The sequence below is a fragment of the Globicephala melas genome, chromosome 3, assembly GCF_963455315.2.
Source record: "Globicephala melas chromosome 3, mGloMel1.2, whole genome shotgun sequence".
Classification (NCBI taxonomy): domain Eukaryota; kingdom Metazoa; phylum Chordata; class Mammalia; order Artiodactyla; family Delphinidae; genus Globicephala; species Globicephala melas.
In genome coordinates, this window is record NC_083316.1 from 124,672,159 (window position 1) to 124,874,036 (window position 201,878).

Consider the following 201,878-nt stretch of genomic DNA (forward strand, 5'->3'; position numbering starts at 1 on the left):
ATCTATGTGTACAATATTATATTTCAATTTCTATACACTACAGTGTGCTCACTACCAAAAGTTTATTTTCCTCTCATCACCATACAAGTGACAGCCTTTACCCATTTTTGCCCTCCCCCCAACCCTTCTCCTCTGGTAACCAATACTCTGTTCTCTGTATTTATATGCTTATTCTCATGTGGTCTGGCCTGTTCATTTATTTTTTATTTTTTTATATTCCACATATGAGGGAAATTGATAGGGGCTGAGACACCAAGTCTAGGGTTCTGTTCCACTGTGCAGGACTTGCCTCATTGCCTTGGCCTCACCCTCACTCCTCGCTGCCCCTCTCTTCCGGTGGAAGTTGCTTTGCTACCTGAGAGCAAAGTGTGCTGGCTGGGAATGCACAGCTTGTGTGATGTGAGCCTCACAGAGCAACCAAAGAGTTAAGTGGAAGATAGTCACTCTTTTTTTGGGGGGGCCGGGGGGGTACCCACACTGTGTAGCATGTGGGATCTTAGTTCCCTGACCAGGGATTGAACCCATGCCCCCTGCATTGGGAGCGCAGAGTCTTATCCACTGGGAAGGAAGCCCCAACAGTCACTCTTTACACTCCCCATCTGAGCTCCTGGTTAGAAGAGCCAACACAAATTTTCCTGCTCTTTTTTCCCTTTGTGCACTTGTGTCCTGCCACCAAATACTCTTTTGGGACACAGAATGTATTTTTTTCCCCTTTCTTCCCAGGTCCTTTTGGCAGAAGGGTCAGGAAGAACATATAATATTTGTGGAACCCATCAGTTCCACAGACACCTGGGCTGAATGTGGACCAAAGAGAGAACTTGTTTGTCCCATGTGACTGCTGCTTAGGAGAGTAAAGATGAGGGTGCTTAGAATCCACAAAACATCTTAGGTGAGGGAATTTCCCAACATATCCTGAAACATTCCCAGCCTCTATCCTGCCTTTTCCACTAAACAAAGATTTCTCTGACCTTTCCAGCTGGGATGAATTTCTTCATCCCAAATGCAAACCCCACTTCGAATCTCAGTGGCCATGCTTCTACTTAGCAATTCATCATTCTCTGTATCACTTATCTGGTTCTCTTGGTAGATTGTAACTTCTTCCAGTAGAAAGACCACTTCTTAATCACACTACCACCAGCACCATCACCCAATACCTAATAATAATATTGATAATGATAACAGCAACTTCTATTTATCAAATGCTTATTGTGTCATAGACTAGTCAAACAATATCTTACTTCATCTTGCATCAGCCTACTGAGGTAAGTAGTAGTATTATTCTCATTTAAGAAAATTTCCAAGGGTTACATAGAAGTAAGAGAAGGACCTAGGATTTTCAACACAGGTTTGTCTGATTCTCTAATTCTCAAGCTGTTGTTCCCAACTTCTATGGTCTCCTGCCTACCAGAGTGGCTGGGAAAATAGGCCTTCAACAAGGGAATTCCAACCTTGCCTCACTAAGAATCAGCACTGTCCGAACAGAAAGAAGACACAGTGTCGTTTTATCCCACACTCTCATCTCACCGATGAGGGAATTAAAGCCAAAGAGGGGAAAATGAGTCAACCAAGGTGGCCCTGCCAGCCGGTAGCACAGCACAACCGCCAGCCCCTGCCATTTCCCCTGCTGCCTGCCACCTCTCTGCCTCTCACCTTCCTAAAGAGTTTCCCAGGGCTTCCCTGGTGGCGCAGTGGTTGAGAGTCCGCCTGCTGATGCAGGGGACACGGGTTCGTGTCCCAGTCCGGGAAGATCCCACATGCCACGGAGCAGCTGGGGCCCGTGAGCCACGGCCGCTGAGCCCGCGTGTCCAGAGCCTGTGCTCCGCAACGGGAGAAGTCACAACAGTGAGAGGCCAGGGACAGGAATTGTTCGGTATTGGGAGAGATTAAGCAGGAAGAGGGTGTGGGCACAAATGTATGTCATGTTCCCTGATCATGCTGCATAGAAAACCAGGGACATCTCAGCCTCCCCGAAGGTTTACTTTCCTGAAAAGTTGTGCATAGATCAAATGCTGACTTTCCCATTCCGGTAAGTCAGCCTCCAGAGTGTCAGTCTGGTGTGTGGCTGGGAGTCTGTGCACTGGCTCTGTATTTGTGCTGGCTGTCAGTTGACGGTATGTGTATGGACTTTAGAACATACAAGATTATATATACGTATACATATAGTATATGGTCCATATACAGATGGCATATACGGAGACATAATGTGTGCATATATATATGTATGTATGCGTATTATATACATATGTATATACACACACATATATAAAACCTCATGAAATTATTTTTCCATTGTAGTCTGTGTCCCTGGGTTATTGTTTAGCCCGCTATTGGCATTTTATACCAGATAACTCTTCGTTGTGGGAGCTGCCCTGTACACTACAGGATGTTTAGCAGCATCCCTGGCCTGTACCCACTAGATGCCAATAGCATCTTCCTGCCCTACATTGTGACAATCAGAAATATTCCCAGACATTGCAAAATGTTCCCTGGAGGAAAAATGTGCCCTGGTTGAGAACCACTGATTTGGCCTCCTATCTTTCTTAGTCCTTTGGTGGAGAGTGGGATGCTAATTGGTGAAGAGAGCAAATATCCAAAACTTCAGCCAGGATTTATACCGTAAGGATACTCTAACCTGCAATTTGAAAATATTCTTATGGTTTCCATGTGTTGCATGCTTGCTTTGTGCCCAATAGGAGACTAAGGGATTTAGCTCACTTACTCCTCACAAGAACCCTGTGGGGCAGCTATTTTTTCCACATTGCAGAAGAAGAAACGGAGGCTCAGAGTGGCTTGTCTAAAAAGCCACACAGTTAACAAGCAGCAGGGAAAATGTTAAGACCAGGTTTGTGTTCTTTACCTCCGTATGAGTGTTTCTGTCCAATGGGCCCAGTTCATGCTGGGTGTGTACTGTAATCTCTTAGGTGCATGGGGCAGAAATAAAGCTTGAGAACCACTGCTCTGTGCTCTGTCCCTTGTTGGCTGGTAATTCCAGAATCATTGAATATCAGGGTTGGAAGAGACCATCAGGATAATCTATCCAAGGAGATATTAACCTGATAACCATACAAATAAATGAGTAGGAGAACTATAGGGAGTACTCTGATGGAAAGGTGCATGTAACTGGGGAATAGACCTGGCCTGGGGTCAGGAGAAGCTTGCCCAGAGAGTGGATAAGTAGGAATTACTGGGCACAGTGAAAAGGAAGACATTATAAGCAGAAGAGAGATCCCTAAGGTGACAGGACAGGGCAAACTGACCCAGGCTGGATATGCAGAGGGATTTCCTAGGGTTGGCAGAAACCCACTGAAGAAAGGGACACAGGATACAGGGACTTGGAAGTCCTACAGGGGTGGGGATGAGGGTGAGGAGGAGTGACTGTCTTAAAAATCACAGAACCCCATCCAATACCATCTCCCATTTTCAGTGGAAGAAACAGACCCAGAGAAGTCACTTGTTCCAGGACACACAACTAGGGGATCACACAGGTGGTATGAGAACTCATATCCTGCCTCTGATTCAATGATATTTCTAGGTACAATGCTACCTCCTTCAGGTTCCCTGGCATTGCCTGTCCCTCCCTTCACTCCAGAAGGAGTACCCCAGCCCTTGGAGCTTCCCACTTTACCCAGAGTGTGGTGAAGATGCTGTTCTAAGACCATGTGTACCCTGAACACTGCTCATAGGACCATGACACAGGAATTGCCACCCAAAAAAGGGGGAGTCCATGCTTGGGCTCAAGTACTGGATCAGGAACCGGGAACACCTAAATAACTCATGAACACAGAGGCTGAAGATACAAAATAGTGGTCCACAGCTGGGATCTGACTCGGGTGTGTTTTGTTTGGCCAAGCAATGTTTTCAAATGTTTTTGAAATGTATTGCCACCATTTAAAAATCAGATTTCATATAAAATTCAGATTTCTAGCCTGCATGACAACCTGGAGCTGCTGTGCACCCCTCCTCTCTTTTCCCAGGTGCCCACTCACCCATTCTGTTCCACCTGCCCACCCCGTTCCACAGACCTGCGCTGCCAACAGGAGCACAGCAGACCTGCAGCACTGTGTGCCTGCCCTGCCCGGTCCCACAGCAGCCCTTTAAAGATCTGCAGTGACCTTGGAATGGCTCCTCGAGTCTTCTGCCTGCAACTGGAACTCTCAACACGGGTTCCTTCAGTCGTCCCTCCTCTGATTTAGGCAGCAGTCTCCTCCCTGTCCTGTTATCCTCTCCTCTCACCACACTCCTTAAAGGGATGCATTCAGAAGCCAGAACAATGCTCCCCAGGGGGGCTGACCCAGGCAGAGGATTTAAAGAAAGTCTTTATATTACATACCATTAGTTTTCAACCTGGCAAGGAGACCAGAGAGCACAATGTCAACCCAAATTGAAAGAAGCCTCACAACAAACAAAGTTGATTCTCTCTTATGACTCCAGCTAAACAGAATAACCCCCAGGGGAGAACATCAAATCATTTCCTGAGACTCTACACAGGCAAACCTGGAACAGTGTGGGAAGAATGACAAGCATCTTGAAACATTTTTTCATTTGTAAGTATAAGCAGTGAGAAGAATCTAAGGAAAATACTTGTAAAAACCCTTGTAAAATGACAGTGATCTAACTGGCTGTTTGAGGTTACTGCTGGTTCTCTCTGCTCCCAGAGTGAACCTGGGTAGACTCCTTTTGCCCTCTGAGGTTAAAACTGCACGGAAGAAAGCAAGAAAACTAATGGTGCTTATAGGAAAAACACTGGCCTGGGAATGTGCTACTCTGGGGACTTTCCTCCAATCTGCTTCTGACTATTGAGAGCTCTCAGGTAGGTCACTTAACTCTGCGCCTCAGTTGCCTCATTTGTGCAACGAGGTCGTTGAATCAGACTGGAGTTTCCACAAACCAGGGCAGCACATCCATGACACGGGTCATAATGTGTGTAGTGCTTCCCAGCTTTTTCTCCAGACACAGGTTCCCTGGAATGGTGATCATTTACTTAATGCTCCCTTTAAAACTGACTTCAATTCTAGTCATAATTTTTTAGCTTATCCTCATCCTAGAACATTTACAATATCACAGGCGTGATGCGTTAACTATGATTCCAAGGCATATTAAAATAAATACTCAGGAGTGAAAACTTAAAACAGTATTTGTCCACATACCACCTAAAATCATCTTATTTGCATACAACACTTTGGGGACACCAAACTTTGGGTTCATGGGTAGACTTCAGGAATCGCTTGAATACCCTAAAACTGTATATACTTGGTTGTATGTGGGAGAGGGGGGGATTTTTGTGGGGAGAGAGTGCAAAAATTTGGTGTGATTCTCAAAGTTCTGTCTGTTTTATAAAAAAGCTGAGAACCACTGCCTCCAGCTGGGTCCCTAAGAACCCGTTGGTTCTAGAGAAGGGACTGGGCAAAAGGACAGAAGTTTCTAAATAGCCTGCCTAGAGCTCTTTCCAGCAAGTTTCCTCCTATCCTCCTTTTTAAAGGTCTTCTAATTGACTGAGGAAATACCATTCAGTTACTTGGTGGGGTGGAAGTGGGAGGGCTTCTCTTGGACCTGAGCCTGGAAATTCCACAGGGCACAGCCTAATCCTGGCTCCTTCTAAGTTCTGGGTAGGTTAGTCTTGGAGGTGCTGGAGTGATAGCACCCTGGAGAAAGGAGCAGGGCTTTGCTTAAAGTGACTTCATAAACACTTGGTAAAAGCCCACAAAACCAGAATCACACTGAGCACAGCTTCAGCAGATCATTCCTTTCTCTTCGGAGGACTCGGAAGTTCAGCTCTGCAGGATTGTTGCATGGAAAGGGGCAAGAATTATAATCGCTCGCCCTCCAGCACTGCTTTGCCTCGAGGAACTCCCTGCTAAAAGTAGCCAGTTTGCCTACGATGTCCATCATGTCCAGCATGATCAGCCCACCTGAGCTACTACTCGTGGCTGAAGCTTGCCATCCTGCTCACAGACTTCAGACGGGCACACTGAAGGAAAGATCAATCCCCTCACCCTTCTTTGAAGGCTTCGTTCTGACTGGCTGCATTGCCCTGTGCTGTCCAGCGGCCTGGACCTGCATTCCTCCTCTGATTGTGGGGTGCCTGGCATCAGGACAGAGCCTCCAGGGCCCAGTCATGGGGAGCTCCTACATCTGAAGGCCCTTCTCATGGTTGCATTCCCCTTGGAGAGCACTAAAAAAGGAGGCCCAGCAGCCACAGTGTCAATCAACATCAAAGGAGTCAAGATGCAGGACGAGCCATAGAATTGCCAGAGGCTGGTGCTGAACTTTTGCTCTTGAGCAGGTCCAGCTAGGCCTGCACATCTCTGGAGCAGGTGTCCCTCAGTGCCGTGGATCCTGTTCATTCCTCACTTGTTTATTACCATGCCCTGTGTATCAGACTTAGCTGCTTTCTATTTTCTTCATTGCACTGATATTATATCATGGCAGTAAGTGTTACATCTCTTGTATCAGGATAGTGTTGGCCACATACTAAGCACTCCGTTAGTATTTGCCGAAATTTGAAAGAATGAATGATTGAGTATCCACAGTGCCTGGCACATAGTAGCTGTTCCATAAACAGTTGTCAAATGGTGAGAGTTTGCCTCCTTGGCTGGGGAACAGGAATGAGGGTGGTAGCAGAGGGAGAGAATTTTGTTCAAGGAAGGCTTCCTGGAGGTGGCTTTTGAGCTAGACCTTAAAAGATGGAATGAAGTCCCACGAGGAAGGCTGAGCAGTGGAGCATTCCAAACAGAAGGTACAAGTATTTAGACAGGACAAGTACTGGGGACCTTTGAGAAATTGGGAATAGTTTGGCTTGGCAGGAGGGCTAGAAAGGTAAAGAGGAAGCTTGGAGAAGCTTCCCCCATATGGTAGAGCATCTCAAAGGCCACGCTAAAGAAGGGGAGGCTGCCTCATCAGGCAGCAGAGAGCCACTGATGGTCTTTAAGGAGGGGAGTGACGTGATCTGACCACTGCTTTAAAAAGAATAACATGGCAATGCCTTGCAGAGTGGATTTGAGGTGGGAGGGAGGCAGAAAACAAGGATCTGAAGCCAAAAACACAGAGAACATATGAACACGGTTTAATGTACCACAGGGTTTAATGTAATGTTGATTTAAAACAATGAGCAAGGAAGGGAGAGTCTGAGATGAAGTTTAAGTGCCTTCGTGGTGCACTGAAAGGGGAGCAGCCTGAGTAAAGAAAGAAGTCAGGAGGAGCAGCAGAAGGCGTTGGGAGTCTGGATGGTGCTGAGGAGATGAGCACTGGGAGGGTTCAGGGCTGGGTGAGCTGCCAGGGAGGCTGGCGGAGAAGCCCATGGTTACTGACCTACTGTGGGAAAAGACAAGCAGGACAGGTGGTGAGGCTGGTTGGAGAGGAAAGAAGCAGGAGACCTGACCTGACTAGTTAAACCACTTTACTAAGAACCACAGCTGAACCACTAAGAACCACAGCTGAACCAGAACTATAGCTGAACCGAACCAACTCTGAATCTGAGTCTGTGTGAGTACGTGCGTGTGCGTGTGTGTGTGTGTATATGCACCCAGCTGCCTGAGCTGGAGAGGCACAGGGGAGAATAGGCCTGAGTGTATATCTGCTTCATCTGTTTGCTTTTCTCAAGTTTGTTCCTGTGTGAACAGACCATTCTAATCCCTCGTACTCACAGAGAAGGAAACATCAGCTGTAGCTCTGTTTCCAGAAACCTTCACAGCACCCCTCTACCAGTGACCCCTGCCCCCAGGTTTCTAGGGACAGAATCTGCAGCCAGGTCTCTGGGTTGGAGGGTCCAGAGTGTAGAATCCTACAGGGCAGCCTATATATTATATTAAGACTCTCCAGCAAGCTCAGACCTTTGTCTGAGCAAGGGAAAAGCTGGGCAATCCAGAGCCTGCATTGCAAAGATGGGGCAGATCAATGCATGCCCAGTGGGGACAGAGGTTGCATTGTCACTGTCCCAGCAGATTGAGGTGGGAATGCTGGGAAGGCAGGATCGCCTTTCAGCAAGGTGCTTGGTTAGCCCAAGATGAAGATTTTGTTTCCTCTGCTTTCCTGGGGTGCTTGACTTTGTTCCATGATTACTTTCTACCTCTGAGCAGATGTATCCTATAGCTCTGTGATCCATGGTATTTTAGTAAAAGAGATTATAATCTTTTTAGTAGCAGAATTCTTTCTTCAAAATGACATCTTAAACTAAATCCCAATATATAAAAGATATTTTTAAATGGGTGATTAACATGTTCCTTAGTCTGTGTGAATTTTTATTTTTTGGTGGCAAAAATGTTGTTATTTTCAAAATCTTGAAGGACGTACAGGAGACCGCAGGGTTCTCTGGAGCATGGCGTGAAAACCACTGATAAGTCCTCCCTTTCTGGGGTGTTAGGGTTCTGAGTCATCACAGGTCACTATCTCATCTTTCACAAAGTGAGATTAAAAACACAAGGTCACTGCCATCATGTCTCACAAAGCAAGATAAAGACAACACAAGGGCACTGAAGCATTTCACAGCATTTCACTGGTTAAAATGAAACAAGAGGGAACTAGCATTGTGTGTTGGAAAGAGAAAGGATGGTGCAGAAAAAGGTCTGGGCCCCGTGTTTTACTCTGAGTCCTGGAGTTTTGGCTCTAGTCTTTGGAGAGTTAGCACGAACTGGGTGACACCTGAGAAGTCCCCTCCTGTCTTTGGACTCCAGCGTCCCCATTCACGGAGGTCACTTCCCCTGAGTGTCTAGGCTGTGGCTGCTGCTCAGCATGTTTGGCACAAAGGCTGCACTATAGTTAACCACACAGGTATACTAAGTGTGGCACAGAATGGATGCAGCCCCTCTACACATCCAAATTTACATGATAATGAGTTCTGTAGGGTGATTACACACCGAGCAATGCAAATGAACTCTTGGAAGGCCTCAAGTGGTCCCAGGAGGTACAGAAGGGCAGCAAATGAAGACACAGTTACGCACCCAGCCCTGAAGCCAGACCTAGATGTCAGTCCTGACTGTATCAGTTACTAGCTGTGGGATCCTGGCCAAGATGCTTACCCTCTTGCTTTCTTCATCTGTAAAATGGGAAGAGCATGGTGCCTCCCTGGCAGGGTTGCTGGGCTGGTCAATATGACGCTGCACAGTGGGGAAGGCTCTGATTATACCCAGACCTAGGTTCAGATCCTGTCTCTTCTACTGATACGTAAAGTGATTCTGTAAATCTTAGTTTTCTCATTTGTCAAACAGAGATAAAAATTAAATCAGACATGTTTGTAAAACACTATAGTTAGCCCTGTACTTGGAATACAGTAAACATCCAGTGGAAAAAAGGATATGGCTAAGTGTAAGGAAAATTTGTAGGAAATAGTACCAGCTATAGATGAAGATGGGGGAAGCTGGATGATGCACTAGAGTGAGGTCCGGACTGGCACCCTGGCCATACTCCACTTCTTGAGGGACCTCCAGAAGAGCTCTCCCTCTTTCTGGGCTACCGTCTCTCCATCTGTACAAGGAGGGTGTTGCACTCTACAACTGAATTCTAATATTCTCTGCGTTTATGGTGGACTTTCAGCTTCTAGTTACAGACCCTCAGAGTGATCTGGGAGTCAGTGTCCAGGGTCCCAACTAAATGCCTTTAAGATCAGGTGCACGTCAGGCATGAGTGAAGTTAGCCATATTGAATTCTTTTGTTTTCAATACAGTCACAAAACTGACCTATTAAACATGAAGGAATGTTCTTCATATCCACCAAAAAATGTGCTCACTCCCATTTCTCTTTAACCACTGACAAAGCCTCAAATTTGAAGAGACTAGAGGGAAAGGGGACCAAGTCAGGGCATTCAAGCCCCACCTAAAGGTGGCATCCGTTATTCAGCAAGTTGGTTGTTGCCAAACAGAATGAAGGTTCAATGCCACTAGAGCTTCCAGATTTTCAAAAGTTGGAAGTCGGTATTTTTTGTGTGAAATCTTCTTATCATTAAGGTTGGCAAACAATTCAAAATCTTTTAAGCATAATACTTCTACAATCTGTAGATTGAGCTCATGAGTGGCATTTTGCAATTTCCGGTGTAATCAGTTTCTAAAACATATCAGCATGTATTGGCTGCTGCAGTTCAATGCTCCCCACCTCCAATCCCCCAAAAGAACATGGGAACGTTACTCCAGAGAATGCATGCTGATCACATTTGGTAGAACCCGGGATGAGTATCTGATCCAAAAGCAGCTCTCCATGGCCATTGTTGTCAAACTTTAGGATCCATAAAAATCACTTAGGAATAAAAGCAGCCTAGGAGTTTTGGTACATGAATCCCTCAGGCACCACCCACAGAAATTCTGATTCAGCAAGTCTGAGGTGGGCCTCGGGAATCTTCCCAGATGATCACTAGGTCTCCCTTTGGAAAAATGATCTCAGGTCTAGCCAGGGGCCAGTAAAATGGACAACCGTGGAAGTCCTGCCCGACGTGGGTGCCTGGCACTGGAGGGTGATCAGCTCAACTGATTGCTGTAACTGAAGGGACACAGACCGAGGACGGTTATGTGCCTCTTCCAGGGAGCATGGACAAGGACCCACTCATGTTACTCATTTACCAGGAATTTATTTTAAGAATTCACAGAGAGGAAGATAAGAAACAATCTGAGCCGCAGAGCCAAACCACCCGGAGGCGAGAATATTGTTCAGCCACTGGACTGTTTTCACTCTTAGTGACTAGGTTATCTCATCCCTCCATTAGCAGTGGGCATCTGTCACTTCCTCCTCTGAGTAGGAGCATTGTTCTGTGCCTGACTCCTATCTTACTGCTCTCTAAGAATCAAGGTCTGATTGGTTCAGCCAGTCCCCAGCCAAGGCACAGTGCTCCTATTGGATAGAGCATACACACTATTATGTCTTTGGGTCAAGCTGCCATTCTGTATTGTGTCATCTGTAGTCAGGGTACCAAAGTCAGGTAATGCTAAGCATACCAACCTATGTGTCAAGGGCCTCCCAGCAGAAGGTTAGGGGCAGTAAGCTCCTTGCCTGGACCACCTGCTATGATAATGCAGGTGAGGAAAATATCCAAAATGGCCAAAGAGATAGAGGCTCTATGAGTCTGAAGGTACAGATGCTCCAACACGGGAGCTTTCAGCCCTGGCTGGTGCCAGACGCTACACATAAACAGGAGACTAGCCTAGTGGGTGAGGGTACAAGCTCTGGAGTCACACTGCTTGGGTTCTTATTCCGGCTGCACTATTCTCCAGCTGTGTGACCTTGGGTAAGTTACTCTCTCTGAACTTGAGTTTCCCAGTCTCCCAGTAAGAATGATTATAATAATACCTCACAAAGGGCTTGTGAGGGTTAAATGAAATCCTGGGTGTAAAGCCTTTAGCACAGAGCCTGGCATAGAGAAAAAGACAATATTTAGTTTAAAAGGGAAAAAAAGAAACCTACAGAGAGTTTCTCTTCTCAGAAAACTTTCTCAGAGAAGAACAGAACAACATTGCAAGAGGAAACCCAAGTTCTGGGGAAATATGAGCTAGCACTGCTATTCTGCAAGTATAGAAAATAGATGTGGATTAGAGGGCATATGTCATGTGGTGCAGCGGGGGTGGAAGGGGAAAAAGCACTGGGACAGGAGGACACCTGGGTGTGTGTCCTCACTCTGCCATTCTGTACCTAACCCTGTGACCAACCAACCATAAGCAAGGCCCTTCCTATGCCTTGGCCTTACCTTCTCCATCTCTAAAATGAGGGGGTTGGGCCCTCTGACCTCAAAGGGCACTTCCCACTCTAAAACACTGGAATCTTCTGAGGATCAAGAATGAAAGAAGAAACAAAGACTTGGTCAAGTAACTTGAGATTCTGGAATAGATGTTTTTACAGGGAAATTTACTCTGAAAGGTTACTTTAGGCTGAAATAACAGCCAAATTTGCTGGGATAAGATGATTTAATTGGGATCTAGGAATTGTCTTCAAGAATGTAGAGGAGGACATCACCTGGAAACAGGATTAAGCTGGTCCTGTGCCATCCATGGGTGGATGGCAGACCCTGCCGCATTTCCTGGGGACCATTCTGACAAGTAGGCGACATCCCCCAGGTGGCTTTAGGGCACAGTCTCTCACTTCATTCAGATCTCTACTCAGATATCCCCTCCTCACTCTCTCCTCCTAACCCTGTTCCTGACTCTAAGCCTACCTCTAACTACCCAGTCTAAACTGTCACTTTCAAGGCCCTTAAACTACACTGTGTATCACATTATATATTGTCTGACTCCCTCAAAGGGCCATCAGCTCTACCTCCACCAGGGCAGAGATGTCTGCTTTCATTGTTGAATTCCCAGCTCTTAGAACAGGGCCTTGGACATAGCAAATTCTCAATAAATATTGGGGACAGAAAAGAAGAAGGAGAAGAAGGAAGAGAGGAAGGAGAGTGGGAGGGGAAGTCATCCTACAATAAAACATTCTCTTTTGTCCTAGTGAACAAAACCTGAAGTTAAAGAATTAATTTCTAATTGCTAAAATTCAGAACTCAGCCTGCTAATGAGGAAAGGAACTGGGGGAACAGCAATCATCCCCCTTATTCCTGCAAAGCTTTCTCTACACAGAGCCCTGTGTAGAGGGCAGTGCAGGCACTGCCCCAGGGCAGGGGGACCGCAGGAGGATGTGCACTTGAGAACAGACATTCCACCTGGAGCAGACCCTGACTCAGGAAGGCTCTCCCCCTTGATTGTGGAGGCTGTTTGCTGGCCCTGCATGGGGCTTTGAAGGCTTGGACATTCAGGAACTGTCCTGAAATTTCCCTTCTTCCACAGCCAGGAGGCCTGTAACTTTCAGGAACTTGATTGTCTAGGGAATATAAACAAAAGAACAAAGGCAAAACCCACACGTTGGAAGGAAAGGAATCTCAGAGCTAATGGAATATGAAACCTGCTTGGAAATGAAATACCACCCAGAGTGGCATGCAGAAAGAATACCAACACAAACTCCCTGGGGAGGGGTCCAGATAAACCAACAAAATTCTATCCTGGTTCTCAGTCTATGTTTACAAGAATTTCATAGAAGGGGCACATGTCCCCAGAGCCTGGGCTTCTCCTTGAAAAGCAACCTTGGCTGCCAGTTGTGCCTCCTCTGGTCTCAGAAAGCAGAAGGGAAATCCCAGCAGGCTTCCCTCCCTCCCTCCCTCTCTCTCTTCCTCTCTCTCTCCCTCCCTCCCTTCCTTTTTTCCTTTCTTTCTTAACATCTTTATTGGAGGATAATTGCTTTACAATGTTAAGTTTCTGCTGTATAACAAAGTGAATCAGCTGCACATATACATAGATCCCCATATCTCCTCCCTCTTGCGTCTCAGTCCCACCCTCCCTATCCCACCCCTCTAGGTGGTGGCAAAGCACCGACCTGATCTCCCTGTGCTATGCAGCTGCTTCCCACTAGCTATTTTACATTTGGTAGTGGATATATGTCCATGCCACTCTCTCACTTCATTCCAGCTTACCCTTCCCCCTCCCCGTGTCCTCAAGTCCATTCTCTACATCTGCGATATGGTCTCTTTTCAGGGAGTACTGTGAAGCAAGCATCAGGGACCTGCGGGCCAGCACGCATTTTTACTTTATGGGCTGTATGACTTTTGGCAGATTCCCTCCCCACTGCAGGACTCAGTTCCTCCTTCCATAGAAAGAGATCTGGGCTGCATTGGGGCACCTTTTTCTCTGTTCTTCCAAACTTCCTTGTCAGCAGTCTCCAAGCCTTTGGTGTACTTTTCTGACCTGCTCCCTCCCCCCACCCCTCCTTTTTTGTTGGCAGATAAACTGTTTCCTGCTTGATGGGGAATTTCATCTCCAGAATGGGGAACCGCTTTGAGTCTCAGTCACAGGCACCTGAGGTGAGGAGGGCTCCCATGGCTGCCAGACCTCGGTTGATTTTTCCTCTCTGGCACCAGGGCTAATGGGCTTGCCCTTCCTTTCTCTTTCTCTCTCTAGAATCAGTGCCAACACCACCTGCTTTGCCAAGTTCCCCACCATAACATGTGACAGCAGGACACCCCAAGGGGAAAAAGCTACCAAGAAGGGCCTTGAGTGCTTGGCTTTGGGTGAGAAGGTAGAACTCTCCCAGTATATGACTCTGGGCCTTTAAGGGGTTCCTTCTCTACTAAGCAGCATCAACTTCCTGAACTATAAGAGGGAAATTAGAACTGTGACCAGCCAACTCAGAGAGCTTTTGTGAGAATCAGTTGGAAAAATAGTTTCGGAGGAAACCTTTGAATTGTTACTTAGACCCTTGGGTCCAAGACTCTCAGCCACTGCTCTGACTGCCTGACCCTCTAAAGGGCTATTCCCTCACTGTGCCCATCCTGTTAGCCTCTCTAGCAATAGCAATGCCGTTTGAGCATGGGCTCTGGAATCAGACTGCCTGGATATTCATACTGGCTCTCCTGCCTACCAGCTGTGTGATCTTCAGCAAGTTAATTTAACTCTCTGATCTTCAGTTTCCTCATCTGAAAGCGAGGATAAAACAGAACCTACCTCAATTGTTGCTGTGAGATAGTGTATAAAAAAGTATCTGACGCAGCACCTAAGATATGTTAGTTCCTATTGCTGTTAGTGTTCTCTCTTTAAAGACACCCCCAACCTGTTGGTGACAGCCCAGCTATCACTGATGGGATCAGTGTAAGACTCGACATAACTAATGAAACTACTATACAAGGCATCCTGGAAACAGTGAGTTTGCAAGGTATGGTCCACAGACCTTGGAGAATTCTCAAGACCCTTTCAAGGCATCCCCAAAGCCAAAACTATTTTCAAGAAAATACTACCTTGCCTTTTTCACTGCAGCGATATTTACACCAATGGTGCAAAAGCAATGGCAGGCAAAACTGCTAGTGCCTTAGCATGAATCAAAATAGTGACTCCCAAGTACATTTCACCACTGTATTCTTTACTGCTAGGCACCAGAAAGAAAGAAAAAAGGCTGTTTCACTTAACACTGTGTTTTATTAAGCTATAAATGTTGTTAATTTTATTAAATCCTGGCCCTTGAGTATACTTCTTGTTAATATTCTGTGTGACAAAATAAAGACAGGCATAAAATACTTCTGCTGGACACTGTAATACAATAGTTGTCTCGAAGAAAAGCACTCCTGCAGATGTTTGATTTGCAACATGAATTAGCTGCTTTTGTCATGAAAGAACATTTTTACCTGAAAGGATTGACTGCCTAACAAACTTTATTACTCAGATAACAAAGGCGTTTTGCAGACATTTTCTCAAAAATCAATGAAATGAGTCTGTCATGTCAAGGAAAATCACTACCAATGTTTGTTGCCAATGATAAAATTCAAGATTTCAAGTGAATGTGGGAACTCTCATATTTGCTACCATAAACTCATCAGCTTCCCAATACTTAAAGATTTTTCTAATGAGACTGAAGTAATATTAACGAATGAGATTTTTTTAATATATTATAGAATGAAATGTGTTAACATTTGGAAGGCCAGCATAACTCAGTAATCCAATATTTTCCCACTGAGCAATGCATGATGTTACAAAATCATGCATGGGTAAAAAATCTATTTAATGTAAGTTAGACCAATGTAATAACATATGAAAAGGTCATTGATATGCTTCTCTATTCCACATGTCAGGTTTTAGCATAATATCAAAGAAGAATACCCATAATTATCTAAAAAGACCATTAAAATATTTCTCCATTTTCCAACTATGCCTCTGAGCAAAGCCAGACTTTATTTATACACTTCAACAAAACACTGCAACAGATTTAATCAGAACCAAATATGAGAATCAAGCTGTCTTCTATTAAGTCAGATGTTAAAAAGATATGAAAAGATATAAAATGCGATTTTTCTCAATATTATTTTTTGTTTCTGAAATTTTTTCATAAAGATATGTTAATTATGTTAACATGTAATGGGTTTATTTTTGTTATTTCTGTTATTTTTAAATGAATTAATAAATCTATATATATATATTTTTTTGTTTGTTTGTTTGTTTTTGCGGTACGTGGGCCTCTCACTGTTGTGGCCTCTCCCGTTGCGGAGCACAGGCTCCGGACGCGCAGGCTCAGCGGCCATGGCTCACGGGCCCAGCCGCTCAGCGGCATGTGGGATCTTCCCGGACCGGGGCATGAACCCACGTCCCCTGCATCGGCAGGCGGACTCTCAACCACTGCGCCACCAGGGAAGCCCAATCAATATTTTTTTAACTTATATGTTTTAATTCCTTATACGGTAAATACTAGTAGATATAATCTACATAAACAAAATTCATTTGTGTTCCTCAATCATTTTTTTAAAGACTAAAATGATCTAAAACCAAGACGTTTAGAATCACTTCTATAAATGTTTGAGAAACAGCAAAAAAGTAAACCGAATTCCATGTACCAAGCACCGGAGATAACTGTCCTGTTGTGTGCTCTGTACATCATCCCACAACAGGAACACTCAAGAATACCCTGTCCAACTCTGAGCACCACACTTTTAATAGGGAAGTTGACAAACTGTATACTACCCAAAGAGGGTAACTGGACTATTGAGGAGTATGAAAACTGTGTCTCCAGAGGAACAGTGGAAATAATTAGGTAAATTTACCCCAGAGAAAAGCAAAAATAAAAGTAAAAATGAATCTTATGGAATCAGAATAGCTTCTTCAAATCTCTGAAATATTGTCAGGTAAAATTTAAATCAAAGGGATGTATAAGAATGGCCCCACAGGTATACTTTGCTACATCAGTATTTTTTTTCCTTTTTTCTCCTCTCTCATTCTCTAATTATTCTTTCTATCCTAAAATGTTGTTTCTGGTCTCTTTTTATTCCATTCTCTTTTTCTTTTTCTAGTTTTACTTCTTTTTCTCACTCTCTCCTTTCTTTCCTTCCCTTCTTTTCATTGTTTTTCTCCCTTAATTACCCATATTATATAACAAATATATTTTTGTTATTTTTTTCAAAGAGTTTTATCTTTCCTTCTTCAAAAAGGTGAGTGTGAGAAGAAGAAGAGGAGGAAGAGGATGGGGGAGGTAAGACAAAGGAGAGCAGTAGGAAGAGGAAGAAGAATAAAAAAAATCTGCTTTTATTCCCTCTCTGTAACCTGATAGATTTAATAAGTCAAAGGTCTAAATGTTGGTAGCTTCCAGTGTAGGAGCAAGAACATCTACCCCTAGCACGGACAGCAGTAAGGTTGAGTAAGGCTCAGCCCTGGGCTTGGGGTACTAGTTAGCCCAAAGCCATTAGAAAGAAAGAAAAATTCACAAAACATTAAGGGTACATGTTTTGTAGGCAATAAAAAAGGAAACAGAGAGTTCTGGGATATTTTCAAAAGAAGACATAACAAAAAGATTCCTCTTCTAGAAAAGTAACTTAAAGAAAGAATCTAAGATATAAGGAGACTTCCCTGGTGTTCCAGTGGTAAAGAATCCACCTTCCAATGCAGGGGATGCAAGTTCGATCCCTGGTCAGGGAACTAAGATCCCACATGCCATTGGGCCACTAAGCCCGCGCACAACTACTGAGCTGTGGCGCCTCAACAAGAGAGCCCACGTGCTGCAAACTACAGAGCCCATGCACTCTGGAACCCACACGCCACAACTAGCAAAGAGAAAACCTGCACACTGCAAGAAAGATCCCACATGCCTCGACAAAGATCCTGCATACCGCAACTAAGAGCCCATGTAGCCAAAAATAAATTAAATAAATAATAAATCTTTTAAAAAAAGATATAGACATAAAATTATGCACAAGAATATTTGTCACAGTATTATTTAAAATAATGAAGAACTGAAATACCCTAAATGTCCAATAATAAGTGAAGAGTTACATCATTTCTGGGACATTTATGCAATAGGCTATTAAGCCACCAAGATAATGTTAAAATTTTTTTAAAATCAAAATATCAAGTTATGCTTAATAATTTATTCAATGTCTTTTTGTTGAGCTGCTACCTGCACTATAGTAGATACTGGGCATTCAGTGGTAGGTATAGCCCCTGCCCTTATAGAGCTTAAATTCAAATTAAAAATATAGATTTTAAACAATTATACAAATAATGAATTAAAAGCCATTTAATCCCTATTTCAATAAACATGCAAATCTATAAAAGTTTTTGTTATTAGATCCATTTTACAGATTAAAAAAATGAAGCTCACTGGGTTAAATAGAAGCTAGTAGGTGGTAGAGCTGGAATTCAGATCCCAATGGTCTGATTCCAAAGCCCAAACTCTAAATAAATCACAAGGAAGAGAACAAAGTTACCAGGAGAGGGAGAGGACCTAGCCCAGACTTGAGTATGAGGAAAAACTTTCTGAAAGAAGCAACCTCAAGAATGGGCTATAGGGCTTCCCTGGTGGCGCAGTGGTTGAGAGTCCGCCTGCCAATGCAGGGGACGTGGGTTCGTGCCCCAGTCCGGGAGGATCCCACATGCCGCGGAGCGGCTGGGCCCGTGAGCCATGGCCGCTGAGCCTGCGCGTCCGGAGCCTGTGCTCTGCAACGGGAGAGGCCACAACAGTGAGAGGCCCGCATACCGCAAAAAAAAAAAAAAGAATGGGCTATAGTTGTTTAAGAAGCTTCCAGATGAGGACCTGGGGACACGTTCTGAGAACTGAAAGATCAGGAGGACTGCGTGTGTAATGCTGACAGGGGAACTGGTTACCATAGGGCCTTGAAAGCTCCGTTAAGATATTGAAATTTATCCTTAAAACTACTGGAAGTGTTTTAAGCAGAAAAGCATCAAGGTCAGTTTTCCATTTACAAAATACAATTCTGGCAGCTTGGTGGAGAATAATTCAAATGAGTCAAGAAAGAAGGTCCGAACGGCAAAGCCCATTAACAATTCCCAGGGGAAAAAAAGTAGTATCTGGGTAAGAAAATAAAGTCTAACCTTTTTTCCTTTGTGCTTAGTCTACTTTCACTCGCTCCTAGAGTGCTGCGTGCAGACGTCTCGTGCCCAGCACCTCAAACCAGAGTTCCTAGTGTGAAAATGGCTGCGGACGCCTCGGCTCGGTGGGCGGGTGCAGAAGCGCAGTGCACGGTACCTCAGTTCAAGATGGCCGCGGAAAACCGTTTGCGCGCGGCACTGCGCGCGGCACCACAATTCAACGCGGCGGTGGCGGGCCGTGCGCAGAGACGCTGCACCCGGCACTGCGACCACCTGGAGCCAGGAGCAGCAGAGCTGCACCCGATCTGTGAGAACTACAAAAACCCTATAAAGCAGCCCCGCCCTGTGGCCTTTGCCGAGAGGAGATCGTGTGCTCTACAGCAGGAGCTCGCGCCTCTCCATTTTTTCATCAAAGAACACAGATTTCCTTTGCTTCCGAAAAAAAAAAAAAAAGAAAAGAAAGAGTGAAAACCCAGAGTACCAATTAAGAGGCTATAGCAATCAATCAGTAGACACATGATGATGATAAGAACCAGCATAAAAGAAACAGAAAAATGTCTGTTCCCAGAAAGTTGACAAATGTAGAGATTAATCGAGTATGAGGAGGGGAGAGAGAGGCAGAAATGGGATGCTAGGATGATTCTCAAGTATAGGCAGGTAAAGTATCCTGCCAATTGAGGTGCGATTTGTTGATAGAGGGAATACAGGAGGTGGGCGGAATGTCCCTTTGTGGGAGGAGATAATGAGTTCACTTCAGGACAAGCTGAGTTTGAAGCACCTTTGTGACATTTAGCTGGCAATGAGGTTGAGTCAGAAGGTCAGGGCTAGAGTTCTGTATATCTGATGACTGAGCCGTGGGAATGGATGAGATTCCCTTGGGAGGAGTAGATAGTGAGAGGACAGGAAGGGCTAGGAGAGAACCTGAAGAACACCAACATGTGAGGGCTGGACAAAAGAATAAGATTGAAAAGGATAAAAATGACTGGAGAATGAGCAGCACCCAGAAAGGTAGTTAGGAAAATGCCTACAGAGGAAAAGTGTGGTATCCTGGAATCCTGCAAGGAGAATAATTTCAGAAGGTAGAAGTAGTCTGCAGACAAAGAAATGTTAACCGGATTTAGAAACTAGAAAGTTGTTGGTCACCTTTGGGAAGCCAGCTTCAGTTGCAAGGTGGGTGAGGAAGCCAGTCTCTGTGGTAGCTGACCAGCAGGTGAGTAGGGGGGAGAAGTAGAGACAGCACATAGAGACATGTGGCTGTAAAGAGAAGGAGAAAGATGGAGTGGTACCTGGTGGAGAGCCCACGCTAAATACTGGCACCTCTCCACTTCATAGTTACCATGATTTGAATAGATGAATTAGACCAATTTCTCCTCACATGTACTAGAATTGATAAGCAATGTTACTACTAGTCAGGAACCACTGAACTTCTAAGTCACTTGATTTCTCTAAGAAGAAAATGCCAGAAATAAAATTGTAGAAAATATAACATTTGATTTGGACACCGAGGAGGCTGCAATTGACCTTTTGATTCTATACTAATAATAAAAATTATTTTTAATAGAACAATATCAGTTAACATTTGCTGATCACTCATTATGTGCTGTGCATTGTTTTAAAGACTTGATACATGTAAATAATTTAATCCTCACAACAACCCCATGAGATAAGTCATTATCCCCATTTTGCAGATGCAGAAACCGAGAGGCAGAGAGCTGAAGTAAATTGTTCACATTCACACAACAAGCAAGTGTTGTAGTCAGGATTCCTTAGGGGTGTTTTTCCCTGACTTGCCCGAAGGACAGAGGAGAAAAAGTAAATTGAAAGAGCCGAGGGCAGGAAAAGTGAAGTAATTCTGAGGTTGCCAGTACACTTCCATTCCAGAAAAGTCCTGGCATGAAAGGAGAACAAACTGGTCTTTAGACACTCTCAGTTCCTTCTTCCTAGTGGCTCAGGAGCAGACAATGGTTTTCCCTGAGCCAACTGCTTTAGCCCCTGCCAGCTCTAACCACATAATTATGTTCTTTGATATTCTAGCTGTATGATGACAGGAGCACGTAGGTGAACTGAAGATCCCAGAGGACTATTAAAGAGAAGAAAGTAAACTGGTTTTCTTAGAAATGGTCCTCCCAGTTTGTTGCCATATCTGCACATCTTTATACAATCAACAAGTGACTTCATACTCATTATCTCATTTAATTTCCACAATAAGCCTAAGGTAGACAAGGAGCAGTTGTGATCTCTGGATCTTTGCACATCCTGTCCCCTCTTCCTGGAACATGCTTTCTCCTCTCCCCTTTTGTTATGTTACTGCTTAGCCATTTAGTTTATCATTTCCTATGCCTTGGTCTGCTGAGCTAAAGCAGGGGATAATAGTCTTTGTGTGGTGCTAGACTAAATGAGATTATGATCTATGCCTCTCCTTAAAGGGAAGAAATATTAATATCAGCCCATCCTTGGCTGTCTGGGTATGCCAGAAATACTCAAGGACAAGTGAAATCCAAGCTACTAAGAACTTTATGAGGCTTGTATCAGTCAGTGTTCAGTTGGGGGTATATTCATTATGAGCATTATAGAATAAGAGAGTTACTATAAAAATTAGACCTTAGACAACTGTGGGTAATGCTGGGGCAGTGAAAGTCTTGAAGGCATATTTGAAGGATTAGAAAAGGGACCATAGTAAATCTGAAAAATCAAGCATGTCTAGCCACCAAAGTAGGCTCACAAAAAGGTAATACGTGAAGCGGTTTGAAACACCATTACCTCTCAGAGGCTACTGCTTCTGCGGGTACCAAGAGGAGGTGGTGAGCTTGGAGCTGCTGGTTGTCAAGAGGAAGAGCTGGATGACCTGAAACCTACGAGGTACCTCTGCGCCTGTCACTGCATCTGACCACAGTGACCTCCAGAGAGTATTAATGGCTGCTGCTTCACTTCTGCCTTCCAAATCTTATACAAGTTCCTCTTTTGCACAGCTCTGGACTGGGACCATAAAGGGAAACATATGTAGTTCCCAACTGAACTAAGTTGACACAGCCAAATTCAGCACACACTCTTGAAAAGTAAAAGGCAAACTAAGTTAAGGGTTCACCAACATGGGAAGGGTTGTCATATTAGAGTCACCCTTGACTCTTCTCTTATATCCCACATACCCAGTTTGTCATCATATTCTATAGATTTTTTTTTTAATTTATTTATTTATTTATTTTTGGCTGTGTTTGGTCTTCGTTTCCGTGCGAGGGCTTTCTCTAGCTGCGGCGAGCGCGGGCCACTCTTCATCACAGTGCACAGGCCTCTCGCTATCGTGGCCTCTGTTTTTGCGGAGCACAGTCTCCAGACGCGCAGGCTCAGTAGTTGTGGCTCACGGGCCCAGTTGCTCCGCAGCATGTGGGATCCCCCCAGACCAGGGCTCGAACCCATGTCCTCTGCATGGGCAAGCATATTCTCAACCACTGCGCCACCAGGGAAGCCCATATTCTATAGCTTTTATCTCCACAATGACACAGTCATTTATCCCCTCTTCTCTATCACCTTTGTCATCACTATAGTTCTGATTCTCCTTACTTTTGTTTTAAAGACCGAACGTCTTTCAAGTCCCCCACCCACCCTGCTCTCTCTGGCCTATGTATCCTTTGCCCTTGATACTTCTTCGTCTGCCTAGAATGCTCTTTCCCTCCTTAATACTTCAGGTCTCCGTTTAAATATCACTTCCTTCTGGAAGAATTTTTGAATCCCTCTAAAATTCTGAGTCAGGTACTTCTCTATTCTAGAACTTACTATATTTTATGTATTATTTAATTAATTATCTATCTTTCCCTGCATCCTCACTAGTGCCTAGCAGATAGGGGCTCGATAATTGTTAGATGATTGACAGACTGAATGAATAAATAAGTGAGTGAATGAATGATAAGTCTCTCCATTTCGAGTGTGTCTTCTCTTCACGATCTTTTATATCCTACATTGACATTATCTTTTTGAAAGCCTGACCTTGTTCAGTGGCTTGTCATTGCCAGTAGAATAAAATCCAAAGCCTCACCTGTGCATTTAAGAACCACCACATATGATCCCAGCCTATCTTTTTAAAATATGTCCCTGTATTCCTCTACATGTTTCCCTGAATACCAACCAAACTGATCTACATATTATTCCCTAAAGAAGAGTAATTATTTGTAATAACTTTTAAAAACAGCTTTTATTTATTGAGCATATACTATATACCAGGCACTGTGATAAACATTTTATATACTATATCTTATTGAATCATCGCAATAATCACATTACAATAGCAATCACAATAAGAGATAAGAACACTGAAGTTCAAAAAGGATAAGTCACTTGCCCAAGATCACATAGCTAGTAAATGATGAAACCAGTATTTAAGCTCATGTATTATCTTACCCCAAAGTCAAGATTATAACCACTCCACTGCACCACATCCTCCTATAAGTGATTCTCAGTAACTTTGTTTTCCAGCTAACCATTGTTAAAATCAACCATCACTGTAGCTGGAATAGCCCCTAGTTAACTTCTGTGTAAGTGCCCTTGCTTTACAGGTAAGGAGATAATTCCCAGGAAGACTAAGTGACAGCCCCTGATGGTGGTAAACCAGAACTCTGGTTTGCTATGCAATTGTTTTCCGTTATAAGAACTGTCTCCTTCTCTGACTAGAAATTGATCCTAGGCTGTGGCATGATGAGAACCAAGTTCTCCCCACCGGAAGGCAGGGAGAACACCCAGCACACTTAGTCTTTGCTCATTCTGTACACTCTGCCTACCTAAATTCAACTTTACTCTGCTGGTCCTCAGGCCATCTGTTTCCTGTTTTCTAAGAATACAGAGAAGAGTGAATCAGAGAGAAATCGTGCCTGCCTTCCAGGATCTTCAAAATAAATAGTGACAATACTGATAAGGAATACTACGAGCAGTAGACAAAAGTTCTATAGAAACAAGCACTCAAGACTTCCATTCATACAAGCAATGGAGTCAGTGAGTTCTGAAAGCTGTGTGTTTATCCTGGGTGGGAAATTATCACCTTCCTGGAGGAGGTGGAATTTTAAGAAAAGTTGAAATGCTACAAGATACAGAGTCCATCCAATCAGAAACTGGACATTGGGTGGAGCAAGGGTGCATCATGGGAAGACATGGAGATGGGAAAAGCATTTCAGACTGAAGGGGCAGTGAATTTTCTCATTCATTCAACTGCTTTGTTTTCACAATGTACTTAAGATGTACCTACTGAGCCAGGAATTCTATGAGAGCTTAAAACAAAGGGGCTTAACCCAGAACAGTAGTGGTTGAGGACGTTTATGCTAAGATCTGAAGCTAGGAGATTGGGTAAAGACAGAGAAAGCATTCCAGGTGGGTGCAAATAGCAAATGCAATAACGCTGAGGTGAAAGAGAACCTCATACATTGGAGGAACTAAAAGAAGGCCATAGTTCACAGAGAGATATTATCATGAAATGAGATAATGGATTGGTTAACAAGCACCAAATCATGGAAAGCTCTTTAGTTTATTTTATGGATTTTTAAAAATTTTATTTCTTTATTTTTGGCTGCACTGAGTCTTCATTGCTGCACTCGGGCTTTCTTTTTAGTTGCGGCGAGCGGGGGCTACTCTTTGTTGCAGTGCACAGGCTTCACACTGCAGTGGCTTCTCTTGCTGCAGAGCATGGGCTCTAGGCACACAGGCTTCAGTAGTTGTGGCGCACGGATTTAGTTGCTCCGCAGCATGTGGGATCTTCCCAGACCAGGGCTCGAACCCGTGTCCCCTGCATTGGTAGGCAGATTCTCAACCACTGCAGCACCAGGGAAGCCCCTATGTTATGGATTTTTATAGTTAGGCTGTGGCAAGTTAAAACCTGACCCCCAAATTCTTTGATAATCCTCCCAGTGGGCTCTGCAATGCTGTGCCAGATTCTTGCCTCATGTCTTAAGAAATGGCGACTTCTACTTCCTGTCTTTTTGGACACTTTTGAAACCCAGCCACTGTGTTGTAAGGAAGCCCAAGCAGATAATGGAGAGGCCCACATAGAGAGGCCACGAGGACAGGAACGGAGGGTCCTGACCCTTGGCCCTGGTTGAGCTTATAGACAATAGCCAGCACTAACTTGCCAGCCATATGAGTGAGCCGTCTTGGAAGTGGATTCTCCATCCCCTAGTCAAGCCACTTCAGCTGATGCTGCAAGGAAAAGAGATGAGCCTCTCTTGTTGAGCCCTGCCCACACTGTAGATTCTTAATGTAAACAAATGATTGTTATTGTTTTCAAGACAGTAAAGTTTGGAAGTACTTCATTACATAATAATCGATGTCAGGAATGTAGAGAAATGGGAAGCCATTGAAGAAATTTGAGTGTAAAGAATTTTGCTTCTAATTAAAGTTTCCCCTTCTATCTGGTGGGGGAATATCACTGTTATTTACTTCATAGAGTTGCTCTGAGAACTGAATGAGGTAGTGAAAGTAAAGTGCTTTCCACAGAGCTGGGTATTTAATAAACCCTCAACAAGTGTTAGGTTATTATTGTTTTTTTTTTTATAAAGTTATTTATTTATTATTTTTGGCTGCATTGGGTCTTCATTGCTGCACACAGGCTTTCTCTAGCTGTGGCGAGTGGGGGCTATTCTTCGTTGTGGTGCATGGGCTTCTCATTGCAGTGACTTCTCTTGTTGCAGAGCAAAGGCTCTAGGCACGCGGGCTTCAGTAGTTGTGGCATGTGGGCTCAGTAGTTGTGGCTCGCGGGTTCTAGAGCACAGGCTCAGTGGTTGTGGCGCACGGGCTTAGTTGCTCTGTGGCATGTGGGATCTTCCTGGACCAGGGATTGAACCCACATTCCCTTCATTGGCAGGCAGATTCTTAAACGTTGTGCCACCAGGGAAGTCCCTGTTGTTGTTATTTTTTGAGTTTAGAGAAAAGAAAGAGAATGTAAGAAAAACTATTGCACAAGTCAAAAGATGAGTTAATGTTTTCTTGGCCTGGAATGGTGACAGGAAGGATGAAGTGGATAGATTAGAAAGCTATTTAGGATGTAGAATTGATGGGCAGTCATAATTGAGGGAGGTAAAGGGTGAAGAAGAAAAAAAACTCAAGAATAATTCCAAGGTTTCTGGCCTTAGAACTGGGTCCACAAACGTAGTAGACAACTGCTGAATTTGCTTTTTGGAATCTTTTCACTGTCCAGGTAATTTTACCCCAACTTCCTTCTGAGGAATCAACCTGCCTCCACCCTCAATCCTTGCTTTGAGCAGGGCTGATCCACTCCACCTCCTCCAGGTTATACCTATTACCCAGGCCTAAGCTCATCTCCCATGTTCCAGGATTGTCATATGGTCCAAACAGGCCATCAGAGCCAACAAGACTCAATTTTAGGGCTCTTTGTTTCTTTGGCTTTGGAGAACTGAACCTGTAACTGTATAAAATGGAACTACTACAGCCATCTCCCATCTGAACATAGAGCCAACACAGTGGTGGCAGAGCCAGAGATGACAGTATTTGAGTGTTAAATCAAGCTGTACCTGAGATATAAGACAATACCTTCCACTTATGGAACTAAAGAATTTCCTTTTTTTTTTTCTTTCACATAAGCCACTTTGCTTTGGGTTTATGGATGCTGGCATCTGAAGGAGCCCAAACTGATACATTAGTGATGCTAGGGAAAACTGAAAGAGGGACAAGTATTGTGCTACAGCTGGGTGGGATGTTGGCAACTTTAGAGACCGCAATATTAGTGGAGAAGTTAGGGTTGGACAAAGTGAAGGGTAATTGGAAGGGGAAGAAATGGAGGTGAAAAACCTAGACTGGTCAAAAAGTATAGTCATCCCCAACTTTACTAGTCATCAGAGAAATGCAAATTAGAACACAATGTGATACCACCACACACACACACCAGAATGACTAAAATGAAGAAATAGACAATTTCAAGTATTGACAAGGATGTGGAACGCTTGGAACACTCATACACTGCTGGTGGGGATATAAATCTATAAATAAATGGAACCACTTTGGAAACTAACAGAAATGCATGCTTATCACACCATAAGACATGTAAAGGAATGGTGATAGCTCTCTATTTGTAACAGCTTCAAACTGGAGACTACTCAATCCCCTTTAACCATAGAAAAACTCATGGTGTATTTTCTCAATAAAATACTATACAACAGGGAAAATACATGAACTACCAAGCTCAAAACAAGGCAGAACAAATTTATGGTGCTATAAATCTGAATATTGATTAGGCTTTGGGAGGGTAGTGACTGGAAGAAGCAAGAGGGGCCTTCTGGGATGCTGGCAATTTTCTATTTCTTAATCTGGATGCTGGTTACACAAGCACGTTCACTTTGTGAAAATTCACTTAACAATTTGGGCACTTTTCTGTATATTTGCTATACTCCTCTTAAAAGTTAAAAAAAATAGGGCTTCCCTGGTGGCGCAGTGGTTGAGAGTGCGCCTGCCGATGCAGGGGACATGGGTTCATGCCCCGGTCCAGGAGGATCCCACATGCTGCGGAGCGTCTAGGCCCGTGAGCCATGGCCGCTGAGCCTGCGCGTCTGGAGCCTGTGCTCCGCAATGGGAGAGGCCACAACAGTGAGAGGCCCGCGTACTGCAAAAAAAAAAAAAAAGTTAAAAAAAATAAAAGTGTAGGTACAAGGAGTCATAAGCGATGGAATATATTTCCAGTAAAGTTGGAGATCTGAAAGTAGGTGAAATAATTGGTCTCATGTCTAGTGTCTCCAAGTCTTAGAATCCCAGAAATGGGAGGGACTAAATTAACTCAGAAAAGGGTAGTCTTCAGTCTTCACTTATTAAGCAGTGCCAGTTCTTGGCATTGGGGAGCTCAATGTTGAGCCTTCCCTGTCTAGGGCAAAGCCAGTCCAATGCAGTGGAGCAGCCCCCTGACCTCTCTAAAGGTCAGACCCAGTGCTCAGGTCTGTAGTTGGGGACTGTAGGAGCTGCAGTGATGTCACTGCAGCCTTGGTGGTCTGATTAGCTAGGATACCTGCTAGGATTGTAGATTGCCTTGTAGGAATTGTTTCAGTGAACTTAAGAGTCTTGCTGGGAAAAAGTCTAAGGCATTGGGGTCTCTAGACCTGAGGCTTAGAAACTTACTACTCAAGTTTCACTGCCTCTCAAGAATGAGAGGCTTCCTTTGATCTCCTAGAATTGATAGACTGAAGGAGCTGAGAAGGCCGTGCCTATACCAAGTCTGAATTCCTAAATTCCAATTTTGTCACACCATCATCAGCCTCACTCTCTCTCCTGTAGAGTTAGTTCAGGCTCCCTTTCCTTCTCTCCTGGAGCCCCAGGAGTCCCCCAGATTCATGCCTCACAACCCTCCATTCACAGGGTCTTCAGAGAGATCCTTCTAACATGCAAATACAACCATGTCACCTCCCTGTCTATAGCCTTTAATGGATCCCCCCCTTCTTGGGTTTCAAACTAAACTTCATCAGAAGGCTCAAGGCCCCATGACCTGTACTTGACCACCTGTCCAGTATCATCTCTGTCCACTTGTCCCCACTTTACAGTCCAATCAGGATACTGAATGTGGGGGCTGTTTCTCCTCTCTGTGCCTTTAACCCAAACACCCTTTCTTCTCTGTCTGTTAAATACTTATTTATCTTTTAAAACCATAGCCAGGCATCACTTCTTCCAGGAAGCTTTCCCTGACAACCCCTACTCCTTCCTCTCATTCTGATTTTGTACTTTCTTTCAGTGCATATGTTACATGGTGCTGTGTCGATTCACTGTGTGTGTCTTCCCTATTAAAAGCCCAGATGCTGGGTGGCCAGGATTTTTATTCATCTCCATTCCCAGTTCTTGCAATGGCATTTGGTATGTGGTATGGCATTTTTCAGTGAGGTTTTGATGACTAGACCCTTCAAAGTACAGCTCTATTGCTATCATTGAAGCGTAACTTTCAGGAGACTTTATCATTATTATTGTTTATGTGCATACATGGGTTAATGATAAGCAAACTAAAATCCTATAACTGCTTAATGAAGGAGGCTATTTCATTTGATCCTTGCAGCAGGTGCTTGATAGAATGGCCTCTCTCAAGCCCCCAATCCCACCCACAGACCGGCACAAAAAACTCAAATATGGGAGGAAATATTAGAGTTTCCCTTGATATTTATTTTTATCTCGGTTTTAAACTTTTTTATTTTATATGTTTTATAATGTATTTGATAATATAGTGGTATACAAGCAAATATGCACATATCATGGAAGAGTACTTAAAATTATTTTACTGATAGAGGACGTGATCAAAAAAGTTTGAGACACTGTGTTAGGTACCACAGGCTTCATGTTAGAGCACCTGAGAAAGGAAGGTGATGTGATCTGCCAGCCAAGTTGCAGGGTATGTATTTCATAGTTTGGTGACAAATTTCTGGCTGAGCTCAGTTCCCGTCTCCCCATTTTTCCTATTCCTGTTTCCCAATTACTAATAGTGGCAGCAGTATCAATTAATATGCAATAAGTGCTGGTTCTTTGCCAGACGCTGCATTAAACATTTTTACACATTACTTCATTTAAAACTCATAACAGCTCTGAGGTGGGCACTATCATCCCTGATTTACAAATGAGGAAACTAAAGTATAAGAACTTGCCCAAGATCTCAGAGCTACCAGTGGCAGAGCCAAGATTCAGTCCTAAGCCATGTAGGAGCTCCTTGAAAAAGTAGGTGGAGTTGAAGGGTAGTTCTGGATTCAAACAGAGATTTTGTCGTTTATTAGGAGGGCTGTACAACAGTATTGTCTCTACTCAGAGGTACGTGACACATTGTTTTAACGTCTAGTCCAAACCCTGTAATGGCCCTCTCAGGCAGAGGCAAATAAAACATGATGCACACGGGATCCTGCACTTCTGAAGGGTGTTGGATGCCTCACAGTACCAAAGGGAAACTGCTCTTATAAACAGCGTAATTCTTCACCACCACTGCCCCACCACTAGCCTCATCATGGCAAGATGCCCAAAGTCCTAAGCAGTAAGTACATCAGTGTTTAAAGTGAGTGTCAAGTGAAAAGCACAGCAAATCAGTGCGCCTTGTCTTCTGATGGCACAACCTCACCAAACTGTTTACTTGAAGCCGGCAACTGAGAGAGGGTAAAGAGGGTGAAAAATCTTCCAAGGCAGGTAGCAAAACAAACACTAGAGCAGCTGACAATGGCTCTAACTACCTGCTTCTCCAGCAGCCCCTGGGCACAGATCCTGGATCGCTCTCCATGTTCTAGTGTGCTCCCTTCATGCCTTGAGACTACTCTGTAGATCCCAGTCCCTCAAGGGTAACACCAAACAAAGCTCACCTTCCCCCCTAACATCTGTATCTGTATCATGCGTTTTTTTGCCAGTTTTCCCATCCCCCACTACCTGTTGGCATATGACACCACTTCACTCCACCCGGGAAATTCTTAGCAAGGAGAGAGGAGGTTTATGTACCCCTGTGATGATGAAACAACGACTTGGCCAAGGTCACCTTGTGATGGACTTAAAAATGAAACTGAAGCTTGGTGTCTGTCTACTGCCATCTATGGAGGACCACATTGGGTTCAGAACCTGACCTGGACGCCTTAGGAGTCTCAGGTTCATAATGTACTTTAGGAGCTTAGCTGAGACAGAGTATTCTCTTCTCCCTCCCTCTTCTTGAAGAATGGGGTCTGGCTAGGAATGTGGTACCCGTTTCCCAGACATTCAAGCTTGGCTTGGTTTATTTCTGGAGCCCAGGCTGGAACAGACCAGGAGACGAAATTAGGAGGATGCCCCGTCCTACTGCTAGGAATAAAATTAGGAAGGGTTCTGTCTCCTGCTGAGCCCAGACTATGATTGCAACAAAGCATAGAAGGAACATAGATCATCAGAGCAGAAAGAGCCCTCTGCAAAAAATGATGAAGTTGATAATGATGATGACAAGGAAAGTGATTACAGTAACAGCAGCTAGCATTAACTGAAGCTTGTCTACGTCAGGCACTGTGATAATCATTTTACATGAATTAGCTCATATAATCTAACCTAGTGATATTACTGCCGGGCCTCAGTTTCCTTATCTATGAAACGGGGGTGTTCTCAATTGCCCTCTGGCTCTAACATTCTGATTTTATGACAACTTTGAAGGTGGTCTCTGCTTACCTTCAAAACAAAGCCCAAAGGAACATGACAAAAGTAATACTTCCTTCTTCACCTTGCTTTATAGTTATTTTACGGTGTTCTTTCTCCACTGAGTTGAGCCCCCAAATAGTCCTATGGAATCAATTAATGGATACATAGAATAAACTGATTTGTGTTTCTTATAAAACATTTGGCTCCCAAGCTTGTAAGACAGCATCAGAGAACATAAAACTTTATTTAATAAGTACGACGTACTAAAAATATCCTTTACTGAGACACTGGGGAAAATTGAAAGGGCACCAGCTTAAGAATTGGGCGTTCCAGATGCTAATCCCTGCTCAGTCACAGCCTCAATCGTATGGCCTTGGGCGGACACTTCAACTTGACCTCAGTTTTGCCGTGCGTACAATGCTTTCTCTAAGTTCCTGACTGCTATTCTGGAATTCTGTTATGTAGAATAAGTATTCTCAAAGCTGTGTGGGGCTTTCCCTGGTAAATGTGGGTGGTCTTTCATTTGTTTGTTCAGTTTGTGGTTTGTTGCTGTTATTGGTTTGCTCATCTTGCTACCGCAAGTGTAGTCAATACCTCATGCATATAGTAAGCCAGGAAACATTTCTCAACAGTTCAGATCAGACACTCACATCTCAGCAGGGGTGTCAGACACTCACTTCTATTAAAGTGTCCAATGCTGAGGAAGGCTCCCAGAGCTGTCTGAGATCCTGTTGCTCTACCCTAAGGTTGGAGCAGGTTCACACCCTGCTCACAGCTCCTGATTGAACACTAGTTCCATCTTCCAAACTGGAGATGGACCCCACAGATGGTCTGAGATATAAAAGGCACCCCCCAAACACTTATCAGGAAAGCATCCTTTATCGTCCCATTTTCTAAATCCTCTGAGTGGAAAATAAGACCCAGAGATATGTGGGTCTTTGTAGGGCTGAGCAATTACATCTGTGCTCTGCACACCACTAATGAGGGTTCAGGGTCAAGGCTACTTGCAAGGAGTTTTAACAAGAAGGGAGGCTGACTGGAGAAAAAGCAGGGAAGGAAGTAAGGAGGCAGAAAGAGGAACAGGAAAAACTAGAGGAAAAGGAGGTGTGTACCATTAAATGCTTAGGGCACATAAGATGAGTCTCTGAATAAAGGACATGGAGGGTTCAATGTACAAATAATGAGGCTGACTATTTTATCTTCACTCTTGGAGATTTATAGCATGCCTTAGCGTGTTAAAATCCTTGTAAAATTCTGCAATTTAAAAAAAGTTTTTAAAGTTTATCCTAGTCCCAACCAAACTTTTTGGCCACAGAATCCAGTTTCCTTGTAGTGCTTATTAATATTCCTGGAATAGATAGAAAAATTTATCTAAGGGAGCCCAGGATGCTGGGGTGAAGAGGTATAAAGAGGGAACTGGTTCTTGTTTCCAAGGAGCTTACAAAATTGTGGGACAATACTTGCCTAAATGCGGAATTTTGCAAGATTGAAAACCAGTTTAAGGTAATGGGAGAGAATCATTATTCCCTGGGGAAGTGGAACAGACAGAACAGGTTGGGAATTCATCCATTAATCCTCAAGTATCTGGGGCACCTAGTAGATAGCAGACACCATGCTGGGCCCAAGGGATACACAGGTGAACAAGGCAGACATAACTTTCCTCTCCTAGAGCTTAACTTCCAGTGAGGAGAGACAAAAAATAAGTGCACAAGTAAGTAAATGTAGAATTATAAGTCAGGAGGAGTGCCCTGAAGGAAATGAGCAGGGTGCTCTAATAAAGCAATGGGGACCTGCTTGAGCTGGGTTCAGTAGCGATGGCCTTTCCAAGGTAGAGGCATTTAAGTTTCAACTTAAAAGTTGAGAAGAAGTCAGGCATAAGGCAAATGGGAGGGGAAAGGATCAAAACACACTTCATGGGGCAAGTGGAGGGTGTAGGCTGGGCTTTAGAGCATGAGTAGATTTAGGGAGAGAGAAAAAGGTGTCCAGTTACTTGTTAATTTAAGCAATGTAGTATTGAGCCTCTAAGGTGCTTCACTGAGCTAGGGATGCAGCAGGGGGCAGCCGACAAGCCCTTGGATTTCCTAGAGCATTCCAGTGGGGAAGACACAGAAAAGCTATAAACAAGTAAAGGAATGAGGTCATTTCAGGTAGTGAAGAAAATTCTATGAAGAAAATAAAGTAGGGTGATGAGGTGGGGTGAGGAAGAGGTAGTATTAGAAGACTTACTCAGAGAAGGACTTTCTGAGCATTTGATATTTGAAATGAGATCTGAATGACAGAAAGGAGAGGGCTGTTTGAAAAGCTTTCTGGAGGAAAACATCCCAGAGTGAGGTGATGCAAGAATGCTGAGGTGGGGAATGAGCCCAGGACATTCAAGGAACCTGAGGAAGGTTCTAAGTGAAGGAAACAACATGAGCGATGAGAGAGAAGGAGAAAGATCTGTTTAAGACCCTTTTTGGCTAAAATAGAGCTCTCAATATGGAACCAAAGGGTGAAATTTTTGGATAAGTAATCTGTGGCCACTTGAATATCAGGGTAAGGAACCTGTTTTCCAACACCACCTATAAGACATTGTTCCCAGGCACAAAGCACTCCTACAGACATGCCCACACTTTTATTACCCACCAAAATGCTGTAGGGCATAAGAAACTGCAACAGTTTCAAAATAACTATTAATAATATTTCAATAATGGCCAAATGGCAGAAATTGCTTCTTGTCCCTCAGTATTACTTCTTCCCTTCTTTCTCAGTAATACAGCAACCCAGTTTTAGGTAGGAGCATTACTACACTTCCCAGGATTCCTTGTAGTGAGGCTTGGCCATGTGACTAAATTATGGCCCATGGGATGTAAGTAAAAATAGCAAAGTCAAGCTCTGGAATGTGTCCCTAGGGGAGGGAGTATGTCCTCCCCCTCCCCCACACCTCTGTCTGGATTGTAGATATGACAGTTTTATTTCAATCCTGGATCATGAGGACAGGGGCCACCCCTAGGGATGGTGAACTGGAAGAAGCCTGGGTCCCGAATGACTATAGAGGTTCCCTACCAGCCACAGGCTGCCCCATCAGTGTTTTACATGACTGAGAAATAGACTTCTCTCTCGTTTCATTTAGCTGCTGTTTTTGTGGGTCTTTGTTATACACAACTTAGGCTGGACGCTAATGCAGCCACTTACTACAAGTTGTAGCAATGGATAAGATAAGCCTATTAGAATGCAAGTGAATGAAAATGTGTGTATTCCAAAGATAACCTTGAACCCTACATATATTCTACATATACATAGATTCTATATATCATTATATTTCTTAGGCAAATCTTTCAAAAACATTGGTACTTTAAAATATGTTTTTATCACAGGTTAGTATTTGCAACACAACTCACAGCAGATCATAACAGCATTAGTGTCAGGACACTAAGACAGAGCACTCCATGTGAAATTTGATTTGGTGAGTCCCTGGAGCAGGGCACAACTGACATCTTCCAGAGCAGCTGGAGCTGGGGTCTCATTAGAAATCATATGATTTCCATCAAAAGAGACATGGACTCTGGATTAATGTTGATTTCTCTCAAAGTTAAACATAGTCTTTACCATATGACCAGCAATCTCACTACTAGGTATTTGCCCAAGGGAAATGAAAACAATCGTCCCAACAAAGACTTGCACATGAATGTTCAGAGAACTTACGCATGTAGCCAAAAACTGGAAGTATCCCAGAAAAATAGATAAACGAATTGTGGTACATACAATGGAATGCTTCTCAGCAAGTAAAAGGCTTGAACTACGATGCATACAACATCATAGGTGAATCTCAAAATCATTATGGTGAGTGAAAGTAGCCAGACATCAAAGAGCACATTCTGGATGATCCCATTTTATGTGATATTCTAGAAGAAGCCAAACCAATCTATAGAAGAAGTAACAGAAAGCAGAGCAGTTATTGCCTCTCACTGCAGGTGGAAGTGGGGATTGGCTGCAAAGGAATACAAGGGAACCTTCTAAGGTGATGAAATTGTTTTATATCTTAACTGGGGTGGTGATCTAATAAGTATCACCACTGGTCAAAATTCATCAAACTGTACACTGAAAATAAGTGCACTTTACGGTATGGAACTTAATTTTCAGTAAAGTTGATTTTAAAGTGTTTTTTTTTTTTTTTTTAGTTACCATGCTAAACAGGAAAAAAGAAATGCTTTGGAGAAAGAAGGCAAATAGTGATTTGAAATGGAAATCCCAGGGGCTTCCCTGGTGGTCCAGTGGTTAAGACTCCATGCTCCCAATTCAGGGGACCCAGGTTCAATCCCTGGTCAGGGAACTAGAGGCCGCATGACGCAACTAAAAGATCCCGCATGCTGCAACTAAACATCCCACGTGCCACAGCTAAGACCCAGCGTAGCCAAATAAATAAATAAACAAATAAATGAAATGGAAATCCCAAATTTAATGTTAAAAGGGCAGATGTTCTGAATTGCTGGTTTTTTGTTTTTTTTTTTTTTTGAAGAAAGCTGCTTCTTGCATGAAGACTCTTGACAGCCGTGCTCCAAGAAAAGAAGCAGTAAGGACTGTTTTCCAGAAAAAGCAACTCTGGGTCTGCCAGTGGGTAACAGGGAGCAAATGAGGGAATGCACAGAGGGGCCAGACTTACTTGTGTATGAGAATCCCCTAGGGCAGTGCTTCTCAAATCATCTATGGCAAAGGACCAGGTGTTTTTGTTGGGGCAGTGTCTTGTTTGTTTTGTAAAATAAAAAATCACATATACTAGAGGTCACAGCATGTAAGTCTCCAAACACTCCTCGGTGTATGTCTGGCCTGTGTGCAGATTGTTAGCAAACATGCACAGACTGGCCTGGATGCTCAGAGCACTACCCCGGGGCTTCCCAGAACTGCTTGGGGTACAATTTGGAAGAGACAGGCCCAGTGTCAGCAGAGAGGCAGGAGCCAAAGACAACTGGGTTGTGAATATGAAAGTGGCCTTGTTTGAACACAGTGGACGGTGAGGTCTGAGGAAATGTGCTTACAAAGATTTCAAAACAGGTGCATGAGGTCAACAAAACACTGTTTTGGAAAGATTCATCTGGCAGCACACACAGGACAGTAAGGAACAAAGAGGCTTGAATCACGGGATTGATGTAGACGTTGTTGCAACCAACCAGGTGGGACATGACTAGGATTTGAACCTTGGTGGCAGCTGTGGAACTGGACAGGAGGGAGTGTAGGCCAGAGGGCTAGGATCGACAGCGACTGGCAACAGAGTGGAGAGGGGCCTGGGGGGTGAAGGCAGGGTCAGAGCTGGTCCTTTGATACAGGAGGACGCAGGTATTCCAAGGAACGAAAAGGAAAGGGAGGAAATTCACCTCTGCAGCTTCCATTTGCTCTGGGGAATAGGAAGAAGTCTCCTGGATGTGCCAGGGCTCCCTGGGCCTGGCAGTCGCCTGAGAGCTGACTCTGCTTGCCTTGGCCTCTGGCCCAGCAATCCCTGACCCACTGCCGCCCACAGTGCCACCCACAGTGAGTGACAAAGGGAGATGGTCAGAGGGGGTGGGAGAGAGCTCGTGCCTTTGTGTGTGCCATTTTCCATGCCTGGCATGCCTGCTTTCTCCCACCCGTAGCTCCTCCTCACCTTCTAGGCCCGGCCCAGATGTCACGCCGGGGGCAGAATGACTCACCCTCAGTTATGCTGGGATGGCTCTCCAATTTGTTAGAGCAAAAAAGCCACATCCCAGGACAGCTGCTCACGTCGGGCTGCCCTGCCACATTGCAGCGTCACCGTAGGGGTCATATCCAACTTCAGCTTCACCAACCTGTAGCACAATGCCTAATGCAAGTGACCGCACGCAAGACACAACACAAACGGATGAGGGAGACACCGAAGGAAGGACCAAAACAGGCAGGGAGGTCATGGGAAATGGGCTCAACAAGCATGGAGGTGAGCGAGAGCCAGAGGTCACATGAGTTTTCTTTCCTCTGCCCTTGATACATGTATGGCAACCATTATTTGAGACTTTAAACTCCCTCAACCCCAAATAATTTAGGGGCTCCTCTCTGAATGAAAAAACAACTGGCAGCCCAGTTAGTTTCAGGGTAGAAACTATACTCTGGATTTAGTCATCTGTACCCAGAGCGGTCTTAACTTTAAAGGCTGTAAGAAGCTGGGCTGAACTATGGAGAACAGTACGGAGGTTCCTTAAAAAACTAAAAATAGAACTACCATACGACCCAGCAATCCCACTACTGGATATACCCTGAGAAAACCATAATTCAAAAAGACTCATGTACCACAGTGTTCATTGCAGCTCTCTTTACAATAGCCAGGACATGGAAGCAACCTAAGTGTCCATCGACAGATGAATGGATAAAGAAGATGTGGCACATGTATACAATGGAATATTACTCAGCCATAAAAAGAAACGGAACTGAGTTATTCGTAGTGAGGTGGATGGACCTAGAGACTGTCATACAGAGTGAAGTAAGTCAGAAAGAGGAAAACAAATACTGTATGCTAACACATATATATATGGAATATAAAAAAAATGGTTCTGAAGAACCTAGGGGCAGGACAGGAATAAAAATGTAGAGAATGGACTTGAGGACATGGGGAGGGGGAAAGGTAAGCTGGAACGAAGTGAGAGAGTGGCATGGACATATATACACTACCAAATGTAAAATAGATAGCTACTGGGAAACAGCTGCATCGCACAGGGAGATCAGCTCACTGCTTTGTGACCACCTAGAGGGGTGAGATAGGGAGGGTGGAAGGGAGACGCAAGAGGGAGGAGATATGGGGATATATGTATATGTATAGCTGATTCACTTTGTTGTAAAGCAGAAACTAACACACCATTGTAAAGCAATTATACTCCAATAAAGATTAAAAAAAAAAAAAAAAGCTGGGCTGAGGGTGATCTGACCAGTAAACTGGAGAGTCACCACCTTCAGTCTGAGAACAAGGATCAAAAGAGAAGCTGGGTCACCCTTCAGCTCTACCGGCCCTGAAGTCACTAGTGTGACTACAAAAAGAGGTGGGATTATCACAGATCTGAAGATGGAAGCCCACTTTCAGTGTAGGGTTGCTCATGTCTCAGGGCGGGGAGTAGCCTGGGGTTTATGGTCTGGTCCTTTCTGATGGGTTGGTGCCCTGGTCATAGAGGATGTTACATGCTTTGAATATCACCCCTGACACACCCCTTAGCAGAAGCAATCGTCCCAGGGATTTTCTGATCCAAAGAATCCAGGCTTCTACAGCACAGAGGAAAGGGATTGAGACCCCGGAGGGAAGATACTAGAACAATCAAGTAGGGGAATTTTCAGTTGGAAGCAGGGATTCCTGGATGGGAAACTTTCAGTAGTAAAGCCAGGGCAGTCATGGGCAAACTGAGACGGTTGGTCAGCCTAGTTAGAAGGCATCTAAGAGATCACTGCCTTACTCTCTTTCATAAAATGTAGTCCCAGAGAGGGCAAGTGACTCAGCCAAGTTCACGCAGAGGCCAATGGCAGGGCTGAGACAGGAGCCCAGGTCTCCAACTAGCTCTGCAGGCTTTTCCCTCAATGGTGTTTGCTTTCAGCATCCTTTTTCACTTAGATGACTACAGCCCCTTCCTTGGTACCACCCCAAGCAGAGGATTTTCCAACAGCTGATTACCTGCTAATTGTTAGACAGGAGGGATGTTGATGTGCCCCAGGAGCTTTTTGGCTTGTTCTCTGGCAGCCTGTCTCCTTTGTCTAATTAAAGAAATGCTCTCATCCAAGCCTGGACCAGTGGATCTGCTTCTCTCTCTCCCCCTTGGGCCCCAAACTAGACACAAAGTCTCAAAAGGGATAAAATCCTCTTCCCGTGTCACCCTTAGGATAGCCATGGCAGAGGGCAGAGAGTAAATGCACACACGGGAAAACTCAGCAACCAATGGTGCAGGGCGTCTCCAACCACCTGCAGATGGCACCTTTGGTTTTCATCTCCTCTCATTCCTTGGAGGACTGAGTGGTTAACTCAGCAAGTGATCCCCCTGCCCAACCCTCCTGGAATCAGTGGTCCGAGAGTGTGAGGCCCTGGCTGAGGCAGTCTGCAGGTGTGTGGCAGTGCGTGCTTCCCAAGGACATAAAATCCAGTGATGGGCAGATAGCTGTACCACCACAGGCTTTCAAAACAAGCGTACAGAAAATGAGCTCCAGGCTGTCTGTTTACAAATGCTGTGGTTTCTTCTTCTCTCTTTTCATGCCTGAATCTGTTCAGGAATGTCACATCCCAGCCTTTCTGGGCTGACCACATGTCACAGTGGCAGCCATGGTAATGCTGCACAGTCTAGAATGTGGTACTTCTGAATGAGTCAGGCAGAAATGCCAAGTGTAAACCTGCCTCATACTACTTCTTCATGTGACTCCAGGGCTTGGATCATTGGGTGGTGTATTTCAAGATTCTTGAAGACAACATGCAATTTGCTGTCCAGTTTGGTGAGTGACAAAAACAGAGAAGTATGACCACAAGAATAATGAGTCAATTTTCATCACTGTTTAGTTTGTAAAATCCTTTCATAGCCATGGTCTGGATTGATTCTTACAATATCTTTGTGAGGAAAGCAAGGCTGATAAAGTTCAGAGAGTGGAAATGCCTCAGATCAGATGACTAGTAAGGGCCAGGCAGGCCTGAGCTATTGGAGGCGTACATGCTTCAGAGCTTTTCCCACTGCACCGTCCAATGTCTGCCTACTCAATCCTCCTCCAGAAGTGGATCTGCTCATTAATCCATTATGTGGACTGGCACACTCACAGGGGCTTTTCTGAAGCACTGAGGTGGAAGTTTGACAATAAAGCAAATGAGGATTTAAATAAGAATTAAATAAAATAAGGTTTGGGAAACGGCAGAGGGTCATGGCTGACAGCCATCACTCTGGAGCTACTGGACCTGGATTCAAGACCAAGTTTTGCCACTTACTAGCTGTATGACCTTGGATATGTCACGTCACCTCTCTGAGTTTCAGTTTCCTCATCTGAAGTATGGATAAAATCAGTACCTGCTACACAGGGCTGTGAGGATTAAATGTGATAATGTATGCAAAATAGCTTAGCACAAAATTGGCACTTGATAAATATTTGCTGACTAATGAACTGAAATGATTGGCAAGGCTGGGATATGAAAAAAGAGCTGGCTGACTTTGAAGCCAGGGCTCTTAACTCTTACGAAATGCTGATGCCCAAACTTGCCAAACACCTCCCACCAGACAATGAGGGTAGCAGGCATTCTTTTTTTTTTTTTTTTTTTTTACGGTACATGGGCCTCTCACCGTCATGGCCTCTCCCGTTGCGGAGCACAGGCTCCGGACGCGCAGGCTCAGCGGCCATGGCCCACAGGCCCAGCCGCTCCACGGCATGTGGGATCTTCCCGGACCAGGGCACGAACCCGTGTCCCCTGCATCGGCAGGCGGACTCCCAACCGCTGTGCCACCAGGGAAGCCCTAGGAGGCATTCTTGAAACAGCTGGATGATTCTCCTTAAAGCCCCTTCCAAGGCTCAAACATCCATGCCTCTCTCCTACTTCCTTGGATACGTTACAAAGAACTTCAAAAAGGAGGAGCTTGGGAAGGGAGTGTAACCTCCATACCAGAGATATGTCTTCACACGAGGGAAGAAGTAGACTAGCAAAAATAGTTGGGTAGATCTGGCCTCATTCTACACCCAAGACTGTACGTTTCTGCCTTTGGGACTTAGCATCGTGGTGTGCCAGGGCAGGAAAGGACCACAGATAGATGTTGTTTGGTGAGAACACGGAGGCCCAGAGAGATCAAGCAGCTTGCTCAAGACTGCACAACCATGCTGTGGCAAAGCCAAGACTGGAACCCAAGCTTCCATCTCTAGACTCCCTGCCACCACCTCCCTAAATACACAGGCTTTCAAAATCATTAGGGCACAGAATAGTCCAGCATTAAGCTTTAGAAATCCCAATTGGCCCTCCCGCATTTCTTCTTGAGGACAAAATCACACAGGGGTAAACTGTATTAAAAAGTCTTTTGAGATGACAGAGGAGGTGTTCCCTCAGACAGGAGCTCCGAAGAGAAACAGAGTTGAAATATTGATTTGATCCACAGATCACCTGGGTTCCATGTCGTGTGCAATTTTTATCTTTTTCGGTATTTCAGATGGTGAAGTGTCAGGTTCATGAGCCCAATGTGCTCTAATAAGTGCATTCCAAATGTCTCTGCAACAGTGCCAAAGGAGGGACATGCCTCGTTCAGCCCTCACTGGAGGATTGGAGAAACAGGTTGCTCCAATCCCCACTCAAGTTTATTAGGAGGTACCCTACCCACCCCACCCATGAATTCCAAACAACGGCTTCATTCTCACTGTCCTTCACAACTAGGTCACTGGCCTGGCTGGGGAAGGGTTTCTGGAACCCCAGAATATCAGAGCTCAGAAACACTCAAATGAAACTCCTTGCCTCTCAGCTGAGGGAACTGAGGCTCTGAGAGAAGGGTCATGCTTTGGGCTCAAGGTGAGAGTTTTAGTCATTTGGCCCACAATTTCCTTCCTGCGTGGTGGCCTGAGCAGTTCAGAAACAGAGCATCTAACCAAGAAGCCAGGACTCCAGGGAAGCAAGGAGCAAGAAGAAGCACCCAGCCCTAGGAGCTTCTAGGAGCACTTGGCAGTCCAGAAGGGCTGTCCCCTGACAGCACAGGTATCCCAGTGCAAGCAGCCAGGTGCTTGCATAATGTAAAGCCACGCCTGCTTCCGACACTCACCAAAGAAAAGTAAGCCTTTCCCTTTTCATGTCTCCCTGCATCCCTAAAGCTGGATTTCCTGAACAGATATCACCTGGAAAAGAGACCCCTTCGTTTGTAATAAGAGATGTGTATGTTACATGCAAGGAAAGACAATCCCAAGTTTCAAAGCCAAGTCGCATTACTAAGGAATTTCCTCCTTTTCAGGTAATTTAATTAAAATAGTAGGCATGGTTCTCTGGGAACATACAGTTCTGGAATTGAATAATCTATCGATTAGGTCTAGAAAGCTTGCTTGTACTGAGTCATCCGCTTTTGTTGGGATTTGAGCTTGGGGTTGGGGGTTTTCTTTTACATTTGTTTTGGTTTTGGTTGCTGGGGGTGGGGTCTTTCTCAAATGTAATCCTTGGAAAAAACTGATTAAGCCCAAACAAAATAACAACAACCCCTCTAAAAAATAAATACTTGGTAATGGGTAAGAACCACAGAACAAATGTTGATTCCTAAAGTCATCTTTGAGACCTGCTGATATAAGAAAACTCTCCTAGTCAAAGCTTTGGAGTGTGGTAAAAGAAATGAATGTTTGATCTATTTCACTTTGAGCAAAGACTGAGGGGGTTAATACTGGTCCTCACGACAATAGCACAACTAACATATATTGAGTGCCTTCTGTATGCCAGGCACTATGCTAAGTGTTTCCTATCACCTTCTTCATTTAATCCTCATGATAACCCAGTTAGCTCTAAGTTAACTGTCATTAGCGCCAGCTCCATTTTACTAGTTGGGTAACTGAGGATTTTGGAAATTGAACAACTTGCCTATACATGGCAGAGCTGGGATCAGAACAGAGGTCAGCTCATTTCAGAGCCTGTTTCTTAAATTATTATGTTCTACTGCCTGCCAATCTAAAGAGCTTCTTCTACTTTAGTTAATTAGGGCCCTGGGAGTAGGGTATTTTATTTTCATTAACTGGCAGGAAATAAACTTCAAGTTCAGCATGTGTTATTGAGTGCTGAAGTGTGACTCTTGACCTGGTTCAGGGAGTGTTAGAATTCTTCATCAGCAAACACAGGTTCTTTCATTCAAATCCATATCAGCACCTAAGATAAAACAGGTTCTGTACTCAATATGGGAAATGCAGAAAGAAAAGACACAGGGTCTGCCCTTGGGGAGTTCCCAGTCTAGTGAAGGGAAACAAACTTGTGAGTAAGTTATCACCATTCGGTTTGGTAGGTGCTGCAGTCAGTGCTTGTGTGAGGTCCTGTGAGTAGCAGAGCAGAAGATGAAGTGTAATGTGGTGCTTATGTAAATTCACGGATTGTACAGCAGGAGAAGCCTGAGATTGAATCCTGGCTCCTCCATTTAATGAGTCGAATGACCTGGACAAGTTCCTTAACTTTCTGAGCTTCAGTTTTTAATCACATTTAAATGCTGACAGCACTATAGTCTGTGCCTCATCCCACTGTTACAGGATGGAATGATATAACGTCTGCTCCAGAACACAACCTAGCACATAGTAAGTGCTACATAAATGGAAGCCATTAGGGAGGATTAGTCTAGGGAATCAGGGATGATTCTACACAAGACTGGGGCAAGAAGAATGAGTTGGAAGTGGTCATTTCAGGAGAAGAGATGGGACAGAAGCCAGAAGGGGTGAACATGCATTGTGCGCTCAGGGAAAGGAGTGGTTTACAAGGGCAGAAGAGAAGCAAGACAGAAGCTGGAGATGCAACAAGTGTCAAAAAAGAAAGTGATTAGCAGTGACCAGTACTCTGAACACAAGTGTGCAAAGACATAAGGTACAGGGGATTCACCGCAGCATTGCTTGTAATGGGGGTCATGCATGAATGAATACATAAATATATAAGTAAACAAACAAATAAATGGAAACAACTTCAGTAGCCATCAAAGGAAGACTGGCGAATGAACAAATGCATGAAGGAATAAATAAATAAATAAATAAATAAATGGTATTTCTAAACCTCAGTATTTATCAAAAGAAGATTGGCTAAATAAATTGTGATATAGTCATAAAATGGAACACTGGTTGGACATTTTTTAAATGATATGTATCCATACACACTTACATGGAAAGACATCTGCAGCACAGTATTAAATGAAAATGCCAATTGTAGAAGCATATGTTAAAATGATCCCAAATTTGTAAATTCATAAGCAACAGCATAGAGGAATTTTTACCAAACTATTTTATAGTGGTTACTTCTGGGGAATGGCATAGAGTTGGGAGTGGGGGAGTGTTGGCTTGCATGATCTCAGTTCCCGTACCAGGGATGGAACCAAGGCCTCTAGCAGTGAGAGTGCACAGTCCTAACCACTGGACTGTCGGGGAATTCCCAAGGTGATGTTTCATTTTCTACTCTACATACCTCTTCAATATTTGAATTCTTTATAAAAAACAAGTATTATTTTTTGGTATTTTTATAATAATTTTTTTAATTTAAATTTTAATACCCTGTAAGAGTTGAATAGGATAAAAAAAGAAAAAGAGCTATTGGGAGGTCATTGGTTACCCATAAAAAAGCAGGCTCAGTGGCAGAGTGGTGGTGCAGAGATGAACAAAGGAGTGGGGTGAACAGTGGAGTCAGCAGTGGCCGCTCTTCTCTGCACACATGTCAGATGGAGGACAGGAGCCAGAGAAGAGAAGAAAGTGGGGTGCTGCAGAAGCCTTGAGGGGAGCTCCAGGGAGGGACCAGGGAAGAATAAGATGAAACAGGTGAGGGGAATACATTTAGTGGGGAAGGAAGGAATGAAGGGAGGGAGGGAGGGAAGGGAAGGGAAGGGAAGGAGGGAGGGAAGGGAAGGGAAGGGAAGAGAAGGGAAGGGAAGGGAAGGGAAGGAGGGAGGGAGGGAGGGAAGGGAGGAAAGGAGGGAGGGAGATGGTGGTTGACAATCCTAAGAGTTCTGAGAAAATGGTGGGTGGTCTCAGGCTTATCAGTAAGGTGGGTGGGAGGTGGTTTCCTGATTAGGCAGGTAGAGAGGGGAGGTGGTGACCTCAGGTTGAAGGCTTGAGGAGATTAGCGCACCTGATTTCTAACTACTCAGAAGGGATTGGAGGGAGTTCCTCCTCATTACCCCCAGCTAAGGCCCTCCCATTCCTGGACTCCCCATTCCAAGTTTCCAGGCTTCCTTGTGCCAGCCCACCTTTGGTTCTCTCCAGACACAACTCTTTGTTTGCTGCAGCGTCCCTGGGGATATGAAGGTGAGGAAGGGCAGAGGGTGGGTGGCCTGTGGCTACAACTACTAACAATGCTGCTTCCGGGTATTTTGTCCCTGATGGAATAAAACTTTCTGTTGTTGTTGTTAAGGAAGGGAGAATGGTCCAAGCTCTCTAGAGTACACCAGAAGTGCCTGAAGGTGCTCAGAGCCAAAGCCTTTCCTCACAGCCTGGGTCAGCTGGGGATTATCAGACCATGTGTCCTGATTTTTCTATTTGAAACTATAACCAGCATCTCATTAGCATTGACGATTTCATTATTGCTGAAATCATCCTCGGAAAATGGTATTTGGAAATGTGGAAGGAGAGAAGAAGGAAGACAAATAGTAGGAGGAAGAAATGAGAACAGGAAAGAAGGTGAGTCTCCAGGTCTCAGAAGGATGACAGAGGATTAGATGAGAAATGGGTGCCCTGCAGCCGAACTGAGAGGGTTTGTGGTCCTGGGTGAAGAATTTTAGTTGTTTTCTTTAGGCCGTGAGAGGTGCTTAGAACCTGAGGTTTCCACGTGGAAACCCATCCTCTCACTCTCAAACTAGGAGGCTGGTCCAGGGGATGAATAAGACAGCACACAGCTCCTGCTCCAGCCCAAACGTCTAAGGTAGATGGTGCTCGGGATGAGCATGCACCCCTACTTGGGGGAGTGGGAGGATGGCCCTGCTGGCCTGGGCTGAGTCGAGGTCTATGCCAGGTGAAATTTAGTCAAGAGGACATCAGCTGACAGTTGTCTAGCACCCAGTGACAGAGATCCTCAACCTTCTCTGCTGTGTTGAGGATCAGAAGGCTCTGGGCCGACTGCAACGAGAAGAAAATCCCCTGGAGGTATGGTATCTAAGAATACCATAAGAGCTGGAAGGAACCTTAAAGATCATCCAGACAGAAGTGATCACTTCTTCCTCTGTCTCTACAGCACTTTTTGCAGATAGCATGCTGTATTTTAATTTATTGTCATGCATCTATGCAAAAAACCCTATTTTATTCACTGTGCATTGCCAAAGCATGGCATCTAGCTTGAGGTAGATTCAGCAAATGTTTGTGAGTGCTTGTTGCATTTATTGATGAGAAAAAAAGGAGTCCAAAAAAACTGTAAAGACATTCCAAGCTATTAACTTAATCAGGCTAATGACATGCTGGCCAAAGGATCAGCTCCAGCCTGTAACATTCAGGCCAAAACATGAAGGCTTTCCACAGTGTACAGTAAGATGGAGAGAAATCAGTTCCAACACACAGTGTGTCCTGTGCAGGGGCAGCCTGGCAGCTACATCTTGGAAGCAGCCTTGTAAGCAAAAGGGATTTACAAGAATATCTGACTAAGGAGGTCAGAGCCCCCAAAGATGCTCTAACCCTAAGGTAGAGTGTATGAGTTACCATCTTCCCTTTTTGCAGTTAGAACTGGTCCCATCTCTCCCCAGGGAGAGTGAGTAGCTCTTCAAACCTCCTGAGATGTGTTCAAAAAGTACCTGAAATAGAGTTAGGTGTCCAAGTGAGTGGCTGAGTTGTGTGTCGGGGACTACCAAGGGTCAATCTTTGAATTAACCCCTCCTATAACAGCCTTCAGACTTCACTCAGACAAAAAGAAAGAACGTGAAATCCTTCTGAAACAGTATCTGCCAAAGTGTTTCCTCAGGATACTAGCCCCCACATATGTTTTTGGAAAGAAAAACATGACTCTGTGATCAGAAAAGATGGATAAATGCTGCATTCTACACCTGCTCTGGAGGAGTCACCACATACATTAGCACATTAAAGGCACTGAGAAATCCTGCAGTGAGGAATCAGGTTGAATTTTGTTCAAACCAGTATTGCACAAAATTATGTCACCAGGGGACACTCTGTTCCATATCACCCTTAGGACAATGGCTCTCGGATTTTTTGTTCATAGTACATTTTCAAATTCTGGAATTGGGGCAGCACACTTGAAATCAGGAATGTGGGCAATGGGAGCAGGCGGGTCTAGTGTTAAACAAGGTCTCTCCATGGGACAGCCAGAGCTGCATGATTCACTCAGTGCTGAGTTGAAGGTTGACTTGAATTTGGCTCTGTCCTGATCATAAACTTTCTTATAAACTCCCAAAACCAAGTTGCCACCTATTCCAGTAAAGTCTTCCTTGGAATGCCTCAGCTTCACACCACGCCTCTTTACAGCCTGTTGACCCAGCTCTGCAGGACATCACAGCATCCACTTAGCTCAGAGTTCTCCCCAGCAGGCATCCTTGCAACAGTGTGATGCGCAGCTGAAGCAAAAATAAATTTTACACACATTGAAGAAAGTTTGGCAGCATATCTGTAAATAGTTTAAACCACACAGGCTGAGAGCACCGGCCCTGGAACTGGTATTCCAAGAAGTAAACTAGGAGGGCTGTTGAGAAAAGGCATTCATGCGAGGTTATCTCAGGGATAACCCTTGCTTCTTAAAAGGCATGGAAGCATGCCTGGGTGGGGTAGGGATGCAGGGCTGCTGGATCCCTGGGAGCCAACGTCCAAAGTCCTCCCAAATACAGAGATAGAAAGTAGTATATAAATCCCATTTTCCTGTTTCCAATTCTTTAAACAATAAATTTCCTTGGAAGCTTTCAGTATTTATTTAGTTAGTTACATGCTTGTGATTTGTTATTTTCTTAAAGCAACCTACCAGAAAAATTCGGTAACCCTTAATTAATTCTCATTAGGGAATCGTGATGTGTGAAAAGGTGTCAGACAAGAACAAAGACCCCTGCACCCTCCTCCTGCCTCTGCCTCTAGATGAGCAAGTAGCTTCACTCCTCTGAGGCTCAATTTCCTAAGCAGTAAAAAGATGGGTTGAAATTGGTAACTTCTGGAACGCTTTCAAAGCTGATATATTCTGACTTCTAAAATGTGCAAAAAATAGTTCTAAAATTAATACGTAAATAGCAGATGAAGTGTAGTGAATGACATTATTATTGAATGATTATTTATTTACCATTAGCATTTACTGAAAGCAATGTGCCAGCATTGTTCTAAGTTCTTTGCATGTTATTATCTATTTAGTCATACAGCATCTCTATGACCTAGATGTCATACCTTGTCTTACAGGTATTAAGATATTAATATCTTACAGAGATTAAAAGCCTTGGCCAGGACAACACCGATAGTAAGTAGTAGAGCTAGGATTTGAATTCAGCAACTTTAAAACTACTATGATGTTGATTTTCCAAAATATCAAACTTAAAAGTATAATAACAGATGCTGGCATGTCTTTTTATATGAAATGTGTGTGAAATATAAATCTGGGAAAGAAAACCCACATACCTAAAGGGGGAAGATTTCTAAAAGGGGCTGATGTGATAACGAAACTAAATTTTTCAGCCAAAACACAGAGTGAAATCTATTTCACACATGTCCCGGTGGCCTGACATGTTGGACCCGGATTGGTAAGTTGCCATGGCAAGGCTCTGGAGCCAGGTTCAGGAAGGAGTGAGGTAAGCTGCAGGGTGAGCCCCAGAGGGAGGAAGCTGGCAGGCAGACAATGGAAACTTAGAATCCTTGCATCGAAGAGCTACTAGGAAGCCTAGAGGCCATCCCATCAAAGCCCCCACCCAAATCAGGCATTGCCTTTACAACACCCTGATGGGTATTTATCCAGCCCTGCCTGAGCATTCCCAGAGATGGAGTTTGCTTTGCTTACCAGAGAGACTTTCCTAATTGCTGGACACCTGAAGATATTAGAAAGCTCCATTCCTTTTAATGAGACAGAATATGCCTTATGGTGATTTCTGCCATGGGCCCTGGTTCTGCCTCCGGGGGACCCCAAAATAATATGTGACCCCTTTTCCTATGATAGGCTTCAGAAATTAGAAGGTTCACTGAGTCTTTCACCATCAAGCTAAAGAGACTGGCCCCTGCAGACATGCCTCATGGGGCAGGTCTTGTCCCATGACCATCTTAGTTGCCATCCTATGGTCACTCTCAGACTGACAAAGGCCCACAACTTACTCACCTTGGAGTCCTTTGTAGGACCTAGCCCAGGGCCTGCCACATGGTAGTAAGCATGATGTGATTTTTAATTTGAACAAAACTGAACAAGGAAACTGCAAGGGGAAAATATGGCGAAAAGTGAGAGCCTAAGTCCTTGACAGCATCATTTAAATAGCACCTACATCCATTTCTAGATCTGGGGCCATTTTCCAGATCCTCCCTTGGCGGGGGTGGGGGGCGGAGCCATTTTCTTCACATGGCTACAATTGGGCTTTGGAAACACTGATCCCTGCCCAAGACTTGAAAGAGGTATTTTGGGGATCAACATTATGACTCCAGTACCTAGCCCAGGGCCTGGCCCACAGTAGCTACCAGATAAACACTGAACAAATGATCAGCAATAGTAGCTTATTATGCACCTACTATGTGCCACTTTCTTATGTATATTATGCATATTACCTGATTCAAACCTTGCAACTCTATGATTAAAATATTAACATACCCATTTTACTGATGAGGAAATTGAGAATCCAAGAGGTTAGGAAACGTGCCCCAAGCAACTCACCTAGCGAGTGGAAAAGCCACAGGTCAAACCCAGACTTGCCTATCTCTAAAGCCAATTGCTTTTAACTGCATCATACTGCCTCCTAAGGGGAAAAATGAAAGAGAGATGGGGAAGCAGATAGAACAACGGAGAGACAGGAAAAGGAAAGAGCATTTAAAATAGCTTTTTGAACTGTAAAACTCTGTAAAAGGAAGCACTGAGACCTGTAAGAGAGAGGGGCCCTCTCTAGATCAGTCATATAACAGGTTTTCTAAACTGGAAATCAGGGGTGGAAAATTCCAGATTCTGATGTCCCTGCTTGGTGTGCAGAGACTGCTGTGGGGCTGGGTTGTCAGAGCTCTGGAGCTCCCTGCATTCACAGGCACTTGAAGATGTGCATCGCTTTCTCTAACTGCACGTTGGCAAGCACAGCTTTGTTCCCATCCAAGTCAAGAGACCTAGACCAGGCCAGCCATCAAAGTCCACCAGATTGCACCCTGCCCCTTGTCATCACATCCTCTACCCCAGGCATTTCCTTCAGGCCCTACAAACTTCCACTGTGTCCCTCAAACACCAGCAAAGACACCATTGTCTGGCTTTTGCCCCAAATCGGGCCACGAGGGTTTTACAGAGCATGTGTCCTGTGCCCACTTTTGTGCTTGACACCTGCCGTAAAAGAAACCACAACTGGAATCCACTATCCTAGTGGTGCATAGGCTAATGGGGGACTCTCAGGCATGAAGGCCACTTTGCAGAGGGGAAGGAGCCAGTCTCTATATCAATGTTCCCCAGCCCATTTCTTTCAGAGCAGCTGGAGGGGTGTGACTTAAAAATCAAACCAAACCTCATCACTTTCCTGTTCTTCTGCTTGAAACTCTCATGGCTCTCCACTCTGTTTAGAGTACAGACTAAATTCCCATGAGGCCCGCCGGATCCCCTGCCCCTCTCCCTAACCTTGCCTTGTGGCGCCTGGCTCCTGCCCTGGCCAACTTTCAGAGCCTCAGACTCATGCTTCCCCCTGCCTTGGGTGCGTGCTGGTCCCTCTTCCCAGAATGAGGTCTCTCCTGCTGCTCCGTGGACCAACTCTTCCTCCTCCTTCTGAAACTCATGCCCTAAAGGCAGCCATCACTCAACCCTAGGCCAGGTTATGCCCCCTTGTTATGAGCCCTCAAAGCACCTCTACTCCTTCCCTGCAACACTTTTAATTATCTTGGTTTTCTTTGTTTGTCTGTTTGTTTGTTTTGCGGTAAGCGGGCCTCTCACTGTTGTGGCCTCTCCCATTGCGGAGCACAGGCTCCAGACGCGCAGGCTCAGCGGCCATGGCTCACGGGCCCAGCCACTCCGCGGCATGTGGAATCTTCCCAGACCGGGGCACGAACCCGTGTCCCCTGCATCGGCAGGCAGACTCTCAACCACTGCGCCACCAGGGAAGCCCTATCTTGTTTTTTTAATTGTAGTATAATTGACTTAAAATATTATATCAGTTCCAGGTGTACAGTATAGAGATTCAATATCTTTATACATTATGAAATGATCACCACAGTAAGTCTAGTTACCATCTGTCACCATACAAAGTTATTACAATATTATTGACTATATTCCCTATATTACATCCCTGTGACTTTATTTTATAACTAGAAGTTTGTACCTCTTAACTCCCTTCACCACCTATTTCACCCATCCCCCTACCTTCCTCTCATCTGGCAATCACCAGTTTGTTCTCTGTATCTGGAAGTCTGTTTCTGTTTTGTTATGTTTGTTCATTTGTTTTTGTTTTTAAAATTCCACATATAAGGGAAATCGTATGGTATTTGTCTTTCTGTGACTTATTTCACTTAGCATAATACTCTCTAGGTCCTTCCATGTTGTCACAAATGGCAGGATTTCATTCTTCTTTATGGCTGAGTAATATTCCATTGTACATATGTACCACATCTTCTTTATCCAGTCGTCTATTGACGGATACTTATGTTGCTTCCATATCTTGTCTATTGTAGATAATGCTGCAATGAACACTGAGTGCATATATCTTTTCGAGTTATTGTTTTATTTTCTTCAGATAATACCCAGAAATAAAATTTCTAGGTCATATGGTACTTCCGTTTTTAATTTTTTGAGGAACCTGCATACTGTTTTCCATAGTGGTTGCACCAATTTACATTCCCACCAACAGTGCACAAGGTTTCCCTTTTCTCCCCACCCACTCCAACATTTATTTCTTGTGTTTTTGATAATAGCCATTCTGACAGGTGTGAAGTGATATCTCAAAGTGGTTTTTAATTACCTGTTAGGTCTATCTCCCCTAATAAAGTCTGAGCTCCATGAAGCAGTAGACTGTATCTGCTGGGCTTGCTTTTCTCCTCCCAGAGATATAGTAATCATGGAAGAAACATCTGAGGGTATATAGATGTTCTAGCCCAGCCGTTGGCTGTAGCTGGCCGTGTGCTTCAGGCAAGTCCTTCCCCATATCTAGGCCTCAGTTTCACCAGCTATAAAATGAGACAGATGGGCTGGGTAACCTCTGAGGCCTTTCACCATCTTAAAGTTCTAGGTTCAACAACTTGAGAACGCTTAACAGTATAGTATCAGCCCAAAGCAAAATAATTTTAGAGCAATACCACTGGTGAAGGAAGACCGTGGGAATGTAACTCCCTCCTGTGGTATGGACTGTGTTTACAAAACAAACCCGAGAAATCATCATAAATCATTCCAAGTGGAGCTGTCTGAGCTGAAACAACAGGACAAAAATACCTCCAGGCACAGTTCCTCTGGGCCCCCACCCAGCTGAAGAGAGGCAGGGCCAGCCAATGCTGTACCCTCTGAAGAGTCACTTACCCGGTTTTTTTCCATACTGGGCCCGTCAGCAGAGCTTCTCTCCTGCCCTTCACACTACTAATCCCTTCTAGGACCTTCACCGTTCTAGTGCCTGGCAAAGAGGAAATGACCTGAAAAGATGAGGGATTGAGTTCTTGGTCAACCACTTCCGAGATGTGTGTAACTCTCCATAAATTTTTCCTTCGTTCTGATCTGATCCGTCAAGTAGGAGTTGTAACATCTGTCCTAATGACCTTGAAAAAACACAGAGGGGAAATACTTTGAAAATCTTAAAAGGCTATAAAAGTGCAGGCATTGCTTTTGGCCATCGTTTCCAACTTCCTCATTGACTAAAACGCAGCCACCAAGAATCTCAGTATTTTATCTCTAACTGGGGAATGGAAGACTTGGTCCCCAGGTCAAAGAATCTCAGGCATCCAAGTAGCAGGTGGTTGAATCACCCTAGACTGGCTCAGCTTGCTGTAAAGGTAGATCTAATTCAAGCTTCTCATAGGGTCCCTGAGTCGGGGTCAGGGGCCTTAGCTCTGAGGTAGACCTAGTCCCAAGAGCTGCCACTGGGTACAAAAATGCCTAAGTCCCAGTGATTCTGGGGGCTTTGAAGTCACAGTGTAGCTGAGGGATTCAGAGCATGCACTTTGATGCCAGACAGACATTGGTTTTCTCTCTACCACTTACCAGCTCTATAAGCATCCATTTCCTCTTCACGGAAACAAGGAGAGCTAGTTGGCCTCAGTATTAAAAGTGATGGTGCATGTAAAGCATTGAGCTTTATGAACATGTCACATGTTAGGCATTCAAAAAAAAATGTTATTGTTATTGCTGTTGTCATTTTTATTCCAGGGTCAGAAGCCTGCCTATTTTGTCATACACAGTACCCCACCTCCACACACACACCCTGGTCTTCTCCAAATGCCTTGAGTACTCTTTCTACTTCCTGCCTTGTCTAGCTTTGCCTTGTCCTTCCTGTTTTCCTCTAACAATTCTGCAAGACCGATACTTCTAAATTTACCTTGTAATTAACCTTATTTTACTCAGTATTGCTCAGAACATACATCTGGAAACAAAAGTTTGGACAAAGAAGTCATGGTCAATGAGTTATACCAAATTTAAGTGCCATTATGGAGATACCAGGCACCCGAGTAACACGGCATAGGAAATAGATTCCTGGACTATTTGGAGTCGAGATTTTTAGACCTGGCTTAGCCATGATGACAATTGCCAAGTGTTTTAACATCCTGAAATCTTTGTATCTTATCTGTAAAACTAAAATATCTGTCTTTCTTTCTAGCTAGATAAAACCCTGTTCCCCTAAGAAATATTTTTGCAGGAGCCTGATACGTAAAACATTTAACAGAATAGCAGCTCTCGATATAGGAGAGGAGGGCAGGCTCTTGCCTGATAGCCTTCCTTGCCTTCACATGGTCTTGCACTTTCCCCTCATCCCCAGAGCAGCCTAGAAGCTCCCACACACACCCATAAGTCTTCAGAGAGTCCTGTTTATGTAGCTCTTTGTGCCTCAGTTTCCTCAGCTGTTGAATGGGAATAATACACAGTCCTACCTCACAGGTTGGTTGTAAGAATTTAATGAGTTAATACAAACAAAACCCTTGGCACAGAGCCTGGACTAATGTACTTGATAACTGTTAAACTTCACTATTACCACTACTGCCACTTGATTGCTAAGGTCTCTGTCAACCAGAAGCATTAGGAATCTGTGATCATGCAAACGCACCATAAAAATGCACCCACTTATAGAGACTGTTAAGTTACCTCCACCACCGAACATCTCATCTCCACTCTCTTCAGGACAGAGGAGAGATATGATGTTATTTCACAAGATGGATAAATTCTGTTTCTATTGAAAGCATGTTTTATAAAACAATATTTCAGTATTTCTTTCCTTCCTTGATTCACTTGACAAACAGAGCTCCCATTCTGTGTGCCAGGGTTGTTGTTAGGAGTATAAATAGAAGAGACAAATAAAGAAGGAGAGAACTCGAATTAACAGTGCCAGCCAGGCTGTGTTTAGTAGCGGGTGACCCATGCATTCATTCATCCAACAAATATTTATTGTTCAACTACTATGAGCCAGGCAGCACGCTGAGGTCACAGTGACAGTGAAGAAAAACCAGGCCCCAGCCCCAGGGGGTTTGCTTTCTAAGAGGTATGGATAGGAAGGGCTAAGAAATTACATGGAAAGAAAGATCCATAGGAGCTGAGGGTGTAGGGGGTGGAGTGGAGGGAAGGAAAGGCAACCAGAGTGCAGAGGATAAGAGGACTTCAGCAGAGTTGATTCAACAGAGGAACAAGGTGTAGCCGCAGGTAAGGCGGGGCTAAAGGGAACAGCGTGTACAAAATTATTTATCCAAGGGATTTCCAAGAACACTACTGTTTGCTTCTATTAATTTGTCCCTAGGAGGACACATGTTACTTTTGGGGGAACCAAATTTTTGTATTTTAAATAAGCCCTTTTATAAATAGTTATCAAAAGGACATTTGACAGGACTTCTCTGGTGGCGCAGTGGTTAAGAATCCGCCTGCCAATGCATGGGACGCAGGTTCAAGCCTTGGTCTGGGAAGATCTCACATGCCGCGGAGCAACTAAGCCCGTGCACCGCAACCACTGAAGCCTGCGCACCTAGAGCCCGTGCTCCGATACGATACAAGAAGCCACCGCAATGAGAAATCCACACACCACAACGAAGAGTAGCCCCCGCTCGCCGCAACTAGAGAAAGCCCGCGCAGCAACGAAGACCCAACACAACGAAAAATATTAATTAATTAATTAATTAAAAGGACATTTGACATAAGCAATATGATTTTAAACAGATCCTATCATTAATCTTCTCTTCATGAAAAATTGGCCAGGTCTTGTTTCAAAAGAACTTTTCATTCTGGGAAGTTAGTTTGAAAAAAAAATAATAATAATTGCATTTAAGAGACACTGAGCATGACTTTCAATACGGTGCCCAAGATTTGTATTTAGGAAGAAGCTAAAGATTTGGAGAAGACCCAAATTTGGATCCTAGATTCTTACTAATTGAAGTTCCTCTCTCTGAACCTATTTCCTCTTTGGTGCAATATGGAGCCTGACACCTAGTACAAAGCGAAAATATCACAGATGTGAAAATGACCGATGGACCTTTCTTTGTTTGTTTTCCTTGCCCCCAGGCATAATAAGATTGGATTATTTTTGTGACTCATGTTTGTGTTATGAAGGAAGAATCAATATCTAACGATGGCATTGCAATTATCTTGGGCTCACATGTCACCAAGGACTCTCCAATATAATCTGTCATTGAAGCCCATTCAAGCAAAGAACCTTCTTGGGCTGATCCTAAGATACTAGATGAGTAAGACAGTTAAAGACAGACATTCATTAAGACTCTGAGCCAGAGTTCAGTTTCCAGGACTCTGCTGCCTGCCCCCGACACACTATGGAACTTTGAGTTTATTCTCCACTCATCTACCATACCAGCTCTTTCCTTCCCTCTTTCCCATCTGAATCCACCAACAACAACCCATGTGTCCTTAGATTGGTTAAGGTCTCTGTGACTTGTGGGGCTTTTTGTTGTTTTTATTCATAAAAAGGACACAATAAAAAGAATCTAGGGGCTTCCCTGGTGGCGCAGTGGTTGGGGGTCCGCCTGCCGACGCAGGGGACACAGGTTCGTGTCCCGGTCCAGGAGGATTCCACATGCCACGGAGCGGCTGGGCCTGTGAGCCATGGCCGCTGAGCCCGCGCGTCCAGAGCCTGTGCTCCACGACGGGAGAGGCCACGGCAGTGGGAGGCCCGCGTACTGCAAAAAAAAAAAAAAAAAAAAAGAACTTACACCATAGAATTATTTTCAGGATTAAAGGTGATTATGCACTGTAAGGACTTCACACCATTTGAGGCAATTGTCAATACTCCAAGTATTTGCTATCGTTACTATTACTCATAGTATTGCTCTCCTTCCCTCCTTCTCTCCCTCTCTTGCTTGCTTCTTCCCTGTTTGGTCACTAACCTGGCTCCCGCCTTCCACTCCACTCCCCTTCCTTTTGCCTTCCACTCTCTCGCTGCCCTTGCCCTCGTGTGCCCTTGTCTCCCCTCACCCTGACAGCTTCCCCAGCCATGAGTCATGGGAGTTTGCTCTCCCACTGGCTCTTGAAAGGCTGTCACTGGCAGGCTGGCGGGCTGCAGAGGAGACACAAGCCTGGGGCAGGAGACAACTGCTGCCAGGCCCTCATTCACCTGATGAAGCCGGCCTGGAATTTGACTTTCGGGCGCTTCTAGGACTTGAACATGCCTCTGTGGTGCCCCCAGCCATGATTTTGGGGGAATTAAAAGAGGCCCAGAGTCCCTGAGGACTGGGAGAAGATAAATGTATTGCCCATCTTTGCTAAGAAACGATTGATTCTGGTCATTCTAAGCCATTCTTTTAATACCTGGGAAACTCTCCACTAAGTCTTCTCTCCACTTGTAAGTGCCAGGGCCCTTGTGAGCCCTGAGCCTCTTCCCATCTCCTTCCTTCCCTCATTTCTCTCCCAGTTTGAATTTGGCATCAGACCCTGGCACGCACAGACTTTTTCTCTCTCCTCTGCGGGACTCGGAGCTCCTAGAGGACAATCCTCTGTCCCATGACACTAAATTGTCTTAGTCCTGTGCGTGTGGGTCAGGAGCACATTTGGAATCAGACAGACCTAGGATTCAACACTATGTTTGCCAGTTTGTTCTTGTGACTTTGTACGGAGTGTTTAATTTCTCTGTTTATTTGCTCATTTACTCATTCAACAAATAGTTACAGAGCACCGACTATGTCCCAGGCAGTGTGCCAGGTGTTGGAGATACAGGACTGAAGGAGGAAGGCAGTCTTTGCCCTCAGGCAGCTTAGAGTGAGTGAGACAGATAACAAACGAAACCACGAACAAAAATAATACACTGTGATGAGCACCATAAATGAAACATTGAGGAACTAAGCTAAACATAATGAGGGGCTGGTGGAGACCTGTTTTGATGAAGTGGGCAGAGATGGCCTAGAGCAGCAGTTCTCAACCTCAGCACCATCGACATTTTGGGCCCATAGACAATATGTCCTTGTTTGGGTGGGGTGGGGCTGACCTGAGCACCACAGGATGTCTGACAGCTCTGGTCGTCTCTACCCACTAGATGCTAATGGCCATCTCCCACATTGTGACAACCAAAAATGCCTCCAAGACCTTGCCAATGTCCCCTGGGGAGTGGTGGGGAGGGACCAAAATCACTCCCCGTTGAGAAACTGTGGCTTAGAGTATGAGTCACAAAGACTTGGGTTTGAGTCTTTCTTCTACCATCTGAATAGGTAACTAAGCTCTTTGAGCCTGTTTCCTCGTGGGTGTAATGGAGAGTTGCTGTGAGTAATAACGTCTCTTGGTGCCGTTATGAGGAATAAATGGGATCACAACAGTCCACAGAAAGCCCTCAATAACGTAGCGGTTACTGCTACCATCATTAATGTTGCACGTCTGTCTCTCCTACTGGCCTCTGGTCCCTTGGGGGCAGGAACTGGCTTATAATCCTATCTGTGTCCCCAGTGCACAGGTCAGAAGACAGGACTCCTTACAAACCTGGCTAACCTCTGCAGCATAAATCTCACAGTCCTCCCCACCAACCCCTACACACACACACACACACACACACACACACACACACACACACACTGCAGAGAGATAATCAATGCCAACCCAGTGACTGGCTTTGATTGGACCCCAAGTAGTTCCAGTTCTCACAGATTTGATATCTGGTCAGAATCAGGCTTTTTTAGTGAAGAAAGAGGCGGCTCCTCCCTGCCCTGCTAAAAGGAGGCTGTACTCTTTGGAAAGCTCATTGCCCCACAGGGAGTGGCTGATGAAAGATAATATTGCCTTTGGTCTTCCTCTTCTCCCTCAAACAATTGAAGGGGCCTTTCCTTTTCCCGTTTGGCTGGTTTGAAGCCCCTGATATGCTTCTGCCTGTCAGATCTTGCCTCTGCTCAGGATTTGTGGCTCAGCCAGCAGACCAAAAAGCATTTGTTTTCACATTTCCATGCCAATCTTGGGGGAGCGGGTTTGCATCTTGTGGCCTCTCCGGCTCTTGAGCATTTCGGGAGACTAGTTTCCATCCCCAGAGAACTGGACTTGAGGGGAGAGACAATGTCAAATTTTCTCCAGCTTCCTGATTCTTCCTCTTTCTTGGGGAATGTGTGGTTGCGTGCACTCTGTGCAAACTCCATGCCCATCTCCACCTCATCACCCTGAAACTCTTTACAGATCTAATCATCTAGGATTCATTTATCTCCATAGAGCTCTGAGTAATTCCTCTTTGGCGCAAATAAAAGCAAATCAAGAAGGGCAATTTACCTTAGCAGCTTCCTCCCCTAAGAAATTATTTCAAAGATTCTCCAATGCCTTGCTTGTCCCTGTGCCTGGCAATATTTGCTCAAGTGCTTCACAGTTTCCAGATGCTGCGTTGAAGCAATTTTGGCAAGAGAAGATAGGGCCCGATTAAAAAAACAGTATTTCCCGAAAAATGATAACGTAAAAGATTCTACTCTAGGCACTGTCATGGCTACAGTAATGAAGGCGGCCCACTGCTCTGTGACGCCCTGTCATAGCTGCACAAAAGTGCTCAACGAATGTTCATTGGACAAGGACGTGGCTCTCATAAGGGGCAGGGGGTGGAATAAGAGGACAGATGTCTGTTGAACACCTACCGTGTAACAGGACCTTATTGGGAACTCCAGGTCCAAAGGTGAACAAGAGACAATCTGTAGACAAATGTAGACCTGGCAGAGATAAGTCTGTCCACAGAAAATGTAATATCATCTGGTAAGTGCTAGGAGAATGCTATGAATACTGGTGGAGTGGTACTCAGCCCAGCCTGGGGGTCGGGGAAATCTTCCTAGAGGAAATGATACCCAAGTGGAGTCACAGACACGAGAATGAGAGAACAGAAAGGATGATCTATCTAGAGGACAACCAGAGGCATGAGGGCTTGCGGGAAGTAAAGCAATTGGGCTTCACTTAAGTGTCAAGAAAAAGGTAGGCAATAGCAAAGAATGAGACAGCAGGCACAGTCAGGGACCTGGAAATGAAAGGCCTTCGTGGCAGACATGCACACAAGCTGCCCAGATCCCGCTGCCCAGCCGTCAGCTCCACAGGGTCTGCCTCAGCTACAGAGAACCATCGGGCCTGAGTCCCCACCAGCAACAGAGGGAGGCGGGGTATTTTGGCTCACTGTGGGGTGATGCTGAAGGGGAACATTTACTCCCAAGCTCCCCACCCGGTTACCTGAAGCTTTGTTGGGCCTGCTTTGACTTCTTCCTCTGCCCACTCCTGTGTCCTCCCCTTTCTTTTCACAGGTGTTGATCCTATATCAACATCTAACACCCCAAAGTCCATCCCTGTGTCTGCTTCCAGTGAACACAGCCTGCTCTAGCCTGGGATACCAAACTAGAGACTGGACTCTGTTCCATCACCAGCAGAGTTCAATCATTTTTCCTTTGAAACACAGACAATCCAGATGCAAGTTTACCCAGATTCTAACATTCTTCAGTGTAGACAGGCTACCTAGTCTATAACTTGTGAAGAATTCCCAGAGAACTGGCTGGCACTAATAAATTCCTCCACTCCTTTCTCACTGTTACGAGGGAAGTCTTCCTCACCACCCATATTTCCACATAAAAGAACTTCATCTTGAAGACATTCCTGCCTTCTTTCTTCCCACAGTGCTCCTCATAGGAGGAAGAGGGGATTTCCTGACTGGTCAGTGTGGAAGAGATTCGAGGTTCTGGGTGCACCCTCACTTCCCCTGGGATGGGCTCCAGCAGAAAGGAGACCGCTGTAGACCTGTGCTCGAGGCCATGCAGGAAGCTTGGGGACAGTTCTGTACCTGCTGGGAAGCCTTTGGTGGCCCCGCCCTGCCAGGCACTGGTGAGAAGCATGAGCACACCCATTCGGCTCCACAGTCAGGCAGCAGCCCTCCAACCCAGCTTCAGTCAGTAATAATGCTGACATCTTAATCTTCATTTTCCTGATGCTCAGTTAGTTCTCAACTTGGGCAGGGAAGAGGGATGTTATTTTCCAAGCCCTTTAAAATACCCCAACACTCATAATCCAACAGCTCAAAATATCTTGATGTATCAGTTTCTCAGCACTCAAAGCATATCAGTAACTGTTGTGGAATATAAACAAATGGTCAAATAAATGCATGTTACTCCACCAAAAAGGTATAATCCCACCAAGAGGAATTATGACTGTGTAATTCAGTGGAGGGCTCCACCCGCACACACTGGGGTTGATGGACAGAAGCTTCAATTGAATTGCTGCTTCAGACGGCATAATATTGCCTTAGTGGTGAGCCACAGCATGTTTACACAAGGGAGAAGCCGGTGAAAACCTCAGAGTATGTTCATTAGGAATTCAGCCGAATATTTTGAGTGTGAGGCCCACAGGACTTTCTAAAAAGGTTAAAGGGTCTTTTCCTCTAATGTACGTGAAAAAACAAAACAAAAAAAAAAAACCAGACAAGCATCTTTCTTTGATCATTGACTAGAAGGTAAGCAGAATGGTAGGGTATCAGCTTAAACAGCATAGGATGGGAAGTCCATAGACCTTGTTCCTGACCCTAGTCACAGATTTGCTAAAGAACCTCACTCTAGTCATTTTAACTCTCTCAGCTTCAGTTTCCATGTCTGTAAAACAGCTGTGAGAGTACCTGATATGCTCTGCTCACAAGGGTCTTATGAGGATCAAGTGTGATGTTTTATTATAAATCATGCTAAGGGATAACATCTATTGGGTGCTGTATGCTAAAAACGGTGCTTCAGTCCTCACACCTTTAGTCCCTGCAAAGCTGCCTCGTTTGTGCTGCTTGACATCAGTCCAAAGTGACCACTTATTTTAAAATATGAAAAATGAGAAGAAATATGAAGAATTGAGAGTGAGAAGCAAGGATTTTCCCACCACCACGACCCCACCTTTCCCACCCCCTACCCTCCCACCTTCTACTTTCTCTCTCTCCCCTCCCCTTGTAGCTGTTCCACATTCTAGCTGCATTCCCAAACTTCTTGAAACAGAACGCTGCCAAAACAACACACGATCCTCCTCAAAGCATGGTCCCGTATGGTATTTTCAGGAGCCGTAGGAGATTTATGTGGGAAGGAGTCAGCACGTGTTGGGGGGATGCTGGTGACTAGCAAGAGGCCATTACCTGGGGCCAAGATCTCCAGGCATTTTAGGGAGGGGCTCTGGGTCTTAAGCTGGATAACTGTAGGAGGACTGCAGCGAGCAGGTTGGGTTACTGAAGTTTCTGAGCAGAGAGGGAAAGGGACATGAGGTCAGCATCTTTCCAGGCTGGACATCCTGGAAAGCTTGGGTGGGGGCACCTGGCAGCAGCAGTGGGCTTGAAGAGCTCTGCAGGATGATGCCTGTAGCCTGTGTCACTAAATCTGACAGTTCCACAGGAGCACAGGATGACACACCTTCCAGGCTGCAAAGTCCACTCTCATACCACCTTCTCTATTTTTGCTGTAAGTCTATGCCTATAGACTGCTATACCATTCTTTAATTTTTTTTTTAATGACTTCAATTTTTCCTTCAGGAAATTTATTTTTCAAAGGACATTTTAAACATCACTGTCTGTGGTAGAACCCTCTAGTACTCACCCTTTTCAGTCCTCTTCTTTCCAGGCACAGGGGAAGATAATAATCCCGGCACGTCCCACCACCTCTGCGCACACTGCCTTGAGCTGGGCGGAGCCTCCTGTTGGGTCTGACCAATGGACTGTGGAGGCATGAGTCAATCATCCAGTGAGACCAATTCAATAACTTGTTCTATTTATTAAAAACACAAAATTATTCTATATATTTTCTACATGTTGACGTACTCGCTAGATGTAACCATAAATCTATAGATTTTAGAAATGTCTGAAAGGACTCACAGCAAACTGCATGCAGTATCACCTCTGGGGAGGCCACCTGAGCTAAAGATAGGGAAGGGGAGACAGTGGTAAAAGGAACTTGAAATTTACCTGTATCATTTTAAATTTTCACAAGGAAAGTGTGTTTACTTATGCAAGTAGAAAGGGCAAGGTGAACAGCAAAATGAAAAAAGGAAATAAAACTGAAAAGTTATGTTGGGGCTATTTTTTTTTGTTTTGTTGTTTTTTTTGTTTTTTTTGTTTTACATCTTTATTGGAGTATAATCGCTTTACAATGGTGTGTTAGTTTCTGCTTTATAACAAAGTGAATCAGTTATACATATACATATGTTCCCATATCTCTTCCCTTTTGCGTCTCCCTCCCTCCAACCCTCCCTATCCCACCCCTCCAGGCAGTCACAGAGCACCGAGCTGATCTCCCTGTTCTATGCAGCTGCTTCCCACTAGCTATCTACCTTACGTTTGTTACTGTGTATATGTCCATGACCCTCTCTCGCCCTGTCACAGCTCACCCTTCCCCCTCCCCATATCCTCAAGTCCATTCTCTAGTAGTAAGTCTGTGTCTTTATTCCTGTCTTACCCCTAGGTTCTTCATGACATTTTTTTGTCTTAAATTCCATATATATGTGTTAGCATACAGTATTTGTCTTTCTCTTTCTGACTTACTTCACACTGTATGACAGACTCTAGGTCCATCCACCTCATTACAAATAGCTCAATTTCGTTTCTTTTTATGGCTGAGTAATATTCCATTGTATATATGTTTTGAAGCATCTGAAATGCCAAACTAAGAGTTTGTGCTTAATGCTGCAGGCACCAAAAGCCAAGGAGAATGTGTGGACTGTCACGAGCAGGTCCTGATCCGGGCTGTGACAGCACCTCCTCCTCCTCAGGTGGGCACGGGGGCTAGATGGCTAAACATACGTGAAGTGCCCCAGAGCGTCTGTCATAGAGCGAGTGCTCTGTCAGCATTCGCTGCCGCTCTTTTCTCTTCTTTTCCTCTGGCCACGCTGACCTTTCCCTTTCTCATGAACACGCCAAATTCTTTCTGCCTCGAGGCTTTCATACGTGCTCTTCCTTATTCCTACTGTTCCTTTCTTCCCTCTCCTTCTCATCCTTCGAGTTCAGCCTAACTAGTAGCAGCTCAGGGACACCTTCCACTACCTGCCTCTCTAAGTTGTTTCCCCCAGCCCACTCTGTGTCTGTCAAAGCATCCTGTTGGTTTTCTTTAGGACACTTATCACAATTTGTAATCACATCTGGTGGGGGGGGGGGTTGTTTGTTTGACCTGTTTATTCTTTTTCTCCCCTACTCACAAGTATATAAACTTCGCAAAGGTAGGGACAGAATGTGTTGTGTTCACTGCTGTTCCCACGACACCCAGTAGAGTTGTTGGCACCAAATAGAGTTAGAAGTAGCAGTAGTAATAATAATAATAGTAATAGCTACTATTTGTTGAGCACTTACTATGTATCAGGCATGTATTTACATGTCTTACATACTTATTTAAATGTCCTAATGACCTTTCTGAGTAGGCATTCACCTTGTCCTCATTTTACAGATGAAGAAACTGAGACCTAAGAGAGATTAAGAAATTTTACTAAGATCACACAGCTGGTAAATAGCAGAGCTGGGATTCCAGTCTTCAGTGCACTACGATATTTTATTGAATGATGAATGCATTAGTTAACACAATGCTGGTTTGTGGTATTCCTGATGTCCTTATACTCCAAGTGCAAATAATGCAATTTGCCTTAGAATAAATGAGAACGATTAGCCTAATCGATAGAGTGAGTGTCTGCAGGGAGGTCATGGCCGTTAGGAGGAGAAGGCAGCTATTTTCCATTGAGAGGCAGTAAATTGAGCTTTGTGTGACAGGGCTGATGGCCGGGCTGCAAACAAGGAGCAGGGTGTGCTGGCAGAGATGTGGGAAGCTCATCCGGCTCCAGACCACATCACCTGGAGAACACTCCCTGCCAAACCCAGTCACAGCCAGAGCTCCGAGAAAGGAATTCTGGGAGCAGCGGAGAACTGACCGCCCCAAGGACTATGCCAAGTAAGAGAAACCAGCCTCTGAGTCAGATGAGGGAGATTTCTGTTCTGTTCTGGCCTGGTCTTTAGCGGCAAGACCTTCCTGGACCCACAACTTACAAGTCCTGTTAGGTGGATCCCAACAGCTGCCAGCCATGACTCTGTGTATGCAGAAGTCAAGAGGAAAAATAATTACATGTGTTCTCACCATGTGCCAGGTACTACGTGAGGAGCTTTAGATAAATTATCTCCTTTAATTCTCATAATAACCCTGGAGGTTATTTCAACCTTCATTTTGTCGATAACTGTTTATCAAGTCCCTGCTACGTTGATGAAGTAAGTACTATTTTTTTTTAAATAAATTTATTTATTTATTTATTTTTGGCTGCGGGCAGGCTTTTCTCTAGTTGCGGCGAGCGGGGGCTACTCTTCGTTACGGTGCGCGGGCTTCTCATTGCGGTGGCTTCTCTTGTTGCGGAGCATGGACTCTAGGCACACGGGCTTCAGTAGTTGTGGCACACGGGCTCAGAAGTTGTGGTGCACGGGCTTAGTTGCTCCGCGGCATGTGGGATCTTCCTGGACCAGGGCTCGAACGTGTCGCCTGCACTGGCAGGCAGATTCTTAACCACTGCACCACCAGGGAGGTCCCAAGTAAGTACTATTTTTAATTCTCTTTTACAGATGAGGAAAAAGAGACTTGGAAAGATTAAGTAATTGGCCCAAGTTAGATGCTGGCAGAATTAGAACTTGAACTCAGGTCTGCCCGGTGCCAAAACCCTCCTTCTTAACCTCTACTCTGAATTGCCTTCTGATTTTTAAAACCACCATTTGTTTCTATCTATGTGTAAGGTACTGTACTATAGTCATTAGGAGGAATTATTCAATGAGATAATGTTGCCTGGCTCATAATAAATGGTTAGTAAATATTAGCTTATGTTATCCCACATATTATATGTTTATATACTGTGATGGTTAATTTTATGTGTCAACTTGGCTAAGCCACAGTGCCCAGATATTTGGCCAGACACAGCTGGATACTGCCGTGAAGTTAATTTTTAGATTAAATTAACATTTTAATCCGTTGACTTTGAATAAAGCAAATTACGCCCCATAATGTGGTGGGCCTCATCCAATCACTTGAAGAACTTAATAGAAAAAGACTGTCCTCCCCCAGGGAAGAGAGAATTCTACCTCCAGACAGCCTTGGGATTCAAGCTGCAACTCTTCCCTGGGTCTTCATCCTACTGAACTGTCCTGCAGATTTTGGACTTGGCAACCTCCACAATCACATGAGCTAATTCCTTAAAATCAATCAACCAATCAATCAATCAATCAATCTATACATATACACATTCTCTCTATACATATATATACCCATTATATATATATTACACACACACATCCTACTGCTTCTATGTCTCTGGAGAAGCTTGACTACTAGAGATATATATAATAATGACAATAATCGGATGAGCAGATAAAAGCTGGAAAGGTCTATATTAGAGGCAAAGAATTCAAACTGCCCAAATTCTTCTAGAAATCTAGCTCCTAATGAAGAATACAGCCTACAACTGTCACAATCATCTCCACTTATGGGAAAAGCTGATTTTCCTAATTTGGTTAGAAATCAATTAGAGATTAATGGTAGTTCTTCTCATTCTCTCTTCCCTCTAGGCCTGTTTCCCATCCATAAAATGAGAACCGTGTGACACTTCATGACAACTGCAGAAACAAATGGGCAAGTCCGCTGAAGGTCAGGTCCTGCCTTTGCCACCCTCCCGGCTCAGTGCAGAATGCGTGGTGGCAGTGAAGGTACTGAGGAAAGAGCCCCTGTCTGGCAGCCAGAAATTCCGTGGGCGGGTCCCAAGGTCACCACTCACCAGTCTGGTCACCCTGGGACAGATCTGTTTCACAGGTCCCGGCTTTAGTGTCCTCCTTACCAAAACAGTCATGATAATGATTACTCTGAGGGTGACTGTAAAAATCAACACGAGATCTTGTTTGTGACATTATTTTATGAGTGGCAGGTTTTCCCTCTCAGAAGACAGTCTGACTGTTGAGTAAATGCAAGCACATCAGAGCAGGGTCAGCCCTCAGTCAGCCCGTGCTCTGGAATCAGCCGGCCAGGACGGTTGATGGTCCTGTTCACGTGCCTCATTGCTTCTGCTGACAGGGAGTGCACGAATGGTCATGACAGCCCCTTCAGTGGCAGGCATTTCACCTCCAAATACTTGGTCTCATGTTCTCTTGCCAACAGCCCCATGAGGTAGGCAGCCCAGGGAGGAAGAGGTTAAACTCAAGGCCACATCCCAAGGTAGAGGTCTAGCTTGGCTGCAGCCCCATCCAGACTTGAAATCCTGGGTCTGTCCCTCCCCATCTCCAGGTAAGGTCAGCTGAGAGTCAGAACTTAACCTAATGATTCAGGGGCCAGAAAAGCAAATTGATTCGATCACAAATCCTCCTTCGAAAGCCAAGGCCCACCCATCACTGCGGAGGATCCAGGAGACAAGGACTGGGAAAAGAATTTAATTTGAAAAACAACAACAACAACAATAGGAAAGCATCCGCAAGACTCTAATCAGAGAATCGGCTGCCTGGAGAACTGAGAATCATTTGTCAAATGTCTCCTGGTGACAAAGCGAGAGAGAGGCATGGACATATATACACTACCAAACGTAAGGTAGATAGCTAGTGTGAAGCAGCCGCATAGCACAGGGAGATCAGCTCGGTGCTTTGTGACCGCCTGGAGGGGTGGGATAGGGAGGGTAGGAGGGAGACGCAAGAGGAAGGGGATATGGGGATATATGTATATGTATAGCTGATTCACTTTGTTTTACAGCAGAAACTAACACACCATTGTAAAGCAATTATACTCTAATAAAGATGTAAAAATAAATAAAATAAAATAAAACCACACACACACACAAAAATGTCTCCTGAATCTCAAACTTGATCTATCACTTTTCCTATTATTTTAGGATTTGGGAGAAACGAAACACATTTTCCTATGACTAAGCTCAGTCACCAACTCACTCTGTGACATTAAGCAAGTCGTTTAGTATCTCCGAGTCTCAGTTTTTCTCTTCTAAAAACAACAATGTGGTACAAAATTAGTTTCCCAAACTTCAGACATTAGACTATTGGGATCATGATTTTTGCCATATATGTGCACCACAGCTAATGTTTACCTAGTATTGTTCTTACACACATTTATGTATTTCAAAAGGAAATCCGCTATCACTTCATAAGTGTAAAAACAGAGCCTCGCATCAATAATTTACAGTGAATACATAATTATTACAATTTTTTAAATTCTCACATTCCAGATCCCTGAAAGCATTCCTCATACTACCTCTGGGAATCGCTGGCCTCCAGCTCTGGCATTCCGCCAGTGAAAAACCTTGATCCCTTGCAGCACTGCTAACTCCCAGGGAAGCCCTTCCTGATTCCCTGCATTAGGCTAGTTCCCTCTGCACATCCCTGTCGAGGCACTGATTGTGCTTCTCTGTCATTCTTAGGAAAGTCCATCTTCCCTGCTACGAGGCAATGGCTGAGGGTATTGGTAGTGCGCACTGCTACATGTATCAGCTTGGTCACCTTACTTAACAGTGTTACCTTATGTCTCCAAGACTCAGTTTCTTCATCCACAGAATGAGGTTAATTTTTTCTTCAGTGAATGTAATCTGAAAAAAAAAAAGTTAAAAATAATTCAGGTGAGAAAGGCAGAAGAGACTTAAGAAGGTAGCCCAGAAGGGTTGACATCAAGGGAAGAATCTATCAACTGGAGGAGATAGAAGCATGTTTACGTTATTCAATATAATCTACATTATTCAACATAATTCACTCCATTCACATTATTCATTACAACTATTATGACCACAACTGACATTTATTTAGTGGTTACTATTGTGATAAGTGCTTCTTAAGCATGATTTCATCTAATCTCCACATCCATTATTATTCCCACTTTACAAATGAAGAAATTAAGGGTCAGAGAGATTATGTGTGTGGTCCGAGGACACAACTAGAAAGTGGCAGAGCAGGGATTGAACTTGAGTCTGTCTGACTCCAGGGGCTATGCTCTCTTCCCCGTGGCAAGGTTCTTGAACTAGGCACCATGGTCACTCCTCCTTCAGGCCCTAAGCTGACCACCTACTCCCCTCCACAGACTCTGCTGCTCATCCCATGACCAACTGAATGTGAATTCCCGATAAGACACTGCAGCACGTGTCTTATCTCTTTTGTAACTGTCAGTTTACTTCTGAGCCATCCCTCTTCCTATCTTTCCCTTTTCTGATCCTTCCTTTGGGCATCACCAGATTAAAGTACGTGGCCTTCATTGTGTAACGGGACGCCAGTGCCCCTCCCCCACCAAGGCGCGCCAGTGGCTCTGGGTGACCTATGCCACTGAGCACCAGCGAACCTGGTGGCTTCTAAACAGAGTTCCATGGTGGGAACTCAAGGAGAGAGCATCTGAGAGAGTGGGTCAGCTTCATCCTTATTACAAAATTGCTCCCTGCATTGTATCATTTGATCAAGGCTAAACTTGGGAAACTACTAACAGAATGGCATTCGGCAAAGAGTGCAAAGACCCAGGCTTTCTTCTGGCCAGGCCACTAAGTAGCTGTCTCCAGGTCTCAGTGTCCTCGTTAGTAATATGGAAATGACCAGCCTGTCTTACAGCACTAGTGGGGGAGCCAAGGAGAGATAGTGGACAATATTCATGTACACAGGAAGTATGCATGAAGTGGAGAGGTCAACAAACCCATGTGAAGAATTATGATTAAAAGCAGTGCCTCTCTCTAGCATTTGAAACAACCTCTTTTCCCTTCTTCCCTTCCATGGGTCCTGGCTTCCATTAATCTACTCCCGTTCATGCTGTTTGCATTTCGTCTTCCCAGGCCCTCCAGATGCCATCTCCTCCCTCTGCATAAATGCAAATTATAGGAGGTCTTTGGGCCCTAAATCCAATTGATTGTTGTCTCTGATCCAACAGCCTGGGCTGCTGATTCAGTGTGACCTAGAGTAGCCACCAGCCTAAATAGACCTGCTCCCTTTGTGCTCATTTACATTATCTTGGCCCTCATCACCTCCCTATCTCTTCCTTAGAGATCTCTGGCCATCGTGGGACAGGCAAAACTGACTGGGTCACCATCTCCATTATTAATCCTCTATGCTCACAAGCTCTCAGATGAGGCAGCCACATGAGAGTGGCCCCATCTCTGAGAAGCACTGCCCTCAACTCTGCTCAGGGCCAGCCTAGCCACCTGCTGCAACGGCCCCACAAATTCCAGAAATTTGATGGACAAGCCAGGAACTGAAGCAACAAGTCAAAGAGATAAAGATTCTGATTAAAAGATTCCTTATCAAGAGCCAAGACATTTGCATGATGCAAGACTTCTCTGCATGGGCCCTTCTTCAGCCCAGAGCGAGAGGATCAGAGCATTCCCTAATCCCACAGATGGTTGCTCTAGGCAGGAGCCATGGGACTGTAGCCTCCTCAGCAATAGCAAATTGAAGGGCATCGGGTCCTTAGCTGTATTCAGAGGACCCTGCGCCAGGGCCCACCTGTCCCAGGTGGGCAGTGATTATAAATTTGACAATAAATAAGTGCTTTAACCTGGAGGAGCTTAACTCTAGGCTTTGAAATTTAATTATTTTTGCCTCCTGCTATAAATCTTCCCCACCTCCCCACCTTTTGGAAATTAAGACTGCAAATCTTCTACAAAGCTTGGTGTTTTTAATTAGTCTGTGAAGCATACATAGGTGTGATCTTCACAGAAATTAACACACATGAAAGACTCCATTGGAGTGAAAATTCACGTCACAAATGGTTGACTCTTTAAAGTGAGATGCCTATTGAGGATATAATCTGAACAACAAAAATTCAGTTTACCCATAACTTTTCTGGAATACCCATAATAGAACATAAATCAAAGCCAATTGGAAGATTGAGTGTCATAAACCCTTTCTACAGAAAGATCCAGGGTAATGATTCCCAGCCAGAATCACCTGGAGAGTTCCTTAACATGCAGATTCTGGGGCCTTCCTCCACACCTGCCTTATCACCGTCTGTGGGGGTGAGGCCCAAGAATCTGTATATGTAGCCAGCTCCTCGGGTGATTGGAAGCAGGCAGTCTGAGCCACAGTGGGAGACCCTGTGCTAGGTCTTAAGGCAGCAGTCTTTCTATGCCTGAACAAAGCTTCCCCAGAGCTTGTAGAGATTGGCTGTTCAGCCCCTGGCCCACTGCTCAATGGGAGGCCACCATGCAGGCACCCCTTTTCACCCAAGAGTTGGACCCCAGGCTCCTGGACTGAGAACCGTGCACATGAGCACCCCAAATATCTAAGGTACAAGCCCCTCCTAATCAAAAGCTTAGGCTTGGGCTTCCCTAGTGGCGCAGTCGTTGGGAGTCTGCCTGCCGATGCAGGGGATACGGGTTCGTGCCCCGGTCCGGGAGGATCCCACATGCCGCGGAGTGGCTGGGCCCGTGAGCCATGGCCGCTGGGTCTGCGCGTCCCGAGCCTGTGCTCCGCAAGGGGAGAGGCCACAACAGTGAGAGGCCCATGTACCACAAAAAAAAAAAAAAAAAAAAAGCTTAGGCTTGAAACGTTTCTGTAATTATACAGGTGGGAGAACAGAAGACAGAGAGGGGAAAGGACTTGCCCAACAGCACCTGGCAGCCTGGATGGGCCTGTGGGCAAAAGCCTGGTCTTCTGATCCCTCTGCCAGTGGCCGCTCAACCTCTGGGTTTCTGCTAAATGGCCCTTCCTCCAAGAATGAGCTCAAGAAACAATCAGGTGTCCCTAACAGGCTCCGACTTTCTCCTTCACACTAATCACAGTTTGTAACAATATATGATTTCTCAGTGTTGCTCTTCCCAACTTGACAGTGGATTGATTCCATGAGACAGGGACCTGTTTTGTACACCAGAATTTCTAGCACCTAACACAGTGCCCAGCACATAGTGGAAAGTCAGTAAATATTTATTGGATGGTTGGACAGACAGGAGTTACAATGGTCTCTCCTACATAATAGAAAATAGGAATATTGCAAAAGAGAGGGGTTTTCCCACAGCCAGGAACAAGTCTGTGCCATAGGACCAGTGAAGGTAGGGGGACCTCAATGTCCCTCAGGCCTTAGTGTCCAGGATTGGACCAAACAGGATCTGGCAAGCCTCCCGACTCATAATGGTCGATATATATTTTGAATTTTATTTAATGAGTCCAGGGTATGGATAGAACACAAAGTGACTGAATGTTATACCAACTTATAAAGGGGCCGGGGTCCCTGAGGCGCCCCCCTCCCATACCCCAGCTTTATGGTTTCACATCGCCCTCTAGTGGGTAGAACATGTCACTACACTTGGTGATTTCTGAAAAACTGAGTTTAAATAAGTTTGTACTCCTGGCTTGAGTATAATTAATAACTTACATATGTATGAAGTGTATTAAATCCATTAAGATATTCATTTATCCACTCAACAACTCATCACCCAGGGCCTAATATACACCCAGGACAGGTGTCAGATATATCCCCTGCCCCTCCTTATATCTTAGAAGGGGAGTGGGGTATTCAGCAATCACACACAACTGAGTGAAGTACCACTATGACGAGTGTTAAGAAGGAAGTATACAGAGTGTTGATATGGAATACAGCAAGCGATGGAATCCCTTGAGGAAGGCTGCTCTGAAGGTATCAAGCTTAAGCTTGGATTTGAAAGAGGAGGAAGACTTAGCATGAAAAGTGAGGAGGGGAAGGAGGGGAGGAAGAGGCAAAGAATTCTAGGCAAGAAATAGCTCTGTGAGCTGGAGAGAGAAGGCCAGGTGGCCTGTGCCTGAAGGGCACAAGATGAGGAGGAAAAATAGGTGGTATTATCACCCCCATCACTTCCCCATCAGTGTGGAAACTGAGGCCCAGAGATGTGACATGAGTTGCTGGTATGACACAGCGTCCGAGCAGTGATAGAGGAAATGAGGTCCAGGTGGCCAGGGTGGACACTGAAGGACAGAAAGAGCTGTGGGGATGGGAGGTGAGGCAGAGAGTGGCTACGGGAGGGGGGGCAGCACACAGCTCATCCAGCCTGACGAAAGCTTAGGTAGCAGCTTCTGGAAGGTACCTGAAGGTCACCTAGGTCTCCCTGTCCACTTGACAGGTGAAAAACAGGCCCAGAGGACGGAGGGTCATGTAGCCAGTGAATGGCAAAGCTCCTTCTTCCACATCCCGCATCCTCAGGTCTGCCGGAGCTCACTGCTCCCAGATGCTCCAGCCTCCTTTGATGGACTCCACTTCTCCCCAGAGCAGTCCTCTCCCAGCCTACGAGTACCTCAGTCCTAGGATCCATCTGCCACCACCCTGGGGCAGGGACTTCAGAATCCACATGGACAAACTATGCATTCCATGGGACCCTGCCCCCAGGCCCCCCCGCCAGGACCCACTGGCTACTGCCACACTGAATTCCTGCCCTGTCTCTTGGCGTACTGTGCCCTCTCTCCCTTTAGGGCCTGCCCACAAACACTTCTCTCCACTCACACCACTCTTTCCCCTTCTCCTAGCCTAGCCAACTGTACTGATTCTCTAAGTCTCAGCTCAGAGATCTTCCTCTCAGAAGCCATCCCCATCCTCCCTGGAGCCCCTTTTCTGACTTCTCCAGTGGAGCACCGATCACACTGCATTTTGATTACCTGTTTCCTTGTGCATCTCACCAGCAGACGTGAGTACCCAGAGGTCAAAAGCCACATACATCTCATTTTCTCCTGTATCTCCAGCAGCTAGCACAGTGCCTGGCACTTAGAAGGTGCCCAGAACTATTGCTTTAATCAAAAAAGAAAGGAAAATAAATTACTCTAACCTCCCAGCACTGCATTTCTCATTTCCATCAGTCCATCGTCCTCTGCCCTCTTTATGTATAAAGGGGCCTGCTTACTGCTATCATCGGGCCTGAGAAAAAGAAAACAGCTCTGTCCCAGCCCCGGCAGTGATTGATCAATGTTATTACTTGTGGCAACTGCTGGAGTCCCCTCACCTCCCAGAGGAAAACGGAGAGAGAAGCAACAAGGAGCCAACTGCCTTTCAGATTTCTTAACAGTCCATCCACCACTGACACTTGTTTTCCTAGGAATGCATTTGAAAGTTGAGTTTTCGTTCTTACCAGCTTCCACAGCATTCTGAGGCTTGGATCTCTCTGGGTGAGTCTACACACCATCATAGACCCAAGGCAAAAAATCCATACAAGGTGGCCCACGATGAATCAGCTATTCCCCAGACTGCATGCAAAAGGGACTCTGGTGGTTCTGTTCAATCAATGGCATGTATCTGTCGAAAGCCTACCATGTGCCAGGCTGTGTTAGGAGCTTCCATCAGTGGAGAACAGTCAGACTTTGTCCCTGCCCTCTGCAGAGCTAACTTCTAGCAGGAAATCCAGAATTAAGCAACTTATTACACAATTGTTCAATGACAATTAAGATGCAAACTGAAGAGGAAAAATGCATGGTACCCAGAGAGCACAGCCTGAGAGGCCCGGCCTCACCTGGGAGGTCAGGGCAGTTGCCCCAAGGCTGTGACTTTTGGGTTGAGAGCTAAAGGAGTAGGAGGGATTGTGTGTACGTGTGATGTGTGTGTATGTACACGTGTGTGGGTACATGCAAACATGTGTGAACATGTACAGCCATAGATGTAGTGTGTGGGTATGTGTGCGCATGTGTGTATGAGCATATACATGTCATGTATATTGTGTGTGATGTGTGCATATGCATACGTACACAGGTGTGTCCACATATATGCCACAAGGGTATGTGTGTCCAGACGTGCAGGTATGCAGGTGCATATGTGTGTGTGTGTCCCAACCGCATGTGTATCTCTTATAGAGTCAGACACTCTTCAGCTTCTGGGCCTCCTTCCCACCATAATGTCATCATTGTGAAGCAGATTTCAGGGCTTCTCCATGTGGAACAGCAGTTCTCAAACCTCTTTCAGCTTGTGGATCATTTCAGTGACAATAACGACAGCTACTCCACATTACCTGTGTGGTGGTCATTGTGCCAGATACTCTAGGTGCCTTCTCTCATTTATTCCTCTAGCAACCCCAGAAGGCAGGCCTGGTTATTGTTCCATTTTGCAGAAGAGGAAGCAGAAGCTCAGAGAGAGAAAGGGTCTTTCCCAAGGTCACCCAGCAAGATAGTTTGGGAGCTGTGATTTGAACATAGGTCTGTTTCACTCCAAAGCATATGATCTAATCCACTGAGCTCTCTTTCCTGTCATTAGGGCAAGGGACACGGTGGATCGGCCATATGGCAGGTCCCCTCCCACTGTTACTGCAACAACACCTCCCAGCAGTGAATGGAAAGTCTTCAATGAAACCCTGTCCCAGTTCAACCACTGACTCATGGTGTGACTTTAGTAAAGTCTCTCCCCCAGAGTTTTCTGAACTCTGCCATTGTATAGGGATAGCTTGGCTCCGCCACACACAGATTACAGGCAGGTTACATAATCTCTCAAAAGTTCTGCTTCCTCATCTCTAAAATGGAGCTAATACTGGTACACTGCAGACAGCACTACTGTAGGGATTAATGGAGCATATGCGTGCAAAATGCTCGGCCCTGTGACTGCCCCATAACATATGCTCATTAAATGTACTGTCATGATGCTGAGGAATCCAGTGGACCTGGGTTCAAATGTCCACCATGCCTTCTAATAGCCATACGACCTTGGCAAAAGTTACTTAGCTGTTGAACTTTCCTCACTTGTAAAAGAAGAATAAAAATAGTACCTACTTTATAGGTTTGTTTGAGGACTAAATGAGATAATGCACTTAGCACAGATTGCCCTGCCACTGCTAGCTAACATTATTAGTATATGAATATATTGTGCAATAATATAAAGAAGGATTCTCTGGCATCTAATTTTGTTCCAGTTTAGGGGTTTAGAAGAAAATGCAAGGAAGCACCTGGTTTGATAGGATTTGCCAAATATTGGATTGTTTGTAAAATTTTTTTTTGCAAAATCAGACCTGGCTCATGGGTCAATGGAAAGTCATTTTCCCTTTGGCTCTGAGGCCAGCAGTTGAATGCAGTTTATTCTGGTGCTGGCTCACAGTTTGGTTCAGTTCAAGGCCATGACCATGAGTAAGTGATTAACCGTTGCCAAAAACCATAATAATGGTCATATTCTAAATATTTATATTACAAGAAACCAAATGGCCCAACCTTCAGGGGCCACAGGTGCCACTCACTCACTCAATGGAGTTCATTCATTCATCCAACTCAGAATTGTTGACCATGTACCTCGTGCCAGGCACTGGGCACTGGTCATGCTAGTGGCTGATGGGTTGGAAACCCATAGGGAACTTTGGCTGATTTTCAAGAAAAGTGAATCAGGACTCTCAGGGACGGTAACTGCTCCTGAGCTGTGCAGAGTCCTGGAGAGAATGCAGGCCCTTGTGTTTTGTGCATCTCACAGTGTGCCCTGTCTGAGCTGGGAAAGGCCCTGTCAATACACGCATTTGACAGGTGGGGAAGCATAAACCCAGAGAGAGAAAGGGAGTCCCTGAGATCACAATACTGGGTTAGCATCCTGCTCTCCTGACTTCTACGTCATCACCACAGTGAGCCCCCTCCCTTACTCCCAGGATTTCAGGCCCAACTCATACAGACACGTTGGCCCACAAATGGCCTCAAACATAATGACAATAAGAATAAAAAAGCAACCTTACTAATAATAGTATCTACCATTAACTGGCTAATTACTTGGTGCCAGGTATTTTGTTACACACTTTTTAAAAAAATTTATTTATTTTTGGCTGTGCTGGGTCTTCGTTGCTGCACACGGGCTTTCTCTAGTTGCATCGAGCTGGGGCTACTCTTCGTTGCTGTGCGCTGGCTTCTCACTGCGGTGGCTTCTCTTGTTGCGGAGCCCAGGCTCTAGGCGTGAGGACTTCAGTAGTTGTGGCACACGGGCTTAGTTGCTCCACAGCATGTGGGATCTTCCCAGACCAGGGCTCAAACCCGTGTCCCCTGCATTGGCATGTGGATTCTTAACAACTGTGCCACCAGGGAAGCCGCTGTTAAACATTTTATACCCCTATCATTTTAATACTCAAAACAACCTCATTGGATAGGTCATTGTTACTCCATTTTACAGAAAGGACACCGAGGCTCAGAGAGGGGAAGGGACTTTCCTATGGTAACACAGCTAGAAGTTGCAGAGCCATAACTGAACTTAACTCTGCCTGACTTCAAATCCAGTATCCATGGCCACCATGTAATGTCCCTCATTATGATATAAGGCACAGGGTACCCTCCTGCACTTATCTGGGCTGGCAATGGTTTGATGCCTGCAGCTGAGAGGAGGGAAGAAAGAGCAGCAGGTGATCAGCAAAGAGGCTTGAAATCCAGTCCTAGGATTGAGTACCCACTAAGATTCAGGCTGTGACAAGCCCATGGGTGATGAAGTTGGAGAGTAGTAAGGATAGACGGGTATAAGGTCTGTTCCAGTGCCTGTCCCAAGCTAAGGGTTGCACCAGATGCTGTGAGATAACTTGTCACGTGACACGGAACAAACCATTTCCTTTCCTCTAGAGAGAGAGCACAGAATAGTGATTAAGCCCATGGCCTCCAGAGCCAGACTGGGTTAATTCCCAGCTCTGCCTCTTACCAGGTATGTGGCCTCATGCAGTATTTGCATTTATTGAGGGTCATTTTTTCCTTCTATAAAATTGGGATAATAATACCTATTTTCTAGTGTCATTATAAGGATTAAATGAGCCACGATTTAGAACTCAAAACAGTACATAACACATAGTAATAACTACATACATTTTTGCTGGTTTTTAAAAATTATGTAAACTGGAGGTAATAGTTGATCATTCAAATTAAGATACTTTGGGCTGTATAATAACAGAAATCTGACCCAAAGTGGCTTTAACAAGAAAGTTTTATTACTGTCTCTCATAATGAGAACCATCTGGAAGACAATGATTCCAGGCTCGAGGATGTCCCAGGAACTCAGGATCTTCTCATTCTTGCTCCCAACACCCTCCACATATCACTCACTGATGCTACCCCTCATGTCCCAAGATGGCTACAGCAGCTCCAAGCATAACATCTTCACAAAGCCACACCCAGAAACAGAAAGGAAGGGACATGGAAATCTCTCTTGCACATGTCACTTTCTTATGAGGAAGGAAAATGTTCCCTAGATGCCTCCAGGAAGGCTTCCCTTATCTGTCATTAGCCAGAATAGGATCGTGTGATCATCCCAGCCACTGTAGAAGGCTAGAAAATCAAGATTCTGGCATTTCCAGTCAGTACCTAGGGCTGGGCTCCATAGCAAGGAGGATGAGAGCAAGAAGGGCTGCTGAGTGAGCAACTGACCTGCCTTGCAGGTTAGTCTTGAGAAGTAAATGTGAGAAAAAGTGCAGGAATACTGTGGAAGAGTTAATCCCTTCCACTACACACGTGTAAGCTATCATTCTCATAAATAATAATGGCAACAGCAACGCTATTTAGAGTCTACGGAAAAGCAGTATGCCAGTAACTCTAGGTAGTCCTGTTCTTTTTCCATGGCCATGGCAGATGAGGGGAAAATGAAAGGAAGCCAAATGCCTCATGGCCCAGCCACTAAAACTGACATTGCATGACCTCCTAATAGAACAGACCCAGGGAACAGTTGGTCATCAATTTCCCCTCTCAGTTTGGTAGGTTATAAATAAAGTCTGGAAAGAAAGAAAATGAAGTTAGTTCAGAACCCTGGTAGAATTCCTCTGAGGGGTGAAAACTTCTCTTTAGAAAACACTTGATGGGCCATTTTGTAATGAAAAGTCAACCTTCCAACCATGGTCTAGATCAGGGTTCAGCTAGGTTTTCTCTAGCAACTGCTGTACTCTGAGTACTGTGTCTAATATGTCCCAATAAAACTTTATTTATAAAAACATGTGGAGGGCCAGATTTGGCTCACAGGCCATAGTCTGCCAACCCCTGCTCTACATTGCAAGTTACATAAGACAAAAACCTAGGCCAAGGGTCTCAAACTCGAATGTGCATGGGGCTACATGGGGCACATAAAGAAGCAAGCAGGCTGGGTGGGGTCTCTGGAAGTGTGGAGAACTGTTGCCATGGAGAGAGGGCAGTTGTAAAAACAAATTTAGTCAGATCCTCCAGTTTTTCAAGAAAACCAGAAATGCCGATATTTATATCTTCTAATTTTTTAGTGTTGGCAACCAATTCAAAAATTTAAATCTGATGCAGACCAAACAAAACCCAACTGGGGGCCAAACACAGATTAGGGAGAGTCAGTGTGTGATCTTTGGCTTAGAAGGTCATCCTTCTTGAACAACATGCTATGACAACCAAGTACACATGACACACTTGAGTGACACGATCTAGGAAACTTAGCCCAAAGCCATTCTGACCTGTTGGGAACGAATGTATAACCACTACCATCCTGCCCATTGGCCAAGCATATGTGGAAGGTTGCACACAGGAAAGACGGCAATTAGCCTGTCTGTACTGTATTCCTCTTCCTAGCTCATTAATGCTCTGCTTTCTCATGGTGGTGGCATCTGCAGTGTTCTGTGACATCAGGTGCTGTGTAGCATTCCTCATACAGACCTTCCCTACATACCTCAGAGGAACAACGAGGTCATGTATAGAAAGGTACTTTGCAAACCATAAAATCATAGATACGTCAGCTTGGCCAGTTTCTGACTTTCACTGCCCCGAACACTAACTCAGAGGCTCCGATAATGAGTATATTCTTTAGAGAGAGGACAAAAACCCCTAACAGCATGGCGAGCAGGACAGACGCAAAGCAAAAGAAACCAGCCACATTTCCTGCTGGTACAAAGGCCCTTATGCTGTGTCTGACCCTGCTCTGAGAAAGCCTGGGCATCACCTAAATACTCCAGGCTGCAGACAGCTCAGCGTGTGACACCCTGTCCTCGGCTGTCTTTTAGCTGCCACCCTCACCTATTCTTAACATCTTTGTCTTTCTCACCAGTTTCTGTAAACCTGCGGCATCCTATTTGCCGGAAGCTTCCTCTTGCCCAGCTCGGTACTCCATCTTCCCGCCTTCTGCCTGGAGCCTCAGCTTTAAAGGATACACTGGCCTGCCTTTCTAGTCTCCCTAAACCACTCTCTTGATTCCCTCAGCCTTATTGGGACGAGGAAAGGAAGACAGGGAGGACAAGACAGAGACAGAGAGACACAGAGAGAAAGAACAATGCAAACTTTCTAGCCCAGATCTTGTTCAGCCACGTGCCCACTTCAGTTCAAATTAGGTGCTGGGCCAGTAGTTTTCCAATGCTTCCTCAACACCTGTGATTCTTCAGAGCTGCCTTAGGGACCCAGGTAGGAAAAGTAAAGGGGATGCCAACAGGTCAGGGGTCACTTCAAGAGAGAAGCTCCATCTTATCTGTTTCATATATTACAATCCTGCATAAAACTATGACTGAAAAAAAAATATTCCATTCCAAAAAAAAGTCTGAAAACTCCCATGCTAGCCACTGTACTAGATCAGATGGAGGAAGGCATGCTCCTATACTGAAGAAGCCTGTAGGACACCCTATGGTAAGCGATAGTTTTTGGCAAAGGGCAACTCAGGAAAAATTGGGTTAAATTTTTGTCCAAAATTAAAATAGATTTATTGAGTCTCATATGGGAAAAATGTATTTGTTCACACAATGCAAATTGTCTACTTCGTTGAATGAAGAATACATTGAGGAAATGAGTAGCCACTTAAATATGAATACCTGTTTATATCTACTTAGTGGTGATTCAGGAGAACATTTCTAATCTTTCATTCCGCAAATAGATTGTGAAGTCTTTCTCGAAGCTGCCATGAGGCCCTGCTCAACACTGCTTAGTTGATAGACCACCCCTGGGGACACCCAGGGGATTGCCAACAGGGCAAAAACTTTTTTAATATTTGAATTTTATTTTATTTGATTTTTCTTATATATCAGGTTCTTGTTAGTTATCAATTTTATACATATTGGTGTATATATGTCAATCCCAATCTCCCAATTCATCCCACCAGGGCAAAAACTCTTAAAGAAGTATCCTAGTTGCTGTTTTCTTCCCCTTCCTGCTCAAGTTTGGATTTTTCCTGTGTGGTCTGCAGACTTATCCTAAGGGATCGTAAACCCCTGGTCTGTGGACAAGCGAGCAGACCGGGCAGGCAGGGCCAAGTACAGAGAGCCTGCAGGGAGAGGCCGGCATGAGTAAAGGAATGTGTTCTATCAGCTGAGCTAGAGTCTAAAAGTCCTCACACACCCACCCTGCTGCTGACTCAGCAGACAGCTCAGACCGACAGCTGATTTGGGAGGAGGACCTACAGGTATGAACACTGATCAGCTCTGAAAGCACAGAAAAGGCATTAACCATATCATTTTAGAATCGTACACCCTCAGACTTGCAGAATCAGAGCCCCTTAGAACTTCTGGCCTGCAAGGAAACAGAGAGGTTCCATCCAATATTGTATAATGGTTCAGTTCCTGGGCTCTGGAGGTAAACAGACCTGGACTCAAGACAACTCAAATTCACTGGAGGGTGTGGGGCAGCTCACAAGAGGGAAGAGAAGAGAAGGCTTAGGAAAAACTCAGAACAGGAGCAGAAGTTACCTGGAAATCTGGCCCAGGAACTGGAGCTGTAATCCAGTCCTGAGGATTTCTTCTGCTCTCAAATGATAAGCCCAGGATTCCAAGTTCTGGAAGAGAGAAATTCCAACTGGACTCTCCCCTGCCTTCACAGTGTGATCTGAAGAAACCTCAGGCACCATAGTGAGAGAGGGAGACAGCTGATGTACCATTCCAACAAGACCAGAAACACTGAGACTAACTCCCAAAGGGAAATCAGGGCTCTTGGGCAGTAGGCGTGCTGCCTGGACCACAAACAATGAGCATCCACCATCACATACCTGCTTCAGAGCCGCTGAGAGGATTGACAGGGACAATCCACTTAAAGGGCTGAGCACGCTGCCTGGCACACAGTAAGCTGTCCATTAACCGTCTGCGTCTTTCATGATAACTTATGCTTCTTGTGGAGCTAGAGGCCCTCCACAACATGCCCGTCGAACAACTGCCTCTAACTGAGACCGTTTTCCCTTTAGAATCATGGCTCCTGGGCAGCCTTTTGAATGTGGAGACCATTTGGCTTGGGAACTTTAAAAGATTTTACTGACCACAAGGACAGCCCATACCATTGGGAGTCCAACAATATCTAGTATGGGACCGACTGTGGCTCAGAAAGAAACTTTCACATGGATTTTATTCTGTTTGTTATTTCAGTAATGTCCTGTACGCCATCCCCCTCAAATCCAGTCAACCAGAGTCAAGTGTTGAGTTCTGGTAGTTTAGTTTCATCACACTGTTAGGACAGAAAAAGAGAAACAGAAACTCCTACCAGAAGACGTGACTCTGAGACCTTATCTCCTCCTTAATATTCCACTAAGTCAGGAGCAGGCTCCCTGGATCTTCACACCAAACCTCGAAAACTCTAAAAGCACATGCCAGAAAGGGGATGCCTGCTTGCTTCACTGCCCCCAACTACTGCCCTTTTCAAGGGCTGCTGCAAAACTCTGGTGTCTGAAGACATATTGGCTTAATTTGAGGCACATGCTAACTTTAACATCAGTTACACAGAAAGGGGAGAGTACATGGAAAGTCATCCTGCAGTTGTCTGGCCAGTCAAAGCCACTTTGCCTTGAAGGACATCAACTGGGCTGATGGGTGACAGATCTAAAGCACTGGAGCTCACTTCCATTTCTATTTTGATATTTGATGGAAGTATCAATACCATAACTCGGTAATATATATCTTCAGCTTGGACACCTCTAGTTTCCTCCCTCTAAGGCAGCCAGTTCCATCATTTGTTGATTCAACAAACATCTACTGAGACCCACTAGCAGCCAGTTACTGTGGAAGAAGTTAAATTAATAATCACAACTGTTATTTATGGAGTGTATCCAATGGGCGGGACACAGCTGCCATCCTTTATTCACATCGTTTCAATTCATCACAACAGCCCTGTGGAGTATATCACTTTGTTCTTTTTGTAATAACTATTTGTGCTGCTTAAGTAACTAGAAAGTTTTTCATTACATTTCAATAATTCTGCTTCCATTTACCTCACCCTTTATGTTCCTTTGCCCTCAGAAGAGGCTAAAAAATGAAACCAGATGGCTGAAGCTGGGCCGAGAGAGCAGGGATGGCCCTACCTGAAAGATGATCTCAGACCCCCTTACCTTCCCCTGTGTAGGGACAAGTCTTCACCTGAAACATGAGGTGGGGCTGATGAGAAAGTCCAATCTCTGCTCTCTGTTCCACTAACTCTGGTTCCAGAGGCAGTAGTTCCCAACAACTACTGAAAGTCAGAACCACCTACAGCTCTGAGGGGAGAAGGAAAGAGAAAAAAGAGATGGATGAGGGTCAGTGATGGCTCCCCTGAATCCAGTGGTCTCCCTTGGACCACTCAGATGCCCCTGCAGGGGAAGGGACGGATATCCATGCCAACGCGTCTTTCTGTGGAATCTTCTCACCATTGACTCTCCTGGCAGGACCAGCTGTTTGGTTGTGTTTAAACTGTCATCCAGCCAAAGCAGCCTGGTGGCACGCCCAAACGCTAACCCAGCAAACACACCAGGTCTATAGCCCCCTCCAAAACTTTTTTAAAGCATAATTTGTACCAGCCAGTCAATTTAAAAATACTCCAAGCAGAGAGCCAATGAGATTTGAAAACAAGGAAAACCAACAATAAAAGGTAAATATATATATTTACTTATTCACTCACTCATTATTTGAACCTTGCCTTTTTTGAGAGAGGATCTAAGATGTCAAGAGCCAACTTATTTCAAAAACAAAAATAGTATTACATATGTTCTGCAAATGTCAACGATATCACAAAATTCAACTTAGGTTAACATTCAAAGCATAAAGCATGTTTGTGGGTGTGCCCACCTGTGACTGTTCACTACTCCACAGAGTCTGAAATGCAGAGGGTTCCTTCTCTTTGGCTCCTAAACATGAAAAGATATCACAGTGTGGTATTTTCCACCTGAGACATGCATTCATTCCTTCAGAATCATTTAGTGAAGTCCAACCATGTGCCACCCACTGAATGCATACAGTGGTTATAGATGTTTTGGATACAGTGGCCAAAATGCCACATACCACACAAAGCTTACATTTAAGACAGTTGGAGGCCAGCAAAGTATGCTCTGTGGTGAAACTGGGGCATTCACATCCACTGGCCCAAAGAGCTGGAAAGGCACTTAGAGGTCACCTAGATGGGTTTTCCCTCATGCAACCATTCAAGAGCCAACCTCACGGTTTTTGCCATATGTCAACATCACCTTCATAGATTTCTTTAGATGTTCTCATCTATGTAAATACTTTTATTTTAGGAGAAAACTATATATCATTGCTGTAAATGGAAAACCAGGATCACTTGTCTTAAAAACAAAGGTAACCATAAAAATAAATGAAACAAAAATAAAGCAATGTGATTAGATTCTCATCTAGACACATACGTGCAGTCTTAGGAAGACTCTGAGCCTGAAGTCAGCTCTCACTTTGTAAAAGTAAGATCAGGAAGTATTCAAAAGGTGTTAAAGCTATATTAACACTACTCTGGGATGTTCTCCCTTCCTTAATCAGGAGGATTAAAGGAGAATTAAATTCTGCACAATTGTCTACTATGTGATTTGTTTTTAATATTATAATAATAGGTCACAGGATTTAGGAAATCATGTCTAATCCAGCCTCTTATTTTGCAGAGGGAGCTGGGGCCCAGAGACAGGTGGTGACTAGACCAAGGGTGAACAGCACTTTAATGGCAGAGCTGATACCAAACCCCAGCTGCCTATGTTTCTGCGCAGACCGGTATGTTCTGCTACAGTGGGCTGCAGATCACCAAACAACTAAATAAATTCTTACATTTGCTCTTCATCACGACTGAAGACCAGTCTTGATCCACCTTACTTTTGGAGGGAAGAAACCAAAATCCATCTCAAACTGGCAGACATGGTGATCTCTCTCGTTAGCAAAAATCAAGTTTTTCTTTTCTTTTTTCTTCATGCACTTATTTTCCACGTGTTATAGAAGTTCTTTAAGTAGAAATATCTACCAAGATCCCAAATAAAACCTAGAAAGTTTGTAGGAACTTCTGAACATTCTACATCCTTAGATAACCTGCTATGATAAGGTATTCAGTGGGGAAAAAAATACCCAGCCCCACCCCTTAAGGTCACTTTGTCCTATAAAACTCTCAGTGTGCGCTTCCTGTACTCAGTAGCCCTCACCACATATCGACCGTAACACTTTAAATCAGGTCTAGGAGATAGAGGAGGGGGAAATCTTCTCTCGCCCACTGAGAAGGTCCCTTGCAATTTGCCTGCCCCCAACCCACTTCAAAGAGCAGCTCTCGGCAATGGTCCCAGGGAAAATCATCAATGTCAGAGACACAGTAGCCATCTGCTTGTCAGGGAGGGTGCATTCCAGCATCCCTACTCTCTTCTGGGAAGATGAGGCCAGGGTTTCAAAGCACCTCTCACAGGACAGGAGAGAGGGAAAGGGGGATATGACAGTTCTCTTTCCTTGGAAGCTGGCACGGGAATATTTTAAGGCTCCTCAGAGGGACTGAAATCCATGCTTTATGGTGACAACTCTGAAATTCAGCTTTTCCTTGACTGCCTAACCTCCCAGGGCCAACTGTACCTATCTATTTTATGTGAGCAGCACAATAGCCTTGTGCCCGCTAGGACCAGTGTTGTGTGAGCATCCAAAAGCAAAGAGAAGTGACTCTTGTTCCTAATGTGGAAAGAGCAGGACTTCCTATGATACAGCTGATGTTTCCTGAAATAGAACAGGATTTGAGCAAATGGTTTTCACTAGGCAGGCAGGAAAAGCAGAGTGTGGCTTAATGTTTCATTAGTGGTGACTCAGACCCTCACTCCTGGGCGCCTGCTCATCCTGGCTGGGTCTGACTTTTTTCCAGTTACCAGGCTCAGCTGCCAGATTCCCTCTTTGCTAATGCTTGCTGTCCTGCCAGCCTATCTGATTTCCTGGGGAGGCCATGCCCCTGTCCTTCTTCTCATGTCATTTACACTCAGTTCCAGTTTCTATTTTGAAATTGATTAGGTCTTGACCAACCACTTATGTCAGTCTGCAGAACACCTCCTGTCCAGCTCTGCCTCCATTTATGTTTATCTCAACCAGAGCCAGGGCTTTTTCTGGAGCTGTTTTCAAATTTGGGGCATATGCCCAGTTGTTACCAGAATTAGTTGGAATAAAGGGTATTGAGGGTGCTGCTTCGGCAAAGATTGCATTGGACATGCTGCATCAGCTAGACTCAGTTTCTCAGACTTTCCATCCTATCTCAAATCAGCCCTCATTCAATCTACGTTTAGTGCGTCCTGACTACGAACTAGACACTGTGCTGGGGCTACAGACATGAAAAAAACCAGGTCCCTGATGACAGGATTATGCTCCAACATGGAAAGGACTTCACAGAGTTACTATCAAAACACTGTGGGAGGGGCTTCCCTGGTGGCGCAGTGGTTGAGAGTCCGCCTGCCGATGCAGGGGACACGGGTTCGTGCCCCGGTCCGGAAGATCCCACATGCCGCGGAGCGGCTGGGCCCGTGAGCCATGGCCGCTGAACCTGCGCGTCTGGAGCCTGTGCTCCACAACGGGAGAGGCCACGACAGTGAGAAGCCCGCGTGCCGCAAAAAAAAAAAAAAATTTTTTTCGTTTAAAAAAACACTGTGGGAGATGTAGAGAGAGGCAGCATGATCTACCCGCTGTCTGCCTCTCCAGCTTGGCTCACAGCACTCTTACCCTCCTCACCCGGCTTTGGCCTCCCTGCCCTTCATTCAGTTCATGCGAAGCTCTGTGCTCCTTAGAACAACAGCATCAACATCACCTTAAAGCTTGAGAGACACACAGGATGTGGGGTCCCATTCCAAAACTACTGAATCAGAATCTGCATTTTAACAAGATTCCCAGGTGATGGGCATGCACTTTTAAAGTTCTGACATGCACTGATGTAAGAGTTTAGTAGCTATGAATTGTTAAGCTGGCATCTGACTCATTACCATCCTCTCAGCTCTATTCTGAGTAAGCACAAATCGATGGGGGATACACCTTCTGAGTCAGTGGGTCTAGGTGGGCCCCTGGAGTCTGTATTTCTAACATACTCCTGGGTAATGGCAGCAGGGGCTCATGTACCATACTCTCAATAACAAGAACAAGAGGAACCTGACAGATCAAGTATCTGAATCAGCAAAGCAGAAAATCAAAAACCAGACCCTGAGCTTAGGATGACTTTACTCAGGGGAGGCCCCTCTGTTCCACCTGCACAACTAGAGGTCAGGCAGCATCTCTGGTCCCTGTGTTCTCAGCACCTCCTTCTGTGTCATCACAAGGGAGGCATGTATCATCACTGAATGAATGAATGGACATCAGTCAGTTCTCACCTCTCCCCTGCTTACCATTGTCCAGTGGTTTCTTATATTTAACAACAACATGAGGCCCAAGCTGACCCAGGTCCTGCCCTGACGCCTCCTTACTTCTCTCATCCCACTCATTGCCACCACACTAGGCTTTTTTCTGTTTTTCAAACCCACCAAGCTTTTGCCTGCCTCAGGGTCTTGGCACATGCTCTCCCCTCGACCTGGAATGCCCTTCCTCCAGCTCTTTCCATAGCTGGCTGCTTCTTGTCATTCATAGCTCAGCTCAAATTTCACCTCCTCAGCAAGGCTGTCCCTGACTGACCTGTCTAACTCAGTATACACACACCCCACCACCAACTCTCTGTCCTGCATTTTTTTCTTAGCCCTTATCAACCTGAAAATATTTCATTTGTTTATTCACTTTTTTGTCCTGATTCTCCTATAAGAAAGCAAACTTTATGAAAGCAGGAACCTTGTCTACAACCCCCCCGTCCATAGTAGATGCTCAGTAAACAGTTGTGGAATAAATGGATAAATGATCTAATACACACCATAATTTGCTTCTGTCACTGCAACAAGAGAGAGAGACTGGGCACTATGTGAGGCCAGAAGAGGGAGTGATCACTTCCTCCTGGGTAAGGAAGTGGGGGTGGTAATCAGGACAGGCTCCCCGAAGGAGGTGGTATTTCAACTTCACCTTGAAGTGTGGAAAGGATTTTCATGGGCAATGAGGGGTAGAAACAGCCACCCCAGGCAGAAAAAACAGCTTGGGAAGATGGTGTGGGAGGGCTTAGGGAACAGAGCATACAGCCGATGGGAGGAGACTCAGTATCTGCCCAGCTCAGAGCTCTAGGCAGAGACAGCCCTCACTGTAGTTGTGACAGAGTTTGGCAGGGCTCTTGCAGCTGAGCAGCTGAGGTCACTGCCTTCCCTTAGGCAGGCCTCAGCTATACCCTTAGACAAGATGATGAAGGCCAGATCTCTGAGGCAAAACAAGGCATGAGAAAGAGACAGGTGGGCCTGGGGGTCAGGACCCACCTTCACCCCGCTTCCCCACTTCACTCCAGTGGGCCATTCTGAGGTCTGCCTGGCTTCTGTCCTCTTGCCTGTAAAGGCCAGACAGTTGCAATTCTTTCATTAACCCCTTGTGATCATCGGTTTCAGGTTCAAGTCCCTGTTTAACTCTGAGCTCCATAAGAGAAGGAACCATGCTGGTCAGCCTTATTCACAGCTCTATTCTGAGAGCTAAGGGCTGGGAGCACATAAGAGCTCCTTGGTAAGACTCATTCATTCCTTCACCACTATTGATGAAGTACCCAAGTCAAGCCAGGCATTGCACTTATACACCGAGGACGCAGGAGTAACACAGGGAAGCAAACATCTCTACTCTCTCAACGGTAGAATTCACATTCTGTTTGGGAGCAACACATTCTAGAAGCTGGATTTGGTGGGTCTCACTGTGTGACCCGAGCAAGCCACTGAATTTTGTAGGCTGCCTACAAACTAGAAGGGGATAGACGAGATCACCTAGTTCAGAATTTTGAGCTAAATTTTGAGGGATTCTAGGGTCCTTTGGTGCTTGCTGGGTTCAGCAAACTGATGTGTTTCTCTTAAGAAAATTTAATTAGCCTAAGCAAGTTTTTGTTTTGTTTTGTTTTCTGTTTGGGGGTTCCACTTAAAAGTTGATGTGTAAAGTAAGTTCTACTGCTAATGAAAAAGTTGGGTGGAAGCCACTACTTTAGTCCAACCTCTCACTCTGGCCATGGTATGAGCCAGAGGGGAAGAAGGTAGAAACCAGACATGCTTTCAGGTTGAGGGCAGCTGAAGGTGGTGGGGAAACACTCTGGGAAGGCGGTGTGTGACAAAATGCAGAGATGGAGGCTAGCCAGGGAAAGAGCAACCTGACAGAGGTCCAGCAAGATGAGGTGGAGACAGGCACTCCCGAGCTCTCAGGGACATGGAACTACATGCCTGGTAGCTGGTAATGGCCAGAGAATTTTCTGAGAGGTCTAAGAGCAGGTCACAGGGCCAGGGCCTCGGGGAGAGAGAAGTGGGGGCTAAACAAGGTCCCGGCCTGGGAGAAGCTGGGACTTAAATACAGACAAGACTTATGCCAGACTGAAGTCCAAGGTGGGGATCTGGCTGGTTTCTGAAGGGGGAACCATGACTCACGGCAAAGGTCAGAGTCAGAACTGCAGCAAGCGACTCTGTTTCGAATCAAGCTACCTGCCCAGAAGTCTTCAAGTCTCCCGCTAAGGCTTGCACATCCAGCAAGGGGTAGGAATCAGTAACACAGCTCCCTGCACCTGATCCTCTGAGCAGGGCTCTTTCCACTACCTAATCCATGTGATGAACGCTGGGCTAGACTCCAAATCCAAATGGGATTTTCTAAACCTGCAGTAGACAATGAGTTGTTTATTACTCGGTGAAAGGGAAGAGATCATTTTCTTTTAACTGAGTTCTGGCTCATGTCCTTGGGAATTAGACTGACCTTTGTGTTTTTAGCACCAGCCCATTAGGGGAACTGGAAAGGCTTTTTCTGTCTCTAGCTCAGCACCTCCGGAGCAGTCTTAATGCTGATCTAAAAGTTCTGTCTACATAATACAAAAGTAACAGGTCAGTTCAGGCCAAAACTAATAAACAAGACATCACTACTATCAGTAATATGTTTGTGAGAGCATTTCGCTCCTCCAGTAGCTGTTTTCTTATTTGTTCTTAAAGATATTAGGGGCAGAGGGTGGGTCAGGCTGTGTCCCCACGTTAGCCCCTCTACCAAGTCACCCTGTGTATTCTTCAGGGCACTTAACATTCTCTTAAGTAATAGTCTATTTGTTTATCCATTTTCACATGTCTTCCCAACCAAAATACAAGCCCCACGTGACAGGGAATGTATTTGTCTTGTTTAAGGCTTTATCTAAAGGGCCTAAAACCTGATAAATGCTCAGGAAATAACTGCTGTATGAATGAATGATGCAGATCTGTACGTTTTGAATAATGCTAATGATGTATTTTGAGTAAAAAAAAAAAAAGTGACCTAATGAGATCCTATCATCAAAGTGATCAGAGAAAGTATCCTGGGAAAGGGATTCAGAAGAAATGAGAAAGGGAGATTCAGTTATTAATGTTTATATTTCTATAGCTTGACTTTTAAAATGTTGAGATACCATCTTACTACTATCAAATATGCAAAGATACAAATTTTGGTAACAGGGTGTGTTGGAGAGGACCTGGAGAAAGAGGCACTCTCAAAAATTATAGGACTCTACATTATAGGATCCTATTATTGGGGGCCATTTGGCAACACCTATCAAAACAACAAATGCACATACCCTTAAGATTCTACTATTTCATTTTTGTGGAATTTATCTTACATATATAACGACAACCACATGAAATGACATGTGTAAAAGTTATTTGTTGCCGTGCTGTTTATAATAGTCAAATGGTGAACACCATCAAAATTGACACCATTAGAGAACAAGCTATATAAACTAGGATCCCCATTGTGCAATGCAAAACTTTGTAGCTGTAAAGATGAATGAGGATGCTCTCTATATACTCATACGGAAAGTTTTCCAAGATAAAAACTTGAGTGTAAAAAGCAAAATCAAAGCAGAGTATATAGCATGCTATAATTTGTGTTTAAAAAATGGAGAGTTGGAAAAAAAAAAAATGAAGAATTGGGCTTCCCTGGCAGCGCAGTGGATAAGTATCTGCCTGCCAATGCAGGGGACACAGGTTCGATCCCTGGTCCTGGAAGATCCCACATGCCACGGAACAACTAAGCCCATACACCACAACTACTGAGCCTGCGCTCTAGAGCCCACGTGTCACAACTACTGAAGCCCGCGTGCCTAGAGCCCGTGCTCTGCAACAAGAGAAGCCACTGCAGTGAGAAGCCCGCACACTGCAACGAAGAGTATCCCCTGCTTGCCACAACTAGAGAAAGCCCGCATGCAGCCACGAAGACCCAGCACAGCCAAAAACAAAAAAAAACAAAAAAAGCAGAGTATGTCACTATATTGCTTATATATGCACAAAATATTCCTGGAAGAATACACAAGGAACTAATAAAAACCATTGCCTATAGATAGGGGGAAACAGGGGCAGGGGAAAGGGAGAGGCTTTTTATGCCATTCCCTGTTAATTTCTTATTTGGGAACCGTGAGAACATATTATATGTTCATATAAATTGCTTTAAAATATTTGCTAGCATAGAGATTGCTAAAAAAAAAAATGAGCTGTTTCAACATATCTGGGCTTTATGAAAAATCATTTTAGGAGGTTGGAGCAGCAGAAGCATCATGTCTGCAAAAAGAACTGGACCAGAAAAAGATGTTGGGTCCTGGGCCAGCTCTGACATTGACATTGGCATTGATGCTGATGTTAACTTTGGGGAAGTTGTTCCCTCCCAAGGCTTCAGTACCCCCATCTATAAGATAATGAGGGTGAACTGGAAACTTTTTTTAAAAAATAAATTTCTTTATTTCTTTCTTTATTTTTTGGCTGCGTTGGGTTTTTGTTGCTAGGCGCGGGCTTTCTCTGGTTATGGTGAGCGGGCGCTACTCTTCGTTGAGATGCGTGGGCTTCTCACTCCAGTGGCTTCTCTTGTTGCAGAGCATGGGCTCTAGGCGTGCGGGCTTCAGTAGTTGTGGCACATGGGCTCAATGGTTGTGGCTCGCAGGCTCTATAGCACACGTTCAGTAGTTGTGGCGCACGGGCTTAGGTGCTCCACAGCACGTGGGATCTTCCTGGCCCAGGGCTTGAACCCGTGTCCCCTGCATTGGCAGGCGGATTCATAACCACTGCACCACCAGGAAGTCCCAAACTGGAAACTCTTTAAGGTCCTTTACTGCTCTGACATTCTGGGATCTATACGATGGCAAGGCTTTACTTGATTTGAATTAAACTACATGCTCTATATAATAAGTCCTATTAAGGCATTTTGAATACTGTACTTTCTTTCACTTTGCTTCACTGGTTTCCTTTTTTTTTAATTGCCTTTTTAAAGTGATTTTGAGAAACTCTCATCTTGTCTCTGCCGAAGGTTACCTGGCCATGAAGATGACTATGGCCTGAGATGTGGCAGTAGACAGAACAGGCCAGGTCCTGAGTAGAAGATGACCCAGAAGGAGGCAGAGAGCAAGGAGCACCAAGAAACCAAAAATTCAGTGGGGTGGGAGCAGCCCCACAAATGCATACTGAACCGTGGGACTCAGTTTACCCAGATGGATGTTCTAGGAAACCAAATGCAGCCCCCTTCTTCTTGCTTCTGCATACCTGGGAGCCGAAGTGCTCTGAGTAATCAGATTTTAAATGAGGTAAGACACAGTGGTTTCATCTCACCAAACTGAACATTCCCCTTCCAGTAACAATACTCTACTTTCCTACTTGGGGGGTTTCTGCCCCTTCCCATATGCTTCATCTGTAGGTCCAGGTGTCCCCAGATGGCCAAACAGTGGAATTCTACCCTGCCACAGTGATCATCAGACCCAGGGTTTTTGTCCAAAGCGTCGTGAAATAAGATGCTTTACTTTGCTGTTACTATCAAAACTTGGGGAGGAGGGATATAAGATGTGGAGCTGCTGGTCATCATGATGAAATTGCATGATGCTTGGGAATAGAGGAAAGCAGAAATAAGAGATGGCGACAGCTTTGAGGTCCTGTCAACCTGCTCCCGGAACCTGGCTGGTTTTTAAGTCTCATGGACAAATACATTTCTTTCTTTTTTTTTTTTTTTTAATAATTTAAGCCAGTTTACTTCTCCTTCTGTTTCTTGCAGTCAAAGGACCTGCATATAAACACCAGCTCCAGCAGATTGATAGTGACTGCCTGAAGAACTATATTGAGAAGAACCTTGAGGGCCCTACTCATGACTCACGAGGAAGGTATGGCAGAAGAGAGAGAAGAAAGAGATGTGTAAAACAGTGTATCCTTTTGACTAAGATGAAACCCCTGACTCGGTCCTCTGCCTCACCCTGGACTGGGCAGTGTTTCATTTTTTTCCCCAAGCCTTGGTCTTTCAGGTTGGGATATGGGCAGGGATTGGTCAGCATGTGTTCCCAGAAGGATAAATGTCCGTATCTGCCTAGAGGTTTAGTGGGTGTTCCTGCCCTCAAAGAACTGTACTTGGTGCCATAAGTAAATCTCTTCCTAGTACCTGTCCTCAAAACACACTCTGAAGAGAAAACCTTCTTCCTGCGTGACCTGGCGTGCCTTGTGCTCCACTCACTTCTCTGACCTCAAACAGTTTGCAATCTATATCTGGTCAAAATGAGCAATGATGCTAAAAGCACAATGGATTACAGAGGTAGCATTTGAAAAGTCTGCAAAACAGAGGATAAGAAGTGAGTCTGGAGATTGAAGCAATGAAAGGTTATTCATTGATCATTTCTAAACTGGCTTTCATGGTTCCCCCAACTTGGGGAAGCTGATATGTTTAACTGAGATTCTTCCTGATGGAACTTTTATTAATTCTGACCCCATTTGACATCCTCAAAAAATAGACACTGCATAAGAATGGGGTGCTTTTCTGACAGAAAGCTATTCACTCAAAACATTTTAAAATCAAAACACACAAAATACATATTGCTACTTTTTTGAGGCATTCAGCTTTTGAAGGCATAATTTACATACAATCAAATTCATCCTTTTTAGTTACGTAGTTCTATGAGTTTGGACAAATGCATTCAGTTGTGTTACCACTACCCCAATCAAGATACAAAACTGTCCCATCACTTCAAACAATTCCCTTGTGTCCCTTGATAATCAATCCCTGCCCCCATTCCCAGCTCCTACAACCATAGATCTGTTTTCTGAACTGACATATAGTTTCCCAAAATGTCCTATCAATGCAGTCATACACTAAGTAGTCTTTGGAATCTGACTCCCTTCAATTAGCATAATGCTTTTGAGATTCATCCAAGTTGTTGAATCTATCAGGAATCTGCTCCTTTTTATTATTGAGTAGTACTCCATTGTGTCTATGTACCACAGTCTGTTTATCCATTCACCAGTGGAAGGACATTTGGGTGTTCCTGTTTCGGCAACTATGAATAAAGCCACTATAAACATTTTTTTTCACACGTTTTTGTCCGCACAAGTTTTCATTTCTCTAGTACAAATACCTTGGAGTAGAAATGTGGGTTAAGTGTATGTTTAACTTATAAGAAACTGTCAAAGCATTTTCCAAAGTGGCTGTTCCATTTTGCATTCCCAGCAGCAATGTAGCCACCTTCCTTTTTAAGTGGAATGTCATTTTATTTAGGTTCAGCTACATTGTCATATCTCCATCAAGGCTTAAGGGACTTCATGTCCTTGGTAAGAGCAGAGTAACCTAAAGATATCAATCATTTTTGTGGCATGAGACTCAGAGTCCTAGCTCTAGTGTGGTTTTAGAAAAACACACAAATGCAGAACCTTGATGTGGGAAAGGAAATTAAAGGTCACTGCTTCAACGTCTTTGAGTAGGGCTGAGTTCTTTTGTTCCTTTATTTTTAGCTTTCTTGTGGTATGATTGACAAATAAAAACTGTATGTACAATTCTGTGCAACGTGATTATCATATGTGTGTATATATATACACACACACACACATTGTGAACTATTTACAATCAAGCTAATTAACATATCAGTCACCTCACATAGTTTTCTTTGTATATGTGTATGTGGGGAGGGCGACAATTATGATCTATTCTCTTAGCAAATTTCAAGTATACAATACAGCATTGTTAATTATAGTCACCATGCTGTACATTAGATTTCCAGAACTTACCCATCCTGCATATATGAAACTGTGACCAACATTTCCCCATTTTCCACGCTTCCATCCCCTAGTAACCACTGTCCTCTCTGCCCCTAAGAGTTTGACTTTTTAAGATTGCATACATGAGTGACATCGTGCAGTATTTGTCTTTCTGTGTCTGGCTTATCTTACTTAACACCCTCCAGGTTCACCCACATTGTGACAATGGCAGGATTTTCTTTATGTCGTTGCAGCATTAGTCACAAGAGCCAAGGTATGGAAACAACCTAAGTGTCTGTCACCAACTGAGTAGATAGAGAAAATGTGAGATTATACATGTATAAACACACAATGGAATATTATCCAGCCTTATAAAAGAAGGAAATCTTGTCATTTGAGTAGGGCTGTTTTGAGCCAATCATAACCAACTGTCTCTCATTTAGGCCCTGTTTAAAAGACCCCATGTTTACTGCCCATGTGAAATAGCATAGTTAGCTACTTTAAACTCATTTCTTCATCTCTAAAGGATTTTTGTGAGGATCAAGAGAAAAATTTATGGGAAAGAGCTCTGGAATCAGAAAGCAGTTAAACACTAAGCATTAATAAGAAAACAGACATTGCTAGTAAGTTTAGCTTTCTATGGGCAATCTTACCAAGCCCAGGTATTCTTAAAACTTACTAGCATGGATCACATGATTATCAAATGTTAGCACAGATAATGTGATTTGTAAAGGTTAGAATTAAAAGAACCTTCGAGATCTTCCACCAAGTCCTAACTCAACGATAGTCAGTGAAGAAACGGAGGCCCTAAAAAGCTGAGATCACACAAAGTTACTAAGTGCAAAGCTAGTTAGAGAATTCAGAACTTCTGACCCTGTGTCCAGTGCCCTCATTATCCTGCACAACCTCTTCTAAAGGCTGGTTTGAACAGCAATTAGACACAACCAATCTTTAGGCTAGTTCCCACCGCAATGGAATAACCACCCAACTTATGCTAACCCCCAATCATTCCCTATCACATGTCTTACTTTCCCCTGGTACTCATTCCCAGCTTCACCCATTTGTTGTACTCTCTTTCTACCCCAGTGGAAGTTAAATTCTGCCACGGTAGGAACCTCCGTTAGCTACATTGCCCGGCACATAGTAGATCCTGAATAAGTTTGTTGAATGATGATTAGAAAAAAGGACATTAATCAAATCATTCACGCTCACAACAGGTTTGACGAAACGACAGATATCTTCTCCGACAATTTTTAAGCCATTTGTTTGGGTGACCTGTAGGCATCGCAAGCCAAATGGGAGAATGAGAGTTGCTCAGGCAACCAGACTCAAGGGGCCTAAATCCCATTCCCATGCCGTCATTGCCCAGTCCTGCTCCGTCTTGCTCCTGTAAGGGACGCATTGTCTAAACAGCACCAAGTGTTAACTTGTTAAATCAGTTACACCCAAAAGGGTTGAGATTATTTAACAATGCAACAAGATGAGGTCATATCAAGAATTCTGAGGAGAGGCAGAGTTTTCAAAGACTCCAGTTCCATGCCAGGGAGCTATTGTTTATGAAATGATTTTGGAAAATGAAGAATTAACTCAGTAACTAATCTCTTTCATGGGAATTCTTTGTGTTTAATTCTCAGATTTGAAATTCATTATTTTATATCCATTCCACAATCATCTTACTAGTCTAACTTTTTAAAAGAAATAACTCATCTGTGTGGAGGAAAAAAATACATAATTGCCAACAATATTTGTTCTGAACAAAGATTGGTTCCATTTGCCACCACTGGGAATGTTTAGGAATACGCTCCCTGGAGGTCAGGGACTTTGTGAATTTTGCTCACTGGTCTATTTCTAGAGCCTGGGAAGGTGCTAAGCTCATAGAAGAAATCTAATAACTACTTGCTGAGTGCATGAATAAACCTGGAGTTATTTACCCGAGTTGAAACCCTCCCATAGCTTGCAGGAGAGATAAGACTGGGCCTCCAGCTCCCAGCACCACCCCAGAGGAAACCTGTGTGGTCTTTACATCCATGGTCTCAGGCATATTTCATATGAACCCCATGTATTTGGCTGGGTTTCCCACTCAAGCTAACTTCTGGTACTTTTCTGAGAGCCTCACTACATAAAAACTCTGAAAAAAACTAGGTCCCAGGAACCACTTACAGAAACAAAGGAAAACCTTCCAAGGAAGGTGGTGGAGTGATTCAGTGAGGATCATCAGATTAAAACTTAGAACAAAGTCCTGGTCCCTCCCACACCACCTAACTAGTATATAAGGGTCACCAAGTCACATCCTCATTCTACACCTCATCCCAAAACCGAGGGGGTACTTTAGAACATGGTTTTTCTCACCTAAAAATCACTCTGTGGCCCAAGTTTTTATACTGAGTGCACTTAAAGGTGAATCCATCTCCACTTTCACCACTCCTCCAGATGCCCACAAGAAAAGCCTGAGGTTGCTTTTGAACCTGCCTCTGGCCAGGGGCAGAGTCTTGCCTGCCCAATATGGGGGCAGAGAAGGTGACTTGTCTATTATCATTCCTGCGTCTCTTAGAGATAAGGTTGATTTCTTCCAGCCTCATTAGATAATAAAAACCTGTGCATGTGTGCTAGGAGCTCCATGGTGGAAGATTCAAGGAAATCGGCTGGATTTTATGAAAAGCAGGCAACAAAGCATCTTCCTCTTTTTCATGGAAATGAAAGTAATTTTCAAAAATCCTCCCCTACATGGGAATGCCATCTGGTCTCATAAAGCCCCTTTCGTATCTCATCTTCAAAGATGTCCGCCAATGAGCCACACACCCCAGTATTCATGCCAGCGAGTAGTACCTCCCCATACCAAATCTAAGCCAGACCTGTAGAACCAACAGAATGCAGCAGAAGTGACACTGTGTAACTTATAAAGCTAAGTCATAAGAGGTCTTGTGGCTTCCACTTTAGTCTACTGGAATGCTGGTTCCTGGAATGCTCTCTTTTGGATCCCAGCCACCATGCTGTAAGAAGCCCAAGCCCCGTGGAAAGGCCACGTCTCAGCCCTCCAGTTGACCACAGCTACAGCTGTCCCAGCTAACAACTGGCATCCACCACCAGCTTGCGAGGCAGCCGTCGTGGATGCCCAGCCCAGTCGGGTCTTTGGATTCCTCCAGCCACAGCCACCATCTGACGTCAACCACGTGACAGACCTCAAGAGAGAACTTCCCAGGTGAACCCAGTAAACCCACTGGGCCAAGAGAAATAATAAGGTGTTGTTTGAAGTCACAACGTAACTCACAATAAGTAACTGAAACACTGCCTTAAATTCCTTTACCAGTTTCTATGACCGTGAGTTGCTCTCACAAGTCATTTATGATCATTTATGCAAGACTCTGCCCCTTCCTAACAGTTTACAAATAGCTGGGTTCATTTTAAATACTTCAAAATTAAATTTTGAAGTTAGGATTTTTTTTTCCTATTGAATTTGAAAAGGTTTGCACTGGATGTGAAATGAAGTTGAGTTTTAAAAATATATTACAAAACTAGTTTTATAAACTTGGCTCCAAATACATGTCTGCGATTATGGGTCTATAGCTCTTATAATTATGTTTTTCAAAATCATCCCAATTTCAAATCATCTTTCCATTAAATCACAGGAATTTGGGGGAAGTTACAATACTGTATCAAATCTGCATTTTGCAAGCTGCCTCTCACACCAAAGAAGAGCATAAAAACCCTAGGTCAGGTCATGTCTTCACTCTTACGGTTCAAAAAACATAATCCCTGTAACTCATTTTCAAGGGTAGTAACTTTGCTTTCTTCTTTGGATTTGGGATGCTGATTTATCTGGTCTAGTTGTGCCCTACTGAACCCAAACATGATGGAAATATAAACAACCTTAACCACACATTCATAGAAATACACACAACACACAGAAAACAAATGTCTTGGGTCATGGAAGAACTTGCTGTTGTCATTGTTTTGTAACTTATTTTCTTTAAATTTCACTGGGTTCCTTTTGGAGTCATTGAATTCCATTTATGAGTCTTATTTTAAGTTATAGGCTTAAACATACCCATAATGTAGTTTCTCCTGTATTCCAGGCACTGTGCTAAGTGCTTTAGACACATTAACTCATTAATTTCAGAATCTTGTGATATAGGTTATTATCCCCACTTTACAGTTGAAAGAACCATGGCTCAGAAAAGTTTAGTGATTTGCTAAAGCTTCACAGATACTAAGTACCCTGAGCTGAGATCTGAACTTAGGTCCACCTCTCAAGCAAGAGAAACATAGCTGGGAACCTCTCTGAACTCCCACACATCCAGAAATTGCATCTCAGTTTTTGAATCATTGAACAGGAACCACAGCTTGGCCAAAAGAATTATGTATTCTTCGGGATCACCCTGAGGGAAGGACTTGAATCTGAGTTTGGGAGATTGCAAAGTGTTGCTTATTTATATTAGTACAGTTGTTGGTAGAATTCTATATTGTCCAGATTGCACTGGTAGTTTCCTTGTCTGATAAGATTTTGTCCCGTCCTTCAAGTGCATGGATGCTGGGGATTATCCATTCAGGGGACTTTGGGCAGGGACACAACAGGCAGTCACAGAGACCCAAGAGACTCAACAATCTGAAACTCAGAGGCATCTGGCACGCACCAAGTAGCAACCAGGATATTTAGGAACCGTCCCTATGGATCAATCCATGTGCACTGGGGAGAGAATGGGATACAAAACAGAAAAGAATGTGTTTTTGGAGGGGAGGAGAGTGGTATACATGTGTGCACACGCTTGTGCATGTGTGTGTGTGTGCGTGCGCATGCATGTTGAATGGGGTGGGGGCTGCTTTTCCTCCATGAGTCATTTCCAAACAACCCTTCCTCTCATTCCATCTGTGTCCCCTTAAAACCAGTTTTCTCTGCATTCTCTCATAGGCAAATCATCCTGGGGAAACCAAGAGAGCCTCAAATGAGATTTCATGGTGGAATGTGCAGGGGTGGAGTGGGTTGCTCTGTTTGTTCTTTTTCTCTAGCTTATTCCTATTTCTAGTCACACTTGCAGTCCCTCTTTCCCTCTAGGACATTTTCCATTTAAAATATATTAAAAATTAAGTAAATAAAATATATTCATATTAAGATCAACAGTTCCTCTTTGGAAATGCAAACATGTGTGACTGAGCCTCAGTTTCCTCATGAGTAAATGTTCATACTTCTCCTCGCAGGTGAGTTGGCGTTTGTCAAAACACACACACACACACACACACACACACACACACACACTATGGCGTACTGTCAATTAGTTGAAAAGATACGTGAGTGGATAACTAGGTTTACCTGTAGACAAGACTGCAAAGGAGCCAAGTCAGGAGCAAAAGCGATCAGGACAGCCTGGTGGCAAAGCGCATGGGCTCTGGGGTCAGACCAGCCGAGTCCAAACCCCACCCCTGTGACTCATGAAGTGTGAGATCTTAGGCAAATGATTGAAATTCTCCAAGCCCTGGCTTCGCATCAGTAAAATGGAGATGTTAGTAATACCTACCCTCGAGGCTGTTTTGAGCATGAAATGAGACAATGCATGCCAAATGCTTAACCCAATTCCTGATACACAGCAAGTGCTCGGTAAATATTAGTTGCTGTTATTTATTATACAGTACCCAGGGTAAAATTTATAATAGCTATTATTTATTGAATATTTTCTATGTACAAGGCTGTGGACAATTTTAAATACACTATCTCTTTCAATCTTCAGAGCAACCCTGTAAGGCACGTTCTAGAATACCCCCTTTTCCAAATAAGAAAACTGAGATACAAATAAGTTAAGTCATGTTTGCAAGGTCCCAAAGTTACCAAGTATCAGAGCACAGTTGGTCTGACTCCAAGCCTGAGTTCCTACCCAAGTCTCACACAAAATTAACTTTCTAAAACCCAGATTAGAGTTACTTGGTGAATATCTGTCAACAGTTTCCATAGGCCTTTCAGGACCTCTATCCTTCTAACCTCCTTTTATGGCCCTTTAAAACACCAGGGACATTCACTGTGAAAGCCAGATAACTTCACGTGGGATAAAAATGAGCACGTATAGAGGACTCTTTCTCCTCTGTGAGCTTTCACACTCACATACCATGTTTGGTGTAAGGATAAATGTATTTATTATAAGTGCCTTTAAGATGCTGCAAGGCTTGACACAGAGTGAACATGGCAGAGAACATGTGAGGCAGTGAGAAAGCATGATGGACACATGCTCAGAGCTGGGAGTCAGACTACCCTGAGTTCAAGCGCCCTGTCTGTCCCTCATCAGCTGTGGGCAACTCATTTAACCTCTGTGAGGCTGTTTCCTCATCTCTAGAGGTGACAGGCCACACCTCTCCCCAGAGCAGGTTCTGAAGATTAAATGAGGTCATCCCTGTGAAGCACATGACACAGTGCAAGACACATGGGAAGCCCTTGGTAAATACTCTTATTAAGAATACTACGGTTATTAAGTGTTCAAAATGTTATCTATAATTATTATTAATATTCAAAACAGTTATACCATAGAGGAGATGAGGGTATCAAGGCTTGGAGAGGCCGGGTGCCCTGACCCCACAGGGCTGGCGGTGGGCCCAGTGTTCTTACAACCGCCTACCAGCTGCTGAAACCAGCAGGGCAGTGAAGTACTTATGTCTGGGTAATGTACACCCCTTGCTGGGCTCTGAGGAAGGAGTCCACTTCTTTTGAGAGAGTAGCAACACAATCTATTACCAGTTCTATAAGCCACAGTTCCTTCAATACCAAAGCTAACACCGGTCTTCATGGGATCATCCTGTATTGTCCAGTGCCCAGCAGAACTAAGACGTGTCTTGGGTGGGCTTCCACCTTAGTTTTTGGCTTGAGTTCGATACTAAGGTGATTAGGTGAGAAAAGTTTCCCCCAGAAGCTCCAGTTCTTTGAGTGGTGGTGACATTAAGCAACCCCCAGATGTTGCATATGGGTGGTTGAAATGCCTGCACTAGGAGGGGCGGCCAGTCACAGAAGCTGGGGTCATAAAAGTCTTGTAATTAGAATTGGGGTGACTAATTTCCAGGTAGAATCAGAGGCTCTTACAAATTGCTTTTGTAGAAATCATACCCAGGCTGGAGCTTCAAGTTGGCAGACGAGTAAGACGTGGAGATCACCTTCCTCCACACAGATACATCAAAAATACATCAACATGAGGAACAGCTCCTACAGAACACCTACTGAACACTGGCAGATGACCTCAGACCTCCCAAAAGGCAAGAAACTCCCCACGTACCTGGGTAGGGCAAAAAAAAAAGAAAAAACAGAGACGAAAGAATAGAGATGGGACCTGCACCCCTGGGTGGGAGCTGTGAAGGAGGAAAAGTTTCCACACACTAGGAAGTCCCTTCACTGGCAGAGATGGGGGGGGGGAGTGGGGGGGGAGCGTCAGAGCCACGGAGAAGAGCACAGCAACAGGGGTGCGGAGGGCAAAACGGAGAGATTCCCGCACAGAGAATCGGTGCCGAGCAGCACTCACCAGCCCGAGAGGCTTGAATGCTCACCCGCCGGGGCGGGCGGGGGCTGGGAGCTGAGGTTCGGGCTTCTGAGGTCGGATTCCAGGGAGAGGACTGGGGTTGGCTGCGTGAACACAGCCTGAAGGGACTAGTGATCCACAGCTAGCTGGGAGGAAGTCTGGGAAAAATTCTGGAACTGCCTAAGAGGCAAGAGACCATTGTCTTGGGGTGCGCGAGGAAAGGGGATTCAGAGCACTGCGTAAACGAGCTCCAGAGAACAGCACAAGCCGCGGCTATCAGTGTGGACACCAGAAACGGGCATGAAATGCTAAGGCTGCTGCTGCAGCCACCAAGAAGCCTGTGTGCAAGCACAGGTAACTATCTGCGCCTCCCCTCCCGGAAGCCTGTGCAGCCCGCCACTGCCAGGGTCCTGTGATCCAGGGACAACTTCCCTGGGAGAACATGGTGCGCCTCAGGTTGTTGCAATGTCACACTGGCCTCCGCTACCACAGGTTCGCTCCGCATTCCGTACCCCTCCCTCACCCTGGCCTGAGTGAGCCAGCGCCCCCGAATCAGCTGCTAGTTTAACCCCATCCTGTCTGCGGGGGGGAACAGACGCCCTCAGGCAACCTACACACAGAGGGGGGGGCTAATCCAAACCTGAACCTCAGGAGCTGTGTGAACAAAGAAGAGAAAGGGAAATCTCTCCCAGCAGCCTCAGGAGGAGCAGTGGATTAAATCTCCACAATCAACTTGATATACCCTGCATCTGTGGAATACATGAATAGACAACGAATCATCCCAAAACTGAGGCGGTGGACTTCTGGAGCAACTGTAGTATTGAGGTTTCCTTTCTGCATCTAATTTGTTTCTGGTTTTATGTTTATCTTAGTTTAGTATTTAGAGCTTATTATCATTGGTACATTGTTTATTGATTTGGTTGCTCTCTTCTGGGTTGTTTTTATATATATATATATATATATATATATAATATTTTTTTTTTTTTTTGCGGTACGCGGGCCTCTCACTGCTGTGGCCTCTCCCACTGTGGAGCACAGGCTCCGGACGCGCAGGCTTAGCGGCCATGGCCCACAGGCCCAGCCACTCCACAGCACGTGGGATCCTCCCGGACTGGGGCACAAACCCGCGTCCCCTGCATTAGCAGGCGGACTTCCAACCACTGCGCCACCAGGGAAGCCCTATATATATATATTTTTTTCATTTTTCTCCTTTTGTGAGTGTGTATGTGTGTGCTTCTTTGTGTGATTTTGTCTGTATAACTTTGCTTTTACCATTTGTCCTAGGGTTCTGTCTCTCCATTATTTTTATTTTTTTAGTATAGTTTTTAGCACTTCTTATCATTGGTTGATTTGTTTTTTGGTTTGGCTGCTCTCTTCTTTCTTTCTTTTCTTTATTGCTTTTTTTCCACTCTTAACAATATATTTTTTATTTTAATAACTTTATTTTATTTTATTTTATTTTATTTTTCTTTCTTTCTATCTTTCTTTTCTCCTTTTTCTTCTGAGCCACGTGGCTGACAGGATCTTGGTGCTCCAGCCAGGTATCAGGTCTGAGCCTCTGAGGTGAGAAAGCTGAGTTCAGGACTTTGGTCCACCAGAGACCTCCTGGCCCCATGTAATATCAAACGGCAAAAGCTCTCTCAGAGATCTCCATCTCAACACAAAGACCCAGCTCTACTCAATGACTAGCAAGCTACAGTGCTAGACACCCTATGCCAAACAACTAGCAAGACAGGAACACAACCCCATCCATTAGCAGAGAGGCTGCCTAAAATCATAAGGTCACAGACACCCCAAAACACACCACCGGATGTGGTCCTGCCCATCAGAAAGACAAGATCCAGCCTCATCCACCAGAACACAGGCACCAGTCCCCTCCACCAGGAAGCCTACACAACCCACTGAACCAACTTTAGTCACTGCAGGCAGACACCAAAAACAATAGGAAGCATGAACGGAATGTGAAGCCTGTGAAAAGGAGACCACAAACACAGTAAGTTAAGCAAAATGAGAAATACACAGCAGATGAAGGAGCATGGTAAAAACCCACCAGACCAAACAAGTGAAGAGGAAATAGGCAGTCTACCTGGAAAACAATTCAGAGTAATGATAGTAAAGATGATCCAAAATCTTGGAAATAGAATGGAGAAAATACAAGAAATGTTTAACAAGGACCTAGAAGAACTAATGAGCGAACAAACAATGATGAACAACAATAAGTGAAATTAAAAATTCTCTAGAAGGAATCAATAGCAGAATAAGTGAGGCAGAAGAACAGATAAGTGACCTGGAAGATAAATAGTGGAAATAACTACCACAGAGCAGAATTTAAAAAAAAGAATGAAAAGAATTAAGGACAGTCTCAGAGACCTCTGGAACAACATTAAACACACTAACATTCGAATTATAGGGGTCCCAGAAGAAAAAGAGGAAAAAAAAGGGACTGAGAAAATATTTGAAGACATTATAGTTGAAAACTTCCCTAATTAGGGAATGGAAATAGTCAATCAAGTCCAGGAAGCACAGAGTGTTCCATACAGGATAAATCCAAGGAGAAACACACCAAGACACATATTAACCAAACCATCAAAAATTAAATACAAAGAACAAAATATTAAAAGCAGCAAGGGAAAAGCAACAAGTAACATACAAGGGAATCCCCAAAAGGTTAACAGCTGATCTTTCAGCAGAAAATCTGCAAGCCAGAAGGGAATGGCAGGACATATTTAAAGTGAGGAAACAGAAAAACCTACAACAAAGATTACTCTACCCAGCAAGGATCTCATTCAGATTCGACAGAGAAATTAAAACCTGTACAGACAAGCAAAAGCTAAGAAAATTCAGCACCACCAAACCAGCTTTACAACAAATGCTAAAGGAACTTCTCTAGGCAGGAAACACAAGAGAAGGAAAAGACCTACAACAACAAACCCAAAACAATTAAGAAAATGCTAATAGGAACACACATATCAATAACTACCTTAAATGTAAATGGATTAAATCCTCCCACCAAAAGACACAGACTAGCTGAATGGATACAAAAACAAGACCCATATATATGCTATCTACAAGAGACCCACCTCAGACCTAGGGACGCATACAGACTGAAAGTGAGGGGATGGATAAAGATATTCCACGCAAATGGAAATCAAAAGAAACCTGGAGTAGCAATTCTCATATCAGACAAAATAGACTTTAAAATAAAGACTATTACAAGAGACAAAGAAGGACACTACATAATGATCAAAGGATCGGTCAAATAAGAAGATATAACAATTGTAAATATTTATACACCCAACATAGGAGCACCTCAGTACATAAGGCAAATGCTAACAGCCACAAAAGGGGAAATCGACAGTAACACAATCATAGTAGGGGACTTTAACATCCCACTTTCACCAATGGACAGATCATCCAAAATGAAAATAAATAAGGAAACACAAGCTTTAAAAGATACACTAAACAAGATGGACTTAATTGATATTTATAGGACATTCCATCCAAAAACAACAGAATACACTTTCTTCTCAAGTGCTCATGGAACATTCTCCAGGACAGATGATATCTTGGGTCACAAATAAAGCCTTGGTAAATTTAAGAAAATTGAAATCGTATCAAGTATCTTTTCTGACCACAATGCTATGAGACTAGATATCATTTACAGGAAAAATCTGTGTAAAATACAAACACGTGGCAGCTAGACAATACACCACTAAATAACCAAGAGATCACTGATGAAATCAAGGAGGAAATCAAAAAATACCTAGAAACAAATGACAATGAAAACACAATGACCCAAAACCTATGGGATGTAGCAAAAGCAGTTCTAAGAGGGAAGTTTATAGGAATACAATCCTACCTCAAGAAACAAGAAACATCCCAAATAAACAACCTAACCTTACACCTAAAGCAATTAGAGAAAGAAGAACAAAAAAACCCCAAAGTTAGCAGAAGGAAAGAAATCATAAAGATCAGATCAGAAATAAATCAGAAAAAGAAATGAAGGAAACAATAGCTAAGATCAATAAAACTAAAAGCTGGATCTTTGAGAAGATAAACAAAATTGATAAACCACTAGCCAGACTCAACAAGAAAAAAAGGGAGAATACTCAAATCCACAGAATTAGAAACGAAAAAGAAGTAACAACTAACATTGCAGAGATACAAAAGTTCATGAGAGATTACTACAAGCTACTATATGCCAATAAAATGGAAAACCTGGAAGAAATGGACAAATTCTTAGAAAAGCACAACCTTCTGAGACTGAACCAGGAAGAAACAGAAAATATAAACAGACCAATCACAAGCACTGATAGAAACTATGACTAAAAATCTTCCAACAAACAAAAGCCCAGGACCAGACGGATTCACAGGTGAATTCTATCAAACATTTAGAGAAGAGCTAACACCTATCCTTCTCAAACTCTTCCAAAATATAGCAGAGGGAGGAACACTCCCAAACTCATTCTACGAGGCCACCATCACCCTGATACCAAAACCAAACAAAGATGTCACAAAAAAAGAAAACTACAGACCAATATCACTGATGAACATAGATGCAAAAAGGTCAACAAAATACTAACAAACACATTCCAACAGCACATTAAAAGGATCATACACCATGATCAAGTGGGGTTTATCCCAGGAATGCAAGGATTCTTCAATATACACAAATCAATCAATGTGATAAACCATATTAACAAATTGAAGGAGAAAAACCAAATGATCATCTCAATAGGTGCAGAAAAAGCTTTTGACAAAATTCAACACTCATTTATGATAAAAACTCTCCAGAAAGTACGCATAGAGGGAACGTACCTCAACATAATAAAGGCCATATATGACAAACCCACAGCCAACACTGTTCTCAGTGGTGAAAAACTGAAACCATTTCCACTAAGATCAGGAACAAGACAACGTTGGCCACTCTCACCACGGTTATTCAACATAGTTTTGGAAGTTTTAGCCATAGCAGTTAGAGAAGAAAAAGAAATAAAAGGAATCCAAATCAGAAAAGAAGAAGTAAAGCTGTCACTGTTTGCAGATGACATGATACTACACATAGAGAATCCCAAAGATGCTACCAGAAAACTACTAGAGCTAGTCAATAAATTTGGTAAAGTAGGAGGATACAAAATTAATGCATAGAAATCTCTTGCTTTCCTATACATTAATGATGAAAAATCTGAAAGAGAACTTAAGGAAACACTTCCATTTACCACTGCAACAAAAAGAATAAAATACCTAGGAATAAACCTACCTAAGGAGACAAAAGACCTGTATGCAGAAAACTACAAGACACTGATGAAAGAAATTAAAGATGACACAAACAGATGGAGAGATATACGATGTACTTGGATTGGAAGAATCAACATTGTGAAAATGACTATACTACCCAAAGCAATCTACTGATTCAATGCAATCCCTATCAAACTACCAATGGCAGTTTTCACAGAACGAGAGCAAAAAATTGCACAACTTGTATGGAAACACAAAAGACCCCGAATAGACAAAGCAATCTTGAGAAAGAAAAACGGAGCTGGAGGACTCAGGCTCCCTGACTTCAGACTATACTACAAAGCTACAGTAATCAAGACAGTATAGTACTGGCACAAAAACAGAAATATAGATCAATGAAACAGGATAGAAAGCCCAGAGATAAACCCACACACATATGGCCACCTAACCTTTGATGAAGGAGGCAAGAATATACAATGGAGAAAAGACAGCCTCTTCAATAAGTGGTGCTGGGAAAACTGGACAGCTACATGTAAAAGAATGAAATTAGAACACTCCATAACACTATACACAAAAATAAACTCAAAATGGATTAAAGACCTAAACGTAAGGCCAGACACTATCAAACTCTTAGAGGAAAACATAGGCAGAACACTCTATGACATAAATCACAGCAAGTTCCTTTTTGACCCACCTCCTAGAGAAATGGAAATAAAAACAAAAATAAACAAGTGGGACCTAATGAAATTTCAAAGCTTTTGCACAGCAAAGGAAACCATAAACAAGATGGAAAGACAACCCTCATAATGGGAGAAAATATTTGCAAATGAAGCAACTGACAAAGGATTAATCTCCAAAATATACAAACAGCTCATGCAGCTCAATATCAAAATAACAAACAACCCAATCCAAAAATGGGCAGAAGACCTAAAGAGACATTTCTCCAAAGAAAATACACAGATTGCTAACAAACACATGAAAGGGTGCACAACATCACTAATCATTAGAGAAATGCAAATCAGAACTACAAGGAGGTATCATCATACCTCACACCAGTCAGAATGGCCATCATCAAGGAATCTACAAACAATAAATGCTGGAGAGGGTGTGGAGAAAAGGGAACCCTCTTGCACTGTTGGTGGGAATATAAATTGGTACAGCCACTATGGAGAACAGTATGGAGGTTCCTTAAAAAACTACAAATAGAACTACCATACGACCCAGCAATCCCACTACTGGGCATATACCCTGAGAAAACCATAATTCAAAAAGAGTCATGTACCACAATGTTCATTGCAGCTCTATTTACAATAGCCAGGCCATGGAAGCAACCTAAGTGTCCATCAACAGATGAATGGATAAAGAAGATGTGGCACATATACACAATGGAATATTACTCAGCAATAAAAAGAAGTGAAATTGAGTGTTTTGTAGCGAGGTGGATGGATCTAGAGACTGTCATACAGAGTGAAGTAAGTCAGAAAGAGAAAAACAAATATTGTATGCTAACACATATATATGGAATCTGAAAAAAAAATGGTTCTGAAGAACCTAGGGGCAGGACAGGAATAAAGACGCAGACATAGAGAATGGACTTGAGGACACAGGGAAGGGTAAGGGAAAGCTGGGACGAAGTGAGAGAGTGGCATGGAGGTATATACACTACCAAATGTAAAACAGATTGCTAGTGGGAAGCAGCCGCATAGCACAGGGAAATCAGCTCGGTGCTTTGTGACCACCTAGAGGGGGGGGATATGGAAGGTGGGAGGGAGACGCAAGAGGGAAGAGATATGGGGATATATGTATAAGTATAGCTGATTCACTTTGTTATACAGCAGAAACTAACACACCATTGTAAAGCAATTATACTGCAATAAAGACGTTAACAAAAAAATCATACCCACTGATGTCCAAACTGTCCTGAATCACTCTACACTTACAAGCAGAAACAGCTGGCATCAGAGAACTCTACAAATACAGCACAGAATCACATGGGATCTGGTCCAAGGAGACGGGCCTCCTCTTGCCTTGAAAAGTGGCATGCCGATGATCATCATGTTAGTTTACATTTTTCCCAGTGTCCAAGAATAGTTTCAGGGAGCAACACAGACTACAGTGAGTTGGGTGACCTCGGGAAAGGCTCTTCCCTCTTCTGATCCTCCTTGGTAAAATGAAAGAGTTGAACTAGATGGTCTCTGAAGCCCACAAACTGTAACAATTACCACTTGTTATGATATAAAATTCTCTGAGCATTGGTTCATTTAAGACGTAGTAAGAAGTAACAATTTAATATCTAGCTGTTTCATACACAACAGCCCTATGAAGTTATTAATATTCCCATATTACAGATGCAGAAATTGAGGCCCAGCCTAGTTAAGTGTTTTGCCTAAGAACTTGCACAGAGCTGAGATTTTAACCCAAGCAGCTCAACCCACAGGTCTATGCTCTTACACTTTAATAATATTAATGAAAATACTAATGAACCAGTCATGTACAGTAAGGGTTCCAGATCCTTCTTTTCAGGATTTCTCCATTTTTATTCCATCAACAGTGTGTGTGTCAGCTCTCAGGCATCACCTGGCAGATGTATACATACATCACCTACCTAAGTACTGGCATGTCAACCGCAGACAGGTCCTGACAGATCATCTGGGCTGGGTTTTCTTAACTCATTATCCTTGGGCAGCCATTAAAGGGTACATGAACTCTCTGAAGTTATGTGCAAAATGAGGGTGTGTGTAATTCTGAAGGCAGATGTCATAGATTTCCTCAGATTTTCAAGAAGGTCCATGAACTTTTAGAGATCAGCCCATGTTTTGATAGTTGATAAAATTGACACCTAGGGATGAAAATGGACTTGCCCAAGTACACACAGCAAGGAGTGGCAGAGCTGGGTTCAGACCCCAGATCACCTGGCCCAGAGCCCAGGCTCTTCGGTTACATCATACCGATTCAACTCGATACCCTCCAACATGCACCAAGGGCCTGCCACGGTCGAGATGCCTTAGTGGGGATTATACGCACGGCTCACAAGCTTTGGGTAGTTTTAGAAAATCGTCGTGCTTCATGTTTAATGCAAAATGGCATTGCGCCATTTCTCTAAAGTTCTTGTCATTGGTAACTACCACTGATCTGCCTGTCTGCTTGTCTGCTATGGATGAAAACTTAGCTCATGGCATTTCATTCATATCTACTCCAGTCTGCCTATACTGGCCCCACTCCTGGCCTCCACAGGTACTTAAAGTGGTCGGGCATTTGTATCTCATTACTTTGTTTAAAATAATCAGTTCAAAATAAAACTGACAACAGCTAAACTACACAAAGAAAAATGTGTTAATGACTGAATACTGACAGGGCAATCACATTGTCCTGACAAAGTTCAGATCAACCAAATGTGTACCCGGAAAACTGGACTTAGTAGAAATAAAGCCACAATAGAAAATTCACTCTGGCAGAAACTAAAATTTGATATGATTACATTTGATACAGATAAATCACAATTGATAAATAAAGCCTGCCTTGTAAAAATTCACATAAAGGAATGAATCCCTATAAAATTGATTTTGATAAAATAAGAAATGACAAAAAGTAGAAATGGTTTCACTGATTGAACACTGATATTGAAATTAAAATGGCTTAATGAGACAATTAAGAAAAATACTTTCTTGACAAAAATTCAACCATGTTGGTGCTTTAAATGCTTGCAGTTATAAGCATGGAATCAAAGCATCCTCAGTGCCAAAGGACACAGGTCAAAATGTCTGCCACGTTAAACACAGGTCAAAAGGAAAGTGCCAATACAGTGAGGACAAAAATTCCTACAGCTGTGTTTTGTAAGTGAAGATGCAATCATTTGCAGGCAATGCTCTGATGAGGCAGACAAACTGACATGACCACTGCCTTTGCAAAGCTCACTTGAAAAGCCAAGCAACTATCACAGACTATATTATTCTAGGCATGCTTTAACCCTAGGAGGTCCATGAAGATGCGAAACACCAAGGAGTAGATGTTATGAGTGGGGTGAGTGAAGAATTTCTCAAACATGCAAGGGGGTTCCAGGAGAATTTACTTTTCTTCCTGAACAAGAGGGGGTCTCTTTCCTCTTGGTCATCCTTTTCTGGTGGTCCCAGGAGTTATGTGTCCCAGGTCATCTCCAATGCTAGGCAGACCTGTGGGCCTCATGCCCGCCCACTCCGTTAACCTTGTCTTCTTTGACAAGACTGGGGTCAGTGCCATGCTAGAGCTGGCTCAACCCACTCCTGAGAGCCAATTATTAAATTTCAGGAATTTGGTGAGCTGGTTGTTAGACACAGCCTTTATTAAAAGTTAAATTATATAAAGAATATAAACTTACGATCAAATATATCACCTTAAAAAGGGTAATAAATACTCAAAACTCATCACTTCCTAATTAGTTTAGTAGAATTTGCTACTAAGGCTGTTCACACCTATCATATGTGTATGGTAGATACTATATGGTGGTGTGCACATCTTCCCCAGCCCCATATTCAGCAACATCACATTAGCAGCTTGAAATCAGCCAAGGTAGGAGTATTTATATCACAGAAATTTGAAAATGCTACAAATCAAGACTTAATTTATGGATCTGTTGATTGTCTAGATTTAAGAAAGCAATGCTGGGGCTTCCCTGGTGGTGCAGTGGTTGAGAGTCCGCCTGCCGATGCAGGGGACACGGGTTCGTGCCCCGGTCTGGGAAGATTCCACATGCCGCGGAGCAGCTGGGCCTGTGAGCCATGGCCGCTGAGCCTGCGCGTCCGGAACCTGTGCTCCGCAACGGGAGAGGCCACAACAGTGAGAGGCCCGTGTACCGCAAAAAAGAAAAAGAAGAAAAAAAAGAAAGAAAGCTATGCTAATAATGCAGATTATACTTAAAGCTGTCAAGTCTATATCTGTTCCATGGTGATGAGCACAAAAAACTGAGGCAATATTCTTTCGAATTCAGGAAAAAAGTCATTCACACTATTGACAAATGAGTGATTTCCAACCTCTTTGTTGTTTCACTTCCGTCTTAACTTGTTAATGAAAATCTCAATGAACATTCATGTCAAAACTGTTCTTGTTATCCAATTGCAACCATGGTTGACTCTAGATACAAGAGTTCTGAATAAATCAACGAATGCATTTTCTGAGAATCAACTGGCTATGTGAAATTTACAATAAAAGCATTTATATTTTATTATTTGTAAATTGGGTACTGTACATCCTTTATAAAAGTAAAATGTATCATAACCTTGAGTATGCATATACACACATTTTCAGAGTTGTCACTTACCTCTGACTTCCCTCAGAAGTCCCTCATTCTCTTACCACAAGACCACCAGGACCTGCTGCAGCCACCAGGCCGTTAGGCCAAGTGAGGTCATGATGGGCCCAGGGAAGTACCTGGAAGCTTCAGGCTAGAGGAAGGGAAGGCCAATGTTTACAGTGAGGGCTGTCTGCAGAATGGCCTTCGTCTATTCAGGGCCTTTACTTATTTTTACACCAGCCTAAGGCCTTTGACCCCAGTTTGAAGTCAAAGGACAGGAAGAAAGATCCTTTACTTCCATGAGGATTGGCAACATAGTTTGGCTGGCAGAGAACTCCAGGGCAAGCCCTGCCCTAGGACATCTCAGGGCCCTGGAATGACAGCTCATGTAAGAACTGGAAAGAGAATGACCCTACTTCTTCCTGGAGGCCATACATCATTTGGAGTCTCTGCAGGAAGCCCACACTCACTCACATACCTCTCTATCTCATATCTGCTGGTGTCCTTCATGCCGGGGGACAGAGGGGGTACTTATTTATTTCATTATTTTATCCATGTATAACTTATATCCTAAATAATGCCTACCATGCATTCACATATTCATTCATTCATTTATCCAATAAATCAATATCAAGTACTTTCTGTGTGTCAGGCACTGTTCTCGTGCTGTGGGTACAGGGGTGACCCAGACAATCTCTGACCTCATGGCGCATAACATCAAGTGGACAATATGGACATTAAACTGGTTTCACACCCAGCTGGATGCAAACTCTAAGTGTTTGCTCTACATGTTCCAAGCTGAATTCATTATCTTCTTCACACGAATACTCTTCTCAAATACCTGTCAAGAGAACCACATCATAGCCACCACCTATATAACATGTGCCAGGCACTAGTCTAAACACCTACATATATTAACTCACTTAATCCTCACAAGAATCCCACAAGAGAAGTACTATTATCACCTTCATTTTACCAAGAGCTTGAAAGCTTCTCTGAGATCACACATTTGATAAGCAGTGGAATTGTTCAATGGTACCACCATTCATCCTGGGCAGGATGTTCAGGTGAACAGGATCAATCTAGCTGAAGTTCCATGAAATTTAGCAAACGTCTAGCTTCAGTTTTATGCAATACTTGCAGTACGGATGAGGCTTAGATTGGTATCCTTATGCCACTTTCCACCTGCAGGACTTTGAGTAAGAGTTAATTTCTTACTTAACCTCCCTGAACTTGTTTCCTCATGTGTTCTATATGAACAATTATACTATGCAGTTATTTCCTGGGTGGGGTGAGACCATTAAGAGGAGTCAGTGATATAATGGGACCACACATCTGGGACCCTGGCCCACCCAAGAGCCCACAGGCTCCTTGAGGTCATGGACCATGATTACCTTGCTCACTGGAGTGTGAACCTAGCACATAAGAGGTGTTGAATATTGGATGGTTGGGTTGGTTGGTTGGTTGCATGGATAGATAGGTGGATGGCTCTGTTTCCACTGTCCCACAGGAGCTATCCCTGACTCAGACTCTCCTTCCTAGAGCTTCTCATATGCATATCCAGTCTCACCCAACAAGACCAACAGATACTCAAAGGCAGGGACTGGGTCTTTTGTCCTACATCTCACCACAGCCTCAACTTATGACTCACCAAGGAAGGCGCCTTGGGATTCTGAAAAAACACTCTGCCCACTCAGGTCCCAAAATATCCTAAAATTATCACCTGTCCCCTGGCACCCTTACTTCCAAAGAACTTTCAGGACTGAAGGGATTTCTTGTAATGCTTGGTGGATTAATGCTTGTATATACCGAGTTTCCTGGTCATTCCTCTCCTTAAGACAAAGGGGAACCATCAAATGTTCACAAGGAAAATTGTTCTCTTCAAGATCCTAAGTTCTAAAAAGAAAATGTGAAACCAGAATTACATAGTTATTGAAAGCACTGATTTTCAGATCAGACAGAACTGATTTTGAATCTCTGCAAGTGTCTTAACTACTTTGAGCCTAGATTCTTTCATCTGGAAAGTGGGGTTAATAACACGTTCTTTGTAGGGTCATTAGGAGGATCAAGTCAAATACTATAGGTGTATTACTTAGCACCATGCCTAGCACAGGGCAGGGACTCAGCAAAAGACTGTGATTATCCCTTATTGTAATTGGTACTTCAGTGAAAATTAGGAAGAGACCAGCACATCTATAGCAATTCATCCTCAACAAATGAAAATTATGCTTATTATTCTCAATAAACTTTTACTAAGCACCTGCTATGAGTGTGAGCAGCCTTATCACCTAATTCCCTATGTCTCTCATGAGCCAAAAGCAGGTAGATTATGGTCTTAATACTTTCTCCCTCTCATAAGTGATGAGAAGTGGTCACAACCTGAATCAAAAGTTTCATTCATTCATTTTTTCTTTTTGACCCATTCATCAAACCTTTACTGAGCTTCTACCATGTGTCAGACACCGGTAACAACTCTGGGAATATAGAGGTGAGTGACACAGGCAAGGTCCCTGCTCTCATGGAGCTTCCAATCTAGGTGGTGCACAGGGATTTTTTAAAAAAGCCAAACAGACAGTATAATTATAAACTGTGATAAGTGCCCTGATGCAAAAGTACAGGGATCTACAAGCACATGAAAGAGGGAGAGTCTAATCTAAGGATAGAAGAAGAAAGAAAGGAAGACACAGACTTTAACTGGAAAGAAAACAAAGGAATGCCACAGGACTTGGAAGAGGGTCAGATTATAAATCTAAATAATCCCTTAGGATTTTAAAACAACCAAAAATGCAGATCCTCCAAGTCATCTGTTTGGCTATCCTTCCCTCCACCCACCAGAGTTTGAAAGCTACATGTTCTAGGACAGACAAGTCTGTTTTGTTTATCTCATGAATAATTAGCTGTTTGGTCACCGGGATCACCAGGCAGCTGTTATTTCAGCCTGGCCCTTGGCAGTTGCCCTGGGGAGGAAAGCAGAAGTAAGTAGTGTCACTGCTGTCTGGGGCAATGTGCAGACGTCAGGGGCATTCCTATGAGCATCTCTATGAAGCAGATGTCCAATATATCCCCAGATGAACAAACATCAAAGTTCTCAATTTACAAGAAAGTTCAAGAACAAAAATGTCAGCTTCACACATAATATTTGGCCCATGAAAGAAAGGTAAAGTAGTTGAGAGTCATATACATTAGGTTTAAATATCACAGTCTACATCTAAAATGTTAGAATCAAAGACAGAAGAGATCACCTACTTAAAAATTCTTTCCAGAGATAAAGAATTTGCAATAGGTAAAATTTGCATAGGCAAAAATTTGCAATCCCAAATAAAAATAAAATAGAAGCTTAAGAAAATAGATAAGCATTCCTAAACATTGTGAGTCAGTTAAAAAACCTGTTCCTAACACAGTTAATGCATAAGAATTAAAACATCTCAACATGAGCATGGGCTTCTCCCTGGTTATTTGTTTCACAAGACACATTTGGAGGATGATGGTATCCCCACCAGCTTTCCCATGATATCAAAAGTAGGTAATTCTCTCACATCTGTGACCTCCCTTCTGCTGCTGCCATTCAAGCCGCACAAAACTCCGTTCACCTGGCTGCCTCACTTGCTCAGGTATCCACAGTCTTCTACTATTGGCTTAGGGGTCTCTTGCAAATTCGCCCCACTCCTCACCTGGAATCTTTAAAATCTAATTTATAATTTGTTCTGATCTATCACCATTGTGAAATTATAAACTTTCTATTCCTCCTTTCATTTTCCATTTGGGAAAGATAGTTTATCATTTCTTCTGGACTTATTTGTCTGTGGTCAGTGATAACCTTCATAATTTTTCAAGATCTCCTAGAAAATCAGTTCTCTCCAATCCTGTTCTAGAGTAATTAATTTTTTGACTCACCAGAATCACCATATTGATTTCAGCCTAACATTCCAGGCTGCTGAAACAAATTTTAACCTTGTTTCTATTCATGATCACATTAGTGATGGTACATGTCCCAGTGATGTGTCAACTGATAGAGACGCACAGTATAATGTAATGGGTTCGCACCCTAGTTCCAGCATCAGGGAGACATGACTTCAACTCTCACCTCGACCACTTACTAACTGGACTTAAGCAAGCCATTTCCATTTTCTAAACCTCAATGGAGATAAAAACAATAGTATCTTCCTCAAAATGTTGTTGGATTACATGAGAGAGTTCTCAAAAAGGTTTTGCATAGGGGCTAGTGCATAACGTTCATTCAGAAATCTCAACCATTATTTTTGTTTTGATATGTACACATTTTCTGGTCTCAATAAAGTTGTCCCATCAAATGATATATATGAAAGAACAAAAGCCAGAGCCCTCCAGGTCAGTGCTTTTCAAACTGCAGATTAGTGAATCTAGAAATCAATTTAGCAGGTCATAAGCTGGATATTTTTTAATTAGAATAGAATGTTTTTAAAAATGAATAGAATAGATCAAAGTGCATTTCATGGTGTAAGCACAAAATGGTGTTTTGTCAAACAGATACTATAGGTATATTTGTGCATATGCATACTGAGATACAATGTAAAAGGTACTTCTTACTGTGTGTCATAGTAAAAACCAAACCAAACAAACAAACAAAAAATTTGAAAGGCATTGCTGTAGGCTGATCCAGAGCTCCTGAACACACTTTGGTAATGATATACTACTTAGGAGAGACATTACTGCCCCCTGCTGGAACTCTTGATTTCTCATGGAGAAGGAAGACCTCAGCCATCCACTCCCATACCCTGTCTGGAAGCTTACCTGGGGGGGAATGCACCCCTTGAGCTATCCTGATGCCCTGCGCAATGAGTCCAAGGCAGCACTAGAAGTGGCAGCCAGCGTTCTCACCTTTAAAATAATTCTGAAAGCACAGTGTCCTCCCCTCCCACCTGCCTCCACAGTCTCTCCCGAAAACAAAGCTGAGCAGCCCCGTGACTGAGTTATCCTTGGTCTCACCTCTGCCCTATCACACATCACAGCTGGGCAGAGCCTCCCCAGCCCCTAAGCAGCCACATGTCTCTGCTTCACTGAGCAGACTACACCCCTTGGAGGAAGGTGAACCGACTGCATGTTCTCAGAGCTGGGACAGCCAGCAGCCTCCATCCTCTAATGCCCCTGAGTTCTAAAATAACTGACTAGGGCTGGGGGACCAGAGGAGTACAGACTTGGAAAGATGTGCTGTCCCATCCAAGAGATAGGCCTCCACCAAGAGGTCTCACCAAGAGGTAAAGGTCCCAAGAGACCAGCAACCCTAACACACACCCCTGTCTTAAGATATGGAGCCCAGAACCAGATACACTTACTAAGAATCTACTTAGTCCTGCTTCAGTATCGGAGCTACCATGAATTGAGGGCTCATACCTAGTCATCCATACTTGAGGTCTCAAGTAAAACTCGAAGCAGAGTTAAAATTGAGACTGAAGAGTATAGAGTAACTTGCCCAGTCACTCAGCCAACTTCAGACCCAGGTGCCCTTGAATGCAGGACAGCATTCCCAGCCACTGCTCTAAGTCTGGCTGCACTTCCGAATTTCAGGACTTACACCAAGAAAGAAACAAAATATGACTGAATTGCAACGTGGCAAATAAAACCTAGTATAGAAAAGAGTAAATCTTAACTTTAAAATAAATAAACTAATGGTTGGGTCATAGTAGGCATTTTTTAGAACATAAACCATTTTATTAATTTGCTTTAAAAATAGCCTCATTTGTCTTAAGTCTTGGATCAAGCTTCTTTCTCCCTTAGGTAAAGCCCTGCTCCCAAAGATAGATGTGCCTCAGCCATTTCCTCATCTATGAAATAAAGAAGGTAAACAAATCTATCAGGTCACCTAGTGTTTACACTATGTGCCAGGCATTGAGTGTGTTCAGTACTTTTACGTGTGCTGATACAATTCTTACAACACTGGGCTCAGAGAAGTTAATTAATTTGCTGAAGGTCACACAGCTAGTAAGAGACAGATTCTAACCCACATATGCCTGACTCCCTTGCCCCCACTAGGAACTGTTACCTTGGTGAGTGCACGACTCATTCTCTTTAATTTTTCATTCTTCCCTTCCCCTTGTCCACACATCCCAATGGGAGCAATTATCAAAAGGGAAGGAGGTCAAGATCATGAAAAACAAGGAAAGACTGAGAGACTATCACAGGTCAGAGATGACTAGGGAAACGCGACAGCTAAATGCAATGTGGTACCCTGGACCCTGGATCACAAAAAGGACTTGAGGGGAAAAACTGGTGAAATCCAAATAAAAGCTGGAGTGTGTTGTTGCAATATGCAGCTAATGGGTCTCCCACCTTCCCTCCTGCTGCTCTGTAATCTGTTCTCAGGCTGCTTCCAGATTCATCTTTCCAAAGCACAAATCTGAGCATGGCTCTCTCACCTGCTTAGAACCTTTTCGTGGCTCACCCTCACACTCAGGATCTGTCTCCAGCTCCCCTCCCTGGAGCCTTCTCTCACTTCCCTTCCTTACCGCCCCGACTGTGCTCCAGCTTTGTTCAACTCATTGCTGTTCTCAGAAAACACCAGACCCTCTCTACCCTCTGGACCTTTCTTGACACATACCCTGTCTGTGAACCCCACCCAGGCTGCATGTAGAAGTAGATATCTCTCTCTCTCAGGATTCGGTTTAGATGTCACTTCCTCCAGGGAGCCCTCCCTGATACTCTTGCTCCCATGCTTGGGTTAAATCCTCTCCCCTGAATTCTCATTGCACCCTGTAATTAGCTCCCATCACAGTGCTTCCCATCCTGGATCATATTCATATCTGCCCCTTGCCTCTTATACAACTGAGTCCCAGCTTCCCTGAAGTGGGAAGTGTGCAGCCAGACATGGCATTGAATAGCACTGACTCCCACTGTGAGGAGATCAGTCGTTTGCACTGCTTGCTCTGTTTCCCTGATTGCTCAAGGAGAACTGTGTTAGTTTGTCTTCAACACTCCCTGCCAAATGTTAATCTCTTTATTTTCAAATAATGCCAGATCAAGCCTAGGCTGGGCACTTGCCATAAGCAACAGGATCTAGCTTGAATTTAGTGCATTGTTTGTTTTCACTATATTTGTTTTTATTTATGTAATTCTTTTTTTAGAAAGCAATATGTTTTTCTTCTGCATAGACCAGTCATCCTTTATAAAATTGAGTAAAGGAAGTAAATCAATTTAGAAAACAATTGGTAAGTGGTTGTTCAGATGGCACATATGGTGATAAATGCAAGTGTGCATATGCATGTGCACATACGTGCACACAAATGTGCACGTATGCACACATGCATAAAACTGTGAAAATCGCCCAGAAGGAATCATTTGTGCAGCTAAGTCCTTGGACCCAGGGTACTGCTGTCTTTGCCACAACTACCTGTGTGGCAGGGAGAAAATTACTTTTCTGTTTTTCAGTTTACTCACCTGTAAAAGAGAAGAGAAAAAAACTGGGCCATAAAAACATGATTTCATCTTCCAGATACAAGTCTCTCTTCCTGTTCATATGGCTTGGAAATAACCAGCTTGGAAATTTCTGAAAAGGAACCTACAGGAGGTCATACTTTTTATATTAGAGATCAGAGATCTGAAGTTTATAGAGGTTAAGTGACATGCCCAAGGGTCACATCATAATTTAATGTCAAATTCAAGACCAAGATCTAGGTCTTCCCACCCCATGGTGAACTGTTTCTCCCTTCATTTCTGAAACCGTCCACCCCTATATACTTCTTTCCCCAGAAAAACTTCTGTCAAAAGAGTTACATTCAGCTCAATATCAAAAAAACAAACAACCCAATCCAAAAATGGGAAGAAGATCTAAATAGACATTTCTCCAAAGAAGATATACAGATTGTCAACAAACACATGAAAGAATGCTCAACATCGCTAATCATTAGAGAAATGCAAATCAAAACTAAATGAGGTATCACCTCACACTGGTCAGAATGGCCATCATCAAAAAATCTACAAACAATAAATGCTGGAGAGGGTGTGGAGAAAAGGGAACCCTTTTGCACTGTTGGTGGGAATGTAAATTGATACAGCCACTATGGAGAACAGTATGGAGGTTCCTTAAAAAACTACAAATAGAACTACCATATGACCCAGCAATCCCACTACTGGGCATATACCCTGAGAAAAGCATAATTCAAAAAGAGTCATGTACCACAATGTTCATTGCAGCTCTATTTACAATAGCCAGGACATGGAAGCAACCTAAGTGTCCATCGACAGATGAATGGATAAAGAAGATGTGGCACATATATACAATGGAATATTACTCAGCCATAAAAAGAAACGGAACTGAGTTATTTGTAGTGAGGTGGATAGACTTAGAGTCTGTCATACAGAGCGAAGTAAGTCAGAAAGAGAAAAACAAATACTGTATGCTAACACATATATATGGAATCTAAAAAAAAGAAAAGGTTCTGATGAACCTAGGGGCAGGACAGGAATAAAGACGCAGACATAGAGAATGGACTTGAGGACACGGGGAGGGGGAAGGGTAAGCTGGGACGAAGCGAGAGAGTAGCATTGACATATATACACTACCAAATGTAAAATAGATAGCTAGTGGGAAGCAGCTGTATGGCACAGGGAGATCAGCTCAGTGCTTTGCAACCACCTAGAGGGGTGGGATAAGGAGGGTGGGAGGGAGATGCAAGAAGGAGGGGATACGGGGATATATGTATAAGTATAGCTGATTCACTTTGTTATACAGCAGAAACTAACGCAACACTGTAAAGCAATTATACTCCAATAAAGATGTTAAAAAAAAGTTACATTTTACTTACAAAGCACAAGCAAACACACACACAATATAAAGACATCTTAAATAATGCAAAAGCAAATAAGAAAAGGATAAAAGCAATATTAGATTTCAAAGCATTAGCTCAGTTGAATAGGGAAGTAATGTAACTAAAAGCTGATAAAACATGTTACAGGTTTTCCACAATGTTGTAATTCCCTCCTTGTTCTTTATTTAGATTAGATGCAAGGAGCCAGAAGCCAGGCAGGCCACTAAGTTTTGGGGAAGGATTAGGATAAAAGAGGGTAACTGATTCATCTTTGGCTACAACCTATGAATAATAAAACCTGTTTAAATAGAAACCAGGCCCAAACACCACTTCACTCACTCTCTGCGGATCATGAAAAACAGCATCAACATGATTCCAGGAGGAATAGTTCACCACATTTTTTTTTTTTTTTTTTTTTTTTTTTTTTTTTTTGCGGTACGCGGGCCTCTCACTGCTGTGGTCTCTCCCATTGCGGAGCACAGGCTCCGGATGCGCAGGCTCAGCGGCCATGGCTCATGGGCCCAGCCACTCCGCGGCATGTGGGATCTTCCTGGACCGGGGCACGAACCCGTGTCCCCTGCATTGGCAGGCGGACTCTCAACCACTGCGCCACCAGGGAAGCCCTCACCACATTTTTAAAACGGAATTTTCAGACACTTTTAAAGAATATTTCAGCAGAGTAATTTGCATACAGGATGTAGTCATTTCAATGATACAACACAATGTTTTTCTTATTTTAAAAAATAGCCTTATCCTTGTCTTTGGAAATGTGCTGAACATTTTTATAACTGACCTGGTTAAGGGCAAATTTACCAGATTTACCAAAGTGCACAGAATCACAAAGAAATGGAAAGATATCCCACGCTCTTGGATTGGAAGAATTAATATTGTTAAAATGGCCATACTACCCAAAGCAACCTACAGATTTCATGAGATCCCTATCAGTTTACCCATGACATTTTTCACATAACTAGAACAAATGATCCTAAAATTTATATGGAACCATAAAGGACCCAGAATTGCCAAAGCAATCCTGAGGAAAAAGAACAAAAGCAGGAGACATCATCCTCCCAGACTTCAGGCAATACTAGAAAGCTACAGTAATCGAAACAGTGTGGTACTGGCACAAAAACAGACACGGATCAATGGAACAGAATAGACAGCCCAGAAATAAACCCACACACTTACAGTCAATTAATCTTTTACAAAGGAGGCAAAAATATACAATAGAAAAAAATACAGTCTCTTCAGTAAGTGGTGTTGGGAAAGTTGGACAGCTGCATGGAAATCAATGAAGTTAGAACACACCTTCACACCATACACAAAAATAAACTCAAAATGCCTTAAAGACTTAAATATAAGACATGACACCATAAAACTCCTAGAAGAAAACGTAGGCAAAACATTCTCTGACATAAATCGTACCAATGTTTTCTCAGTCAGTCTCCCAAGGCAACAGAAATAAAAGCAAAAATAAACAAAATGTGACCTAATCAAACTGACAAGCTTTTGTACAGCAAAGGCAATGAGAAAGAAAACAAAAACAACCTACAGACTGAAAGTATTTTCAAATGATGTGACTGACAAGGGCTTAATTTCCAAAATATACAAATAGCTCATACAACTCAACAACAAAAAAACAGCCAACTCAATCGAAAAATGAGCAGAAGACCTAAATAGACATTTCTCCAAAGAAGACACACAGGTGCCAAGAGGCACCTGAAAAGATGCTCATCATAGCTAATTATTAGAGAAATGCAAATCAAAACTACAATGAGGTACCACCTCATACCAGGCAGAATGGCCATCATTAAAAAGTCTACAAATAACAAATGCTAGAGAGGGTGTGGAGAAAAGGGAACCCTCCTACACCGTTGGTGGGAATGTAAGTTGGTGTAGCTACCATGGAAAACAGTATGGAGGTTCCTTAAAAAACTAAAAATAGAGCTCCCGTATGATCCAGCAATCCCATTCTTGGGCATACATCGAAACAAAACTACAATTCAAAAAGATACCTGCACCCCTATGTTCATAGCAGCACTATTCACAATAGCCAAGACATGGAAACAACTTAAATGTGCAGCAATAGATGAATGGATAAAGAAGATGTGGTATATATACACAATGGAATACTACTCAGCCATAAAAAGGAATGAAATAATGTCATTTGCAGCAACATGGATGGACTCAGAGAAAGACAAATATCATATGATATCATCGCTTATATGTGGAATCTAAAATATTACACAAATGAACCTACCTAGAAAACAGAAACAGACTCACAGACATAGAGAACAGACTTGTGGTTGCCAAGGCGGAGGGGTTCGGAGAGGCGTGTATTGAGAGTTTGGAGTTAGCAGAAGCAAACCACTATATACAGAATGGATAAACAACAAGGTACTACTGTGCAGCACAGGGAACTGTATTCAATATCCTGTGATAAACCATAATGGAAAAGAGTTTTTAAAAGAATATGTATGTGTAACTGAATCACTTTGCTGTACAGCAGAAATTAACACAACATTGTAAATCAACTATAATTCAATTTTAAAATCTACACAGAATCAGAAAAGTTTAACCAAATTTCCCAATGAAGTATAAAATGGGTAGATATAATGCCCTTCACCTAAATATATATACATGCATAGATATATATGTGTGTGGGTATTTATGTGTATTTATGTATATATATACATGTATAGCTACATACATGTATATATATGTGTGTAGGTATTTATGTGTGTGTGTGTGTGTGTATATATATATATATATATATATATATGTATACTTGTAAAAATTGAGAAGTATCTGGCCAAACAGAAACTCACGTGAGAAGAGACTTCAAATGATAAGCTCAATGTGAGCCAACAGTAAGATGTAGCTGATGCGGAGAAGAAAAATCTTAATGTAATGTTAAAATAAAACATTAAATCACATTAAGTATGGTAATGACCCTCTTTGCTCTCCACCCACCAGCCAATACCAGTTATAGGAACCACACTATCAGAGGGACAGAAATTGGCATCTGGCCAGAGGAGAGTAATAGGTCAGTCGCAAAAAGAGAGAGGGTCTGTAACCTGAGACAAATGGGGAATGGTTCATGGCATGGGTCCCAGAGCCAAGCAAGCCTTCTGCAAGCACGAGATTTGTTAACCATTCTGGCATGCCTGTGCCCCGTCGGTCTCCCAGGAATGTTGTTGAAAGGACTCTGCATGGGAGGTTAGACTATCTTCAACATCCCTCCCTTGGGGATTTTATGGTTTGTGGTGGGAGCAAAACCACATCTATCTTACGTGGTAGTGGACTAAGTCACTTCATTTCCTTTCTGGTGAAGAATACTCTAGAGTAACAACCAACCAAGCTCCTAAGAGAAAATAAGATGTACCAATATGTACACAGCATTGGTGACTAGAAGATGCACTATTGACTCAACTCCCCACCCCCATCCCACACCACCACACCACCAATCATCTGGTTGCTCCAAGGAGCTAGAAAGTAAAGGCAGAGGGTCTTAACAGTAAATCTAAGCTGTTGGGGGTCAGATGGCGATCCCTATAGCTAGCTCTTACATGTGTCCACATTTCCGAGCAAGAGTGAACTGCCAGCATCAGGGTCATTCGAGATGCTCGTTAATAATGCATGTTCCTGGGGTGTCTCCCAGGTCTACTGAATCAGAATTATTGGGGTAAGAACCAGAAAGTTCATTTTCTGCAAGTTCCCCGGGTGATTCCTTTTCACATTCTCTGAGAACCATGGTTCCAGAGGAGTGCTTCTTGTGCTTCAGTGTGCATTAGAATCACCTGGAAAACAGGGTCAAGCCAGGGATCCTTGGCCCCAGAGACTGTGCTTCAGAGGTCTTAGGTGGAGCCTGAAATTCGCATTTCAAACAATCTCAGAGGTGACGCTTATGTTGCTGGCCCAGCCAGTCAGTGGACCATACTTGGAGCTCACTGCCTTAGCAAATTCCTGATTCCGTCATCAAGGGACTCATATACTGTGGTAGTCAGCTTCTCCCCACCTCCTGGCATCCACACCCTTGGTAATTCCCTCGCTATCTGTGTGGGTCGGACCTAGTGACTCATAGATAATTAATAAGATATGCAAAAATAACTAGTTTTCATCTTCCCTCTTATTAAGGACACAAATGTGTGAATAAATGTAAATGAGCAATATTTAATAATATACACTATTTACATGTAATTTACGTCATAACTTCCTTAGTGCTCAATTTTTAGGCTTTGACGCTTGGGAGCCTTCTCCTGGGTTTATGGGAGGTTATAAGGGAGCAGAGCCTCGGGGCAGGATGGAGATGGTGCCTCCACATCAGACCTCACCTCCTGTGCATTCCACCTGGCCATCCTCAGGCTGTGTCTTTTGAGCTAATAGCATGGTGAATTCCCTCCTGCCAGTCCCTGTGACAGGAGGAGTGGCACCCCCTCTGGTTGAATAGAGAAAAAAAACAAGTGACTAGTTTCTCTGCTGGCAAGGGGAGGGGTCTTTCCCTGAGAAAAGTCAGTGAAGGGAACAAAGTCCAATGGGCTGGTCTTCTCTCCAGTGCAATGCCTGATTTCTTCCCTGAGGGAAGGAGACAGCTTTTCTAGGGGCAGGGGTCTCATTTTCTCTAGAACTGTGTGTCTAGAAAGTGCATTTCAGGGTCTGTATGTGTGGAAGGGCCACAGTCTACTGGAAAGGTTCTAGACACAAAGCCAGGACCCCTAATCCCTGCTCCACCATCCATGCCTTGTGTGACCTGGAATGAGCCCTCTCCCTCTGGACTATGCTCTTCCCATTCTGAGATGAGAGGCTGGGCCAGGTGATGACTTGAACCCCGCCCCCAGATTAACAGCCTAGAGCAGAGAGGTAGCTTCTGACCATGCAACTGGTCAGAGATGGGACAGCTGTCCTCAGAGGGCCAGGCCCCCGCCACTCAGCCACCGCGCCCTCTCTGAGGAGCGCCCAGAGGGGCTGCTATGCCAGAGGGGGCTCTGGCAGATGTGGTCCAGCCTGGTCCTAATGATGTCCTGCAGCTCCTCGTCACCCAGCAGGACTGCTGCAGCCAGGGCCAGCCGGAAGTATTCAGTGGCATCGTGGGCATCCTAACCCCCAGCATGGGGGCAGAGAAGAGATAGCATTAGCAGACATTTCCAGGAAAGGCTAAGAGGCAGTGCAGGAAAAACTAAGAACACTAGCTTTTGTCTGCCTGACATCCTTTCCCACCCTCTTCTCCTGGTTCCTTGGGGGAATTCCTCCTACCAACTCCACTGCAGTTCTGTGACAGTGCTAACCCTGGCGGCCCTCCTCCTCAGGCACAGGAATGGCACCTTACCCAAGCTCAGACAATCATGAAGCAGCATCATCCTGGGCACAGAGCTTCAGGTATGTGAAAATGACTCAAGCTGACCTGTCCCAAGTCACTCTCTGGGACCTTTGAAGTGTGATCTAACAGAGAAAATGGTTGCTCACCCTTTTAGATGGGTGCTGGAGCCTGTCAATAACTAGAGGAGAAGAGGCCAAGAAACAGAGAGAAGCAGAAACATTCAGAGCCAAGAGATACAGAGAGAGGTGGGGAAATCCATGATGACATTTGAGTACCAGCATCCAGAACTACCTGAAATTAAACTTATACCTGAACTTCCTCGTTCCTTGAGCCAATAAAATCTCCTGCTTTGCTTAAGCTACTTTGAGTTGAGCTCTTTCCCTTGAAATCCCTAGAGCCCTCGGTTGATGCAATCAGATCACACATACATTGTCCCACTTCCTGGGAGCTGTGGGACAAAGGCAAGCTCACTGTGGGGGAGTCCTTCACTACCCCATCGTCCCTCCCTAATGGTTGGGATGCAGAACAGGTGGTTCCTCCGGTGAGACTCAAAAAGGGATGACTGGTTCCCGTTAACCTTCATCAGTCAATAATAAATTTAGGCCAGAAACACTCTGGCAAATAAGAAAAAGACAACAGAGCTGCCCTAAGGGTCCCCTGGGGGCCAAACACAGGAGTGACTCAGAAGCCACTGTATGAAGAGATTAAGCATTGTGCTGGAGCAGACAGAGACCTCTGGTAAGGGCAGCCAGTGCCCAGGGACAAGGTTCAAGGGCCAGAATTGTAACTGAGAATTACAGACCACACACACAGTTCTAGAAGTGGCTGGAAAAATAAGAAGTTCTGGATTCAACTCCAGCAGAGCAAACAGAAGAGTCAGGGCTATGGTCTTCTTAGGACCTAGGCTTACTTACATTCTAAGACCCTGCATGTTATTATCTCAAACATGTTAACACGTACCTAGATTTCTCCTAAAATAGTTTATACAACTTTATAAGAAGTGAGTTGCAATTGACTAATTAATCTATAACATTTTTAGACGTACAGTTAAGAATTAATTTTGATTTTAATTTTGGAGCTTATAATTCTTTTGTTTGGGGGTCTCATGCATTGTTTTGGGTCTCATATATTTTCATAGGTCCTAGAGGAGCTCACAGGCACTAGACCAATGTTCCCATAGTGCCTGACAGATGAAGTGGGCCCAGAAGTCACAGCAGGACAAGGAAAGAGAAGAACTAGGGCCTGTCTCCTCAGCAGAGATGGGAGCCTCTTTGAGGTCTCCAAGGGGGCTAAGTGAAAAGAGTCATTGCGTTCCCAGAGGAGCCACTCCCCACCCTATGAGACAACACTCCCCATCTTACCCCTCTCAACTTTACCCTGAAGGTTCAGGGTGAGGAAAGAATATAGTTGGACAGTAGCTCTCAGATGACCTTGGAAGCCTGGCTCTTACCTTCAGCTGGTAGAAGGTGAGTTGGCCCAGGCGATAATACACCTTGGCATAGTATAAGCCCTCCTTGGGGCTCTGCAACCAGGGTGGACAGAGCGACAGAGTCTTCAGGTAGCAGTCCTCAGCCATCTCGTACATGTGCAGGGAATAGTACACAGTCGCCAGACGGTGGAAGGCCACCAGCTCCTGCCTCTGATCTCCTAGAAATTGGAAGACTGAGAGAGATATCCTGAAGCCAACACTTTGCATCATTAGTTCACTCTGTACAATTCTTTGAAGATCTACTAGGTATCAGGGACGGAGCTTGGGACATAGCAAACAAAGCAGAAGTCCTGCCCACATGAGGCTTACTGTCTCACAGGACACAGACATTCCTTAAATAATCCCACAAAGGTAAGATTACACCTGTGATAAGTGCTACAAAAGAAAACACAGGGATCTGTGAGAGTGACTAAGTGGAGTATGTGTTCTGGACAAGGTTTTCTGGGACAATTCCTGAGGAACATTTTCTCATTGTGGATGTCACTGTAACTCAGAATTCTGGGAAATAATTATTTCCAAATCTCTGTGATGGGAATGGTGACAAGACTAGCTCGATGGAGTAGCTAAGAATTTCTGACAATGAATAACTTCATATAACAAATGTTTTCTCCACATGAAAGTCTCTCTCTTCAGAGTTCTTCTCTGGGGCTGTCATCAGCAGCCCCTAGTCACCCTCTACCCTTCACCAGCTTTCAGTCTCAAATAAGCTACAGAGACCCATTCACTTTTAACTCATGCTTTAGAATCTTGGTGTCTAAGGGATCTTTGACTTGTTCTGGTTTTGGGTGGATTTCTTGTTTCAATAACTAACTCTTTTAACACAAAGTAGCGTTTAAAGAGAACAAATGCTTCCAATTGTGTTTTTGGAGTATTTGCAAGGTGGCTATTTGATGCAATCTAAAAACATCGCTTTTAGGCTTCAAAGAGCCAAAAGCCAAAGCTAAAGGAGAAAATCCAACTCTCTGATATGGAAAAGTCCAGTCACAGGGAATCACATGAAATGGTGGATATAGCCTCCTTTCAGCTTCTGTCCAAGGAAGGACAAAGAATGCTCCAGAGGGAGCTGCCTGGGCCCCCAAGGTCTTCCTGAGATTAGCAGACAGTTGCACAAATAAGGTTTTCTGCAGTAAAGGGAGAGGTAGGAAAAGAGAGAGAGCCCTGAAGTGCAATTAAATACAATAAAGTCCAGTACCATCCACATCTCATGCCCTTGAGAAAGCCCAGAGGTCCCTTCTAGAATTATCACAGAAGACTCCATTTGCCTTTACATCTAATCAATCCTCCTCTAATAAAACCTGCTTTTCCTCAAGCACCAACATTCAAGATGAGTTTATCTTTTTTCATTCTGCCTCTTTTTTTTCTGTTTTAATGACTTACATTGTTTCTCATTAGCTTTTGTTGTAAATGCAAGTATTTCAGCTACTGAGGGAGTAAGGTTAACAGGAATCTGACCTTCATTTACATTTCAATTCCATAAGAAAATGTGTACTTGACTAATAATTAACTAATTAAAAAGTTAAGGCACAGTGCTTTTGTAATGGGGCATTGCCTGTGCATAGGATAAAATACCATTTACCCTGGACTCAGAATAATACCAATAATACCAACTATAATATAATAATTAGTGTGCACAGGTAACACTTATCAAGGACTTATTATGTACCAAGCACTGTGCTATGGGTTTTACCTGTATTATCATCGGTCTTCATAACAACTGCATGCTGTGGGTGCCATTTTTAATCCTCATTTGCCAATGACAAACTTGAGGTTTATAGATGTTAAGTGGCTTGCTTATTAACTGGGGGCTCCCTGACACTTCGACCTGGAATTTGAACCCACGGAGTCTGACTCCAGAGCCTATGCGCTTACAACTTTGTTGTCCCTCCTTAGGAAGTGTTACCCCCTCCCATTCAATACCCTGGACAATTAGGACCACCAACCTGCGACTGTGCTGAGTCTGGCCGCCAAGGTGGCAAATTCCAAAGCCTTCTCATAGCCTTCCAGGCTGATCTGCAGCTCTGTCAGCTTGTTGAAAATCCGGAGCTCGGTTTTCACTGCCTTCATCCTCCTTGCTAAGGGAACAGCCCCAGCCTGAGAACAGAGGCACAAGGAACCTTAGTCTAGCTGAGAATCATTGGCACATACCATACTCTAGGAGGCTGTACTGCATCCTACTGCCAGGGGTTGAGGGATGGCAGTGACTAAACCCAAGGGGGAGATGGCACCTTCCATGCATGGCTTTTCTCAACTCGCTCTCCTGGTCCTTGCTCTTGGTTGCTCTGCCCGGACCTCAGAGGTGGAAGAACTAGAGGTCATCAGGCTCCCTGAAACTGACAGCAGGAAAGGGATGATGACTTTCCTCAAGGTCACATGAGAAGTTACTCACCCGCCAGCTACACGTTCCCTTAGCGCCCACAGTGCTCATCTACAAAGTACATACGTGGAGTATGTGCATAGTGTCTGAGAGTCCCCAGTAAATAGTCATTTCTATTATTTTTATTATGACAGAACTTTGGGCAGGTCACTTCATCTCTCTGAGCCTTAGTTTTCTCATCTCTAAAATGCATATGACCAAGAGCACCTCAATAGTCAGGGACATGTTTCTTGTTCACCCCTAGCTCAGTGCCTGGCACATACTGGGTCTTGATGAATGTTTGATGACTGAATAAACAATTGAACAAGCGAATGAATAAGTATCTGAATAAGTGAAATATTAAGATCAAATAAGATAATGAGTTTTCCCAAACTTCAGTCAGTGACGAACAATTATGATTCTTCACATATCTGCTTAACATCTGGACATTTATTTCATTAGTATTATTTCTTAAATCAACTATCTTCTATTTCTTGTCTCATTCTTTGCAATAATATCTGTGATAGCATAGGTTTGATGAACTGGTATTATACATCTTTAATTTTTTAAATATATTCTAATGCATACTTAATGAAAACATAGTAAAGCAAGTGCTCACCCATGGACCAATCATCTCCCACCATACCATGTACATAGGAACATTCTGGTCAACATAAAAGTGTGCTACCAACTGTAAAGTACTATGCACCCAAAAGTTGTAATTATTATGATATATTCTGTCAGGAAAGATACTTTATTTATCAAGCCTGAGAATGACAGAGTTTATCAGCTCCTTCTTTGAGAGCCTGCTAGACTGAAGACAGGGAGAGCCTGTGGGCATTGGATGAGGAAGGGAAGACAAAGAAATACCAGCAAGACAGGGGAAGGGGACGCCAGGTGAACTCCAAGTGGCCCTGCTCATGTTTGTGCCAGAACCTAGCTAGGGATACTGCTGATTGTGCAGCCCACAACTTACTCGGTAATACTCCACCGCACGATGCCTGTGGCGGGTCCCATTGAAGAACACATCACCTGCTTCCTCGTAGAGCCTGAGAGCCAGGGAAGGCTCCTCTGACTTCAGGGCTTTCTGGATGGCTGCCTGAGTGGGACAGAGACTGTTGTCAAAGGCAGAGAGAAGGACTTTCCAAATGTCCACAGGACTGGCAAGAATGAGATCCTGACCATCTAGCTTAACCCTCTGCTAAAGTTCCCTGAACCCTAAATTGTCTTTATACTCATAAGGCTAGTAAGATTCACTAGTCCAGCATTTCCCCACCATGCTATGAGAGATTACTTTGGTGGCCCTAGAAATGGTTTTCAGCAGCACACAAACATCTTATAATAGTTAAGTATTTATTTTAATGTGTTTCAGAAAAAAAGATTAATCATATTCAAAACCTCTGCTTTTAGATAGCATTGTTTAGTGTAAAAAGCTAAGTTGATTTGAAGTTGAGCCAAAGAAAAATAAGTAAATAATGGTACAGAGGTACCTGGATATGGCAAAACTATAAACTTGATGTATAAATGACTGAAATTTGGGAAGAATGATCTCATCCAACACCTACAGTTCCTAGATGAAGAAACTGAGGCTGAGACTAAGGAGCTTTCAAGTTTACATCAATAGTTAGTGGCAAACAAATGCTAGTATCTTTCAGCCCATTACCCTTCTCCTGGCCCCTATGACCCCTTTATCTTGAACAAGCTACTTCACATTTGCACCTAAACAAAATGTGATGAGAAAGTAGAAAATGTACCACAACATCTGCAGCACAGCCACAGGACCTCAAATATCCTTAGGTAGAAATTATTCACCTCAGTGGGAATAACTGCAGAACATCAAGTCAGGTGGCAGTCTAGGGTTGTGGGTGCCTGGGACCAGCTCTGGACAGTGAATTACTGGGGCAAGATCCCTCAGTTATTTTTATTGCGTATGCTGCTACACAAAGATAGAAGCAGTGAGATGGAATCCTAGAGTCAGGAGTTCTGCCACCAAGCAATGAACAACCCCAATAGCTCCCTCTGGGCATTTGTCTCCCGGAGACAGAAAGGCAAGACTGAATTGTCTGCTCTCTGATAATTCTTCCAGCTCTAAAATCCCAAGGCAGAATAGAGTCTGCAAGTAAAAGCTTTAAGTCACACTGCTGGTGTGCAGTTTTAACCACTTACTAGTTGTATCACTTTAGGCAAATTACTCAGCCTCATTGAGTGTCATCTGTAAAATGGGAATTTCAGTAGAGACTCCTGCTGCATTTGTAATGAGGATTAAACTATATCAAGCACATGAAGCGTTTAGCAAAGTCTCCCATGCATAGTGAGGCTTCAATCAATGCTATACAACCCCATTATTAAGTCTCGGTGGAAGTGAATTTGTGTGATTGTAAGTAACAGAGTAAGGGGGAGTAAAAGGGGAGAAAATGAGAAATGGGAAGGAAAAAAAGATAACAGGCATATTTTTGATGGAGCAAATCTTATATACCATTGTGTCAGTATCGTACAGATAATGATGATAATGAAATACCATTTATTAAGCATTTACTAGGTCCCAAGCACTTAGTTAATGTTTATATGCATACGTTTACTATGCAAATGTTATACCTAATCTTTATTAGAGACAGGTCCAGCCATGAAGAAACTGAGGCCCAGAGAGCTCACGTAGCAAGCCAAAAGTCACACGGTTCATAATCAATGGCCCTGTGATTTGATTCCACACCTATCTTTTTTAAAGCCCAGGTACTTAATATCTCAGATATTAAAGATATGCAAACCAAAAAATCATAAAAGAACAATAATGTTAATACCACACACATGTCAACCTTCCCTCAAACTGCAGCAAAACCCTGAAGTCAAGGTGTGTGTCAAGTTTTGGAAAAATGGATAAAACTGACATGACAGATGAACGAGTCTCCCACCATGTTCTCTGCGAGCTCACACGTGCATATGGGACTCGGGGACTGGCCCTTTGCTGCTTGTATTCAGCCTGCCAGACCACCTTGGTTTCCATCTTGGGTTCAGGGCGCAGCCCAGAGTTGACCATCCCTCCAAGGGCTTGACGAGGACATCACCTCTCCCTAGTTCTAGCTGATCACTTTGGAGGGTACAGCTGCCTCCCCGCATGGCCCAGGTCAGCAGATAAGCTCTGCAGGAGGCCTACCTGCAGGTACAGCTCCACCAGCTCGTCTTCCTGCATGAGGTAGTGGAGTCGCCCAGCCCCAAGCCAGGCCTCAGCAGCCTTGTCTCTCTCCCCCAGGTCAACGAAGATACGCAGGCTCTCCTTGATGCAGGTGAGGGACCTCCTAAGGGACCTGGGGGTGGACATGGACTCATAAGGTATGAGGGTTCAAAGCGGCCCAGACTCACTCTGCACAGGAGGAAACTGAAGCTCTGGCAGGGGAACAACATTGTTTCAGAACACACAGAGAGATTGAGGGGCAGGGGAACAACATTATTTCAGAACACACAGAGAGATGGAGGACTGATCTGAATCTTCGATCTGCCTAAACCAGCTGTGAGAACTTGAGAAAGTACAGAATCTCTCTGTGACTTGGTTTTCCCATCTGTAAGATGGGGATAAACTGTACCTGCCTCAGAGGATGGCTGTGAGGATTAAATGAGATAGAGTGCTTAGAACAGTGCCTACCATAGAGTAAGCACTTGATGAATGTTTAAATGTTAGTTATCATTTTTATTATTACTGGCCCATGGTCCACCCAACTTTTGACTACTCTATAACATTTTTTCATAAGACCCTAACACAGTGGATGCCAAATGCATATTTATTGAATAAATCACAAAAGAATGACCACAGTGGTAACTTTATTATTTTTTTTTAATTTTACTTTATTTTTGGCCATGCTGGGTCTTCATTGCTGCGCGCGGGCTTTCTCTGGTTGTGGTGAGCTGAGACTACTCTTCGTTGCGGTGCACGGGCTTCTCATTGCGGTGGCTTCTCTTGTTGCAGAGTATGGGCTCTAGGCACGCAAGCTTCAGTAGTTGCAGCACACAGTCTTCAGTAGTTGCAGCACGCGGGCTCAGTAGTTGCAGCACGCAGGCCCTAGAGCATGCGGGCTTCAGTAGTTGCAGTGCGTGGGCCCTAGGGAGCACAGGCTTCAGTAGTTATGGCTCATGGGTTCTAGAGCACAGGCTCAGTAGGTGTGGCACACGGGCTTAGCTGCTCCGCGGCATGTGGGATCTTCCTGGACCAGGGATCGAACCCGTGTCCCCACCATTGGCAGGCGGATTCCTAACCACTGCGCCAGCAGGGAAGTCCCATAGTGGTAACTTTAAATCATCAAAAAGATTTTGATGTTTGTATAAGAAGACAAATCAAAGAAGGGTGAAAGTTTTGGTGCTTAACAGAGTACTCTTTAATTATCTGGAAATTGTTTATGTAGAAAACTCTTGCTCCATGTCAGGAATTAATGAAGAAATGAGGCATAGGTAATGCAGTGTTGAACAGGTTCAGAATTCCAGAACAAGAATCAGCCCTGGGCATCACCTAGATAGTAGTTCTCAACTCCAGCAGTAATTAGAATCATCTGGAAACTCTTTAAACATGCATACACAGGCGAAGTCACCCCAATGTGTTGACATGTCATGCTAGCCTGGGACACTCTAGCTCAGGTACCAGCATTTTGTCAAAGCTCCTTATTAGTTACTATTGTGACTCTACTGTGCAGCTTGGGTTGAGACTCTCTTCTTTTTCTACAGAGAAAACAGGCCCGGAGATGGGAGGTGACTTGCACAAGGTTGCACACCACACTGGGGGACAATCAAAGGCCAGAACTCTGCTCTCCTGAGTCCCAGTCCAGGACTCGTCCCACAATACCCATATTCCTCACACTGTGATTCATGGCCCACCTGCACCAGCATTACCTGTGGAGCTTATTAAAAACACAGACGCCCAGAGCTCCCTCAGACTGACTGAATCAGAATCATCATGGTAACCAGCCAGGAATCTGAATTTCTTAGACACACCCAGGTTATGCTCCTGTGCATTGAAGTTTGAGAACCACTGCACCAAACCATGCAAATCCTTCTAGAAACACTGACCGTCACCCCCCAAGTCTGTAAACAGTTAGGAGGTCCTCATCAAACATGGCTACCATCTCATGATGGGCAACCCAGTCCCCAGGCCCCCTTGTGCACAGTGATGGAAACAAGCATTGCTTGTGACTAATGAGGCCCTGATTCATCTTGGTAATGAGGCAGCTATTAGCCTTCTGTAGAAAGTGCCAGGCATTTGGCCCTTGTAAGTCCTGAGAAGAAAGAACTCTAGTTTTCCCTATTGCCCTGCTCTTGACATGATATTTATTGACATCAACGATGGGCACTGGCCACCCTCTGTCAAGAATCAGAATGTCAGACTTGCTGCTCAGACTGTGCTGTGAGCTGAGAAGCTGCACACTGTGCTGAGGTGGTCACCAACCTCCTTGGCCTGATAACCACAGGCCTCCTTTACTATAGGAAGCCCTGTCCTTCTCTCACCCACTCCGTATCCACCAAATGCCCAGGAGGGCTAACAGGTTCTGCAGACCTGGCCTCTACTGCTCTCCCTACTCCCACTGGAAGAGTTAATGAAGAGAGGAGCCATACATCTCACCCTGATCCTATTTCCTGCTCTGTTTTTGTTTATTACCATTTGCTGTCCTGGGAGACCCCTGGGCTATGGTTGTTTTCTCCAGACCCCCAGGGAGCAAGATTTGGGTTATCACAGAGAAGCCAACTCACAGAGCAGGCATTACGATCTTAGAATTTTTCTCTCTGAGCTCACTATGACTGTGGAAGAGAGGAGGTCAGTATTCCTCTCCAGGAAACACCCCATGGGGGAAGGCAGGACTTACAGAGACCCAGATGCTCACATTGCACTATCAAGACTCTATGTGCGGGCTTCCCTGGTGGCGCAGTGGTTAGGAATCCGCCTGCCAATGCAGGTTCGTGCCCCGGTCCGGGAAGGTCCCACGTGCCATGGAGCAACTAAGCCTGTGCGCCACAACTACTGAGCCTGTGCTCTAGAGCCTGCCAGCCACAACTACTGAGCCCACGTGCTACAACTACGGAAGCCCATGTGCCTAGAGCCTGTGCTCCGCAACAAGAGATGCCACTGCAAAGAGAAGCCTGCGCAATGCAACAAAGAGTAGCCCCTGCTCGCCACAACTAGAGAAAGCCCACGCGCAGCAACAAAGACCCAATGTAGCCAAAAATAATAAAATAAATAAAATAAATGTATAAAAAACAAAAAAGACTCTACGTGCATGGGTTTTCCAAAGACCACTGCCTCCACTAAGTCTTATACCTGATCCATGACTCCAATAAAAGACAAATGCCTTATGGTCTAGAATTGGGAAGTGGTCTCCAGCTTCCTTGGTTGTTTCCTATCACCATTCACCACCCCGTGTGTTTGTATCTGTCACTATATCACCCACCAGATAAGCCACTAGCTTGGCCTGGAATGTCCCAGCACCCCAATTCCTCCAGCCACCACCTGCAGGCCCTAGGTGTGGGCTCAGCTCCCAAATCAAAGAAGTAAGGAGCACGGCTGGTGGAACAGCACAAATTCAGTCTTGATCTGAAGTCTCATGCATTCCCGGCTAGCTATGCCTGGGCCCTGGCATGGTATCTCCTCTCCTCTCAAACCCTCAGGTTTCTCTTTTTCTCATTTTTCCTGCCCCCAAAGTTCAATCTCTGTGGCTGAGTCCTTGTTTCTTCCTTCCTGTGTGGACATCAGCCATGAGCCTGTGGTGAGGTGACCTCAATACACCTGCATTCCCAGACTTCCTCTTACCAACCCCTGCTGCGGTTTTCCAGATCCCTGCCCTGCCTGGATGAATGTTTGACCTCTGGCCAGAGCCCAGCCTCCACTAACTGGTCTTATCCTGTTTCCATAATGAGAATTGCCACTCACAAGGGGCTGACCCTGGGCCAGGTGCTGCGATACAAACTTTCAGTACACATTCTCTCATTTACTCCTCACAGAAACCCCAAGCCATGAGAGTTCTTAGCCCATTTCGTACATAAAGAAATCCAGTGCGTTTTTAAAAACGTGTCCATGTTTGCACTGCTCATTTCTAAAGTTTTATGTTGAGCTCTCTGCTGTTTTGTCTTGTAATAACAGCAATGACAGCAAATATTACTTAACATTTATTGAGCACTTAGCATGTGCTAGGGGCTTTACATGCCTAATTTCATTTAATCATCACAACACCACTAAGAGAGCAGTAGTATTATCATATCTATTTACAAATGGGAAAAATAAGGCTTTGAAGGGTAAGTAACACAGACCAGGTAATAAACCCTGAGATCTAAATCCCAGGATCTAACCCTGAGAATGGACTCCAGAGCCCCCTACAAACCCTCAAGCAGTGCTCAATTTCTGGCTCAGAAATCAGCTTGTGGGAAGGTTTTGCTTATTTTACCACTTTAACAACTTCAAAATTCTGAAGGACATAGGCTCCCTCACACCCTGAACAAAGCGCCCCCATTGGCAAAAATTGGGTGGTGCGGTACATCCTAGCCTTGTGATCAAATGAGAACGTGTCAGCAAAAGCAATTCTTTCCTTGTTTATGATTCTAAAAATGTTAGGGATTAGTCATATTAACTATACTGAAAACCAAACACTGAAGCATTTTTTTTTCAGTTCCACAGAAGTAAGATGCACAGGATAAGAATAAGAGCCAGGAATAAGGACTTATAGGCTACTATTGTATTCACATGCAAAGAATCATTATTTTGCAAAGACTTGTTGCATGCAAGGCATTTCTTTCTAAAAAATAATATGCACACCCTTTGTGGCACTTAGCACCATTTATGTGATACCTCTGGCGATTATATATATAATATCTACTTCCTGAACTAGATGATAAGCATTGTGAGCTCAGGGACTATATCTCATTTGTCCAGTTTTTAGCACAGTGCCTGGGCCATAGTAGATGCTCAGCAAGTATCTGTTGAATCTATCCAATAGAGCCACAAAGTTCTCATGGACCCCACCTGGTTCAGCTCTAGAACTGAGTCTATAGACATTCTAGAGTACAGTCTGTATTGTGTCACCTGGGGACAGAAGACAAGACCCCCTAAAGACCTTTCTCATTCAGAGATTGAAAAACTTCATCAAACTAAATTCTGTAGTCATCACCCTGAAGGCAGAGAAAGCAAGACTCAGAAGGTACTGAACAAAGGGACAGCAAAGTGTCCCAAGACAAAATCCTGAAGGCTGAGCCAAAGTTTTCACCATCTACTTGCCCTCCCTTACTATCCACCATCACTAAACCCTAGAGAAAACCTTTCAAATAGGAGGAATATAAATAAATAAAAAAGCAGTAATGGGTGGTGAAAACCACCTTAAATTAAGGATTCAGGGATCTGCGCTAATACCGGTGAGGCAGGTAGTATAAGCAGTCTGGACTCTCCATAGCAGGCGGAGGTCAGAGCAGAAGACAAATGAGGCCATTCTCATCCATACAATTCTGAGAGGTTTCACCATACCGTCACCTACACCTACTGCTTATTGAGGGTGAAAATGATTGGCTGAGCAGGCAGAATACATACAGAGTAGTTAAGGACAAGCACTCTAGGCCAAGGGTTGGCAAACTATGGCCCATGAGCCAAATCCAGCCTTCTACCTGCTTTTGTAAACAAAGTCTTATGGGAACACAGCCACATTCATTTATATATTATCTATGGCTGTTTTCACACTACAACTGCAGAACAGAGTAGTTGTGAGAGAGACCACATGGACAGACAGCCTAAAACATTTACTATCTGAGTTTTTATTAGTGTGCTGACTCTTGTTCTAGACACAGATTGGGTATCAAGCTCTGCTGTGTGGCTTCATGCAAGTTACTTGACCTCTTTTTTCTTTTTTTTTTACATCTTTATTGGAGTATAATTGCTTTACAATGGTGTGTTAGTTTCTGCTTTATAACAAAGTGAATCAGTATACATATACATATGTTCCCATATCTCTTCCCTCTTGCGTCTCCCTCCCTCCCACCCTCCCTATCCCACCCCTCTAGGTGGTCACAAACCACCGAGCTGATCTCCCTGTGCTATGCGGCTGCTTCCCACTAGCTATCTATTTTACGTTTGGTAGTGTACATATGTCCATGCCTCTCTCTCACTTTGTCACAGCTTACCCTTCCCCCTCCCCATATCCTCAAGTCCATTCTCTAGTAGGTCTGTGTCTTTATTCCTGCCTTACCCCTAGGTTCTTCATGACATTTTTTTTCTTAAATTCCATATATATGTGTTAGCATATGGTATTTGTCTTTCTCTTTCTGACTTACTTCACTCTGTATGACAGACTCTAGGTCCATCCACCTCATTACAAATAGCTCAGTTTCGTTTCTTTTTATGGCTGTGTAATATTCCATTGTGTATATGTGTCACATCTTCTTTATCCATTCATCCGATGATGGACACTTAGGTTGCTTCCATGTCCTGGCTATTGTAAATAGAGCTGCAATGAACATTGTGGTACATGACTCTTTTTGAATTAAGGTTTTCTCAGGGTATATGCCCAGTAGTGGGATTCCTGGGTCGTATGGTAGTTCTATTTGTGGTTTTTTAAGGAACCTCCATACTGTTCTCCATAGTGGCTGTACCAATTCACATTCCCACCAGCAGTGCAGGAGTGTTCCCTTTTCTCCACACCCTCTCCAGCATTTATTGTTTCTAGATTTTTTGATGATGGCCATTCTGACTGGTGTGAGATGATATCTCATTGTAGTTTTGATTTGCATTTCTCTAATGATTAATGATATTGAGCATTCTTTCATGTGTTTGTTGGCAGTCTGTATATCTTCTTTGGAGATATGTCTAGTTCTCAATTTCTACGACTCTTTCTCCCTCATATGGTCATCCTGAGATTGCACACTGCTTGGTAATCAGTACATGCTCACTGAATGCCTTCTGTTACTATTATGACCATCATTTTCAATAGGGATGTTGACTGTACCAGTCCAGAGGCCCACTGCAACCCCCTGCCCCCATCCAACCTCCACATCCCCTCCTGGGGGATAGGCTGTAGTCCTCTCTCTCCTTTAGTACCTATACCCAGAGAAACATCAAACTCAGTCTGTGAAACCTACGGAATATCTTTCAAATGTATCCTCACCTTTCCATTGCTATGGCTATTCCCTTGGCCCAAAATGGTATTCTCTTACCCTTCCCCACTTTTCAAAATCTTTCCTATCCCTCCAGGGCATCTTTAAATGCTATCACCTTTATGAAGTTTTCCCTGACAGATGTGCCAACCAGCAGCTGAAAGTGTTCTTTCCTCTCCCTCCAAACCTGCCCCTGCAGATGCCTGTCATCTCGCCCATGAACGCTTCCTGCCTTTGCCTGCTATGGCTTTGAGCTTTGTGAGAATGGAAATCCCATGGGGGTAGTTTAGTTGAAAAAATGTGTCCATTACATCAAAACCCACTTAATAAATTTCTCCTAGAAATCAGTGCCAGGAACAAATCTGCTCCAACAGATACATTTGTTTATATTCTTTTATCAGACAGTGGGAGCCTCCTATGGTTTTTCCCCCTTTTACCTCAGCTACCAGGAAGCTTAGAGCAAAATTACAGTAACCACCTCCAGGTGCCTGGAAACACCTGTTAATCTACATCTGTTAGCTGGTCTTTGTTCTTTTCTTTTTTTTCACTAAGGCTTTGCAGGAGTAGGTGATTTATACATGCTAAATAAATATAGCATTAATAGCAGTTCTCCTTGATGAACTGAGCATCCTGAAAATGGATAACCACCTTATGTTTGCAGAGGCTTCCTCTGACACCTAAGGTACTTCCCATCTTCCTCTTAGTATTGCTCATATTAGTGGGAAAGGAGGAAAAGTGGATGTTTATTTCCTCCCAATTATACAAATACGAATCTCAGATATTAGAATTATAGAATACTAGGATTAAGAAATCCTAATCTGGATCAACTTCCAGAATGATGAACTAAGGATCTCCGAAAATCAGTCCCCCACAAGAGCAATGAGAACCTGGGCAAAAATTGTCACAACCAACTTTTCAGAACTCTGGAAATTAACAAAAGGCTTGCAACTATTCAAGAAGTGTACTCAAGAACAACAGCTGAATCTCCTTAAGAATAGTGTCTTTTGTTGCTTTTTAAGTTGCTCTAGAGACATCTTCTCTCCCCAGCTCTGTGACAGCCTTAAAAACTAAAAGCCTCTCAACCATGGTAGCTGGGAAAACAAGCAGCCTATCGCCACTGAAAAGAGCACAATGAGTGTGGAATTCCCCAGCATTCTATCCCCAGGGAATTGTCACGATTTTACCTGCTTGGAAGTTCATTGAAAGCCTCCACTCACAGGGCTTGTTTTACATAAACTAACTCAGAGATGGCTCAGTATAAAACAATCTTTTCCCTGAGGTGTTTGTCCAAAAAGATCAGCAGCAATTGTTTAACATTGCTGCTGTCTGAGGTGGTGAAAACATTTGGAGCAAACAATACACTGACAAAAAATAAAAAACAAAAGGAAAAGCTGGGAAATGAAATGTCCATTGGAGGCTTTGAAAAGCTCCAAGGTAATCCCAGGAATCTAAAAGACCACACAAGTATAAAACTGTGTGCATGCCAAGGAAACCCCTGAGGTTGTTATTAATTAAGATGTTAATTATAATCCCCAGGGTAACCACTAAGAAAAGAGCTGAAAGAAACATAGTAAAAGAAGTGACACATTTAAAATGGAACAACAGAAAATATCTATTTAACACAAAAGAAAGAAGAAAAGGAAGAATTTTCAAAAGATATAAGAAACACAGAAAACAAATAGCAAAACAGGCAGACATGAATCCCACCTTACCAGTAATCACATCAAGTGTAAATGGATTGACCACTCCACTCAAAAGACAGAGATTGGCAGAATGGATTTTTAAAAACAAACAACAAAACAACAATAACAAAAAATATGACTCAACAGTATGCTGTCTACAAGAGATACACTTTAGTTTGAAAGACACAAATAGATTAAAAGTAAAAGTATGGAAAACTTTTGGATACACCATCCAACAAGACCTTGAATGGCTATACTAATATCAGATAAAAATAACAAAATTGCCACGAAAGACAATCAAGAAAAGTTTATAATGATAAAAGAGTCATTCCATTCAGAAGACATAACAATTAGAAAAATAATGCATCTAAAAATAGAGCCTCAAAGTACATGAAGAAAAAGCTGACACACTTGAAGGGAGAAATAGACAATTCAACCACAATAATTGGAGATTTAAATACCCCACTTTCAATAATGGATAGAACAACTAGACATGAGAACAAAAGGAAATAGAAGACTTTAGCTATAAATCAATTAGACCTAACAGACATCTCTAAAAACAATGAAAATAATGGCAGATACACATTCCTCTTAAGTGCACATGGAACATCCTCCAGAATAGACCATATGGTAGGCCTTTCTCAATAAATTTAAAAGGAAATCATACAAAGTATGTTCTCCCACCACAACTGAATGATATCAGAAATTGATAACAAAAGGAAATTTGGGAAATTCACAAATATGTGAAATTTAAACAACACACTCCTAAATAACCAAGGGGTCAAAGAAGAAATCACAAGGGCTATTAGAAAATACTTTGAGATGAATGAAAACAAAAATACAACACACCAAAACTGGAGTAAATGGAGTGAAAGCAGTGATCAGAGAGAAACTTGTAGCTGTAAATATTTATATTAAAGAAGAACGATCTCAAATCAATAACCTAACATTCTACCTTGAGACACTTGAAAAAAAAAAGAGCGAGGTAAAACCAAAACAAGCACAATTAAGAAAAATAATAAATATTAAATCAGAAAAAAAGATGTAGAGAATAGAAAAACAATGGAGAAAATCAATAAAATCAAAGGTTGGTTCCTTTAAAAGCTTTTGTTAGTCTGGTCAAGAAAAATAAGATAAAAGACTATGAACTAAAGTGGTGACATTACTACTAACAGAAATAATTACAGAAATAAAAAGAATACATACAAAAATCAGCTGTATTTCTATACACTGTCAATGAACAGTCTGAAAGTGAAATTCAGAAGACAATTCCATTTACAATAGCATCAAAAACTACTTCAGAATATTTAACAAAAGGAGTGCAAAAATAATATTCTAAAACTACAACACACTGTTGAAAGTGGTTAAAGCATGCCTAAATAAATGAAAAGACATTCCAGGTTCATGAATTGGAAGGCATGATGCTGTTAAGATGGCAATATTACCCAAATTGATCTACAGATTCAACATTATCCCTATCAAAATCCCAGCTGGCTTCTTTGCAGAAATTGAAAGCTGACGCTAAATTTCATATGGAAAGGCAAGGGACCCAAAATAGCCAAAACAACCTTGAAAAAGAATAAAAAGTTTGGGAGACTCACACTTCCCAATTTAAAACTTACCATGAAGCAATAATAAACACAATAGTGTAGTCTGGCATAGGTCAGACATATAGATATATGGAATAGAATTTAGCACCCAGAAATAAACCCTTACATTTATGGTCGACTGATTTTAAACAAGGGTGCTGAAAACATTCAATGGGGAAAAATAATTTTTTCAAAACGTGGTACTTGGGCAACTGGATATTCACACAAAAGAATCAAACTGGACCCCTATCTCACACCATAAGCAAAAATTAACTCAAAACAGCTGATTGACCCAAATGTAAGGGCTAAAATGACAAAACGCTTAGAGGGAAACAAAGAGGTAAATTTTTGTGACCTTAGATTAGGCAACGATTAAAAAAATAGATAAACTGAACTTCATCAAAATTAAAAACACTTGTACTTCAAAAGATGCCATCTAGGAAGTGAAAAGAAAACATATGGATTGGGAGAAAATATTTGGAAATCATATATCTGATAAGAGATTTTTACCAGAATACATAAAGAACTCTTACGGCTCAAAAATTAAACGACAAACAACACAAAAATGGGGCAAAGAATTTAAAGAGACATTTCTCCAAAGATATACAAATGACCAGTAAGCACATGAAACGAAGGTCAACATCTTAGTCATTAGGGAAAGTAAATCAAACCCACAATGAGATATAACAGGATGGCTAAAATAAAAAAGACACACAATAACAAGTATTAGCAAGAATGTGGAGACATTGGAGCTCTCATACTTTGCTCAAAGGAATGCAAAATGGTGCAGCTACTTTGGCAGTTCTCCAGAAGTTTAACTATAGAGTTACCATATGACGTTAAATTCCGCTCCTAGGTACATACACAAGAGAATTGGAAAAATATATTCACCCAAAAACTTGTTCAGGAATGTACACAGCAGCATTAATCATAATAGCCACAAAGTTGCAACAACTCAAATGTCTTTCAACTTATGACTAGATAAGTAAACGTGATATATCCACACAACAGACTAATACTCAGCAATAAAAAGGAATGAAGTACTGATACATGTGACAACATGGATAAACCTTGAAAACATTACCCAAAGTGAAAGAAGCCAGTCACAAAAGGCCATATCTTGTATGATTCCATTCATATGAAATGTTCAGAATTGGCACATCCATAGAGACAGAAAGTAGATTAGTGGTTGCCAGGCTAGGTAGGGGTGGGTTAATGAGAAGTGACTACTAATGGGTATAGGGTTTCTTTTGGGAGCCATGAAAATGTTCTGAAATTAGATAGCGGTAATGGTTACAAAACTCTGTGAATATGCTGAAGATCACTGAACTGTATATTTAAAAGACAATTTTATGCTATATGATTACATCTCAATAAAGCTATTATAAAAAGCTCAATTCGGGGCATTCTTCTATAAGAGTCCTGAGTAACCAGCCTCTACTTGAATACGTGTAATGATAACACTCTCTCATCTACATAGGGTAGACTGCTCCATTTTTGGACAGTTCTTTTGAAAATTGTTTTCCTAACCATTAAATTCCCCACCATCTACCACAGTACCCAGTACATCAGAAGGGCTCCTATAGTAGAATAAAATGCTGGATCAACATTTCATAGTGATATTTTTAAATGAAAAAAGTAACATGAGAGTATATTATGTAACAGAGTTTCTATCATAATCCCATTTAAGTAACTAAAAATGTGCAAATTATATATACCTAACATATATTTAATATAGAGGACATGTATCATATATAATCTTTCATATGTATAGAATATTTCTTGATGGATATTTAAAAATCTTTAAGTAGTTACTTCTGAAGAGTCTTAGGAAAAGGGAGGTTGCAATAAGACCTTTATTTTTCAACTATAACCTTCAGTACTGGTTTAATTTTTTTTTACCATAAGCAAATATTATAATAGAATTTTAAACAACTTAAATTTTAGGAAAAAAAATTATTTTTGATTTGGGTGGTAATCCCTGATATTCCAGTTCACTATCTGTTATTTGGGTCCTTATCAACGCAAACTCCCTGAGAAAAGACCCACTCTGTTCTGTAGCTAATGCTCTGTAGGCCAGGCTCTAAACAGGCGGTTGGAAAGGGCATCTGAGGTTCCACTGACAGCCGTCTGCCGACTGTAATTGTCACTGAAGACCAGAAAGTCTGCCTCCAAGTTGCAAGCACCATTTTTCCCTTACCTGAATCCTGTGCAAAGAAACCAAGGGCTCCCTCGGGCAAACTCCCTCATTCTCCATCTGAATCTCCTCTCTGGCAGCCAAGTCAGCCAAGTCAGTGTGCAGCCTGCAGCTCAGGGCTGTAAGCTAGTGGACTAAATAAATAATTTACTAACTACTTGGCTGCGCACACAAACATGTATGTCTCCCTGTTCTATGCCAGACACGAGGTCTGCCCAGATGGAGTTTATAGTTACTACATCAAGACCTTCTGAAGCTACTGCAGAGTCTTTCAAAACCCCAAAAAGTTTAGGTCTTTGATCTTGAAGCCCCACATCTTTAAGAATCTGCCTCCAAACTTCAAGACTCTCTGAAGGAATTCTTATACTAATAGGGCTATTGCCGGTGTCAGCATAGCATAGCTGGCTGGTCCTAGGCCTAACATTTTAGAACTAGAAGGCACCTCATTCAATTTAACCTTATTAATGGGGCAACCAAGAGACTTCTTTAAGGACATGTTATTAGCTCATGGCAGGCTCAGGTTTCCTGACTCCTAATCCAGTTTTGGTCACTCCTCTCCCTCTCTGTGGCCTGTGACTTCCTCCAGACACTTCTTGGAGCAAGCGCAGCCCCACTCCTTCTCTCCCATCACTCCCATCACCTAAGAAGTCCAGTGGTCCTTCACACTGCCTTAAGAAAGGCCTCTGCACTCTGTGTTGAGAGCATCCAGGGCTTACTCTTTGGTTTTCCCCTTAGGATTTCAGTGGGTTTTGACAACTGGAGGTGGGAGGAAGGCTGTGAACAAAGGATGGCAGTTGGGTAGGTGGACTGGACAGTGATTAATCAGAGACTGAACTTGTACACAGGGAGGGGTGGCAATAAACCTGACACATGTTTGCCCCCCATACTCCAGTTCCTTAAAAGTCAGCTTTCCCAAAGCCCATTCTCACTATGCCTCACCATGAATATGACTATTTCATCTCTAAGGTTAATTCAAGCATACCTTCTGGATCTGCTCCAAAACCATACAAACTCCTAGGGTGTTCTGAATAGAAGCATGGTACGGCTGGGGCCCAACTTCCTGTCCCCTCACAGGCTGCAAGGATCCAAAACTCCCTTCCTGAGACTAAAGCAATGGGATATTTGGAGGATACCTGATTCTTAGAGGGATGAGATGAGGGAGAGGGAGACAGAATGGGAGAGAGAAAGAGAAAGAGAGAATTCGTTATCTGATTATTAGTGATCTGACGGACCAGGTGCCCAAGTTACCACGTTGCCTAGAAAAGCAAAAATTGTCATTTAAATAGCTTCTCCTCAATCACCTCTCTCTGCTCAACACTAGCAATTATCCCTGCTCTACATTAGAAGTCAGTCATAATTTTATGAATACAATGTTACAATGCTAATCTGTCACAAAGTGAAATTAAATATCTTGCAAACCATGTAGAATTTAATGGAATCAATTAAAGGCTTGTTAGAAAGCAGAACTGCAGGCCGTGTCACTGGCAAATGAGGATCAGGTAGATTTGACCAGTAAAAGATAGAAAAGGGAAAATCAGCAAAAAATGGAAGGATAATCCACTTGAGAATAATTTAAATATCAAAGTGTGAAAAAAAAAAAGGCTTGGATAAAAAGTTAAGTTTTGGGATATTTTTGCAAAAATGAGTCTTTCTAAGAGAGTGCTAAAAGTCAATCACAAAACAAAGGAGGTTTAATTGTGCTATTATACAGTTCTGTCAACACAATTAAGCTGAAAAGTTAACAGTTCTTTTGTTGTGTATTTATTCTACAGCTTAGTGCATAGTTGCGATGACAACCTAAGCTTCTTAACTAAAAAGTGAAAATAAACTTAGTTTCACCCTTTCCAGTTTCATTTTATTTATTTATTTATTTTTGCGATACGCGGGCCTCTCACTGTTGTGGCCTCTCCCGCTGCAGAGCACAGGCTCTGGACACGCAGGCCCAGTGGCCACGGCTCACGGGCCCAGCCACTCCGCGGCATGTGGGATCCTCCCGGACCGGGGCACAAACCCGCGTCCCCCTGCATCGGCAGGCGGACTGTCAACCACTGCACCACCAGGGAAGCCCTCCAGTTTCATTTTAAAGGTAAGTTTCCAATCAAAAATTTTTACTGTGAAATTTTACACCCCTGTTTTCTGTGCATTTATTTACATCGGTCCTTTCTCTAATACCAACTTCCTCAGGTAACGAAGACCTCCTGAGGGTTCCACAGTCCTCAGTGTAACTGCCACCGCTCTGAATTATGCACCCTCAGCCACATTCACTTGATAGGTTGTTATAGAAACACACAGGTAATTGTAACATAACCAACATGACTGAGCCCTGTTTACCAGGCACTGTTCCAAGTACCCCATGTGCATTAACTGGTGAGGAAGCGGAGGCACAGAGAAGTGTAAAAACTTGCCCCAAGTCACACAGCTAGTAAGTGATGGATGGCACTGAGTTTGCCATGTGGCTGCAGAGACCACGTTCTTTTCCACGATGCCATAAACATATCACGTGCATTTGGACTTGACTTCGTGAGGGAAAGAATACTGATTCTCCTTAAGGAAGAAAAGATGTTCTAGAATTATCCCTGAGCTTGGACTCACCTGGCCGTATTTAGGTTCCGATAGAGCTGCCCAAGGGACTCCAGCAGCCTCCCCTCCATCTCCCGGTCCCTGAGTTGCTGAGCCAGGGCCAGCCAGTGCTCGTGGTAGGTGATACATGCCTCGGGGCTTGGGGACACAGAGCTGTAGAAATGGCAGAGGGATTTGGTGACCTGAAGCTGACCTGAACATAAAGCAGGAACACGGATGAGATGACTGGAGATAGGACAAAGGAAAAAATGTCTTCTAACACTTATTTCTAAAGCATCCCAGCAGCACGGGATATACTCACTCTTCAGGTGTTGATGCCTTAATCCAAACAGCAATGCCATTTCGTAACAAAAGCGGCCACTGGCCAGCTGGTGTCGATACACCTCAACTTGGGCCAACCAGAGAAGCACCTGTACTAATTCCATGTCTGTCTCCATGCTGGCCTGGAGTTTAGAATAGAGTTGCACAGCCTGCAGAAGATAGTCCCTGGCTGGCTGCTGAGTCCAGGATTTAAGGGTCAGATGGCCAAGATTGGCCAAAGCCACCGCCTGGTTGCGCACATCCCTTGCCTCCTGAGCTCTGTTCAAGGCCCAAAGATAGCTGTTGGCTGCCCTGTTCACCCGGCCTTCACCTTGAAGTGCGAGTCCCAGGAGGTTCTGGACCACTCCCTTTTGGGTAACACTCTCTGTCTCCTTCAGGGAGTGTAAGAGTGGCTCAAGGATGTCCAAAGCCTTCTTTGCCTGGCTGGCTAAGAGATAGGCCCACGCCAAGCAGAGGGAAGACTCAAAAGCTTCCCGCTCACTCAGCAGCTGGCCTAGCATCAAGGCTTGGCTCAGGTAGTGGATGGCACCATCAGGAGACCTATGCTGGAGGTACACTTTGGACAGGATGAGACACAGGGTCCTCTGGGTGCTCTGATCCACCTGCTCCTCACAGGCAGCCAGTGCCTGCCTGAGTGCTGGGCACGCCAGGGCAGAAACTTCACCCCAGCTTGGGGAGGGGATGCCAAGGAGCTTGGTGGTGTTCTGGAGGACCAGGTGGACCTGCCAAATTGGAAGGGCCATCCCTTGGGTGCTCTGAGTACCACGTTGCCGGACAGAAGCCACCGCAAGGTGTGGCAGGTATTTCTTGTCATAGAGAAAACTCAAGATAGTGGCTGCAGCATCCAAGGTGGGAGGGTGTCCAGAGAGGAGCTGCAGGCGCTCAGCGAAGGGCAGGACCTCATCGTGCCGGCCGAGGATTAGGAGCAATCGGACGGCCAGGAAGCAGGCTCTGGCCTCCAGGGGGCAGCTGCCCGACACGATGCCCTGTCTCAGCACATAGGCCACCACATCCAGCTCACTCTTGGCACTATACTCCCGGTCAGGCAGGCAGACCAACATGGCACCTGCCTTTTCCAACAGGCCTGAGCCTTTATGCCTCAGCCTCTGCCTCAGGTAGATGGCCGCCAAATTGATGTACAGGGCAGCCGCCAAGGACAAGTCCTTAAATGCCCCGTTGAGAATGTGGATGGCCTCCTCAAAGTACACCCTGGCCTGAGAGAGTTTGACCTTCCTAACGCTTAGCCGGCCCAGGAGGAAGCAGAGCCGGGCATGGGCCCAGGTCATGTGGCTGCGCTTGGCCCACTTCCTCGAGGCCTCCAGGTAGGCCACGAGCTCATCCTCCTCAGAGTAGCTGTAGAAGGAAGTCGTGAGGAAAGAGAAGGAAAAATCATAGAGGCTCTTAAAGTGGTCAGCATAACCCTCGTGATCCAGAAAAGCCAATATGGGGGTGAAGTTCTCAGCCTCCTCCTCCTCCTGACCGGTGTTCAGGTCCATGAGCAGCTCCGGGTCATCGAGGTCATCAGGCTCTGGCAGGTGATAGGTGTCTGAGGAGGCTGAAAGGAGCTCCTCCTCCAGGCTGGAGTCCTCGGAGCTGCTGGACTGTCTGGAGCCCACGGCCTGATGCTCCTCCGAGGCTCCACCAGGCCGGGTCTCCTTGAAGCCTTCGGGCTGGGACGCTGTAAGGGACAGGCAGAATTGAGCAACTCTAAGTACCTGCAACTATGGTGGCCAGCTCTTGGCAAGAGGACAGGACGCTATCCTGGAGGGATATCCTGGACAGGACTGGAGGTCAGGTTCAGCATGATCTCTACTCACCGCTCAGATCGTTTGGAAGACTCTGGATGGATTCAAACCCACCTGGATAGAGATGAAGGACGAACCTATGTTAGGTCAGAATGGCCCAGTATGCTTATGCCTACAGGTGCTCCCTGACCAGTGGCCCCTTAGGACACTTTGTGTTTCAGTTTCAGACCATCTGCCATCCCTAAGGTACTAGGCAGCATCTTCCCTTCACCATCAATGCTGCAGGGACCTGAAGATCATCTTGTTTAACTCACTCACCTTACAGTTGGGAACTGAGGTAGAAACGAGAACAGAGTCAGAGAAGAAAAGCCAGAAACATGAGCTCTATGACAAGAGGTGTGGGTATGGGTGGGGGGGCAGGGGGTGGAATCTGAAGGCCCAAATGTCTCAGCAAGTTTATGACAAAGCCATGAACAGAACTCCAAGGGCAGCGCACTCTGTGGCACGTGGCACTGCCTCCCATTTATGTATGTACAGCCTTCTTCCTTCCTCCATTCATTCATCATCCATCCACTCAACAGACAGACTCAGTGTGCACAATGTGCTTTGTAAATTTGACAGCATGAGGCGACCAAATGTAAATAATGAAGAAAAGAAGGTAAAGAAGCATCTACAGTTCCTAAGTTTTGTTCCCTAAAGTACCTTGGTGGGATGAGGTGGGAGAAGGGACGGTCTTGAGCAGTTTTAGACGTTTTGAGTTTGCGGTACTTGCAGGAGCTCTAGCAGAGAATGAAATAGATCTGCAGCCAAGGAGAAAAGTGGAGACTTGCAAATATGGATTTGTGACTGACAACAGGTCACAAAGAGTGGGACAAAGTCCCAGAAGAAGGATTTGGAAGGAAATACAAAGCAGGTGGGGGAGGAGTGGGGAGAGGGGATTCGTGAATGAGCCAGAAAAACTGCAGCATTTACCTGCAGGTGGGAGTCAACGAAAGAGACTGAAAAGGCAGTCTGTAAAGAGAAAAGAGGAGTCAAGGAGACCAAGGTGGCTTATGGTGCAGCCACCTAACATAACAAAAGTGAAATAAGACAAGGTGAGAACCAAGAAGTCAACCTGGGGTTTGGCAGCAAAGAAGTTGACCCCCTTGGCTAAAGCAGCCACAGTGGAGCTTGTGGAGGCGAAGGCCAGGTTCATGCTCCATAGGACAAGGGCTGCTAGAAAGAAGATTCTACCTCTTCCTGGCAAAGAAGCAATAGCCAGCCACCTGTGCCTGCACTCTGAGCTCTCCAGTGCACTTTGAGGGTAGCAGGCCCCTCACCAAGTCAAGCCTCCACTTGCTATTCTCTAGGGAAGGCTTCCTCTGTGAGTGTCATTGCACATACTTAAGATCTGTAACCCCCAAAGGTCCCACAGCCAAACACAGCAGAGCTAGAGAGCTGGACTCTGGAGAGCTGTTCATGCACCTGGCCCTCCCTGACGTTGCGGAACACGTGCCAGTCTTATGCAGTCATTTCTCTGCAGGCCAGGACCACCGAGAGCACAAATGATGCATGAGTTACCAAAAAAAATGCTTTCTCTGGGAAGAAGAATTACAGGGCATAGGCCTTGGGGGAGTTGGAATTTCCCAGTAGGATGCACCCTCTGCTGGTTGCCTTGGTGCCAGGGATAGCCTGTGCAGCCATAAGGCGTAGCCCTGCACCCAGCAGAGTTGCACTCCTGGTCTGTAGATAAGAGCTAATGGACTGCCTGAGACCTGCCCCTGGACCTCTCTCAACCACTGGATCAACGATTGGCAGATACCCCGGATCCAAGCCTGTAGCCACCCTGCCTTCAAGGCAGACCCCAAGTAGTCCTTGATTTTTAGACCTTTCAGACCTCCTGCCTACCAGGCTGCATTCACAGCTTCAGCTTCCTGGCTCAGCCTGGTGGGGCAGTGTGATCGGCTTGCGGCGAGAAAGTGCCGCCAGGGCTAGTGCTGATGCCTGGGTGAGGTGCTCTTCACAAATGTTCCTGTGCCTGGGAGAAGCTCTGCAACTCCCACCTCTGCTCCGGGAGCTGGCCTGAGGGTCCCTTCTGCAGAATCTCTGGCTGCACCCATGAAATGTGTTGCCATCTAATCTGGCCATACAGGGGTAGACACACCATCACCATCACTGAAAAGATAGGAGAAACAGGAATCCCTCCTCAAACCCTGTCAATGAATGCACTTCCTGACACAGAGCAGTGGGCCCCTCCCAAAGTAAAAGAAAAGAGTATCATTCATTCACTCAGTCAGTCATTCAGACACTGCTGAAAACTGTGCTAGGCACTGAGGTCCCTCACCCACCCAAAGCTAACACATCCGACAGTCCAATGTCATTTTGTGTCAGGGGCAGTGTGGTGAAGTAGGGATTGTCCTGACGAGAAGATAGGGGAGGGCAGTTCTTATCCTGGCTCAGGCACTAATTCACTTGGGCCTCAGTTTCCTAATCTGTAAAGTAAGAGGAGAAGTCATCTCTTAGGGTCCTTCTAGCTATGACATTCTATGGCTCCACCTTTATTACTGGGGAGCCAGACCTACTTCAGCCCTAGAAGGAAAACCCTCAGCCACAACTCAGGAAGTTTTCTTCTCCAGGATTAGAATGGGAGGCTCAATATGGCCAGCCTCCCATGCTATAGCTGAGTTGATTTCATCACATCTCAGAGTTTCTAGGCAGCAAGTCCCCCTCCACTCCAGAACTGTCTGAAATGCAAAGTGAAAATGCTGCTAATCAAATATGACCCAGGTCATCAACTCAACCGTGGTCATAGCCTCACATTCATGCATAGGATTATACTTTAGAGATATTCTGTTTCTAGTTAGGAACACCCCCTTAATCTTGAGGAGCCTGGGCTTTCACAGGGTCTGAGGAGCGAACACTCACTAAGCCGGTAGACAGATGTTATGTCAGTCTGAGCAAGCGTGTGGAGGAAGCTGGCACACTCAGCTTTCCTGTCACTTCCCGGGACCCCCAGAGAGCATCTTTCCTCATCACTGAAAAAGGTGGAGTTCTTGCTCCTGTATTGAGGCAAAAGACATGGACACAGATCAGTGCAAGGTTCCAGACACTACCCCTTCTCTTTTCGCCCTAGGATGTAGTGAAGGACACAGAGGAGCCATCAACCCACGTGCCCAGAGCTGAACTCAGACTCCTCATCTCACTGTTGTATAATGTATTTATTTATACTGCCAAGGAAGAAGAGCTGGTAGCACCTCATCTGTGCAGAACTGACCTACGCCGTTGCTGAATTGATCAAAGTGGCAATGAAAACACCCCTCCTGTTAAAACGGCATCTCCCAAGAAAAACAAAGCCCCTTCCTTCGACTCCTACCCATTCTTTGAGACCACAAGGTGACTATTTTTAAGGGAAGATATAGGAACTGGCTGCCCTAAATGTAAGAGTTGGAAAAGGACCACTAAAAGATGTTTCTTTGACAGGTTATTTCAAGAAAACACTCGGGACTAATGACACAATCCAGAGGAACAATGGAGAAAACTTGACTGTGGTCAGAATGAACCTTTCACATTGGATGTTGACATCTGATTCCATGACACAGAACAGTGTTATGTAGCATTAAGATAGAGAAAGAAGGGCTTCCCTGGTGGCGCAGTGGTTGAGAATCCGCCTGCCAATGCAGGGGACATGGGTTCGTGCCCCGGTCCGGGAAGATCCCACGTGCCGCGGAGCGGCTGGGCCCATGAGCCATGGCCGCTGAGCCTGTGCTCCGCAACGGGAGAGGCCACAACAGTGAGAGGCCCGCGTACCGCAAGAAAAAAAAAAAAAAAAAAGATAGAGAAAGAAGGCTAATGTGTGGGAAGGGGGTAGAAGGAGGGCCAGGGGGCTGGAAGAAATGATTATAAATAATAGAGTTCTGTATATTCACTCTATTGTATAAACTAATTGTTAAAACTAATTTGCTCACTAGAGGTCTGTCATAGAATCAAAGAATATGAAAATTAGAAGTGCCTTGGAAAGTATTCAGTCCAGTGCCTATTTGGACAACACTTAATATCTCTTTCAGTTCTAAATATTCTTTAAACTTTAGAATCCAGTTTTAAAACAAAAATAACTTAGAAGCCTAAGAGTTAATAACAGCTAACACTTGGGAGGGGCTTATTATGAATCACACACTATTAACTCATTTAATCTACACAGTTGCCCTATGATACAGGTACTATTCTTATCCCCTTTTTTCAGAGGAAGAGACTGAGGCACAGAAAAATAAAGTTGGTAGTTAGGGAGCGGTAGAGCAGGACGTAAGTAGGATGTAAGAAGAGGTTCTCTCTTTCAAGCAGGGTTAACGGAGGGGCTGGGATGGAGTGCCATGGTCTGCCACTTACCCATTATCCCCATAGCTCAGATAAATGCAGTTGGAAAGTCAGTGATGAGAAAACTAGCCATTAATGTGAACTGCTCAAGGTCACACCTCTAATTAGTGGCAGAACTGGCACTAAAGCTGTGTCCTGACATCTATGGCTCTTGACACACTTACTGAACCCCCATCTCTCTGGCTTGACCTCCAGATTCTCCCCAGCACTCTAAGAGCTTCCATCCTCAAAAGAGCATGTAATTGAATTCTACATCTAAACTCATTTGAGATAAAAAGAATATGATCCCAAATTTCTGTAGAACACTTGAATTTTACAAAGCATTCCTGAATTTACTATTTCATTTACTCTTCATAATAATCCTATGATGTAGGTATTTTTATCCATATTTATAGATGAAGATTCAGAAAGTAATTCAGTGCCACGCTCAGAATTACACAGCTAGAAAGTGGTAAAGCTGACACTGAAGCTGAGGTCTTCTGCCTCTGTGTCCATTGCCTCATGGCTGATCTGCTAATGTCCTGAGTCCCAGATACTTAGAGTCTAGGAAGCTTGACAAATTACATTAGGGCTCTCCCAGCATGGAGACAGGCTTAGAAGGAGTGTGGCAGAGCTTCTAGAAATACGGCAGGCTGACGTGCTCCACACAGGGATACTGAGAGTCTTCAAAGTCACTCTGGCCAAATACAAACACTTTGTCTATTCGGATAAAAGGCCTGCCTGAGGTTTAAGAATGGGTTTTCCAGCTGCTGTTGCTGTGAAATTAGGAAGCTGATGTTGAAATCTGGGCTGTAAAAAAGGAAACCCACAAAAATTTGCTTCCACGGATAAGCAGGATCCCTTTCCCATGTGTCAGAGGCAAAGACTAAATCTGACTCAGAAAACAGCTTCTGAGAAATTTCATTCTCAATACACTGCCAATTTGGTTAAATGAATAAATCAAAGAATACATGCATGGATACATAGATACATTCATACATGCATTCATATGTACAAACAGGGTACAAACACTTCAGGAAGTAATACACCAGTACAGGGAGGAAAGCTGGGGGAAGAGGATGGAGATTTCAGCAAATGCTGGACCATCTTCAGAAACCTGACCCTAAACAAACACAGACTAAGAGTGACACCCAGTGGCCTGATCACAGAGACAGCACAACACACAGGGATGGTTCCCCGGACTTCCACACCCTGGCTGCTGCTGGCAGGTTGTTTGTGGGGTTTTCCTCCAATTGCTGTGTTTCGGGGGTATCTATAATCTAGAGAGTGATTTCTAGAGTGTGCAATGAGCCAGTTCTCCTCTTCTCTCCCTCTCCCACCCCTCCGTCTCCTGTCCACTTTCCCCTTCCCTACCGAATGTGTAATCTCTGGTGCATGGGGTCCCACGGGTGACCAGGTAGAGGCCAACAGGCAACTCTGTGCAAGTAAGGAGGTTTCCTGACCACTTGGATACAGGGGATGATATTCTGCAGGGTGAGTGTATCCTGTACAACTAAGCCAGCTAAAATGTGATGATCAGATTAATTTAGTAGTACTAGGTTATTGTCATTTGAGGCATGATATGAGGTACAGAAGTTCAATATAATTGATTAAATCTGACACCGGCCCCCAGTATCCTGTTAAAACTGCCTCTCAGAGATTACCACCCACAACAGTAACAGCAATAAGAGTTAATGCATATTGATCATACACACACACACACACACACACACACACACACACACACACACACACACACACACACACACACACACACACTGTGCCAGGCACCATTCTAAGTGTTTTACACGTATCAGCTCATTTCAACTCAAGACAATCTTATGGGCAAATACTAACACTGTATGCATTTTACAGATGAGAAAACTGAAGCTTAGAGAAACAAATTAACATATCCAAAGTCACCCAGCTGGTAAGCTAACGGAGACACACGATGTGCTCACATGGCCACAAATGCCTTCCAGGAAGTCTGGCTCTGGAATTCTTTATTACTGACCTATGCTGCCGCCCAATGACCAGTGATCTCCCCAGGGCCAGTGACTTCTCAATGGTCAATTTCAAAGGCCTTCCACAGTGTTAAGCATCCCCCACCTCCCACATGGCTGGTTCCTCCCCCTCAGCTGTCCTTCTTTCTTCCTCTGATACATTCTTCCTTCCTCTGCTCTATAAATGGTTCTTCCCCATGGAGTCTCTGTTCTTTTTATTTTTCCTCCCTTTCACTAGGATCTCAGCTGCAGGACTCTGTTTTTGAAAAAGAACCCTAGGGGCTTCCCTGGTGGCGCAGTGGTTGGGAGTCTGCCTGCTAATGCAGGGGACACGGGTTCGAGCCCTGGTCTGGGAAGATCCCGCGTGCCGCGGAGCGGCTGGGCCCGTGAGCCATGGCCGCTGAGCCTGCGTGTCCAGAGCCTGTGCTCCGCAACAAGAGAGGCTGCGATGGTGAGAGGCCCACGCACCACGATGAAGACTGGCCCCCGCTTGCCGCAACTAGAGAAAGCCCTCGCACAGAAATGAAGACCCAACACAGCCCAAAGTAAATAAATAAATAAATAAATTTAAAAAAGAAGAAAAAGAAAAAAAAAGAAAAAGAACCCTAGATTTAACATCAGCAATCTGCAATTCCAGACCCAAGCCATGGTTCAGCTGTTTCACTCCGGGGGTCCTCAACTACTCCTGCAGTAAATTAAGGGGGTAGTTTTAGCAGCAGGTCTCACTTGGGCTGCACACCAGCCCCACCTGGGGAGCTTTTACAACCGTGGCTGCCCAGGCCCCACGCAGACCAATGAGAATGAACTGCTGGGGGCAGAACACAGGTATCCGTATTTGTAAGTTCCCAGAATCTCTAAAGTCTGTTGACTGGTCCTAGCAGTGCCTTCTCCTCTCCATTCCCCTTGCCCCTTCCCAAATGCCCCTAACCTCATTGGTCTTCTGCCTCCAGGCTCTCCCCTGACCATGCACACCTCAGCCAAAGCCAGGGCTGGCTTCCTAGACAGAAGTCCCAGTCACATCATGTCACCCTTGCTCAGATACATTCAGTGGCTCCTCATGCCCTGACAGGCCCATGGCATAGGCGTTTCCCGTCTTTATCATGGCCCTGCTGAGTCTTTGCCACACTAGCACCCTCCTGGTGACCGGCCCCCAACAACATGAATCGTTCCTCAACATCCCCCTTACTTTCCTACCTGTGACCTCCTTTCCCCATTGACGTCTGTTGAAATGTCTTACACCGCGCAAAGCTGAACTCACAGGTTACCTTTTTGAGGAAAGTTCTCTTGACACCCTTTACCTCCTTCTAAACTCTCATTGCTCTCCACACCTCTCCAGGAGCATAGTGAGTGATGTTCCTCTTATAGAGGTACCTGGGTTCCCACATTTCTGTGTAGGGAAAACGACTTTCTCTCCCCTCTCCCTAAAAGGGCAGGGCTTAGAGGAAGCTTCTGCCCTTGGTCCACTCCCCTTAGTGGCTCTTTCCACAAGGGAAGGAGTTCCAGTCGGAGTGTTCAGAGCCTTAGGCATTGCTTGGGCTGTGTTTTCCCCATGTGGAGGGCTACAGTGTCTCAAGGTTAGCCACCAACTCTGCATTCCCTCTTGTACTTCCTGGGCCCAGGCTTTCTACTGTTGCTATCCCCATGCAGGATGCCCAACCAGAGAGACTGGGCAGTACTCCAGCACTCCATGACAGGGTGGATGGAGCAGGCTGGCCACCTGCTGCTGACTGGTCATGTGGTGGCTCTGCTCCTCAGAACCAGCCCTTCTATACTTAAGGCAGGAAAGAGTAAAAGAGGCACTCTGCCATCCTGGCCAACACTGACTTCCCATACATTAAGCTTTCAGCAGACAGACCTATGTGGGAGGGACTCTCCATTCACTAAGCTGCAGTCTATAGGTCCCTGTGTGTGTACTCCCCTGATGGGGCCCCTTGTTTGGGTGGGAAAGGCTAAGAGCAGGCCCTGGGTTTGGGGGGTTGTGCTTCTCTCCTTGCACAGAGGAAGGCCTCAATGACCATCTGCTGAAATGAACTGAACTGACTCCTTCCCTGATCGCTCATATTTTCTTTCCCATCACTCCTCATGTTGCCTTGATTGTCAGAATGTGCTCCTCTGGGTTCATATTACCAGGAAACCCTGAAGCTCATCTTCAAACCTGCTCAGAATGGGACAGGACCAAAGGGTAAGGTGGCCCTGCTCCAGCACATCCCAGAGGGTCTGTGTGTCATACTCACATTGGGGAATAAGAATCAGGATCTATGTTCCTGGTGGGGACAAAGCCCACTTCTCCTGAGAGCGCTGACTTCCCAATGAACCACTGAAGCCCAGGAATGACAAAGCCGATGATCTCAATGCTTTCTCCCTGGTGGAAATTCAGTTCATCCTTTTCTTCCCTCTCATATTCTTTCCAGGCCTTACATTTTCCTCTACCTGAGGGAAAACAGCACACAGGTCAACCAAATAAGGCAGAACAGTGGAGCCTTCCACTAGCTTCCAGTGTAATAATGAAATGAAGAGTTCCCAGACTTTAGAACTTTAAGGACCAGTAAAATTTCTCCGCCCCCCTCAAAAAAATAAATTGGCAGGAATGATATAGGGTAACTGGCTTTTCATTTGGCCAAGCTAGGAAATTCAAAAAAGGAACTCCCATCCACTTTTACCACCGTTTTATAAAAGAAATTTTAACAAACGTAGTAAATATAATCTCAGAATACTAGGCATACCTTAAAACAGAATAAAGGTAGCTTATGTCAAACTGGAAAGCTCACTATATTGTCCTACTTTGTCTGATTTGCCATTATGTAAACACTTTGCCATGATTGGCACAGATCCACAGACCAGGGTGAGGACTACTGTAGGATCTCTCCATTTCCTTCCGGCTCCTTTGGTCACTATGACCTTCAGTTTCCCCAACTGTAAAATGGGGATAATGAGAATACCTGTCTCTTACAAATATCAGGAAGAGTTAAAGAGATAAATTGCACAATGCCTGGTACCTAGGCAACCCTCAATACATGTTAGCCTCATATGACTGGCGAATAGAAAACAGCTGGTTACCCAGAGGGTTCTGGAAGACTCCTCTTCTGACTATGGTCACTACCTAGCTTGATCAGCTGCCACGCTAGGATCTAGTAATGATATATTTATGAGAATTGTACTCTCCAGTTTACAAAGTACACTTATGTCCCTTTTCTCAGATCTTTCTAGGAGCCCCAAAGGGTAAGCAGAGCAACTCTCAGAATCTCCTTTTTATAGATTAGAAGGTGGAAGCACTGAGAGGGTCCGTGATTTGTCCAAGGAGTTTGTGTGTGAACTAGAACTTAAGTCTCTCCACTGCTGTTAACCCTTCTTTCCACTAATCCAGCTCTAGTTGAGGTAGCAGTTTTTATATGCCCCAGTTTCCGTATTTGCTTTAGCTCCGCTGCTAAAGCTACTGGATTTTTTTTTCCTGACATTTTTGGTCAAGTTTCTGTTGACTCTGTCTTCAGAATCAGCAGTTCCCACTGCTTTGGTAGTATCTACCATGTGTTAAACACTTAGAATGTGAGAAAACTGTACTAAGTGATTTACAGCTGTCATTTAGTTTAGTTTCTCATGACAACATTTAAAGTTGGTTTTACAGTAACATTTTACTAATGAGGAAGTTGTGACATTGTGAGAGCACGTCATGAACTGGCCGAGGTCACACTGGTTTTAAGTTGTGGGGCTAAAATTGGAACCCAGAACAGGACTTCACAGCCCCATGTTCCTAACGATAAGGCCATACTGCCTCAGATAGCTAAAAGTCTTGTTTGTGGTTGATTATTAATTAGATCTAATGTCTGGGTCTCATAATTCCCTCTGTTTCTTTTTTTTTAAAGTGGTACTTGGGCTTAGAACTTTAAAACGTGCACTTTGTGCTAGGTGTGAGAAGGCAGCTCCAAGGATGAAGATGAAAGGAATGTATATTCTAGACACATAGAAAACATTAAATTTCCTTATCCAGTAGATACAAATATACTTATAGATATATGGGTATATATTTATGTGTGTATGTGTATATATATACATACATACATACACATGTGTATAGAGATTACATAAAATGTACGCATGTATTTATACATATATATATATGTGTATGTATTTCATCTATTCAACAAATATTTACTGAGCACCCGCTATGTGCCAAGCATTCTTAATCTTCCTTAATTCAAGATTAACTTCACAAAACTCTGAAGGAAATTAGAAAATGCTTTGACTAGAGATTGAAAGCAGGCAGCCTGCACGCCACATCTGGCCCACACAGGGCTTTTTCTTTTTTCCCACATATCTTTAAATCCCTATGGTCCCTACCATTGCCTAACATCTTCCCTCCAGGCCCTCCACGCATCTGTATGTTCTGCCTGTCCCTGGAGGTATTTATATCTACAGTACAGCCCTCATCTGAGACCTCTCATTTCACAGGCAAGGAAACCCATGGGAACAGATGGTATAATTGGGTTCCCCAAATTCAGTCAGCAGCAGAGGTGAGACAGGAATTCACATCCACTGACTCCAAATCTGCTGATAAAAGGAGGAGGCAGAGCAATATTATCTCCCTAATAATACTGCCTTCAACTCAGCCGTACCGATCTGATAGGAGCCTGTCCAATCCCTCTTCCTGGAAAGGCCACAGCTTCCTGGATAATTCTTTAGGAACCATCTGCCAATGGAAACATGGGGTTTGCAAACATGGATTTCAAAAAATTTGAACAGTGAGCAGAATAATCCATTAAAATGATGCTGATGATGATAAGTATTCTTGTAATTTTGGTTACTTTTATTATAATAGTGGCAAACATTTAATGAGAACTTACTTTTTATCAAGCACTGTGAAAAATAAAGAAGCTCAGCAGGCCTGGGATGTTTTCTGGCTCAGCAATTAGCTTGTCAGTTAAATATCTAACAAAGGATCCCATTCCATTCTCACTGCCAGATTCTCTGCCACACACAGAACCCACGGCCTGGAATCATGCTTACTGTCACTCTCTCTGTTTGAGTTTACAACATCTTCCAGCAAGGATTCTGGAACTTTAGTGTGAAAAACATCCCCTGATGTTTAAGGGGAGCTTATATAAAATGCAGATTTTTGGATCCAACCTCAAGAGAGTCTGAGGAGGGCCAGAGGGTATAAACTTGCAGTAGAATCCCCAGGCAACTCTGGTACAAATGGTCCCCAGTCCCCACAGTGAGAAACACTGCATTGGAGACCAGGCAGTGTATTTCTTCTTTGGTACAATGTCCATCTGAAACTTTGAGTTGTCTCCATTTCATCTAATTGTGCAAATCTTGACTTAAAAAAATAACAAAAGATAAAAAGCCCCCCAGGTTTGTTCCCTCCCTGGCACCATGGATGTCCACATCTGCAAACGTGCCTACTCTGTTCTGCAGACCTCAGTGCGCTCTGAGACCCTCTCCCAAGAGGTGAGTGGCTACTCACTGGTGGAAAGGGAGAGGCAGGGGTTCCAAGGCTGACACTGGCACCAAGCCCCGCTGACCCGTCACCAAGGACACGCCTTCCCACTCGAACTCGCCTTCAGCTGTCTTCACCGAGATTAACTCATTCTTGCAAAGTGTCAAATACTCCCCTTCCTTCTCAGCTGGCTGAGCCATGGAGCACGTGGCTCTGCAGAAGAAGTGACCTGCAGAGAATGAGAAAAGCTCTTTCCAAGGAGTAGCAGGAAGTGCAAATGGAGTATCCCACTATGTATATTTCCATCAGAGCCCAGATACTTTTCTTTCTGAAAGTAAAGTACACAGTCCAGGGGGAGGTACTACAAGAGGCCTTTGTGACCCCAGGAAAACTGGTACCAGGGAAAAAAGCCACTGAGAGGGAATTCACTTAAAATAGACACGAAAAACTCCAAATAATTCTCAAGAATGAGGTTTAATTGGGACTTCACCTTGAGAAAAAAATGAAACAAGAGTTCATGAAAATATATTTAACAGAACTTCAGTTATAATTGCAACCTCATGTTAATCTTAGGACCAAATAAGAATAAATTAAGTTGATTTGGGTGAATATAATTTCTCCAACTAAATTTCACAGTCATACAGTATAAAAGTTTTTCCTTCATATGTGATTCATGCAAAACAATCAGAAAGGGAATCATTATGCAAAATATTCTATGCAAATATGGCTCTTTCACTGTGTCTATGATGTCATCAGTCATTAACCGGTTGGCTGCAGCCTTGATTGGATCCTTCCTTGTAAACAGACTGGTGGGTGCTCCAAACAGTTTCCCAATATCACTTTCCTCGATTTCATGAAATCATGAAGGTTTTGCAAGATCTGCAATTTTATTTTACAATCAAATTATATCACATGTTTGGAATAGTGGTTCTCAATCTTGGATGCATATTAGAATAACCTGGGCAACTTTCAAAAAATACCAAAGCCTGATCCCCATCACTAGAGATTAACTGGCCCCAGCTGAGCCCTGATAGGGGCATCTTCTTAAAATTCCCGGGTGGTTCTAACATCAGACAATCAGTGAGACTGGCCTACACAGCTGTTCATGTGATATTGATGTTAAACTGAGAGAGATGGTTGAAGTAATATCGTAACAGGTGGGTTCATTTGTGAACATTTTCATGTTTGAATGGTTTTTGCCTCCCTTTGTATCCTAATTATTTCAAGGACTCTGATAACATATATCCAGATAAGACCCCCATCCCCACCCCTACACCATGCTCACCTTCCTGGATCAGAAGTCCCAGGTATATTGTTTCCAGGTGTTTATCATCTACTGACACGTGGATCTCTGTATCCTCCACCAGTCGGCAGTTAAGCCAGTACTTGTGATCAAAGAGGAGATGCTCCAGACACATGGATACGTAGCCTAAGAAGTCAAACCAACAAGATTCCTCAAGGGCATGATTTCTGCCATTAGCTGATCATTAGGGTGAGCAATTTCCCTCCTGAATTTCTCCCCCAGACCTCCATCCCTAATCTGACTCCACTTAACTGGAATTAGAAGAGCATAAGAGGGGTAGCTAGAAAATTTCTAAAATGAATTGATTCTTCTCAGCATCTGTTGGGAAGTACAAATCATTTTTAAATGATATTTATTTTCAACATATTATGGGTTTCCATAAATGCATAATAAGATTATCAGACCGAGTTACTTTTTTATAATACATCCAGGGAGGAATCTCCAAGATTACAATGTTGACACTGGGAGTTCCCGGTTCCCCCTTAAAATTCTCCCAACCAAATTCGAATTCTTGTACCCCTGATGATGCAGTGGCTGGGGAGGTTCTCCATGGCCCACAAATGAGTCAGGATTTACTTCAGCATCCCTCTGACCCTGCCCCTCACCCCATGCCCAGTAAGATCTCACTTGTTAAAACCAGACTAAAAACTGTGCAAACTGTAAAACTGTAACAATTATGGATAGTATTTTACACATTTCTATAAATTTAAATTATTTTTATGAAAATTTTGCTTCTTTCTAGACATCCTCACTTTCTTAAGATGCAGAACCTGTCTCTTTCCACTCTCTGTTGTGCTGATTTAGGCCCTGTGTATCTTCTATAATGGTGCTTCACATACTTTCATGTGCACACAAATCACCTAGGGACCTTATTAAAATACAAATGCTGGTTCAGTAGGTCTGGGTTGCGGCCTAGGATTCCATGTGTCTAACAAGTCCCAAGTGATGCTGCTGCTGCTGGTCCATGGAGCACACTTTGAATAACAAGGATCTCTGATGGTCACAGAAGGAGATGTGTTGAATGGAGAGCAGAAAAATCACCATGACTACAAGAGGAGAACTTATACATTCTAGCCAAGAGCCATCTTGACCCTCCACCCCTACACAAAATCGCTTCCTGTGTAAGTCTGCATGGAGCCCAGCATTTTGTAAGAGAAGTAAAACACGCATCAATTCAAATGGCTTCCTCTTGCCTTGCTTGGTTTTGCTTTGCAATTGTAACTTTCCTATCATGAGTTATTCTCCATGGAGAGGGCAGGTAAACTATTTCCCACCACATCGGTACTGGTGCTGTGCCCCAGTATCCTTCTTTACCTTCTAGAAAACCCTGCAACCTGAGGCCCCTTTAGCAGATAAGTCCCCCATATCTTTCTTTGACTTTTCCAAAAACATGGAACATGGATCTGGAACTTTTGAACAGCTACTTAGATCCTACTAGAGACTGTTTTCTCTTTTTTTTTTCTTTTTTAACCATTAATTTCTAATCTAGCTCTACTTTGAATCTAGTAGATGATCAAAAACTGTTTGCCAGTTTTAAGTGATTATCTAATACTCTCTTCCTGAAACAAAGAAGGGCTGCATGTGACATTTTAGAGCAATATTTGCTTTAGATTTAGTTCCAGGCAGTTTGTGATATTTCAAAGGTTAACCATCCATGTTAGACTCTACCGCTTTAAATTATCAGAGCCAGACCAATTCCTTAATGTCAAGTTCTGCAAATTGGCTAAACTGAGAAGCAGGTGCTCCTTTACCTGCCTGCTCCATGTCATACCTAAGTTCAGGTAGGTGGAGAACTTCCAGATTTCCTCCATGGTCTTGAAGGTAATGAGGAACTGGGCCTTCTGGGACTGTATACACACCAACCTAGCTGAGAGGTCCTGAGTAAAAAAGAACAGTGAGTCAGCCCGGGATGACAAAAGCGTCCTGTGAACAAGCTCACGTATATACAACATGCTATGTAATGAACTTCTTTTTTTGAGATATAATTGACATATAACATCATATTAATTTTTAGTGTGTAACATAATGATTTAACATATGTATATATTTTGACATGATGGCCACAATAAGTTTAGTTAACATCCACCACATCACATAATTACAGATTCTTTTTTTCTTGTGATGAGAACTTTTAAGATCTATTCTCTTAGCAACTTTCAAATATACAACATAGTATTGTTAACTACAGTCACCATGCTGTATGTTACATCCCCAGGACTTTTTTACCTTATAACCAGAAGTTTGTACCTTTTGACCACTTTCACCAATTTTGGCATAGATTTTTTACATCACCAAAAAAAAAAAAAAAGGAAATAACCTAAATGTTCATCAATAGGAGACTGGTTAAAATGAATCATGGTTCATCCATACAATGGAATATTATGATATTATGCATCCATAAAAAAGAATAAAGAAGCTCTTTGTGTATTGATACAGGCTCCAAATATTCATTGCTGAATGAAACAACAGCAGAAACAAAAAGGAACCAGAGTATAGAACTGTGTGCAGAGAATGTTATCTTTTGTGTTAAAAAAAAAAAAGAAGTATGTGTGAGAGGGTGGAGAATGAATCACAGAAGGCACCTTGGAAGCAAATTTGATTGTGAATCTATGTTTAATAATTATTTTTACGAAGCTAGCAAACAGAAAAACCAAACCACACAAAAATAAAAAGTATCCATAATCCCTCCTCCTAGAGATCATCAATGTTAACAACTTTGTGTATTCTTTGAATCTTTTTTCTGTACATGAGTTTCTACGTAACTATTTTTATATAAATAGAATCACATTAGTAAGCTGTTTTGTAATCGTTCATCCCTAAACAATGTTTTGTGAACCATCTCCCATGTCATTAAATAATCTACATTATTTTTAATGGTTACATATGCTGTTGTCACATTAACATAATTAATTCTTAATGTTTTCTTATGGCTAGACATTTGAGTTGTTTTAATTTTTTAACATCCTAAACAGTACTGTGATAAACATCTCATATCTAAATCTTTGTATGCACCCTTGATTTTTTTGACACAAGTGATTCCAAGAAGTGTTAATTGGGAATGCACATTTTCAATCCTAAAATGCAGGAGCCAAACTACCCTCCAGAAAGGTTATGCCAGTTTACACACTCACAAGCAGAGAAAGAAGAGACCTGTAACACCCCCCCACCCCCTTTTTAAATACCTGAATGAAAAGGCCTGAATCACTGCCTAGACTTGGTTTTCCCCTAAAATCTTTTTTGCTTGTCCAAGCATCTGGACTTGACTATAACAAGTGATGATCAGAATGTCCCTCTCCCTCCAGGCCAGTCCTACCACCAGTGATCAACCCCTGGATCCCTGTCGTGAGGGAACCCTGGAGAAAGAAGAAGAGGATAGAAGGATCCAAGGAAAAGCCCCTACTTCAGCAAGTAGTTCTTGCTGGGGTTCTCCCATACCAGGCCCCAGGAGGCCCCGGATCCTTGGAGGATATAGATCCTGGTAGTCAGGGAAGAGGGTCCTAAGTAAAAACTGATTTACAAGGAATTTACTATATGCCAGGCTCTTCAGCAAGAGTTTGATGAGCAAAGCCTCATTTAACTTTTACAATAACCCTATGAAAGAGTGTAATTATAGGAGTTAACCCATTCTAAGATGCACTTTTATCACATTTCACCATTTCTGAAATAAAAGAAAAGGAAGTGTGGCATCATAAATAATGGGCAGCATTTATTTTCTTTCTTAAAATAGTGTGTTTATAATCAAATGGCACCTCACATTTAATAGAAAATGGCATTGTCCCTGTTTTATACTCAAGGATGCCAGGGTGCAGACAGGGTAAGTCAAGGGAGCTGTGACACCCAAACTGGATCTCAGCTCCAACTGACTCCAGGCCTCAGCTTTGGCCCACAAGCCTGCCCACTCAAGACTCAGCCCAGCAGGCCAGTTTGCACAACCAAACCCAGCTCTTGCCTGTGTCAAAAGCAACTCAAATTAAAAGAAACCCTATGGTGCCTGTTAGTAGCTAATGCCTCCAAGTTCCTGAATTCTGGAGATTTAAAAACAAAATGACTCTGCTATTTATAATATATCTACTATTTGTGGAGCACATCCTACCACCCAAGCACAACACCAAGCTCTCTACAGATACTATCTCATTTACTCCTCCTAACAAACCAAACACTATATTTTTTGTTACATGACAGAATAATAGAGTATGTTTCTCTTTTTAATTTGTATCAATTCATAAAGAAACTGTAAAATAACTAGAACATACTAATTTATTATGTAAAGCAATGTTCTCTTTCCCCCACCTCTAGTTGCAGCAAATTTTAAACATTCCTCACTTTAGTTCTCCTAGTAAGTACCTCCTAAAGTATAAATAATTTAGTCATACCCTTCTTCCTTGGTTTAGCACTTGAAGATATTATCTACCTACTATGAAAGATGAGAAATTGGCTTATTTTATTGCCTTTTCCTCCTCTCATTCTAATATTTATAGCTATTAATTTTTGATTAGCAATTTTGGTACTTAAAAAAAGTACACTTACCAGTGGTTACCAGTGGCTGAGGAAAGGGGATAGAGGGGAGTTACTGTTTAGTGGGTACAGTGTTTTAGTTTGGTATGATGAGAAATTCTGGAATGGACAGTGGTGATGGTTACACAATAATGTGAATGCATTTAATATCACTGACTTGTTCAGTAAAAATTATTAAAACTGAAAATGTTATGTATATTTTATCACAATTTTAAAAAGTCAAATTCACCACATTTTTTAAAAAGTATACTTTATGAGGTAGGTATTATAACGATTCCCATTCTACAGAGGTTAAGTAACTTGCTGAAGGTCAAAAAATTAATAGTGGCAGATTTTAAATGAAGTCTTCTCTGACTCTGATTCCAAGGCTTGACCCATTCCTGCTGAGCAGAGAATGTGTACATTTTCGTTCATTCAGTCAGTCAGATGTTTTCTTGAGGGCCGACTTTCTTCCTAGCACTGTCCTAGGTGTTGGAGAGGCTGTTGTGGACAGACACAAGGTGGACACAAGGTTGCACTGCTCTGCGAAGCTCACCTTAAACAATGCACGAACCTCCTGGTCCTCATTCTCCAGCGCCCAGAGCCGCCTCCGAGCTGCTTCTTGCAAGGGGCCATTTACACACCTCCTGGAGCGGCTCTTCACACTGAAGGAGAGCGTCAGATCTTAAAGAGAACAGAGTGAGAAAGATCAGGATGGAAATGCAGAAACAGGGAAGAAAGAATTAGATAACCCCCAATGTTTCCCACACCCAACCCCTAAATTGATGTTCTCATCAGAGATTACAAGTGATCTTAACAATTCTCTGAGCACATTCTTTAAAATTTCCTCCCCCAGAAGAAAATATGCTGAAGCACAGAATGTTCTGGAATCACAGGAGTTGCTGCAGTTGGGTTGGTTATTTCTGTTTGTACAGAGTATATTCCTGCTCTGCCTGGCACTGAGGGAACAGTGCCACACAGAACCAGCTAGAACATGTATTTCCTCCTGTGGATGATTTGTGAAAGTTTCCAAAGAATGCTAATTTATCCATATTTATGGAAGTATATTTATATGTCAAATTTATCATATGTAATAGATATTAATACTACATGCATTATACATATACACATGCATTTCCTCTAACCTGCTTCTTCCTGATTATGCATTTGTTGTTCGTCAGGGTAAGTGGCTAATATATTAAAGTCTATCTTTAATATCTTCAAAATGCACATTCATTCAATACTGTGAACAGAGGCTGTTTTAGGTGCTGAGATACAGCAGGAAACAAAACAGACAAGGTCCAGTTCTCATGGAGCTTGTATTCTTGGCAAGTAACCAATTCCATGAACACAGTAATTTCAGATGGAGAAAAGTGCTATGAATAAAAAAAAATGTTACTAGGGTAAAGAGACAGAGTGATGAAGCTGTTGGAGAGTGGATAGTGTTGCTGGGAAAGGCCACACTGAGGAGGTTCATCTTATAACTGCACTTTGCCATGTGTCTTCTTCAGACAATACGTACCAATCGCATTAATAATTATCAAACACAATGAACCTTCAAGGCAGCAACTAGATAGGCACAGAGGTCTGTCTTCTAGCCCTAACCTGCCAGGGCTTTTGCAAATTCCTGAGCACATTACAAACGGCCCCTGTCATGCTGGCCTGAGAACACAGGCAGCCTGCATTTCTGTCTTCCTGTCTCTAACCAAGAAGTCGTGGAAATGCTGTGGCTGCAGGCCAGCTCTGATACGACATGCCCAGCTGACCTGACATCGGTGAGAGCTTTGGGTGGATGTTTGTTCCATTCCGTTCCTCCCTGGCTTGTGTTCTAATCTCACACAAGCCCTCCATCTGCCGCAGTCCAGGTCCAACGACTGTCTGGTAGCCTCACTGACCACTGATCTCTAGGAGGAGGTAAAGCCCAGGGAGGAGGAGTCACACAGACGTGGACTCGGGGCTCGGCTCTGCCTTTGTTAACTGCACCACCCTCAGCAGTTAATTACCTCTCTATGCTTGACTTTTCTAATTAATAAGATGGCTTTTAGAGTACTATCCCACAGGGTTTTTAAGAGGCTTACTAAATGAGATTATGTGCATAAAGCATTTTGTTCAGTGCTGGGTGCATACTAAATGTTCAATACACACATGAGCATTAACTTTTGCCCCTTGCAACCCCCCACCCCAGTGCTCCAGCAGTTACTGCTCGCAGCCCCCAACTTGTTACAATGTAATTAACCTTGACACTAATTGATTCTGTGATTTCTGTTCACCAAACCTCCTGTCCTTTCAAAGCCTGATCTAAACTCCCCTCCAGAATCTTCCTGGGAAAAGCTCCTGATAAGTGACGGCCCCTTCAATGTGACCCTCCTTGCCATGTACTTGAATCCATGGTTATAGAACTTAAAAGACCTGGATTTAAATAAGCAAACTGCTTGTGGATCTCAACCAATGAGAGCTGATACTCAGAGCAGCATCGCTGTGCCACTGTGGGATCCTACAGTGCCCTCTGTGGATAGGGGAATAAATCAAGTTCACTCTAGTCTTAGTGTGAAGTGCATTTTGTCATTTTTTTAATACTTCTGAAAACTGGTGGTTTAGTCATGATAATGTATCTGACTGATTCTGTCTGGGACTCTTCCTCATAAAGAAGAGGGTGGCAGTTGGAGCTGAGTCTCCCCTTCTCACCCTATGACCTTCCTGGAAACAGCATCATGGCAGAAAATGCTGAAAGACAGACAAGTTCAGGTTCAGGTGGTTAAGTTTCACCTACATGTACCCTTTGTTCACTTGCCTTCATACACTGATAAGACAAAATGCTGACTCCACTGTGTTCATGAGACAACAGATGGTGGGTGATTCAGCTTTTTCAGGGATGGCCCAAGCTGACAGACAGATAAGCAGACTGATGCAACACCAAAAAACAGAGGGCAAGGTTTTTCTTATTGTCAACCAAGAAGTCTGACAGAATTTGAAATTGGGAAAAGAAAGAATATGGCATGACATTACACTGTTTACATAGTGTATATCCTTCAAAACATTCATAATGCAAATCTTTTTTCACAAATCTCGATTTTGTATGCTGGATAAAAGTACATGTTTGGGAGGCAACGGAACACCCTGGTTACAAACAAGGACCAGCGATTGAATGCCTTTCCCATAACGTATTAACTGTGCAGCACTAGGGAAGTCACCTCCCTCTCTGAGTCCCTGTTTGCCACCTTTGAAATGCAGAGTGTGGTGCCACCTTCTAGAGGTGAGCATGTGAGGCTGAGAAGTAGAGGCAGGGATGACTTAGCACGTGCTTGGCATGTGATTTGCCCTCAAACGTGGTCCCTGTTACTGGATAACAGAAACTGTATCTTCTACAGGTTTATCCTCAGAGTTTCCAGTACAAGGTTCAGCCCTCTCTCTCTGAGGATGGTTCTCTCTTTGCCAGCTTCACTGAAGTCTCTTAAGGGGAACACTGTGAAAGATATGTCCTGAGAAAAAGATTTTTTCCACTTTAATTTCAAAATCTTTTTCTCCTTCTTAAAGATTCAGACAGACATCCTTCTGCTCAGCCAATCTCACCCCACATACTCAACCCTTTATTCACTTATTTATTTAACCAATTCTGTATAACCAACTCTGTTTGTATTCTGCATACTACCAAAACTCTGTTTGGTAGTATGCAGAATACAAACATGACCCCCATGGACCTATTCAATTATTCATGTATTTATTTACCAAACATTTCCTGAGTACCAATTATGTACAAAAAACTCTGTTAGGTACTATGTAGAATACTTAATTATTCAAAAAATTACCCCTGCCCTTCAGCACCTTAAAATCTATTTGATGATATACTTTATTTAATATAGCAAATATGTATGGAGCTCCTAATATGTGCCAGATTGTGAAGAACTCTGAGTGTTAGCTTGAGATGGCTTAGCTTAATCTTACAGGCAATGGAGAGCACTGGAAGATTTGTGAGCAAGTGAATATCATAGTCAAGGTCATGCTTACAAAGATGTATTTGATGGTGGTGCCTAGAAAGGATCAGAGGGAGGGAGTTTGCAGATGGGACTGATAAGGGGATTACTGTAATATTCTACATGGAAAATATTTTTTAACTAGGTTTTGTCTTTGGGGTTTAGATACCTGGAGTCATATTCTGTGGCAGGAAACATTTTTCCTTGTTTTCAGATGAGGATATAATCTCAGTGGATATGGTTGGATCCTTGGAAGAAGTTTCTTTACCTGGAGGAGATCAAATGAAAGATCATTTGCGAGAGTATAAGAAAGCTATAAGCAAGGATTGCAAGTTTTTATCAAGTGATCATTTTTTTCTCCAGGGCTGGTGGCCTAGAAGAACTCTAATTGTTACCACCATCGCCTAATAATTATTTAGTATTCAACTAAAGCATACTATCTCAATCCTATAGCAGCCTGGGTGTCCCCACTTTAATAAAAAAAAAAATTTCCCACCTACAGGTCAGACTGAGTCCCATGGTCTAGTATACTGAATGTGTTCAATATATGCTGAGCCTACAAGGTCATTATAGATCTGACTACAGCAAGGTGGATAACGCAAGTGCTGGAGCAGAGCAAGTGAGAATAGCATCATAAGGGAGGTGGCTGGGGCATGGCTGTAATGGCCCTGAAATGTATGATTGTCCCCAGACTGCCCTTCTGTCTGCCCACTATACAGAGTCCTGTATGGGACTTTTTTCCTCCCCAGCTCTCTAAAGTGTTCCTGTCTTTGCAGCTGTAAAATTGGAGTGAAAAGGAGAGGAAAGAAAATCATAGCATAGACTAAGGTTAAGAAGGAGGCTATTTTGATGGCATGGGGTTGAAAAGAGAAGAAGAGTACAACTATAAAGCACAAGGCAGCAGGTAAAAATAAATAAAAGGGAAATTCAGGGCTTCCCTGGTGGCGCAGTGGTTGAGAGTCCGCCTGCCGATGCAGGGGACACGGGTTCATGCCCTGGTCCGGGAAGATCCCACAGGCCGCGGAGCGGCTGGGCCCGTGAGCCATGGCCGCTGAGCCTGCGTGTCCGGAGCCTGTGCTCCGCAACGGGAGAGGCCACAACAGTGAGAGGCCCGCGTACCACAAAAAAAAAAAAAAAAAAAAAGGGAAATTCACAAGTATTGATATGGGATGTGGGCCTCCTTCATGGTATCCTCAAAATACAACAAGAGAACTCAAGTCCTTAACACATTACTGTTGGTTACTCTGTTCTTTTGAACATGACACTGCTCAAGGACTCCACCATGGGGTCAGAAGATTATAAGCATTACCTGATACTGGAAATAAGGATTAGGAATCTTGGCTCAACCATCATTTGTCAGTCATTCATCTAATCCATCCAGCTTCTTCAACTGTAAAATGCTGGTGGATCAAACTCAAGCAGACCTACCACGTTTGCATTCTGGACCTGTGTTTCTGTTGATGCAGCCCAAGAGTGATAAGAGATGAAGTAATCACGCTCCATCCAATCACTGCTGGTTAATGCTGAACCCAAATCCTCAAATTGCTGCCAGAAGTCTTTGCCTTCTTCTGTGCCTATACAGTGGGACTTTGAGACCCGAGCTGAGGATCTTCCATGTCTTCATAGCAGGAACAGTTAGCACTTTTTTGGGTAATGAACAGGGAATGAAATGGATTTTGGCTTGAATGGGCTGAAGGACAGGCCCATTCGGTCACAGCTCTTCATCTAGCAAATCTTGTTAGGGGTCAGTGCTGAAAGTTAGGCAGCTTAGCTAGAAAGCTGGCAGTAATGAGCCATAGTCTAACAGGATCATTTTGTCGTTCTGCCTCCAGGAACCAGAAGTAACTATAGCAAAAAGGCTCTGGCTTGGGAATTATGAGATATGAGTTTGCACAAATCAGATTCTCTGATACATTAGGTAAGTAACATGGGTCAAGATATTTCATCCATTCATTTTCTGAGATTTCACATTTCCCAGTCATAAGTGAGGGCTTGATCTAAATTAGCGCTTCTCAACCCTGGCTGCCTATTCAAATCCCCCAGGTTGCTTCTTAAAAATATCAGTGCCTAGGCCTCATCTCCAGAAATGCTGATTTACATCGTTCATAGTGCTGCCCAGTCATAGGTATTTTTCTTTTTTTCTCCCCCCTCCCCTGAAAAGCGGCACGTGGCCTCACGGCGGGGCCAGCCCACCACTCACCGGAAGGAGAGGGGTTCTGCCCACACACGCTGCAGGGGCTACTGTGAGCTTTGGAGGGGCGGCGGCAAGGAGGTACGGCGCCCCAACGCTCCCTCTCAGATCGCTAGAGAAGGCTTTCCCACCCAGGGCGCGTCGTCCCCCAGTCCCCCACCCATCGTCTCCCCATCAGGCCCACAGACGCACTTCGGGAGATGCCAGTTCTCGGCTGGGGTGGGGGGCGGTCTGCGGTTGGGTAAGCATGGGGTCAACATAAGCATTCATGGTCAGGGGCGGGCAACGCCTGCGAAGCCTCGGGCTCCTGCGTTTGCCTAACCAGGGGGCTTGCCTGAGCCCCCCTTCGCATCACCCGGCTGGTCACGATAGCTCACACTCCCGCGTGCAACCTCAGCGGCGAAGGGGGAACACACGGCCACGTCAGTCCCCCTGCACATATGAGGACGACCCCCACAAGGCACCTGCCCCTACGAGGGACACCGGCGTGCCTTCCTTATCACCTGGACTCCCCAAGAGAGCCGCTCACCAGACTCACCACTACTGGGGGGACCCGAGGGGCTCGCTGAGAACAGGCGACGCCACCTGAGAGACGCCTGGAGCCAGCCAGCGGCACCGCAGGGAGTAGGCGGGACGCTCACGCATCGTCGGGGGCGCGTGGTGAACTGTGGGACGCCTCGCGAGACTCTCCGAGAAGGCGAGGCTAGAGTGTCGGCTGCGTGAGCGGACCCGGTTTGCCCGGCGACTGCCGTGAGGCAGGGGGCGGGAGACCAAGGTCCAGCGGGGATTCCTCACCTCTGCCTTACACACACCACCAGCAGGCAGGGAGGAGAGGCAAGGGGCCGGGGCCGAACGAGAAGAGCGGTCCTGGTCGCCATGAACGTCCGTCCCTCGTCAGTCGCGACTTGGGCCCGGCCGAGAAGAGCTAGACATCATCTAGCATCGATACAGGTATTTTTCTTAAGTTCCCCGAATGATTCTGATTTAAACCAGTATTAAGAACCATACATCTGGTGGGATGAATTGGGAGATTGGGATTGACATGTATACACTGATGTGTATACAATGGATGACTAATCAGAACCTGCTGTATAAAAAAATAAATAAAATAAAATTCAAAAATTAAAAATAAAAAACCATACATCTACGTAAAGTTTTCACACTTGAATGAATGTATGAATCACCTGGGGCTATTGATAAATTGCAGATTCTGCCTCAGTAGATGGAAGCCTGAGGTTCTTCATTTCTAATGTGCTCCCAGGTGACCATCCCGCTGGTCCCAGGATCACACTTGGAGTGGCAGCCTGCTTCCTTACACTAGGACAGAGTTTGAAAACTGGTATACCAGAGGCCACAGGCCACAGAAAACCCACATTTTTCTTTTTTCTTTTCTTTTTTCCCCCCTGCACAGTGAATTTTTTTTTTAAACTGGAGAAAAACATAGATATTTTATTTAATGTACGTTTTATATAATGTGAAAGTCCACATGAGGAAATGAAGATCTAAAGAAGGGGAAAAACCTAAAGGATTTTATACTAAGTTGAGCAAACACAAGCAACTGAGGACGAGTAACTAAAATATTGGGAGAGGCTAAAGGAATTTAAGATTATTTTAACAAGCTATTGGGGTTTTTTTTTGTTTTTTTTTTAACATCTTTATTGGAGTATAATTGCTTTACAATGGTGCATTAGTTTCTGCTACTGCACAGTGAATTTTTAAGGTTTAAATTGCTCTACATCATTTAGAAATCAGGATGTTTTACATAACCCAGATGCTTGGCTTTGCTTTGAAAACTGGAAGAACTATGGTCTGGGACCCTCATGATTATCTGGCAACAGTCAGCTGGGACTGAGCAGTCACTGCCACCACTATGGGGCATTTGTCCTCTGGCTATCACGGTCCCCAAACTGACAGCTCACGTATTTATACCCAGCCCTGGCAAACTTTGTGAGTCTGTCCCTGTTGTAAGGCTCCATGAGAAGAGACAGTGGCCTGAGGACCATGAGGGCCTGTGGCATGAGCCTACCATGAAGAAGGAAGTTCATGATGGTGACCCTGGTTTGGGGGAGAGGGTAGGGCGCGCAGCTCTTAAAGGACACATGAGGTTTAGAGCAGAAAATCGCAGTTTTGCAGAATGTGATTTGTGGATAGTCTGCATCAGAATTATTTAGTTGCTTGTTTTTTAAAAGATAGCTGTACCAAAAAAATTTGGAGTAAAAGTTAGAAGAGTATCTGCATGACTTGGGGTAGCCAGCAATTTCCTAAACAGAATGGAAAAAGTACTACCCACAAAAGAAATAATGGATAGATTGGAATACGGTAAGTGCCCTACATATGAACCTTCAAGTTGTGAACTTTCAAAGATGCGAACGTGCCCAGAGAAAGTACGAAGAGAGACAAGAGAAAGAAGAAGTAACTGAAGAACCAAAGAGTTTCACAATGCAGGAAATGGCAAGGGGCTTTTCTTTATTTGAGGAGGCACTGTTAGTTTTTGAGGCACAGGACCCGAACGTAGAACAGTACACGAAGGTTGCAGCAGCTGTTTAGAATACAATCCAGTGGTACCGTGTTATCTAGGATGAGAAAGGAAGAGCTACTACCCAGACATCACTGGATCATTTTTTCAAGAGGGTAGATAGAATTGAACCCAGCAAGGAACTAGAAGCTGTGCCATCAGCGTCAGGTGTGAGTGAAATTGCAGCTCGCCTTCTGTCTCCTATTGATGATGATCCTTCAGCTCTACCATCTCCCACCTCCTCCCTCTCCTCCAGTCAGTAACTCTTCTTGCCTGTTCACTCGATGCCAGCCCCTGTATGCCAGCTGTTGTACTGTACTACTGTACTTTTCAAGGTACTGTACTGTAAGATTAAAAATGGTTTCTTTATTTTTTGTGTTTGTTTTTTATGTATTATTTTTGTGAAAAGTATTATTAACCTATAACAGTACAGTACTATATAGCTGATTGTGTTAGTTGGGTACCTAGGCTAACTTTGTTGGACTTACGAACAAATTACACTTACGAACTCGCTCTCAGGGCAGAACTCATTCGTATGTAGGGGACTTACTGTACATTAAAAGGAAAAACTTCTGTTAGTCAAAAGATGTAATTAAGAGAGCGATAAAAGTGACAGAATAGAAGAAACTGTAGACAATATGTGTATTCATCAAAGAATTTAAATCCAGAATATATAAAGAATGCTAAAAATATTTAAGAACTAGATGGGTAACCCGCTAGAAAAATGGGCAAAAGCCTTGAATAGGCATTTCACCAAAGATAATATCCAAACAGCCAGTAGATTTATGAAAATTTTCTCAAGTTCATCAGGGAAATGAAAATTAAAACCACAGTGGAACATCTCTACACAGATTGGCAAAAATGAAAAAAACTGGTAAAGCCAAGTGTTTGTAAGGATACACAGCAACCAGAACTCGCATATACTGCAAGTGTGAGAATAAATTTTGAAAATTTTCACTTTGGAAAACTGTTTGACGGTATCACTTCAAGCTGAACATATGCGTAGGTACATATGCTTAAGATTCAGCAGTTCCGCTCCACTATTATCCCAAATAATACATACATGTCGTCACAAGAATATATCTACTAAAATACTCAGAGCAGTAGTAATTCATAACAGCCCAAACCTGGCAATGACTCAAATGTCCATCTACACTAGAATGGATAAGTAAATGATGACATATACAATTAAATACAATATACCAATGAGAAGTAATGAATTACAGCCACAGGAAGCAGCATAGTTGGATATATTCACCTTGTAAAAATTCACAAGCTGTGTACATATAATTTCATGTACAATTCTGTATGAATGATAAATTTCAATAAAAAGATGAATTTTAAAATATTCCTGGAGCCTTCTCACTTACTCCCCTGAAAATATCTAGGGGTAGAGTCTGGAGACATGTATTTTTACCTAGCACTTTGAGGATTTCTGATGTTCTCTATAGTGTGAGAATCTCTGGAGTAGAAAGAGCTAATTCACCAACTGTTTTGGGACCCATGAGCCAGAAGACAGCTTGTTGAGAAACAGTAAAGAATCTGGAAAATCAGAGGGAGCTCTATAATGTGAAGAACAGTTAATAGTTGCACAGGGATTTACAGTTTACAGAGCTCTTTTAAACATGGAATTATATTTCAGCATGAAAGATTTGAAGACTTGAGCTGGGCCTTGAAAAAGAACCAGAGACCACAACAAGAAACTATCATATCAGGGAGTGGCCAAGATGGTGGAGTAGGAAGACCCTGAGCTCACCTCCTCTCACGGGCACACCAAAATTACAACTATTTACAGAGCAGCTACTGATGAGAAAGACCAGAAGACTAGCAAAAAAATCTACAACTAAAGATATAAAGAAGAAACAAGACACAGTAAGACAGGTAGGAGGAGCAGAGGCATGGTCTCGTCAAGTTCCATACCCCAAGGTGGGCAGCCCACAAACAGGAGGATAATTACAATTGCAGAGGTTCTCCCCAAGGAGTAAGGGGTCCAAGCTCACACTGGACTCCACAGCCCAGGGGTCCTGCACCAGAAAGCAAACGCCCAGAACATTTGGCTTTGAAGGCCAGTGGGGCTTATTTTCAGGAGTCCCAGAGGGCTGAAGGAAATAGAGGCTCCACTCTTAAAGGGCACACACAAAATCTCACATTCTCTGGGACCCAGGAAAGAGGCTACCGCTTGAAAGGAGCCTGAGTCAGACCTACCTGATTATCTTGGAGAGCCTCCTGGAGAGGTAGGAGGCAACTGGAACTCACCATGGGGACATGGACAATGGGAACAGACATTTTTGGAATCTTGTTCTGTCATGAGGACCCTGGTACTGGCAAGCACCATTTTGGAATTTCCCTCTAGCTTATTAGTGCTGGACCTGGCCCCACCAGCAGCCTGTCAGTACCAGTACTGTGATGTCTCAGGCCATGCAACAGGCCAGGCAAGGACACAGCCCCACCCACTGGCAGGCTGGCTGCCTTAAGACCCCCTGAGCTCATAGCCACCCCAGGACCTGGCCCTGTCTACCACAGGGCTGACTCCAGCTACAGGATCCCCAGGCCTTGCAGCCAGAGACCCTAGGACCCAGCTCTGCCCACCAGTGGTCCAGCACTAGCCCTAGGACCCAGCCTTACCAACCCATGGGCAAGTACCAGCCCTGGGATCCCCTGGGCTCTGACCATACCCATCACCTGGCAGACATCAACCACAGCACCACTATAGCCCTGCAGCCTGCCATGTCAGAACCCAGCTCACCCACTAGCAGGTCAGCACCAGGCCCAGGACCCCATGGGACCCAGCCTTGCCCATCAGCAGGCCAGCATCAGCTCTGGGACAACTTGGGCCCCACAGACAGCTGCCCTGGGATCTGGCCTCATCCACCAGAAGGTCAACACCAGCACTGGGACCCTCCAGGCCATGGCCCCACCATCTAGCAGGCTGACACCTGCTCTGAAACACCTTGGGCCCCTCAGCCAGCCATCAGAGGACCGAGCACTTCTCACCAGTAGGCCAACACTAGCTTAGGGACACCCCAGATCCTGCAGTCAGCAATGTAAGGAACCAACCCTGCTCAACAGCAGGCTAACAATAGATCCAGGACCCCTGACCCTGCAATCACCCACCCAGAACCCAGCTCCACCCACCAGCACTAGCCCCAGCGGTGCTGGGGCTCCACAGCCAGCTGCCTCAGATTACCCAGCCATGCCTACCAGTGACCCAGCAACCAACCAGACTGGGGGCCAGCCATACCTACCAGACTACCCCAGTAGTCAGCCTGCCACAACAGAAGGACCCATGCAACCCACATAGGGGGCACCCCTAGATCATATAGCTCTGGTGACCAGAGAGGAGTGCACTGCTGGGACACATAGGACATCTCCTACAGAAGGCCACTACTCCAAGGTTGGGAAATGTAGTTAACCTATCAAATGCACAGAATTTTTTTTTTTTTTTGCGGTATGTGGGCCTTTCACTGTTGTGGCCTCTCGCGTTGCAGAGCACAGGCTCCGGACGCGCAGGCTCAGCAGCCATGGCTCACAAGCCCAGCCACTCCGCGGCATGTGGGATCTTTCCGGACTGGAGCACGAACCCATGTCCCCTGCATTGGCAGGTGGACTCTCAACCACTGCGCCACCAGGGAAGCCCTGCATAGAATTAAAAAAAAAAAACAAATTAGGCAAAATGAGGCAACAGAAGAATATATTCGAAATGAAGGAACAAGATAAAACTCCAGAAGAAGAACTAAGTGAAGTGGAGATAAGCAATCTACTAATAAAGTGTTCAAGGTAAGGATCATAAAGATGTTCAAGAACTCAGGAGAAAATTGGATGAACAGAGTGAGAAGTTAGAAGTTTTTAACAAAGAGTTAGAAAATATAAAGAACCAATCAGAGATGAAGAATACAATAACTGATATAAAAAATACACTAGAAGGAATCAACAGTGGATTATATGACACAGAGGAAGAGATCAGTGAGCTGGAAGGCAGAGTAGTGGAAATCACTCAAGCTGAAAACAAAAAGAAAAAGGAATGAAAATTAATGAAGACAGTTTAAGAGACCTCTAGGACAACATCAAGCATACTAACATTCACGTTAAAGGGGTCCCAGAAGGAGAAGAGAGAGAGAGAAGGGAGCAGGGAACATAATAGCTGAAACCTTTTTAACCTGGGAAAGCAAACAGACATCTAGGTCCAGGAATCACAGAGAGTCCCAGACAGAATCAACCCAAAGAGAACCACACGAAGACACATTGTAATTAAAATGTTGGAAATCACAGATAAAGGGAGAATATATTAAAAGGGCAAGAGAAAAACAACAAATTACTTATAAGGAAAGTCCCATAAGACTATCAACTGACTTTTCAGCAGAAACTCTGCAGGTCAGAAGGGACTGGCACAATACATTTAAAGTGATGAAAAGGAAAAACCTGCAACCAAGAATACTCAACCTGGAAAGGCTTTCATTGAGATTTGATGGAGAGATCAAAAGTTTTACAGACAAAAGCTAAAAGAGTTCAGTACCACCAAGCTTTACAAGAAATTTTGAAGGGACTTCTCCAAGCAAACAAGAAAAGGCCACAACTAGAAACATGAAAATTACGAAAGAAAAAAGCTCCTTAGTAAAGGCAAACATGCAGTAAAAGTAGTAACTCAACTACATATAAAGCTAGTAGGAAGGTAAATAAAAAAGTAGTAAAATCATCTGTAGCCACAATAAGTAAAGAATACACAGTGCAAAAGTTATATGTGTGTGTGTGTGTGTGTGTGTATAAATGCCTCATGGTAACCATAAACCAAAAATCTACAGTAGATACACACACAAAAGAGAGATACAAACATAGCACTAAAGATAGTCATCAAATCACAAGAGAAAGGAACAAAAGAAGAAGAAAGAAACAAAAAAGAACTCCAAAAACAATTACCAAAATGGCAATAAGTTTACCTATCAATAATTACTTTAAATGTAAATAGACTGAATGCTCCAATCAAAAGACATAGAGTGGCTGAATGGATACAAAAACAAGACCCATACATATATGCTGCCTACAGGAGATTCACTTCAGATCTAAAAACACATACAGACTGAAAGTGAGGGAATGGAAAAAGATATTCCATACAAATGGAAATGAAAAAGAAGCTGCAGTAGCAAAACTTATATCAGACAAAATAGATTTTAAAAAACAAAGACAGTAACGAGACAAAGAAAGGCACTACATAATTATCAAGGGATCAATCCAACAGGAGATATAAAAATTTTAAATATATATGCATCTGACAGTGGAGCACCTAAATACATAAAGCAAGTATTAACAGACGTAAAGGGAGAAATTGACAGTAACCCAATATTACTAGGGGACTTTGACACCCCACTTATATCAATAATAGACAAATCATCTAGACAAAGCAGTACAGAATACTGGGTTTAAATGACACATTAGACCAGATGAACTTAATAGGTTTATATAGAAGAGTCCATCCAAAATCAGCAGAATACACATTCTTTTCAAGTACACATGGAACATTCTCTAGGATAGATCACATGCTAGGCCACAAAACAAGTCTCAGGAAATTTATGAAAATTGAAATTCTATCAAGCATCTTCTCTGACCACAACACTGTAAGACTAGAAATCAACTACAAGAAAGAAAAAACTGAAAGAAAAAACTGCAAAGAGCACAAACACATGGAGGCTAAACAATATGCTACTAAACAACCAGTGATCACTGAAGAAATCAAAAAATATCTGGAGACAAATGAAAACTAAAACACAATGATCCAAAATCTATGGGACACAGCTAAAGCAGTTCTAGGAGGCAAGTTTATAGCAATACAAGCCTACCTTGAGAAACAAGAAAAATCACAAACAACCTAGCCTTATACCTAAAGGAACTAGAAAAACAAGAGCAAACACAACCCAAAATTAGTAGAAGGAAAGAAATCATAAAGATCAAAGCAGAAATGAATGAAATAGAAACTGAAAAAACAATAACCTAAGAGCTTGTTCTTTAAAAAAATAAACAAAATTGATAAACCTTCAGCCAGATTCATCAAGAAAAAAAGAGAGAGGGCCCAAATCACAAGGAAAAAATTTTTTTCCTTTTCTTTAATTTTATATTTGTAGGAAATGATGGATGTCCACTAAAGTTACTGTGGTAATCACTTCTTGATGTATGTAGTTCAAATCATCGTGCTGTACACCTTAAATTTATACAGTGCTGAATGTCAGTTACATCTCAATAAAACTGGAAAAAAAACTATCATATAGAATAAAGTACTTTAGGAAAAATATATGATTTTTTTAAAATGACAAAGGAAATAAACCAAAAGGCCCATGATAGATATCGCTGGGTCACTTTTAACCATTTTTTCTATACTTTTGTCTACTTTCCAAATATTCTATAATGGACATGCTTTGTTTTCTAAAAATGGAGACAGGTAGAGAAGTGGCTAGGAAAAAAATCTGCAATCAGGTAGTTCTGGACTCAATCCCTGGCTTCCTCATTAGCGATGTGACCCATGTAAACCTAGTCTATGTCATTCAGATGGGTCTGACTCCATCCCTAGCTCCAAAAGTGGACACGTGACTCAAGCGTAAGCCAGTCAGGTTATGCTGTACCATGGCCAGGTGACCAAAGTTAAGCCAGTGAGAACTGGTCCTAGGACTCTCCTTAGACCTCTTCAGGAAAAGATTCCTTTCCACTGCACTTGAAGCTGTGAATATGACAGTCTGGAGCTATGGGGCCCACTACAGGGAGAAAGTTTGCCTGAGGTTCAGGCCAACCCAGTACAAACAGAGCTTAGGAAAGATAACTTCCAGATAATATCATTTGAATATTTTGACCCAGACATACCTGAAACAAACAACCCCTGAACTTTTTATTTATGAATCAATAAATTACTTTCTGGAAGCTAGTTTTATTTTTATTATTATTATTGGTTAGAGAAAGTTACTAACACTCAATTCAAAAAACACAGAGGTTTATTTAAAAACTGCCAAACGACCTAAATAGACCTTTCTCCAAAGAAGACATACAGATTGCCAACAAACACATGAAAGGATGCTCAACATCGCTAGTCATTAGAGAAATGCAAATCAAAACCACCATGAGATACCACCTCACACCAGTCAGAATGGCCATCATCAAAAAATCTACAAACAATGAATGCTGGAGAGGGTGTGGAGAAAAGGGAACCCTCTTGCACCGTTGGTGGGAATGTAAATTGATACAGCCACTATGGAGAACAGTAAAGAGGTTCCTTAAAAAACTAAACATTAAACTACCATATGACCCAGCAACCCCACTACTGGGCATATACCCTGAGAAAACCATAATTCAAAAAGAGTCATGTACCACAATGTTCATTGCAGCACTATTTACAATAGCCAGGACGTGAAACCAACCTAAGTGTCCATCGACAGACAAATGGATAAAGAAGATGTGGCACATATATACAATGGAATATTACTCAGCCATAAAAAGAAACAAAATTGAGTTATTTGTAGTGAGGTGGATGAAGCTAGAGTCTGGCATACAGAGTGAAGTAACTCAGAAAGAGAAAAACAAATACCGTGTGCTAACATATATATGGAATCTAAAAAAAAAAAAAATGGTTCTGATGAGCCTAGGGGCAGGACAGGAATAAAGACACAGATGTAGAGAATGGACTTGAGGACACAGGGAGGGAGAAGACTAAGCTGGGACAGAATGAGAGAGTAGCATTGACATATACACACTACCAAATGGAAAATAGCTAGCTAGTGGGAAGAAGCTGCATAGCGCAGTGAGATCAGCTCATTGCTTTGTGACCACCTAAAGGGGTGGGATAGGGAGGGTGGGAGGGAGATGCAAGAGGGAGGGGATATGGGGATATATGTATACATGTAGCTGATTCACTTTGTTATACAACAGAAACTAAGACAACATTGTAAAGCAATTATGCTCGAATAAAGATATCAAAAAAATAAAATAAAATTGACTTTGGCACAGAAAAAAAGAAAACCTGCCAAACTGCTTTCCAAAATGGCTGTACCATTTTGCATTTTCATCAGCAATGTGTGAAAGTTCCTGTTGCTCCACATTCACATCAGCACTTGATAGTATCAGTCTTCTTAAGTGTAGCCATTCTAGTAGGTTTGCAGTTTTATCTCATTGTTTCAATTTATACTTCCCTAATAACTAATGATGTTGAATATTTTTTCACATGCTTATTTTCCATCCCTGTATTTTCTGAATGAAAGTGTCTGTACATTTTAATTGGGTTGTTTACCTTCTCATTACTGAGTTATAAGATTTTTAAAAAATATTCTGGATACAAGTGTCAGATATGTGGTTTACAAATATTATCCCCCAGTCTATGGCTTCCTCTTTATTTTGTTGGTCGATTCATATAGGTGGTAGAAAAGCAGGATTACTGGTAAAGAGCTCAGCAGGATAGGGGTGAATGAACTTTGCGTGCACATGAGCTGACAGAGGACATACTGGAGAGGTGAGTGGTCATGGGGCTAAAATTGATAAATATGGTAGAGTCAGGATAGGGAGAGCATTTTAAGGAAGGCAGAGGAATTTAGATTGGAAATAGCAAGCAATATGGAGCTATGAAACATTCCTGCGCATAGGTGTGGCAAAACAAAAGTGGAAATTCTACCTGGGATAGCACAGGAAGGACAGAGAGAGGCAAGGAGGTGAAGCAAGGAGGATATCTGAAAAATTGTATGGCAGTCCACGGGTGTGAGTGTGAGAATATGGACTGTGATCTTGGCAAATGAGAAGTCAGGGAATAAAGTGAATGACACTATATTTTAAAGTTAGAAAAGGGAAGGCATCTTGACATTTTAAATATGAGAGGTAAAGATGAGGAGAGGCAATAATTACAGAAAACGAATATTTGAAGGGAATAAAAGACCATTGAGTTCCACTCTTAATTTTACTGTTGAGAAACTAAGGCCCCAGAGAGGAGTAATGATTTAACCGGGGTCACACAGCAAGTCAGCAATAGAGTCAGAGGCCATCCAGATCATTGGGTGCAGACCTTGCCAGTTCCACTACATAAACCCAACCTCAGAATGCTGAGATCTATGGTTTCCAACTTGGGAAATATTTCACTCACAGAAACTTGCTGGAAATGAGAATTCACTCCTATTTCTCCTCTCTCAGTCTCTCCTTGATCCCACCCATCCACCACCACTCCCAACTTTAAGAAGATAACTAAACAGTAAACATTTCCCTGCATTCTTTTCTTCTCCACCCACATTTTTTTTCTTTGACCTGACAAGCATACAACCAGCAATTTTTATGATGTAAACCCACATTGTCCTGTTGGAACAAATACCAAATTAGAATTACAGCTACATTTATCTACATGAATATATCTTAGATCATAATGTTGAGCAAAAAAATAAAAGCAGTTTGCATAATGATATCATTTTAAGTTTAAAAATCTTCAAAATAAATTCTTTGCAATGATATGAGTACACAAATATGTAATAAAAGCACAAAACTACTGAATTCATAAATGTGATTAATTTGGGGGAGGAGAGTAGGTAGTGAGATTGGGAAGAACTACCAGGGGACCCTAATTGTATCTGTAATCTTTTATTTTTTCAAAAAGTAAAAGAAAGAAAGAAGTTCTGAAGCTAATATGACAAAAAGTAGAAATTTGCATATTGTTCTCATAGTCTCTATTATCAGTATGTTCAAAGCACCTCACGAGCTTTTTAAAGCTCAAATGTGAAGCATGGTTTGCTATTGTCAGCATTCACCCCCCCATCTCCTATAATTTTACTGATGATTCGTATTTACCAAAAATGTTGAAAGGAAAGTTACAAACAACAGCGATCAATGTAGGCAAATGTATCTCTCCCACATCCTCTGTTTAAGGGTATAAGTCTGCCAGATGTCTTCAAGATAGTGTTGAAAGATAAGGGGGCAGTGCTAGAAGCTTTTAGACCAACAAATCTTGACATGACTTGCTCTGTGATCCTAAGTGAGCAACTGTAGTTTAACAGTGGCAAGAATTTCCAGGGGTCCAGAAGCCAGAAATAATGGCAGTTACTAGAAACCCATCCCCTGCCCACATGCAATCAGGAGATTTACGTGAGTAAGTAAGAAACATCACGGAAACAGATGCTGCAGGCAGAGTCCATGTGTGAGAATGCAGCACACCTGGGGGGTGTCGGGGACAATGTTTGTCATTGTGTCACACCAAGGCAAACCAGCTGGGCAGCTCTCTGGGGCTTAGTACTGTCAAGCCTTCTTCTTTCCTGCCTCCCTAACCCTTGAGGACTGTTGGTCCTCACTGTTTACTCCCACTGAAACAGACACAATGACTGAAGCAGCCAAAGAAGCAGGAGCACAGACTCCTACTCCAGTAGAGTAAGGAATAGGAAGAAGGAATGTGGGAGTGGTCCCTATTAGCTAACAATAAAACAGCCCACAATTACTGAGGGTTTATCAGAAGCCAGACACTGTGCTAAATCCATGAGATGAATTATCTGATTTAATCTTCACGAAAGCTCCGTGTGATAGATACTATCATTAGATTCATTTTACAGACAGGAAAACTGAGGTTCGAAGAATATGAGACTTGCCCAAAGTCACACACTATTAGGTCACTCCAGCATGTGTCTCATACTTTGTTCCATTTCTCTAGGATAAATAGGGGGAACCTAGAAGGGGATGTTTACAACAACTGGCCTCAGACCTATAACACCATATCATCCTCCCTAGGGAAATCCCCTGACAAGTACAGAAAACAGTTTAGGGAGATGGCATGAAAAGCCTCAGTAGAAATAAATATCAGGCTGACTCCTGGTGAAAAAGTGAATCCAGGATGCCAGCCGATTCGACGGCAAAAATCTGGTGAAACAATAAGATAATTGAATGATAGTATTATAAGAACTTTGAGGATGTTTTCTTCAATGTTGGTTGGTTGGTTTTGAGCTGCAGAATTCTTTTACATGAAATTTTGGGTTGAAAAACAGGATGTCAAACAGGAGCAGAGCTGCTCCAGCTGAGGCTGGGTGTCAGGGACTAGGAGCAGAGCTCCCTAAGATACCTTCACAGGCAGAGTTAACCCCCTCATTTTATAGATGAGAAAAGGGAGGCCTAGAGAGAGAGCATGATATGCCAGAGTCATAGAGATGTGATTAATGTGCCTTGTTTTATTTATTGTGCTTAATTAACTGTGTACCAGGTTGTTTTAACTGTTTCACATGTAAACTTAATCCCTACCATGACCCTGTGAGGAAGGCATAATTATATCATAAAATCTACAGGTGAGGAAACTGAAACACAGAAAGGTTAAATAAATTGGTCAAGCCAAATCAAAGAACTAAGATCAAATCCAGACACTCTGGCCTCAAAGGTCAGGGGATTAACTGTGAGGATGCCTGCCTAAGAGGAAGTAGACTGAGTCAGATCTAGAACCCAGGTTCCTGCCTTACAGAGCGGTGGTTCTTCATGTTCCCACAGCTCCCATGCAACGTCTGCTTCCATGGGGTGCAATGACAACAGGATTTAGGGGGAGGGTCTGAAAAGTATGTACATCTTAGAAATCTGGAGAATCTTTCTTCCAGATTTGTTTCCTAGCTGAAGGTCATGCCTTTGTGCCAAGGGCATTTGCTTGCTTATAAAGTCTAGGGTTGCTTAGTCTGGGAGCCTTTCCCTGCTGGAGGTACCAAGGTGCCTAGGCTGAGACTTCAAGCAGAGGAAGCAGAACGTGGCTGCTTCAGATTCGCTTTAGGAACCTCTAGTGCCTTCCATGTTGTCGAGCCCAGGTCACAAGACTACAGGGGGAAGTCATCTCTCAGAGAGTAGAAGGCCTTAGCTAGAGGTTCTCCTGGGCTCCCCCTCCAAGGAAACATGGCAGTGCTCCAGGAAGATACGGAATCCTAACAAGGGTTAGGAATGATTTCTTGGTGTAATGCTCTTCTGTCTCCCAAGCAAGTCCTCCTCCAAAGCCACCACTCATCCTAATAAATGCCATACACGAGACCACAGGGCCTCACCTTGGTCTTGCTGTGAAAAGAAGCGAGGAGCTTGCATTAAGGTGACCAACAACCCCAGTTTGCCTGGGACTGTCCCAGTTTTAGCACTGAATGCATCCTGGGAAAGCCCTGGGTCCCAGTGAAACCGGCAAGGCTGGTCACCCTGTGTCAAGTCTCAGATGACTTGACAATTCTTAGAGCAACAACTCTGTGACCTCAATTTGACGTACAAAAAAAAAAAAAAGAAAGAAAAAATCACATTATAACAGGTAGGAGGCAGGAAACTGCCTGTTTTTCTCCAGTAACATTAACCCGGACAAAAATAGGGTTGAGTGGCTTAGGCCAAGTTTATGACCACTCCTGGGCCCCAGAGGAACTAACTGCCTGAGCTTTCTTCCTGAACTAGGGAATCTTGGGAAGAAAGGAAGGAAGGGCTTAGTCACACCCTGGGAATGGCAGCCAAAAGCAGCACTCTCTCCTCCTCCTAGAGCAAGCTCAAAGCCTCTTTCTTCAGGAAACGTAGATGCTTCCCAGGCTTCACTCCCTTTTCACAAAGCCAGAATGACAAATACTAAGTGAGGAAGGGAGAAGAAGAAGCCAGAAAGTACAACCGTCTCCCCATCTTTAGAAGAGTAACCCCCCCAACCCAGCAGATCCGTAAGCCTTCACTGGACCCACCACCTCAGCGAAGCCACAGGCCGGGGCACCCCAGGAAACTCACCTGGCCCCCAGGACAGACTCGGCTCCCAAGGGATGCAGAAGCAGCCACCCATGTGTGCACCATCCTCCCCGGGCCAAGGCCCCTGGGAACACCAGCCAGAGGAGCACTGGGAGGGGACAGCCTCCCAGCGGTGTTCCTCCTCCCGCCTCCTCCCTGGCACACGAGGGACCAAGTCCCGCTCAATGCACAATGCAGTCTTTGATATCCTGGCTGAGGCAGCAGGCCCAGGGAGGATGGGAGGGGCAGCCCAGCCCTCAGGACCCGTAGTCCTTGCACTGTCAGGCCTCTGACTGGGGAGTAGAGCTCCTCCCTGCCTCTCTGCAGATTGCTTCATGCCTATCAGGCTGTGGCACATTCCACACATTCTAGGATTGAGATACACAGTTTGGTTCTTATGGGGGTGGATGGGATGGGGGGGCTGAGGGGGGAGGAGGAATCAAGGCTGCTGCTGTTCTTGCTCCCTCCCTGACTGGCTTGGCCCACAGTAACTTGCCTGCTACTGGGAATGGGCTCCCCACCCATCCTCTCTGTGCAGACACCTCCCTTGGCTATCTGGGTGAAGCTGGACCTGTGGGCACAGCATCTTACCTCACCCCCAGCAGCATCAGTAAGCCAACGCCCAGCCCTGGCTCCCAAAGTCTTGGTCCGAAGGAATCCAGGAAATCTCCTGATGTAGCCCAGCATCTTACAGATAAGAGGATGGAGGACCAAGTATGTTAAGGCCACAAGTATGCACAAAAAACGGTCACACCAGACCAAACTCTTTTCCATTTTGGATAAGGAGCAGAGCAGGGGGATGCAGTTGATACGCTATGGCTGGATTTCAGAAAACCTCCCATGACATCTCCTGAAGGAGACGGAGAAAATATAGCTGAATGCCAACAATGTGAGAGGCGTGACTGATCCAACAACCTAGCTCAAGGATCATTAATTACTTACTGTTTGCTTAATGCCCAAAGCAAAGGTTGGTGGTGAGTGGTCCAAAGAGTGAGGAGGTGTGGCCTAGGGAAGGCAAGGGTCCTGACTTGCAGGCTGCTTGGAGGCTGAACTTGCGATTAGTCTCATCAGCACTTTAAGGAGGGAGATGGCCTGGTCAAGGTTATATTCTGGCAGGAGCACTGGGATGACAGTGTGAAGGATAGCCTAGGGGTCAGTCTCACTGGAGTGATCAGGGGTGTCCACTGCACATCCCAGCTCAGCCCCAGGTGACAGGGCCATGTCTCTGAAGTCTGGCTTCAATTTCAGTGCTTACTTGTCTTGACTCCTAGTGACTGAATGTTCACTATAGGTCAGGCACTTATCATACACTATTTCATTTAAATCCCATAACAGCCCCATAATATTAGCATTATCATCTCTATTTTGTAAGTGAGAAAGCTAATGCAAGTATAATTGCCCAAGGCCCCACCATTTATGATTGTCAGATTCAGGGCTTGAACCAGGTCTAGTTGATTCCACAGCCCAGGAGCTTCTCTTTTCTAATATTCAGGCTCTTTCCATGACTACAATGAGGAAGGATTTGGTGATCTGATGCTGAGCCCTCTGGAGCTAGCTGAGCACTTACGGAGGGCCCGGGAGAGGAGGGCTGGGATGGGGCCAGGAATGCAGGGACACAGGGTCTCTCTGATCACAGAACTGCCATGGAGGATGTTTTCCTTGCACACATCTGTTTAAAGTTTCCGCTTCCCATAATGTGTCTCATGTCTTTTCCCCTCACCAAAGCACAGTGTTTTAAGTATGAATTAGGATGTTTTCTTGGGCCTAGGATAAAAGGGCAAGGGTTCCTTTAGAAAGCAGCCACTAAGAACTTTGGGAGGTACATGGGAATCAGTGAAGAGAAACCATGGTCTAATGTGCACATGATGATGAATGCTCAGACTTAACATTTCTCCTTGACTTGGCTGCACACCATTTCTATACAGGTGCAGCAACAGAGGTCAGCAATTGTAAATGATCAAGACCAACCAATGGAAGGAACCCCAGGCCATCTGTCAGAGATGACACCCTGAGGCAGTTGGTTGAGACACACACATTTTGGCAAACCTGAAATAAACGGTTCATTTTGGAAAAAGTCATTATTGCTTCTCTTGAGATGCAGGAAATCAGTGCTCTTCTGCTTATGGATAGCTCAGATGAATTAGCAAGAACAAAGAGCTTTCCAGACAAGAGAGCAGCAGGTACAAAGGCACTAAGGCTGGAACTTGCTTAGAAAGCTAAAGGAAAAGTGTGTGTGGTCGGAGTCTAGTGAGGCAGGACCGGATAGAGATGAGGTCAGTGAAGGCAGCAAGAAGCCAGGTTGTGTAGGACTTCGAAGGCCATCTAAAGGCTTCAGCTTGTACATTGTGTGAGATGGGAGCCGATGGAGGACACTAAATAGAGGAGTCATGTGACTGACTTATGATTTTTAAAGGGTCTCTCTGGCTGCTCCTTGGAAAATAGGCTGCAGCTGGAATTCCAAGTATGCAGCAATTGTAACAACCGGGAGAGAGATGATGATGGCTTGAACCAGGGTAATAGCAATGGATATTTTTGAATGAAGAGCATATTAGTCAAAGTTATCTAAGGGAAACAAATCCAATAGGAGATATATGTGTGTGTGTGTGTGTGTGTGTGTGTATATATATATATATATATATATATGTGTGTGTGTGTGTGAAAGCATGGTACAATGTTCCTCTGGTGTGTGACCAGGCATTCTGATTTGTTATGGAAACCAGACACCCAGATTTTCAGGTAAAGTTTCCAAATTTTTAAATATTCACAAACTGATTCAGAACATCTTGCAAATCACTGTGTGAGCCAATACTTCAGGACAGATAAACATGCCTGCAGGCCAAATCCAGCCCAAGACCAGCCAGTTTGCCACTTCAGATGAAAAATTGAATTTTTTTCTTGTAAAATTTACAATCTAGTTGGGACAATAATACATGCACTTGGGTACGACAATTCAGCGGAAGAACTGAAAGACCATGTTATGGGGAGAATTGTGGCCCCCAAAAGTGATGTATTGAAGACTTAACCCCCAGTACATCAGAATGTGGTTTTACTTGGAAATACAGATTGTCATAGATGTAATTATTTAGGTTCAGATGAGTTCGTACTGGAGTAGGGTAGGCCCCTAATTCAATATGACTGGTTTCCTTATTTAAAAAAACAAACAAAAAATAAACCCACCCTGTGAAGAGATAGAGACACAGAAGGTGACAATGAATGGAGAAATTAGAATTCTGCAGCTGCAAGCCAAGGATGCCAAGGATTGCCAGCAACCACCAGAAGCTAGGAAGAGGCAAGGATCCTTCCTCTGCAGGTTTCAGAGGGCGCATAGCCATGCAAATACCTTGATTTGGGGCTTCTAGCCTCCAGAATTATGAGACAGTAAGTTTCTGTTGTTTTAACCACTCAGTTTGTGACACTTTGTGAGGGCAGCCCAAGGAAACAAATGTAGACCACATGAGAGAGAAGAACAACAGGTCACTTATTCAATCACATTATTCAGTGAACAAATAATTATAGAACATCTGCTATACCTAGGCATTGATCTAAGTTGTGAGGATACAGCAGTGAACAAAACAGACAAAAGACTCTCCCTTGTGTAGCTTACATTCTAGTGAGGGGAGAAAGACAAGAAACAGTAAATAAGTAACTTGTGCAGTGTGTTAAAAAGATGGAAAATGATACAGAAAAAAGGAATGGAACTGCCAGAGTAGAGAGGCTGCAGTGTTCAAAAGGGCGGAGAGAGAGTTGTCACTGAGAAGGTGACAGCTGCGTGACCTGGGGGACAGAGGGTATCATGGGCATCCAGGAGAAGAGCCTGCCAGGAAAAGGGAAGTACCAGCGCCGAGGCCCCGAGGCAGGGGCGTGCGGGCGTGCTGGAGGGAGGGCAAGGGAGGGCGCAACCTGAGCAGAGTGAAAACGGGGCAGGAAGCAGAGGGTACCCCCGAAGGAGTAACTGAAGAGAGTTTAAAGAAGAAGCTATTTACAACAGTGTGGGCAGGGTTAAAGAAAACCAGCAAGGATGGTGAGGCACCCCAGGGTTAGGAAGACTAAAAAGCCATTAACATCCTGAAGGGAAGCCTGACGGGACAAGAGAATGGCTGTTGGAATCTAGCAAGAGCTGGATGCAGGCCAGGACTAATGACAGGAGCTGTGTTATTAATAGTGGAACACAGCTGTGGCCTAGCCAAGGCCATATGTGCACAGGGGGCAGAGGAATAAATACTCCATCCGCTCACCTCCCATCTTCCATTGACTGAACACAACTGGAAGCCAAAGGCTGAGAGAGCTGAGTTGAGGAGCCCTGTAGAGGCCAGCCTCCCGGGGGGCACAGAGCAGGGGAGAGAAGGGTGGAGAGGTGATTCCAGAGGATAACTGAAGATTATCCAGTACAAGGGGAGGGGTAACAGCATCCTGAAGATGCAGGGTTTACTGGACCACTTTAAGGAGGTTGGCTTTCACTCTGAGTGAAATGGCAGCCATTGCAGAGTTTTGAGCAGAAGAATGATGTGACTTACAATCTGAAAGAATCAGAGGAGCTATCATAGGCTACTGCAATAATCCAAGCAAGAGGAAAGGGTGGCATGGGCCAGGGTGGTAGCAGTGGAAGTAGTGAGATGTGGCAATATTCCGGCGTATTTTGAAGGTAGAGGCAGAACTGCCTGTGAATGAGATGCAGGCTGTGAGAGAAGGAGGAGTGAAGGATGGCTCCCCATGTTTGGGCCTCAGCACCTACAAGGAGCAGGATAGCCATGACCTGAGATGGGGGGTCCCACAGGGGGAGCAAGCTTGGCTGAGTGGTTGGGTGAACAGGTTGAGTATAAGAAGTCTATTCTCCATCGGCTTGAGGACATTGAACAGGCAGTAGGATACACAAGTCTGGAGTTCAGGGGAAAGGCCTCTACTGGAATCATCAGTATACAGAGATATACTGGAGACATAAGGAGAAGGTTAGCATGTCCTAATGAGAACAGCAAAGAAAGCTTCATGGAGGAGGTGTGACCGGGGGCCTTGAAGGATGGAATTTTGACAGGCAGACATAGGTGGGAAGAGAATCCCAGACCGAGGAAAAGCCATTAGCAAAGGTACTACGATTGGCACTGGGGACAAGTTTAGGAAAAAGTCATTCCGTTTGAATGAGCCGAAGGACTGATGGAGGGAGCCGAGATGTAAGCCTCTTAACTTCTGGTTCATTCGCTTATCTGTTTATTCATTGAACATTACTGGTCACCTTACTTTAAAGGCTATTTTTGTTGTGTACATTAATAATAATAAATGCTTACTGAGCTCTTTCATGTTCCTGTGAAAAGTCCACATTTAATCTTCACCCCCTCCTTAAAGATCAGCAAACTAAGAGTCTGGGTGACTCACCCCAGCTCACCCGCTCACTGGGCACAGCAGACTCAGGGCTTGAGCCCAGGAGGGGAACTGCGGGGCCCTGGTCCTCACCACTCTGGTCAGTGCCCGAAGCTCTGCCAGGAAGACTGATCCGCGTCTGTGCGGTGTAGACACGCGGCCGTCACAGGTGCAGATAGGTCACCACACCACGGGCGAGGTGACGCCCAGACTTTCCTCTGCAAGGGGTGAAAGTGAGCCCTTGCCAGGGGTCAGCTGAGGAACTAGCCCAGCAGCTCAGGGAGGAGGCCTGGCTGCTGACCTGCTGACCGGGGCAGAGGTCACCGCGCTGCCAGCTCTGACCTCACCCAGGACTGCTGACTGCTCTTTCCAAAGCGTCAGTTTCCTGTTTCTTGGCTCCCACATCCAACCTGGGGTCAAGGGCAGGCAACCGATGCCTCACCCTGGAAGGTGAGCCATGAAAGTGTCCTTACAGTAACGTGTCCACTCCCCAACCCCAGTTAAAGATAAAGAAACTGAGCCCTAGGGCTTCCCTGGTGGCGCAGTGGTTGAGAGTCCGCCTGCCGATGCAGGGGACACGGGTTTGTGCCCTGATCCGGGAAGATCCCACATGCCGCGGAGCGGCTGGGCCCGTGAGCCATGGCCACTGAGACTGCGCGTCCAGAGCTCCGCAACGGGAGAGGCCACAACGGTAAGAGGCCCGCGTACCGCAAAAAAGAAACCGAGCCCCATAAAGACTAAGTCATTCGTTCAACACTTTTAGGCAATTTTGTGGCAAAGCCTCCCTCAGACCTCAAACACTCAGGACTCTCAGTTCAGCATGCTTCCACAAAACACGACAAATTAATCAGTTCATGTTTTAAAAGTAGGTTCCCTAGTGAGCAGGCTGGGATAGGATGGGGTGTGTGTGTATGTTTGCCAAGTACAAGCCCAAGGTCTGACACTCCCCACCACTCCCAGGGAAGAGAATTTCTCCTCAGTCCAGCTTATCTTGAAGAGGAAGTCAGGTTTTCAGGGAATGGGAGAGCAAGGGGGAGCCCTTCCATCCAGCGAGTCCACCTCAGGTGTCTTTCCTGGGCACCTGGGCACCCACAGCCTGTGCAGCAGCATGGCTGGAAATAGTGAGAAATGCAAGGAACCTAAATGCCCATCAGTTTGGAGGTGGGCAAATATGATGGTGCATTTAGTCAGCAGTGAAAAAGCATGAAGCAGGTCTAGATAGAGAGTCAAGGGAAGACCTCTAAGACATACTCTGAGGCAAAGACTGAAGAAACCTGTATATAGCACATACGGTGTGGTCCCATTTATGTACAGAAGCACACTATATATGTGACTTCGGATGTATAGGAAAGGCTCACATTGCCTGATGATGGCCATTTGTTCATTCATTCCACAGATGCGCATCGAGTGCCCTCCCTGTGCCCCTCACTGGGCTGGATGAGGGATCAGCAGTGAGCAGGGCAGACAGCATCCCGGCCTCCTGTAGCCCGGTGAGGGGGTGGAATGGGAGTAGGGGAAAAGGAACATGATGTCTTTTTATTTACGTACTTCTGTGTTATGACAAGTTTTTCAGCTAGAATGTTTCATGGTGATGTCATAATAAATACAAAACATAGGAACAAAGAGAAGAAGGTGGAATAAGAAGAGGAGGAGGAGAGAGGCATAGGTAAGCACACTGTGTCAGGGGTGGTCGTGAGAGGGTGACTTTCAAGCTGTTAGCACTCTGGATCTGACTTGAGGGATGGTCTCTCGTACTGAGCATCATAGAAGGACGATATCAACTGGAGAATGCCAGACACAATGTCTGCAGCATCTTCGAAGTAAGAAGGCGTATTCCAGTAAGAGAAAGCCCTGAAACTCCTCACAGTTTCTTGATGGTCTTCAGAGAGCACTGCCTGTAGCTGATTTTAGCTCCCAGAAGAGGCAACTTTTTAATCCACGGATCATCTTCTGGGGCTGATGCCGTGAAAATAACTACGCTGTTTTCTGGGAATGTAGTCTTACAGACAGGGCCTTACACCCTCCTCCCCTGACCTAGTGCCTCCACCTGACCAGCAACCTGTTTAAGGGCCTTAATGGGGCTGGGATCCATGACTAATAGCAGAGGAACCCTCTTCTTTTCTTGAAGGTGCTACATCTCTACTCAGATAGTCTACCTGAGAGCCGACTGCACAGTCGGTTTTATGGATACACAGAAGGGCATGCCCTTCCCCACCTGAGCACCTCCCAGCCCTGGGGCTTGTCTTCTCTGGGCAGAAGAATCGGCAAGACAAGCTATTGGCCAATAAGTTAACGGAAATGTTACCACCACCCTGTGGTCTCAGCAATCAACTTGGGCATTAGATTTGTGGTCAGACAACCTAAGTTCAAATCCTGGCTCTGCCATTTTCAAGCTGTATGCTCTTTGGCATGTTTCTAACTTTGTAAACAGCAATAATAATAATAATTAAATGGAGGTAACAAAAAAATTCTCCCTCAAAAGTGGTTGTGAGAATACAGGTGTTTATAGATGTTTGTTTTTCACGTGTGCACATCTTGCGTGTGTGTGTGTGTGTGTGTGTGTGTGTGTGTGCATTGTTCTACTAGTCTTAGGCATTTTCTCCATGCATCTGGAGCTGGCAGGACTCTGAGGATAAAGGGACATCCTAGGTGAGCAAAATGTGCCTGTCAGCTGTGACAGAGACAAAATTTCAGTTCCAAGTAAAACCAGATCTGCCTGTCCTCAGAGAAAATCAGAAAGGTTCCTTTTGGTTACTTCGGGCAAAGGCATCCAGCCTAGGCCACCCTAGTTGCATTCCAGTCCTTACTCCTACATTGGCTAACATTTTCAACAGACAGGAATTTTACAAGCTGTTTACTTAAGGAAAAAAAACCAAAATCTCATGCTTAACTATTTTTATCATTATGATATTTGGCTTTGTGACCTAGTAAATATTTTTAAAGCAAAAGGAAATGTGTCTGTCTGTCTCTCTCCATCTTTCTTTCTTTTCTGGTGTTTTCATTGATAAATTTCATTGGGTGACATTGGATGAGTCAGCCATTTTACCTTAAGTTCTTTCCCCTCTTCCTTATGTAATGTAGTTTTGAGTCCCCACACCATTCATGTCTTGCTCCAGTGAAGACTTTGTCCAAGTTCCTCTGGAAGTGGGGTGTCCAGATCTCCATCCAGTTGGCCAGTACAGCTTTGTATTCTGTATATAGCTCCGAGGCACTGTCCCCTCCTTTGTTTTACTTACTGTACTTCTATTAAAGGATCCCAAGCTTACATCATCCTACTGAGTCAGGAGACAGCTCATATTCTATTCACTTGGAGAGATTTATCAAAATTCAGATGCCTAGAACACTCTATGACATAAATCACAGCAAGATCCTTTTTGATCCACCTCCTAGAGAAATGCAAATAAAAACGAAAATAAACAAATGGGACCTAATGAAACTTAAAAGCTTTTGCCCAGCAAAGGAATCCATAAACAAGACGAAAAGACAACGCTCAGAATGGGAGAAAATATTTGCAAATGATGCAACTCACAAAAGGATTAATCTCCAGAATTTACAAGCAGCTCATGCAGCTCAATATCAAAAAAACAACCCAATCCAAAAATGGGCAGAAGACCTAAATAGACATTTCTCCAAAGAAGGTATACAGATGGCTAACAAACACATGAAAGGATGCTCAACATCACTAACCATTGGAGAAATGCAAATCAAAACTACAATGAGGTGTCGCCTCACACCGGTCAGAATGACCATCATGAAAAAATCAGCAAACAATAAATGCTGGAGAGGGTGTGGAGAAAAGGGAACCCTCTTGCACTGTTGGTGGGAATGTAAATTGATACGGCCACTATGGAGAACAGTATGGAGGTTCCTTAAAAAACTAAAAATAGAACCACCTTACGACCCAGCAATCCCACTACTGGGCATATACCCTGAGAAAACCATAATTCAAAAAGAGTCATGGGGCTTCCCTGGTGGCGCACTGGTTGAGAGCCCGCCTAACGATGCAGGGGACACGGTTTCATGCCTCGGTCTGGGAAGATCCCACATGCCGCGGAGCGGCTGGGCCCGTGAGCCATGGCTGCTGAGACTGCGCGTTCGGAGCCTGTGCTCCACAACGGGAGAGGCCACCACGGTGAGGGGCCCGTGTACTGCAAAAAAAAAAAAAAGAGTCATGTACCACAATGTTCATTGCAGCTCCATTTACAATAGCCAGGACATGGAAGCAACCTAATTGTCCATCGACAGATGGATGGATAAAAAAGATGTGGCACATATATACAATGGAATATTACTCAGCCATAAAAAGAAATGAAATTGAGTTATTTGTAGTGAGGTGGATGGACTTAGAGTCTGTCATACAGAGTGAAGGAAGTCAGAAGGAGAAAAACAAACACCGTATGCTAACACATATGTATGGAATCTAAAAAAAAAGGTTCTGAAGAACCTAGGGGCAGGACAGGAATAAAGATGCAGACGTAGAGAATGGACTTGACACAGGGAGGGGGTAGGGTAAGCTGGGACGAAGTGAGAGAGTGGCATGGACTTATATATACTACCAAATGTAAAATAGGTAGCTAGTGGGAAGCAGCCTCATAGCACAGGGAGATCAGCTCAGTGCTTTGTGACCACCTAGAGGGGTGGGATAAGGAGGGTGGGAGGGAGACGCAAGAGGGAGGAGATATGGGGATATATGTATATGTATAGCTGATTCACTTTGTTTTAAAGCAGAAACTAACACACCATTGTAAAGCAATTAGACCCCAATAAAGATGTTAAAAAAAAATTCAGATGCCTAGATCTTGTCCAACCTCTAGGTATCATTATCTCTGGACGTGGTGTGATTGGAGGTCTTCTTTTAGATCCAGTCCACGTGATTCTACTGTGCATCCAGATTTTGGCAAATAATACCCCAGAGATTTCTTTCACAGGGATGAAGGGCAGGTAGGTATGTATTTCAGGGATGTATATTTCCTTCCTTCTGATCCACACCAAAGTTAATTAAAAGCCTTAAGCACAAGAAGGCAGCACACGCAGGGGCATCACACTGTGAAAAGAATCTGAGAGCGTCGCTTTTATTCCTCAAGGTCCACAAATAACCAAATAACAACTTACAATTGTACAGGAGTTCCCTATTGACAAATTCCTCCATCCCACCTCATCCTCACACCATATCTGTGACATAGGGGTTGGACCTGTCATTTTGCAAGTAATATAAGTGTTGTCTGAGAGGTCAGATGACTTCTCCAAGGTCTTACTATTAGTAATTGGCAGAGATGGATTTTCTCAAACATTCCAGCCAGCACCAGCACATAGAGTAGCTTTCACCACTTAAGACATCCAGGAAGACATGAACCAACAACTTCGTCAATTAGACCCCTGTCTAATAATAAAGATCAGAATTATTTTAACCTACACAGAACCACATATGTACAGGGGTCAAGAAAACAAGCAAAACAAGTTTATCATACATGCATTATAACCTAAAGGTTTCAACAATACGTGAGCACCCAGGGAAAGTAGGAAAGAAAAACCATTTAAATAGGGTGGCCAGGGCTTCACAGACTTTAACATGGATGTGAATTATGTGGTGTGGTAGACAGAACAATGGCCCCCAAAGATGCCCTAACCCCCAGAACCCGTGAATAATGTTACCTTTCCCAACTAAACAGACTTCGTTGGATATGATTTAAGTTATGGAATTTGAGAAGCGGAGATTTGGATTATCCAGATGTAATCACATGGATCTTTATAAGTGGGAGGTAGGAGGGTCAGAGTCAGAAGCAGATGTGATGGCAGAACTAGAAGCAGAGGTTAGAATCAGAGGAAGTCATTTAAAGATGCTACTATAATGCTGGTTTTAGATGGAAGAAGGGACCATGAGCCAAGGAATGTGGGAAACCTCTAAAAGCTGGAAAAAGCAAGGAATGGATTCTTGCCTAGAACTTCCAAAAGGAACGCAGCTCAGGCAACACCTTGATTTTATTTAGCCCAGTAAGACCCACTTCAGACTTCTCACATCAGAACTTTAAGATAAGAAATTTGAGTTGTTTTAAACCACCAAGTTTGTAATTTGTTACAGCAGGCCTAGGAAATGAATACACCTGGAAACTGGTAAAATGCAGATCCTTATCCTGGGTCTAGGAAGGCATGGGAAACTCTGTTGGGAGCATGGTGTGCCACCTGTGTGCTGGTCCTTGGACCACACCTTGAACAGCAAGGCCATGAGCAAATCCCCTGTAACCGTTCTTCCAATGACTGGAGGCCTCCACTTAGCAGAGCATGGAAGCATTGATCCTGCAGACCCCTGAGTTCCTTACCTCTGACGGCCCAAGCATCCATCCACTTGAAAATGGTGCAGGCCCCTTGTCAGTCTTACATTTAATGTCACCTGTTCTGAGAGCTAACCCCCTTTTATTCTCTATTTCTGCCCCTTGTTTATTTGCCTCACAGATTGTAATCGTAAGTCTGGGCGTTTTGCTTATCGTCTCCCTCCTCACGTATCTGCTGCCTCGTGCCCACTGTGCAGCACAGTGCCTAGCACAGAATAGACTCTCCTGTGTGAATGAATGAATGAACTAAAGAATTAAGGAATCCCTTAGTTCTTTTTAAAATAAATGCCAAAATCTCTCACATCTTATTTGTACAACTGAATTTTTTAAGCTACAGAATCCAAAAGTTTACAATGATTCAAGGAGGTTTATCTTCTCAGACTGGCCTCTATATTCCAAGCAGATGAAATCAGTCTATTGATCTTTCTCACCCATGTTCAAGATTTCTCCCCAAATTTGAAAAGCCTGCTATAGAAGTCAGTTCCTGGGCTTCCCTGGTGACACAGTGGTTGAGAGTCCACCTGCCGATGCAGGGGACATGGGTTCGTGCCCCGGTCCGGGAAGATCCCACATGCCACGGAGCAGCTGGGCCCGTGAGCCATGGCCGCTAGGCCTGCGCGTCCGGAGCCCGTGCTCCGCAACGGGAGAGGTCACATCAGTGAGAGGCTCACGTACCGAAAAAAAAAAAAAAAAAAAAAGTCAGTTCCTGTGAAGCAGACTCTGGACGATTTGCAGGCAGGAAGCTTGTGGAGACAGGTTCACACAATCCATACAGAAAGGGGATGAGGGAAACAGGACTGGGCAGAAGGAGGAGTGGGCTG

General features: G+C 43.9%; 1 protein-coding gene across 11 annotated transcripts; it reads right to left on the reverse strand.

Annotated features, from left to right (window-relative positions):
* Positions 1 to 7,191: 7,191 nt before the first annotated feature.
* SH3TC2 (SH3 domain and tetratricopeptide repeats 2) lies at positions 7,192 to 189,487 on the reverse strand. Of its 11 annotated transcripts, none has more exons than XR_009563481.2 (21): positions 189,380 to 189,487; positions 172,144 to 172,242; positions 168,560 to 168,687; positions 165,281 to 165,386; positions 163,492 to 163,635; positions 162,234 to 162,435; positions 161,383 to 161,456; positions 159,007 to 159,202; positions 153,345 to 153,478; positions 150,513 to 150,554; positions 148,676 to 150,373; positions 148,387 to 148,567; positions 133,377 to 133,527; positions 131,202 to 131,324; positions 129,813 to 129,963; positions 127,834 to 128,030; positions 67,727 to 67,794; positions 61,806 to 61,923; positions 52,144 to 55,943; positions 51,593 to 51,797; positions 46,888 to 47,062 (listed from the first exon to the last, which is right to left on the reverse strand). XR_009563481.2 is itself a non-coding variant. In XM_060296419.1 (17 exons), exons 1-17 carry the CDS (start codon positions 189,429 to 189,431, stop codon positions 82,476 to 82,478), a joined length of 3,696 nt encoding a protein of 1,231 aa, XP_060152402.1. In that variant the 5' UTR covers positions 189,432 to 189,487; the 3' UTR covers positions 82,445 to 82,475. The 11 variants fall into 11 exon arrangements, 5 of the variants coding, with proteins under 5 accessions (XP_060152402.1, XP_060152401.1, XP_060152400.1 ...); XR_009563484.1 differs by having other exon boundaries at positions 46,932 to 47,062; positions 52,144 to 52,376; XR_009563483.1 differs by lacking the exons at positions 46,888 to 47,062; positions 51,593 to 51,797 and adding an exon at positions 7,192 to 7,311.
* Between the last annotated feature and the right edge of the window lie 12,391 nt (positions 189,488 to 201,878).

What these genes read in the sequence shown, in the direction of transcription:
- SH3TC2 (XM_030847401.2), bottom strand. Translation starts at nt 189,431, where the DNA reads ATGGGTGGCTGCTTCTGCATCCCTTGGGAGCCGAGTCTGTCCTGGGGG. An exon ending in GACAGGCTCCTATCAGATCG is followed by an intron (nt 159,203 to 161,382) that starts GTACGGCTGAGT and finishes GTTTTCCCTCAG; the next exon opens with GTAGAGGAAAATGTAAGGCC. An exon ending in AACATCTGTCTACCGGCTTA is followed by an intron (nt 150,555 to 153,344) that starts GTGAGTGTTCGC and finishes ATCTCTATCCAG; the next exon opens with GTGGGTTTGAATCCATCCAG.